Genomic DNA, 281,899 nt, shown 5'->3' on the forward strand with positions numbered 1-281,899 from the left:
TTTAGCCAGACAACGAGTGCTTGTATGCAGTAATTCCCCCACCCAGTTGAGAAAGTATTACATAACTGAGAAGAGGAACTAGTATTTTGCAACAAGGGTGGTTTTCCTAGTAAATTTAGGAGAGCTTTCTCAGTTTATGAGAGTCTTGTCAACTCATTGGTCAAATATAAAAACATAGTTGGTAGTCTTCATATGTGCAAGTGTGCATGCAAAATTACATGTGTGATTTGGAAGCATTTATCATAACTGGCAGACAGCAAAAGAACAGCTATTTCTTAGGTGTGTGGGGATGATCCGACATCTACTCCCTTATTGTCATTAATCCTAAAATATAGAAACCACTGTAAAACTCTGCTTTAAAGGTTAACACCAATAATCTCTTGCTTTTCCCTACATGTTGATCCTTTAAACCAATAGATCTCAACCTTTTAAACCTGAAGCACCCCCTGTTAGATACAAGGCACCCCTCAGAAAATGCCAGTTTCCATGTGTTTTCTGTCTATGGAAAATTAACAGTGTAATTCTTCTGTTGCAAAGAACTCAGAAAGACAACAATTGGTCAGAATGTTTTTAACACTATGGCTTCTTATTTGAAATCTCTGGGTTTATCATGTAAATCATGTTTGCACACCTAACAGTGCTAACATTAATGGCACCTTGGGGCACCCTTGCAAGGATCTCAAGGTACCCCAGGGGTGCTGCAACACACTGGTTGAAAATCACTGTTTTAAACATTTGGCAGCTGTATGAACTACAAAAGCAATACAAGCTTGAAAAGGTTTTTGTACTTAGCATATTGGTTCTAAAACCAATGCCAAGGACCTAAACAATCCCAAAGATTACAGGTCTCCCTCTGAAAGATTCTGGACCCTACCGACTTCCATTGAAGACAATGACATTAATTAGGATTGCTCAGCCCTTTTCAGAATCAAGCACTTTAATTGTAAAGCTAATTACAGTGGCATAGGTCAGATTTGAACTGAGGCCTGTAGAATAGACCCTGGACATTTGGAAATTACAAGTATAGCACAGCATTTAGATAATCTCAAAACTCTCAGATATAATATGCTTGGGGATTGATTTTCATGAAACACCTACCCTTCATCCAACTACAGACACAGTTCTGTGTCCTCCTGAGCTTTTCATGAGTAATAACTTGTGGCTATTTTGATGCTACACCTATAAAATCAATGAGAAACATGAAACGAATGGCAGTGTTTAAAATATGTTGGCTAATGATTTCTACCCTGCTAAAGGGGTTGGAGCTTTCTGTGCATAGAGAAGAAATATTTGGTAATCTGGGAGGGAAGAGAAGCTCAGTAACCATTTTCAGTTTAGGCTGCTGAGAAGGCCAAGCTCTAATTTCAGTCACTTTGATTTGCATTCCTAAATGCTTGTCCTAATTAAAGCAATTTGCTTTGGTGTTATGGGTTTAATTATTTCCCCTCCCCCCTCACTGTAATCTGTTGCAAAGCATTTTCAAGTAAATTTAACACTCATGGAACAAGTCAGAGGAACAGTTTGGAAGTGCAGGAGTTCTGCATGGCCAACTACTGAACACAGTGCTGCTTCATGTGGCTTAACAGCAGCCTGTAAAGAACTTCATGGAGGATAATCTACTGAATGCCACATAAATTTCATTTTAAAGGATGCATCGTTTTGCAGTGGTGTAACAAGTAGAGCGGGTGTCCAAGGCAAAACTTGCAAGACAGCAGCAGGGGGCAAACAGGTTCTGAGACTGGGGCTGAAGGGGAGGGGGGAAGAAATCTTACCTATGCTGGGAATTCCTCAAACGGGGGGGGCAATTTTTTTGGCTGGAGGGCCACTTTAGAAATTCTGATGAGCTGTTGCAGGTGGGGGTTTAGGGGGTGCTGACCAGGCCCAATGCAGCAGGGACGGGTACTGACCTGGCCCAGTGTGGTGCGGGGGAGGACTATTGTTCATATCCAGACCCTGCACCCACCACCAGGAGCACCAGACAGAGCGAGCAGGGGGGGTCTCCATGGAGATTGGCTGGGACCCCTTCAGACTGGGCGGACTTGGTCGGGTAGATAGGATGGGGCCATGGGTGGACAGGGAGCAGCATCTGGGAGCAGGATGGGTGGGCAGGTGAAAGAGCTAGGGCTGGGAATGTGGGATGGTGACAGCCACGCAAGGAGTGGATCACAGCTCTGCCCCTGCACCCAGGCCCCATCCCATCTGCCTGGCCAAGCATACCTGCCCACAGGAGTCCCGACCAGACTCCATGGAGACCCTGCTCACCCACTCCAACCAGCACCTCCAGCAGTGGGTGATGGACAGGTGGACCAGGATTCCCAGGCAGCCAGGCCAGGTCTGGCAGTGGCAGAGACACTAGCAGCAGCAGCAGCTGGAAGGAGCTGCCACTGGGGGGCTGCTGGGAAGTAGAGTCTGGCCAGGCCACCCATGTCCCGCCACCTGGGGGCAGCAAGACTGGCCACATGTGCCACAGCCCAGGCTGCTCCCAAGGGACCTACTGCAGGCTAGCTAGAATCCCTTGGTGGGCTTGGTCTGGCCTGTTCACCATATTTTGCCCACCCCTGTCCTAAACAGTCTCCAGCTAAGTCACTGCTGCTTCTGTCACATGCTCTGCCCACCCCGGCTCTTGCTCTTAAAACAGCAGTAGCTGGGACCAAGTTTGGAGTTCCTGGCATGAGTGCAGACCCACAGGGATGGGTGGGGGGCAATTCTGGCCCCTCCTAACTTGATACTTGGGGCACATACCCCTCTTGCCCACCCTTAGTTACATTACTGGGTTTTTTTGTAAGGCCCATTGAATATAGTGGTATTAGTACCACTACATATATAGGTATCCAAACACAGGATGCTGCGGAAGATTTTTGAAGTCAGAAGTTTCCATTTGAAAGATTTTTTTTTATTGTGAAAGTTTTAATAATATATTCATAGTTTCGTAGTTGGTAGGGTCAGAAGGGACCTGAGCAGATCATCAAGTCCAACCCCCTGCCATGGGCAGGAAAGAGTACTGGGGTCAAATGACCCTGGCGAGGTGTTCACCCAGCCTCCTCTTAAAGACCCCCAGGGTAGGATTCAAGGGGGTAGTTATCTCTGGTAGGCACAGTCCATAGTAAGAGTCAGACCATCCAAGGGAGAATCAAGTGGCATTCTGCCTCACAGAAGAGCACAGTTGTTTCTGGATTTTTTCAGATATGCTATGGGTAAGAGGTTTTATCCCAAATACCTTTCCATTGAAGAACTAGCATGATGTGTTATCCAGAATGTATATGGACAAGTTAGAGCCATGGCTTTGTCTACCTGTGCCCTGTACTTTCTGATGAGATTCTCCTGTGAGGAACATTTGGTAAGTAAGCAAGGCATTAACATTATGATTATGGGATCCCATTTATAAGAGAAGAAAAAAAGAGGGTTGGGAAGAGGCTTATTTCAAACTTGTCCCATAAAACCAGACCACTCACTCTGAAGAGTACATCAGACTTGTGATAGGCTGAGAAGAGGGAAGAGAAGATTTTGTTCACCATCCTATTCAGAAATCTTCCTCTTCCCACCATGACTGACAAATTATAGCAAAGCTTTTAAAGAAATTGAAAGAATCATGTTAGTTCTTGGACTGTAAGCCCCTCATTTGATAAGTTGTGCTAATTACTCTATATAATTAATAAGCTGTTTGGCAGGGGGGGGGTTTCTGAATTAAAGAGGGCTACAACCTTCTCATGCTAAGGTACAAAACACAACAACAGGAAATATTAACACAGAGAAGTCGGGAAAGATTTCTGGAGCCTTGAAAAAGAACAAATATGGCAGCATCTAGAAAATCAATAAATTAAATCAAAACTGCTGAATAATAGAAATCATGGAAAGAAAAGTTTTTCAGAAGGCTGAAATATACTGTATTTTGGCATTTTTATATTTCCTCTTTGCTAGTAATTTTAATGCTCAGCATGTGGTCTAGCTCCCACTGAAACTACAAGGATAACTTGCCATGACCTCAGTGCAGGATTACATCTTTATTTTATTTCACGAACATAATTTGCTGTTATTCTGAAGAAGAATTTTCTTTCATTCTGGTTTAACTATGTTCTCTCCTAATTCATGTGCTACAAGCAGAAGTTTGCAGGCTTAGAACTGGCCTTGTGGGAGAGAAGCTAAAAAATTCCCCACAAAAACAATGATTTACGTGTTCTGTTTAAACCTTTTTGCTTTGTTTTCAAACGCTGGAAATTTTGAAACAAGTTACAGAACTATGGGCTGCCTATGAAGATGTGTGACGCAGTAGATGGATACTACCCGATGTCTGACCCACATTGTGAACAGACAAATAACCCAGCAGATGTATCTAGAACTGCCAGAGCAGGCAGCCACTTGAACCTGACAGCAAGATCTAACTGGTGTTCAGGATTTCCAGGGGTGACTGCAGATGTGCTGACAAGGTAGGGAGCAGATGGTTTTAACTGGTGAACAATGAACAAGAAGAACCAGGGAGGCACTCAGGGAATCTGTAACATACTATATATGGCGGTTACAAACCTTTTCCCCTTTTGCAGTTGCTCAGTGAATGTAATGTCCCTCTATAGTGATAATATAAAAAAAATCACTTATGCAGGCCCCTTTTTATAGTTTTGCCTTTCCAGGTGGCCCATGAGAAGACGACACTTGAAAGTACTGCATGGCGTGTGGGTATATTGTATGCACAGCATTTTATTCATGTAAGTCACAGATACAGTCCAAATGAACACCACTTTCTAAAATATGCCTCTACTGATAGAAAGAAGTAGCTCAGAAGCAAAACCAAAAGCATTTATATGCATTTTAAAATGCTTAGCAATGAACCCATTAAATCAGTTGGTGACATGAAGCTCTTTCACCAATTCAGAGCTATCCTAGAAAGCAGAAACTGAAGATTTGGAAAGTATGGCGCCTATCTTTTTTTTACAATGCTGTGCCATGAATCTGGAAGCACAAGGCAGTCCATGTGTTTTGAGTTTGAGGTCTGAAAGCTGTTGACTAAAGGCAAAGTGGGACCTGAACACAGGAGCACAGGCTGCAGTGTACCAGAGACACCCAGAAAATGTAGTTTTTTACCCAAAGAATCCCTTAAAACAAAATGGGTATTAGCAAAGCTCAGCAATGAAAAGAACGTTTCATTTTTGCCCAAACATGCTTAATTCCCACTTAGTAGCAGTAATTCCTAGGCAATGCAATAAGGATAAGGATCACATTAGGCTGGATATATAAGGTCTCTGCTTCCAAGAGCTTACAAATATAATGTTCTTTTACAAATAGAAATGTATCACCTCAGAATAATCATACATACATTTCATTTGCCTACAAGTGTATAGTGCAGTGCCTGCAGTAGCAGAGAGCTGGACTTAATGACACAGGGTACATGTTAAAGGCAAGTACTAGGGAACATCTCTGTGAAGGACAGAATACCTGCTCTGCACACCCTACACTACAGAAGAGATGTAATATGACCACAGTATTACTGCACTTGGGTACACGCCAACATACTCCCCTATCTACAGTATGTTTATTGGTCCAAGCCCAGCACTGCAATACAAGAAAATGTAGAGTGGGTGTGCAGAGTGGGTGTGCAGTGCATCACTGCAGTATTCCCTATCATACGCCTTTGATTTTGTGGTCCCTTCCAGTCCCGTGTTCCTGAAAGCACCAGGGGAAACATTGGTTTTCAGAGAATCTGTCCTTTGGATCAGAAATCTGGACTTGGATTTGAAAGCCTGAAAATGCTAATATGAGAACTGTCTCTCCCATTCATCCTTTCCAAAATCCTTCCTTTTCCCCAAGGGTCAAGATAAACTGCATTTTAAGTAGCAAGCATTATGCTAGAATGCATTATTGTTTAATAGCATTAAGCTGTTATCAATGTAAACTGACTCCCAGATGCATCCACTGTCTATAACCCGGGGCAGTCACTATGAACAGAAGGAAGATAAAGACAGTTAATTGAGAAAAATCCTCCAAATAACAGATTGCTGCTAAAATAGCTCAGAATTTAGAGGGCAACACAAAGAGACTCTCACCCAATTTCCCTGCTTGGTTACACTAGTGTAAATCCAAAATGATGTCAGTGAAGTCAAGGGACTAACACTGAGGCAACTGAGATCAGAATTTGGCCCACCATCCCCATATCCAAGCAAAAGAGGAATAAACAAATTAATTTTTGAGCTTAGCTATTCCTGTGTCTCTTGGGGAAAGCAGAGTTAAAAGTTTTCCTTATTAAAAATGAAATGCACCCCTCGGGGATCAGCCTCTGAGTTGTTGATGCTCTGCTTATTGAGTGAGTCAGCCAGGGCCTCGGGTCCACACAGGAAAACACCTATTCTGGAACTGTTTAGAAGAAAAATGAAAGTACAGTCAGTGACTAAATGCATAAACAATCCACAGCAACATCATTAGGATGGGTGAGGATATGAAGCATTTGGTCTGCTGCTGACAGCTGCTAAGGGCACTAAGTAACTTCTTGTATTACAGTACTTAACAATTTAAATCTTCGCAGTACTCTTTGAACAGAAGCTCTGTTATCCTTGTAAAACCCCCGTGAAATACACTTGTAAGTTTTATTACCGCTTGTAAAATAATGGATCAAATACTGGTACTGCAGAAGCCAATGGCAACATTACCACTGACTTTCATGGAGTTGGAATTTAGCTTAGTGAAGCTGTGGCCCAAGGAGCTTAAAACCTATATTCTCAGAAGTAGCCTCAATTTCACTGCTTCAAATTTTGGGTCTGTGGATCCAGGGTATCCATATTAAGGTTTCATTTTCAAAGCTCTTAATCACCTGAGGCTCCTATTGACTTCAACTGGAGCTACAGGTGTTGGCATCTCTTTGTAAAGATGTCAGACATTGCTTGATGTTCAATACACACAATTCAAGCATTATTTGAAAATATAGATTTAAGTGACTTGACAAGGATCACAGAGTATTTGAATCTGGGAGCATCTGGCTCTGAAAACCACATGCAATCTGTGTCAGCATTCTGCCTTTCAAATATTAACATAAGGAGCAAGGCAGTTCTTTCACGGCAGTTAGTTTGAAGGATCCAGACACTATAGTCCCCAGACAATATAGATCTGAACACTTGTGTACCCTGCATGCTTCTGAGCAATGGTCTTGAACTCATTTTCCCAGTTTGGTCTGCCATACAAGGTCTTCTGTGTCAGGCCAGTAATCACATCTTTCTTTTCATCATGATGCACTGCAAAATGAGTAGCCTGTGAGAAGAGAGAAATGTAGCATTGTAAGGAGAAATTTAGACATTAGGATTAGACCTGGGGTCAGGCATAATACTCTCTGCTTTAGCACCATATTAAACAGTAGAATAATATGAAAATTAGATAAGTTTCTGCGAGATGCAGAATTTACAGTGATCAAGAAGCTAACACTTAGACTAATGGTCAAGATTTCAAAATCAAAAGCAAACAAAAAAAAAAACTCTACAGGTGATCTCAGGACTTGAAGATACTGATCCTGAAAGCCAGTAATTAGTTTACTGTTCTAATGAACGGCATTATCTGTCATTCTCCAGTATTAATAGGACAAATTCTCCCCTCGGTTGCAATGAATGGTACAACCACATTGACTTTAATGAGGTTGTTCCACTTTAAATTAAGCAAAACACTCCTCGTTCCATTGAGGTCTTTTCTGCTCTTCCAGTCTGTGTAACTTCCATCTCAGTCAAAGGGAGTGCAGAATGCCGAAGGGCATGATTCAAAGCTGGCAGAAGTCAGTGAAAAGACTTACACTTACTTCAGTAAATGTTGGAAGAGATATTAGCTCTACTGGAGGAGAAAAACGAGAAGGCCTTTTTTTCTAAACTGGGAGTTCCACGACCTTTCTTCTTCCCCTCTTTTCACATCTGATAACTTGCCTCCATTATGGGTCAAAATTACTCAAAATTTACTACAGCAAGCTTCTTTCCTGACTGAATCACAGATTTCTCAAGTGGGTAATAGAAGGTTTGATTCCTTGGTCTCCCAACAATGGCTTACATAATCCAATTTCACCAGAGAGGGAGAGGAGCTAAGAAACTCCTAGAAGAGAGATTCTACTTTTTGGCTGGGTCCTGCTGCAGTGTGTTGACTGCTACCAATAGACCAAGCTACCATTAATGCTGCATTAGGCAGCACTAGACCTCTACTAGCAAGCTGCAGGGACAGCTGAGGTAGATGCTCTGAAGAAAGACCAATTCCCAGCTGCACAGCCAAAATACCACAGACAGTATATTAGACTGAGCTTCTATAGGTTTTGAGACATGGGCTAGTTTATAGCTCCCTTGGCCCCCAATGGAATCCTTATCTCTATCCCATACAGAGAGACAGACAATGATTTAGCCCAATAATTGTGCTTCAAAAAACAGGCCAAAAAGCTTTGCTTATCTATGACAATTTAAAGCAGAAATGTTCAAGTTCCTCAAACAGGCCCCAACTGTTCCCTGAAGTGCAGGTCTTATAGGAAGGAGTGACAGCAGTGGAATCACTTGCTGGCATTTTATATTCAAAGTATATGGTTTACTTCTACCAGATCAAAATGGCTACAATCCTGTCCTCAGATTTACAGGTGGACCTGTAAGATCATGACCCTTCAGCATTTTGTTCTTGGCCCAGGCAAGAGAGAAGTTAGTTTGCCACTGGTTGTGGGTATCCAAAGGAGGACTTGGGTACATAAAGGAAAGCTAATATAGAACTTAGTGTTGAAGTCTGAAGGCGTGATTAAAAAATTCCCTGGTAAGCAGCCATGTAAACTCACTAGCCACTTCTGTTTGACCTGGAAGTTCCCTATGCACCTGGGATCCTGGTTACTGCTGCCCTGGTCTGACCAGCTAGGCCCCTACTTCCTAGCTAAAACCCCACTGGGATTCAGAAACCAAAGGAAGTATTGCCTAAATCCCCCAAAGGCCCCAATCCAGTAGGCATTCTCTGAGCACACCTACTTCTCACGGACATTATTAAGCATAGCACAAAACACAGAAGCCATAGCCACTTGCATTAGAAGACATTGGTGGTGGTGATAGTTGATAAAACACTTGCTGAGGAAGTGAAAAAAAATGTTTAATCTTCTTTTCTGCCTAAGGGCATTCAAATGTGTATCTTCCACCACCCAGGAGACTGCCCTAACCAACAGACTAGAGGTGAGGCTGTGTGGTGGTACCTACTACCGTCCTACAGAAAAGGTGGGGTCAGTTCTTTGAAAGATTTGTAGGAAATGTCTCTGGAGTCTCAATCCCAAGAAAACAGAAGCCCTACCTTGAAAGACACCTAACCTCCCAAAAGGAGCGTGAGCTCAGATACACCCCTGTGCATAGCTTTTTCTGTTGACAACATCTAAGTCAGTGGGAGCCAGCCTTTTTGGCAGGCATGCCCCATACCTTCCCTGAGAGCCATGCTGATTCTCCTTTCCATGCCTGATCCATCATCCAGCCTTTTGCTCCCTACCCTGTGCTCCCTAGCCAATCTGCTTGCCTGCTTCCTACCTTGCGTTCCCTGACTGATTTGTTGCTCTGCTTTTTATCCCCTGCTCTGTCTACCAGTGTTTCTCTGTTCCCTTCCTGACCTGCCACATGCCGCACACAAGCTACCCGTGCCATTTGTGGCATGTATGCTGCAGGTTGAGCACCCCTGTTCTGGGTGGCTCCTTGCTTAGCATGCCAGTTGGTTTGGATCCCATTCTGAGGTGCCTACCTCTCCTTGTGCACATCATAGGTAGCCAAGTACCAAACTCTGGGCTCTGAATTCTACTCCAGGGGCCACAGGCCTCAAAGTTAACCACTGTAGCAACTAGGTTTGAACATGTCTAAATCATACATAGGATCTGGCTCTAAACCCATTCTCAAAATGTAGTTCTTAATGTTTTCTTCTCAGGTTAAATTTCTCATGCATTAACTAGGACAGGGCAGCTTCAACTGGTGAGGAAGACAGGAGTAGACTCAGCGCCCTGCTGAAGCCTGAGAATACCTCTGTTCACCTCATGTGATTCCCCGCTTCTTTCAAAGACCCTGAGTTTTGCTGGCTTCCCTCCTGGGAATGAGCAGGCCTGGGTCTAGGTTCCTCAGTGGGTGCTCATTCCTTGCATCCACAAGAAGGGAATGTGTCAGGGCCATGTGAAATATTTTCAGGCTCCCAGAGCAATATGTGAGGGATGCATGGTGGCAGCTTGAGTTAAATTTATGATGGAGTTTAACTGAGGAGTGTAGCTGAGATGCCTAGAGGCTGATGTTCTAGCTGCTGGACTATATGGTTGTAAGTCAGGCACTTCTGCACCCAGGGGAAGGTTGGGCTGTAGAGCTATCACCGCTAGAATTTTGTCTACAGCACACACAAATATCTTGGTTACACATAATTTTGTACAAGTTTGTTCTCACAGTACCCCTATAAATAGACAGACGTGCAAGGCCTAGGAGAATGTAACAAAAAAGAGGCCCTGAATTAACCATTATGTATAACAACTAGCATTTTTCCCCACAGAGTGGCTACCTGAGATTCATCCCAGCCTGTAAGATAGATGTTGTAGCTGAGAAATTCGGCATTATCCCTCTCCTGCATTTGAGTCTCCAGTGACTGCAAGAGGTCAGCAAACCATTCAAAGGCATGAGTGTCTCTGCACAGCCAGTAAAAATAGATCTGAAAGAGACAGGATTAAGCTCTTAGGGTCTGTGTGCACATACACATTTCTATTTTCATCGTGCTTGCTGATCAAAATGGAGATTTGCAGAGGCTTAGCTTACCAGTCCTTTAGAAACCCCCCTGGCATGAATACTGCATGCCCTTGGAAGCTGGGGGGCACAGCGAGCTCCCGCAGGTGGCGGCAGTGAGCGGTGAGCTCCTGCAAGCAGCCTCAGTGCTTTCGGCAGCAGGGCAGTGCCAAGCACTAATCAGTGGTTGGCGACTACCCGCAGACTCCACTGGCAGCATTGGCAGCGGCCAGTAACGATCTGGGACCGCGTGCAGACACCGCCGGCAGTATCAGCAGCAAGGGCAGGGAGGGTGGCTAGTGGTTACCACCCGCAAGCGCCACCAGCACTGTCAGTAGTGCTTTTTGGAGGGGGTGCACCGCCAAGCTCAGGGGGTGAACATGCACCCACGTGCACCCCCTACGCATTGCCAGTGCCCCCTGGCTACCGAATCTGACAGGAGCATGATGTAGCATCAGAACTTTACAGGTATTTAAAGGCTGGAAGGGCTGTGAGGCAGAGTTAATGATTGCAAGACTAAGAGAACAACAGCTTCCTATCCTCCCAACCCTCAACATCTTATTTACTGGTTTATGCTGCCTCTCCACTCCTCCTACCTAAAAATAGCATTTTGATAGGGCATTAATAGTGACTAAAACTCAAGTACTGTCTCTGCCTTGGCAGCTGAAGAGGGCCCAGTAGGCAACAGAACTATTTCTGTTCTTCTGTCTGAGGTGGGCAAACAGACATATGGACAGTGGAGCTGTGCTTTCTGGGAGCATTCTCTACCTTAGCACACAGGGTAATTTCCAAGGTAAGAGTATGGTGACAGTATAGTTTAATGGATGTTGTAAAGTTCCACCAGAGGAGAACTGCAGCAGCTGCCAGTTTGCAAGAGTGTAATAGAGGTGGGGATGTGACTTTATGGTTGCTGTACAGCTGGGAGAAGGACTCCTCCAGTCTGCAATCCCAGTGAAAATCCCCACAGTATAGTTGCTCTTCCCAGGGCTGTGCACAGGCTATGGTATTTGGTTTCTAGGCTGCTTTCATAAATTGTCTTTTCATAACTGTGTTTAATAATTTTCTTTATAAATTGGATTTTACTTATTTAATACATTTTCCCCTTCCCTTATTTTACCTGTTTTATTAATAATCTGGGTTTTCTCCCTGCATGCAAGTCAATCTCTGGATCAAGCTACTTTGTACATAAGCGTTGCTGTGGCCATTTTGTTGAGGGATTTTTCCTCTCCAATAATTGTGAGGGCTCTGGAATAAAAGTTTCATATACTTTACAGGGGATATACCTTTTTGAGCCTGAGGTTGGTTGCATCGTGGCAATATTTGTACCAGACAGACTTGAGTACCGATGCAAATGGAGTGACCCCTATTCCAGCTCCAACTAGCATAACAGTTTCATAACTGAATACATCTTCACTAGCTGTGCCAAAGGGGCCATCCACAGCTATCCTAAAACAAAGAGCACAGTTGATACATTATAAAAACAATATACTCTAGCATATCTATTAACTTACATTTGCTAAAAAATTGAGCGTGATTCTCCCTAAGTCCAAACACTACTTGATAAAAGAAGGGATGGAGGAGACCTGAAAAATAGTTGTGGCTCTCTGAGTCTGGCACAAACATGAGTTATACCTGGGGTGGATGCAGAGGGGGTGCAGTGGCATAGTCAAAACCCTCTTTCACAGTGTAGCTCACCTGCAGCAGCTCCAGTTCCCTGTGGGCCCCAATACTTGGCTCCCCCAAGGAGGAAGAGGAGCAGCTGGAGCCCCATTCTGGCATAGACCATCCTTAGGGATTAAGTAGGGAGCAGGTGAAGGAGGAGGAGGGACCTGCCCACTGCCGCTATTGTCCCCGTCTTACCTGACCTTAACAAAACCAAGCCCCAGGACCATTCCTGCTCTGCTCCAACCGGGGCCTTCATGGAGTGGCTGCACAGGGCACTGGGCTCCGGCAGTGGCAGCAGGCAGATCTCTGCTCCCTCCCCCTCCCCTGCATTGCAAATGCCATCCTGGGAGCTCCAGCTGCAGGCTGTGACTATTTGGGGCTCAGGTCAGGGATGTGGCAGTAGGTGGCTCCTCCTTCCAGTGCCTGCTTTTGACCAGCTGGGGAAACCAGGGGAGCTGGACAGGGGGCAGGAGTGCCTGCAATTTGGGGGAGCTTCCCTGCCACTGCTGTCTCTGGCCAAGCCCAGTATGCTACTGCCACTCAAAGAAGTCCCCAGCTGGATTGGGGCACGAGTGGCTTTGGACTTTCCCATGCCCTGAGAAAGCCAGGAACAGTAGTGACCACGGGCAGATCCCCACTTCCAGTGCTCAGAGGCAAACCTTGGGCAACTCCTGCTGGACAGGGGGTTGGGGATGGGAGGAGAAGGGATGTGCTGCTGAGCACTGGATGGTGGGAGGGGGTGATGAGAGTTGTGGGAAGGAATATTACCTGCTTCTGGGACAAAGAAGGCCCTGGCAGCTGGTGTCTGCTAGGGAACAGGGACAGGTGTGTTGCAACCACCCCTGCTGCATTGGTAACATCTCTCCCACCCCACTTTTCAACTTGCTAGAACCACCCATACTTACTATAGACATAGAGCTACTGCAGTTTCTCCCGCTGCCCCCCAGTAAAGGAATGGCACAGTGGAGAGCTCTGCTGTACTCTACTCCCTGGCAAGTCTCTTCTGCTGTTGTTGTGAGGAGTAGGAAACTGGCCCAAGATCTCATTCCTTTGATTTATGACAGTAATGAGTTCTAATCAAATAGCAGAGCTCTTCATTGGTCTGATGTGGAGCTCAGAATCTGTCCCTTCAACTTAGAGTTCAGATTTACCTTGCCCAAGTATATTTCCCACCAAAGAGAAATCACTCCAAATCCAGGAAAATCACCAGTTAAGCCAAAATTCACTTCCACAGAAACACTTGTCCCCATTTACTAAAACACGCATTTTCTACGAGTTGATTTTTGTAAGCGGTGTAAAATAGAAGTCTGGAGGGTAGGCATCAGCCAGGATGGAAGGAGTGAAGAAATGCATGATGCATGCTTCCAAAATGGATAGCTATAATTTTAAGCCAAGCAGATTTGAAATAACAATATTAATAATATCACCATAGAGATTGTTCTTTGTACATACTTGGGCAATTTCCACGCTTCTTGGAATTCTTGTTTATCACATCCACAGACATTAAACAAACCCTCTGTCCAATCCCCTACAATACGGACATGAATGCTGAAGTAATCCTCTTCAGGAGCAGAAGTCAATGTAAAAGGGTGCCACTCCAGTCTTGATATTGCAGGACATTTGACAAAAATATATTGCCCAACTTCCATCTTGAAACCCTTCTTCATCATCTGGAGCTCAATTGTTTTGAAAGGATGAACAACTACCTAATGGCACAACGTACAAAAATGTCAACACTTGTGCGGTCAGACCTCTTTCACCATGATCACATCCATCAATACATGGCATCATATTTTGCCAAGGGAACAAATAAAACTGGTCAAAGTGCTGGACTGACAGTACTGGAAATAAGAGTGCTTTGTTCATTTCCACATAGTAGATAAAGCAATTGCTCACATCGCCTCACTATTTTTTTAACTTTGAACAAAAGTGAACAGCTCAAGGAGTAAGAGGAGTTCAAAGTCTCTCAGACCCTTTCAACCTTTACTTCATTACTGAGGTAACAATCAATTTTCAGGAGAGATTTAAAGAAGGGGGAATCAAGTCTGCTTGGCTAAATTTATAACTGACTCGCCTCATAAATATTTGTATTATAGTAGCTCTTAGAAAGACAGAGACCCTCTTTTTGTGCTCAGCATTGTGCAAACAAATAATAAGAGACATTTCCTGCCAGGAAGAGCTCACAGTCTAAGCAGATAAGGTTTGGAGAAAGGGGCCATGTCTACATGAGACACTACTGTACAGTTGTTACTGCACATTTATTTAGTACTTGTTTATTATAAATAGTATTATGAACAAGTACTAAATAAATGTGCAGTAACCCAAATCACTGCCCAGTAGTACTGGTGAATGCCTTTTACTACTGCGCAGTAGCGTCATGTCACAGTTTTTGCCATGCAGTGTTACTGCATAGTCAATGTCTCATGTAGATGTGCCCAGGAAGTATCATTATCCTCACTTTGCAACTGGGGAGGGAGGTGAGGCACAGGGAAATTAAAGGTAATATATTTGAAAGCATTAGAGTCATTTAGCAGTCTCAATTTGAAAAGCTGTGGCTCTCAAGTATCACTGAGAAATCCTAAATGTCTATATCACTTTGGAAAATAGACACTCCAGCTCTTGAGTTACTTCTGGACTTTTGGAAATGTTACCTTATGTAACTTAGCCAAGGTCACATAGGAAGTCTTTACTGGAACTAAGAATTATATCTATGTCTCCTGGATCCATGGCTTTTAACCATTTTTCTTTTCCTACATTATTTTAGTTTGGGAGTTATATAGAGTTTAAATTTGGAGACTTAGATGAAACTGAATCAGTATAGCTAAGAGGATTTTTTTTCTTAGTTAACATCCCCCAGAACACTTTGTGAGAGTCTCAGAAGAGGGCTTTTACTCTAACAGGCTCAGCCTGGCAGGGGGGGTGTCACTGCCTTTGCCTGAAACCAGTTACCATATTGCATTCTTGAATACTGACCACAGGTAATCAGCAGGGATCCTGGTTTTCTCTGATAAAAAAATCCCCATTTTTCAGATTTAAAATGTAACCCAAAATCCACATTGTTCCATGATTAAAATGAAACACCACTATAAACATACATCTATGTATTAGTGGCATTTCATTTTAATCACAGAAAAATGTGGATTTTAGGTTATTTTTTTAAATCTGAAAAATGGGGATTTTTTTTATCAGCGAAAACCAGGATCCCTGATAATCAGCAAGCTCATGTACATCTGCCCAAGATTAAATGCATAGCATGGCCACATACCTTTGTGATAACAACCTTCTGCTGTGATCGCCAAAATCGCACCAACCTCTCACACAGGTATAAAAACATAGGAGCCACTACCCACTTCCATGTCTGTTAACAAAACAAAAATGACAAACAAGTGAAACAAGGAACTATGATATATTTTAGGATAGATGCATTCAATTCATTTGGCCCTATGGACCAGACTAGGGTCGCAGAGCTGGTCTGTGGGAAAGATTGGGCCTATAGACCAAGAGTTCACATTTGCTTGCCCAGATTTTCCGAGGAGTTTAGATTCATTGAGTTTACTCTGTCTTGAAATATATGTCCAAAACATTATATTGCGTTATGAATCTAAAATTCAAATTTGCCGGTTCTAATATAAAAGTGGAGGGCCTATATATTTTAGTCCCTATATATAGCAGAAAACATGCAACTGGATCAGGAGTCAATCATCTCTTCTCATTAAACATTTATTTTCTCTTGCCTCCTAAACCTTCATACCATGTGTAAGTCAAGAAGTACATAATGCATACATTAATTAATAGTGTAACTACACTGATGGAAATTGAACTGCACTGAGGATGAATGTGGCACAACACATAAATGTTTCTTTCTTAAAACGGTGCTTGCATGACTTCTCTTGGAACCTGGGGGACAAAATAGTTTCAAAAACATTTTCAGGGTAATAGGACTTCCAGTGGTGAGTAACAAGCTCTAAAATCTACCAAGTTGGAAAAGAAGCCAAGGAACAGCTGAGGTCAGATTTTCCTTCTTCCTCTTAACCATTATGAAGCAAACTCTACTCTCATGTACATCTGTGCAACTGCATACATTATGTTCTAAAAATAAGCCTGTTTTATAAATAAAAAGTACTTCAAATAGTTTCACAAAATCACTTATGTCCCAACAATAATGATTGTCCTTCTTTCAGGGAATGCATTCTCAATAGACTATACTGAAAATGAAAAACCTGTGTCATTCTCTCCCTTAACAAACACAAGCAAGCTTGTGATTCCTATTGATAGGTTGATTAGAACCTGCAATTTAACCCTAACTAAGCTTGAAACTAAATGCATAACTATCAGTGTCACTGTTCCTAAACCTGTGTTTTACATTAGGTGTACAGTGGTTCCTTTATTAATAAGAAATTATTAGTTAGCATTCCTATAGTGATAGCTCCTAGAGACTCCAGCTGTAGATTTAAAAAAACTCCAGATGCCTAACAAAGACAATCCTTGCCCCTTGAGAGATTACAGTTTTTCCTTCCCTTGTTATGCTCATGCATACTTTTGAGTAAACTGCAAGCTCTTTAACACAATGTGGTAAATTGCTTTCAAATCTTTTTTTGGTATGTCAGTCTCGATCAATATTTTTCTCTTTTCCTTCTTTGCCCATCCTATTAAATATGCTTGTTTTATTTTAGAGATGTACTGAGGAGGTCCAGCCTATTTCATTTCTCTTTGAAGAGGTAATATTTGGAGATTCACAGGTACGATTAATATTTAAGCTACTTCAGATGGCAGTTAAAACAGACAGAAAAAGGTTGATTGGCACTGACATCTTGGGTGTACTCAGTAAAGACTGACTAGCCAGTGTCCTCATGTCAGATATCTTTCCCAGAAGTTCTAGTTTGCATAGATAACAATAAGGAATGATACATAACTGGAAATTCACTGATGCCAGGGCTTCAGAAATTAGATGGAAAGTAACATATTTAAGGAATACCCTCCTCAGTCAGAGTATGGACAAACAAACAAAGCACCAAGTTACAAGTGGAGGGCACATACCATGCATTAGCTGCTACCTTGAATGAAATAGGGCTAAATAGTGTGGTTTAGCTTCCACTTGCCGTAGGATGGGAGCAGACACACAAAACCATTACTATGAAGCAGCTAATGTAAGGTTGGTCCTTCCCCTTTTCACACAGTGTAATTCTTTTATCTGTCTGTACCTCCAGTGCGGTAGCATCTTCTGTCTTGGGTCCATCTCTGTTTACAATCCACCATGTCAAATTGGTTAAAAAAGTAAATTAGCACCAATGCTCATAGTTTCCTGAATACATAGATTCATATGAACTCTTCTGCAGCATTGGCTGTTTAACAGAAAAAGGATGCATTACAAAGATCCTTCATTACTGGATTTAAACTTAAAACCAAGATCATACCATTGGAGGATTTCCTGCAAACTGGGGTACAGGACATTTTTGGCTACCCCATTCATTGTAGTTTGCACAATCCTGTGGGGAATGGACTTCCAAACTCTCCTTTGTCTGCCGTCGTACAATACGGCTGAAAGTAAGACAGAACGTTAATGGAAAATTAAATTACCATATATGTATTATTTATGTTTATCATCTTCAGTTATTTTGTTCTGCAAAATTAATGCCCTTTCTGCTAAGGTTCTGTTTTGCTTAAGCTGTAGATTGATTGCTAAAACAGAGCAAAAAGGAGAAAAATCCTCTATGGATTTGCCAGGAGAAACACAAAAATGTCAAGTGAAGAGCTGAGAAATATGCCAGTTGCTATTTGCAATAATGTGGTCACAAAAGGGAACGTCAAGATTCCCAGTTTATCAAGGATCAAAACCAGAAATACTGCGAACAAATTTCCACCTATGACCTTCTCTTGGAAGCTGTCAGCCAGACCTTCAGCTGATCTACATTATCCTAATACACTGACTTCATGGTTACTCTCTCTCTCCTATCTTCTCTCTCCTTTTCCTATTTTAACCTCATTCCTGCTGTCTTCTCAGGACCTTTACGAGGAAAGAAAGGAAGAGTTTTTGCTGAATTATCTTTTTCTCAAGAATTTTAAGAACTAAGCTGTAGAAATAAAACCTTTATAGGTACAAATTTTCTAACTGAAAATAAAAAAGGGGAATCATAGAATCTTAATGAATGGATCTTGTAAAGACTTACATATGCGAGCAAAATCGCTCTTGTATGATTAATATATTATAGTATTGGCCCATAATCACTATTAAAAATAACTGCTGAGAGTCACTGATAAGAAAAGCATTATGGCTGCATACAGATGTGCAGGCATATGCAGTTTCTGGCACCACAAACTTCTGTGGTGCCACAAACTGCATACTCAGAATGTTAAAATGTTCCCTGTGCTACATATTTGCTGTGAGAAGGCAAAATTTGCTACATGGAGGTTTGGTCCTCCAGGGAGATGCTCTGGCTGCTGGCCAGAGTGTCTCTACTGCTTTAGTTGTCCTCTGGCTCCCCCAGCACGCCAGGAGGAGTAGGGAAAGAGCATTTTCCCCAAAGTGGGGAAGAAGCAGTTTCCCCAAAGTGAGGTAATTTGCCCCACACCAAACCACACATGCAGAGGCATGCGATGTGGCAAAAAGTAGGAGCAAAAATCTGTGCCACTACTATTTTTGCCCTGCAAATGCATGCCCTTGCATTTGGAGATATGCCCTAATAGTCTGTTTTGGGGGTTTAAACACCACCACCTTAACTGCCACGTGCTGTGTGCAGTGAATATTTACAAGTACTTACCCAACACCATGGATGACAAGCCCAATAAAGAAGATGACAAAGAGATGATGGGTATACCAAAACACTTCAAAATATGACCTTCGAATAGTTTTAGTGGATGATGTGATGATTAATATAAGGCATAGTGTAATGATGACGCCAGTGAGACCTGCCAAGTATGTGAAAGCAACATATAGGCCACCTACAGGATTCTGTAAAATAAATGAATGCATTGGTCTAAAGAGAGGAAAACATATCAAACTTGTGCTGGGCAGCACCCAGCTTTCTTATTTCAAAATCTAAGACACTCTATAAGAAATCTTGAGAATAGTTCATTCTAAGTCATGTGCTTTTGTAAAAGAATACCTTGTTCTGCAACACTACAATTTGACTGAATCTTACCCTGCATCAACTGCTACCCTAAATGAAATAGGGCTAAATACTGTGGTTTAGCTTCCACTTACTGTAGGATAAGAGCAGATATACAAAACAGTTACTGTGTAGGGCTACGTGAACCTTCGGTCCCTGATTCGATTCGGCAGAGATTTGGCCTGATTTGGCGACTGAATCTCTGAATTCGCATCAAAATCAGAGGACCCTTTAATCTCTCTGAATCAAATTGGAACCCTCCAAATTGATTCGGAGAGATTTGGAAAGATTCAGAGATTCGGACATAGACACAGCTTTAAATGTTTTTTCTACATACCTCTAGGTAGCAGGGGCTTGTCAGTGCTGCAGTGCTGGGGAAGATGCATCATCCCACAGAAGCACGGGGGGCTCCCCAGCGTGCTCAGCCACAGACCCAGAAGTGGACCAGAAGCACTTCCAGTCCACTTCTGGGTCTGCTGGAGAGTGTGCAGGTGCCTCCTTGGCTCGGTGACTGCTGTTTCCTGGGTCTGGGGTGGGGGGGGCACCCAGAGTCCCCCTGTGGCTGATCATCAAGCGGAGGAGGGTGCACAGGCCCTGCACTCACCCCGGCAAACCTGGAAGTGGACTGGAAGTCCACTTCTGAGTTTGCCGCCAAGCACGTGGAGGGTCCCCCTGTGCTCCTGTGGGATGCTCCATGTACCCCAGCATTGTAGCGATCACGAGCCGTGCCTGCTACCTCAAGGTATGTAGAAAATTTTTTTAAAGATGTGTCTATGTCTGAATCAGCATCGAACCTTCAGATCCGGATTGAGCTGAATTGAATCAGGGACAGTGATCTGAATCAACAAATCATAGTTTCATAGTTCATAGTTTGAATCACTGTCCCTGATTCAGGCCGAATCCGAAGCAAATAGGGCCCGCTTCACATGCCCCTGTTACTGTGGAGGGATAGAGACAATGTGTTCTAAATGTTTATGCATGGAAATCGGAATCAGACATTCTGAGTTCACTTTCTGTCTCTGTTATGGACTAAGTGCAGAGAGAGGTAGGTAGCTGTGTTGCCTGAAGTCAGACAGAAGACAGAGTAGCTATGCACCTTGTAGACTAACCAAACAAGATATATATATGGAGCATAAGTTTACATGAACTCAAACTCACTTCACCAGATGCTATGAAGGGACTGTAGGAAGCAGAGCTTCTAAATAGAAAGTAGTTGGAATGCAGAGGTTAGGGAATGGGGAGGAGAAAGGAGCTCTTCGAGAATATTTCTTAAACACACATTTCCATAATTATGCAGATGAAGTTTGTGGCCTGTAACCATATTTAGACACCTAAACCAATACTTTGCTTTTCAGTGGCACTGAGCAGCTGCAGTTAGTAAAATTAGTCTGAATTGATGGCTCCAAAAAATTTGCTAGGGAAAAATGCGAAGTATTATTAAACTTTGTATTAATATAATTAATTATTGCTAGATGTCAAGGAATACATTACATGATGTTTCCTTCTGCACTATAATCTACCAACCAAATGCAAATGACTTCATTTAAGACAAGTTAAAGGTCCAACCCAAATGGCCCTTTAGATTAGCATGAGTGAGGCATGCCAGTTTCTATGGCCAACAGCATTCCACATGCATATAGATGTCCTTTACTCCTCAGTCTGAATGGTCAGGCATGCATTTACAGTTGGGTTGACTGGGTAAGCCTTTGGCACAAATTGAAAGCAGGATGCAAATTCATGCCTCTGGAGCCATTAGAAGATTTTTCACCTCTGTTACGATGACACAGTTGTACAGATGAATATTCCTTATGGCACTATTTCACTTGCCTTATATCTTTCCCGAACAAAGTTTAGATAGGTTTGATCTGGCTTGTCTCCAAGTTGAGAAAGAGCATATGACAAATTTCCTTCCTCATTAAGACGTGCCTCCACCAACCATTCTACATTAAATAAGTGTGCGATGGTGTGAATTGCTGAGAATGACAGAGAAGATAACAAGTGTTAAATGAATAGGTACCCAGTCAACATTATTGGATTTTGAACACTAAAGCTTTGTCTACCACAGATTAGAATTTTCATTTTCTCTATCCATGTAAACAACCCTCATTATAAATCAAGAAAAAACTATTTCTACTTAGATATTATATGTAATGAAACTTGGGAACACCTACCAGTGTGAAGGGCAATCATCCATGCCACCATTTTATGAAAGGTGAGGTTCCTGTCCAACTGCCTCCTGATCCGTGTTGAGCAGCACTTTGGTTTAAAGAATGGAAAAGTATTTGCAAATTATTTCTAGCATCAAGGGTACAGTAACGTGTACACATGATAATAGTTTATATCTGATTATTATTAAGAAATTTAGAAAACAAGATAAGCACATTTCCACATGATAAAAGAAAGTATGGAAGTTCTTCCTGTCCCTGGGAGAAGTACTTTGCAGAAAATTGGGTGGATATCTAATATTTTCTGCTAATCAGATAGGGCTGATCATGCTCAACTTCCAGGAATAAAACAAAGAAGGCTAGAGGAGCAGTATGTGTGGGGAAGGGAAACAGAAAAAGGAAGATAAAGATTGCAGGGCAAATTCATTTCTACTATGACTTTCCAACTTTCTTGCCTTCAGCTGAGTTACACCATGGATGACTTAGACCCTTTGTGTTAGTTCATATCTTGATATGTCATAAACATCCACCTTATCAATCAATGTTAAAATATGAGCAGGATACAATTCTCTTCTTTGATTATCTTCCAGCTGTTACTTAACTTATAGGAGAGATCTTCCTCATATAGCAGTGCTACCCTGTTCACTGTACTGACTGACAGGAGAGATTGGTCTTCCCATTATTTTGCATTTTAAGATGTAACTTTAAACTGTAAATGTGTCCATGTATAGAAAAACATTACTCTGCCTAACTGTACCCCAACTATGCAAACAGTATTTAAGAACCCTCGAACTTGTTATTTTGAAGGGTCAAATTCTGCAGTAGTGATGACAGTACTGCATGGCCATATTTGAAGGAATATATGTTAATTTAATAAAAGGAAGCAAAATACCTGACATGGAGGATATACAAAGAAAATTCAACCATTCTTTCAATTAAACATTAAGGCTAGGGACAGACATTCAAAAAGCCAGCGCCTGAATTGATTCTATCTTTGCAAGTTAGTCTAACCTGCCTAGACTGAACCAATTTGTAAGTGGATAGACATTCCCTCTTGACTGAGGAAATTCAGGCATACGCGTGCAGTGGCTCAGGCCAGAAGCTGGGGGGGCACTAGAGCACACCCTTGGCTGCAGGGAAGCTGTGCTGGGGAGTGTGGCCAGCCCCGGCAGCAGCCTCAAGTGAACTGGCCAGGGAGGGGGTTTAATTCCCATTCCCTGTCCTAATGGCATGAACCCAAACTGAGATCTGCCTGCGCTTCCCCCTCGCTGCAGCAGGGGCAGTGGCAGGGGTGTGACCAGACACTGGACAGCATGGCCCCCTGAGGGAACCCTGAGGGGTTTACTCTGCTAGCCCCGACCACCACCTCCACCAATTGCTCCCTGCACAGAGCGAGTGGTGGAATAAGCCCCCTCCCTGTCCCCTCCGCCTGACGCCAGACAGAGGTGGGAAGTAACCCCCCTCCATGCCCCCATCACCTAAGGGGGCCATTCCAGCCAGCCTCTGGCCATGCCCCCACCCCTGCTGCTGGAGCAGCGAGGGGACAGGGATCATGATGGGGGCAGCAGCCCCTGTCTGGTTTCCCAGGAAGCACAAGCCTCTTCCCAGTGGTGGGAGGGCTGTGCTGCGGGTGGGGCATTAGGAAATGGGTGCATGGAGGAGGTTTATTTCCCCACTCCCTCTGGTCTCGGGCAGAGTGGATAGAGAAGGAGCTTATTCTGTTGCTCACTCTGCGCAGGGAGTGATTGGTGGAGGCGGCAGTTTCGGGCTGGCAGACACCAGCTGTGGTCCGTCAGAGGGGACAATAAACCCCCTTTGCCTCAGGGAGGGCCATGCCAGGTGATGTCTCATCCCTGCTGTTGGAGCAGCAGGTGAGGCACCAGATGGACCCCAACTCGGGTCTGTGTCTGTGATGGGAACTGGCCACCTTGGCCAGTTCACTTGAGGCTACTGTCAGGGCTGGCTATTCTCCCCTCTTCCACCACTGGAGCAGTGTGCAGAGAAATGCCTGGCAGGTCCGTGTTGGTGGGACAGGGAAGGGAGGGGAATAAACCTTTTCTCTGCCCCCTTCACCTTAGGGGTCTGGCATCTGGCCATGGCCCCGCCCCTGTTCTGGCTAGGGAACAGAGGGGCGGGGCCAGCCCTGCTCCGCTGGAGCAGAGAGCACAGCCCCCCCCCAGGGCTGCAGAGCATGCTGGGATGCTGAAGGACTCTGGTTTAACTTAAACTAGAAAGGGGTCTGGGACAGAAGTTCCATAAACCGGTCTGACCTCAATCAATTAAGTCTGATACTACACTGAACCAGGTTTATCTCAAACCAATTTTGGCCATTTTGAAACTGATTTATGTGCCCTGAACTTATGTGCTGCTACAGGTTTAAACCAATTTCTGCTCACTTAAACTGGTTTATGTGTAACTTCTGTCCCTAGCCTAACTGTTCTTTTGTGCTTGTTAGGAAAAAGTTTCCACCACAGTATTACTGAACTACCATCAGCTGCATAAGTTAGATCATTTTTACTTTGTTTGATAAAATGAAGTCACAATCTTTGCAGCAGCATTTCCACAGCTTACATATCCTGAATGTGTTTGATTAAAGAAAATGGCAAAAAGAATAAAATTGGTAACATTTCCAAATCACTCCAATAAAGAGCTATCCATATTTTGCATGAGGTAAAAAATACCTTCTCCTTAAGGTATTGCTTTGTTTACAAAAAGTGGCTGGAATTAAAGACCTACAGCTACCTTCACAAATGCCTATTTTAAAAGCCTGAGCTCCCTTCAGGGTCCCTTGCTTCTTCATTTATGGGTTGTCCAGCTATATTGGGAGTGAAATTTAATAAGTCCAAGTGATTCAGCAGAAATGAATCTACAACTCCCTGTGGGTTTGGCTGTTTGCTAACTTGGTGTGGTAACAGGTGACTGCTAGTATTCTACTTCAAATAGGAAGTTGTGCAGCAGAACTTGCCCTGTGTCAGCAGAAAAGAAAGACATCTTCTCTGGGACACAAGACAAAAAGCTTCAATTTTCTCAGCTGTGGGATTTCTCCCATCTTCTTAGCATATAGCATTAATATAACATTAGGAAATTGCCTGCAAAATGAGAAATCAGAGTCCTATAATTCAAGAAGTGAGAAGTTTAGTACTAGAAATAGAAGGTCCCACATAAAATCCTGCATAAAATCTAATCTCTCTCTCCTGGGAACCAGTTTTGAGATTTCCACTGATTTCCCTAACACTAGAAGTTGGTTTCTAGAGATGGGGGAAAGGGAGCAGAGGGAGCTCATTCTGGGGGTTGCCCAGCCAGTGCTGGAGGATGGGGTGGGTGAATTGTAGCCCCCTTGAGGTAGGGGCTCCAAAACATCTGCTTTCCCACCCCAGCACAGCTGGGAAGCCCCCCCGAGCACTCCCGGGGCAAGGGGAAGGACTTTCAGTGGCAAAGGTCAAGGGTTAGGGGAAGGACTTCTAGATGGCAGGACTTCAAGATGGCAACCAGGGGGCGGAGCACCTGTCAAGGGGAGGGGCTACCCTTGTAATGCTCAACAGCTCACCAAATGTCATTAAGTGATGAAATAATTGCCCACCCCTGAGATAACATCTGTTGGCTTGGGAGGATTAGTATAACTAATGGTGCTTTCTGCGAAGCACCATAAGTTAAACTGGGGAGCTGCATTTCTGTCTGTGCTCTTATTGCTCAGTTTTATATATGGGGTTGCATCTCAGTCTCCTTTTCTTTTGTACAATTGCAGTAACAAAGTGGGAATAGAACAAGCCTGAGAATCTAGCTCCATGAGCCCAATTTTTACCCTTTCATGGACTGGTTGTTATCCTTCTTCATGTTTTGTAATAGGTATTGAGCACAAGAACAGTTTTGGCAGAGTTGGAAATAGAACCTAGACATATGGAATTTCAGCTAATTAGCAACATTGCCTTTCATAATGGAGTTGCCAGATGAAAATACTTGCTTATGTTGCCATTATCTACTGGATCATACTTTCCTTTCAGAGCCATCCATAATCTTAGGCATCTTGAAATCCAGCATTCTGCTGCTGTCTGGCAAATACTGTATTTATCTGAAGCCAAGACTACTCAAAATGTGTTATAATTTTGCATATATAGAATCAAATTACTGGAGGGTCATCTTCAATTTGTCTTCCCCACTCCTCACTACAGTGGGGAAAGCAGTGGCAAGGGACAGGTGGTAGGGAGGCAAGTGGTGGGAGAGGTGGTGGTAGGAAGAGACAGGCAGGGGGAAGGTCAAGAAGCCTGACCCCTATCCCTTGTCCCACACTGCTCCCTGCTGCCTGTCCCACAAGCTACTTGCCCCCCTGCTGCCTGCCTGCCCGTAATTGCCCCCACATCTCCCTGCTACTTGCCGCTCCCTCATACCTGTATCCCCTGACAACCTCTGCCCTCCTCCTCAGTGCCTGCTCCCCTGCCTGACCTCCCCATTTTTTCTGCCCCTCCTGCCACTTCTGGTCTCCCACCATCTGCCCACCTCATCTCCTTCCCGCTCCCCTTCCCTCCAGCTCCAGTAGGCTCCAGCCCAATGCAGCCTAGGGCATGGATCATGTGCTTGCTCCAGCTCCAGTCCAGCCTAGTAACTGTGGTGGAGGATGCAGCTCTGGCCCAGGCCCCAGGGCCTGATTGGAGCTGCCACTGCTGCATCAGCTGCTGCAGGGCCAAGCTAGGCCCAGAGCAAGCACGTGCTCTATGCCTTAGGCTGCAACAGGGTTAGAGCCTGCTGGAACCAGGAAATAAGCAATGGGTGGGGTGAACAAGAGGCAAGGGGTAGAAATTGTGGGGGGGCATGGTGGAAATAGTGGGGATGGGGGCAGGCAGTAGCTATGGCTCTAGTCCCAAGCCAAAGCCAGACTCATAACTGGAGCTGGATCCACCACCTGCCTCCCCAATGGCTTGTACTCAAATCCAAGTTGGGGGGCTTTTTTCCATGTGAAATTGGGCAGGAAAAACCTTGTCTTGGTTTCAAGTAAATATGATAGTTTTATTGCCCACTGTCCTGATGTGCACTAGCTTCTAGTAGTTGTCCAATGTGAAGAATATCCAACTTCATGGATGACAGATACATTAATAGCTATTAAACAGAACTGTCAGGGATGTATTCACCAATGATGGTGGATGCCAGGGATGGTATGATGAGATAGATCACTCTAAACATACCCTGTTTTTATGCTGTCCCTCTAAGGCATCTACTACTGCCACTGTTGGAGACAGGCCTATTTGTTGTGCTAAGTTTCAGTGGGCTAGGCCCACCGAGAAAACTGTAGCTTCCCTCAGCCAGGGAGGCCACATAAAACACAAAAGCAGATTCTGAGGGACAACAAAAGTGAAAACAGAGATGAGAATGTAGGTCAAAGGTTAATAATGAGTGCTCCAAGGGGGGATACTGAGCAGAGTACACTGACCAGTGCCCACTGACCCCTTTTGGAGGCAAGAAAGTGGGCAAGATACATGGACAATTTGTCTGACTCAACATGGCACTTAGTAGGTACATCTACAAGTGCAGTTAGCATATAGCAATAAACTATGGTGCAGTTTGCTCCAGAGTTTATTTATCCCAGGCATAGCATTTACATGTGTGCCTGGGACCACAGCATATTGAGCTGGATCAGAGCAGCCCCAGCTGGCAGGAGATCCAGGGGCTCAGCCTGCCACCCCAGGGCTGCTCTACTCCAGTTCAATGTGCTGCGGAGGGGCTGACTGGGGCATGAGGGTACTACAGTGCAGGGCTAGCCAGCAGGCAGTCCACACTGTAGTACCCTTGTGCCCCATTCCCATCCCTGGTCGCCATCTACACATGCATTTTGGCGTGCATAACTACTCCGCTGGAGGATAGTACTTGTCCCAGACAGTACTATCCTCCAATGGAGCTAATTAATTTACTATGCCCTAATGTAGGCACACATGTAGACTGTGATGCTTTACAGTGGAGCTAATTAGTCAGGTCTGCAGTAAAGTGCACATGTAAATGTTCTTAACTACTATTACTATTACCACTACTAACATAACCAACAGTTGCTCCTTTAGCCTAAGTGAGTTGTAAAGGTCAAACATTCAAAAATAGCATTCAAAACCATGCCAGAATAAAGTATCGTTATGTAACCTTAACTTTGCTTCTATATGCATCATGCTAGTTGTTAATGACTTGATTTTATACTGCAGTTTTCATAGGAACCCAATTAAATTGTGGCATTATGGGGTATACAAATAAGACAGCATTAAACTGTACAAAGGGGGGGATGCATAACATTAGAGTAAAATAGTATCTGAGATAAGAAGGCCCAGTGTAATCTAACCTCACATGTTTTTAATGACTGATGATGTTCAGTTTGTGGGAAGAATGTAAGAGATTATACAATTCTTGCAATTCTCAGCTGTGGTTTTCTTCCCATATTTTCTCCATATATAAATATTATGTAATATTAAGAAATTATCTACAAAAGGAGAAGTGAAAATCTCAGTTAATGGTTTCTTAAACAGTGACAGTTATATGGAGTATACGGAACATATTATATGTTAAGCCTAGATTTTTTTCTGGAAGATTCATTCTTATGCATCCATTCTTATTCTTAGTTTCTAGCTTTGTACATCAAACTGGCAAGATTAAAAGCAATAGTTTGAGCCCTGCAAAGCATAACAAGACATTTATTTAGCTCTGTCAAGTCAGATGCAAGACTCTGCAAACAATGCCTCTGTTGCTCTAGTCCTGCATTTCTCGATAATTAAACTAACTGCTGTGACAAACTTGTTCTGCATTTCATAGGTGTTGGGTGACATGGATGTATATCATAGTTCAGGATGAGTACAATTTACCCTTCTGCCATTTGATTCAAGCATCAGGCAAATACAAGCAGGCCAGCCATCCCTCTGCATACAGCAGGTCCATCTGGGAGGTGATTAGGTGCTCCTTAAAAACAACTGACAGAACATCTGTAGGGAGGAGGCTGATTGCTACAATAGATGCTGAGGAGAGGTGTGGTGGGCTGTAGGAGGCTGGAGGGGCCAGAGACTCCAGCTAAGGCTGGTCAGGAGGACTGGGTCAGCTGAGGGAGATAATTAGTGGCCACAGGAAGTCAAAAGGCTCCAGGGAGAGGAAGCTAGAGACAGAGGGTTGTTTGTTTAGTAACTGCAATACTTGGGTAGGGATTTTCATAGTTTGGGACAAGACCCTGGGGCTGCAAGACTAGAGGCAGCAGCAGCACCATGCCAGGGAAATAGTCACAGACTGTCTGAGAAGGAGGACTGTGGTGCAGAGAGAGCAGCAGGAAGCCAGAGGTACCTTCTCAGGTATTGTCAGGACTGTGACTGAGCCCTGTATGGACTATGTTATGGTACTGAGTGTTGACTTGTGTCTGGGATGTTTCTGAGAGGTAAGTGTAGCCAAGAAAATAAAGGACTGTAAAGGCAAAGACTGTTTGTCTGAACTAAGCAAAAATCCCTGAACCTGCTACAAGAAATATGAAAAGAAATGAGCTGCTGAGAAGGCAGATGGATTGGCTGCTTAAATATTATGCTGAGGAGTAAAACTATGCCTGAACAAGGCTTGGGCCCAGCAGTGAATGCTTTGTGGGACAGGGAGCAGGCTAACAGCACTGCAGGCAGGAAGCTGATTATAGCCTTATGTTGAAAAAATCCTGCTTCTTGGAGGTTCAGAGAAACCCAATAAGTCTTAGTTGACTTCAACCACTGGGGTAGCACATAAAACAGGGAAGGTACCTCTAAGACAGGAAATGACAGATGGCTTTACAGATCAAGAGCAGCCCTTTGATCTGGAGCTGCTGTTCATGTGTGTGTTGAGGATGGGAAGAAGAATGCAATCACTTAGATGAAAATGACATAAATATGGGAATTGCACTTGCTTCTGTGTTTTTTCTGTCCATGAGTTATGGCAGGTAGTAGCACTAGTTTTCTAGTTCCTGTCTTTGAATGAGAATAAGATGATTGACTACAACTCAGTGGTGATTTGGGGAACTTAAGTTGGGTATTATCTGTGTAATGGCTAGGCAGGCTATTATCTCGCATGTTATTTTGAAAGCGTTTCTTTCTCTTACCGCACTTGATCCTCTGAGGAAAGAGAGCAAGTTTCGACATACTGGCAGCAGAATTAGCATACAGTTGAAATTCAGGCAAGCTGCAGGTGCTCTTGCCAGTGCTAAAGCATGCTGTAATGTAATATAGGACAATAAGTTAGGGTATCATAGAGGGGACTAATCTGTATGAGTCACAGACATGTTTCACTAGTCTTTCATTGGAGGAAATGAAAATAAGGATTTTACTAACATCATTTAGATTTCATAAGAGTGCCAATGGAAACGATAGAAAACGGAACCAAAATTTCCTCCAATAAGACCTTCCTATTTTTCAGTTCTTAATAATTGTACATAATTGCTTTATAACAAGCTACCTATTAAGTCTGCTAATGGCAAATATCACCAGGTGGTAAAGTTCCATGTCCAATGACTATAAGAGTGTATATATAGACATTTGGGGAGGTTAGATCAAGTTAAAAATGGCCACCCAATGCAAGGTGGGGGGTTGGGAGGAGGGGCAGCCAGGGTCTGCAGTGAGTTTTGCAGGGTCCAGGAGGGTATTGCAGGAGCAATTATAATTGGGGAGGGGGGGAAATGAGGGGCTATCTTCACCCCTCCTGGGGACCAGGGGAGGATACGTTTAACCTTCTGATCTCCCCATCCCACCCCGCAAGCAAACCATCTCTGCCTGCCCCAAACCCAACGTACTTCCTTGGCTTCCAGCACCAGTGACTACTGATTAAACTGGCACCAGGTGCAGCTTGTGAGATGGAGGTTGGCTGGTCCATGGAGGGGGAGATTATTTGTCTGGGGATGGGGCAAGGGGCCAGGAGGCTAAAAATGCCCCCCTGCTTCATCATTAGGGTCTCTGGTTTTCTGATGCAAGAAAATCCCAAATTTTCTGATGTAAAAAACAAACCCCAAATCCACACTTTTTTCCATGCTTTAAAATAAAATGACAGATATGCTCACACTTGTTCTTATGTTTCATTTTAATCACAGAAATGTGAATTCAGGGTTGTGTGTTGTTTGTTTAGTTGTTTTTTTTACATCAGAAATCTTGGGATTTTTTTTTTTTATCGGAGAACCAGGATCCCTGTTCATCATACTTGCTGTAATGAGAAAGTTGGAACCTTTGGAAACTCTAGTAAGTCATAGTGCCCTGCCCCAGACAACCCAATTATGGCTCAACCCATGGTCTTCCATATATTTTTAATATAATCATGAATAGCAAATGCCTTTCTAGGCAAATTGGTATGTAAATTATTTAATTCAGGACAATAAATAAATGAATAATGTCATGAAAGAACAACTGAAGCAATCATTCCAGGGCAATATTTTACTCACTTTCTGCTTAAATAAGTGGTTAACATCTGTGTTGTGCTCCTTTTAATTAAGAAGCACAATTCCTACTTGAAGATGTCTTAAGAATGGGATATATCTCCTGGTTTTCTGTATTGTAGAGCTATGTATTGTTATACATGATTTTGGAACTACTACCTTACATTTCAGGCATGATGCTATTAGGGTCAAATGAAACTGAGTTAAATATAGGAAGGCCATCTTAAGCATGTGTCCATTCAACATATGCCAAGCTAATACATGAATTGGACTTACCCCAAGAAGTACCCTTGTGTAGATGTATTCCTTTCCAACATCATACACAAGGTAATACCACCAAAAGAGGAAGATATTTAACCCCAGCCACACAACCTGAATGAGAAAAACACATTATGCAGTCAAACAATATGCTTCAATCAAACAATCTGGGTTTGGTAAAAGAATAATAGGGTGAAAGTCTATGACCTGTAGCATAGAGGAGGCTGGACCAGATGAGCTAATAGTCTCTTTTCTTAACTTATGAATCTTCATCCCTTCTGACTACTCTAACTTCATGGAGATTGACTTTTCTCTGTGGAGAGTAAGGGTTGATAGGCTTTGGGGGTGGGGGGAGGTTGTTTTGTTTTGTTTACCAAAGGGAATCTTTTTATCTGCTCTTTCATTCTATAATGTTTTCCTCACTCACAGCTTTCTACTATTTAAGGGTGCTAAATACTTCCTTAAGTGTAACTGCCCTATACAGCATTGGCCTGTACTGGAAGGAAGGCTAGATCTGCTAAAGGGTGTGGGATTAGTTTGCTCGGAGAGATGGAGAAAATAAGCCACAATCCTACAGCAGCTAATTGAGTCCTCTTTTGCCTAAATGCATAGGTATAGCTATGTGATTGTGCAAGATCCATGTGACACTGGGCCCATGCGCATCTACTTTTGCTGGTGCCTGTTATTAACGGCTAGAATATCATTTCAGTTGCGTATCTTTGGTCAGATCCACATTTGTGGGTTGTGCCAAAAACAAGGGTGTGGTGGAGGGTTCCTAGCCATCCTGCAACAGCCCTCCCATTGCAACCCAATCACACTGAGTCAGTACATTTCCCTTAGCTTGACGCTACTTGCTTTTGGACTTCAAGCCACACAGTGAAATGGCTCTAAACTGCGGACAGTTTGCACCATGCTGCTCCTGGCTAATGGTGCACAAACATGGTAGAGCAGGGAGATTGGGGTGGGGGGGTAAACTTTAAATATTATGCTTATAATCAAAGTTGACAAACTGTAGTACCAGCTTCCTTTATACCTAACCTTTGGCTTCAGGGGTAACTCCTGCAGTGTTCCTTGGCCCACCATTGTGGTTGTAAAGGAGTTTGCAGTTAGCCTAGGCCTTACATGCTCCATGAAAAAAGTTTTTAGAAAAATTCTTAATATTGCATTAGGAACTTGATGCGCAACTAATGTATTGTAGAGTAGCTGTGAATAAAGCAGAACATTTTTCCATTCAAACCCTCTAGCAAAAGAGTTCCCTTTACTACTTCTCTTCATCTTCCCTTACTACTTTCTATATTTCAAATAACTCTTTGAAAACAATTTTTCTTACTTTAGGGGAAATAATAATATACTTATTAAAATTCAGGTAATACTGAGTTCTTGTACAGAGAACATTTATAATCACCTCTTTCCTATTGGTGTATTTGTGTCGGCTTCAACAAAATTTGACAAGTCGTTAACTTAGTTATGCATCTTGTTAATACAAAACTAAATACCTAATGGCTTCCTAGAGCAAGCACATGCATTTTTGGGGGGGAGGGCGCGCAGGGGAATCCAAATACTAACCGTTTCTCCCTATATGCCAGACTCCATTCCTCTACCCACAAATTACTTTCCAACCACTTTTTTGTAACCTACCTGGAGCTAAAGGAACATACTGGCTAGTATAACACCACGTTACTTGAAGTTTGCATGAAGCTGCCATGAAAGTGAACAGTGCGTCTCTATACAGGATCCTGGAATCTGCAACGCTGACCCACATAATCTTGTCACTGAGCACTGTACATCGTGATCTAGTTCAGCTTTATTAGCATTTGCTTCTCAAAAGCCTTTTACTGTACCATCATTTGCTAGGTTGGCTTTTTAAAAAATGTATACAGTTTATATCAAAATTTAAATGTTGCTTGCTCTTTTGATTTCAGACATTTTATATCTATATTACATTCATATTTATAGCAAGTTAAATGAGACTTGGCACAAAAGATACAAGTTAAGTCCCTTGTTTGTTTGTTTGTTTGTTTCCTCCCCCCCCCCCCCCCCAACAGGACTAGGATTTCACCCAGAATCTCTTAGTAACAGCTCTCTTCAGGTGCTATATAACACCCTTTTTCACAGGATCATATACGAAATAACATCAAGTAATCAGCATGTGTGATCAGAAATAAATTGCAAGAAAGGATTGTACTTACAATAACAAAAATGGAGAGTCCTTCATTCTCTACCCAGTTGCCCATGGTTGCCTGAACAGAGAGTGTACTGGCTTACTGCTGAGGAAATATCTGTATCTTCTCACAGAAGGAAGTGAGAACAGAAGCCTGGCTGCAACTATTTCCTTTGTCATTCACTTAGAATAGAGTTAAATTGAAACCACTGTATGGTTCAGTGATTTGTTATATTTTCTACTGAAGTCTTGACACCTCAATTAAGTCTCCTCCCAATATAATACTGTTTTTTATTCTAAAGAGATCATGGGAGGGTTTTTCCACTGCAAGATATTGCTGCCTTTATAGACTTCAACACACCCATTCTAGAACAATGAGAAACATCTTCATTTGTTCATCACTACATCCTGGTGCTCATTCCTTACCTCCTAACTAATCATTCTTGGAACTTCTCATTGCCCTGTACCCCAGGACAGCCTTCAGAGGCTTACCTAACATTTCCTTCCTTGCAAGGCATGCATCAGCATCTCTGTTCTTCTCACCAGCTCACAGCTCGAATCCTCAGCCAATGCTGTAGACATTTTCCCCTCCTTGCCAGTTAGTCTGAAAAGATTTCCAGCCCTTGTCATAGCTGGCATGTTTCATACCGTCCCAGCTCCTCAAGCTACTTGAGTATGTAAGGGTCTCAATGTCCTTCTCACTCCAAATGTTTTTCTCACCAGAAGACACCCCAAGAGCTGCTGAACTCCTCCAGTACTACAGAGTCAATACTGAATGAACTTATGATCCACAACGTTTCCAGGAAGAACAGTGAAACACACATTTGGTTGCAGTTGTTTTTAAATGATCCCTTATCAGAAGTATATGGACTGAAGGGTCCTTATCTGGTACAAATTAGCATTAGAAAAAAAGGGGCTGGTGGTGAGGTCAAAGATGAAAAAAGGTTAAGAGGGTGTGGTTTCTAACCCAACAAATTTATACCCATGGAGATGAGGAAAAAAGAAACATTTAGACTATTTGATTTTTTTTTTTTTTTTTTTTTTTTCCTCCTTTCTGCTCTACCTGGAAGTGGTCTCTGAAGTATCAAAGATTCTAATAGAAAAAGAAACTGAACAACTGAAAAAATATTAGCCACTTCAATAAGCCAGTACCAAGATCTTCTCTTCAGAAGGTCTGACAACCTGTCTATCATGCCTTTAACCTGTAGTAGCTACACAAGTGACTGCTCAGCAGAACATGCTGTGACTCTACCTCCGTGAGGTATCTCTCTCACGCAGCACACCCCCTTAATTGCAAATTCATCTGGAAGCAGAAGAGGTAAATGAATTTCAGTTACTCTATACAAAAAGCAGACATCTTGGCCACTCCTGCACGTCATGATCCATGAGTGAAAGTCTAGCTCCATGCAGGACAGTGAGAGTTCAGGCACTGACTTCAGTGAGAACAGGGTTTTACCTTTATGGTAGGTCACAGGAGAGAACTGGTGTGTGAAGGTACCATAAAACTGCTCCTCTCACAGCCTTTGGCCTATTTCCTGGTCCTTTCCTACTCATTGCAGTTGCTGAACAAGTGAAAATTCCCCCCGTAAGGTGTTGTCTGTGTTTTGAATTCCTTGAACTTGCTTTTGTTAAAAATATAATAAAACAATTGTGCCCATAAGTATTTTTCTTGTAAGTGCCAGCTGTGTATTAATATTTATAATGTAGGAGTGTGTGAAATAAAAAATCATTTAAAAAAAAAAAAAAAAGCCCTCACTTGTATGTAGGCTCTGAAATTTCCTGTTTTTATAATTTTTTGCAAAATAGCTCATTAGAATAGGAGAGACTTAAGCACAAAATTTGCATATTCCTGCAGCAACAGCTTTCACTATATACAGATCTTCTTTTAGGGAAACATATATACAGAAATGTTCAGGGTCAAAGAGTTTGATTCTTCTTGCCATTAGTTCTCACATATCTAATATAAACTCATTCATCTTGTCTGCCAGCATAATTATCTATCAAGAGCTCAGTAAACCCACTGGATTCACACATTTAGCATCTGGATAAATTTAAGTCATAATCCTATATTTCTGAGAAGACTTGTGAGCAGTAAACATGCTGACCTGCTGGGTGACAGAACAAGGAAATTCCTATTTATCTCTTTTGCAAGGTTCAAACCACAAAAAACCACTTATTCCTCAGGTGTACTTTTCTGTCCACACATTTCCCCTTTAATTACCTTGTACCACTGTGAGGAAGGAAGTGACCTGTTACCAAAAACAGGTACAGTTTGGTCTCTTGAGGGACAAGACTATGGCCTGCGTACAGTCAGGACTTCTTTGCAAGCTTAGACACATAATTCAGGGACAGCTGCAATTCCATTACTAATTACCCTGGTTGTACACCAAATTAAGATACAGTCACATATCCCAATAATCCTCCATTCCCTCTTGGGTGAGGTAAGGTATTATTACCACCCAAGTCAGGCAAAAGAGGCAAGAGAGAAGCCTATATATAATCCAAGGTTTTAGTGATTACTCCCCAAAGCATAAGAATAAGTGCTTGTCTCTGCTTTTCTAGTTACCTGCAACAGCATAATATGGATTCTCACCTAGATCAAGTGAGGAAGAAGCTAGCTTACAGGCTGGCTTGGCTTTACAAAGGTCTTCCCAAAGCTTCTTCCTGTTTACACCCAATACTTATATGTGGGTTATTTAAAAAAAAATATTCTGATTGGTTTTGTTCAAATTTGTTTGTTTCACTGAAACTTTGGGAGCTGGACTGAACCCATTTTCCTGTGGACTTGGAAAATGCCAAGTAGCTGGGGTCTATGTCCTTGAGAAAAGACCTCCCTGCCAAAACTGGACTTTTATCTCTTTCCTTCACTATCTGGTAATGCGATTTGCCATGTTTTGCTTCTTTTACTTTGCTGAATAGATCAGTTATACTATATAACAGATTAACAAAACAATAATTGGGGGTCGGACTCGATGATCTATTGAGGTCCCTTCCGACCCTAAGATCTATGAATCTATGAATTGCTACCTTTAGCTCCTGTTATACCCCTATCCAAAATGCAGTTATTCATTCTTAGTCTAGTCTAATATTAAAGGCTTGATAAACAGCTTTTGCTTTCCCAGGTTATTTTTTGTGAGTGAAATGGAAGCTTATTGGTTGTTGATTATATACCAGCTGAAGTATATATCATTCATAACTCAGGCTTTTGCTAGGTCCATAGTCTGCACTAGCCAGTGTAGTGACTGTAGTTTGTACAGAGTCACTATACCGACTGTGACGAAGTACAGAGAGACAGTCAAAAAGCCTGAGGATGAATCAATTCAATCTTCACAGGTTAGTCTAAACTGGGTAGATCAAAGCAATAAGCAAGTGAACAGACATTCAGTTTTGGCTCCAGAAATGCAGCCATGTGTCTCCTGTGGCCCAGGCCAGAAGCCAGGGAGAGGCACTAGAGCACACCTCCCTGCTTAGCTGGAGCAGATAGCTTAGGCCAGGGGTGGGCAAAATGGCGATCTGGCTGGTAGCCGGATTCCCTTTCCCACTAGCCCCTGCCTGCATGGCTTGTGCAGCCCCTGCCTCCATGGCAACCCCAGCTGCACCTGTGCGGGAAAGCAGGAGCGACACGGAGGGGGTGCATGTGGGTGTATGTGCACCCCCTGCAAAAAGGCGCCGCCGACAGCTCAAGGCTGGGGCTGCCATGAAGACCAGTCTCAGCCATGCCAGCAGCGCACACGGCAGAGCAGCGCAGGGGGCTGCTCCGGAGCTGCTGGGAACTTGGGATGGGGCAGCTTGGTCCGGAGTCAGGGCAGAGCCACGATCTGTAGCCTGCATGCTCTGGGTGGGGGCCCGCAAGCAGGGGATCGTGGCTCTGCCCCTATTCCAGACCAGGGTGTCACCACTGCAGGGAGCCATGATCTCCTCTTGTGCGCCCCTGCCCGGACCGTGCAGGCTACAGATCGCAGCTCTACAGTTAAGTCTACTACATCCATCCAGGTTTATCTTAAACCAGTTTCAGCCATTTTGAAAGCAGTCTATATGAATTTGTGTTACAGATTTCAACTGGTTTCTGATCACTTTTATACCAGTTTGTCATTTCTGTCCCTAGCCCATGTCTACAGCCTACAGAGCACGCAAGAGCCTCAAGACTTCTTTCTTTGCATTTCAGAGATGTTACTTGTGACTGAATCGTCCTTGTATTCGTAGGCAGGATCTGCTAATGCTTGTTCTGGAACAGTACAGTTGTGTTCTCCTTGCTGTGCATTGCATCCAGGCCTGCATTTTTTCATAGTCTGAAACCATTTTGTCCTGATGGGATGAAACCTCAGCAGAACGCACTATGGCGGGCAATCTTCACCCTGAGAAAACATCTGGAGGGGAAAAAGCAGGCTAACTCTTCCTGCCCATAACTCCCTGCCCCTCCGTCCCTTCCCCCCCCCCCCAACTTTTGAATGGAAGGGCTGTCCCCAAAGCAGTATTGTTAAAATTTATTTCTGAATCTCAAAACAAGTTTAATTCTAATACAAATAACTTGCCGTGAAGATAGATAGAATATTAGCTTTAGCATACATTGCCTGTGAAAAATCTCAGCTGTGAGATTTTAATAAAGGAGGTGCACCAGCATTAGATTAGACTAAGAAAGGGCAAAGAGAGAGTCTCTGGGGCAAAGGGGCAGGAGGTAAGAAAAGATAGGTTGCTTGCTTATAGATTTCAGAAATTAAGAATTAAAAAAGGCAACATTGTCTGGTAAAATGGTAGATCTACGTGACAGATTAAGCAGGCAAAATTTGGTGAGCTACCTCTCCAGTTTGTTCACCACTACATCCTTCTAGCTAACCGTGACTTTCTGGAAGAAGTCAGGGCAGAGAACTGTGCAAGAATTTCTTTCTGGCAAGGGAGATTCAGAAGAGTATAGGAGGGAAATAAAGGGTAGTGGAGAGTTGCAACTAAAGGCAAAGGAACATAAGGAAACTCTGCAGCAAGTGTGCTGAGTGAGGAGACAACACCACCTGATGGGCAGTAGTAAGCACAGGAAAAGCATTTAGCAGCTGATCAAGTCTGTTCTTTGAAATGTAACTTGGTTAAAAACACTAGTCTGGAGGAGATTGATTCCTATCTACCCAGGAAATTTCTACTACTTACAGGCCTCCACGGCCTCTCCTTTCTCCATTAGAATGTTCTCCTATTCCCTTGCAAAACCCTCCTCCGCTGATCCCATCCTACCGCTCACCTTTTACTCAAGACAGTCAGCCCACTCTGCTAGGCTTCATCATTCGCTTTATTTTTTAAAAGAAATACCTTTATGTTCTCCTTGCCCCCTTCATGCCCCCTCCACCCCACCACACCTCCAAGGCTCCTTGTGTTTAGGAAGTACTTCCCAGAAACATTTACAAGGTTGCCACGTTGTCCTTCTTGAAATCCCTCCTCAAAGGTCTCCTTTGCGTGATGCCTAAGAATAACTTGGCAACAGTTGGGCTGTTGAAGGGCTATGCCTGCCACACATCGTGCACCTTATTTTTTCTGTATTAGGGTAACCAGCTCCTTTAAGTACAGATGTGTAGCTATGCTTTTCTACTTGTCAGAACCATCCTAAGAAAAGACTCACTGATGCACCCGAGTCCCTTCCGGGACACAGTTTGATTCTTTGACATAAAACTTAGAAAAGATATCAAAACAAAACAGCTCTTCTGCTCAGCATAACAGTCACTAGAGACTTTCTCTCCCACCCCACCTTTCTCACTTCTGAAAAGTCTCTCTTCAATTCTCCCTACTATTTTACTCTCTCTTTCTCTCAGTTGAACCACTGCTGCTTGTATTGCCACTCACTCCCTTCTCAGCTGGGTCTTATAATTGTGTAGCTTCAGGCCATCTGGACCTTATAGAGGTATACCACCTTACTACAGTGTCTTTGTGCTCTCTGGTGGTATCCATCTGTCATTTCCTGACTTACACTTAGATTTATATGCATCTTTTTGTTTTGTTTGTACAGTGCTGGCTGTAGTAGGATTAATATCAACAATAATAATGATAACAGTGATGATGATAGCAGCAACAACCACAATAATAATAATAATAATAATCCAGTGCAACAAAGGCTTCCTCTAAGATTTGAAATGGACTGGGAGTCACAAATTCTGGAGCAGATGGTCTAATGCTAATCCCTGAACTATTAAACACGACAGAATCTTGGGGAAATGTGCATTCATATGAAGGGGTGCAGGTTGGAGCCAAGTTGGTCTAAGGACACAGGCAGACAAGGGTCTTTGGCTAAATCTGATATCTTTTATTAGATCAACTCAAATAGTTGGAAAGATTCTTGTTAACAAGCTTTCAGGCACAAACACCCTTCATCAGGTTGAGGAAGCATCTGCAGATGGTCGGTGCTCTTCCTGGATGGAGTGGTAAAGCAGTCAAAAGCCAGTAGGTATACAAGAAAGCCAGTCAGTTAAAATGTAAATTGAGGTGGTCAGTAGGTGAGGGAGAGGTTGGGGAGGGGGAATTAATGTAGCTTTACTCAAAGGATGGGAGACAGGGCAGGGAAGGGAATGGGAATAGCTGGTAAAAAGTGGAGGGTTTACCTGGAAAGTTAATCATATGAAGTGCATTCATTCCTTTTTTGTTCTATTTGGGTGAATTCCAAGGCCCAATCTCTGCTTAAAAGCTGCCCTGGTACAACTATGGGGATTTGGAGTGTGATTATTCCTATGATTATACTTGTAGTAATATGGTATCCATGCAGCTATCCTGGAATAAGAGTGCCTTATGCCATTATAGGTATTCCTCTTCTTGTACAGGAATAGCTATTAGTATAAAATGCCTTTGTTCCCTGCATCTCTGCTAGGAAGGGTTGTAGCTCTTTAACGGTGCTGGGGTAATTTCACCTATAACAATAAATTAACTTTGTGGTGGTGCTTCTGTTTATTTCCCTTCTAGAAACTCATCTGTGTGGCTGTGACAAGGCAACTTCATAGACGGAGCTGATTTCTATAAAGAGACCTTGCCAGTCTCACAACAAGACGCCTTGTAGATATAACCTTTGGCTCATTCCATTTTGTACTATGGTAATTTAGCTCTGAATATTATCAGTAGGGGACTGCTATGGGATATTGTCATGTTTAATGGAGATGCCTAAATTAGATACTATATTGTAATGGACTATGGTGCCAGGAATCTGGCTAATTGGCTGATACTTTAAAAAACCAACCGAACAAACCCCAAATCAATGAAACCCATTCATGTAAGTAGGTGAAATTGGCCCCTGTGGTACAGCCCCACATATGCAACATTAACTCTTACTTAAGCTCTCCCTTGACCCAGAAGTTTCAAGTTGATATGCTTCCCTTTGCATCATTTCACGGGGAAAAATAAATGTCCTTCCTCTGGATTTGTCCCAATGAGAATGCACCTTGCAAAGTTCTTAATGGCTTCAAAAAGAATTCTGTGTAGTGCTTAAGTCTTAATGATATCCTCTGCACATGGGGGAATTTCAACCAAGTATTGGGAACATAATAAGATGTTCAGGGGAAACTCGGATTTCTTTCCATCTGAAGGGCTTCAGTGTCTCTCAAGTGATGCATAGACCCCATGCTTAATTTCTGGCTTTCATCCAAGAAATGCTATCCAGCTTTTAATATGGAACCTTTACTGAATCTCACAACATAGTTTACAGTATTCTGCCTAGAGCCTTTAAAATCCCCCCACCTTTTTCTGTGAAGCTCTTATCTAAAAATGTTATTAAAATAAGTGATTTCCATGCCACATGTGCCTGTTTTTGAAAGAGGTTAAATTACAGAATGGAAGAATAATTTCCTTTTATTTTATTTTATTTTATTTTTTACAAACTGTTCCCAGACCTCTTTAGACAACTGGAAGCAATATTTCAAAACTCTCCTCCTAAATCAGTGATTACTATAACCCTGTAAACACATGCAATTTTTACACATGCAAAATCTGCATATGTAATTTAGCTTATTAGATGTTTCTCAGAAGGAACAATACATCTAATACTGCAGCAGAGTTGTTTGTGGTTTAGATTTTTATCTCCTTTCAGTAAAATTTTCCTGACCTTTCCTTGCTGTGGGCCTTTTGGATTTGAAGACTCCCCTTGCTTTGGTGAAAAAGATGGTTGCTGTTTTGCAGTCATACTAAGGAAAAAAAGACAGTTGATTTATGCTTTGTTATGAGAGCAGCTCAAGCCCGTAGGTTCTCGATTGCTCTATTGAGTGACTACAGGAAGAATGATTTATAGATGTTAGCTAATGGATCCCTGCTCAGGCCTGTGGGGGTTTCCATTTCATTTTGTACCAAATGGCAAGTCGGACTGAGAAGTCAGCTTTAATTGGCAATTGAGTCATTTGATTCGTTAACTGTACAACACTTTCACCAACCTTCCCTTGATTTGTCTTGCAATAAATCATTGTGGCACAATGTCGACATTCTTAATGAGGTTCTTATTTCCTTGCAAGTCAAAAGTAATTTTTCACTTGTTGTGCTCCCTCCCCAGAATCTTTGGTCATCTCCCTTTGGAATGTGTTCATGTTTATCTGCTCCATTACACAGCCATGTACCTCTAAATCAAGATATGTCATTTGCAGCTCACTGGTCATTTCCATTTTTGTATCTTTTATCTGTGCATGTAGGACAGATATGCTGATCTTTCAGAGAATCATCTTGTTAGTTGATTAATGAGACATCAACAACATGATTGATCCCTTGTCATAGATTATCAAAAGACAGCCAAGATATTGTAAAAATTATTTTCCTTTTACATCCAATAGAATAATGATCATGTCAATAGTCCACACCAATTGCTTTTGCTTTGTAGCTATGTGTCTCTCTCTTTTTTTTTTTTTTAATTCCTGTCCTCTCTTTACCATTGGCATATGTAGAGATTTTACCTTATATGGCAGTTGTAGAATTAAGCTGCTGGATATACTGTGATGAAATAAATGCAAGTCCTAGTCTATTACTGTAATACTAGACAAGAGGAAAGACACTGTTGCAGTGTCCTGCAAAATGTTTATGAATTTGCAGTCACGGATTTCTAAAATCTTTCCTTTGTAGCTGTGTGGGGGAAATAACCCATAAACACAGTAGAGGTGATTGACTGATTGACTACACAGAGGAAGCAGTGAAGCATACTAGAAAAATTAACATACTAAAATGAAATTGCATTTTAACCTCTAATTGTTTTCCTTGATAATTACCTTAATTAAAGCTTGTATATCAGTAGTAGGTAAAAACATCTGAGAGAGAAGGGAGATTCTTCACTTGGTACTTCTCCTTTAGAACAATGCTTGACTTTTTAGCACAACATGGATTATCAATATGGGTTTGTTTTAATAAAGCAAGCTTACTTTCTCTGCTTGTGCTTGTTGTTTTCTCTTTTTCACTTTGTGGGGACAGTGAATGCAGATTGGTTTATTTACTGTTGCAAAAAAAAAAAAGGTAAAAAGATGAAAATGCTTCTTGCACTGGGCTAACAGATATATACCAAAGTGCCGGTAGTAATAGTAGCACTCTGTTCAGTACTGATTAGGCCCCAACTAAAGTACTAATCCAACTCTGGACTCTGCATTTTAAGAAGGCTATAGACAAACTGGAGAAGATACAAAGGATAACCACAAAGGGAATTAGGGGTTTGGGAAGCAAGCTACCTGAGGTGGAAGGAGCTGGGAGAAAAAAAGATGAAAGTGTAGCTTAAGAAGTATTATATTTTTCAAAGGTTGCCATAAAAAAAGATGGAAGAATTGTCCTCCTTAGATACTGTGGTTAGGACAAGAAGCAATGAGTTAATCTCTGCACTGAGAAGCTGAGCTTCTAACTCGGGCCTCAGCCCTAGTAGGGTTCACAAGCTACGTGTTACATTGCCAATTCTGTTTGAGGAATTCAGTTAAATTAGGCTCAATAGTTTTGTATTGAGAAGGTACCTCCCCTTTAATGTTATAAACTTCAGCAGTTTGATCCCTCATGCAGGATGTGGGAGACCTGGATTCAATTCCCTCCTTTGCCTGTGGCGGTTCAAACCCACATCTACCAGGCCTATGTCCTGACCAGCAAGCTACTGCCCTCTCAGTCCCTCATGTCAATGCTGTTCCATTTTGCATTACCTATTTAGAGTCAGTGGACCAGAAAAAGGCAGAGTGTAAGAAAACTAGACTAGACTCATTAAGCAGCCCTCCACCTGAAACAGCTGCCTGCCCCTGATCTAGGGTAACATTTGCAAGGCATAGGCATGGCTTGAGATGTGGACAGATGCCACAAATGGCCCAAAAGATGGCTAGTGCCCTGAAGCAAAAATAAGGCCATGAAGGCCATGACTGAGTGCTCAAGGACTGGGCTCACTCTGGGACCCTTGGGCAGCCTCCCTTTCACACTAAGAACAATTACATCAAGGCATGACAGGCAAGAAAGAAGGGAGGATGCCCCTAGGACCTGGAGTCGGGGCAGGAGTAGAGTGACAACTAGGGGGTGTCATGGCTGCCCTCAGAGGCCAAGTTCTGCTCCAAGAGGCATGCAAAATCACTGGTTGCATTTGACAACTTTGGCCATACTTTGCATCAATATTACTATATATTAGCTTTCAAACCACTGTCAAATGGTATCCAAAATTACCTTGACATTTGCAAGGGTTGATATGAGTTGCCAAGAGACCACAGCATCAAGACTAAGGAATGACACTTAGATGAACTCATGGTATAGAAAGCATGTCACAGCACAGTTTTGGACTGGCTTAGTTTTAATGTTTTGTTAGCCCATGCATCAATGTATAGTTTGAGCACTGCAGTATGCTTGTGTCTTTCAAGCGGTTAATACAAATTCAGTGTTCCAAATAAATCTATGATTCCAGCAGGCATTTATTTGACCCAAATTATAGTACAGCTACAGATGAAAAAAATCTATACCCCTTTGTAGTTTTAATCACCGTAATCTCTGAATGCTTGATGATGGTACCAGGAAAAATCCCTTTTCCAGTTGCTTTGTAATGCCTTCCTTCCCTTCTAAAGATTTGAATAGAGCCATCTTACCCATCTGTACATATCTTCAACCATATTCAAAGACTTCTGCAAAACTCCATAAATTTCACGTGTGCAGCCACAATGGTGAGTGACCCTTTGGATCCACAAAACAACCTCAGAAAAAAATAATCTGTGTTATTCCATTTCTAACTGCTTCTAAATTCTAAATTGGCCTCTGTCACGCATGAAACATACGGGGGGGGGGGGGGGGGACAAAGAAAGAAACGCATAAAAACAAAACCGAATTTATTAAGGGCAGAGACTTCAGAACAGCAGCAAATACAAGCATATGTCTATGTATTTGTTTATTACTGTGTTTGGCACCACTTGGAACAAAATACTGACAGCCTGTTTACAAGAACAGAACGCATACATAACTATGACACGAATATAATACAAGTGTCTGTTGATGAGAGGCTGAACTCCTCATTTCCTGCTTACCCTGCAGTTCACAAGGCTGCTGCCGTCCAATTGAATTCATCCACACCTTGATTACCTTTGACTTTGCTGTCTGATTGTCAACTATATCCTTCATCGTTCTGCTGAAAATAACATCAGTGGATGACTCAAGTTGTGTGCTGACAGGAGAGGTTAGCCAAATGTGGAACAAATATCTGAAAATAGAATTTTCAAACACTAATACAAAAAAGTAACATGTATTGTGTGTCACTTTTTCAGCTAAATTATGCTATATGGATTTAAATGCGCATTAAAATGAGGGTCTGCAGCCAATGTTTAAATCAGGCACTGCATGAAAGGAGCTGACACAAGTGTGTCAAAATACAGCCCTGCTTTTCAGTGAGCCAGACCACTTGTTCCCAGTTCTAAAGTCATACATCTTACTTTGGGCCTGAATGTTCTACTTGGAGAATATAAGGAGCAGTACTCTAGGGAAAAGATTTTTCAAGACTCACTGATGATTTTGGTTGGCTTGATTTTTCTGGAGCTGATTTTGAGAAGTCTGATTTTCACAGAGTGGATGCTCAGCACTTTATGAATTTCAGACTCTTCCAAAATGTTTCATGGCAGGCATGCAAAATTTTAGGCATGCCAGATTAACTCATTACCTGTAAGAATTCTGGGCAGTCTCAGCAAGTGTGAATCTGTGAAGATAGTTAGTATAAACACATACATTAATATGTTTAGTCATTGTTTTTATGTTACATCTCAGACACACATTACTCGTTTTCCCTTTTGTTCCGTCAGGGCTCCCTTTAGACTATAAATGCACAAAACTCTGAGTAATAACTGTTGCCATATTCCTTAGCTTGGCCATGCAACAATGTTCCTTTTTTTTTTGAACCTCAGTAGGCCACATTTGGTATTCTCCTAATTTGCTCCTACTGGTAATGCACTTTAATACTGGCTGGAATTAAGACCCTGCAAGTACATACTGCATTCCTATGCAAGAGCTGACATTTTCAGGAGATCTTGCTATCTAAAGAAAGGGCAAAATATTTCCATTTCTGCTGGCAGTAACACATTTTCATGGTGACAAGATGAACACTTAGCAAACAAAATGCTTTTCATTTTGGAAAGATGGCCAAGTATTTGAGGTGAACCTGCAAAATATTGTATTTTTACTAAGAAAGTATACTAAGATAGATGTCACGTGGCTCTAATACCTACTGTTTTTCCATCTCTTAACCTCTCGGGAATCCAGTCTCTTACTTGTGCCAAATTGAGATATGCACAAATTTCAATGGAAGTTCTTGGGTGCATACAAAGAGAAGGATTAGACTCAACTGCATTTTAGAACAAAACGTTAGGAAACTCTGTTCCTCTTTAAATCCTCGCATATTTTGAGTTCAGAACATGGTTTCATTTACTATGTAAGCAATTAGAATAACACAGTAAGTTAAAGAAAATACACTGGATGTGGATAAATATACTTTTTAGTCGCTTTCAAAGCAGAGGGGCAGCTGTAGCTCAGGAATATGCCTCAGCTGTTATGACTGAACTGTTATGTGTGTATTATCCTGTAGTCATACAAGTTAGCTAAATTATCCTAACTTTTATCCCAAATGAAGCAGGACTAAAGCTGAAAGGGTTTTGCTGCACTTGTATCACCACAGAATCACGTAGATTCCATAGTTGCATCATAACTGCTTATATCAATGTTATTTTATACCAATACACTTGTTACCGCTGCCTATGACTATTACTTATTGGTTTAGGTGTCCATGAGTTAGTAGCTACTCATAGGTTTATGGGGGAAAAAGCTGTTAGGTTTGGGGGGGAGGGGGGAATTAATATTTAAAAATATAATTAATCTTGCCAATCCCAAACACGTGGCAATCCTGTGTCAGGAGTTAAATATCATCAAAGTGTCTTAAAATAATGGCATTTAAAGTGTGTGTGTGTGTGTGTGTGTATGTGTATGTGTGTGTGTATATATATATATATATATATATATATATATATATATATATCAGATATTTTCCTTTACTTTCTAGATTCTGAGACTAAGGATTACATTTTTGAACTTTTCTTTACAAACAGGACAGTGAGAAACTGATTTTTTTTTTAAACCACAAAAACTGAGATTCCCATACAAACACTTAAGTCAGCCTCTGGAGGAAGGTGGTAAAGAAAATATAAGAGATCATTGTGATAAAACCTTAAGAGTTGTCAACACTGGGTGTTGTATATCACTATACAAGATGCTTTACTTGCCATCTATATGTGTGCGCATTTACTGTGCAGTAAATACTGAGCAGTTAGCAACTACCTCTAAATACAGGTAGTAAACTAACTGCGCAGTAGATACTGTGCAGTAACACTCTTGTAGATGCCTAGCCAGCAGAAAGCCACAGAGGACAGGGAGCTCTCTCCTTCATCCTGGTGCTGCTCAGCTTCCCAGATCCCCCCAGGAACTGGGAGCCAATTAGCGCCAGGACTGGGGAGCGCTCTGCCCCCTGCTCCAGCTCCCAGGGCAAGCAGGAGCATGTTTACGTAGTGCAGAGTTGGCTGCTCCAGGGAGTGGTATAGGGATTGGGAATCTAGCCCTTGCCTGTTCCCTGGAGCAGCTCTGTGCAGCATGGAGCTGGCTGCTCCAGGGAGTGGGCGGGGGCTGGGAGTCCAGTTCTCGCCTGCTCCCCACAGTAGCCAGTTCCATGCCAAGCAGGGCAGCTGCTGGCGAGCCCATGCCCACCCCTGCCTGGCAGGAGGCTTGCTGGCAGTTGCCCCACGCCCGAGACAGCTCCTAACAACCCCCTGCCGGGCACAGAAGCCCTGCCCAGCAGGGGGCTGGCTGACAGCTGTGTGTCTCAATGGGCACGGGGCCAGGAGAACTCTGTCCATTGCAGAGGCAGCTGTCTCCCAGCCCCGTGCACATCAAGTCCCTTCCCAATGTGTATGGTGCCAGGAGACAGCTGCTGCTGCAGCTGGCAGAGCTCTTGTGGCCCCATGCCCACTGAGACCAGCCCCATACTCCTTGCCAGTCCCCAGGCTAGAGCCAGGGGAAGTATGGAACTCCCCCCCGGCTGCTGCAGGGTGACGGAGCAGGGCAGGAGCAGCTCTGAACTGGGCTGCTCCCATTGGAAGCAAATCTGCTCCCAAGAAGGAGCATGTGTAGACAGGCTTCCAGAAAGGCTTATTGTGATGTATTTTACTGCGCAGTAATCCTACTGCAAATTAATAGCAAGTGTCAATGTGCCCACTGTGTAATAGTCTGCAATTTAACTTATCTTCCTCATTTGCCTACCATTTTCTTATACTAGTAACTCGCTTACTAAGCAACTCTACATATCATAGACTCCCTTTATCATTTTCTATTTTATACACTTTCAATATAAGATGACTGATTACCTTGTATATATTTTAAGTATAGCATCTAAATAACCCAGCACAGATTACAGTTGTATCCAACTAGATCCCATTAGATACTGGTAAAACATTTCTTTGGTGACTAATAAAATATGACATTATGTTAAATTTGGGTTTCTGAAAGTTCTGTCCCAAGCAATGGGACTGGGACACGCATAATTTTATGTATTAAAATTTTAATTATATTTTTTGTTTTGTTTTAAAAATACATGATAAGGCTTGTAAATTCTGGTCCTGGAAACTCTTTTATTTCCATGAATAATACTTAAAGAACATGAAGATCTTGACTCCATGTGAAAAAGGATTAAGTAAATTAATACAGATCAGTAAGATTAGCCCTTTTCACTGATCCCTTATGCCTTGTTGTTTCATAGAGAAAAATAAAGCTGTGAACAGGTGTGTGTGAGCGTGCATGTGCATGCACACTCAGACACACACACACACTCTTAATAGTTACTGCTGTCCATTCTCAGTGCAGCCAATGGGTGAATGGCTATCTTTATTCATGCTCTACATTAATACTAATTAAGCCACACGTTTACTCTTAATATTTTTGGATCAGCAATAGTCAGTACTGAAGCCAGAATTTCCTGTAGCTCCCTAGCCACTACAGGCCTTTAATACCTCACAACAGTCCCACACCTCTGCCAGATCTATGGTTTAGGGTGATGTGGGGGGGGGGGGGAGGGGGGAAGTGACTCAACTATTCTCAAAATCACTTACTGCAACACTCCAAAGGACCTTGCTTCTGTAATTTATTCGCAAGCTCCTCATCCCATTGGCAACAGCAGCATAGCTAGATGAAACATAGGCAGCAGTCATGTGGTCTGATATAGGTGTGTTGTTTTGAGGCAACCTTAGACAATGGCATTTATGAGGATGAAGTGTTTGAGTCATTATTCCAAATATAACTGGCTACTTTTGCATAGCTAAGGCAAAACCTATCAAAACTGCAGCTCAATGTATGCATAATGGTCACAACAATAATTATTTGATGTACTTAGTGGCCAACACATGAACTTCAATAGATCAGTATAAAAACAGTATATAATATGGAACAGTTTCCACAAAAAAGCATATAACACTGACTTAACTGTTTGTAGGTGAAATTAAACATTACTGACTGCACATGTGCACTGGGCCCTTGGATTTGGGATTTGTGGAAATACCACTGTCCCCAAATGGTAAAATCACAACTGCATCATCATCTATCTTCTATAAGACATGTGATTTATAGGATAAGAAAGGTTTTAGAAGTCATGGGGACCTATGCTGACACTGGTTTTGATATTGCCTCTACCTGATGAATCCAAACTGTTTTAATTAATTCCAATTTATACCTTCAATTTTTAAGAATCTTCTATGTATGATGCATTTTCTTACATAGAAATACTGAAGTATGCACAGGGATTTGTCCCAGCATTATAAATCTCCCTGCAGATGTGGACTAATAAACAGAGATGTGTCACTTCCCACATGCAAGTGATGTTCCCATGCCGAAGTCATGCCAAAAAACCGCTTTGTACTACCCAACCTTATAATACAATGAGGTACTGCATAATTATGTGTGTATATGTGTGTTTGTGTGTGTGTATATATGTGTGTGGGGGTAATATAGATATCACACACACACTGACCAAAACAACAACAAGCTGGAGTTAGCTTGCAATATAAAGATATTCATTTAGAGTGTGCAGTAATAAAAGGACCTTACACTCTGGCAGCATTGCATGTGCAACATTCTACACTTTTCTCTCTTTCCATCTTGTGACATTCCTGATACACTTATCCTTTCTTTCAGAGAGCTTCATGTTCTCATGAAAGGAGAATAGAACACTATCATTCAGTACTAAAAGGGGGTCTAGCTAATGGTTTTCTATTATTACTTGTTCCCAGTAGCACCCACAATGTGTTAGGCAAAAGACAAACACAAGGCACTGAACAAACATCAAATATGAATAAACTGTTAACACGTACTTCATGATTGCAGTAAATATATCACTTTTTTAATTACCCCTCTTTTTCCAATAATCCTAGTAAGTTCTATTTCTTGGAAATCCATCTGCCAAAATGTGGGTTTTTTTTAAATAGTGTGTTGTATGTGAAAAAATATGGTGTTTCTTAACACTTTTTGGGAACGGTTCCAAATCTGTGGAACCTTTGAGATCAATAGGGTAGGTTATTCCAAAATGCCAGTGTTTAGTAACCCAGATATAACATGAGTCAAATGAGAGAGACCAAGTCTTTTCTGCCTCCATATAACTCATGGATCTAGAAATCCAGTTCTGCCTGATATAGTAGAAAAAGATGGTCCTAGACTTATTGTAGGTTGCCTGAAGTTTGGCAATATACATTGTACTGAGGCCATACAAGACTTCATATGTTATAGCTGATATTTTAAACTTCAACCTTGCACCCAAAAAATCCAGAAAATTCAGAGACTACAACAATACAAATGCCTAATCTTCTCTACCTGTTCTCAGTAATAATCATGTTTCTGTATTCTGCATTAACTGTAAGTAACCTTACTTCTTAAGGAGCATCATTTAGAATACGTGGTAGCAGTCTGACTTCAGCGTCACAAAGAGAAAGATGGTCAGGATGTAAGAAAATAACAGTTGTCATTACTTCAAAAATAAAGTTCACAATACATTTTTACAATAAAAGTTCACAGTACATGTGCACAATGGATCACATCTTATTATCTAGTCAGAATGCAGTCAAAGACTACACTTAGATTCCGTACTAGCATGGTCTGCTGAAGTAATGCTCTATGAAAAACCAGTATTTCCCATGTCTTTCCATTCTCCTCATATTTCCTAAATAAAATAGACTAGCATGAAGTTCATTTTACTAGGATTTAAACATGTCTTCTATAATGATTTCAAAATAAGCCAATGATAATCTCTGTGTGAGACCACTCTGCAGTACAAGTCTACAAATAGTAGTTTGTTGTACACGTACATTTGGACGTCAAGTTTGTGATATGGGTACGCATATCAAAGTAACTCTGTAGTACTGTACCTACCAAAGAGACCAACAAAGCTCGACATCCAACACACACTGCGCTTTGTGTAACAGTGCAATAGTTTCTAGCAATGCCTGCTTACAACTAGCCACACTAGGCATTGGAAGAAACACTTTGATGAGGATTCCCATTCTGAGACTCGTTTGTCTTGTAACAGTTCTGTGCATCATCAGTACTATCTGGCGATTTCAACTCTGCCTTCTCTGTTGGTGTGCTGCACTTAGATGGCTTGCAAGGAAAGCAGAGTAACTTGAAACAGCGGAGCAAACCTTCTGAAATACTAGATGAAAACAGTTTTTTGCATGGGTGACAAAACTGGTAGAATACAAGCATGAACAGGATGGCCATGCAATAGCCAATTAACAACTGCAAGACTAATAAGGGGGCACAGATATATAGGTAGATGTCTGTTTTATAGAGATACCACATTAACAGGAGGAAAGAATTCTCAATGAATCTTAGCACATAGTATACCGCCAGTCTGTACCAATTCTGTGATTTGTTAATTAAGTCAGGATCATTTAGCTTCAGCTGTACTGCTGACCAGCAGAACATATTAATGCCAGCATACAAGAAGGTAAGAAGGCACAATACAATGGTGGTGCCGACCCTGGTCAAAGCTTTCTCTATATTTTCAGGAAAAGGGGATTTGCTTTTCCAAAAAAGAATCCAGGGGTAAAAGAAAAAGCCAAAAAAGTTCACGAGCACCACAGGGAGGGTCCAGATCTGAAGGACTGAACTGAAAAGGACCAGAACTACAACCCGAGTAGCAATCTCAAAACTTCTCCACAGAAATATGCAGAGGTAGGCTGCAGGTTTCACATTGATGTCATAGTCGTCATACTTAATCTTAATGGCCAAGATGTTGCACCGTAAAGCTCCATATACAATTGATAGCAGGGAAAGGGTCATGAAGATACCTGGCAAAAGAAAAGACAATCAGTACTTTCTGTTTTAGTAGGAGATTACAAAGCAGCAAATGATTCTCTTTCTACATGAGACTCCTTGGGTAGTGGTACCTAAAAGTAGCCATTTATACCATCCACTCTTAGGCCCGCCCTGTCACCAGTGAGGACATCGCCAGAATTCATTGCTCTCTGGCAACCCAAAACGCACAAAATGCCCTTCATGGAGCTGTTTTTACCAGCAAAAGTTGAAGTTTCTGAGTCTATTTTAAGATTCTGCAAAAAAGTAACAATTGGCCCCAGAACTGGGGGATGTAGTGAAGCAGAAAAGACAAAGGAACCGATGTCCTGTCCCCACCATATTCCTTAGAGGGAAAATGGAGTCTAAGTGTTGCATTTAAAACGTGCTAACTCATTCATATAGAGGGAGTCCTTAACCTTAAAAAACTTGCACACTAAGAATAAGGTGGCAGCTAAAACCTAATGTATTTTTACTCTATTTATGAAAGGATTTAAAAAATATTTTTATCCTATCTTAGTTTACAAAAGACCCAACTCACTGCACTGTGTGGCTATGCAATCACAGGCTATTGCTGGGTGTGGATACATGAACACTTGAAGCCCTTTCAAAGGGGAAACATTTTAAAAGGGCAGTAGCTGGTATATTCTAATTGTTATGTATGAACAAGCTGAGTATGATTAAAACCTAACAAAACCCCTCCAACCTTAGCTCTGAATGAAGGAGTGTTAAAGTTGGAGACCTTTTGCTATATTTGAATCATTCTCAGCTCATCTGCTTATAACAATTAGAGCATAGGCAACATGTGGGGAGGTCATGGGGGAAGGGGAGGGCATATGCACCCCCCGCTGATTTCTGTGCCGACAGTGAGGTGCAGGGCTGCAGCTGGGCCTGAGTCAGTGCCCGGCAGCAGTGTGGTAGCTGTGGTGGTGTAGAGTTGTGCCCCTCCACTGTCAACACTTATGTGTCATCTAGGAATTAGAAGGTATCAGCTGCTGCCCTATTGAAATGGTCCCTTTTTGAAAGGGCTACAAGCATTCCTGTGTCCACACCTTGTCATTGCATCTAGTGTGAAAAGGTTATTTTGGGATGATGCTTGGATCATGGTATTTCAGCAGTAATGCACTTCAATTGTAGAATCAGCTACCCATCAGTTACCATCAGCTAGCTATAATCTGATATTGTTGTTAAAAATCACAGTTCAAAACAATTTATGTGTGATATCACTTTTATCTAGTTGCAAATTGTAAAAAAGCCTGTGGCATTTGTTTTAAAAAAAAATCCCATGTATCTATTTTAACAAAATAATATGTTGCACTAATACTTCGCTCTTTCAAAGATATGGAAAGCTATTATTGTGCCCATTTATGCAAGGAAAAGAAAGATAAAAAGTTTTTTCCCAAGGTTGGTTGGTTGTGCATTATCTGATTTTGGCACTCACCTTACCGACATCACCAAACATCAGAGTACTTCACAGTCTTTGATGTATTTATTCTGACAGCACCCCACAAGACAGGGAATTGATATTATCTTAATTTTATAGATACTAAAAAACTAAGGCTCAGGTATTCCAAGATATTAAGATGCCTCTCTCCAATTAATATAATCCATGTCACTGGGAGTTAGGCACCTATGTTTGTCACCTTCAGTGAGATTGCTCACTCTCTTTGCAAAGTTTTGTGACATATGTAACAGCAAAGTGCTACCTCTCATAGTGAAAGGAAATGGAGGCTCGAGTTATGCATTGACATATACTATCTGAAGTCACTTTCATTGTCATATTATATCTGAAGGCACTGCTGTTTGAAATAGGAATAATAGCTTTTTGTTACTACAAAATACCATTTTCTAAAGTGCTCTGTTAGCTGAATATTGGGAATATAGAAGCTCTACATTAAGAAAATATGTACCAGTTGAGTAAAATAATTTAGGAAAACATTTTCAAACCTGGGTGCCTATAACAAAAACCCTTATAAGCAGGCACCGAAACATAAGTGTCTTGACTTTTAGAAATGCAGGGCATGTACAGCTCTGTTGACAGAAAAATCATACCAGTTTTATTTAAGTGATCAAAACTAGATTTTGGAGGCTAATTTTAGGCACACAGGTTGGCAATTTTTTATCTTAGTTTTTGCCTTTTTTCATTAAAAGGAGTGTTGCAGTTGCAAAATAGTAAACTAAAGTAAAAAATATTCAGTTATTTTTGTAGAGTTTGAAGAAATTAAGCTACTTGGTCACGCTACAGAACTTTATATTGTATCAGATAAATTAGATTGAGTTTTCTCTTTTTGGTAATGTCAATTATTTAAATGTAGTGCTTAGCAACCAGTTGTGTCTGCAGACTTCAATTAGTTTATGTTTCATTACTAATTCACATCTTTCTTATAACTATTTAATCACGATAATGAGTTTCTTCTATTAGACTCAATTCATATCTGAGCATGACTTTGAAAGAGAAGAAATATTCTAGGATCTTTAAGTAACCTATTAACAGGATTTTCCCTACATATTTTAAATGACTATTATCTCTTCAAACACCTTTGGAATGTCTGACAAGGAATTCTCCATGTATCCATACTTCTGTATCAACATTTGCCAGTTTATAAGATAAATTACTGTATTTACTCCAATACAAGACAGCATGGGGAAAAAAGCCTTATATTCATGTACAAGATATTTATCTTATATTCATGTACAAGGAAACCTCACTAAATAAATTGTCCTTCATTAAACTGCTGCCAAAATCAGCATGTGCCCAGTAATGGAAACCAACTATGGAGTTGATTAAATGCACCTAGCACTAAGCATGACTATAAAACCCACAGCCCATATTGGGCAAACGTACTTTTTTTTTGCAAAGTTTTCTGTATTCCAGGTCAAATTAGTCAAATCAGTTCCGAATCCTCTTGACTGAGCAACATTCAATCATTCAAATACCATTTGTAGTGCTATAAATAGCAAGTATCTTCCACCCAATATTTTTCAGCCTGGGGCTTCAGATACTCCCAAATCCATTGATGGGCATGGGCGTTTGTACATGACACATCATTTAATCCTTGTTAATTTCCTGCAGCTTAAAAATGTTAACCCAGGTTATTTTGGTGTCGCGTTTGTGTTTGAGTGAGACACACTTTTGAGCGACTTAAGTCCCGTGTACAATTCCCTGTAAATTCCAGCAGGGGGAGCCAAATACCAACCTGGCTTGGATCGCACTCCCCCTGCTCCCACCAAGCAGCTCCTGCATGACAGGACTACAGGTCCCAGCATCCCCTAGCTGTCTGGGCTTGGTACAGTTTCAATGGGGACCCCTGACCAACCCAGGGATCACTTCTGGGTGGGAGCGCGGGAGGGAAAAAACCCCTCAGCTTCTCCAGACACAGCTCGGCCTGAAAAGGTGCAACCTTTTAACAAAAAGGCAGGCAAGGTCCTTTAAGTAGAGATATAAAATAAATATAAAATAAAGGATATTTTCTTTGCGATTTCCCAGTTGGTCTAATAAAAGGTATCATTTCAGAACCAAGAGTTCTAGACTTTTTTTTTTTTAATAGATGTAATATCGTTTATTAGAAAAACTGAGTAGTTGGGAAAAGGCTGTTGGCAAACTTTTGGTTGCAGTCACCCTTCTTCAGGCATAGGGAGTCTGCTGTTCTGAGACTCCAAGGAGTGAAAGAAGCTAAAAGTGTGGCAGGATGTCAGTGAAAATGTAAATAGGTAGAATTAGAAAGAAGTTGAAGCAGAGAGGTAAAAGCAGAGAGAGGAGGGGAAGAGAGCAGGAGAAAAGAAAAAAAAAGCTGAAAGGAGACATTACAGTGTTATAATACAAGGTAGAAAAGAGGCTATCTGTGAAAAAGAAAATTGTTGGAGATCAGGAAAACAGGATTGAGAGAAGTTTTCCCAGCATATTATTCCTTAGCTATTCTTTGTTTTGAATTGTTTTGTTATGAGAGGGTGGGTGGATAATGTTAACCTAAAGCATACAGTTAAATGGAAATGATTAAAGGAGTTTTAAATATATAGGTGGGCAACTGAATAATGCTGTGTGTTAATAACCGAATAATGCTGCGTGTTCGGACTAGCAAATACCTGGCTTATGTCACAACCTGTTCATGATAAAAGGCTATAAGAAAACCCATACCAAACATGCTAACTGCGGGGAGTTCTCTCTGTTTATTTTCATTTTTATTTGTTCTCTGTTTATTTTAGTTTAGTTACATGCAGTGTTTGTGTGTGTGTGGGGGGGGGGTTCAGTGTAAGAAGGAGTTATTTGTGAATGAGATAAGGAGAACAAATATATTACATTAGTGTTTGGCACAAAAGCTATAATATGAGGTCTGCCCTATGTAATGTGCAGGATTCAGCCTGAATAACACTTTTTGGACACGGCTCCGGGAAAAGTTTCCAGGTAAAATTACTTTGACCCTAACACCCAATGATAGATAGATAGATAGATAGATAGATAGATAGATAGATAGATAGATAGATAGAAAAGTCAAAGCTTTCCTACTGGGGCAAAAATCCCTTGTATTTCCCAATGGTTTAAAAATGCAAGGAACAGCTTCTTCCCCACACTGACTGAATGGGTTAGTTTTGCTTTTAGTGAAAAGTTTTTACATTTCAAAGAGGGCAATTAGTACCTGATAGCACCTCCTCAGGCCACTGAGCTGAGTCTCTGGAGAGGCTGATGGGTTTTCTCCCTCCTCCTCCCTCCCACCCAGAGACAAGCATTTCTGCTCCTTAGCAAAAAAAGGTTTTATTGCACCTGAGTGACTGGTAAGAAGTGCACACACACACGTGTTAAGAAACTCTCCCCTTAGAAGAAACTCTGGCTTGATAGATAAAGGATGCTATGCACCTGGAATCCCCCAGACAAGACAGTGATCCCTGGGTCGGGCAAGGGTCCCCATGGAAACTGTACCAAGCCCAGACCACTGGGAACTGTAGACCTGTTACGCAGTGGAGGGCAGTGACATGTCGGTGCCCTGCTTTTCTTTGCCCATTCTGTTGCTCCTCAATGCCAAACCACAGCCTCCCAGCCCTGCTGCTGCCCCTCACTCCTGACCCGCAGGCTCCAGCCCCCGCAACCCTGCCAGATGGTGGCTCCATCTCATGCAGGTGGCCCCAGCACAGGCTGAAGGGAAGAGGAGAGGTTTGTGGCACCCACCCCTCTGCCCTGGGATGGGGCTGCTGCATCTCACCAATTCCAAGTGCCATCTGGTGGACCAAGGGGTGAAATACAAAAAAGCTACAGAGCTATCTGGTGGACAAAGAGGCTCATTACACGTGTACATGTTTACATCATGACACATCTATAGCTTGGAGTGAGGTAAGTGAACTCGGCACAAAATAAAACACATCCAAGCAGTGTGAGTTTAATGTGCTGAAAAGACTTTAAGAGCGGCAGGTAATCCCAGTCGTGCAAACACAAATGCAGTTGCATCAGCATAAACGGGAAATCTCGTGTCATTTACAAACACCCCTACATGCTGGCCCAAGCCCGGAGGCTTGGGGTTTGGATGTCTCTAAGTCTCATTTGCCCTTAACCAAAGGCCACAGGAGCAAGCTAGGGAGGAGCTCCCCATTTCCATAAAGCAGGTGTGTAGCTGAGATCTTCCCACTGGAAGCTGGCCAGTGGGAAGCTAATAACAAGACTCTCACAGGGCAACCTGTCCACAGAGCATTGGACACGGGTACACCCTCCGCTACACAATGCTATTTAAATCCATCTCGGTTTGAGTAACAGACCAGTGCAGCACCTACCCTTGATCTTAGCTCACGCCACAAGTGCGCACCTGAATAAGATATATGGTAGTGCCCATTGTGCACAGTCCCCCTCAATGCCGACTCAATTTCAACTCATGGTGATTATAACAGGGCACCAGTTACTTTAAGAGAAGGAAAGGCTGCTGAGAAAGCTCAAGCACAATCAGGGGAGTCACCTGACCAGCAAGGGGCCAGGCTTAGGATGTACATACGCCCAGGTCTGGAGCTGGGTAGGTAGTCTGGCCCTGAAGGCTGATGTGAGAGGAGCTCCTGTGCAGACTATAGAGACTCCTGATGGAGAACAAGAAAGCCTGCAGGTAATACAGCCTTAGGACTGGGGTTACACTAGCAGTTTAGGATGGGACTAAGGGGAGGTAGAGATCCCAGCAACTGGTAGTTAGCAGGGACTATAGGAGGTCCCAATAAGCCCAGGGCCAGGGCCAGGGTCAGAGGCTTGGTAGTAACAGGGCAGGGCAGAGGAAGAACAGGGAGGCTTGAAAGTAAGGCCAGTGCCCAGGAGCATGACAGAGGAAGGGCTAGAGAGCCCAGGGAGGGACCGAGATGGATGGGGCTAGGGAGCCCAGGGCCCAGAGTGGGACAGAGAGGACAGGGGTAGGAAACCCAGAGCCCAGACAGAGGCTGAGATGGGGCAAGAGAGCCCCAGGACCTAGGGAGGGGCTGAGAAAATCAGGTAGATTGGGCCAAGAGTCCACTAGACTGATTGGTATAACTGATTGACTGGTAACATCTGCAAGGCATGGGAGTGGGTAGAAGGGGAGATGAGGAGGCCACAAAATTGCCCTTAAGGCTTTGAGCGATTAAAACCTAGCCCATGACTAGCTGAGATCTGGCTCAGGGATTCTTGGAGCAGCCTCCCATTTCTAAATACATGTTAACATCAAGGTGTAGCAGGTGAGCAGAATGGGAGGATGCTTAAAAGTTAGTGTGAAACAGGGGCTAAGCAGCCACCAGGAGGCATGACTGCCACCCTTGGGGCCAGGCTTTGTTACATGAGCCACCACATTGACTATGTTTTGACTTCTTCCTCTTCACTCTCACAGCTGAGCTGCACCTTTATTTCCCATTTTCAATTATTCTGGTTTCTTCACCAGACTTAAAAGTCAGGCAATCATCATCAAATGGGGTCTCAAACAGTTGACCGAGAATCTCTCTCTCAGCCTGTTGCATATGATTAGTGTGGCCTGGCCCTCCATGAGCTGAAGCCGGACCAGGCTGCCCTGTGCCTCATCTGCACAAAAATTTTGGGAGGATCCCAGGTCTTGTAACAGGAATACCCAGTTCCAGTCATGAGTGGGGGGCTGACCAGCACATGGATCCTTTGTGGTGGGTATCTGAAGTACACACACATACTAAGCAGTACTTAACAGTGGGGTCATCATAGCTTGAAACACTGTTGACCTTGCTGGGACCCAGCCCAATGACTTATAATGGCTTTGGACTAAAATCATGCATAGTTTCTACTATATATATATATAAGTAGATACAAAAGGGTTCCTTAAATATATGTTTATGGTATATCTGTGCTAAAACTGGCAGCAGTTTCAGAAAAGGAAAAATGTATTGATTCTGGATGAAAGTATGTGCAGGTGTATCTTTCAAGGTCAATGTTTTCAAACTTGCCCCTCCCATCTGCTCAGGGACAACTGGATCTCACAGTAGAGAGCAGGGAAGGGACTGCAGAGGAAGAAGTTGGGGGGAGGCCACAGGGTAAGGGCTTTACCTGCCCCCCAGATTTATTTTCCCTGCTATAGCAGTGGGAAGGTGACAAATTCAAGGTACACTTCCAATAATTAGATTCTATGCCTGGAAAATTATAACATCTATAAATTTTACATATATAGAATCTAATTACTGGGGGGTCATTTTATAGTCACTTATAGGGTTGTTTTATATTTGAGTAAATATGGTGTGTGTCAATGTGGAAAAGTATTTCTGCTGTAAAATGGAGTATGTATTTGACGTGTGCTTTGTTAACATATTCCTTACAGTGTTCTACATGGCAGGAGGAATTTGGACCATTGTTTCTTACAGAATATTGGTCAAAAATAGAATAGCAAGAGAGCACAGTCATGAATAGCAATTGGATCCTGTCACTTTAGCACACAGACATCTTTAATCTAGTTCAGAATTGGCTCTGGAATTATGTTTTTAGAAGAGAATTAATCCACAATTATTTGTTAGCATTTTTAAATGAAAGTGATGCTCTGACTAAAACTTTTTCCTTGCTTAAAAACATTTTGCAGAAAAACTGCCTGTCTGCTGCTCTGCTGAGGTGGCAAATATTCAGCATGCTACTTGGTTCCTCTTAGTGACTCTAAAGAAAACTTAAATTAGTTCATACAAGTCCTGGAATCTGGAAGCTGTTCCTTTTCTCAAAAGGCATTTCCCTAGCTCAATTTTTTTTTGCAAACCCCCACAACAGTCAAAGTGCCAACTAAGAAAAAGAATTTGAAAGACTCTTTGTAGCTGCCATTCTGTAGGCGCATGTACATGTACATGTGGGGGGAAATGGGCACGCTAGAAGGGAGGACTAGACTACAATCAGACCTAGACAGGTTACAGGGGTGGGCGGATGAGAACAGGATGGGTTTCAACATTGACAAGTGCCAGGTGCTGCACCTGGGGAGGAAGAACCAGCAGCATGCCTACACGCTGGGGAACTCCCTTGTTGTCAGTGCAGTGGCAGAAAAGGATCTTGGAGTCATTATTGATGCCAAAATGAACATGGGATGACAGTGTGGGGATGCAGTCAGGAAGGCCAACCGTACCTTGTCATGCATCCACAGATGCATCTCAAGCAGGTCCAAGGAGATGATCCTCCCCCTCTATGCGGCACTGGTCAGGCCGCAGTTGGAGTACTGCGTCCAGTTCTGGGCACCGCACTTCAGGAGGGATGTGGACAGCATGGAGAGGGTCCAGAGGAGGGCCACTCAGATGATCAGGGGGCAGCAGGACAGGCCCTACGAGTAGAGGCTAAGGGACCTGAACCTGTTCAGCCTCCACAAAAGAAGGCTGAAGGGGGATCTAGTGGCCATTTACTAACTAGTCAGAGGGGACCAGCAGGCATTGGGGGAGTCCCTGTTCCCCTGAGCACTCCCAGGAGTGACTAGAAATAACAGTCACAAGCTGGCAGAGGGTAGATTCAGGCTAGACATCAGGAGACGCTACTTCACTGTCAGAGCAGCTAGGATCTGGAACCAACTTCCGAGAGAAGTGGTGCTGGCTCCTACCCTGGGGGTCTTTAAGAGAAGGTTAGACGAACACCTTGCTGGGGCTGTTTGACCCCAGCATTCTTTCCTGCCCATGGCAGGGGGTCAGGCTTGATGATCTGCTCAGGTCCCTTCTGACCCTACCAACTATGAAACTATGAAACTATGTAATTCGAACCCTGATCACAACCACCTCTCTTCAACAACCTCAGATAGGTAGAGTTGTTTTTCTTTTTCTTCCTTTTCCTCCATTTATATTTTCCCTTTCCCTGCCTTTGCTTTCCTGTTCCTTCCCTTAGTGTACCCTTAAAAAGTCTGCTGCACAGGAGTATGTGTACTTCAGTTTTAGAAACTGTGTTAGACGAAGCCTGATCCATTCACAGAAATCCAACACAGCCTATCAGTCATCAGACCTTTTCAAATATGTGCATATTTGACACATGGAAGAAAATGATGAGTAACATTTTCTGTAGGAGATTTCTCCCTAGCTCACAACATTATGAATATCAGTAAAAATAAATCAGTGGTTGAAGATTTTCCCTGTAGCTATCCCTAAATCCTTCCACAGTGGTGATATATAAAGGTGCCCCAATCCCCTTGGAAGGTTAGGGGAAGCAGGTTTTTATGAATGACTGATACGCATAATATTTGATGCTTAGCATCACAAGATAGGGATTTATTTGCTTATTTGTTTTTTAATATGGCTTATGTCTGTTCAAGACCTGGCCTCTCAGTTTGGTTATATGAGAGTGACTTGTGCCCTAGATTAGTGGTTCTCAAACTTTTTTGCACCAGGACCCATTTGTAAACAATGATGGTCAGTCCTGACCCAGTGCCCTTCGTTCCCAACCTACTTTCCCCTGTCCTCAGGCTCCAGCCTCCCAATGTGTGGGGCATAGAGTGGGGGACCAAGCATCCCCACGCAGGCTGGAACTCTGCCAGCCTGCAAGGGAAAAGGCACTGTTTCCCACATTTTTCTTCTTTAAGGGAGAATCCATTTTTAAAGTTTGTAGATCCATTTTTAAAGCTTGTTCACATATAAATTCTAAAGTTTGTTCACCCTTTCACATATTTTTGTGATCCACTTTTAGATAGCAACCCACATGTTGAGAAACGCTGCCCTAGATGATACATACACAAATGGTACACTAGTAACATGGACAGCTCACAGCACCTAGCAGCTGCATACACCATATTTAATCACTGGGTTTAAGGTTAGTTACCCAACCTATACATAGAAACTGAAAAATCAGATCAGGTGAGACACCCATGTATTCAAATTTTGGCCTAGAGCTATTATTTCGCTCTTAAAAATCACCTGTTAATACTAAAATATATTACACTGCTTTTAAATGTGTTGTTCTAAATGATGACCAAATTATTCTGTGGTTGACAGCCTGCTGGGATACCAGATGCTATAGTAGCATCTTGAAATATCTGGCATGGATGCCTATATATTGTGTAATGCTTCTTTGTCCTTGCCAATATCCCAGTTCATGTTCATTAGGCGTGATGTAGCAGGGATAAGAATGTAAACCATGTAATCAAATTGTGTAGCTTTTCAAGAGGGATTACAGTCTCTGTTACAACCTTTCCTAGAAGGAAGCCATTTCCTAATCCAGTGGTACTTAATCTTTTTAGGCTCAAGACACCCCTCCTTAGATATGAAGCGCCCCTTGTTAGATTTGTGGCACTCCTCAGAAAATGCCATCTCTTAGTTTTCACTCATTTTTGATAATGGAAAAAGAATAGAGCATTTCTTCTGTTGTAAAGAACTCAGAAAGACTATAACAGGACAGAATGTTTTTAACACTACAGATTCCTATTTGAAATCTCTGGGTTTATCTTCTGAATCATCCTTGCACACGTAACAGTGCTAACATTGCATGGTACCCCATGGCACCCTTGAAAGGATCTCAAGGCACCCAAGTGTGTTGCAACACCCTGGTTAAGAATCACTTTCCTAGTCTAAGGGCAGAAGCTTTAATAAATAGTCCTACCAATATGAACAGCAATAAAAGAAGACTATTTACTATCTCAATGACTCAGTATACACTTTGTAAATGAACCACTCAGTTCAACAAAAACAAATTCTCTCTTCTCAGTCCCGTAGGCTAGAAACTTGCTGGTTTAATTACTTCTATGATAAATGGTGCTGGAAAAAGAAAACTCTCATCTACAAAATAGGAAATGCAGATGGGGTAGAATATGGCTCTAGACCCTAATACACTGAAAAACACTCCATTATCATCACTTGCCTACACCTATCCTCTTTTAATATGCAGCATGGGTGCCTTTTAAATAATCTGGGACTCCCCAGTCACATGAAGCAGTGCTTCTCTTCCCTGAAAGACAAATCTCCCAGCCCAGCGGTTTGTAGGCATGTAAGCAGAAGCATTCCCAGCAAATGTTGGCCCTGTCCTAGATGGTGATCCTAAGGAAAGAGGCTGCACAAAATTCTGCAAACCAACATGATCCTATAGTTTGACTATCACTCAAATGTACTTTAAAAGACAAGAATCTACCAGGCTCCAGAACAGCATCTGGAATCTATATTGGTTGGTATAGAAACATTTGATACAGCCAGGGCACAGGTGTTACTGCACCGTCATATAGTACTTGCTTTAGGAAGTGGCACACGGTTATTTTTAGCAGCTACATCACTGTAGTGACACACTACAGCAAGGTAGCTCATCGCTACAGCAACATAGCATCAGCGTCATGTTTTTTGCCTGCTGATGATACGTCGCCATAACAATGAGCTACATCGCTGCAGCATGCGGCTATAGCAATGTAGCGTCACATGGAGACGTGCCCCTTATGGTTTTTGAATCTAGTTCTCTACCTTTAGCAGGAACATCAGGGCTAGGTTTTTGAAAAGCTTGCTTCCTTAACACATGTTCCCACATCCTGCGATTAAGTCTTTCTTCCCATCAAAAGCTGAGCTGGACTGGGCTAGGCTAGGCCCAGGTACAGCTGTTCCCTAGCCCAGAAGCAATCAAGCCAGCTTTATTTTTTAGCTTCCATTACTCACTTTCATCCTTTCTTTGCAAGTTCTAACAGCTCCCTCTGCTGGGCCTTTTGAAGCTAGATGATATGAGGAAATCTGAATATGTTTAATCCCAATTTTGCTTAGAAAATCTTTAAACTTTTTGCCTGTAAAACCTGTTCCACTGTTGCTGTCACACATTACCAACCCTCTCCATGTGAGAAAGGCCTGCCTGAGCCTTTTTACAGAGAGTGGCAGAGGTCTTACTAAGGTCATCATATGCCCTTCTAGCTACTTTGAATGTGTATTCCCTAGAATGACAACTATTTTTCCAGTGAATATTTGACACCTATACCATCCTTTTACTGCTTTTTTTCAAATCCTTGTACACATTTGGTCAACTGTGCTCATCTTGCAGTCAAAGATTGTGTGCAGCTCTCTCAGACTTGATCCTGCCACTGTGGATGAATAACAGCTCTTCTGTCAAAAACCTACATCCATTTTCCTGGCTCTAAATGGACATAACTCTCCCCATTTACAATGTTTTGGTCTGCCCTGCACTATAAGGATCTGCACAGGTTTTTAGACTTCTAAAAGCTCTGTATTGTCTCTTTGCCAACAACAAGGAGCTATTCTTCTTTAGAGGTTATGCAAAGACTGCAGCAGAGCTGACACATTTGAAAGAAACCTGTGGTGTTAATTTAATAAGAGGAAAAGATTTTTGGACTCTTTTTTTTGTATTAGGATAACCGTTCATGAATGTTTACAATACTTTTATGACAGTCTTCAGTCCCCCTCAGAGGACTGAGAGGACAGTCCTCAGATTAGCAGTCTCATTTGTTGTTGTCTAGCTTACAAAATTTTTGAAACACCTCTGCACCACACACATCACCAGCAAGTCCTCTATCCATGGACTAGGATAACTGTCTGAACATGGACACTCACCGTGGCTTGATAATGTCTGCAAATACAGGTGATGTCAGTTGGTTTAATCACAGAGTTAAACTCATAGCTTGTCTCTGCACAGGAAAGGGATGTGCCTTAAGAGGTAATTTGCTTGCATTTGGTCCTGGTCACTCACTGATCTCTCTCTACCAGCTCCAGGTCATCAGTGTCTACACCTTCAGTTTCCCTTAGCTATCATGCTAATCCTGTGAGGGTAGCTAGCAGTGACCTGACTCATCCAGTGCACTCTGGCTCCAAAGGCAAATCCTGCAAAGTAACTTCCAAAGTCAAACATTGATGGCAACTACCCTGAAGCAGGCTTCCAGTGGTGTTTCAGATAGATCATGACCATTGGACTCAACCACAAAGACTAGGCAAACACTTGGCAAATACTGGATGACAGAAACTAGGAATTATGCAATAAACTTAAAGGGAGAGACACATGTAGCAAAATGGAACAAAAAGGGATGATCCTGCCTCAGGCAGGGGATTGGACTAGATGACCTCTGGAGGTCCTTTCCAGCCCTACATAATTATCTATGAGTCTATGATTCTATTAAAAAAGGATTTTATACCAGGATGGAGCATGTGCGGAGATGAAGTTGTGGTATAAATTGAAAATATGTGAGTGGGAAATCACTGGCATATATGAAATGAACCTAAGATTATTATCAGTGAGAAGATAATATAGTGGATCCTGGGATGGAGCTGTATTGTTCTGAAAGCTAAGGCAAGTCAGAATTTTGGCACTCAATGTGCAATTTCTTTGTATGCTGAAAGTGAGATTCAGTATCAAATCCAGTGCACTCACAATAGCATATATTTGAACCTGTTACAGTAATTATATAGACTCCAAATAGGTTTTTGATAGCATTTAACAGAAAGGGATATGGCAAGTTCTGAGAATGCCTGGCAAACCTGAGAAACCGATTACGCTGGCAGGAAACATCTTCAGCATGTGGATGGGCAGAGTGAGAGTAGACAAAAAGCTGGTGGAATGACTGTCAGAGTAAGACAAGGATGCTATCACCAGATCTGTCTAATTTAGTACTGCAAGCAGTAATGGCTTCAGCACTGAGAGATGAAATGAGATGACTCAAGCTAAGCAGGAAAACAGCAAATTAGCTTAGATTCACAGACAGTATTGACCTCATAGAACTGACTGAGTAGCATCTATAGGAAATAACTGACAAGAGAGGCTGGGAAAGCAGAAAATACAGATTAACAATCAACAATAAGATGTCAAGAAGTGGTACCTTAGAAGACAAGCATCCAAACAGGGGAATTGTAAAGATGATATAAAACAAAGACTTAGACTTCCCACTATTGCATTCAGGAAAAAAAATATGAAAGATGAGGAAGGCTGAATCCTATTTTACTTTACACATCCAAACAGCAGTTACTCCACATGCAGTATGGATGCATAAGCATACACACAGATATCGTGTGCTCAGTAAGTCATGCTCCGACCAGGCAGGTACACAGCTCTGTATACACATACCTGGGCAACCATAAGTAACAAAACTGTAATCCATGATTAGCAGGTGTAAGACATGGGTGGAGGAGGGCCCTCCCATATTTTAGACCCAAACACTAATGGTTAGGGCACTTGCCTAGGAAGTAGAAAACATAGGTTCTAGGTCCCCCTCACTTTCCTTCCTCTTCTGCCCCTACCAAGGGAATAAAAGGCAAAACATGTGCCCCTGCTCCTCACATCCCTTTGACTTCCCAGCACAATACCCTAATCCCCCGAGCAGCCAAGACAGGGAGCTATGTGGGACCAGGAGGAACAGAGCAAGTTAGAGAGCATATGGCTCAATGAAATGGACTCTTTTAGTTCTAGGGGGTTCTAGCTTTGGAGCACTGCCTCCAATGAAGCAAAAATTTCCCCATCCATTTTATCCAATTAATATCAAATGCAAGTTTTATGGGCTCAGCTTCAAAAGGAGGGCTGGAGAACAGACTGGATAACACTTGGTGGTTAGGACACTGGACTGGAAAGCTGAAGGGATGCAGGTTCAAACCCCTTCCATGTGACAGGAACCTACAAACCGGGTATCTCTCTTCTTGGGCAAGTTCTGTAAGTATAAGTTATCGGGCTAAAACTTGGGGGGGGCCCTCCTCCTCCTGGTTTTTGCCAGGCTACTATTTTGGGACTCCAAGTAAGATATGTCTGTATGTTCACATAACTATGTGGCCAGAGGGAAGCCAACTGTGCATGCTCAATTGTTGTGTGGCAACTCATGCATCCAAGCCTCATGTCTGGTAGGATCACATACTGTTAAGTGCTAAGAATGGCAGAGATGTGGCTGTGTAAGTGCCATCAGGGTGTGCCCAGTGAAACAGGATTCTGCCCTTGTAGGCTGAGTGCTATGTTGCTTGATTCAGGGGGCATCTATTCTGTTTACATCCCCATGCCAGTTTTCTCCTGCTTGTAATCAATTCACCTTAGCCATTAGACATAATGAAGTAGCCAGAAGCAATGCTTTATCTTTCAAAAATCTATAGCTATGTGCCTAAATAAGCACCTTCTCTACCTGAGCTGACATAATATCCCTATATGCTTATTAGTTCTTTGGCACCAGCTACTTTACGTGCATTCACTGATGCTAATGGGCACTACATGGGGGGAATCCAATTCCTAGTACAGTCAGATCTAGGCCTTTTGAGGGGTCTTAAAAAGAAAATGTAGGTTTGGTTGTTTTAATATACTGGTATGCTGGAGGCATTGCCAAAGGCTCATTCAAAAGCCTGGAAAAAGCAATTTGTTCCATGATCATAGTAGTCTCTTGCAAGCATTTTGCTGCATGGCACTGCCACAAAAGGTCAATATGCCTTCATGACAGACAAAGGAAGGCTGCTGCCATTTAGTACAGCAGTACTTGAACAGATCTTTGTGGAAAGCTTGAATGCTGCTAGCTCAGACTGTGCCTGACCATGACTAGTGCTCTTAATTTAAAATGTATTCCTTCAATCTCAGAATGTGCAGAGCAGCACCTTATAACTAAGAGGAAGTCACCTCCAGTTTAGCTCTGTCATATTTTTAAGGAATACAAATATAGACCCAAGCAACAACTAAAAAACAGCGGTGCTGGACACACAAGCCACAATGCCATTTTTAAGCATCTAATGTCAACAGCATCAGCACGCTGCCAGATATGTGCAAAGAGGGAAAACCGATTGGCTTGCTAGGTCAGAAATGAGCTCTTCATTTCAGACAACAAATCACATGGTTGCACAATATAATTCAGCACACGTACCACATGTAATGAAAGAGATGCAAGCGTATCTCTACAATCTTTTGCTCCTCTAGCCATCATCCTATCCCTAGATGTTATACTTACTGAGTTGGGAAGTGGACATCTGATAGTATCACTTGGTCCTCTCTAGTAAGCCGAAAATGTCACATAGCATCTTAACAGATTATGGCTAGAGTACAGTATTTAAAAGCTTGCACAAGGCCCTCTTCTGTGCTTCCCTGCCAGTGAGACTAAAAAAAGCTCCATTTCTGCCTTGATTTCACCAACACAGTGCATTGGGAGTCTGAGTGGGATGCACCCACAGTTCCTTTTTCTGACCTGACAGTGAAGTCTGGAGAATATTACCTGAGGAAGCAAAAGCATGTTCTTCTGATGACCTAGTATAAGGAGGTTCTTCACTGGCTAGCAACCAGTAAGTTTTTACTCTTTGCTGGGCTGTGTATATATTTATGCTATTACATTCTTAAAGCATTCTTAAACATTCGAAAAGTATTTCTTCTTTGTTTCCATATGGGAAAATATGCTTGACCATGTACCCAGAGCAGTTTGCTGAACAGCGTGCCAAGCAATTAAGGGAATACATGAGGCAAATATTTTTTTTTCTCTTTAAAGATAAGGAAGTTACTTACTTAGCAGTAGCCATAGTTTTTCAAGATGTGTTGTCCACAAATGCACTCTCACATGTAGGTGAGTTCAGCTCCTAAACCATTTGACTGGAGTAATTTCTCACCCTAGCAGCACCTGTACAAATGCTGTCTTTCCCCCATTGCTCCCTCTACCTAGGGGATAAAAGGTGGAACAAGTGCCCCTGCTCCGTAATCTCCTCTCAACTTCAGAATCCCCAAAACAGGCCGACTGAGAGACAGGGGAAGAAGGACAGGGTTAAATGTGTGTAAATGTGGACAACATACCTCAATACATTTTCATTTACTGGTCAGTAACTTCCTTTTCTCCTCCATGCACTTATCTACAGCCACATACTCACATATGGGTGATTCCAAAGCAGTCCTCATAATATCTTGAGGTGGGACTCAGAGGTCTCCTTAGGCAAAGATTCACTGAGGAACTGTTTTACCCAATCATATAATGCTTACCAAGAACATGAGCTAAACTTCACCTTGCTGATCTGTAAATATCTGACACAGTGGTCCTGTGGAAGGGGGCAGCAGACGCAGCCTCAGCCTCCATGGCATGAGCCTGAATTACACCTTTGCCATTTTATAATAGGTGTTGATAAAACTGGAAACCCAGTTGGAGAATCTAACCTTTGAAAGGAGATTAAGGACCTTTTGGATTTTCAGCAATGGCCATTAACGCATGGGGACCTTCCTAAGAGTTTGGTAATGTGTAGATAATAAGCTAAAGCTTTCTTCACATCTATCATGTGAGAGGTGGCCACACAATTTGAATTTTGTGGCTTTGGAGAAAAGACCGGTAATGGATTTTCTGGTCAATGTGAAACTCGGTTGTTTTGAAGTTCCATGTTGGCTAGGCTTGATGGAGCTACAATTTTGCAGAGTAGTCCCTCTTGCCAAGGAGGTGCAAGCATCTAAGCTCCTTCCTCCTTGGCATTGACCTGGTGTGTCCTGATGACAGGGCTGAGAATACGTAGAGATACTCTGCACCCTTTAGTTGAACTCTGTATTTCTTGTCAACATATTTGTTTACTGGAAAAGCTGATGTGACAGACTTCCAGATAATGTGGTTTGGCTGTAGAAAAGCTTCATCAATCAGAAATGTTATTTTTGAAGGACCAGATTGGTGTAAAATGTCTCTTGGTGAATACACTAGTGTTTCAGTAATTCCTTTTGGGAAAGGTTGAGATCCTGTGCCATTTGCCTGGGAGGTCCAGGAAACCTCTAGGTCTTTCTGCCATGGAAGTGAAAAGACTCAAGGTGCTAGGGCAGGTAGACAGCTCTCTTGTTTTCTCTAACTGGGAGAAAAGGCTTGGGATAAAAGGGCACCCCATGAAATGGGAAGTGGAAGGAGCTGACATATCCTTAGAGGACAAGGGCAATGTGAATTTTAATGACTGTAATTCTGGGTCTGATTTGTGGGTAGATGTGGGCCCCAAAGCTACATGGGCCAAGGGGATATGAGGAACAAATCTGGAATGCACTTAGTGGAGACTAGCACCATGGTGGGAGGTATACCTTTAGCAACTAGACCAGCAGGACCAGGGTAAGATTACCTCTGGTGCTAGAGCAAGTTGTACAGGGTGTTGTACTGAGGCCAGTTCAGACAGACGTAGTGGCAAGGTAGGTGTGGGTGCCACTGAGGACAGGAAGTAACTTGGATATCTGGTACTGAACAATGTGGCAATGTGGAGATGAGCCCAACTATAGTAGAAGATCTATGCTATGCATGTGTTAATGACACGCTTGGTGGTACAGTGCTGGCCACTGCTAAGGACAATGATGCCAGTATAAAAGAGGATCTCTTCCCCCTTTTGACACTGGAGCCTTCTTGGGGTGCCAGGGGACTTAGATCAATGGTACGCATGGGCCAAGTGTTCTGATACACTCCACCCTACCAGAGGATCATCATGGGTAACTGACCTCCAGCTCTCACTTCCACCAATAAATAGATGATAACATAACTCATACATACTTCTAGCTGCTGTGATCTCCTGCTGCAGTACACTTATATACAGCTGAAGTGTCAGCTGAGGTGCGGAGCCAAGGAAAGCCTGGATCACAGATGCCCTGCTGAATGCAGATCTGTGTGTAAAAAGTTTGCCCTCTGCCTGGCCCACTTCCTTCTCAACTTCTTCTGAATGACCATCTTTAGGCATCTGCCTCTTCTTGGTGATGCTGACATAAGGCTCTTCAACTCTGCCCGCATGAAAGTAAATGTAAAAGACTTCCACACACCTAGAGGTAAATTGACAAAAAGAATATAAGGAAAAAAAGCAGGGATCTCCCAACGATCTTATTAAGTCATTCCTACTATTCTAAAGCCTTTACTGCTCTAACCCATTCTTAATGATTGTTAACACAGTATTGTGGACTGGTTTCTGACAACCAATACATCGCCCAACTTTTGTATGTTAAGAGCACTGCAAATTTGACTCAGGATGAGCAGTACTTGATCATTAAACAAAGACCTGTGAGAAGATATTAATAAGTGTGAGGTATGTGTGTATGAGGCCATACTTACGGTTACTCAATAAACCAATAGCTTTCCATGGTCCCAGAATGGAAGAAACATTCTGTGGGTCTCCCTTGAATTCATGCTCCCTTCCATCCTACTAAACTTTAAGGTAGCTTCTTGCCCTTCACTCATTATTTTGACTATAAAGAATCCTAGCTTTACATTTAAATCCAGGTTCTTGATCATCAGTGTTATACACATAACATGTGTAACCTGCTAAAATGGGACAAGGCAAAGATGCTGATCTCATGGCATCTTTGCTCTGAAGTGAACTGTCTCATTTTATTGGTGAAAACCTCAGGGAAAAGACAAACCCTTATTAGATATGTGCTCACCAAATCACGCTGGCTTCCTGAGGAGTCTTGATGCTATCATAATCAAAGTAGTAAGCAATAACAGGAATAATAATAATAATAATAATAATAATAATAAAGAATCAAAAGCAAGCCAGTGACTGTATAAACAAATACAACTATGTAGACCTAACCTATTTCTTTTCTGTGCATTTGCACAGACTGTTGTTCTGCCCAGAATACAACTACTTATATTAAAATGAAAAAAAAAACAGATGCCTGTGCGAGTCTCATGGGCTCTCACAAAAACTGGACAATGACTCTGGGAGAGTCAAAGTGAAGACTTGTTTTATATTTAGGTCTCTCTCAGGATTATGTGTTACAAGCCACGGAGATACATTTATTCTAACCCACGCCCCTTCTTTGGTGATGGTGGGTTTTTTAATTTTGTTACATTTTTAGCATCTCTGAACTGCTTGCTATTCAGCACCCAGTAAAGGTTTCTGGAAGAGAGCTCACAAACCAAACTATAAAATGACACTGGTAAAAAAATTAAACCAAAGAATATCAATTATTTAATTATCCTGAATAGTTTTTTTCCTAATTGGATCAGTATTCCAGTTCCACTAAATATAACAGAGGACTATTGCTACTGTGGTTCCCTAAACTCTAGCCATCCCATTTCCATTAAAGCTATGGGGCTTTGTGGGCATTGTGTAACTGAGGCTCTGTCCTCAGGTAAGGATGCATGCTTCCTCTAATCTTTTCAGTCCCTTCACCTTTAGCACATAAAAGCATCCAGACAGAAAAAGAAAAGAGAGAAAAAATTAAGAGTAGAGCAGCTCATGAGGCTATTGGAGGATCTCAAACTGGCAAATTGATTTTATGCTGAAAGAACAATCCCAATACATTAAAATCAATCCATGTTTACAGCAATCCCATGCATTTTACACTTTAGCCTAAAATTAGTATGGAAACTCAGGCTTCTGTATTGATATGTGAAGTATTTCAGCCAATGTGTAAAAACAGATGTATCTTAGGGATCCAGTTAACAATTACTAAGTGGGCACGTCTACACACGGTGATACGTGGCCATAGCAATGCACTACAGCAACACAGTGTCCACGGGCAAGAACCATGACACCACAGCTATATTGCCGTAAAAATGTGCTCTCTCTGCTCTCTCATTATAGTATGTTACTATAGTGACATACCAGCTAAAAATAATCGTGTGTCATGTGCATGGCGCAGTACTGGACAACCAAGAGGAAGTACTAAATGACGGTGCAGTAACAAATGCGCTGTATGAACATGTGTAGTACTGGGCATAATGCTGCTATGGAACAGTTGTCCCATTAGCTGGATGTTAATAGTCATGTGATTCTTGTCTGGAAGACAGTCATCCTTATATTGAGGGACTGATGTTGATGACAACAGATTTCCACACAATTGAATGCTTGCTTTCTATCTTTTCCCTTAAAAACAAAAAAGAGAAACCAATGAAATTAATCCTTATTTTTCTATAGAACTTCAGGGGTATCACCAACTTGATCACCAATGTTTTATACAAATGTTCATTTATATTTCATAGAATCATAGAAAATTAAGGTTGGAAGGGACCTCAGGAGGTCATCAGACTGACTGTAATAAAGAATCCATTATAAACCCTATCAGAGGTTAAGGAACACCCAGGATGGGATTTTCAAAGGCACAAAATATAGGCTTAACTCAACCTGCACTGAGGTTTATAGTACTCCATCTGACTTCAGTGGGAGCACAACTAATCCTAGGCTGAATAATTTTGAAAACACCACCCCAGATACTGAATACACTATCATACAGTGGCTGTCCAACAGGGGTACATTTACCCCTAGGGCTACTTAAAAAGGTCCTATGGGGTATGCAGACTGAATGTGGCTGATAAAGCCGCGTGCCTGTGCACAGCTGCAGCACAGCACGCAAGTGGCCAGGAGTGCAGCTGGGTCTGGCTGGTAAGTACGTTGTGAAGGAAGGGGCTGGGGCAGGGGGCAGATTGAGGCCCCAGGTGAGGGGAGGGAGTGGGGCTGGGGCTACCCAGTGCTGAGCTGACCACGCAGGGAGCGGCATAGCCCTTGACACATACTGCCCTTCCAAGTTGCACTGCTACTCCCCTCTGGAGAAGTCCATGAAACCCCACAGGCTTGCCACTAGAATGCAGGGCCATCCCTGGGGGGTGCGAATCAGGGCGACCACCTCAGGCCCCACGCTTTGGAGGCCCCACAGAGTGGGGTGGAGCAGCAGTGGTGCGGAGCCAAGCGGAGCAGCGGCTCTGCGTCCAGCCACTTGCTACTTACTCCCTCCCCGCTGCCACCGCTGCCACCACTGGGATCGGCAGCAGCAGCTTCTTTGGGCCCGGGGCCTGTGGGATCAGAGTGGGGCGGGGCCCCACGTGGGCTGATTTGCCCCGGGCCCTGCACCCTGCTGGGGTCAGCTCTGCTGGAATGACTGGCAATTCCCTGGATAAGCCATGACTAACTCACAGATGTACACAGCATTGTTTTGAGGGGAAAGGTGTTAGGACATTTTATGTTGCATACTCCACAGGTACTTACAGTGGGACAATGTAGCAGTGGGAGGCACAAATTAGCCCCACAACCTCCCCAAGTGCCACTCTGATCCTCTTCCTCTGGTCAGTTTGCTGCTCGCTTCCTGCCTTATCTGTTGCTCTGCTTCCCGCCCTGTGCTGCTCCCTACCCAATCTCCTGCTCTACTTTCTGTCTCTGTGCTACCTGTCCCCTCCGTGACCTGCCATGTGCCACACGCAGAGGTTGCCCATACCTTTGTGGCACACATGCCACAGGTTGACCACCCTGGGTGGATTCTGGGACAAAAGGCTTTCTCTCAAGGGAAAAGCTACATCTGTTTGAGCCTGTGGTGTTGGAAATTTGGATCAAAAGTATGTGTTCCTCATTTAGATTAGAATACTAGCCAACTGCCCACCAATAATGACAGGGGGGAGGGGTGGGGACAGGAGCACTGCCTCCACACCCTGCCGCTGTGCGTTCAACCCTGTGCCAGCTCCCCCCTTAGCGCTATGTCCAGCCTGGCAGCCAGAGGCGGATGAATGTGTACTGGGGCCCTGGGCAAAACAAAAAATTGGAGGCCCCCTCACCCCACAGGAGCTGGGCTATGGTGGAGGGGCAGGCCCCTCTCCTCCTGGTGCTGGCAGGGGAGGCTGAGGGGACCCTGCCAGGCTGGGGGTGGAGGGGCACATGCCCGCCTCTTCTCCATGCCCTCCTGTCCCGCTATGGCCAAACATACACACACACAGGCACATACACACATGTGCACACAGATGGGTGCATGCTACTTTTACTCACTCTCTGCACATGGACAGACAGAGACAAACACACTCTTCCTCCTGCCATGAACACAGACACACGCATGCAAACACACACATGCATGCACAAATAGACACATACATGCACACACAGGCACACACACATGCAGATGGGCGCACACTCTACTCACTCACTCTGCACATGGACACACAGACAGACATGTCTGTGTTCCAGTGAAGTTGCAGAATGTGTCCTACCTTCTTGTTATCAGGTTTTCCCTTCTATAAGAATTTCAAGCCTTTGTTCAAAACTTCAGTATTTTTCTATCCTAGCATGAGGTCAGGCCTATGCATCATTGTCCGAGATGTTGTTCCTCAATTACTTTGTTTACAACATTTCTTTATTATCACAGCTGTAGGTAATGTTCATCAGAAAGGGGAGCCTTTTAGCCCTGGGAAGTTGCGCAGGAAACCCTGCTCCCTCTGCCTATGTGACTAGTATCACATACCTGGGTGAGGGGCTTCCACCCTGGTGGGCTAGAGACTGCCAGTCTGCCCGGCAACTAGTGACGTATTTCAAATTGGTTGGATGACAGCCAATAGGTGCTGGCCTCCATTGGACCAGGTAAATGAGGTCACAAGGGCTATATAAGTTAAAGACTGCCCAGGAGGAGGGGGCAGCAGCCATGAGGGAGACTCAGAGACAGAGAAGAGCTGTACCGTCTGAAACTTGCTCTCTCTCTCAAAACTCATGATCAAGGAACGCTGGTCAGACCGCAGTTGGAGTACTGCGTGCAATTCTGGGTGCCACACTTCAAGAAGGATGCGGATAACCTGGAGAGGGTCCAGAGAAGGGCCACTCGTATGGTTAAGGGCCTGCAGACCAAGCCCTACGAGGAGAGACTAGAGAAACTGGACCTTTTCAGCCTCCGCAAGAGAAGGTTGAGAGGCGACCTTGTGCCTGCCTATAAGTTCATCACGGGGGCACAGAAGGGAATTGGTGAGGTTTTATTCACCAAGGCGCCCCCGGGGGTTACAAGAAACAATGGCCACAAGCTAGCAGAGAGCAGATTTAGATTGGACATTAGGAAGAACTTCTTCACAGTTTGAGTGGCCAAGGTCTGGAACGGGCTCCCAAGGGAGGTGGTGCTCTCCCCTACCCTGGGGGTCTTCAAGAGGAGGTTAGATAGGCATCTAGCTGGGGTCATCTAGACCCAGCACTCTTTCCTGCCTATGCAGGGGGTCGGACTCGATGATCTATTGAGGTCCCTTCCGACCCTAACATCTATGAATCTATAAATGCAGTCTCCCTGCCGTGAATAGAGACATGCGCATGCACACATCAGACATAGATGCACACACAGAACCATACAGATGCCCTGACGTGTACACGCAGACATACAGATGCACACACAGAGGTACAGATGCACACCTGCACACAGATGAGCACACATGCAGAGATGCACACATGCACTCAGGTGCCTACAGACATGTGCACACACACACACACACACCCACCCCATGCACATCCCTTCCCCTCCCAGGACCTCCCCCCCACCCCCCCATCTCTTCATCATGCTGAGGCAGCCCTCTTCCCCTCTCCACCCCAGCTGCCCATGGCTCTGTCTCACTCTCCTGACCCCTTTTGCACCACCTGGGAAGGAGCTGCTGCCCAGCTGTGTCCCTGCAGCCATGCATGTGCACAGGCTGGGCCGGCTTAGGCCAGGAGACCCGCACCCCCTCTCCTGCGTGTGGACGCATTGGGAAGGGCAGCTCCGGGGGGTGGGGGGTAAGGTGAATGTTGGGGGCTGTGGCCCTCAGTGATGCTGCTGCGCAGCACAGTGCAGCTCCTGCCCCCACCCTCCCCCAACACCCTTTAGAAGGCACTTGGTTCCAATTCTAACAGTCATTCTTTTGTAGCAGCAGTTCAGCACATCTGACGGTGATAGTCAATTTATTTGGGGTATTATTCTGTCTCAGCTTTGCTGAGGTCATTGTTAAGTCTTCAGAAAAGGTGAAAAAAATGTGCAACAGATAAGTGCTACCTCTGTCTGAGTTTGGAATAGCTAGCAGAGGAGGAGTGAAGAAAGTAAAGGTATTTAATAATGTAGGCTCTTACTGAAGTGCCCCGCACTACCACCAGCTCCCAGGAACAGGGGCAAGGGGAGCTTGCACCCAGTGGCTGCTGACACCCATTGCTCAGCACTGCTGCTGCTCTGCATCCAGCCAGGTGCAACATCCCCCCTCTCCCCCCACTGCCCCACCTCTGCCGCTCCTCCCTCCCTGCCTCCTTCCCCTCTCTGCCGGCTGTTGTTAGGGCTGGGCAGTGGCAGCAGAGGACAGGGCACAGGAGCAGTGAAGGGGTGCTACTACCAGAAACCCCGCCCTTTCCCTTCCTGCTCCCCTCCCCCCCTCCCTCCCTCCTTCCCTGCTGCCTCCCCCTCCCTGTCAGCTGGTGGTGGTGGTTGGGGTGGGGGACGGTGCAGCAACTCCCTCGCACCCTCTGTCCATAAGGCTCCGGGCCCTCGCAGCAAATTACCACGTGCCCTCTTGGCAGCACATGCACAGTTGGCCCTGAGCATTATGGACAGACAGACAGACTAAAGTTTTTATTATATTAGAATACTTACAACCCGGAAAGCAAAAAGGGCCGAACGAGTCGACACAACAGGCATTCCCTTTGACTTTTAATGAATACCTACTCTGTTCTGAATGAACACCCAAGCACAGAGCAGTACTCTAGCAAATTTTTCTCTTGTCCTACATGAGACAGTGTTTTGGAGAATCGATTCTTAGAGTCCAAGTAATATGTTTCAAAGGTATGGTTTCATGAATCCTAAAGAAGTGGTACTGATTGCCAGCAGTATTTATTTGTATTGCAGTAGCACCTGTGAGCACAGAATCATAGAAAATTAGGGTTGGAAGGGACCTCAGGAGGTCATCTAGTCCAACCCCCTGCTCAAAGCAGGACCAGCCCCAACAAAATCATTCCAGCCAGGGTTCTGTTGAGCCAGGCCTTAAAATCCTCCAAGGATGAAGATTCCACCACCTCTGTAGGTAACTGTTCCAGTGCCTTTACCCTTCTAGTGAGAAAGTTTTTCCTAATATCCAACTTAAATTTCCCTTGCTGCAACTTGAGACCATTGCTCCTTGTTCTGTCATCTGCCACCACTGAGAACAGTTTAGCTCCATCCTCTTGGGAATCACCCTTCAGGTATTTAAAGGCAGCGAACATATCCCATCTCAGTCTTCTCTTCTCCAGACTAAATAAGCAGTTTCCTCAACCTCTTCTCAAAAGTCATGTGCCCTAGTCCCCTAACCATTTTCATTGCTCTCCAGTCAACTCTCTCCAACTTGTCCACATCCTTTCCATAGTGGGAGGCCCAAAACTGGACTCAGTACTCCAGATGTGGCCTCACCAATGCAGAATACAGGGGAATAATTATTTCTCTCAATCTGATGGCAATAGTTCTACTAATGCAGCCCAGTATGCTGTTAGCCTTCTTGGCAACAAGGGGGCACTGTTGACTCATATCCATCTTACTGTCCTCTGTAACCCCCAGGGCCTTTTCTGCAGAGCTGCTGCTTAGCCAGTTGATCCCAAGCCTGTAGAGGTACATGGGATTTTTCTGTCATAAGTACAGGATTTGCATTTGTCCTTACTGAATCTCATGAGATTTATTTTGTTCTGATCCTCCAATTCGTTTAAGTCACTGTGAATCCTAGCCTTACCCTCCAGCATATCTCCTACATTGCCAGCTTGGTGTCATCCATGAACTTGCTAAGGGTGCACTCCATCCTGTCTTCCAGATCATCAATGAAGCTATTGAACAAAACCAACCCCAAGACCAACCCCTGGGGCACTCCACTTAATACCGCCTGCCAACTAAACCTTGAGTCCTTGATCACTACCCGTTGAGCCTAACAATCCAGCCAGCTTTCTATCCACATTACAGTTCATTCATCCAACCCATACTTCCTCAGCTTGCTTGCAAGAATGCTGTAGGAGACGGTATCAAAAGCCTTGCTAAAGTCAAGGTATATCATGCTTACTGTTTCTATCTTACCATAGAAAGCAGTCAGGTTGGTGAGGCATGACTTGCCATTGGTGAATCCATGCTGGCTGTTCCTGGTCACTTTCTTCTCCTCCGAGTGCTTAGAAATGGATTCCTGGAGGAATCCACTGATTTTTTCCAGGGACTGAGGTAAGTCTGACTGGTCTGCAGTTCCCTGGATCCTCCTTCTTCCCTTTCTTGAAGATGGGCATTATAGTTGCCATTTTCTAATCGTCCAGGATCTCCCCTGATCACCATGAGTTTTCAAAGCTGGTAGCTAGTGGCTCTGCCATTGCATCAGCCAACTCTCTCAGCACCCTCGGATGCATTGCATCTGGCCCCATATATTTGTACACATCCAGCTTTTCTAAATAGTCCCTAACCTGTTCTTTCACCACTGAGGGCTGCTCATCTTCTCCTGAAACTGTGCTGCCTGGTGCAATAGTCTGGGAGCTGATCTTCCTTCTGAAAACCAAGGTAAAAAAGGCATTGAGTACTTCAGCCTTTTTCTCATCATCTGTTACTAAGTTGCTTTCCCCGTTCAGTCAGGGACCCACACTTGCCCTGACCTTCCTCTTGTTGCTAAAACACTTGCAGCAATCCTTCACATTACCCTTCGTCTTTCTTGCTAGCTGCAACTCCAATTGCATTTTGGCCTTCCTGATTTTATCCCTGCATGCCTGAGCAATATTCTTGTACTCCTCCCTAATCATCTATCCAAGCTTCCATGCATTGTGAACTTGGACCCTATTGTTTTGTGCTGTAGAGACACAGAGCATGTAGAAAAAAGATAGTCCCTGCAACACAGAACAGCTGATAATGGAATGAGAATGAATGTGATCACAGTGTAACTTGATCTTTAAACCCATTTATATGCCCTGTTTCATTGTTGTTATATCAGTCTTTGATGATCAGCCTCAGTTTAGATGTTAAAACCTATCTCCACTTAAAAAAACAAAAACAAGGGTATAATATTGTGTTAAAACATTCAGAGATAACTGCATTTATGAGGAGCAGCACCAACCCGAAATGCTGCTTTAATCCCACAAAGTGCCCAGAAATCTGCAATGATTCAGTTCCAGCCAACTATGTCTTCTTTTTCAGACTTGCCCACATCTCAAATATTGGAGTTAAACCACTGGATGGGTATAAAGAATATTGCTCTACAAATCACTTTGACTGTTTACAGAGGAACGGTTCTTCTTAGGAAGGAGAGACGCGGAAATATAACTGATGAAAAAGCAAGTACACTGCTCTTTTATGATGCAATAAACATTCTCTCTAGGAAAAAGGAAGGCTCCTAGTAATACAATGCCCCTGTTGTAATTAGTTTACAACAGAGCACCAATGAAGCAAAGGTCTTGCTATCATAAATGACGTACCAAAAAACACATTTATAAAGTGGATTTACTGGATTATATACAGCAACCAAACTGGGCTGGATTATTGTGGCCAGGCAAGGCACTTTATTTTTCCAGAGACTATTTTCCACTGTCACCTTGTGTCCCCCCATCTCAGTTTATTTTTTTCTTTTTTAAGAAGAATAGTTGTAAATCCCTGGATTTGAAGATTATGATAAAAAGCTACAAAAAAGGAGATGTTGAGATGCCTTCCTAAATCTGCAGATAGTATGAAACAATAACTCTTAAAGAAGTACTCAGTGCTCTATGTCATGTCTCAAACCTAATTATGATGACTCAAGCATTAATGTTAATTATTTTAAAGCCAACCAGCTCAGATAGAGAAAGATGATTGTATTAAAGAGATTTAGAATAATCAAGTCCCCTGGAAGGGACCTCAAGGATTATATAATCCAACCCCCTGCATGTTCCTGCATAAATGCAGCATACACTGTTCCTCTACCAATACAGTATGAGTGTTGTTTCATTTTGGAGTCATAAATTAATGGAAATCGGGAGAAGGCCAACATTTATCTTACCCTGTCTGACCAACAAACTACAGGACAGGAACTGAGTAAGTAAGGTGTGTGGTATCTACAAATAAGGAATCAAACAGAACCAAAGGAGAGAGCCAAACTCAAGAAGAGAGGACATGACTCTAACTAGGGAGAAAAAGGGGGGTGAGACTCTAATCTGGTTTCATGACTTTAAAAAGTTTCCTGATACTCCCTCTGCCTGATCTACCCATGCCAGTGGGTGTGAGGGAGGTAGAAGAGGAGAGGCTGGGTATCAGGGTTGCAGCTACCCCGAAAGCACACGATGCTGCTCCTGTACCCCTCCTTTCCTAATCTTGGACCCACCGCTGGCATCATGTGTTAGTTTCAAGTGGCTGGAGCTTAGTATAAGGCTAGAGTTTAGAACTTTTCCAGTTCAACCCTTGACAATATCAGATATTTATATTATACAATGTGTAAATTCCTAAAAGTAGAGATGGGAGAAAATAACTCTTTTAAAACAAAGGGAACCACTAACATTGGTAAGGTGCTCTCCCTTGAAAAGAGAGTCCCTGGGTGATGTTTAATGTTTTTGCTTCCCTAATTCACAGTGGGTGCATCTACATGAGACACTTTACTGCACAGCAAACTAAATTGCTCTACAGTAAAGCATCACCATCTACATTTGTGTGGCAACTAGGGCACAGGAAACTAATTTACTATGCTCCTGGATAGTTCCACCAGATATAAATGTATCCAGCAGCACAGTAAATTACTGTGCTTAGATGCACGTGTAGACAGTGACATAAGGATTAGTCTACTCCAGCTCAAATTGAGCCAGAGTATATTCAGTTGCATTACCTGCATGTGTAGACATGTCCAGTGAGTAGAAAACCTATTTTGTATCTCTTAGGAGAGGAAAGCATAGGTAATATTTAGGAAGATGGTGCTGCTCTACATTTGCACAACTACATTGAAGATCAAAATTAGCAAATGGTTTGAAATGGGTCTTTTTTCTGCTCATCTGGATAAGAGCAGGATTTGAGCAATGCTGCAACAAGGGAGACAGGGCCGGAAAACAATGAACTTATTACAGTTATTTTCCTCATTTTAATTTCTCTCCCAGTCCACACTTTCTGTACTCACTCCATTGATCAGTTATATTTCTTTGAACATAACATTTTTTCATGATCTCATTTCGTATTTTATGCTGTACAGCTTCCTGGTTACTTATGTTAGGCAGGGAGGTTTGCCTTGATTAATAATTATGCTTGAAAAATTGGCTGTACAGAGAGACTGGTGGCTCTCATTTATTTGAAAATGAATAATGAGAAGATCTAGTTTCAGTTAACTTTTGACAAATTCCAATGAGTAGCAGTGACAAACTCATCTACTGTTGTCTCCATGAACTGATTTGGTTTCCATATGCTCGTACATAAGTTCATGGAGACTACCCACATACTGCTGTAGACAAACATCTTAAAATCCTCACTACATAATCTATGATTCACATATCACAAATATATTTCTTTAATCCTATTATTAAAAACACTTGAAGAGAGGGTGAAATCTTGGCCCCACTGAAGTTAATGGCAAATCAGAGCATAGATTTCATCCATAAAATTTTAGAAACTCCAATTTACAAATGACTGTTTAAACTCTTTGCACATCTCTCAGATTACAGAGCAGCAGAATATTCCTGGGTTTGTCTCCAAAAAATTGATTTGGAATGAAAATCAACAGTCATTAAATCATAGAAAAATAAGCTGGAAGGCATCTTGAGACATAATATAATTCATTTTCTTGCTCAAGGCAGGAACATCCCAATCTAAACCATCCCAGTCAAGTATCTGTCCAACCTGCTCTTTACAGCTTCAAGTGAAGGACATTTCATATATAACCTCTCAATGTAATCTGTTCCAATAATTAACCATTCTTTCTAATATCCAACCTAATTTCCCTGGTTGTAATTTAAACCTATTACCTCTTGTTTTCCCCCTGACTACACATAAAAAAATTATCACCATCGTAAGTGGTGGAAGGAGGGGGCTAATGGGGTTTAGCCCCCAGAAACGCGGGACAGTGGTAGGGCTGCAGGGCAGCCCGGCCGAGGGCTTCTGGAGCAGCAGGGGTGGGAAGGGAGTGGGGCTGGGGATGAAGGAAGGGCAGGCGCTGCATAGCTGGTGGGGCGTGGGACTGAGCCGTGAGCAGCTCATCTGGTGGGGCATGGCTCCTGCTGCTACCCACATCCTGGGAGGCACAGGGGGTACGTGCCCCCAGATCTGCACAGGGCAGGGCAGGCTGCCGCTGCAGGCTGGGGCTGCACTGGGATGTCCCTGGCAGGGGGTGGGGAAGCCAGGCTAGGAAGAGCCCAGCACAGCCTCTGCCCCAGCCTGTAGCAGCACCCTGCCCTGCCCCATGCAGATCCATAAGCACGTGCCCTCCATGTGCTCCCGGGGTGCATGCAGCAGCGGGAGCCATCACCCCCTCCCCATGCCCCCCGGAGAAGAATGATGACTCGGGGTGGGATGGATGCGGGGGTCCCAGGTGCTCTGTCCGCTCTGGCCTGCGGTGCAGCCGAGGCTGGCACTGCTCCACACCCCTGGCTCCAGGCCCCCTGTGTGTTGTGGAGACAGGGCTAGTACAGGGAGGCAGCAGGGCCAGTGCAGGTCTGCAGGGTGGATTCACTGGTGCAAGGGGCTCCAGCACCAGGCAATGACCCTGGGTGCAGGGGGAGGGACGAGCACGGCAGGCCTGGGCCCAGCTCTGCTCCACTCCCTCCCTATCCCTGCCCGGTCCCAGGCCCACTCCCTCCCCTACTTCCCTTGGACCTTTCCCCTCCCCCCACCCTTCCCCCACGTGTTCAGCCCCCTCCCCCCCAAAAACTTTTTTCTCCCTCTTCTTATGATCTTTATTCATAAGTAACCCTTTTCGCACTTGAAGGCTTATCAAATCCCACCTCAGTTTTTACTTCCCTCAGCTAAATAACCCCAGTTCTTCCAACCACTTCTAATATGTCACATTTTCTAGACCTCAGTTTTGTTTCTCTTCTCCAGGCTCTTTCCAATTTGCCCATGTCTTTCTTAAAGTGCAGCACTCAGTATTGCAGGTGAGGTCTCACCAATGCTGAATAGAATGGAAGAATCATTCAGCATGACTGGCAAATGACACCTCTATTAATATACCACAGTATGCTATTACATTTTTTTGCAACAATACTACAGTGCTGACTCACATCAGTTGACAGTCTGCTGTAACCCTAGATCCTTTTCTGCTGTCCTGCAGCCTAGGTAGTTGTTCCCCAATTTGTATTTGTGCATTTGCATTTTTTCTCTTATACATGCAGGATTTAGGATTCTTCCTCATAAAATTTCATCCATTAGTTTCATATTTATTCAAAGTCATAAGGGACTTGCATTTCACTGGTAGTTTTGGGTTTTTTACTTGTGGAAATAGTTCTATTGGACTTGGGGTTTAGAAAAAACAGTTTTCTTAACTAAAGTTTGGGGTCAAATTTTGACAGTACTTCTTCAAAAGTTAAAAAAATCCCAACAACTTGCCAATCAGATTTATAGAAGACTTTTAAAGTTTTCTGTAAAATATAAATTGCACTGCCACCCTTAAAATTGTCTGTCCCTTAGACTGACAAATAGATAACTCTCCAGCTCTTTTAAACCCCTGTAGCTGCTCCTCAAATGCCCCATTATAGAAATATTATCTATATTTTTTCTTTTTTATTGATTTCTGAAAAGTGATGTTTGAAGAGATAAAAGCCTACAAAGAATTACATCAATAAAAGATTGTTTTTTTGTTGTGGGCTCATGTCAATTGATTTAAATATTTTTCTTAGTAATAGTTTTCAAAAGATATTTTCAATGCAGGCTGCAGATCATGGCTCTGGACCATGCTGTCACCACTGCAAGATCCCAGCTGGGCTCTGGAGCAGCTTTGTGCCCTGCCAGCAGGGGAAGTGCTATAGGGTCTTGGGGGGGCTATGGCCCCCGCAAATTCCTCATAGCCTCCTGTAGCCACCCCTCCCAGTGGTGCTGCCACCGCCACCGCTGCCCGCCCTGCACAGGAAGCAGAAGCTGAGCACCCAGCTCCTGCCCGCAGCACAGCAGCCCCCCACCAGGAAGAAGCTGACACTGCTGCTGCCTGCAAGAGCTGCTGGGGCCGGTCTCCATGGAAACCCTGGCCCTGAGCTATCACAGCACGGCTGCTGCTAGAGTCACCATGGAAACCGGCTCCAGCCACTCTGGCAGGGGCCGCTGGAAAATGAAGTCCATTGCCAGCTGGATCTGGCCCACAGGCCAGACTGCCCACCCCTGTCATACACAGTCTCAGGGAACCCCAGAAAAATAGGCCCTGTCAGTACAAACAGAAAATGACAATTAGATTCAATTCAAGCAAACAGCCTCAGCAAATATTCTATAATGAGAGAGAAAACTGCCAGGTTGCCACCTGGCTTTTGTTTTCAGTTGCTCTGTAGGGACTTCACATCTTATTTTCTTCAGTGATAAGTGTTAAGATGTATGGCTTCTGAATATCAGAAAATACCACGCCCTCTCCATGTTTTTTACCTTCAGCACAGTAAAATAAGTTCTTGAGGGTTTGAAAAAAATAAAGATTAAAGAGGTTCCTACCATAAGATGTTTATTTTGATTGCTGTTAAGTGCACAAGGACAAAGCAGCCTCAGCTAGTTTCAGAACAACATAATAACCAAATGTAGCAAGCAAATGTTTGGGCTGTTCTTGATCTCAAGTACATGGAAGGGGAATTACAGTGAATGTGTGTGCATTTGTTACACAGAAACATGCACAACATGCAGACCTAGTTTTCAGGCCAGTGATTCTCAACTAGGGTGCCATGAGATCCTTTTAACAGTGCAATATTAGAACTGTTAGGTGTGCAAACACCTACACACAATTCACAAGATAAAAGTTAGATATTTCAAGCAGAAATCCATAGTGTGAAAAACATTCTGCCCTGTTGTGGTCTTTCTGATTTCTTTGCAACAGTCTACTACTTTTCTGTAGTAAAAAATGAGTGAAAGCTAAGAGCTGTGATTTTCTGAGGTGTGCTTTGAGTCTATAAAGGATGCCTCAAGTGTAAAAATGTTGAGACCCACTATCATAGCCATAAGCATAACTACAGAGAGAACCATTAGCACTTACATAAGCAATGCAAAATTACTGTGTGTTGGCACGTATATGTATGACAGTGTATATACATATTCCACGGTGTAACACTACTCTGTGTCTGTGTATATATGACAGCATATATAAAGAGTCATAGAGAAGTAAGGGTGAAAGGGACCTGCAGAGGTCCCCCTGCCTGAGGCAGGATCACCCTTGTCCAAACCATCCCACACAAACCATAATCTAAACTCTAGGTAAGACATAAGCCTCACCTCAGTCCCTGGAAAAATCATGGAGCAGGTCACTAACAAATTCATTTCCAAGCACTTGGAGAAAAAGAAGGTGATTAGGGAAAGTCAGCATGGGATTCACCAAAGGCAAGTCATGCCTCACCAACCTGAATGCCTTCTATGATGAGATGATGATGACTGGATCTGTGGATGTGGGGAGAGCAGTCGACATGATATACCTTCACTTTAGCAAGGTTTTGATAGTTTCCCACAACATTCTTCCAAGCAAACTAAGGAAGTACAAGTTGGAAGAAAGAACTGTAAGGTGGATAAAAAACTGACGGGAGAGTCAAACTCAAAGGGTAGTAATCAATGGCTTGATCATAGGCGATGTGTAGGGGGTGCATGTGGGTGCACATGCACCACCCCCTGAGCGTAGTGGTGCACCCCCCACAAAAAGACAGTGTTGGCGATACCTGTTCACCACCCACCCCCACCACCGACACTGCTGGTGGCGTCTGTGGGCGGTCAGCGATTGATGCTGGCCACTGCTGCCACTGCCAGCTGTGTCTACAGGTGTTTGTTGACCCTTGGTCATTGTGTCTCCCCGCATCCCCCCCCTCCCAGTGCTGACAGCACTGGTGGCATCTGCAGGAGCTCCCCACTTACAACTGCCGCCAGCACTGCCATGCCCCACCAGCCACCAGGGGCACGTGTTGCTCATGGGCTTGGTGCATAGTTGGCAGCCAGTATCAAGTGGAGTGCCCCAGGAGTCAGTTCCGAGGCCAATTTTCTTCAATATTTTAATTGATGACCTGGAAAATGGGATGGATTAAGCCCTCAGCAAGTTTGCAGATGACACCAAGCTGGGAAGAGTAGTAGATATGCTGGAGGGTAGGGCTAGGATTCAGGGAGACTAGACAACTTGGAAGATTGGGCCAAAAGAAATCTCATGCGGTTCAACAAGGACAAGTGCAAAGTCCTGCACTTAGGATGGAACAAAACCATGCACCAGTACAGGCTGGGGACTAACTGGCTAAGCAGCAGCTCTACAGAAAAGGACCTGGGGTTACAGTAGACAATAAGCTGAATATGAGCCAGCAGTGGGCCATTGTTTCAAAGAAGGCTAATGTAATTCTGTCTGCATTAGTAGGTGCGTTGCCAGCAGATCAAGGGAAATGATTCTTCCCCGCTATTCAGCACTGGTGAGGCCACATCTGGAGTACTGTGTTCAGTTTTGGGCCCCCCATTATAGAAAGGATGTGGACTAATTGTCAAGAGTCCAGTGGAGGGCCAGGAAAATAAATATGGGGCTGAGGTGCATGGTTTCTGAGGAAAGGCTGAGGGAACTGGGTTTATTTAGTCTGGAGAAGAGAAGACTGAGAGGAGATTTAATAGCAGCCTTCAACTACCTGAAGGGAGGTTACAAAGATGATGGGGTTAAACTGTTCTCAGAGGTGGCAGATGACAGAACAAGGAGCAACGGTCTCAAGTTTCAGCAAGCGAAACTTTAGGTTAGATATTAGGAAGAATTTTCTCACCAGTAAAACACTGGAACAGGTTACCCAGAGAGGTTGTGAAATCTCCATCCTTGGAGGTTTTTAAGATCTGGCTAGACAAAGCCTTGGCTGGGATGATCTAGTTGGGCTGGTCCTGCTTTGAGCAGGGGGTTGGACTAGGTGACCTCCTGAGGTCCCTTCCAACCCTAATTTTCTACGATTCTACCATCAACCCAGCACAACACAGACCTAACACCCTAACCTGCCTCAGGTAAAGCAGGGAAACCACAGCAGCCAAAGTCCTGCTTCTATAAAAGGTTGCTAGTATACGTTCAAGAGGTCACAGGTGTAACATCACCACAAGATCATCACCAAGAGGTCACCACAGTGTAACATCACTGAGTGGATGTATATATACATATGCATATGTATGTTTCATGGGGCAACACTACTGTATGTTTGTGTGTGTGTAACAGGTTATGTATATATTCCACATGTAAGATTATTTTGTGTATGTGTAGGTGTGTGTGTGTATGACAGCATATATATGTTCCATGGTGCAACATTACTATATGTATGATGCAATCTATCTAGCTATCTATAGAGATAGGTACAGATCTTTCTCTCTTTTATATATATATATATATATATATATATATATATATATAAATGTATGTATGTATACATATAGCACACATATGTGTGTATGTGTATATATGTATATATGGATATGTATGTATATAACATTTATGTGTGTGGCTATATATCTATAGATCCCTCTCTAGATAGGTAGATCGATATGACCGTGTATATATGTTTGATGGTGTAACATGACTGCATGTGTTTGTATATATGTATGTGTGTGTATTATATATGTTCCCTGGGATAATAACATACATGTCTGTGTACCATGGTGCTCATATGTTGCCAGGTGCAACACTACTTTGCGTATGCATGTTCCATGGTGGAACACTACTCCGCCTGTGTGTGTACATGACTTCATATATCTATTCCCTGGTGTCACCTTACTGTGTGCGGGTGTGCATACACCCCAGCCTGTGCACATTCCCGGAGGTCGGGCTGTCGCGCGGGTGCTCACCTGACAGCCCGGCACACTCCTCCGCCCCCGCCCCGCAGGGCCCCGCCGCGCGCCCAGGTGGCTCCCAGCCCGACCCGGCCCGGGCCGGCCCCAGGCTGCGGGGCTGGCGGGGCGGCGCACGCACCTGACAAGGGGCCCGAGCTGCAGGAGGTGCAGCAGCAGCACAAGCGGGCGGTCGCGGCTGAGGTCGCGATGCACGAAGACCAGGCTGAACTGCACGAGCGCGCAGGGCAGCAGGGCGAAGAGCAGCGTGAGCGCCAGCCACATGCGGTCCCCGGCCGCGCGGTACGTGCTGCCCAGCGCCAGCGCCGCCGCCGTCTCGGCCACGAACAGGAACAGCGAGACCAGCACCGAGCCCGGGAATTTCATCTCCGCCTGCCCGGCCCGGCCGGCCCGGCCCTCCGCCGCCGGGGATGCTGCGGGCTGCGGCGGGGCGCGGCGGGCGGGGCGGGGGAGCCGCCGCCCGCGGACACAGCTAGGGGGCGCCCCGGCGCCGCTCCCCGCCCCCCGGCCTGCGGCGGGAGCAGGGAGCCGGGAGCCGGTGCCGCAGCAGGCGGTGGGGGCGGGGATGGACAGCGGGATGCCGGTGGCATGTCCGTGCCAGCGCGGTGCGGCACCGGGCGACGCGCAGACGCTGCCAGATGTGCGCCTAGCGCCGCGCGCGGCAGGGTTACACCAGGGGTGTGTGTGTGTGTGTGTGTGTGTGTGTGTGTGTGTGTGTGTAAACACACACAATACATATATATACATACATACACACATATATGCATGTATGTACACACACACATATATATATACACACATACATCCCTTTCACCCTTACTTCTCTGTGACTATATATGCTGTCATATACACACACATACACACAGTAGTGTTACACCATGTAATATATATATACATACACACATATACACACACACATACATATACACATACACACATATATACATATATATGCACACACACCTATTTTTACACACATATGTACATATGTATATATACATAAACACCCTTGTATGCTGGTATCCATACACACACACACACGCACACAGAGTGATGTTACACAGTGAAATATATATACCCTGTCATATAACAAGACTGTGTGAGCATGTGATACCTTGGAATGCATGCACACTGTCATATATGTGCATGCGTACACACACAGAGTAATGTTACATGGTGGAAGATGTATACACTCTTATATGAACACACACACCACACACAGAGTCGTGTTACACTGTGAAACATATAAATGCTGTCATATACAGACACTCGCACAGAGTAATGTTACATGGTGGAATATGTATACACTGGCATATATATGCATGTTGGCACAGCAGTGTTACACCCTGGAACATATATACATTGTCATATATGCACATGCACACACACATGGTAATGTTATACCGTGGAATGTATATATGGTCATATATGAACACACAGTAATGTTACCTGCTGGAAGATGTATACACTATCATATATGTACACACACACATACAGTAATGTTATACTGTGGAATATATATACAGTGTCATGTATGCATGCACACATACATACACAGAGTAATATTATATATATATGCCATGGGGTGGACACACACACACACACACACACACACACACACACGCTGTCATATGTACATATGGGCAGGGAAAGTAGAAGGGGAGGTCACAGCATTGCTGGCAGCTGGGACAAAGCTATCTGCCCCCTTTGCAGCCCCCCTGGGTAGGTTCCCCACTGACACTTTCTGGGGCCTGGGGCTCCTGCTCATCACAGGAGAGCTCTTTGGAGTTCCCTAGCAATCCCCAATTGTTCATCCCTCACTGTCCAGTCCCTATTTGAATCTGGCTGAACTGTCAGCATCCACTATATCTGGTGACAAGGAGTTCCACACTTTAATTACACACCATGTAAAAAAAGAACTTCCTTTTGTCAGTTTTAATCATACTACTTACAAGTTTCATTTTGTGACCCCAAGTTTTTAATTTGGATACTACACAGGTACTTAATGTGAGGCAGCAGGCTTGTCCACAATCAAGCCACCGGACCTAACCAGGTAAGCACTAAGGAGAACATACACCATCAAGGCAAAGAGACACCAGGAGCACCCACTGGGGGACTAGAATGTCTTTACACAAATGCCAGGAGTATGGGGAACAAGTAGGAGGAGCTCACACTCCTATTTGCTAGCATGCAGTATGACTTGGTCGGCCCAACAGAAACATGGTGGGATTCCACGCATGACTGGGTGGTAGGCATTGAGGGGTACAAGTTGTTTAGACATGACAGAGTGGGGAGAAAAGGCGGGGGTGTAGCTCTCTATGTTAAGGAGCAGTACACATCTTCTGTCATCAAGGCAGGAGTGGAAGAGAGGAATACCGAGGCATTGTGGGTCAGGATCCAGGGGGGACCAGGGGAAAGGGACTTGGTTGTGGGGGTCTGCTACAGACCTCCTCACCAGGATGATGAGCTAGAGGAGGTGTTCTCCAAGCAGCTCTCAGATGCCATACAGGCAAGGGAGGCAGTGGTCATGGGGGACCTAAATTACCCAGACATCTGCTGGGAGGAACAGGCGGCCAAAACAAGCCGCTCATGGAGGTTCTTACACTGTGTGCAGGATCTCCACCTAACCCAGATGGTGTCCAGTCCCACCAGGGGTAGCGCCTTGCTAGACTTGGTCTTAGCAACGGGATGATCTCGTGGGGAACCTGCGAGTACACAGTAACCTGGGTGATAGTGACCATCACTTGGTAGAGTTCAATGTCCAGCGAAGGGTGAGAAAAATATCCAGGGATACTAAAGTTTTAGACTTCAGAAGGGCCAACTTTAGTAAACTTAGGAACCTAGTTAGTGAGGTGGCCGAACACAAGAGCATTGAGCTAATGGGGGTCCAAGAGGGTTGGAAGTTTCTCAAGGGAGTGATCTTTGGGGCACAAAAGGAGCCTATCCCCTTACGCAGGAAAGGGGCTAAGGGGCTAAAAAAGCCCCCTTGGCTGAACAGGGAGCTTCAGGAAAGACTGGGGGCAAAGAAAGATTTATAAGCAGTGGAAGCAGGGGGCAGCTACCAAGGAGGCATACACCACCCTGGCGCGCTATTGTAGGGAGTCAGGCAGGCCAAAGCAGGACTGGAGCTTAGGCTGGCTACAATTAAGGACAATAGAAAGTTCTTCTACAGATACATAGCGAGCAAAAAGAAAGCGCAGAGTAGCATAGGGCCCCTGCAGGACAAATCAGGTCAGTTGGTGGTTGACGCAGAGGAAAAGGCAGAGTTCTTCAATGAGTTCTTCACTTCAGTATTCCTTAATACTGACCAAGACAATTCCCCCACCTTGAGCTTAGACAGATGTCCAAAAGGCACCAGACCGCCAAAGGTTAGTGCTGACTTAGTTAAGGAGCACTCGGAAGGGCTGGATGGGTACAAGTCAGCCGGCCTGGATGACCTCCATCCTCGGGTGCTGAAGGATTTGGTCAGTGTCATTGCTGAGCCGCTGGCACAGCTGTTTGAGCTCTCATGGTGCTCCGGCCAGGTCTCTGAGGACTGGAAAAGGGCCAATGTGGTGCCCATTTTTAAGAAGGGGCGAAGGGAAGAGATGGGTAACTTTAGGCCAGTCAGCCTTACCTCTACCCCTGGGAAAATACTAGAAAAAATCATCAAAGAGTGCATTTGTGAAGGCCCAGCAGGGGAAACGATGCTGGAAGGAAACTAGCACGGGTTTGTCACAGGTAGATCCTGCCTGACAAACCTTATGCCCTTTTGTGACCAGGTCACACACTGTCTTGACACAGGAGCTGAGGCCTATGTCATCTACCTGGATTTTAGGAAGGCCTTTGACACAGTTTTGCATCCTTTTCTCATACAGAAGCTAACAGGCTGTGGAGTGGACACCTATACAGTCAGGTGGGTGGCCAACTGGCTTAGGGACTGCACCCAGAGAGTCGTGGTGGACAGGTTATTCTCGGCCTGGAAGGAGGTGGGCAGTGGGGTCCCGCAGGGTTCGGTCCTTCGGTGTTCTTTGATATCTTCATCAGCGATTTGGACATGGGTATGGAGAGCACCATCTCCAAGTTCACAGATGATACCAAGTTATGGGGCAAAGTTAACACACTGGAGGGCAGGGAGCAGATACAGGCTGATCTGGACAGGTTGGATCAATGGGCGGAATGAAAAAGCATGCAATTCAACAAAGATAAATGGAAGGTACTCCACCTAGGGAGAAGGAATCCCCAGCACACCTATAGGTTGGGGGAAGACCTCCTCAGCAGCTCAGAGGCTGAGAGAGATCTTGGAGTCATAGTTGACTCCAAGAAGAACATGAGCCGGCAGTGTAACGAGGCCATCAACAAAGCCAATTGCACCTTGTTGTGTATTAGCAGATGCATGACCAACAGATTGAGGGAGGTGATGCTCCCCCTCTATGCAGCACTAGTTAGGCCACAGTTGGAGTACTGTGTCCAGTTTTGGGCACCGCACTTCAAGAGGGACACGAAGAATCTGGAGAGGGTCCAGAGGAGGGCCACGTGCATGATTAGTGACCTCCGTGAAAGACCCTACAGGAGGGGTTGAGGGATCTGGAGCTCTTCAGCCTTTACAAAGATGGCTGAGGGGTGACCTTGTAGCCACCTACAAGTTTATCAGGGGAGGACAACAGGGAATTTGGGATGCGCTATTTACCAGAGTGCCCCAGGGAGTAACTAGGAATAATGGGTACAAACTAGTGGAGAGTAGATTTAGGTTAAACATTGGGAAAAAAATTTTTACAGTGAGGGTGGCTAGAGTCTGCAATGGGCTTCCAAGAGAGGTGGTGCTGTCACCTATGTTGAAGGTCTTCAAGAGGAGGCTTGACAGTCACCTGGCTGGGGACGTCTGACCTTGGTCCTCTTTCCTGCCAGGGGCAGGGGGTCAGACACGATGATCCATTGGGTCCCTTCCCACACTATAATCTATGAATCTGTAAGGTCTTGGGGTTGTGGCGAGATACAACACTCAAACCTGAATCTGGTTGTCTGTTTTTAGCCTAAGCTACTGGTGGAAATTTTCCATAGGTTCAGAGAGTGGTGGGGGCAAGCGAGTTATGGCAAGTTAGGCCACTCGTTCTCAGTGGTCCTTGGCCTTCCCACGGCACAGTGTTCAATGCTGTTCCAGGAGTCAGTCTGCCAGGATCACCTGGACAAAATAAATGCAAGGTAGCCTGTTCACTCACGCTGGCCTGGGCCAAATGGCCAGGAAACATCAAGAACCTTAAGTTGTAAAACCAGTGCAAAAAGGGGGCTCTTATTTGGAATTAATTAATTTTTGGGTCCCAACTTCATCTGATTGGGGATAACTGGAGTTTTGGGGGTTCGTCCCTATCTTTAAATCAAGTCTAGGATGCCCAGAAACTGAGACACCCAAGAAAGGGGTAGCCACCATTGAAAGGTTTTGTCAAGGCTTCTCAAAATTAGCTATTCTTACAATGCATGTGAGCCTGACCTCTGCATTCAGCTACTTTCCACCACTTGTGCACAAGTTCCTGAATCATTTATGGACTATCTTTGGTGCTTTTAAAATAACAGCAGAAACCACTGCAGGAACCTGAATAATGTTAATGGTTTGTTGTGGAATCTGCTGGCCAGTTGCAAAGTGACTAACGTACTCTATTCTAGAAACACATTAAGATGGAATGAGTGGAGATTTTTAACTTTTTACCCTACTATTGTCTACAATGGAGAGAACCAAAGTCAGGCCCATGCTCCATTACCTGTACAGCAACACCAGCCAACACCTGGTAGAAATAGTGAAAATGGTAGGACTAGGTTTTTTAGCACCCTGCTTAACTTCCTAGTGGTGGTTTGTAGCTCTGGGTTTTCAGAGCAGCACCAGTACAGCTTCCCAAGTTTGGAGCCAACATTTCCTCAAATCATCACTTTAAAACTGCAGACTGTGTCTTCTTACGTGTTTGAACAGCACCTAGCACAAGAGAAGCATCATTCTGACTGAAGCATTACTGAAATATAAATTGAAAGATACTCATTGATAATTACATTCAAAGCAAAGCTGGGCACACTGCTTTAGAAAAATATCTCAACCTCATTTATTTCTTCAGTTCAAGACCCAATCGCTATATAAAGTTCACATTAGATACATTTCTCACCACCACACTGCATGCACCCCAATAGACCTTCCATTTCCTGTCTGTTTTTACAGTTAGTAATATTCAGCCACTTTATTTTGACAGACTTTCACAACCAAGTGGTCTGGTATTCTTTCAAAATAGTGCACAGCCATTAATTTGTGTCCTCCATGGTGGCAGATACAATCATTATCTAAGTTCATGCTGAGGGGGAAAATGTTGGACTGTGACTTTTTCTGGACCTTGTGCCAATCTGATGAAGTTTAATAATCTTAGCTAGTAATAAAAGTACTTTAAACTCCCAGTCAAAATTAAATTCTTCCTTTAAAGGTTAAGAACAATAATTCTTAGCAATCTGCTTTGAGGGGGCACAACTGCAATTTGTGGTGGCACATACCTTCTAACAGATGAAATGTGACTATTATAAAGACAAACTGGGTCACTTTAAAAAATATTAGCTACCCCCACCGCTCTTAACAGAGTAGGAATTAGAAATGTTTTTAGAATTTAATGGGCAAACCACATCCAACCATTCCTAGACTTCCTTAGTGTATCCCACCTAGCTCTCAGACCTCTAGCTATCACCGTGCAATCACTTGAAACTGTCACTGTAAGCTGAGGCCGTGGGTTGCAGTCCCCTGCGTAACAACTGTGATTCGTCTCAACAGACTGACTCACGTTCAGACTGCAATTCTGTTCCCTCTGGAACAATGGCAGGTCAGTGACCAAAACAGACTCCTTAAACAAGATATTTACCCAGGACAGAAACATTTCAGACATATCTTAGAATCAATAACAGAAACCATGTGCATGCCTGTTTTACCATGTGCCTTCTCATAGCTTCTTCCTTCCACTGTCTTTCTTTGTTAGCCTGTCTCCTTGTTTGAGCTCACTGACAGGCCCCCACAGCTCATCCTAGAAGTAAGTTTTAAAAAAACCAAACTGTCTACAGCTCTTTCTGATTTGAAGTCTCCCAGCCTGCCTAACAACTAATTTTCTTCAGCCAGAACCCAGAAGGATATCATAATGTGTGCTTGGGTATTACCTAACAAGCCACTGCATCACTTCCCCATCACCTGGACAAGGGAGATGAGATTGATGTCATATATCTTGACTTCAAAAAAGCCTTCGATCTGGTGTCCCATGATCGTCTCTTGGAGAAACTGGCCAATTGTCGCCTTGGGTCCCCCACGATCCACTGGCTGGAAAATTGGCTCCGGGGTCGGACCCAGAGGGTAGTAATTGATGGAAGTCACTCATCGTGGTGTCCTGTGACCAGTGGGGTCCCCCAGGGCTCTGTCCTTGGACCCATACTGTTCAACATCTTCATTAATGATGTGGACACTGGAGTCAGAAGCGGACTGGCCAAGTTCGCCGATGACACCAAACTTTGGGGCAAAGCATCCTCACCAGAAGACAGGCGGATGATCCAGGCTGACCTGGACAGGCTCAGCAAGTGGGCGGATGAGAATCTGATGGTGTTCAACGCCGATAAATGCAAGGTTCTCCACCTTGGGAAAAAAAACCTGCAGCATCCTTATAGGCTCGGCAGTGCTATGTTGGTTAGCACTATGGAAGAAAGAGACTTGGGGGTCATCATTGACCACAAGATGAACATGAGCCTGCAATGCGATGCTGCGGCTAGTAAAGCGACCAAAACGCTGGCTTGCATCCATAGATGCTTCTCAAGCAAATCCCGGGACGTCATTCTCCCCCTGTACTCGGCCTTAGTGAGGCCGCAGCTGGAGTACTGCGTCCAGTTTTGGGCTCCACAATTCAAAAAGGATGTGGAGAAGCTTGAGAGAGTCCAGAGAAGAGCCACGCGCATGATCAGAGGTCAGGGAAGCAGACCCTACGATGACAGGCTGAGAGCCCTGGGGCTCTTTAGCCTGGAAAAGCGCAGGCTCAGGGGTGATCTGATGGCCACCTACAAGTTTATCAGGGGTGACCACCAGTATCTAGGGGAACATTTGTTCACCAGAGCGCCCCAAGGGATGACGAGGACGAATGGTCACAAACTACTACAAGACCGTTTCAGGCTGGACATAAGGAAGAATTTCTTTACTGTCCAAGCCCCCAAGGTCTGGAACAGCCTGCCACCGGAGGTTGTTCAAGCGCCTTCATTGAACACCTTCAAGATGAAACTGGATGCTTATCTTGCTGGGATCCTATGACCCCAGCTGACGTCCTGCCCTTTGGGCAGGGGGCTGGACTCGATGATCTTCCGAGGTCCCTTCCAGCCCTAATGTTTATGAAATCTATGAAATCTCCCTGTACAGACTCCCCAGTGTTCAGGCACTGTGTGGCTAATAAACATTCCAGTATGTAATCATTTCCCTTCACTGTCCAAGTTATACGTAGCATTCATGAAATTATTGAACAGAAGTATTCCTAACATTATGCCATCTCAGCTTCATGTCTGGAAAAAAAGTATTACAAACAAAAAGAAGAGTGTTTTGTTCAGGAGACTTCTTGATCTGGTAAATTTGCAACTCCTACTGTAGGTGGTCACAAAGGAGGGTACTACAGAAAATGGAGGGATCAAGTGTTTTTACTACTGTGCTAGCTAATCTTCTCCAGTTAGGAACTGAAAGTGATTTAAAGAAGAGGGAGAACATGGGTGCAGCGAGAGGTTAGGCAGACTGAAAATAAGTGTCTGAATTGGAAATTTACCAATAGATCAAAGTAACATCTCTGTTGTTATGAAAATCATCATAGGACATCTAATAAGGATCTCTAGTCCAGACATTTATCAAATAAAAGACCTCATCTCCAGCAGCACAGTGCCACCTCCTAAAAAACACTGGTAGTGCTTCAGAAGATTAAGAGGCACATATGGTGAAACAGAACCATATAACCATAGAAAATTAGGTTTGGAAGGGACCTCAGGGGTGCATCCACACATGCAAGCACGTGCGCTTGCAGCAGCTCAAATAGAAGCGGTGCAAATTTGAGCCAGGACTTTTTGCTTCAGCACACGTGCTCGGACATGCACTTTATTGTGGAGCAAATTGTGCCAATTGGGGCAAAATAACCCTGCCTGACTCCTCCTGGAGCTGCAGCCAGGGAGATCTAGAGCACCTGTGCTGTCCCCAGCAGTATAAAAAGCTGCCCCAGCAAGTAGGTCAGGGCTACTCACTCTCAGGAGCTTCTGGGGCCCAGCCAATTGGTACTTGGGGACATTACCCCTTGTGCCAGCTGGACTGCTGGAGTAGCTATGAGAGCTCCCTGCACCCTTTACCCAATGCAGCAGTCTGGCAGTGGGGGCTGCTGTCTGGCTGTGACCTGCTGTGCACCTGCCAGACCCAGATGGGGACTGCAGAGCCAGTAGAGGCATCTGCCTCTCTGGGCCAGCTGCCAGTGGGCTGTGACTGCAGGGTTGGCCTCTGTGCAGCACTACTGCCATGTGTGCCCCTGCCTGGCCATCTGGGTAGCTATTGCCCAGATGATGTTCCAGATGTGATGGCCTGCTTTGAACTATCAAAGCATGTCCTTCTGGCCCCATTTGGCCAGGAGGTCAGCCACAGCTAGATGGGTCCAAGGGGCCAGCTCTGAGCAGGCAGGGTCCTGCCACTGGCCTCCCTAGTAGGAATTCTGGTCTTCCCTATTGGAAAACTCAAAAATCCCTGATAAAAAAATCCCAAAGCCACTCTGTAAAATACCCCAAAATCCATGTTCCTCCACAATAAAAACAAAAGACCACTATAAAGAGACAGAGACAGTGATCAGGTGGGCAATGTTTAATTGATATTTCTACAGTGTTAAAGCAATGTGGAAGCCTACCAGTGTTTCTATCATAATAATAAAGTGAACTCTAAATACGTTTCATGAATTCATGAATATTTGCTGCCCTCCCACAAGGGCTACGGCCCCCCCAACAAGGGCTACGGCCCCCACACAGGGCCCAAATTGCCCCCTCAGGGGCTACCACTCCCCCCTCCAAGGCCCATATGCCCCACCCCAGCCCCCCCAATTGCTGCCCCACCTGGCGCCATCCCCCGCCAACGGCTGCAGCCCCCCCCATGGCTGCCCCACCACGCTGCAAACTTGCAGTGCAGGGAACATTTTTTCATTCCCACACATGCCCCTTGCCCCATCTCAAAGAGGTTTGAGACAGGGAAAGAGGCACATGCGCGCTCATGTGGACGCGCCCCAGGAGGTTATCTTGTCTAACTCCCTGCTGAAACCAGGACCAGCCGCAACTATATCAACTCAGCCAAGGCTTTGTTTAGCCGGGTCTTAAAAACCTCCAAAAGAGGTTCCTCAAAAGAAATGAAGTCATCAATACAAATATGTATAACATTGGAGGTTAGGCTTTTATTTAAGGCCAAAAAATAATCACAGCTTTTATCTTAACAAGGTGGGTTTACACACAGTTTGTTCTGTCACTGCTAAGCCAGTAGTATTAACACTGCTTTAAAATGCCATAAAATCTAGCTTCTATTATAATCTATAATACAAAACCAGTACAGTAAGCACAACCTGAAAGATCACAGTGTTTAAAACATTACAACAGTAGGGTTTTATTTTTTTAAGCAATAAGGTGCATTTCTACAAGAATAAAATCAATCTTGGTTCTAAAGATACTTTACCATACTACAGCTGTGCATGGGCATCACTGAGAAATGAAGCTAGGATGCAGCACTTCCTTATTACTCAAGAGGAGAATACTGGAATACAGCAAATGATCAGTTACTAACATGCACTAGATATGAAAAATATCTATGTTAGCAATGCGATTTACCTTTCCTTTTACATTTATAAGTACTTGCATCCGTACGTATTTTAGACATATTTAGTCATAGTGAGTGTAAATTGCTATCAAACAGGTATCCACTCATGCAAACACTAATATATATGTACTTAACTGTTCTCTTGTAAATAGCCAGACTGGCTTCAAATAGATTTGCTGTCAACGTTCAGTTCACATGAGTAAAGGTAAGCATACGCCTGAGAGTTTCAGGCTTGGGGGCCCAGGAGGATGGGCCTACTTTGTCAGATTTTGTACCACTGAAATCAATGGAAGTTGTAGCATGAATTTCAATGGCTGCCGGAACAGGCTCTACATGAGTACACAAGGTCAAATGCAATGGAAAAAAATCAGGCTCGTTATTAGGGCAAAAACCTCCCTAATCAGACATGTTTAATTGGTAATGAAGACTGAAACACTCTTTAATTTCAGTTTAAATAGTACTTTTCCTTAATATCAAATGTGGACATTTAAGATTATCTTGCACCCTCTCACATACAGTATACAACTGACCTCAGAACTTCTATAATTGATTTTTGGGTTTTTTTGGTATGCCATTATGTAACTTTGCTTAGGAATGTCACTATATAATAAAATATCTTTTATTCAACAATCAACACATTGCTATGCAAAATAAGTTTTAATGAAAAGAAGTTTTCTGCCATATCTATATTGTTGTAGTTGAACCTAAATGCCATACTCCTCTCTTTCAATGAAAAAAGGTGTTCTTTATATATCAAAAAGAAACTAGTCTTTCATCTTTTAAGATAATGCTGTTCACTACTTACATATTTATTTTTCAAAACATGACTTGAGGTGTTAAATGCATAGAGCAGTGGTTTTCAACCTGTGGCCTGCAGACCCATGGGGGTCTGCAAAATATGACTATGATCAATCAAAAGTATGCAAATACCCACACTTAAGTTCAAAGGGTTCCAGCGCCTCCATTCAAAATTTACAAAGCGGTCTGCACCTCCATTCAAAATTTTTTAGGGGTCCACAGATGAAAAAACACTGGCACAGAGTATATAAGTAGCAATGACAATATATTTCTTGGATTGCTCTCACATTGAATTTCTTCACATTACATTTCAATTAGTTAATTAAACTATATGAATGGATGGTGGTAGGTACTACTAACAGTACCAATATGAGCAGAATTGTTTTCAGTGACTATGCACCAATCTACTGCTTCTGATGAGTTTTGCTATTATAGACATTGATGTGTTTTTCAAGGCAGCAAAAACCAGTTAAGTACAGTGTATGCTGTACAAATATTTGTGCAATGAAGCAAATTCTGTGCTGTTCTCTTGGAAAATGCCTATTCACATCATTAAAATGCTGTATTGTTTAGTGGGCCCTGAGTTTTTCTGGCTTATGGCTTTGCAGTATGTCATTCCCTTAGTTATATGATTTTTTTCGTTATTTTCTTATTTGTTTTAAATTTAGCCTTAATGCTGCTTGCTACTCAATCCAAGCCATTTAAAAACAGCCTTAAGTTTTGTTGGTTTTTTTTCTTTCACAGAGATAGATGTAAGCTGGTTGTGCTAGCCAAAGATTATTCATCTATATGGTTCTTTTAAAGCAAGGTTCATCTTTAGACCTGTATAAGATTTATATCCCACATATTCTGATCTCCCTACATGCTCTCATATATGTCAAAGGACATGAAAGATATATAGGTAGAGAGGAATATTACAATTAAGAACCACCCTGCAGGCCAGAGACCCATTTTATTTTGGGTCAAATTGAGCGTCTAAGATGTACACTTAAAAATACAGGCACGTGCTTAAACAGGCAACTACATGCTTACACATACATTTGTGTTTGGAAGGCCTGTAACTCCATGTGCATAAGAGTAATTGCTTGACCAAACACCAGACTGCCTACAGAATGACCCACTTACTTCACACTTGCTAATTGCCTACAATGGTCACACTTATAGGTTTATAATGTGACCTTTGAAACATATCAATGTTCTCATGGTATTCACTTCACTTTTATATATTCAGTATCAGAATACCCAAGTGCCATTATTTAGTTACAAAGGTAGCTGAAAAATCTTCAAGGGTGACCACTATATCTGCATTCATTTGTGCACATTTTAAAAACAATTTAAGTGTCTGTTTTGGAAAATTTAGCTATTTTATCCATCCTCTCATGATTGTCTTAATAGAAATGAGATACCACAGAAATGGAAATATTCCATTTAAATTAATTTTTTGTTATAGTCACTGACCTGAAAAATCAGTGACAATATACAGTACAGTGATTATACCTACCATTAGGGAAGAGGCAGAGCCAGTGAGCAGAGGGCAGAGGGAAATGTGAAAATACTGTAATGCAAATATGTAGACAGTCTCTTTTTATATTTAGTCCTACAGTTGTTTTCAAGAGCAAAGGAACTGGATTCCTAATCCAGCCTTCTGAAGCAATTCATAGCATGGGGGCAAGGTGGAAAAGGAAAAAAAAAACCTGTATACAGAACTGAGGTACAAAGCAATGGCAGAAAATAAATATATTCCAGGCGTTGCGATGCTGGAAATGGTAGGAAAACACAAGAGGTATTTGTTAGAACTTGCACTTCTGGTGCTGGAAATTATAAATGAAACTCAGCTCTATGAATACTAAAATTACTAAACTTCAATATTGCATATCTAGTATCCTATTTCCAACTAGAATAAATTATTCAACAACAAGAATTTGCAGATGACTTGACAACAATCATAAATAGTATATAGCCCCTTTGGCTGATATCTAGTCTACTGGTTTACTCAATAAGAACAAGACACATATGCACAAATACATATCACAAATAAGCAATGACACACATAATGTACGGCAAAGTATGTCCCCTTTGCTTAAGAAAGCATAACCAGAAACACTGTTATGGTGTTGTACCAGTTAAATTCCCTAAATAGCCTTTATTTAAGCAATAAAACACATTAAGGGGTTTCACTTTAATATGTAAATGAGAGTCTGCCATTTGCTGTTCTGCATTTGGAAAAAGGCTGAGTAAGGGTCTCCTAGCATACAGTATTGTCATGGCACTAGCAGAATTTATACAGAGGTATGATTTTTCAAATCAAATAAACTTTGATTTGAATCGAATCAAATCAAATAAGATTATGGCACTGGAGTGGGAAGGGGTAACTTCCTGACTGAGACAGACAGTTTGATTAGTTTCCGAGAGCAGTAAGGAGAGAACACAAAAGAGCTTATCACGTTATTGTATGTCACAAAGAGAAGCACTGGTATCTGTACTCAAGTTCCTGCTAATATCTTAAAGCTACAAATATAGAAAATAGAGTAAAAAGGAGACGAGATTACGTGGAGGAAAGAAAAGACAATCCAAATATGCATTACAACTGACATTTTCAAAAGTGCCAGAGGGTAATGTCTACACCGCATTCAGGAGGTGTGATTACAGTGTACGTCAGTGTACCCAAACTAGCTTTAACCTAGCTGGATCAGTAGTATAAATAGTGAAGCCATCATTGAACAGGATCCAGTTGCTAAACAAGTACCTGCAAGCATAAGCAGGCTTGTGCTGCCCATGCTGAAGCCTGAGCCGCTAAGGCCTTACTGCAGTCAGTACCCAAAACAGTTGGATTAAAGTTTGAGCAGGTAGGTCTACATGTGCTGTGACAAATACCCTCCTACCACACTGCAGATCTATCGTGAGCCAGTTAAGTGCCTAACTCCATTAGACAGACAAGGTTCCTTGGGTGAATTTGATATCTTTTATTAGACCAACCCAAATGGTTGGAGAATAGTTATTAAGCAAGCTTTCGGGTTCAAAAACCCTTCGTCAGGCCCATTAGATAATTTTCTTTTTACATTCCACACCAACTGTTCATTGTTGTCAACTCATAAATTAGCATTTGCTTCTGTAGAAACTTGGAAAATGTACACAGACTTTGTTTGCAATTCTGAAGATCGGAATTTGAGCTACATTTGAGCCATTAACCTACAATTGCACCACAGTCATCTTAATATACAACAAAGTGTAGCAGCATATTTTTTGATGGCACACAAAAGCTTCACTGCTAAGAAAGTATGTGAAAGGCTTTTTAAGATGAAAGAAATGAATAATTCAATTTCAGCACAAGATGTTCTGCAAGGGACTGAAATATCTAATTTTGTTATATCAATGAACTATAGGTCTCACTCTGCTCATGCTGAAATCAATGGCACAACTTTTATTGGCTTAAAGAAGAGATCCGACTCCAGTATTCTGAAAGTGAAAAGTGATTATGCCTGCTTTCTTTTGGTGGGTGGATATTAATTAAGGAGCCCAGCATACAATCTTTATTCAAACAAGAACTCCTCAATCACAGGATTGGTCCCAGAATACACTATCCCTATGGCCAAAATTGCTAGCATGACCAAGGGTTGCAAGAAAAGGCAGGAAATTTGCTTGCTGGTGCTTCTGGAATACATAGCATATAAGAAGAGAATTCTTACTAAAAATGTAAATCAGAAGGAATGAACCCCATACAAAATTAAAAGTATCAAAGAAGACAGGAAGAATATTTAATTGTTACACATCCTGTCATTTATATGGAATGAGATTAAAAGATTAATAAAACTATATCCACTGAAAGTTAAACAAAACAGAAAAGTGAGACCAAATCCATTACCGTCACTGCATATTTTTTACTTTTTTCATATACAGCAAAAGCTGTGCTATCCAGCACTTTATTAAATCAGCATGCTCTATTAACCATCATGCTGATCAACATGGCAAAGGCAAAACTGGAAGTCCCATCCTGCCTGGCACTTCCAGTTTCACTGAGTCCCACTTTGCCAACTTTGGACCATGGCACAAGGCAAAGCAGCCTGTGCGGATCCGGCCCCCCTCCCTGTCCCCCGGCACACTAATGCCAGGGAGCACAAGTCCTGGTGCACCGGACGTGGTGGAAGGGGCGGCAGCCCAAACAGGCAAAGACGCCTCTCAGGTAACTGGCATATTTGATTAACTGGCACTCCCCATTCCCACAGATGCTGGATAACACAGTTTTTACTGTATTTAAAACACTGCATCACTGTGATCCTTATTTGTAAACTTAGTTTGTATGCTAAGAGTATCAACATTCTTTTTTTTTAGTTTCCATCTCTATTATTGTATTTATTCACCCTATGTTCTAGATTGACTTGAATTTTTGGCACAGATTTGAATCTACACTGAAAAGTCCATAGATAAAACTAATCAGATGCTAGTATGTTTTGTAGCACCAAAGATAATTAAACAAAGGAGAACAAGAAAAGATTAAAGAGAAAAGATTAAAATGTGATAATTAATGTGCTGATAAGTTCTTGCTCTGGACTGAATTGGGTGCCTTGGTACTGTGTATTTATCAAAACACAGACTGTTTTGTTCTGTTTGCATTGTAAATAATGTTGTTGTTGTTAATATTTGCAGAATTAAAACAGCCCTGAGTCCAGATAACAGCAAAAATCTACCTTTCTTTTTTTTTTGAAGAAAAACATCTTTCCAAGATTGTTTTGCAGCATAAAATAAAATGCAGTTAGAGCAGCTCTCTAAAAACTTGACACAGATAACTAGTAACTTTGAGCTATAACTAAATGATTATTTCAGACAATGTAAATTTGGAGTTAAATGATACCAAGTAACAGGGACAAAGGTGTGCACCAAAAATTTCACCTTCCTGAAACATAAGTAAGAACAGTACTAATTCCAAAAAAAAAAAAAAAATCTATTCCCTATTCAAAACTCAGGATGCAACCTAAATAATAATCAGATTATCTTGATGGCCAACTGCCCACAGATCTGAGATAAATGATCTTGGGCACATTTTGGATGATGACATGACAAATCCTATTAATCTTTCTTACAGAGTACTCAGTCTGACCTGAGGAGTCAATACAATGGGTATATGCACCTGTGAGATGTGCAATTTCTCCGCCCACAAGAATGAAGCAAGTAATAGTAATCCCTTTAAGTGAGGCCTTTCATCTCAAATAACTATAACATCTGAATAACACCTTTCATCCAGTGTACTTGAATTGGTACAGAAATGATTTGTTTTATTTACCAATTAAATGCTTTAGTGAAAGCCAGCTACTTCAGGGGAGAAATAATTAAGCACTACACAGCAACGTTAAATACGAAGCAGTTGATTCTGCAACCTAACTTATACAAGTCATTAAATCAATGGCACTAGGCATATGAATGGGTTGACTCTACTAGTATATGTAAGGTTTACAAGAGCCGGCTCCATTCTGTGGCCTTATACAATATCCCTTTAAGTCAGTGGAAATCTTTAAGGGAATGGGCTGTAAGAAATAAAAGCTGTATCTTCTCCAGTTGACAAAGCATGAGGAAAGTTAGTAGGCAGAGCGCTGGGCCTGGGTGGTACACATATGTTACTTTGCTGACTCTGAGTTATGGGTTATGATCTAAAATCTACCAGTCTTTCTACTGCCACTTTAAATTTGACTGTATTACTGTAGTCCAAATTTAGTAAAGGTAAATAATAGCGAAATATATTTTACATACAAGTATTTGCTGCTATAGAATTTTTAAAAATCTGTATGCCTGCATTTTCTTTAGTTTTCAAATAGTGTATGCTTATAATTTAAAATAGAAGATGCAATTTCTTCTTATGCATATTAGTGTTAGTATAGCTTTGTTGTATTGACCTTAAATCTCAAAAGCTACAAACCACTTGGGCACATACAGTGCATTTGTGGTATCCTTGTAACATTGGAAATAACTTTGTTAAGCCAAAAAAGAAAGAGTTTTACTTTAAGCATTGTATCACCCTTCTCCTAAGTTACTGCTTGGTATTTTATAAATGCCAGAATTCAACTAGTTTGCAGTATATCATTTTCATCAGGAAGTCATTTTATCACTATTTCTTTCAGTTTCCATATATGCATGCTCTTATTCAAATAATGATGCTATAAGAAATACATATTTAAATTTTTTTAATATATCTGGCAAAAAGTACTATTTATCTCCGAGCATGTTATAATGTGAGGAAACTGCCTGATTCCTATACCTTGCTACAAAATGTACTGATTTGTCTTCTACGTGGCTTCTATTTATCTTCTTTGTAAAAGAGAAGATTCCCATCCAAAGCAGTACTGCTACTGCACGGTGGCCATGCAGTGTTCCTCACCTTAGTTCTGAAAGGAAGGGTTAGATTCAGCTCTCATTTACACATGTGAAACCCCCCAAGGGCAATGGGAATACTGGACAAGGATGTGCATATGAAAGCAAAAAGATTTCAAAATATAATACCGCTACTAAATGTAGTTCTAGTACTAGTGAAGCTGGTTCTATTAAGAAAATACAGATTTTGCCTTTACACATTTCAGTGACCTTTCCTCACCTAGCAGCATGTAGTTTTGTAATGACTTCTTTTTATGGGACTCTCTTTAAACCTTTTGGATTAAAATCATTTTATTTATTTTCCATATCTCAACAAGTCAGATTTCCATCTTGTTTTTCCTAACTCACCACCACATTAAAGACTGGAAATGTCTCCTTCACTTTCATTTGAATAATTAGCAGGTTTTACTTCTTAGTACTGGTGGTGTCTCTCCTTTCAGTTTGGAAAAACTGTTTCATTCCCCCCATTTGTCAACACACTGTTAATTTTTTTTTTTTTACCCCAGACTTCCCTCCCCAAACCCCAGTATATTTAGGTTTTCACCTGACGCTGGCAACATTAAGGCTCACATTAGTGGCACCACTGAATGTGGCTTGTTTGCAAATAGCCTTTCAAGACAGATAAGTGAAACTACAGGTGCCCTCTGCTTGGCTGTTCCAATGTGGCACTGGAAAGCTGTCTTCTCTAGACAAATATACTGAAGAGAGGGAACTCGGCTTGATTGGGCTGCAGCAAGTCAATCAGGAAACACACAGTCCCTGAGTAGCCTTCGTACAGACTGTATATGCTTTCTAATGCCCGGGAGCCAGCCTTAAATTCTTCTGTAAATAAGAACTCTGCAAACCTAAGAAACAGAAAAGGAAAAAAAAGGAAGTCTTTGTTAATCAATTGATCTTACGGTATTCCCTCTGCATCTGCACATTTGTCATTAGAAAACACAGTTCAATATGTAGAACACTGACAGATTTCTCTGCCCATTTGTTAGAGCAGTGGCTTTCAATCTGTGGTCTCTGGAGGGGTCTGTGAAAGATGACGGCGATCAATCAAAAGTATGTGAATACCCACACTTACAATTCAAAGGGACCTCCATTCAAAATTTCCAAAGGGGTCCATATCCCCATTCAAAATTTTTTAGAGGTCTGTTAATGAAGAAAGGTTGGAAATCACTGTGTCACAGGGTTCTGCCCTTGGGGAGGCACCAAAGGTAAGGGTGGCTGCAGCAGCTGGGCCAGCAGCAGCGGTGGCTCTGTTACTGAGCCCTCCCCTAAATCAGCACTTGGGGCTCATGTCCCAGTCACCCATGCAGTTACACTACTGTGAGAACATGTTCAACACTCTTCAGAGATCCATATGTTTCTGATGTCTGTGTGACATTAATAATTCTAGAAATAAGATTCTTTTTTAAAAAACAACATTTTGGTTTTGGTCTTTGTTTCACAACATCCAGCCTGATTCATTAAAACAAGGTTTTTCAGATTGATGTAACAAATCCTGTAGCAGAGATATGGTTAAGTAGATGAAAAGCTCTCAAAATACTGCCGAATGAACAGGATGAAAATATATCACTAGGAATATTGAGTCATTTCCTCTTTCACAGAGGGAAGTGGAAAGAAACACATTCAGTATTTTCCTTTACAACAGCTGGGATGAATCAGAAAAAAATATCTAAATCAAAGAATAATTGCAGCCTGACAGAATCCCATGTAGGATTCTTCCTTTTGCTTCCACTGGGTATATTTACACGTGTGATTAGCATGGAGCAATAAACTCCGGTGCGTGTTGCACTGGAGTTTATTGCCCCCAGGCGCAGCATTTGAATGTGTACCTGGCACTGCAGTACATTGAGCTGGATAGGGCATGAGGCTGCTTCAGTGTGGGGCTAGCCATTAGGCAGCCTGTCAGCCTCTACATGTGCATTGCTGCGCCCTAAAGAACTGCTGTAGGATAGTACTTGTATTTACAAGTACCAACCTGCAGCAGAGTTAATTAGTTTGCAGTCTAACAGGGCTGCACATGTAGACATTGAGGCTAGGGACACACATTACACATAAACCAGTTTAAGTGATCAGAAACTGGTTTAAACATGTAACAGAACATAAGTTCAAGGCACATAAACCAGTTTCAAAATGGGTTTGAGATAAATCTGGTTGAATGTAGTATCAGACTTAACTGGCTGAGCTCAAACCAGTTTATGCAACTTCTGTCCAAGACCCCTTCCTGGTTTAAGTTAAACCAGAGTCCTCCAGCATGCCAGCATGCTCTCTGGGATGCATCCTCTGCTCCAGTGGAGGAAGGCTGGCCTTGCCCCCTCTGCTCCCTAACAAAAGCATGGACAGGGAGGGGTGGGAGCCTGGCTAGATGCTGGCCCCAGAAGGGAGCAGAAAAAATGTTAATTTCCTCCGCTCCCTCCCTCCCCTGTCCCACCAGCATTGGCAGTAGCCTGAACTGGCAAGGGAGAGGGTTTAATTCCCCACTCCCTGTCCCACGGACCCAAGTCGGGGTCTGCTGTGTGCTCCCCCCTCACTGCTGCAGCAGCAGGAGCACAGCCAGACACTAGCTGCCATGGCCACCTCACACGAGGGGGAAGGAAGGGGGGTTATTTCCTCCCACCACCTCTGCCCCTGGGGACCACAGCAGGGTCTGCCCGTCCTGACTACTGCCACCACTCACTCCCTGCATGGGGCAAGTGGCAGGATAAGCCTTCTCCTGTCCTCTCCACCAGATGCTGGAGGGAGGGGGGAATTACCTCCCTCCCTGCCCCCTTGCCTAAGGGGCCCTGTTGGCTGGGCTCTAGTCATGCCCCTGCTCTGCTGCTGGAGCCGTGAATGGGCAGAGCCCGGACGGGGCAGCAGCCTCTCCCATGGTGACTGGAGAGCATGAGCCTCTTCCTGGTGTGTGTGTGTGGGGGGGAGCCACGAGCAGGGGTCAGAGCTGCCACAGACTGCACAGGGTGCATGGTGGTACCAGGGCTCAGAAGGGGCCATAGCCTCACAAGTCCACCTCATGCCACCACCTGTCACCCTGCACAGTCTGTGGCAGCTTTCCCCACCACACAGCACAGCACCCCTCCCCCCCTGCCAGCAAGAGGCACGTGCTCTTGGACACCATGACAGGGGCTGCTTCCCTGTCATGGTCACTCCCCACTCTCCACTCCAGTGGCAGTATGGGGGCAAGTCAGAGCCTAGTCGGCAGGGCCCCTTAGGTGGAGGGGCAGGGAGGGGAGTTTTTGCCCCACTCTGCCCCTGGGGGACTGCAGCAGGGTTGGCCCACCCCAACCGCTGCCACTTGCTCCGTGCGTGGGGCAAGCAGTGGGATAAACCCCCTCCTGCCCTCTCCACCAGATGCTAGAAGGAGCTGACCTCCCTGCCCCCTGCCTAAGGTGCCATTCAGGCTAGGCTGTGGCCCCTCCCCCGCCCTGCTGTTGGAGTGGTGATGGGGGGGGGTGACCATGATGGGGAGAGCACCCCCTGTCATGGTGCCCCAGAGGGCAAGCCTCTTCCTGGCAGGGGGTCCATGTTGCAGGGTGGGGAAAACTGCCGCAGACTGTGAGTGGAGTGGTGGTGGCGATGCTGGGTAGGGCTAGTCCCCCCTGCCAGGAAGACTCCTAGTCCCCCTGCCAGGAAGCTTCCTAGCCTCCTGGCCAACACTCGCCCCCTGCAGAAGCTCTGACCCTCTGCTCCTGGCCCCTCTGCTGGAAAGAGGCTCATGCTCTCCAAACACCATGGCAGAGGCTGCTGCCCCCATCATGGTTGCTGCCCCCTTGCCGCTCCAGTGACAGGGCAGGGGTGTGACCAGAGTCAAGTCAGCATGGCCCCTTAGGTGGTGGGGGCAGGGAGGGCGTTTCCCTCCGTCATCTGGTGGAGGGGGAAGGAGGGGACGTATCCTACTGCTTGCCCCATGCATGGAGCAAGCGGTGGCAGTTGGGGTAGGCAGACCCCACTGAGGTCCCCCAGGAGCGGAGGGGGAGGAGAAGAGACTAATCCACCTCACTGCCCCCTCTGACTCAGAGGGCCCTGCTGGCCAGCATGTGGCTGCACCCCTGCCACTACTGCAGTGAGGGGGGCGTGCTGGCAGACTCCAGCTTGGGTCCATGGGACAGGGAGAGGGGAATTAAACCCCGTCCCTGGCCAGTTCACTTCAGGCTACTGCTGGGTTTGGCCACACCGCCCAGCACAGCTTTCCCGCAGCCGAAGGCATGCTCTAGAGCCCCCACCCCGCCCCAGCTCTTGGCCTGAGTGGCTGCCAGCATATGCCTGCATTTCCTCAGTCCAGAGGGAATATCTGTACAGTTGCAAACTGGTTCAATCTAGGCAGGTTAGACTAACCTGCAAAGATTGAATCAATTCAGGCTTCAGCTTTTTGAATGTCTGCCCCTAGCCTGAGACTTTACTGTGGAGCTAATTAGGCAGCTCTCCAGTAAACATCTTGTGTACGTGTGCCCAGTGTAAACTAGAAGTGACTCCACTAAAGTAAGTGAACCTATATGAATGTAAAATTGATGGAAGTATGTTAGGCCTATGTGTGCCATATATATGCCAAAGATCCAGGCTTGGTTTCACTTCTACTACATGCCAAATACTCTAAAAACCTTTAAAAAAAAGTCAATGTAATGAAACCAGCAGCTTGCTAAGCTATAGCTGCAGCTAGAATTGCTTTTGATATTCATGGTTTTAAGCTATATGAAGGGATTTGGGCCAGTGACTATGAAGGGTTTTGTACGTCCTGTTTGAGTTTCCCCAAGATGCTTATCATAATATATCTGAATAATGTATTGAGCGAGGTGTTGCTGTGAAATAAGAACACTAACCTTTGTGCTCTATAGATGTATTTAGAGTTTCCAGTAAGCCTGTATAGGAGTAAGAACACATAAGCACTACCAGCCACTCCGTGGCAAATTCCAGGTCCCTTCTTCAATAGGCCCTTCTGCCATGTTAGTTCCCCACAGCGGATACAAGTGTCCAGATACTGGGGCTTCTTGGAAACCAGGTAAGCTTTGGCAAACAGATAAGCAATGCCTAGAAAACAGTAGAGAGGTTAGGTTTTCATAAGTACAGTCTAGCTGGTAAAACACCATATTTTCAATACATAAGAACTGGGGTGTCAGCACTGTCTGATATGGCACAGCAATCCGCAGTGGAGCCTATTCCTCTGCCACACCTGTGCTTACTCTTGCCACAGAAGGGATGGGAATCAGTAGCGAGGGGAAGCACAGGCAGCTGGCATCTGCAGGAGGTGGATGCTTGAAGCCTGTGGCAGGAGTCAGATTCCAAAAGCAGCCCGCAGCAGCAAAAGGTGGCTGACCCCTGTATAAGAATATTCATATATATTTACGTATTCACGCATGTACGCATATTGGAGGGGGAGGGTAGTTACCTGATAAACTGAGAGAGATATGATGCATTTATTATAAGCCTTTGACAGTCACCTGCTATCTGATCACTTGTCCCTATCATTCCAGGGCTTATTCTAACATTCACAAACCTCAAATAGCTTAAAGTGACAGCTGCGCTTTTGCTTTTCAAAAGGCCCACCACAATAAATTCTCTTTATTTCACCAATTTTGAATTCCCATGAACTCTTCCCCCCAACCAAAACACACCAAATTACACTGATCAAAGTCACAGGTCTTGTACCAGTGACAGGTTCAAGACCCAGCCGCTCATGTTTCTACAAATAGAAACTAGAGAACTATTCTACAAATAGAAACTATCCACTTCTCTAGTGAGACATGCTACAAGTTATTGTAGCCAAAAAAAATCCTGAAATGCTGGTCAAATTAGTGAGAAACCCTCTTTCTACTCTCCAAAACGTTTTGGATAATTTTTATCAGTGATTTGATTTGATTAGCTTAAATTTCAATCTCAGCATGGTACAGCTGTGTTGTGGGTAACTAAAGAAACCTAACTTAGAAAAATCAAACAAAATATAGTCATAAGTATTAAAAAAAAAACCCACGCAAGTTAATTTTTTTTCAGAATAGCTTATCTGTGTCACGGGGCTTACCCATAATATATAAGTGTTGTGGTATAAATGATTTACTGAGGTAGCTGTATTCAACATGTGACTACTGAATGACACAATATAAAGGGCTCCCTGGGAAGAAGCAATTTCCTTATAAACATTAAGATCTTAATACTTTGCATTTTATTAGGTTCAAAGAAAGTGCTGTATCTCACTGGAAAGTACATGCTTTCCAACAGCAGTGTAAAACATCCATTTCTAGCTCTGATGCACTGCACTGCAAGATAGCAGGCTATAAATCTGCCACTTAACGTGGGATTAACTATTGCCCACTGTACATGTCAAACTATATACTGCTCTAGAAAAATCATTCACCTTTGAGGAATAAGCAAGAAATGTTCATCCAGTAGGCTGTTTTGTTTTAAAAAATTGGGACTGTTTGAAATGCCACTGAGGTTTGCAATACCGGAAGTACTAACAAGGCGATGGATAAAAGGACAGTTCTGGTCAGTGGCTAACCTGCCAGAAAAGGCAATTTTCTTTCTTTCGAAGAAAAAAGTTAAGTGAACAAAATAGATTGGTACTGCAACACTGTCAGTTTTGCTGTAGTTTTGTAATTTTATGCTAAGAAACTAAGAAGAGTTCAATACAAGTTATGGGTTTGACAAAAGAGCAACTTATGTAATATCACAAGCAAAGCCTACTAGAACATGGGTTGGAACCCAATGTAGGATACATCGGCTTTGCTTCACTAATCTTAAATTGAAGATTCTCTTTTCCCACCATGGCAATTAAATGTAATAGAGAACCAGCAAAAGCATCTTTCTGGTACACATTGCTTCCCTGTTTAAAATAAAAGTCATACTGCCAGATCTGTGAAACAACAACAGACAAAAACAGGCTTTGTTTAAGTGGAAGATACAAAGGGCTCTTTTGCAAGCCCACTCGAAAATTCTAGGTTTATCTGTTTGGGTCCTTTTCCATAAACCTTCCCAATCCAATCAGCCAGAACTTGTTTTGCGCCTCATCTATAGCAGAGATTGGCAATCTGTGGCCCATAAGCTGGATCTGGCCTGCAGAACCACTAGATCCAGTCTGCATACAAGGGCTTCAGCAGCATTTGGCAATGGTGGGGTTTAGCTGTGGGCACCTTCCATGTGCCACCACAGAGACAAGCAGTATCTGGGATCTAACACCCGTCCACTCACCCCTGCCCAGGAGTTAGTCATTTCAGCCTGCAGCTGGAAAAGATTGCTTACCCTGTACCAATTTTGGAAGCCATGCAACTCAAGACAGTAAGGTGGCTTTGCAGACATTAAAAAAAAATGTGCTTTACCAGAAGAAGCAGTGCATTAGTTTGACCTGGTTCAGGGACCTGAACATTCCCCCAGCTTCCGGTTTGCTCCCGCAATTCCCAGTTTGATTCCCCAGCTCTGTGATAATTTCCCCAGCTCTTTCCAGGGGTCACAGGCCCCCGGATCTGTGCACTGGGTTTCAGCAGGTTGCCACTGCAGTTTCAGAGGCAGCCTGCTGAAACACCATGTGCAGATCAGGGGCCTGCACCCCCCGGGGAAGAGCTGGGGAAATGATCAGAGAGCTCGGGGATTGAACAAGGAGCTAGATGTCAATATCAGATAAGTCCTTCCCCCTCTTTCCCCTCCTTCTCCTTAGTTTCTGTTTAGCTGCAGGAAGCCCAGCTTCAAAACTCAAAATGCTTTGAAACTTTCAAAACGTTCTGAGTGCCCTTGTTTCATTTCAAAGCCTTTTGTTTCGTTTACATTTTGCTGTTTCGAGCTTGAAGCACGTTGAAACAGCTTCAAAACAAAACACCCGTCGAAATTTCGCACAGCCCTAGTAATATACTGTTTCACTGAATTGCCATGCTATTTGTAGAACCGCAAAGAACTCTTGGGAGCTTTCCTCCTTGCCTGATCTGCTTTTCCTATAAACAAAAATTCTTAATCAGGCAAAAACCCCATGAATAATTTGCTGATTCACATAAAATATAAAATCAGTACAATCTGACCCCAGCTCATTTTTCTCAATGAAATCATACAGAGATAACAGAGAGAGAGATGTGGTAACATCTGGATATTTCACAACATCATTCTGAACTGAACCTGGAGCTCCATGACACCAGTGGACAAGTTCATTCTCCCGCTCAATTGTCTCTCCCAGTTCAGGAGGCCAGTTGCAGTTCTGTTCTTGCTCCATAAGGAAGTCAACACTCTGCCATATAAGCTCCTGATCTGGAGGCTGGAGGTACTCATAATAGGACAGCAGCATCTGAAGGATAGATGAAAGTCCATGAGCTGCACCTGTAAAGAACAACAATGATAAAATAAGAGAGCTCTATTTGTTCGGATATCCATCCCAGTGCATCTTTTTATCAAAACTCATTTCCCAGGATTTGTTCTGTCTTGTCTAGGCAGGTTATAATGCTGTTTTTAGGAAGGTTATTACAAATGGAAGACATTAAGATTTTTTTACCATTTATCTTTTGTATTCCTAAATATAAGGATAACTCTGTATGAGTTCACCTAAATCCACTGAGAAGTGATCGCAACATTTGAGAACAGTGAACATTAAACACACTTTCTTTTACAGATCTAGCCTGTGTAAGCAACAGATTGCTCTACTGTTTCATGAATATATTATTCCACCAATATACATTATTCCATACATGAATTCCACCACTAGAAAAGAGAAAGTCTCAGCCTAATGGGGAGAACTTCAGAAAGCTTACTCCCCTCATAGGTTTTTCTCAGAAAGGAAATATTAGAGTTTGTATGAGCATGTGGGGTACATAACTAGAAATGCTCTAATCACTGCATTTCATTTAACATAGCACACATACCACAAGTCTATACATGTCCATGGGTGATGAGTTCCTCCTGAGTGTGCAGGGGCACCCACACAAGCCGCCGGTGGCATCAGTGGCAGGGCCAGAGCTGGTGAGCATCCAAAGATGCTGCTGGCAGCATCAGCGGTGGGGCCAGAGCTGGTAAACTCCTGCAGACGCCGCTATTAGCATCAGTGGTGGGGCCAGAGCTGGCAAGCTCCTGCGGATGCCACTGGCAGCATCGGCAGCGGGGACGGCCCTGTCAGGGGGGGCATGTGCCCTGCCCCATGCTCCCTCTGTGTGTCGCCTACGGAGACGTCTATACGAAAGTCAGACCTATCTGTATGATCATTTGCAAGTAAAGGAAAACAAACACTACATATTGTCTGCATCTACACATCAGTATTTATCGTCTTATTTCTGAAATAATAACCTTGGTATCTATGCAATCCTTTGTTATAAATTGGTTAGTGTGTTCTACTCACCAAGGTATTCTGTTCCATAATAAGAGTACATGAGTGGGAACGGTTTCCTCCTCTTCACTGCATACTGCTTCCCTGATTCTAATATAGCTTGGCAAATAGATCTGATCTGCACTGGGGTTAATACCTAAACAGAAACACCAAAAACAGACAAGTTGCTATAAATTTTCCTTTTAAATATTATAAAAGGCTCTTTCTGTTTTCATTGACACCCAAATTAGAGCATTGCCTTAATTTATTTCTTTTGTACATGCTATAATATACACCATTAATATTAACAATTATTTATATTTTGTGGTAGGTTTACACAATGTTTCTCATGCCAGGGAATAAATCCTACCCCAAAGTCCAGGTAAAAATTCATAGACTGGAATGGGATTGGAGTTACTGAGTTATTGACTCACTGAAAGAGACACTTCCCCTCTTCCAATGTTATCACAGTTTAAGGGAGATGTGTTCTATGTGCAGAAAATGAAATGCAAAACAGCAGTTCAAGGATAGGATGGTATGAGAATACTAAGCAGCAAAGAAACATAGAGACTTGTAGAAGAAATTAATTTTAAGAAGAAGAGAGGGGGTTTACTAGCTGAATATTGACAGGCTTTGCTAGGTGCAGGGAACAACGTGAAAGAACCTTTTTCAGCAACATGAAAGGAGAAGAGTATTAAATTTGAGGGAGGAGTCTTAAATTTTCTTGTTGGTTTCATCCTTATGCTGAAGATAAACTCTTGGTATATTAGATACTTGGTTTATGAAACAGCTTAAGACATTTACATGTCTGGTGGACCCCTTGTGGGGAACGACTACTGAAAGTGAAGTGAAAGGTAACCTCATGAAGACAGTTAGGGCCCTGTTATACATTCATTTTAGGCAACTCCTGGAGCTCCTAACCCCTGGATTTTCCACACATTCACATCTGAAATTAGTTTTAAACACATTTTAGGTGTCTTAAAGTGATGCCACTGCAGGGCAGTTTTATCTCTGATCCATGTTACCCAGCTCACTTTCCATTAAGCTGTGACCACTCCTCACAGATGAGCCACTCAAGTTGAAGTCCTCCAGCATCCCAGGATGCAGAACCTCCCCCTCCCCCACTCTCCTCTCCTGTGCGGGCAAAGGTTTCACCCCCTGAACTCTACTGCCCAGGGGGAGGTTCTGGCACCAAGCCAATCCCCCTCCCCTCCTGAGGGTGTGCAACCTCATGCAAACAGCCTGCAGAGCACATGTCAGCTAGACAGTCTGTAGGGCACAGATGGGTTCATGAGTAGGGTCTAGGGGGGTTGGGGAGGAACAAAAAAGGGGGCTGGATTGGATCCCCATGATCCGGGGCTTCCTTCACAAGGCAGGGACAGTGGGTTTCCCCAAAGCCGCTTTTCTCTCTGCTCCTACTTCCCAGATACCCAGAAAGCACAACTTGCACCCCTCACACTTCAATCCCAAATCCCTATCTATTAAAACATGAGATCTTGTTTAATTTACTCTTTCTTTGTTTCTTTTTACTTTTTTTTTAACTTTTTTATTTTATCCTTCAGTAGCTGACTTCCTTCATTTCCTCTCCTTTTCCCCACCTCCATTTCCTTTTCACCTCCCTTTACATAACCCACCCCAATCCCATCAACTCTGCCTCCCAGCTTCATGTTCCCATTCCCCATAATCCATCTCTCACACCCCCCCACCTAGAACAAGGACAGAAGTCTGTCCTTGCTCACCAGCCCTGCAGTGGCAACTCAAATCTGTGCAGGTGGGGGACAGCTGGAAAAGGTTTTTAGCCTTAAAGTGCAAAAGCTCCAAACTTGAGCTAGCATTAACACCAGTCAACATTTAAGCAGCTCAAAGTGCAATGTGTAACAAGGTTCTTAGGGACTAGCCATACTTGCAGTGCTTCATCAACATGAATGGGCTAAAAGGGTTAAATAAATAACTCATAATCAACAACTCACTATAAATAAATTGACTGAACAATGGCCTACCATACAGCATTAAAAGGAAAATATGTTTACCAATTATTCTATTTTATATTAGATTAACATTAGCAGTCTCCTCTTTATCAGTGGCATATGTAAGTAGCTGACCGACACAAAGGAAGCTGAGAGGTTTGTTTACAGGCATTTTTAATTGCTTGGATCATTACAATAATTAGTATTCTAACTTTGCCTTGTTTTGTAACCGTGCATAAGAAAAGCATTTTATGCACAATTCCTTTCCCCTCATGTAGGATGAGAATTTGAAGAGAAGAATGGCAAGAAGGGACAGAAAAACAAACACAGGACATAACCAACCCTGACAGAAGTAGTAACAGGCAGAAAAATTAATAATAACTTCCAAATATTTTCTTTTCAATTTCCTGAAAAAATAGTGTTTACATTATGCTACGTTTCCCTAGGACTCCAAATGACCTCCTCACTTTTAAAGAAAGCCTTCTGAATCAAGTGTGCAGGCAATGTTCTACAAAAGCCATGCAAAAGAAATGAAGATAGTTTATGTTATTTCTCTTGATAGAAGAAAGAAAGAAAAAGCTGGAATCTTTAGTTTTCAATGTTGAACCTTGCTTGAGACCAAATAAAGTATTAATCAAACAAAGGTATCAAACTGGTTTGGCCTCCCTGGCCAGATCCAGATTAGAGCTCTCCTCGCAGGTCACATCTGAACCCACTCTGGTGACTGGGCAAGCAGCGGCAGGAGACAGCTGCAGGATTTAAGGCACTCCTTGCGTGTGCTCTGCTGCTAACACATCCCCAGTGGGGCTCTGTAGCTCATTCCTGCCCTGCCCCCAAATTCCCAGCCCCTCCAGGAGTCCTGTGGGCCAGATGACAGCTCTGCAGGCCTTGATTTTTCATTAATCATTGGACCTAATCACTTAAGTGTTACTGAATTGGCAGCAACGGCTTACATCCTAAGCCAGTCAGCTGTACTATTAGTGAAGTACAGAACACCACACTCTTTTCTGATTTGTTATTCTACTGCTTTGTAGCTGTGTTTATGTCTGATCCTCTAAATCTGCACTTTGTAAAGAAGTTAGTGAATTTACCTAGTATAAACAAATCTGGTCAGGCTAATTATGCATTGCATAGGTCCTCCTACCCACAGTCTTGCAAAGGGTATTTAAAGAATACAGTATTTTGGAAATGAGATCAGTCAGCCTCCTTACTGTAGTTTCCATTTAATGCATACTAAACCAAACCATGTTCTGTTTTTCTTCTTTCTCCCCACTCTCCCAAGCTCTAGTTGGTACCTGCTGTCTCTTGGGTTGCACTTGCAGCAGACAGCAATGCCTTCAGGGCAAAATAACACCCCCAGACTGAACCACTTCCCCCTCGTGGTGGGATGTGAAGCAGAGAGGGAGCACAGTGGGTTGGGTAGTAGGAACAAAGGACACCTGGAGGTAGTATCTGCCAGGCAGGCAATCGACACTTTGTGCTGTTCGCAGGAATCAACGCACAGAGGCATGGTGGAATATTTGCTCAGCATCCCTCTGGCAACGGAGTGTAAGCAGGGCATGCTTCCAATAGGGAACATGAACCTGAGCCTGCTCCAGTTTTGTCTCAACGTTGCTACAGCACAAAATTCCACAAATTTGGAACGGCACAGGTTGAACATGTCCCAAGACCCCGAGACAGAGAATTCCTCTACTGTTGCCTAATTATTAGCACCACTTGGGAAACCTGGTTTGTCTGTTTACACAAAATGTAACAAATGCAACAGGAGAAACTCACACTACAATATACCATACCCTAGGGCATATCCTAATCCTATATCTTAAAGTCATTTATCTGGGAGATGTAGGACTTGGAGCCCTGCTTCAAGTGAAGCTTTCCCATACCTAAGTGCTCCAACCATTGGACTAATAGATATAAGAGAGATGGGACCATAGCCTTCTCCTATTTGTCCTGTGTCTTTGGTCAGGTCTGGTAAGCATGTTCTGAAAACTTACTGGATTGGTCTCACAGGAAAAACAGAGGAATGGCTACACTGAGAATGCCATTGGGTCTTAAGTACCCAGCAAATCAGTGCCATCAGGACCAGAATATTTGTGTACACGCTGATGGTTAGAAATGTAGGTGCCAATGCATCTTTGCTGGTGGAAATGTCATTGCTTTGGGAATTGAAGTATCTCCATGGTTACGGCAGCAGCTGAGCAGCAGTTCTTCTAACTGTATATATTTTGGACTGAGGCACTAGTCCCCAGGGATAATAGGTATCTGAAACCCATATGGAATGACTCTATTATCTTCCTATTGGATAGCATGCCTGCGTATGCAGCACCATACTGCAAACTGATGTCCAAGGGGCCTTATTCTACTACTTTGCACTTCCCATGAGTCATGAAGAGAGAAGGCAAAGCTGATGTAACATGGCATCACTTAGCATATGATGAAGTGGGCTGTCACCTACGAAAGCGTACACCTTTCTGAACGAGTTAGTCTCTAAGGTGCCACCTGTCTTGCCTTCTGCCTCAATGGTTTAAGAGAGCGTAGAATTCTGATGTAGTAGCCTTTTACACTTACGTTACAAAGGCAGAAAAGACTACAAAAGGTATACAGTCCTGACAAATCAGATACTATTACGGACATAGATAGTGCATCTATGCGTGAAATTAATGTGAGTGAATAAACTCTATTGCATATCACACCAGAGTTTATTGCTCCAGGCACTGTATCTTCACATGTGCCCGGGGCCACAACATGTTGAGTCAGGTTGGAGCAGCACCAGCTGGTAGGGGGTTCTGGGGGTCAGCCTTCCAGCCGGGGCTGCTCCTACCCAGTTCAACATGCTGCAGAACGGCTGGCTGGGGCATGAGGGTGCTCCAGTACAGTTGCCCCGCACTGAAGCACGCTCATACCCTAGCCAACCCCATCAGCATCTACACGTGAGTTGCTGTGCACTAAAGAAAGCCACTGCAGGATAGTGTTTGTATTTACAAGTACTAACCTGTGGCAGAGTGAATTAATTTCCTGCAGCCTAATAGGGCCACCCCTGTAGATGTTGAGATTTTACTGGGGAGCTAATTAGGCAGCTCTGCAATAATGCTAATTAGGCAGCTCATGCAATCTCATGTAGGTGTGCCCACTGGGTCTCTTTCAGCATCAATTGGATATTTTTCTCACATGCACTGAAAAAAATCAGTGTTGCCAGTTATTTTCCCCTTATAATATTCCCATGCACTGTTTAAAACTGAAGCTTATTTTAGCTTTTGAGTTCTTAATTTCTTGAGCTCTCTTCATACTTTCCTCTGTCCTTGAGGGTAAATGCCACTTGTCTAAGTTTAGACGACAACACAAGTTTCACCTTGCTTACTGCCCCTTCTGGATCCTTAATGAAGATGATAAACAAGACCAGAACCAGCATCAATCTCTACAGTACTCCAAATGAAAATTGGTATCAGTTATCTTCAAATGGTGCCAGTATCACTTGGAAAATTATACAACAGAAAAGGACTTCATATTGGCATTATGCCACTTTTATTTTGACTGATGATCTGCAATTTGTACCATGCAGATAAGCAACTGAGTAGAACTATTAGCATAAGCTATGGGGAAAAAAAAGCTGACAGTGAAAAGGAAGAAGATCAAAATGAAGGTTATATAGCCCTCTGAGTCATGTGAATTTTATTCTACCCTGTGACTCTAAACAGTGGTAGTAATTTTGACTTGATATCATCTGTGCCAGATCTAACATCTCATGCATAAGTAGTTTTAACACAAAGATAATTCCAAAGGATGAAAGAGCAACAACAGTTTCCTGTGGCATGGAGGGGAAGTGGCCACTGCATGGAAGTATACCCATGAATCCAAAACCAATTCAAGCCACACCTTCAAATAAAGACACTCCAGACATTGTTTATATCTTGATATTGCAATATTTTAAGGACAGAATTAGGACCAGGAAATTAAACTGCAGAAGGAAAGGGAAAGACACCATTCCCTTTAAAATACAAATTAGTTATCACAGAAAAGTCCAACAAACAAGGATTGTTTCTCCTTGTTAAAAGTTTATTATTTGATCTTTGCATACAAAAAAGGTGAAAGCCTCATCATTCTTCCCTTTGCGAAACTCATTCTCAGTTGCTACCTTATATAAGCCAAGTACGCTTTGAGACAAGAAAACTGGTGTGTCAGAAGATGTGATTCACATTACTCAAACTTCACAAGGAAAGACAGAAAAAGAATACCAATCACAGGATAAGTCACAGCATCACCCTCATCAAAAATAAATAACAATATGTAGTACCTACATGGTACTTACTGCCATCTGAGGGTCTCAGAGTGCTTTGTTAACTAAATTAACTAATGTAAGCAATTATCTTCCCTACCTAGAGATTACTAGCGCACTAATTGCTGCTCTGATAGCACTCAATTATTCGGTCCATTTCCAGTGGATTTGTAGTTTAATAGAATCATTCCACTCATCATTACTGGGGGAGTGCGCAAGGTAGGGAGAAAGACATGCTGACTCTTACGTTTTCTGGGTCTGTTCTTTTGAATCAAGCTACAAATATTTATTTAAGATCATATAGGAGATGAAGCTTCTATATAGTCTAACGTCTTTGTATTAATGTTCTAATTTTTCCCCGAAGTCTAGGCTCTATAGGAAATTCACTTAATACCAGACAGCACAAAAGACCACTTAGGCCACTCTTCCTGGATACCTGTTTTGGGGACTTAACCCTGATAATTGAAGTAGAGCTAGCAAAAAAAAAAGTTTAATCAAAGCTTCACTGTGATTTAAAATTACTGGTTTTTCAGATAGCAAATTTTCATTTCATTCCACATTTTCCATTTTTTGGTTAAAACTAAATGAAGTAAAAACATTTCACACACACTTCAAAAAAATTTACGCAGTATCAAGAAACCTGAATATTTCTGTTCCTTTCAGATTTTCACAAATTTAGCATTTCCTGAACAATTGTAGTGCTGAGCTCCCTAGCTCCCAATCCAGCTCAGTGTCTGAACAACAATTTTAACTTTAAACATTTCAGAGAGAAAGATTTTTGGGTTGCGAGAGATCCAGTACATAAGTGCCCTAAACACTGTTATGGGGTTTGTGGGTTTCTTAGTGAAAATTTTAATAAATACTTTGTCCCATTTCACATCAGATCGGAGTCAAATATCAAAACTTGACCACTTCTCACAAAGGTCTGTTTTCCAGCCAGTGTTATGCATCATTCATGCCCTGGGAAATTTCCTAGGTTGTAAGGATCAGTTTCACTTTGTAGTAGATGGGGTACACATACAGGCAAAGAATGGGCTACACACAAAGCAATGGGGTACACACCAAGTCAAACTACAGCAAGAGTACATAGCTATTCAGCAGAGCACACTGTTGATTGTGAAGTAGCACTGACCAAAGCTGGTCAATTCCTATTTACCGGTTAGGTGCACAGTCAATTTCAAAATGTGTGGTCAGCACGGTATATAGATAATGCAAAGCAAAGGAAAACCTTGGCTGGAGATAAGAAAGACAGCCACTAGAGGAAACTAAGGCGAGAGCTCTGTGAAGTAAAAAAGAAGAAAATGAAAGATGCATGAGCCAACAGGCCAAGCATGAGAAGGGTAGAGATAGTTTGGTTAAAACAAATGCATATAGAGAAAGCAAAGTTATTTAGTGGTAACTGAAGTTTTTTGAGATGTATTTTCCATATACACATTCTCATCTGTGGGGCTCACACCCTGTACTTCAGCTGGAGACTTTTTGCCTTAGCATTTGTAGAGTGTTCTAGCTTTAACAACACTTAACATTCCACTGATTTAATATGGTCTAAGAAATAACGTGCAACTTCACCCTAAGTTAAGGTAGTCTAAATATGATACAAGTTTTGCCTGTTCAGATAGCCTTAACTTGACTTTCAATTTGACCCAGTTGCAAGCCTTTAAGTCTACCATTCAATAACTAATTAAAAAATAAGACAGCACTTTTGGAGCAACTGTACATAAAAAATACACCACACTAAGCTAATTATTGGTATCACTTTATCTGGTGTTTGTCTTCTAGCTCTGCAACTGTTACATAAATGTTATTCGCAGAGATCTTTGCTGGCATCATCAACAAAGCTGATGTATACACAATGACACCCTGACATGAGAAAGTTCTACCTGAAAGTTACTATTGATTCAGCTCTGTAAGACCAGGAAAAAAATACATCAATATTTATTTCAAGAGTCTGAGGAAAGTCTGTTTTGTTGTTTCACCTTTAAGACCTTTTTCAGATACTTTCATATTTGAATATCTTCAAACTGGCTTGAACTTAATATTGAATTTGTCACAGCAGGTCCCATTAACACTACAATTCTGACTATGCCACAGAGTTATCCTCGTACATTGAATCAACAAAATATAATAACCCCCATTTTAAAGTGGGAAACAAGCATGAGTTAGCTTTAGAAAGGTACTAAGCTCTGAGGTAACCTGTACACCGAGGCATAAATGACTTGCACAAAGTCACGTAAAAGCCTGTGCCAAAGTCAATCATTGCACCTAAATCTCCTGAGGCCAGGCCAGTCCAGTCTTGTTTTCACTGTAAGAGAATCTTTGCTGCCATAAAAACACAGCTCTCATGGCTGGTACCAGCTCTGACAATGCTGAACTATGCTGCAAAAAACATTAATAATGATGCAGAAATATTTCTGTTGTCTCATGCTGACAGGTGAGTCTTATTACTTTTCCCAGAATGTACAAGCCGCCACTCTCAGAAAGAAGGGCCCGGAGACAAAAATAGAAGGGCTTGGCAGGGAAAAATGTTTAAGTCAAAAAAGTGTTACATTGATGGTGATGCTGGTAATTTTTCAGTTAACAATAAAGGAAAACAATAAGTTGCAATTGTAGCAGGTTGTATGCAACCATTTCAGTTAGAGATGTGTGTGTGGTGGAGGGCAGGATAGGATGATGTTTCATTGCTTACATTGTTATGATTTATATTGTCAGGACACCCTAATATGGTTCTGTAAAATACATTGTCCCAACTATGTTACAAAGTCATAGTGTTGCAAAACAGATGCTCCTAAAGGTGTCAGATAAACCTGGAGTATAAAACTAGTGTGACAAATGAAAGACTAATTATCTGACCCACTTGAAATGAAACTTCTTCAGTTGTAAGAGTCTGTAAATGTAATTTTACATACCAGAACACAGCTCCTGTGGTACGGTTCCTTCCTTTATCCATTTGTCTCCTGCTAACTGGCTACTTAGGACTCAATCCAAATTCACTTTCATGTGCCTAGATGGCACTCACATAGCCTTGTAATAGAAATATTTGGCACCTGAACGTAGTTTGGTTTTTCTGTGACCAAAGTTTCAGTACCAGTAAGACATGTCTGGCCAAGTCTCTTTTGCCCAGGCACCTATACCACTCCAATACAGCCTCCTGAACATACACAGTAGAGAAGCCAGGGCCAACCATAGGCCCACTGAATCCAAAATTGTACCAAAAACAGTTAGGAGGCTACTTAAGTGATACTTAGGAGCACAAAGGTAGAATATGGATCTGGGGCACAGAGGTCACAGTTTTGTCTAGTAGTATTAGATAAACGAAGTGAAGAATACAGCCACTGCAGAACATTTAACACCAATTATTTGATATCATATGTTGTACTGATTAAGTAGTGGAAATCCACTCGAATAGTTATAGTCTGCTTTTTCTAACCCAAATGCAAAGTATTCCTCAGAAAGCCTTCTGTTTCCTCTCAATCAAAATCTAAATTACTTGATTTACATTTGTGGCCTTAGTGTACCAGGGAGTGAACTGAATTGTATGGTAGTTTCAGTTAACTCCCTGGCATGTAAAGCCACTGTGCCAGCAAGGGAAGTAATATTTTTGATGAAGAAATAAATCATTAATACCAAATGGCTAGATTCCTTGAACAGCTAATAGGTGAATTTAAAAGTCACTGTTAAAATTATTCTTTTATTTTTTGTTGGCTGGCCAACTCTGTCTGACATCCAGTAATCTTCACAATGTACATGCTGTTCTTCAGCAAGGGCTATTAATATAATGGATTCAGGGATGCTAATCTTCTGCAATAATAGATTTATAATTCTCCTGTTGGACACCAAAATATTTTGTATTAACAAAACCCAAATGACTCAGTAGCAGCTTGGATAGCTATTACAATACTATAAACAAATACTATCACAAAGTAAAATAGCTATTTTAATTATTTTGCCTTTGCTACTCAAAGACAAAAATAACCAGTTTGGTAATTACAACTTGAAAACAGTTATTATATATCTTCAGTGTAAGATTGTCTAGGCTAAGAACCTTTTCACCACATCCCATCGCACTGAACTGCATATCACATTATACAACATCGCACAATACTACATCCCAATCGCATCGATATTCCAAGTGCCATGTGACAGATGCAGACAAAGGCAATTTGACAAATTGGTATCTTAAAGATTATGACCCAGTTGAATATACTGAATTTTGATAGAAAAGAAAAGTTATATTCAAATTGAAATGGCAACTGTTTTAAGGTACTTATGCATCCTCTTTGCTACAGTAACCCCACAACAAAAAGGCAGGTTTATTGTAACATGGGCCTTCCCAGCATCCTTGCTCACTGGACTGAGTAGCCATGGTGCTGACAGTCATGGTGCTGACAGCTGGCCGGACGCAAAACCGGCAGCATGGGGAAGCAGCATGCGGTGGCAGCACAGCGTGGTGAATGGCGGCAGTGGGGAGCAGGCAGCTTGCGTGCAGCCGCTGCCATTCACCGCTCTGTGCCACCGCCGCGTGCCGCTTCCCTGAGCCGCTGTGCATACCCTCTGGGGCCATCCCAAGTACCCCCGGGGGAACGTATACCACAGCTGACAACCTCTGCTCTAGCTGATGCCATCACTGCCTTACTGACAGGCTCCCACGGGAACAGGGGGAGCAAAGGAGCAGCCTCGTGAGTGAAGAACACAACTTTGTAGTGCTCCAGCCAGGGGGCTGTGCACATGTGTATGCACCCATAGTGCTTTATTTTTGTAATGCTACAAATGAGCATGTGTCCATAGCCTATGAGGTGACTGTTAGCAAATGATGCCTTCTAATGGAGATCACTGGGCTCCCTCCAACACTGAATTTTTCATTTTAAAACCCACTGAATGTATGTGTTCTGACCTCTTGTAACACTCAAGGTATAATATATGACTCCCTCCTCCCTGCTTGCCAGTTGGTCAACAGCACCCCCCAATCTGGAAAGGGCTACACACTAGAACAGGTACCCTCAAGAACGGTTACATTCCTTAAAAAAGGTTGAAAACCCCTAAACTAGAGGCAGCACTCTCTACCACTGCTATGGGTGCAAAAGTTGCTTCTGCTGCTGCCACAAGAACACCAACTGCGGCAGGGTCCCAGCAAGGCAAACTGTCAGGGAACCAGTCACCCTCCCTCCCTCCCTCCGCCTCTTTTCTATTTTTGTCTCTAGCCTCTTTGCCGTTTCATTTTCTTTGTCCCTACTATCCCCCAATGCTTCTGTCATCCTCTCTTCTTCTTCACATTGTGGCAGAAGGCTTGGTGCTCCTGCTACTTTAAGGAGCAGGCAGGCTAGTGCTGAGGCAGCCTGCAGGTATAGCCAGGGCTGGAGTCATTTGACCATGGAGGAAGTCTGTGCTTAGGTAGGATATAAGCCCAGACCTGAGTAGAGCCAGCAGTAACATCTTGGAATCTGCTGAGGAAATAGTTACTGAGCAGGATAGCTGCAGCTCTGAAAGACCAGCAAGGGGAGTGCAGTGTGATGCAGTTTGGAGGTTTGGGGAGGAAGTAAGGGGAGAAGGAGGTTCCTAGGAACCCAGGGAGGGGTCTAGAGCCTGGACTGGGGGGCTAAAAGTGTGGGACCAGCAAGGGTCCATGAGCCTACTGAGGGACAGAGAATGTGGCACCAGAGAGGGTCTAGGAGCCCAAAGGAAGAACTAAAGTAGAAAGTAACATCCATGAGTGATGACACCTGTGAGGCATGGGGCAAGGTGGAGGGGTGGAATGGAGCTACACAATTAACCCATTAGTCAGGGAGCACAGGCACCTGGCACTTATTTGAGAGAGCAATTTGGGAAGCCCTGGGCCAGCCTCCCTCATATAAAAATATAAGACATCAAGGCATGGCAAGTGACTGAAAGGGTGATTGCTCCCAGAGAGTGAGGGCCGAAGTGACCCCAGGGGCTTCATGGCCACCTCTGGAAGGACACCTTGTCATACACTTCCCCTTTCTTATCCTCCTTTCTCCTTTTCACAGTCTCCACTGTATTCTGTCGCCTCTTTCACACACACATACACATTCTCTGCAAGACATATTTGCATTGTTTGCCACCTTAACCTTGGGTCCAACTCTGCCCCTTGCAAGATGAAATAAGACTTTATGTAATGTGAAGAATCAGTTCAAACTATTAGATGAATACAAACGTGTCCCATGGAAGCATATACTTGAGTATCAAATACTGCTGTACTAGAGTGGCCAAGAATTCTTCGGCACGCAAGGAAATCTGAGACAGTTACTCTGAAAAATTCCAACATGAAACAGATCCAAAGTTACTGAGGTTCAGAACAGTAGCTTATACAGCTCAGGGTAACTACATAGTTCCTTTGATTCAAATAATTTGCTAGCTTTGGATTCATACATCCAGGGATGATTTACCAATCATACACATGTGCATCAGTTTTCAGAGCGTGGGCTCAGATCCATCTCCACATAGACTAAACGCCTATGCCCTGACTCTACATGCCTGCAGTAGTTCTAAGCACTAATAAGATGTTTTTAACGTCATCATTTTGAAAGCAGTACACACACATATGGCCTCTTTTAAAAGGACTTCTTAGCCTTACCCAGCCTTCGTTCCATGACCATGTTTTGCCTTTTATCATGTAGAATGAAGAAATATGTTTGCTTCCAACCTTTACATATGGCAGAACTGTGCTCCCCCATACTTTTAATCATGGGAAGGCATCAGGCAAGCCTATGTGAGCACTGCTGTTTGTCTCTCAATCCACAGGCTGCAAATATTGGAGACAATACACTCAGCTACACAGGAGAGGGGAAGAAATACTTTAAATTCAACAAATGTGCTTTTAGATGTTTAATGAGTAGAACCACCTTTCCAAAGGGACACCCAGTAGTTCTTGATGATGATGATAACTATGATGTTTGTTGTCTATGTACTGACATTTTCTGGATTCAAAGGAATAGTAACTATGGCATGGCTCTCCAAGATGTAGCAACGAAAGAAAATGAAGGGGAAAAAAAATCACAGGAACTTTAGCAGATGCAAGACACTCCCTTAGAAAAAATATGGTAATTGTTTAAATTTGATAAATATGATACTAGAATTGGGATTATTATTTGAATATCATAGTAGTGCAGGGAGAACGGAATGTCCAGCTTGAGGAGCATATGTATAATGACTGGAAGCACAGAGCTGGGGAAAAACTAATGAGCCTGGTTTAAAACTTCTTGGATTTGCTTGTCTGAATACCTTTATTCTTCCATATACACAAGCCCTCCAGAAGAACAACCTGGTCTGCACAGGGTGGTTGGTGTAGGTGGCAGAGAGATTGTATCTTCATACCCAGATGCTGGTAAAGTTCTTTAAGTATATACAAAACACATACCTCCTCTAGAGGAGATATGGGAAGGGCTCATGACCGAATGATGATGACATTCAAGTTAAGATTGATGAAACAACTGAAAATGAACTACAGGATTAAGTATGATCGTAACAAGCTTCAAGATCCACAGTTCTGAAAAGAATTAAGACAGAAAAGAATTCCAGGCCAGACTGAGAGAAAGAAATTGCTCTTCTCATCCTTTTAGAGAATGTTTAAAACATAGTTGATAGCTTTACTTAAAACCTAGATGAAGATGCTTCAAAAGTCTGGGGAAGATGAAGAAAAAGAAAATCAAACAGCTATACATTACTAAAGGCATACTGTTTCTTTGCATTCAGTGCAGAGAGCTAAAGCCGAAACATCAAGCAGGAACGCAGAAGGTAGAGAACTACAAACTTGTAAGTAGAGAAGTGAAATCAAAGCTTACACAGGCAAAGGAAAATGGGACACTAAACCACTATGCCTAGGGACAGACAGTCAAAAAGCCTGAGGCTGAATTGATTCAGTCTTTTCAGGCTTGTCTAAACTGCAGGGATTGAACCAGTAAGCAAATAAGCAGACAATCACTTTTCATTGGCAAAATGCAGTCACATGTACTGGCTCCAGCCAGAAGCCAAACTATGCTAGAGTAGGGGCGGGAGATTATTTCGGGCAGAGGGCTGCTTACTGAGTTTTGGCTAGCCATCGAGGGCCGCAGGACAGGCAGCCGGGGCAGATAAGTATTAATTTTCTAAATTTTTTAGGGGCCCCGTGGGCCAGATAGAATGGCCTGACGAGCTGCTTCTGGCCTGCGGCCCGCATTTTGCCCACCCCTGTGCTAGAACATGCCTCTGCTAACAGGAAGGGGAGAGAGAAAGTCCTGCTGGAGCAGAGGGGGCGTGGCCAGGCCCCAGACCCTGCTATGCCTGGGGGGAAGAGGGGAAAGGTAGTGACATTCATAGTTTCATAGATGCTAGGGTCAGAAGGGACCTCAGCAGATCATCAAGTCTGACCCCCTGCCATGGCAGGAAAAAGTACTGGGGTCAAATGACCCCAGCAAGGTGTTCATCTAACCTCCTCTTAAAGACCCCCAGGGTAGGAGCCAGCACCACTTCTCTTGGAAGTTGGTTCCAGATCCTAGCCGCCCTGACTGTGAAGTAGCGCCTCCTGATGTCTAGTCTGAATCTACCCTTTGCTATGTTGTGACTGTTATTTCTAGTCACTCCTGGTAGTGCTCGGGGGGAACAGGGACTCCCCCAATGCCTGCTGGTCCCTCCTGACTAATTTGTAAATGGCCACTAGATCTCCCCTCAGCCTTCTCTTGTGGAGGCTGAACAGGTTCAGGTCCCGTAGCCTCTCCTTGTAGGGCCTACCCTGCTGCCCCCTGATCATGTGGGTGGCCCTCCTCTGGACCCTCTCCATGCTGTCCACATCCCTCCTGAAGTGCGGTGCCCAGAACTGGACGCAGTACTCCAACTGCGGCCTGACCAGTGCTGCATAGAGGGGGAGAATCACTTCCTTGGACCTGCTCGAGATGCATCTGTGGATGCATGACAAGGTGTGGTTGGCCTTCCTGACTGCGTCCCCACACTGTCGGCCCATGTTCATTTTGGCATCAATAATGATTCCAAGATCCTTTTCTGCCTCTGCACTGACAAGAAGGGAGTTCCCAGCCTGTAGGTATGCTGCTGGTTCTTCCTCCCCAGGTGCAGCACCTTGCACTTGTCATTGTTGAAACCCATCCTGTTCTCATCTGCCCACCCCTATAATCTGTCTAGGTCCAATTGCAGCCTATTCCTCCCTTCTAGCATGCCCACATCCCCCTTCTTAGTGTCATCAGAAAATTTGAACAGGGTGCTTTTTACCCCCTTGTCCAAGTAACTGATGAAGATGTTGAACAGCGCGGGTAAAGGACCGAGCCCTGGGGGGACCCCACTGCCCACATCCCTCCAGGTCGAAATCACCATCACCCTCTGGGTGCAGCCCTCCAGCCAGTTAGTGACCCATTTGACTGTGTAGGTGTTGACGCCACAGTCCCCTAGTTTTTTAATGAGAATGGGGGGAGAGACAGTGTCAAAGGCCTTCCTGAAGTCCAGAAAGACTACGTCCACTGCTATGCCTGCATCTAAGGATTTTGTAACCTGGTCATAGAAGGCCACCAGGTTGGTCTGACAGGCCCTGCTTCTAATGATCCCATGTTGGTTGACCCTAAGCATAACCTCTCCTGCTGGCCCCTCGTGGACATGCGCCAGGATAATTCTCTCAAAAAGCTTACCCAGGATTGAGGTAAGACTAACAGGCCTATAGTTTCCTGGATCCTTCTTCCTCCCTTTTTTGAAAATGGTAACCACTTTGGCCCTTTTCCAGTCCTCTGGCACCACACCAGAGCACCACGAGTGCTCGTAAAGCTGTGCCAGGGGTCCCACAATGACCTCTGCTAATTCCCTCAGCACTCTGGGGTGGTGATCGTCAGGACCAGCTGATTTAAATACGTCCAGTCCCTCCAGAAGTTCCCTGACTAGATCCTCACTGACCCTAGGCCTGAATTAATAAAGGCTTGAACAAGAATAGTTCTCTCTCTGAAAAACTATAAACTGAATTGAAGCATGGGCTGTGTATTCGATTACTCTTCCTGCTACCCCTGAGGTCTCTGGGATTTGCAGTCACAACTACAGCAGCAGGACTCTGCTGGGTTGCTCATTACTTCCTCTTCCTGCTTCCAGATGCCTCTGGGATTTGTACACAGTCGCAGCTGGCACTAAGTTTTAGCAGGGCTGCTCTGTACTGGGGGAAGGTGAGTTTAGCCCCACTCCCTGTCCAGACACCAGCCAAGATTTTCAGTGGGGGGAGGGGGGTGGCAGGCAGCGAGCCAGCCAGTGAGCCAGCCCTCACTGTCACAACCAAATTAAGTAGTGCCCATGTCACAAACAAGTAAAACCATTCAAAACAGTTTTTTTCTGCACTAGGTTAACTAAGGGTTAACAATAATGATAGTAACCACTTTTTTTTTTGCTGCGCATGTCAAAAAAAGAAATTTATAACTGCGACACTAACATGAAATAGAACTTAGCCTTCTGTGCTGTACATAAATCATTATAATTGGTCAAAGAAAACAGGGAGTAACCCTGTGAGATAGAACCCTAGCGAAGACCGCTAGATAATTGGCAATTCTAATTAAATTTATGACGTGGTGAAAAGCAATTGGCTATTACACAAATAAAACCTGTCTTCACTTCTGTGAAGAACAGGAGACCTCCACACACACACCTTAAAAACCTCTGAACGTATGCGTGAGAGTAACTGACAAATTGATCACTTGTCAGTTTCCCCCGTCTCGACCCAATCAGACGTAAATCAACGACCCGCCGGCCCGACCTTCTGCCCGACCTCCAAACTCTTATGCAGACTGACCTACGACCTCTAAGCTGTAACTAACCAAGTATCTTTGACCTCCATCTTTCACCACCTTGACGGCATGAGTAAATAATCTTGCTTTGCAACCGATACGCGTCCGCCTAATTAGTTCCACTCCAAGCATCACAAGTGGCCTGATGGCCTTCTAAGGCCCTGGACCCTTATCTGCCTGAGTGGGAGTCAGGGAGAGCTGCTGGCTGGCTGCCCTGGGTCCCGACACTCACAACTCCAGCTAGGGAGCAGAGGGGCAAGGCCAGTCCTGCTCTATGGCTTTATGGAGCAGACAGCCAGCCCAGCCCAGCCCAGGACTGGAAAATTCTGGGGAACTGTGATTTAACTTGAACCAGGAAGCAGTCTGAGACAGAAGTTTCATAAACCAATTTGACCCAAATCAGTTAAGTCTGATACTACATTCAACCAGGTTTACCTTAAACCAGTTTCACGCATTCTGAAGTTGGTTTACATACACAGAACTTATGCTCTATTACAGGTTTAAACCAGTTTTTGATCACTTAAACTAGTTTGTGTGTAACTTCTGCCCCTAGCCTATGAGAGAATCCAAGAAAATATATTTAAGAACAACACTAACAAAGCCTCTGAAGTCATGGAATACCTAACCAGTAATCAACAAGTTAGAATAATAATTACTAAGAACAAAAGGATGAACAACATCTCACTGAAACTAAAGCAGTCAAAAAACAGATGGAAAAAAATACGTTGCAGAGATATATCATTACAAACTTAATGCTGATTCACATGTACTCATCAAAATTATCAAGGTAAAATGTGACGACAATCCACCAGTTCTCAGGTTTGACATTGAAGCAACTGTTAAAGGTCTAAAAATAGGAAAAGCTCCAACCCAAGACAGTGTATCTGCTGAATTTTGAAAGCAGGGAGGAAAAATCATGACTGACATTCTTAAGATTTGTAATGTGTGGCAGCCTAGAAACTGACCCGAGTATCTGACAAAATCAACAGTGATACCTATAAGAAAAAAGGAAACTTGCAAGAACGCAATAATTACACAACTATAAACAAAATAAACCGTGTAAACAAGGTTCTGCTAGATATCTTACTGAACTGAAAGAAACCACAGATGTCACATACGCTAACAGAAGTACAGGCAGACTTCAGGAAAGGCCATACATAGCACAACTGAGATTTGTGATTAGAGAATATTGGATGGAAGATACTGAAGACCAGATGGAGCAGGATCACAACTTTATGGATCTCAGAAAAGCTTCTGATTGTATTTGGAATGAACAAATTGCTCCATGAGCAATTATGGCAAAGCATAATATTAAATCCAAGGATTATTAATACCATGAAATTCTCTAAAGCAGTGGTTTTAAATCTGAGGGGTGCTCAAGGCACCTCTCAGCAAATGCCAGCAAATGCCAAAATAGTTTTCACTATTTTGATTACAAAAAAATAGCATAGCAATTCTGCCATTGCCAAGAACTCAGAAGGATCACAGTACATCGGAACTTTTTTAACACCATGAAATCTCTGGGTTTATTTTATGTACTGAGAGGCAATCCACTGTGCTCATCTGAAATCAGTCAGGAGGCAGGGTGGATATGCACCTTTATAGACGAAATGAGATACATATACAGAGCACAAGCATTTATGAACCCAAGTTCACTTTATCAGATGCTGTGAAAGGCATCCTTTCACAGAATCTGATTAAGCGCACTTGGGTTAACAAAAAACTTGTGCTCTCTCTCTCTATGTATATATATTCATTAGTTAAGTTTATAAAGGTGCTTATTTACCCTGCCTTTTATCTTGTGAATCGTGTTTGTGACCCTAGCAATGCCAACATTGCAAGGCACCCCACAGCACTCTTGAAAGAATCTCAAGGCACCCAGGATGCCACTGCACCCTGGTTGAGGATCATGGCTCTAGAATAGCAGTGCTTGACCTTTTTGGCTGGTGGGCCAGATGGGCAATGCCCAGGCTGTTCGCGGGCCGGATCCGACTAGCGATCCCAACCTGGCACAGAGCAGTCACAGCAGGGTCCCATCTGGCCTTGTGAAGGGGGCCAGGGGCATCCCAGCTCCAACCTGGCCAGGGGGGAGGCAGTATGGCCCAGCCCCACATAAGAAAGAGGGCATGGCCCAGCCCTAAGGCCCCATGGGGGAAAGGGGGTGTGCCTAGCCCTAACCTAGTCTAACAGGGGGAAGGGATCTTGACCTGGTCCTGCAGGGTGAGGGGGCTTGAGCTGATCCCAATCCGGTCCCACAGGAGAAAGGGGCATGGCTCAGCCTCATCCAGCTACAGGAGTGGATGGAGGGAATGTGACCTGGCCCCAACCTGCTGCACAGGGTTTGGGAATTTGGCAGTGGGGGAAGGTGGCCATATTTATTGCCACCACTCACCTGCCACCAAATTTCCCAATCAGCAGGAAGCCCTGCAGGCCAGATACTTATAGCTCCATTGGCTGCATTTGGCACCCCTGCTCTAGAATAACATAATCAATTCTGTCTTCACGGGGAAAACCTTAAGTGAAGAATTTAAGGCTGGTGTTGATGAAAAGCAGGGTTGCCTCCTCACTTCTTTTTTAGCCTCTTTCTCGAGCAAATTGTGTCATGTACACTTGACAATATTTAAGTTTCAAACAGAAGTAAAGTAACTGTCAGAGAGGTCATTGATGACCTGCTACGATAGCACTCTGAGACAGCAGAGGTTATATGAAACTGAACTGAACTTGGAAACCCAGCAGCAGCTTCAACTAGAAGGCAGTGAAATAAGAATAAGACTTTTTTTCAATATCATATAGAAATTTACAGATACCTGACTTCACTTCTCTATGCCATTCTCCTTTTCCTACGACAAGCATGGCTGATTTCTACCATCCTTCAGCTATCAGTTGCCAAAATCCTTGTAATAACTGGAAACAAAATTTTATTTGTGCCATACAAACATTCATGTCAATCACATCTTCAATTTGATATCTATGAATGACAAATCTTTTCAGTGGCGCTTAAGCAGTAAACCTATACATTATCATCATCTTCACAACAAAATGCTATATTTTATGTTTTAAACAGGTAATTCAGTTTTCACAAGCGGTAAGCTGAAGGTGGTCTAAAATGAGAAACAGGTTCCCATCCCAGGACTGAGATCTTAATGTTGGAAAAGTGAGACTGTTTTGACGCATTATGAAGAACCCCTTCCTACATGCACACACAAACACACCACACCTTAGAGTTTAGATGCAAGGGACTCCTGTAGACTCACTTCTATGTAAAAATTGCCCATTAAAGTCACAATTTAACCTCATTAGTAAAATATATTTCATTTTGAAATTTAGTGAGTGTATTCCAACACTATAATTGAGGAGTACCTGTTTCAGGGGGAAGGAGGAGTCATTCACCACCGTGGAAAGTCTACTCTAAATCCAGCTTCAGTTGTTAGTGATCAAAAACATAATAGACTGTGTGCCATGAACTGATGATCTCAATATAGTTTCCAAGCAACCTTAGCATGGAGTCAGGACACAATGGGTATGGTGAATGAATCAGCCCTTTATCTCCAGGGTGGTCCATCCATATCACAGCTGAGTGATGAGAGAAGAACAATGAGGAGAAGCCTGTACTACAGTTGTGTACATTGCATCTCTTCTGTGGACACATGGGGAATATATGCATCCTACACCTTTCAAACCTCTGCATTCACTATAAACATATTTTAATTTAATGTAAGACGACATAGACATGTTGATACCAGGAAGGTTTTAAGAACTAAATTGAAAGAGAAGTTGAAAACAATGAACCAAGGGTAGAGGAAGAAGGGTGCAAAAGATATCTAAAAAAAGCCAGATCAGCAAGAGATACCAAGGAAACAAGAGAAGAACAGAAGTAGAAACAGATTTTTAATTTTTTCACATCTTGTATCATGCAGCATGATTCATCCTTGGATTAAGCCAGCCTCTGCCCCAAAAGGCAGACAATTCATGGGCTGGAGGGAAGCTAACACCACCAAAAACAAGTGGTTTAGATCAGGAAAGCATTGTTGTCCTGCTGCTCCAGAGGATGTGCTATTTTAATGGATTCTTTGAGCAGTAACTCCTTCTGGGGCTCCTATAGTATCCCAAGTACTGTGTATACTGTTGTGGAAACCTTAGCCAATGCAGGAATATATACTCAGCTTGTTCTCCCTTGTACTATATAGCTATGGATCATTCCTGTCTATTCTCCCAATGTCAGTGAAGGTTAGGGAAATTTTAAAATTGTCCAGGTTAAGTGAAAATGTTAACCTATTAAAAAGGTTGCAAAATCTCAGGCAGTTGGTAACACATAAGGACTTCTCTACCTTCTTCCACCACCATCTTCTGACAGTGAAAATGACACTGCTAAAAGAAGTGTCACTATGGAAAGAATAAATCAAATCACCTAATAGTAAGGTTCATAAATAAGGAAATAGAATGAAAACATCACTGCAATGAAAGAGAAAAAAAGGAAATGGTTATAGAAACAATGGGATACAAATAACACTGTAATGGATTTTAGCTCTGTTTGCATAGACAGTAAGAGCAGTGGAAATGGAGCGTTACTAGGGAGACAGATCTCCTGCAGAATGTATAGAAGCAGTGGCTTTGGAAACATTTAAATAATGTATAGGAAAAAAAACCAAGGCAAAAAGCTTCTTATGTAAAGTGAAAACACCAAAGGCAGAGGGCTCTGTAGTATCTACATTTTATAAAAATGCAGTGAGCACTAATGACACAGTGCCTCTGTCAGGAAAATATTTTATTTTCTATAAGAGAAGCTTTAGTGACAATTTAACTAAGGCTAATGAAATTCTAATACAGTCTATATCTTATTCTATACATTGTTATTAATAATGAACAATAACATTATTCAGTAAGTGCCAGGTCCTGCAAAGTCTTACTAGCTAAAGGAATTCTCACTTGTGCAAGAAGTTACCCTAAAGTTACAGTGGTGATCTGAGTAATGAAAAACTAAAAGAAAGGGAATATATCCTCAATATGAACTGAGGGTTACTCAACAGAATTTATCTTTCAGGACAAACCTTCTTCAGGACAACTGGAAATTGAAGGTACCATCTGTTAAATGGAAGTATCATTTATGCAGAATCAGGGCTCAACATCTGACTGACTGTTTTGCCAGGGAAATAAAGGAGGAAAGCAAAGTTTTTTAAAAAGCATCTATTCAAGGACAATCAAATTTGTGGAATGTAGGTTATCATTTAATTTAGGATAAAGAAATACAGGACCAACTGCAAAGGCCATGTTTCCATGGAAGGCATACATTTCTCTTTGGATTGGAAACATCTGCTTGGCAGCCTCAAAAAAAATGAAATCGGGAAATAAGGAAACGAGTTGCAGTGAGTGTATACATAACCAAGTCACCAGAGGTAGCTTTTTTGGGTGGTTAGTACCAGGACACATTGTTAATAGTTCTAACTGCCCCTGACTCATGATGTGTGATTTCAGGCAAGGAGTGCCTCACTGGCAGGATCTAACCCAGAGATGTGCTAACTAAAATAATCCCCCATCAGGATGGGAGTTCTGATCAATGAGCACTTACTACATCAGCTTACTACACTCCTTGCTAAGGTTATCTTGCTTATTTTAATGGGTGGTCTTTGTAATTTTACTTCCCCTACCCCTCTAACAACATGTATGAGGAATTAGGATGAGGTAGTGGGAGAAGGAAGATAATATGCTAGGAAGGACAATTTAGTAGTAGTAAACCCAGGCAGAGAATCACGTGATTTGGATCCTAGTCCCTCCTCTGTCGCACGCTTACTCTGTGACCTTGGGCAAACAAACCATTCTTTAACCCTGCTGTTAAATGGATATAACATGTACGTGATTTTCTGGACGATGCGGGAATTTAACTCCTTAGAGCCATTCTGGCTTGAGCTTTCAGGAAGTACTGGGGAGAGGGAAATAGAGGAATCTTTGTCCTCCTCACATTGCCCCACACAAAGCCAAGTACAACGGCCGTTTCCAAACTCCATAGGGACTTCTCTCTGCCTATATTCAAAGTTGTAACAAAGGAAACAATTATGTGCAGTAGGGTTCATGACTTCATGCCCTACAAATGGTGAGAGAATAGAATACCACCCCCCCACACCATGCACCCTGAAACTCCAAAAGAGCTTGAGTCTCTCAGATGCAATGTCCCTGGATGATGCTACTCTGTGCTGCATCCTGCATTGTACTGCACATACAAAGCAACACCTGCCCTCTAATAAGGTTTGTCATCCTCAAATGAAAAGTGCTCTCAGTCTGCAAAGTAGTATTGTTGTTGTTATAAGACTTCAGTTAATAAGCTCTACACGTTATTTTAACATGTACACTATACTTCTTTGTGTGTTTGTTACTGTAAGCGTTCAAGCAATTCAGTTAACATTTTTGTTACCTTTTCTGCTGGCTTTATTTTCCTGGTGTCCCCTAAATTCTCCATTAAATGAATTTCCTTGGACAGGGGCTACAATGACAGGTATTGGATGGGGCAGAACTGCTTGTGTTTACAGCATTTATTTACTTGTAGTATTTGCTTCCTTTCCCAGGAGGAAAAAGCCAGAAGCTAAACACTTGCAAATCAGTGATTAACAGAGCAAACCAAGATCTGACCTGACAAGTGGACAGAAAAGAGAACTTAATAAATGTCTGTTTAGCTACAGCACCAACTACTCAGGACAAACTTTGCTGCAACAGAGATGATTATTATTTATTCAGAGAGCCTTCAGCATCGGTCTGGATACAATCCTCAAAGGGCAAAAACCCAAGTCTATTGAAATCAATGGCAAATAAAGCCAGAATTTCATCCCAGTTTTTCAGACCAGCTTAGATGCAATTTAAGGATAAGTGGCCAGAGTTTCAAAACAACTTTGCACTTCAGAGGTACTGAGCACCTGAAAGCATCTGAACACTTTTGAAAATGTGACCCACAAATACAGAGTGTGGCCCCAAACGCACACATACACATCAGTGCTAATTATTGCAACTATTATTTTCTGTATTAGGCAATGCACTGAATTTTATTCCCCACTTTGTATTATAAAGAACTTCCTTGAGAAGTCTGAAGTAAAGCATAAACTTAATCCAATACCCTCAGGCAGGGGATTGGACTAGATGCCCTCCAGAGGTTGCTTCCAGCCCTACTTCCTTATGATTTTGAAGGGCCTTCTTACATGGTAATTTTGGGCAGCTCCTGGAGCTCTTACCCCACACATTAACACCTTAAAGTGGTTTTATGCACTTGATGGGCAGCTCAAAGTGATGCCACTCCAGGGCAGGATTCTCTCTGATCTGCACTACCTGTTCAATTAAGCTGTGGCCACTCCCCACAGACGTGTTGCTCAAGTTGAAGTCCTCCAGTATCGCAGGACTTCTCACACCCCTGCCTGTAAAGCAGAGACAGAAACCTGTCCTGGCTCAGCAGCCCTGTGAGCAACTCACAGCTACAGCTCCTCATCCTGCCCCTGCCCACCAGGCTTCTAGCCACAAGGTTTCTAGATTACGGATGCGACTGCTCCAAACTCCAAGCTAGCACTAGCACCGATCAGCATGTGTGCAGCTCACAGCATAAGGTCTTACAAGGCCCCAAGGTGGGTTGGTGGTGGCAGAAGCAGGGGAGCTTCAGACACAGGAGGGGAGAGGAGACCAAGCTCAGGGGTGTCTACATCATGCCCCAGTAAGGGGGACAACAGCCAGAGCTCAAAAACGGAGAGGGGGAGGGGCCCAGCTGCCTTTACCTCCATGCCCAGCTTCTGCTTCAGCACCAGGGCAGCACAGAGGTAGCCGGCGCGGCCCACGAAGAGCTCATCGGAGCCGCACTCGAGGAAGGTGATGGGGGCGCAGACGGCGCACAGCTCGCAGAACCGGCCCAGCGGGCGGGCGAACTCGGGCAGCCCCAGCGCGCGGTAGATGAGCGCGGCCACCGCGTAGATGCCCGCGCCGCCGAGCAGGAAGGCAGCCCGCGTGTCGGCATCAGGCTCGCCCCACTCCTCCTCGTAGCGCACGCAGGCGTCGACGAGGCGCCGGGCCGCCCGCAGGTAGGCCTCGCGTGACGGGGCCAGGAGCGGGCACTGCGCCGCGTGGTACAGCATATAGGCTACCCCGGCCACGCCGCCGTACAGCCCACCCTGGCAGCAGCTCAGCCCGGCCCCGGGGCCCAGGGCGGGCACCTCCTGCAGGATGCGCTCGATGGTGGAGGTGATGAGGGGCAGCGCCGCCTCCTTGCCCTGCGCCGCCAGCAGGTTGCCCTGGTAGTCATCAAAGCGGTTGGCAAAGCAGCGCCTGCTCTCCATGCCGCCGGGGCAGCAGGGCTCAGCTCCCCGTGCTGCGGCTGACAATGTTGCTGCTACAAATGATGCTGTTGCTGGCTGGGGAGCCCCGGGAAGAGCTGCCTGCGCACTGGGCAGGAGAGGGAGGAGCAGAGGCGGCTGGTGCTGCTGCTGCTGCTGAATCATACAGAGGTGGGAGCCGGCGGCTCAGCGCACCCCGCGCGGGCAGGCTCCTCGCGGGCCGGCTGCCCCGGGGTGCGGGGCGGGCGCGGGACCAGCCTGGCCGCCGGCGCCGCCTCCTTGGCTCCTCCCGCGCGCACACGGAGGCTGGAAGGGGCCTCCCACCGCGCCGGCATCATCCCTGTGCAAAACCCCTCGCAGAAACCCTTCCCAATTTCAGGCCGCTGCCCTCCTCCCTTGCTAGAGCCCCCTGGCAGGTTTGTGTCTCCTCCAGTGGACACCTCCCCCCCGGGGGTGGTAGCCCTTGAGGGGGAGGGAGGCTAAATATGAATTAAACCAGCCCCCAGGTATTGCCGGTGGGTCCCCAGCAAAAGGAACAGGAGAGCGGATGTGACGGTGGCGGCAAGCGGCTATTAGCCCCCCTGCCTCTCTCCTGTGCCAGGCAGGGGATTTTGGGGGCTTCGTTTCAACAGAGCCGGTTGCTATGTTTGTTTTAGAAATCCTTTCTTTTCAGGTGGGTTTCAAGAGCCGTGTCCCGGACAGGCAGAACAGTGCAGGTGTGCCGTCTATATGGCAGGGCCAGCCCTTTCCCCTTCCCATATAATGTTGGGCTACGTGAGTGGACCGACCTCCTGAGATGCACTCCTCCTGAACTGTTATCTTTTTCTGGATGTGGGGCTTGTGGCAGCAAAGATGGTCTGTGGTGTTTTCTTTGCAGTGAGAGCCGAGTGGAGATCTCTGCTTCACGGAGAAGCAGACACTGTGAAGGTCTCTGCTGCGCAGTGTCTGTTTCCCAGTGAGATCCCAGGAAAGACCCAGAAGCAGGGTTTTTGGTTGTAGCTGTGGTGGTCTAAGGACATAGGCAGGCAAAGTTTTTGGGTAAATGTGATATCTTTTATTAGACCAACTGAGTAGGTGGGGAAAAGTTCTTGGCAAGCTTTTGGGCACAATCACCCTTCTTCAGGCATAGGGAGTCTCTACTGGTCTGAGAGTCCAAGAAATGAAAGAAGCTAAAAGTGTGGCTGGATATCAGAAGCAGGCACAGTAGCTAGGATGGCTGCGCTGGGAAAGGGGGAGGGAGGTAAAGTGGGCCCAGCTAGAGCTGTGCCTCCCCTCAGCCTTTCCTGGTGCCAGTGAGACCTCCTTGCCAATCTGAGGCATTACACCCAGGTGGTACCTCTTCATTTCCCTAGTGTGGCCTAGGGAGTAAACTAGAGATCAGCCTGCCAAAAAAAATGCGAGGCTATAGAATCTGTAAAAGCAGAGCCCATTGAATACTCAGGGAACTTCCCTCTGCTTCACATGGACATTTTTTGCCTTGTTCTGATTGACTGCTTACTCCAACTTTCTCCCTCCTGCTCCCTTGCCATCTCTTCACCTCAGCTTTACTTTGTACTCTCCCCTGCTTCTCCCCTCTCCATTTTACAGGTAGCCTCTCCTAAGTAAGTCTACCCAAAAGAATAATTGTGGAACTAACATGACATTTGCTGCCATCACATGGTTTTGCTTTGTGTATTGTTTTCCCTTCCTTTCATCCTGGATGGGTCTCATCTGTTTACATTGCACACCCCGAGGCAAGCATCCTTTACTACCCTGTACTTGTATAGTGACTAGCTTGATAGAGCTCCCTTCTTAAATTGTGGGCACTGTAATAATACACATGATTTATAGACATTGGTGGTCATGAAATACTATGTCCACCGTGGTGCTGTGAGGGTTTTGTTTCCAACATTCGTAATATGTCTATTGTATGTTGTCATAGACTGTGTTCTGTGGGCCTCTAGGTGGGATTCAGAGCGTGGTGCCTAAGTTACTGCAGATAAGAGTAGCGGTAATCAATTAACTATTAAAAGACATACCAGGTACTGTGGATTATCCCTGACTGCTCCCCACATCATGTGCAGTATTCCCATACCTTCCCAGGAAGACTCAGCTCAAATAAAGGTATTATGGAAGACCAGAGGGCAAACAAGTAGTGGAAAGGGACTATACTTGCTTATTTTCCCTTCTTCCCTAGGTTCTCCAAATGCAGTTTCCACACATCATTATTCTGCTCCCAACATAGTTTGTATAATGAATGGGAAAGCATAGTTCTTGGCTGAAAGACAACAAGGGCTTTGGATCAGGCCCTACATTATCAAATACTTTGGTCACTGTTCTCTTGCCACTGAATTTCATTGACTTCAACCATTTATTTGTGGTTTTTTACTGCCATAAATGATGGCAGAATCAGTCCCAAAAGATTTCTGCAGGTGTTTGTTGTTTGTTAGGTGTTTTTTGTTTTGTTTTGTTTTGGGGTTGTTGTTTTTTTACTATTTTAAAAGTTTAATGCTGTTTATTTGTTTTCAAGCATTTATCAAAATGACATTGTTTTAAATCCCAGGATTATTTTCATGGTCTTAATTTATTTCCAAGGTTCTAGGAAATTTAAATAATGTAGAATCCAAGTAATAGTTGATACAAATCAGAGCTCATTTTATAATGGGTCATCACTTTTTTACACCCATTATTTTATGATATATTGTACTATAATGATAGATGTTGTCAGTGACCCACCAGAAGAAACTAATTAAGAACACTGGTCTATGTATCATGTCTGAAAACAGCAAGTACTTCCAGCTTTATCAGACTTTTGTTTATACTCACTGCTAAGGATACAAATAAATAATATAGTGTCAATCTTGCCACTTCTCAAGCATTCAGAAAGCATGAAACTAGCTTAAAATCATGAGAGATTTTAAGCAAAAATGTCTGTTTTTATTTGCTCTTTCAGCTTCTTAAGCCTTGAAGTTTCTCTCATTTCACATTCTCAAGCTTTTCTCTGCACTGTGAGAGTTGGAAACACTTGTAAACAATGGAAGAGATTTTCATGCAATCTTTTTCTCTTTTCAGCTGCAGCAACTTTAAGACAAATATCAAATTCCTCAAGAAAATAGAAACACTGAAGTTTACAAGTACATTATAATAGTGTCACAGTAATTATTTGGAGTTGCTCAGTAATTATGTGCAGAAGAGGAGCTTTTTCAATGTAATGCTTTTGAAGGATCTTCTGACAGTGTTAGGAATACTTACCTACAGGATGGTTAACAGATGAGCAATACTGATGAAAATCTTTTGAAGGAGGAAGACTTAATGACAATCATTTCTGCTATTTGTCCTTTCTGCAAAGATATTACAATGAAAAGGAAAACTGGAGGCAAAACATGCTTTGGAACTGTATAATTTAAGAGCTAAGTCAAAGCTATTTAGATTTTATTTGTAAAGCTTTAACACATTTAAATAGGATATTTTCTTTATTCAATCTATATCTCAATCTGGGGGCATCCAGACGAGCTCATATGTGCGGTTTGTGGCACCACAAATCTATCTGTGGTGCTGCAAACAGCACACACTGCACATGCACGCATTCGCCGCACTGCTAATTTGCACTGTGGCAGGTTTTTTCACACTGGTGTCAAAAAACCTGTGCCAGAAAAAAGTAAGGCAGTGAAAACATAGTGGCAGAATGTGCCACCCAAAACCAGAGTCTGGCTGGCTAGGCTCTACACACCCCGATCACCACCTCTGCAGCCCCAGGAGGCCCCCTACTCCACCTGGGGCAGTTTGTCATGAGCCAGAGTGCATGTGCAGGGATGTTCCCCAAGGACAAGTAGCAACGGCTGCCACTGCTTTTTGTCCCCAGGTAAACAGATGTTCCCACTTGTGGGGACGTGCCCTTTGTGTCTAATATATATTTAGGATGTATGTCAAGTGTATGTTATTGGTTCATTTTCACATTCCTGTTCTCAGTCTCTATTTGGGAATGTTCTGATTTAGTGGTGGTGTGAGAATTTTGAAAAGCACCGAGCTACGCCTCCTACACTTCTCCTTTCCTACTAGCTTTTTCCTTGAACATCCCTATAGACTTTTCCAAATATCAGCACACATACCTGCTAATATTGCCTACTGTCCAATCCAGGTTCACAGGCAATGCAAAAATCTCCTGAAATGTGTGCGCAAAGTTAGGTTTACATATACAGGCTGAACTTTGGTAGTAGGTGTGCATTTGGTAATATGAATTGCTTTCTGTACACCATGTTTGGTGCAAGGGAAAGATTAGGCAAAAGCTGTTCTATGACTGGACTGCATCAGGCATTGCAGAAAAGATACAGGTAGTATAGCAAATGCTCCACACACAGGTTCTTAAAGAAAAAGCTGTCATTCAAAACTGTGGAAATGACAAGGAAACGCTGGTAACCAGGAAACAGAAATGCCTGGGCAGGAGTCAGCTCCAAGAAAAGCTACAGCATCATGACTTCAACTATTTTCTAAATTCTGCTTGGTAAGTAGACACATCCCCACTCCTGAGTCCATGTGCTTCTTGGTTTTTCATGATGGGTGAATTTTCTACTCTCTCTCTCATTGGAATATTACTTACTATATGGAATTATGTCACAAGCTAAGCTTTACACAGGAACCCTTAATTTTTTTATGGAAAGCGGTTGACAATGATGTAAAGGCCTGATGTCTAGTCATAGTGCCTGTCATTGTTTCATGTTGGAATCTCTGTTCTGAGGTTTATGCATTCTTTATGTCGTTTGATAACTGAATGGCTCTATTGCTTACCTTTCTATACATAATTTTATTTACAAAAGGCACAATGCATTCTTATAGTGTAATACATTGTGCTATAAGAAATCATACATTATCAAGTAATAAAAAACAAAAAGGAGTTGCACAGTTTCTGGGATGATTCAGAAAGATTATTACTCATGTACATTCCAGTGTAGGGTCTGCATGATTCTCTCTCTGGTCCCAGAAGAGGTCTTGTGCTTCTGTGTAGTGCACTCTGACACTAAGTTAAAATTATTTACAACGGTTAAAATTATTTTGGTGAGGATGTAAAGTGAATAACTAAAGTGCTCACATAGTGTTAAACAATGTGGAACATGTGAGTAATGTAATCTAATATTTACTTACAGATAGTTTAAATTTGAAAATGATACCTAGTTATAAAAAAAGTGTTAGCATGCTTAAAAATAAAGTAGATTTCAACCTCTGAAAATTATTAGCTGGACAAAAATGTAATGCTTGTGAAAAATACCTATGTGAATTTTTTGCAGATGAAAGTCTGAACACTGATTCAGCTGCTCACCCACCAGATTCTGGGATGCAGGATGTTAAAGTACTTAGTTTGTGAGCTTTCTCTCTGAACCAGGCTTTTCCTAGGAATCTACTGTATTTAGTCAAATATATAAGATGAGGCTTCCCCCCAACAATTAGCATGGGAAAAAACCCTTGCCTTACATTTGCATACATGAAAACCTCATTAAATGCATTGTCTATCATTAAACTGCTGCCAAAAACAGGAAGTGCTCAGTAATGGAAACCAACTATGAACTTGATTAAATGCAGCCAACACTGAGCATGACTATAAAACACATGGTCCATATTGGGCACACATACTAATAGGAACTTGCCACAAAGCTAGGTTAGTGTAACCCCTCTGAAGAAAATATATGGCAGTGCCCATTATGTGCAGTTTCCTGCAGTGCCAACTCTTTTCCAAGTCCTGATGAGCCACAACATTGACTACATTTTGCCTTCCTCTTCATTCCCACAACTGAACTGTGCCTTTCTTTCCCATTTCCAATCATTTCTATTTCTTAACCAGCCTTAAATGTCTGGCAAGCATCACCAAACAGGGTCCCAAACAGATCACCCACAATCCCTCTGTCACCCACTTTCTCAGCCTGTTCCATAGAAATAGTGTAGCCCCTCCTGCCAGGAGGTAGAACTGAACCAGGTTGCCCTGCACCTCATCTGCATTTACATTTTTGGAGGATCTTGGGACTCATGACAATAACACCCAGTTTCTGACCTGAGTGTATGTGTGTGCGTCTGGGGTGGGGGGTGTAATTCACACGTGGATCTTTTGGGAGGGTGGGTAGCTGGGGTCCAAACACATACTGAACAGTACTGAGTTGTGGAGTCACCATGGATTAAAATGCTGTTAACTCTGCTGGGGGCCAGCCCAATGAGCTATATGGTAAACCATGAGCCTTTTGGCTTTGACTTGATATTATGCATAGTTTATACTATATATAAGTAGGTACACAAGTGTTGCTTAAAAGTGTGTTTATGATGTATTTGTGTTAAAACTTGCAGGAGTTTCAAAAAAGGTAAAATGTACCAATTCTGGGTGAACTAAGTTTATGTACTACAGGCATGTTTATTTCAAGGTCACTGTTTTCAAATTTGCACCTCACTTCCATGTGCTGAGGGGAAAGGAGCTGCAGGGGGAAGGAGTTGGAGGGGGAACAGGGAAAGGGAACCACCTGACCCTCACCAGATTTTTTTTCTCCTGCTGTAGTTATTGGGGGTGTCATATTCAGGGTCATCCCAAAGACTTCTTTGTCATAGACAATGGCTTCCTTTTTCCCAGTGGATTACTTTCACACTTCGTATATTAAAGAACCTTAAAGAACCACACTTACTGGAATGAATCAGCAATAATTAGCTTTGCTTGTGGCTCCAACAGCTACTAACAGGATGGAGCAACAAAAAAATCCTACTGTTCTGCTCTGCTCCATACTGCTAATGTAAATACAAATTGTTAAAAAGTATTGCTAAAAATCAAAGCATTTCCTTTTTAGAAGCCTTTCATTCTCCCTAATTATTCTAATAGTAACCATACTTGCTGTCAATTCTAAACTTGCTTAAGTGCACCTATTTTTAAATGAGATTTGATGTCAGCTTGGGAATTGGGATTTTAATTGTGACCTTTCTTTAATGTTACATTTTGGAGACTTTTAAAACTACAGCATCTAAAATCAATACCTGGGAGTAGTTAATGTTTTCACTTTTGAGGTTGTACCTGCCTTTTCCCCTGTGTACCTTTTACCTTTGTATTTGTGACAGCTTAGCAGTCACTAGTGTATAAAATGTCAGTCTTTGATTAACAACTCACATTTATAGAGGGTAGCCTCAGGCATTTTAGTAGGGAGCCTATAGTGCCACATGAAAAAATGAGCAGTAGAATATTAATAGACCTGATTTTATCACTCCCCACCGAGATAATCTTGGACTGCTCTTCTTTTGATCACCCTTACATCAAATTGGATTTATAGATCCCATGTACTTCCTCTTTCATAGATTCATAGATTGTAAAGCCGGAAGGGACCTCAGAAGATCATTGGGTTCGGTCCCCTGCACCAAGCAAGAAAGATAACTAGGGGTCAGGGGACCCCAGCTAGGTGACTGTCTCTTAATTTCCAGGTCTAATCATAGTATAACTTGGCAGTGGCTCCCTACTGGTTATTTTTCAGGACCAGTCATTGTTCTGTCCCTGTTGGTTTCAGTGATGCTTGGCATCGCAAAGACATCATCTGAAATGGATGATGTAGATCTGCATCCCCACCCTGAAACAATAATCCGTATGCCCTGATTCAAATCACAGATTTTCAGGCTCAACAGCAGGGATTTTCAGAATGCAGGTTCTATTGACCAAGTTGGTAGAGATCAGGAATGACAGGGACATCAGAGAGCAGCCTCCTTAACTCAGAGCTTACCTATGGCTGTTCAAAACACTGCAATAACCACTTCTAAAACCTCCCAGTGGACGTCTTTCTTATTTCACATTACTTCCTGGGTTGTCTGTTTCAGCTGATAAAGCAAGCTGCACAAAAAGAGTTAGGCAGCCAAATTCTACCTAAGCCCCATTTTAGGCTCTGAAGTCCAACTGTGTGATTCACAGATCCTCTCACCTTGCAGGTGCCTGAAAAGACACAAATGTCTAAATTTTCACCAATTTGGTTTCCTGTGCACCTAGAGTTATGCGGCTGTCCTTGCCCAAAACTGCTGCCATTGTTGCAGGACTGTGCAGCTTAGTACTATGCCCTCCCTAAAATCATTTGAGATTCACCAGCTGGGTTATCCTTGATACTAAGTCCCCTGAGTGGCCCAACCCTGTAGGCATACTCAGAGAGTGCCTGTCATACACAGAATTTTGCTCAGTACAAAACCCAGCAGCTGTAACCACTTCCATTAAAAAACATGGCTAGACAAGAAGTTTGAGATATTGGCCACCTTTTATGTAATAGCCTGTCACAACCCAAAGTTGTGAGTTTTTGTTTGTATGTGCTTCGGCAACGCTAAATTATGTTCCCGCCAAAATTACAGCTTCCTTGCACGGCGGAGTTCTCTGCTGCGGGAGAGAACTCCGGTGCAACGGGGAATTTCCTGCCAAATTTGCAGCTTCTTTGCATGGTGCATTTCTTTTGCATCTCAGAGATGTACGGTGCAAAGGAGTTCCCGCCATTTGTATTCAGATTCGCGCCACATTATTGGCCAATTCTGAATAAAGGCACACGTGGCGGCTAGCTATTGGCTTGCTAGCCGTACAAAAGGCTTGGGTGGTTTCCGCCCAAGCCGGAGAGAGAGGAAAACTGGAGAGAGAGAAAACTCGCCAGGAGGAGGAGACTTCACGCTGTGTGAAGATCTCTAAGCGATGTGGACCCTTACGGACCCAACGCTCCTCTCTTAAGCAGGCAACAGAGGTCTAAATAGCCTTTGGCCTCTCCCCGTCACCGAGCGCAATCCTAGACGTATCCCTATCCTATAAACCCAAGCCGGATCCTCGGAGCCTTAACAACTCCATGGTAGAAGGAACCGAACCAAGCCCACGGAGCTTTAATAACTCCGGGGAAGATTAGTGCCGTACGAACCCACGGAGATTCAGCCACTCCGGAGGGAACCGAACCCACGGAGTCTTAACAACTCCGGGGGAAACTGAATCCACGGAGCCTCGACAACTCCAGGGAAAAGAGCTGACTTGTAATCCTCCAATGGGGATTCAAGCGGAGCTGTGCCTGGAAAGCTGTCCAGCCTACACCACTACCATCTTTTGGTGTAAGTAAACAATCTTTTAACCAACCACTACGCATCCGTAATCAATTCTAGCTCGCCGCGGTCTTCTCCGGCCCTGCATGCCCAGGCTGCTGGCCACAGCCCGCGTGTGCAAAGACGGGCCCCGGCTCGCCCCTGGTCGGCCTGCACATAGCCTAGTGGTTAAAATGCTCACCCAGAAAGTAGGAGGCCTGAGTTCTCTGCCTGAAGGAGTTCAAACTCACATCTTCAAACTCAACTTCCAGGTCATTGATTAAAACATTGAACAAAACTGGGCACAGCACAGATCCCTGTAGGACCCGACTTTTGACTTCCCTTCACCCTGAATAGTGACCGATTAGCCCTATCCTTTGCTTCCTATCTTTTAATTGGCTCTCAATCCATGAAAAAAACCTTCCCTTCTAATCCTGTAGCAACTCGGGTTTTTTAAAAAGCCTTTGGTGAGTAGGGTGACCACACATTCCAGTTTGGCGGGGACAGTCTCAAATTCCATAGGCCAGTCCCGGCAGATTGGTTAAAAGTCCCTAGCTAGAGTCAGGTGGGGAGACAGAGCAGCATGGTGCATCAGGCAGATGGGCAAGCAGGTACTGCTGCTGCTCTATGGGAGCAAGGTGGGTGGACATATGGTCACCCCATCTAAGATGCCATATCCAAGGTCCCTATATTCCTTGCTCCTGTACAGCAGCAGCAGTGCCTGTCCACTGGCCTGCCTGGTGGGCCATGCCACTCTCTCTCCCCACCAGACGCTAACATGGAACTTTTAACCATCTGGCCAGGACTGGCTTATGGAATCTGGGATTGTCCCAGCCAAACTGGAATGTATGGTCACCATATTGGTAAGGGACCCTGTTGAAAACTTTTTGAAAACCCAAATATATTAAGTCAACTAGATTCCCCTTGTCCCCATACTTATAATACCCTTAAAAGTCTCCTCAATTTAGATGAGTGTCTTTATTGGGTATAGATTCATTTCTGACTCAGTGAATCTTGCATTCCTTTCTGTACAATGACCAGTTCAACAGGAGTGGAGAATGTCCCCAACTAGCCTAGCCTATATGTCTTGGGTTTAAGGCAACATGGGAGAGTAAATTTGAACACCCTCAGGCTGAGAATGGCTTACAACTCAGGTCTCCCACTTCCTGGATGAGTACTCTAACTTCTATGCGCCAGATGGAGACCACTACCATGTTCTTTCTCTCTTCCTTTTCTTATAAGAGGGCACTGTTGGGGCCGAGGGGCTGTGGCCAGCAGCCCGGGCACGTGGGCCGGGGAAAAGGTCGGCACGCCAAACTAGAATTAGGCACTAACGCGAAGAGGTTGATTAAAGATTGTTTTACCTACACCGTAGGTGGTCGCGGTGCAGGCAGGAAAAACTTTCTTGAGTTGCAGTTACAAAAAGACACACGTGGAGTTTGCTAGGCTCCACAAAACAAACACGAACAGAGCTCTGGATACACACTCACAGAGTTTGCTAGGCTCCGTGGAACGACCAAAATGAGAGTCCGAAAGGTGACTCTCGACAAGTGCGCAGGGTAGGGTACGTCGAGGGATCGTGCGGCGACGGGGAGAGACTCTTGATGGGTGATCAAACCACCATTCGGTCCGAGATTTACGTAGAAATCCACAAGGTAATCGTGGACTCCTTGCCGGAATTCTCTCGGACTTCTCCCGGAATTCTCAGAATCGGGGTTCTCAGGATCCTCCTGAGATTCTCGGAGATCTCCGACTTGGGCGGAAACTGCTCAAGCCTCTTATACAGCTAGCAAGCCAATCGCTAGCCGCCACGTGGGAATAATTTAGAAACAGCCAATAGTGGGGTACAAATTTGCATGCGAGCGGCGGGAACTCCTTTGCGCCGGGGTTTTCTCTCTGCAGCTGAGAATTGCACCATGCAAAGAAAGCTCCATATGGCGGGAAATAATTCTGCAGTGCCGAAGCACACACAAAATCATTGGGTCATGACAGGCACCAAGCAGCAGTACTTACAGGAATGGTTTAAGCACCTAAATCCAGGAGCAGGATTCAGTCTGTGAAGAATGAGGTAGGTGCATAACTCAGCACTGTAGGGAGGGTTCTAATTTCAGGAAAGAGTGGTGGGATTTCAGACATGACCCTTTCTTCAGTGGGTGGATCTACATGAGACATTTTACTCAAGATTAGCACAAATTACTGCACAGTAAGCATCACCGTGTACCCATGCAGATGCTTACTGTGAAGTAATTTTCTGTAATCATAAGTACCTTTGCTATCTGTAAATACTTGTGAATTTACTCACGATTAATTACTGTGCAGTACAGCATGTGTAAACAGCCACCTGGGAGCAAGTGCTCCCAGTCAGCTGGGCTGCAGGAGGCAGGAGATTGCTCCCTGCCTCCAGGAGCTGCTGGAGCTCAGATGGGGACAACGTTACCCTGCCCCACCTAGCTGAGGGTTCATTGCTAGCTGGCCCAGGCAGATCGGGGCAGGAGGCTGGGACCTGCCCCTCCCCTGTCACTTTTTCCAAGCCCCCTACCCCTGATCAGCGAGCTGGGGCCAGGAACTCTCTGCTGCCAGGGCAGGGGGACATTGTCCCTGACTGGGCTCCAGTGGCATAGCCCGCCCCAGGAGCAGGCAGCTTCCAGGAGCAGGGCGCAATCTCCCAGCCCCGGTCCTGTGCTCCCTGCCATCCCCTGACCTAGCCCCAGGGGGAACCCAGAACTCTCCCTGGTTGCTACAGGAGGCTGGTGCAAGGTCAGAGTCGGTGGGAGCAGACTGCTGCCAGGAGCAGCAAATCTTCTCCCACATCCCCACATATACAAATGCTGTGAGCAGGCATCTATATGTGTAGACACGTCCAGCATTTCCTATTGGCATTTCCTATTGACTTAGGCACCTCTATTGTGAATCCTATTCTAAGGGTTCTAACAGTGCCCATGCACTGTATAGAAACTTAGCTCAGGGTCATGGCCTTTAAAATTTAGGTATGCCACCAAAATCCTTTCATGGATCTACCACTTTAATCTAGAGGAGCTCTAAGCGGATCACAAGAGGTTGGATCTGGCAGCAGCTCATGCAGATATTCTAATTAATTCTAAGAAAAATACCCACAGATGTTCAAAACTGGGATTTATGGTCAAACACTATTAAATTGGTGTGAATGCCTGTAAATCCTGATTGGTTTAAGGGGATTCTAGAAAACTAATTTCCAGGTAGGTTAATCTTCTTTCTGGCCCATTGCTTCCCCTATGAAAGTGTTTTTGTTTCTCAGTCTAGTACAGGGAATAAGTTTTTTGGTTAACATAGTCCTCACAACCTTAATTTCTGTTTTCTTCAAATTCACCATCTACTTAATTTTAGGCACCTTTATAGCCAATGCAGATGTTTTGGGATCAGCAACTAGAGAAGCTTGCTGTAGGTGCTTAAATAAATTACATGGGGCACTGGGTAGATTGGTGAGAAAAAGGGAATGGGAAACAATAGGAGGAAAGACATCAAAACCTATTTAGGCAGACAAGGTTATTTGGGTAAATGTGATATCTTTTATTAGACCAACTGAATAGTTGGAAAAACTGTTCTTTACAAGCTTTAGGGCACAAGCACTGTTCTTCAGGCATAGGAAGAGTTTCCTGGTATTTGTCTGCTCTCTAGGGTCTAATAGAAGCTTAAAGTCATACAAAATGCAAGTCTGTGAAAATACATGGCAGGGAAGATCAGAGAGGATAGAAGTTAATGGGTGTGAGACAGGTAGATGGTGTGAGGGAGAGGGAACAAAAGAAAATCAACCTGTGACAAAATGTAGCTTGTAGCTGGTAAAATGTAGAGAGGCTACCTGGGGTTATCAGATGGCAGGCAACTCATAATGTGTACTTATAATCTAGTGTCTATATTTAGTCTATGATTTAGTATCCAGTAGATTTATGAAGTGAAGTTCGTCAAAACTCATTCATGCATAGAGCAGCAAGTACTACGTCTAACACTCTACTTATCTGATGACCTTTACCATGTAGTACTTTTGAAACAATGTGAAGTAATCCATGTACCATGGAAATGAAACCCCCTTGGGTATAAAATGTGCCATACATACAATGGCTTAAAGCAGGTATTTGAAAATTACTATGTACTAGCAAATTGCCCATCATGAATGACGGGATGGGGCGGGCGGGGACGGAGTGCTGCCACACAGTGCCCTGAGGTGCCGCCACTCTGCCCCTGGCACTGTGTGCCCTCCCTACCCCTGTGTCCCCCTCCCCACATCTGGCCCCATGTGCCATCCCCCTCCCCCCCCACTCCCTGTACCCAGCCCTGTGTGCCCCTCCACCCCCTGCATTTGGCCCCGTATGCCCCCTCCACCCCCTGTGTCTGGCCCCATGCACCCGCCCCCCACGCCCCCTGCCACTCCACCCTGCAGCACCGCTGGCTCTCAGGAATGAGAGGGAGGGGAGCTTGCACACAGCAGTGGCCGCCAACACCTGGCGGCAGGCAACATCCCCCCCCATCCCTGCCTCCCCTCCCCCTCTCCTCCTTCCATCCTCACCATCTCCCCCCTCTCTGCCAGTTGTTGTTGGGGCTGGGCGGCAGTGGCAGCAGAGTGGGGTGGGTACAGCAGCGAAGGGACACTGCCACTGGAGCCCCAACACTTCCCCTTCCCTCCCTCCCTCCCTGCTGCCTCCTCCTCCCTGCCAGCTGTTGTTTGCAGGGGGGGTGGCATGGTGGCTCCCTCGCTCCCTTGCCCGCTCTGTCCATAACGCTCCAGGCCCTTTCAGCCAATCAGTGCGCCCCCTCTCTGTGGCACATGCACAGATGGCCGGGAGCATTATGGACAGGCAGGCAGACAGACAGACAAAGGCTTTTATTATATTAGAATTATTGACATTGCAGGGAATTTAGATGATGCAATTGCCAAAAGTACTTTTTACCTAAATATCACTAAGTATATTTTGAAAGAAAGCATCATGGGTTCTTAAAAGCTACAACTAATCATTCACTTGTGGTTTTGGCTTAGCTAAAATATGGCTCCCTCCAATAGCACAGTGCCCTGCAATAACACACCAGGAAATTGGATCTGACCGGTTTTGGAGGAAAGGTTCTCACATACTGAAGAACTATTTTAGTACATGGGCTTTTCTTGGAGAACTACCAGGCTGCATGAGTGACCAGGCAAAAAAACCCAACTTTGCTTGACATATTTGACAGTGTTATAGCACCAGGTAAAATGGTGTAAATGTACAGCGTGCACTTCAAAATACACGCGCGCACACACACACACACACACACAGATGGAAACAGGTTATGCCCAGAATCACACCATCTTCCAGGTGTTTGCTTTTATTAGTAACAAAATCTTGATGCAAGACTATAGTTACCAAAAAAAAAAAAAAAAAAGTTCAGCTTGAGCTTGTTCCTGAATAAATAAATACATCCCAGAGCTATTTGCAGTAGGACTTTGTCTTTTGGTATAGGTTTTTCTTCCTTAAATAGCCACGCACAATTTCACATCTCTGTGTTTGTGCCCTGGTGTGGATGTTTCCATGACTCAGCACAATATGATGACTCCTCTCCCCAAGATCCTAAATTCTGATAATTTATCTTTTATGACTGCGGACTGCTAGGGAAAATATAAAAATTACTTGACTTAACATGTATCACAAATATTTCTCAAAGAATGAAGTATATAGCCCTAAAATGGGTGGCCTTTAAAAATTAAGTGTATAATAAGATAGCTCTAGTGGGGTCTTATACTTTTTCTGAGAACCATCTTGGAAATTTCAGTAACTGCCATATTTTCAAGCACAATTCTAAGTATTTTCTTATTACACTATATTTAAACAGACTGGAACAATATCTATTTTTATTTAGTTTCTATAGTTATATTGAACGTGGTTCTCTGAAGATAAAGTAATACTTCACCTACTAAGAATCTCAGTCTTCCTCATTTATATACACCCTGAACTTAGACACATCATAGAGCAAATTCTCTTAGGTCAGCAACAATAGGTCTCTGGGCAGGTACCAAGAGCATTTCAAAATCAATTTTTGTTCACAGTCAGTTGCTTGTCTTCCATTTAGCACATTGTTTGTCTTCATTGCTGCAAGTCAGTTGGATGTGATGTACAGAAGCTGTTAAAGAATGCATAAGAATTCATCCATAACTTGGGCAGACAAGGTTCTTTCGGTAAATCTGATATCTTTTATTAGACCAGGGGTCAGCAACCCCAGGGATGCATGCCGAGCATGGCACGCGAGGCCATTTTGCTTGGCACACCGTGGCAGCCCCGGCTCCAGGAAGCTGCTGCCAGTGACAGAGCCTGGGCTGCTCCCAACAGGGCTTGCAGCATCCCAGCTTCCTGCTGGGAGGCTCCAAATAGCTGTGCTGAGCTCCGGTACCAGCTCCACACCGACAGTGCAGGTGTTCCTAGAAGCGGGCAGTTGGGGCAGGGCCTGAGGCAGCGCAGCCCTGCTCCCAGTAAGGAGGTGATAAGCCCAGCACAGCTGTTTGGAGCCTCCCTGCTGCAGCCGGCCCCGGCTCTGGGGAGCTGCTGCCAGCCGGGAGCCCGTGTTGCTGCCAGCAGGGAGCTGGGATGCTGCAAGCCCTGCTGGGAGCAGCCCGGGCTCCAGCTGCTACCCAGAGTCGGGGTAGCTGCTGGCAGCCAGAGAGCCCAGGCGGGGGGCCAGGGGCAGTAGGGCTGGGGGGCAGGGGCTTTGGCTGGGGGGCAAGGGGCACAAGCAGGGCATCCTGCCATGTACCCCTTGCCCTCATTTTGTTTTTCTGCCACGCCGGCACTCCGGCACCTTCCGAAGTAGGCATTGTGGTGTTTTTTCAGCACTCTGGCCAAAAAACGTTGCCTACCTCTGTATTAGACCAACTCAAATAGCTGGAAAAAGTCTTCTTAGCAAGCTTTCAGGCACAAATACCCTTTGGCAGGCTGAAGAAGCATCCGCAGATGGTCTGGGCTCTTCCTGGATGGATTGGTAAAGCAGCCAGAGGCCAGTACCTATGCAAGAAAGCCAGCCAGTTAAAATATAAATTGACAGTAGGTGGGAGACAGTAGGTGGGAGACAGTAGGTTAGGTGGTGAGTAGGTGAAGTGGGGGAAAGGGAAATGAATGTAGCTGTAGTCAAAGAATAGGGAGATAGGAGGGTGGAGGGAAAGGGAATGAGAATAGTTGGTAAAAAGTGGAGGATTTACCTGGGGATACAGATGTTAGGCAGGTTATAATGGGTCATAAATCCAATGTCTATATTTAGTCCATGATTTTTTGTATCCAGTAGGCTGATGAAGTGAAGTTTGTAGTTCATCTGTGAACGGTATTTTGTAAATTCCCTTTGAGAATTAGAACTGAGATTGGAGAGAGAGTGGTTTTCTTGTGAGAAGTGTGTACCCACAGGTAATTGGGTATTTTTGTCTTTGATAGATTTTTGGTGTGTGTGTTCATTCTGGTGTGCAGTTGCTGTTTGGTTTCTCCTACACATTTTCCATCAGGGCATTTAGTGCACTGGATGAGATATATTACATTTCTGGAGAGTAGGTGTAAGATCCAGGAATGGCGATGGTTCTGTTGTGGGGTGTAGTTATTGTGGGAGTGGTGATGTGTTGGCAGGTTTTACATTTCTTGTCCATAATTTGGGGGCACCTATACACATACTGGATGCCTGCTCTCACATGTGCTAATTAGCACACATCGGACCAGACTTGATTAATCAAGTCTTCCAGAGTATGTTAACTAACATGCTCCAACAGCCTCCATGTCACATGTATTCAACATCCTGCATTTCAAAATGGTGGTGGGGGCACTTGAACTAAAGCTCATTGAATGAGCTTTAGTTCAAGTGCCCCCACCACCATTTTGAAGTGCGGGATGGTGAATACATGTGACACTGCAGGTGCTTTAATTAGAGTGGCTCCACTCTAATTAAAGCACTTCCCCTCCACCCCAGAGCATGTGTATAGATGCCCATAGTGTTTCATGCAATTTCACTTGTTCAGCCAAAAAGAAAGAAAAAAAGGTTTGTAACATAAATATCAGCTGGCTTGTATTTTGGCTTCTGATAGAAATAAAAGCTATTAGTAACTTTAAAATTTAAGAGACTATCAGCTCTGCCTTATTGAACTTTTAGCAAATACATGTATTTTTACTGCCACGGCATGAAATTGCACCTCCAGATGCTTAAGCTAAGATCCAGCAAGTACTTGCGCATAGCAGTAAGTTTACAGAACTGAATAACCCCTCAGTGGTTCTTCCACATACATAAATAAACATGTATATGAGAAAAATATGCTCTCTGGCAAGAGCAAAGACATAGATTATGTAACAGTCTTATTATGCATTTTCATTTTCCTACAACTCTTCATAGATTTCATAGACATTAGGGCTGGAAGGGACCTCGGAAGATCATCAAGTCCAGCCCCCTGCCCAAAGGGCAGGAAGTCAGCTGGGGTCATAGGATCCCAGCAAGATAAGCATCCAGTTTGCTCTTGAAGGTGTTCAATGTAGGCGCTTGAACCACCTCCGGTGGCAGGCTGTTCCAGACCTTGGGGGCTCGGACAGTAAAGAAATTCTTCCTTATGTCCAGCCTGAAATGGTCTTGTAGTAGTTTATGACTGTTCGACCTAGTCGTCATCCCTAGGGGCACTCTGGTGAACAAACGTTCCCCCAGATGCTGGTGGTCACCCGTCATAAACTTGTAGGTGGCCATCAGATCACCCCTGAGCCTGCGCTTTTCCAGGCTAAAGAGCCCCAGGGCTCTCAGCCTGTCATCGTAGGGTCTGCTTCCCTGACCTCTGATCATGCGCATGGCTTTTCTCTGGACTCTCTCAAGCTTCTCCACATCCTTTTTGAATTGTGGAGCCCAAAACTGGACGCAGTACTCCAGCTGCGGCCTCACCAAGGCCAAGTACAAGGGGAGAATGACGTACCGGGATTTGCTTGAGAAACATCTATAGATGCAAGCCAGCGTTTTGGTCGCTTTACTAGCCGCAGCATCGCATTGCAGGCTCATGTTCATCTTGTGGTCAGTGATGACCCCCAAGTCATCTGTAAAGCAGTGATTTTCAGTCAGGGTGCCATAGTACCTTGGGGTGCCTTGAGATTCTTTCAAGGGTGCCACGGAGTACCATCCAATGTTAGCACTGCTAGGTGTGCAAACATGTTTCACAAGATAAATCCAGATATTTCAAATGTTAATCCATAGTGTTAAAACCATTCTGACCTGCTGTGGCTCTTTGCAAGAAAAAAATGCTCTAATATTTTTCTGTAGGCAAAAAATGAGTGAAAACTAAGAGTTGGCATTTGCTGAGGGGTGCCCTGAGTCTCAAGAAAGGTGCCTTGAGTATAAAGAAGTTGAGAAGTATTGCCTTAAAGGAAGTCAGAGGATATACAATAATTCACAGTGTTATGAATTGTGTAGGAAGATGCTCTAGTTCTTTATTGCTAAGGCAGAAAGTTCATGTATTGGGACATAAATTTGGATATGACATTAAAAAAAATAGGCTGTCAAACACATCAGTAGGAACATTCATGTGCTTATAACAAAGCACATATTCAAGTGCGTTGTGGGATCAGGGCTGTATTGGTTGCTACTTATATTGTATTCAGTCTGATGATCACAGAACCCTTTGTATTTTACATTCTAGGACAGCCACAGAAAATGATAATAGTCAAATAAAAAGAATTAAGGCTGAAATTGTCAAAGAAAACTAAAAACCTAGTCCTCATTAATTTTAATAACTGGGTGACTTTGAAAAACTCAGAATTAAGGTATGGTGAACTTGAAATTAGCTAAGCCAGGGGTCCTCAGTCCCCATCCCATGGGCCAGATCCATCCCCTGGCACTGTAATCTGGCCTGCAGGGCTCCCCTTGGGTACCATAAGGAGTCCTGTAGGCTATGGCCCCGTGCTCTATACTGGGTGTTAAGGATGGTGAAGCCCAAATTCCAGCACGTGAAGACAGGCAGGGGCAGAGCAGTGCCCCTCGAGCCCAATTCCTGCCAGGTAAGAGTGGTGTGGAGCCCCATGCCACCTCTCTGTACCAGGATCAGGTTACAGGGTCCCATACCACCCCCACGTGGCCAGGATCAGGCTCCAGCTGGATGGAGGTGACACAGAAATCCAGGGCCTGAGGCCCAATCCTGGTGCATGGGGAAGACACCAGGCTCAGTGCAGCCCACACCATTCATCTGGCCTATAGGACCAAAAATGCGAGCACCACGAAACTAGGCCAAACCTGTTCTTGTTAAAATAAATGGTAATATTCTAGTTGACTGCTCCCCATCACATCAGATCTGCATAGTAATCTCAGGAAACTGGATGGCAGTAACACTAACCCTCACCTGCCTGGCCCTGGTGGAATTTAGAGTAGTGGGGTGCCTGTTCTACTAATTCATACCACTGTGGACATTATGCTAGTGTAGGATCTGGTGTAGTAAAGTTTCATGCCTCCCACTCATCCTTTGCTCCATACACATCCCATATCTCCTTCTGTACCATACTGTCCCTCCTATAGGGATATTATTGAGGGGAGGGGCTGGCTCAGCAGATAGCAGAGACTGCCAGATGTTACCAAATTTGCCCATTACTTTGGGGTGTGCTCATTTATTAGGGATAGTTTCTAGGGTCTTGGTGATTCTGTCAATGTGCTGCTCGTGTTACTATATGGAGCTGTATCTCTCCCTTCTGCAAGCCCTCACCCCCAGTGGAGCTATCTTGCAGGACTCAATCTCAATGGGACTGGGTTCCTCCAGTCACCAAATCAGTCATACACACAAACACACACAAGTTAACGTGACATGCCTGACCTGGCCAGGCTGATCAGCATGGACAGGCTGACACCCTCATATGCCAAGAATCAGTTCATAAGAGCAACAATAAAATGCAGTCAGACACAAGCACACAGGTAAACAGAATCCCTCTGAATCCGGCTGGGTGTCCAGCTGACACCCACATGGGCCAGCATTCAGTTCATAAGGGCACGTCTGAGTCAAACTGGGTCAATCAGCCTGTACAAGCCGATCCCCTTATGTGTTTCAAACTCAGCATGTCCCAATCTTTGGCCTCTTGATGAGCAGACCCCACAATAATTTGGGCTTCACAGGGATCTTTAGCATAGGTAAAAGAAGCGTTGCTGCAGAGCACGGGAGGAAAAAGAAGCAGAGAAGGAAAAATATACCCAATTGCTACCAGTTTGACCATAAAAGTTATTTATTGCTAAGCATATGAAATATATAATGGTACTAGTAGTAATAGACATACAAAAGAAAAACAAACACAAACAATGACAATACTACCCTGGTTTCACTAAGTATTTGGGGAAACTTAGCTCAAGCTTAACTAATACAGTTCAGGTTCAGAAGTTTATGCCTAGACAGAAGAGAGAGAACGCTGGGGTCTCACCTAGTCCATGGTACTCAGGCTGCAAAGCTGACAGGCACAGTCCGTAGCACAATCCTTGAAGAGAGAGACGATCTGTTCTTCCAGCGTCCAAAGAATGACAGGGGATGGTGTCAGCACAGGAGTTTTCTTCTTCTTTCCTTTTCTCCCTCTTTCCTCCTGCTGCTTCTTTTTCTTTCTTTCTCTTCTTTAAGCACACACACTTACAGATTTTTATACCCTCAGTTCAGCTGCTTCGAAGCACCCTCAGTAGTGTAAATCATTGTCTTTTCTATTGACAAGGGGTTATCTGGTTTGGACCATCTCAGGAAACTGATTGATAATCAGGAAACGCTTAAGATTAGGGAGTAACCCAAATACTTGGGAGCCAGCTTGAGATTCCTATGGATGGCAGATATCCTGATGGGATATCTCATGGTTTCTTCAGGAACAATAGATAGCTTGCAGCATCAGGATTTGGGATTTTTACTTGTTGTGCACAAGCCTCAGCTTAGCATGACTTTTCCAGATCTTACTATAGTCTTTTAACAGACTTAAAGCAATTATTGGGGTGCTCATAACCTTTTGTGGAGAGGACTCCCACCAGTCGTCTCGGGAAAGATACGACAACACCTGGGATTAGGGCTCCAGCAGGCTGGATGCTGTGATGAACCCTTAACCATTGTTCAAATATTGCCCATACCGCCTCGGACTCGGTCTCTTGCCTCAGCATTCCCTAACCCAGCAACCGAGTTTTAGTCAATCAAGTTTAAATAGGCCTCCCAGAGTGGGACCGGGGAATGTACGGCCCGAGATGCCTATTAAACTTAGAGCTGTGTGTGTGTGTCTGGGGGGGAAAAGTCCTTAGCAAATCCAGATTAGAACTGGTCTGATAAATGCTGAGCTGGGTGTGTGTGAACATGGGTTGATTAACATTGGAAGCACAGATTCCCGATCATGAAGTGCTCCCCTGCTTCTCTGGTCCCAGAATTCACTGCAGTCTCTGCTTCAGGCTTTCTGTTTTCCATCTCCCATGTAAATGAATGGTCATCTGGTTCCATCTCAGATGCAAATGAGACCAAGGGCAGTTGTTCACTCTTATTACCCTTATCTGGAGAGTTTTAGGTGCGTCTCTCACTGCATCTTAATCAGTTTCGTTTATGTAGAGGAGGGGAGGGAGGGGGGTGAGTCCTTTGTGAGTCAGACAGACTGCATCCTGTGCCAGGGTTGCCCAAGAATACAGAGCTGAGGCGTAACACAGAATTCCCCTATGTAATATGAATTCTCTACTAACTATCTGTGGCTGTTTTAAAGACTGTTTTAAAGGCTGTTTTCTTTTGCTTATACTTCATAAAAGTGGTTAGTGGACTGGAGAAAGAAGATGCTTTCTTTTAGGTTGGCAGATCTCCTCCGGTGGGCTTTTAACTAGGCTCATCAGGGGGAGGGGAAGATGAGGGCGGGGGAAGCTGTGGACCACCAAACCATGTGGCACCCACAAGGACAGCCCAGCCTGAAGAAGGAGAACATTGGGAATCTGCAAGCCATGGGGCGGCCAGCACTACAGCACAGGTAAGCAACGAGAAGGTAAGAAATAAGGGGCCCCTTGGGATTCGGAGTAGGGGGGAAGCAAAAGCACCAGTCGCAGGGCTCAAGTGCCTATATACTAATGCTAGGAGCATGGGGAAAAAGCAGGATGAACTAGCACTCCTGCTCGCACAAAATACCTATGACTTAGTAGGGCTAATGGAAACCTGGTGGGATTTGTCCCACGACTGGGCGGTACATATTGAGGGTTATAGATTGTACAGAAAGGACAGGGTGGGGAAAAAAGGGGGAGGGGTTGCGCTCTGTCAATGAGCAATATACATCAACCCTCATCAAGATGGAATCGAAGGATGAAGAAGTAGAAGGATTGTGGGTTAGGCTACATGGGGGGCAAGGAGAAAGGGATTTGGTGGTAGGGGTCTGCTACAGACCCCCACACCAAGGGGAAGAAATAGATTCGGGGCTCCTGAGGCAACTCTCGGAGACCATAAAAGCTAAAGAGGTGGTAGTCATGGGGGACCTAAACTACCCAGACATCTGCTGGGAGACACAGACAGCAAAGTCCCACCGTTCACGCAGGTTTCTAACCTGTGTACAGGACCTCCACCTGACACAGGAGGTACACGGTCCCACTAGGGGGAATACCATACTGGATCTGGTATTGGCAACGGGGGATGACATGGTAGGGGACCTACAGATTGGTACCATCTGGGGGACAGTGATCACCTAATAATAGAATTCACCATAAGACGTCGAGTGCCTAAGGTAACTAGTAGGGTGAAAGTGCTAGACTTTAGGAAAGCTGATTTCAATGAACTCAGGCGATTAGTCAAGGACACACTACAGAGTAGGAGTTCTGAAGTGATGGGAGCCCAAGAAGGGTGGCTGTGCCTTAAGGAAATGATCTGTCGGGCACAAGGCAAGACGATCCCGATGCAAGGAAAAGGAGGGAAGGGGGCCAGGAGGCTTCCTTGGCTGACCAGAGAAATCCAGGGCAGCCTAAGGGCCAAAAGAGGAGCACATAAAAAGTGGAAACAGGGTGAGATCACCAAAGACGAATATACCTCCTCTGCTTGTGCTTGTAGGGAGGCAGTTAGACGGGCCAAAGCTACCATGGAGCTGAGGATGGCATCCCAAGTAAAGGACAACAAGAAATTGTTTTTTAGATATATAGGGAGTAAAAGGAAGGCCCAGGGAAGTATAGGACCCCTGCTAAATGGGCAGAAACAATTGGTGACAGACAGGGGGGACAAGGCTGAACTCCTCAATGAGTTCTTTGCCTCAGTGTTCCTAAGTGAGGGGCACGACAAGTCTCTCACTGGGGTTGTAGAGAGGAAGCAGCAAGGCGCCAGACTCCCATGTGTAGATCCTGAGATGGTGCAGAGTCACTTGGAAGAACTGGATGCCTTTAAGTTGGCAGGCCCGGATAAGCTCCATCCGAGGGTGCTGAAGGCACTGGCCAACATCATTGCAGAGCCACTGGCGGGAATATTTGAACGCTTGTGGCGCACGGGCAAAGTCCCGGAGGACTGGAAAAGGGCTAATGTGGTCCCCATTTTCAAGAAGGGGAGGAAGGAGGACCCGGGCAACTATAGGCCAGTCAGTCTCACCTCCATCCTTGGTAAAGTCTTTGAAAAAATTATCAAGGCTCACATTTGCGAGAGCCCAGCAGAACAAATTATGCTGAGGGGAAAACAGCACGGGTTCGTGGCAGGCAGATTGTGCCTGACCAATCTAGTCTCTTTCTATGACCAGGTTACGAAACGCTTGGACACAGGAGGAGGGGTGGATGTCGTATACTTAGACTTCAGGAAGGCCTTCAATAAGGTATCCCACCCCATACTGGTGAACAAGTTAAGAGGCTGTGACTTGGACGACTACACAGTCTGGTGGGTGGCGAATTGGCTGGAGGGTCGCACCCAGAGAGTCGTGGTGGATGGGTCGGTTTCGACCTGGAAGGGTGTGGGCAGTGGGGTCCCGCAGGGCTCAGTCCTTGGACCGATACTGTTTAATGTCTTCATCAGCGACTTGGACGAGGGAGTGAAATGTACTCTGTCCAAGTTTGCGGATGACACAAAACTGTGGGGAGAAGTGGACATGCCGGAGGGCAGGGAACAGCTGCAAGCAGACCTGGACAGGTTGGACAAGCGGGCAGAAAACAACAGAATGCAGTTCAACAAGGAGAAATGCAAAGTGCTGCACCTAGGAAGGAAAAATGTCCAGCACACCTACAGCCTAGGGAATGACCTGCTGGGTGGAATGGAAGTGGAAAGGGATCTTGGAGTCCTAGTGGACTCCAAGATGAACATGAGTTGGCAGTGTGATAAAGCCATCAGAAAAGCCAATGGCACTTTATCGTGCATCAGCAGATGCACGACGAATAGATCCAAGGAGGTGATACTTCCCCTCTATCAGGCACTGGTCAGGCTGCAGTTGGAGTAGTGCGTGCAATTCTGGGCACCGCACTTCAAGAGGGATGCGGATAACCTGGAGAGAGTCCAGAGAAGGGCCGCTCGTATGGTTAAGGGCCTGCAGACCAAGCCCTAGGAGGAGAGACTAGAGAACCTGGACCTTTTCAGCCTCCGCAAGAGAAGGTTGAGAGGCGACCTTGTGGCTGCCTATAAGTTCATCACGGGGGCACAGAACGGAATTGGTGAGTATTTATTCACCAAGGCGCCCCCGGGGGTTACAAGAAATAATGGCCACAAGCTAGCAGAAAGCAGATTTAGACTGGACATTAGGAAGAACTTCTTCACAGTTCGAGTGGCCAAGGTCTGGAACGGGCTCCCAAGGGAGGTGGTGCTCTCCCCTACCCTGGGGGTCTTCAAGAGGAGGTTAGATAAGCATCTAGCTGGGGTCATCTAGACCCAGCACTCTTTCCTGCCTATGCAGGGGGTCGGACTCGATGATCTATTGAGGTCCCTTCCGACCCTAACTTCTATGAATCTATGCACAATGCTGAGCATCTACTCATGTGAGCTGTGTTGTTTGTTGTGATTAACAAGAGTTAACTTTTTAATTAATATAGGGCTATAACAGGGGGCCTACTTGGGCTGATCTCCGTGGCCCGCCCACCTGTTCTTGAGCCAACCACCTGCCTTCTCACCTGCCATGCCTTGATGTTAATTGATTAATTAATAGATGTCCATTAAGTGGGAGGCTACCCATTTTGCTGCCCTGATGCCAGGGGGTGGTCTCTGCAGCTCCTTTCCTCCCCTACCCAGCAGCCCAAGCCTCACAGATGGCATCTAGGTGTTCTCATTATCACCAGCCCCCACACTGGGCCCCAGAATCCTCCTAACAGGGCCCCTCCACAATCCTTCCACTCAGGTGGCCTGCCCCACCTTCATTCAGGCTACCTAGCTCCCTGAAGCTATTTTCCCCTCTCGGGTGTGGTCCCCCCAGGACCTCTGGCTACCAGCCCTGGCCCACCTCCAGGCCAGTCGGGGGCCCCTGGCTCTTGGGCTTCCTTCGCGGTGGTGCCTCTGACCCTTTTGACCATCCTGATCCTGGCCCCAGCATGGGCCAGTCAAGGGTACTCTCTCGATCAAGTTGAGTCTCTAGCCCCTCACTCTCTCCAGGGCTCTGCCCTCTGGGCCCTTCACACAAACTGGGTTACCCACCCCGTGGTGGGGCTAGGGGTTAAGGCACCCCAACCCACCTTTCACCAGGGTGGTAACTGGCCTGGCATTTCCTGGGGCTCCTGTGCCACTGAGAGCCCCACCAGGCTACCCACTCCCGGCAGGATGCAGTTTTAGGTCATGGCCAGGGGCAGGAACCTCCTTACCATCCCCTACAGCTCCTCCCTTACCTCCAGATGATATCAGCAGCCTTCTGGCCAGGCGATGTTGTTACCTGGCCTCCAGTGGCCGAACTACCCTGTTTATATAGACAGCCCCTGACTCAAAATACCTGCCCTCATCAGGCACCTGGTGGCTGCCAACTCCAGGCCCTTAAAGTGCCAGGCACACACAGTGCCCTGCCACAAGGGCATATCTACATGTGATGCCTCGTTGCTGTAGCAACATGCTACGGTGATGTAGCATCTGCAGGCATGTACACATGACCAGCAGCAGTTACTTTGCTGTAGGGATGCACTCCCCCAATATACCATGCTGCTACAGCAAAGTAGCTGTTAAAAATAACTGCATGTGGCGCTGTATGGGCTGTTACTGTGCCTTGCTTTAGTACTTCCAAAAGGAAGTGCTAAATCATGGCGCAGTAACATCGGATTGGTCGCATTGTTTCCTGACCTGTATTGAAGAGGTCTACATGACTCAAAGTGCACAGGCCAACCAGCGGCAATGCCCTCCTAGACTTGGTCTTGGTCAAGGGAGACGATCTGGTGAGCGACTTGAATATACAGGGTAGCCTGGGTGACAGTAGCTATGAAACCATCACATTCACTGTCCATCAACCCTGCAAGGCAGGCAAATCAGCTAGCAGGGTTGAAGTTTTGGACTTCAAAAACAAATTTTAACAGGCTCAGGGCAATAGTAGGGGAAGCACTGTGGGACCAGGGGCCGAAGGTAAAAGAAGTACATGAAGAGTGGTCGTTCCTCAAGATCATGATCCTCGAAGCCCAAAAAAGGTCCATTTCCATGTGGAAGAAAGGTAGCAGAAGGGTTGGTAAGCCCTCTTTGCTTAATCGGGATATGGTCCTCTTGAAAAAGAAGAAAGAGGCACACAAACAAATAATAATATATTTCTGGTCATTGGCTGGATCCAATGATCTTGTGAGGTCCCTTCCAGCCCCTTACAATCTATGAATCTATGAAACATCACTATAGCGACATGTGTAGACACACCCACAACGTAACTGTTATAATGGATAATGTTGTCATAAAAAAGTGAAATGTTGATGAGCCATGCCATGAAATTGTAATGAAGAGTGAACTTTTGTGTTCAGAGACAGGTGATCCTGAAACATTTTGTTTAAAAAAATATAGTTCTGGTCATATTTTTTTGTGAACTGCAATAGATTAATTAGTTTTTGAAATGGAGTACAGCTAAATTCACAACAGTATGGAGGGGTGCCTTGAATCTAAAAACATTGAGAACCACTTCTCTAGTGAGTGGCAGTGTTTCACCATGAAATTATTTCTATATTTGTTACTAGGATTTTTACACTTTATTGAATAAAATAATTGTAACATATAAATATAGTGACTTTTAAAATCCATTCATTTGCCTATCACTTCTTTCCTTCCTTCCACCCTAATGTTGTTTGAAGGTCACTCTTTTATGTGGGAACTCTGTTTTGATTGCTTGTGCAAAGAATAATTGCGTAAAGCATCTTAACATGCTTTTTTTTAAAAACCCATCACAGTAGATTTAAAATAACTTGCTGAATTCATTCTGTCCTCTCATCTTCAGATTATGATCACAAAATTATTTTAATCAAATATTAGTGGACATCTCTTACAGATGCTTCTCCTTTGAAAAAGACATAGGATTCAATCCTTACAGGCATGTTTGCATTAGGGACTCTCCTACGTGCAGCTACGTAGGTTGGCTAGACTTCTGAGGTTGGCTTGTCTTTTAGAATGATCAACACTTGAGTGGATTCTTCCGGTGCGGCATACAAGTAACTTTCACAAATGTCAATGCTTATTTTCTGCTGTGGGAAAATTAGGTGTGTATATGCTAGGCAGAGGGTATACTGTCCTTTTTTAAACTTTCTTTCCCTGACAGTTTTCATAGATGTTAGGGTCGGAAGGGACCTCAATAGATCATCAAGTCCGACCCCCTGCATAAGCAGGAAAGAGTGCTGGGTCTAGATGACCTCAGCTAGATACTCGTCTAACCTCCTCTTGAAGACCCCCAGGGTAGGGGAGAGCACCACCTCCCTTGGGAGCCCGTTCCAGACCTTGGCCACTCAAACTGTGAAGAAGTTCTTCCTAATGTCCAGTCTAAATCTGCTCTCTGCTAGCTTGTGGCCATTGTTTCTTGTAACCCCCGGGGGCGCCTTGGTGAATAAATACTCACCAATTCCATTCTGTGCCCCCGTGATGAACTTATAGGCAGCCACAAGGTCGCCTCTCAACCTTCTCTTGCGGAGGCTGAAAAGGTCCAGTTTCTCTAGTCTCTTCTCATAGGGCTTGGTCTGCAGGCCCTTGACCATACGAGTTGCCCTTCTCTGGACCCTCTCCAGGTTATCCGCATCCTTCTTGAAGTGTGGCGCCCAGAATTGCACGCAGTACTCCAACTGCGGTCTGACCAACGCCCGATAGAGGGGAAGTATCACCTCCCTGGACCTATTTGTCATGCATCTGCTGATGCACGATAAAGTGCCATTGGCTTTTCTGATGGCTTCGTCACACTGCTGGCTCATGTTCATCTTGGAGTCCACTAGGACTCCAAGATCCCTTTCCACCTCTGTGCCACCCAGCAGGTCATTCCCTAGGCTGTAGGTGTGCTGGACATTTTTCCTCCCTAGGTGCAGCACTTTGCATTTCTCCTTGTTGAACTGCATTCTGTTGTTTTCTGCCCACTTGTGCAACCTATCCAGGTCTGCCTGCATCTGTTCCCTGCCCTCCGGCATGTCCACTTCTCCCCATAGCTTTGTGTCATCTGCAAACTTGGACAGAGTACATTTGACTCCCTCGTCCAAGTCGCTGATGAAGACATTAAAGAGTATCGGTCCAAGGACCGAACCCTGCGGGACCCCACTGCCCACACCCTTCCAGGTCGAGACCGACCCATCTACCACGACTCTTTGGGTGCGACCCTCTAGCCAATTCGCCACCCACCGGACTGTGCAGTCATCCACATCACAGCCTCTTAACTTGTTCACCAGTATGGGGTGGGATACCGTATCGAAGGCCTTCCTGAAGTCTAAGTATACGACATCCACCCCTCCTCCTGTGTCCAGGCGTTTCGTAACCTGGTCATAGAAAGAGACTAGGTTGGTCAGGCACGATCTGCCCGCCACAAACCCATGCTGGTTTCCCCTCAGCATAATTTGCCCTGCCGGGCTCTCACAAATGTGAGCCTTGATAATTTTTTCAAAGACTTTACCAAGGATGGAGGTGAGACTGACTGGCCTATAGTTGCCCGGGTCCTCCTTCCTCCCCTTTTTGAAAATGGGGAGCACGTTAGCCCTTTTCCAGTCCTCCGGGACTTGGCCCGTGCGCCACGAGCATTCGAATATTCCCGCCAGTGTCTCTGCAATGATGTCGGCCAGTGCCTTCAGCACCCTGGGATGGAGCCCATCCGGGCCTGCCGACTTAAAGGCATCCAGTTCTTCCAAGTGACTCTGCACCACCTCAGGATCTACGTATGTAAGTCTGGCGCCTTGCTGCTGGCTCTCTACAACCCCAGTGAGAGACTTGTCGTGCCCCTTACTTAGGAACACTGAGGCAAAGAACTCGTTGAGGAGTTCAGCCTTGTCCCCCCTATCTGTCACCAATTGTTTCTGCCCATTTAGCAGCGGTCCTATTCCTCCCTGGGCCTTCCTTTTACTCCCAATATATCTAAAAAACAATTTCTTGTTGTCTTTTACTTGGGTTGCCACCCTCAGCTCCATGGTAGCTTTGGCCCACCTAACTGCCTCCCTACAAGCACGAGCAGAGGAGGTATATTCATCTTTAGTGATCTCACCCTGTTTCCACTTTTTATGTGCTCCCCTTTTGGCCCTTAGGCTGCCCTGGATTTCTCTGGTCAGCCAGGGAAGCCTCCTGGCCCCTTTCCCTCTTTTGCCTCGCTTGGGGATTGTCTTGCTTTGTGCCCGAAGGATCGTTTCCTTTAGGCACAGCCACCCTTCTTGGGCTCCCATCCCATCAAAACTCCTACTCTGCAGTGCTTCCTTGACTAATCGCCTGAGTGCATTGAGATCAGCTTTCCTAAAGTCTAGCACTTTCACCCTACTAGTTACCTTACCCACTCGCCGTCTTATGTTGAATTCTATTATAAGGTGATCACTGTCTCCCAAATGGCTACCAATCTGGAGGTCCCCTATCATGTCATCTCCCGTTGCCAATACCAGATCCAGTATGGCATTCCCCCTAGTGGGACCATGCACCTCCTGTGTCAGGTGGAGGTCCTGTACACAAGTTAGAAACCTGCGTGAGCGATGGGACCTTGCTGTCTGCGTCTCCCAGCAGATGTCCGGGTAGTTTAGGTCCCCCATGACTACCGCCTCTTTAGCTTTTATGGTCTCCGAGAGTTGCCTCAGGAGCCCCGCATCTATTTCTTCCCCTTGGTGTGGGGGTCTGTAGCAGACCCCTACCACCAAATCCCTTTCTCCTTTCCCCCCATGTAGCCTAACCCACAATCCTTCTACTTCCTCAACCTCGGATTCTGTCTTGATGAGGGTTGATGTATATTGCTCACTGACATAAAGTGCAACCCCCCCCCCCCTTTCTTCCCCGACCTGTCCTTTCTATACAATCTATAGCCCTCAATATGTACCGCCCAGTCATGGGATGAATCCCACCAGGTCTCTGTTAGCCCCACTAAGTCATAGGTGTTTAGTGCAAGCAGGAGCGCTAGTTCATCATGCTTGTTCCCCATGCTCCTAGCATTAGTATATAGGCACTTGAGCCCTGCGACTGGTGCCTTTGCTGCCCCCCCGCTCCGAGTCCCAAGGGGCCCATTGTTCCTTACCTTCTTGTTTCTTACCTGTTCTGTAGTGCTGGCCTCCCCATGGCTTTCAGGTTCCCAATGTTCTCCTTCTTCAGGCTGGGCTGTCCTTGTGGGTGCCACATGGTTTGCCACCTTGTGGGTGGTCCACAGCTTCCCCTGCCCTCGTACTCCCCTCCCCCCGACGAGCCTAGTTTAAAGCTTGCCGGAGGAGATCCGCCAACCTAGTTGTGGGAGTGCAGGGGCCATACTGGGGTTCTTAACTGCATTCCTGTATTGCCATTTCTTTTCTTTGCTGTGCTTGCCCTATAAAGTACTTCCACCTGAGAGATGAACCAAGGTTTATCATGGGTATAATAGCTAGCTTGGTTTGACCATTCCTACTTCAGGTGTTCAGGACAAGATCCAAACAATAGTCCCATTTTCACAAAGGCCCTTTTATGGCAGTGAATAACAACCTGACAGTAAACAAGAATCAGGTGGCTTGCTTGCACATTGAGATATTTTAGGATGAGGGAGTCTCTCTAAAAGAGATGCTTGTGTGCTTGTTTTTGGTTGGCCGTGGAATCTCTTCTGAACCCCTTCCGTTGAAAGATTTCAGCAGGACTGCAGAAGCATCCATATCTCCATCAGGGGACAAAGAGAAGAGAAGATGTCAGGGGCCCTAGCTGGCAGCCCACCTCTATTATCGAGTGGGTGCCTAGTGGACCACACCAGCCTGGGGCTTCGACTGGCAGCACTAACCAAGCTAATGAGTCTGGGCCTCCTGAATAACTGCTGGGAAAGCAGCTTCCCCATTTAGCTCCAATTGTGGCAACAGACTCCACGCCAGCCAACAGTTCCGATTAAGGTCTGCTTTGGTAAGCCTCTCTGGCTTTGTTGGTTCCCGACTCTGCTTGCCTTTGTTCTTAGACTCCAACTTGTGGATTTTCCTTTGGATCTGGTAACTTGGTGTCTGATTCCTGCACCTGTGTTTTGAACACTGCTTCTGGATTTCCCTCTGGATTTGGTAACTAGGCCCCAAACTCTGACTCAGCCAATATTTTATACTTTGCCCCTGGGCTCCTGCCTTTCATCAGCAACCTAACCACTAGGCAAGACTGCCTATAACCCAATCTTTCATACAAGATCTCTGAAGGGTGGCTTTTAGGCTTGGGCACTGGTAGTCAACCTCATTACATTCAAGGCACTCCTCATTAGGCTGTGGCCTGACAAGTGCTAACATTGTGTGGCACTCTGGCATCCTTAAAAAGATCTCATGGATCCTCCAGGATGCTGTGACACCCTGGCTGAGAGTCCCTGAGTTTAGGGATTCTATCTCTACCTAAAGACACACATACCTCACTCTTCCAAAGTGTGGCCTAACTGAGATTACTTAAGAATTCATAAATGCATTGGAACAAACATCATGTTACTGAAAATAAGACCAGTATATCATCAAAATGAATGCAGTCATATTTTTAAGCTTCGACTTTGCAGTTAAACAAATTGATATGCCTAATCATAGCAAATAGCATTTCTTTTAAGAAGCATATTATAATTACAAATGGAAAGACTAGTTTAAAAACAGCTATGCAGAGCCATTTAAAAGAATCATATACAAAGTTTTTGAAATGGAAGCCATGAAGCAGAACGATTTACTAATTGTGTTAAATTAGTGAAAAACTGCATTTCAAACATTTAATTTTTCCCTGTGAAATACAAGGGAGACATCTGGTGACACAGCACAGTAACGCTACCTATCAGCACAATTAGTACATCATACAGAGAAGAGATATAGCTAGGTTAAGCACAGGACTCGCACTCATATCAAATGTATGTATAAAGGTTCACATACAATCTCAATTCCACTAACATTTGATTTATGCCTTCATTTTACTATGCCCTGTTACATATTTACTTCACAAGCCTCCCAGACTTGTACTGGTGGCAGTATGCTATAATAGAGCATTACTATGAATATATGCTATTCTACTTTGCTTAGCAGATGATACAAGAGAGGTCCTATTAGTTATGCTAGGGAAGGGTAACTGTGATGGGGGGGGGGGGATCAGCAATAAATGTAAAACAACAATACTTTTGACATTTTGTGCCCAAAATGCATTTTTTGAAGTTTTATATTCCCTATGCTGTTTCTTCATTGGAAATATTTTAATGAAAATAACACCAGTTTTCATAGTGAAGGACAAGCTTTCCTACTGTCTCAAGTGCTCTAAAAGGGTTGTGTTTACTGAGATTACATTGAAATTTGTCAGGCCTGATAAGAGTTCAAGGATTAGACAATCATTTCTAAACATAACAAGTTGCTGTGGAATAAAACTGACTCAGAGCCCTACTCCTAATGCAAAATGTGCATCGCTTATTCTGATTGTTTGATAGGAGATGCAGTGTGCTGTTTGGAAGATCCTGACTGTAAGAAGCTTGGGACCATTCTATAAGGCAGCTGGAACTGGAAGCAACACAGAAATGACAAACCAAATCTACTCAGCAAAGGTTGAATCATATTTCACATCCTGAGCCCCACTCCAGCTGATACACAGAATGCTTTGCTCTGCTTGCAAGAAAGCTAACATTCCAGACACTGGGAAGTGACCAAACTGGCTAATTCTATGATGAAGAAGAGAGAGAATCATAGAAACCCCATGAAGGCAAGGGGAGATGGGGCCTTTGCGTATTCTGTGCTTTTGGAAAGTATGGCTCTACTGGCTAAAACACAGAACTGGAAATGAGGAGTTCTAATCTGAGTCCTCCTCACCTTCACTTTCCTGGGCCATGGTTTCCATAATCATTTCTACCCCTGAATAATTATTCTTCAGGGTTACTTGCCAGTACCCAAAGTCTCCCTGCTCTCATGCCTTCTTACTGTGGCTATCACTTCACTTACTGCCAAATTTGTTACTGGCCAAAATCAGTGGTTATAGAAATCGGGGGTGATGGGCAAGGGGCAACAGTAGTGATGGCTGAAGTTGTGGGGCATGAGAGCAAGAGAGAAGCCCTTGGGACCGAGCAGGGAGGGTTGGGGTAGCAGCAGGTGGTTTGGAGAAGTGGTGGTCAGATGACCTTGCCTTCAGACCTAGCTGCCTCATTTCACTCCACCACTCCTTAAAGGCTGCCAAGCCCTGATCTGAATCATATAGTGGCCTCCTGAGAAAAGGTGAAATATTAACCCAGAGAGGAAGCATTGATGTTTAAAGGCCTGGAGCTCTTATTCTGGCAGAACTGATCTGGAAAAGGAACTGACATTTTTCATTCCTGTGTGTATTTGAAAAAGTATTTCTTTTCCCTCTGCTGCTTATAATGTAGGCAGACAATTTTGCTTGCATATTTAATATATAAACACAAAGGTATTGTTGAATAAATATGCCATTTTAATTTACTATAATATTTGAATACTTGGATGATTCCTGTTATGATTTGTTTTGTGTGTTTTAAGAATTTTTTATTTGTTAGTTCCTGGCCAAATTTTTATTAGCAGCATGTAAGATATACTACTGAAAGCACCCTATTTTTATGGAACAACAATTAGATACTGAGCTATTCAACAGAACATCATCACAAACTGTGCAGCATGCGTCATAAACAAAGCTGTTCTGAAAGCTGATGTTCACTTTACAGTGCTCTAATAATTAAGTCTGTGGTAAAAACCTGGTTGAGATTTGATTTATAGACAAGTCCAGTGTCTTAGCCAGAGTTGTCTTGCTATCTTAAAATTTTCAGGGGAGAGAAGAGTGCAAATTTCCCATAGCTACTCCTGTCATCCACACCTGAGCCTGACCTCAAGTCTGCATCCTGCTCTATTTGGCCAGGATTCTAGCTCTTTCCCTGCCTCACTTTCCCACACCTGATACCTCCCAATGACCCATTAGAGCTGCTTTGTGTGGTCTCCAAAGGCTCCCATAATTAAAAAAAAAACCTCTCAGACACTCTAACCTTTTTGCCTAAACTATAGAAATTTTCATACACACTTGAGAAACAAATTTTGAAATAGAATGTTCTGACATGATGCACTATGTGACCCCAGAGGAAAAGCAGTAAAAGCTTTGGGAAATAAATCTATGGCTTGTACTTCGCTATAGTTTTTCCCATTTCTTAATGTGCTGAATTACTAGTGTAGAGCTCAAGGTGCCTCAACACAGGATAATTTCCTGCCCAGGAGAAATTTCAATCACCCCAGACACCTGTGAAATATGAAATATCATAACCAGAAGGAAACATAATTTAATATCCTACTTGACACCAGACAACACTGAGGTAAATAGACTGTTCTAACTTTTATCTGAGCCTAATTTGCACAAAATGAACTTTTCCAACCAGGAGATCTTACTATACCTTTAGCTCTCCTGTGAAATATGAATTTTCATTTCCACCTAGGAGCAATTTTACAATCTTTGCATTCTCTTATGCCTGAGGAAGGGTGATTATGCCCAAAATCTTGCAAATAAAGAATTTTTTTTTTGCAAATATCTTGCTGGTCTAATAAAAGATATCACCTCTGCCATGAGTTCTGAATTACTAGTGCTACACTAATAAAGCCCATCTGGGTTCTCTGAACAGTCTCCTGCTCATTTATTGTACCATTTGACAAAGGAGTGAAATCAGCAGGGTGTCAGGTGGTGGTTAGTTGGCCAGTAATCAATTGGCTCCTCCTCTTAAGCTACTGGTCGAACTAATTTTCTAGAGTAAGAAGCTGTGGGCATAGCAAATATTAGTTCCCATGTCTCTGACTTTCTCTATTACATATCATACACATATAAAAAGCCTGAAAAATGATTAGCAGAACTGTGTACATTATTTTTTATAAAGCTTCTGCTAATCCTATTGAACAGAGCCTACTGAGTACTACTGTGTAAATATGTCCTCAGCTGCTGAATTCAATGAAAGAAAAGGCTTTGGAGCTCAGTCCATAATTAAAAGATTTATGTACTCCCAATCATTGTTTGTTTTACCTAGTCAAGCGCAAAAACAGCAATTGCCATTCTGTGGCCTCTCAGATAGTGAATGTTAATTTTAATGGCAACTATTTACTGTATGTTCAAATATGACTGATAGAATCACACTTGGGCAACACAAGTTGCTTAACTGAAAAAAGGCTTTGAGTAGTGCCGATTCCTTTTCTAGACTACAATACTGTCTAGTACATGAAAGAGGCATTCAAAATAGCAGGTGAGAAATGAGAACTGCATTTCTATCTGTTTGTGTACCTTAATTCAGTATGATAATTCCCACAGATGCATCTGAATGGCTTCATTCATTTGGCTGTAAACAGATGTCTCATTTGAGGTGGCCTTAAGTGTCCCAGCTTTTGACATGGATCAAAACAGAAGCAGCATGGTCATTTACACACATTGTACTTCCAAGCTGCATTTCTACCCCTCTGCCAGTAAGTGGACAGCGAGATCACACGGCTTGGCCAAACTATTCCAGGAATGACCTTCAATAACTTTCCAGATACCCACAGTCATATCCAGGGATCCTGGTTTTCTCTAAGAAAAAGAATCCCCAATTTTTGGGTTGAAAAAAGTAACCCAAAATCCACATTTTTCCATGATTAAAATGAAATGCCACTAATACATACACCTGTGTGTATGTGTGTGTTTATAATGATGTTTCATTTTGATCATGGAAAAATGTGGATTTTGGGTTACTTTTTTAACTTGAAAATTTTGGATTTTTTCTTATTAGAGAAAACCAGGATCCCCGGTCATATCCTAGGAAGAAGAGGTAGCATGTATGAATCTGCCTACTTGAGAGGGACTTGAAATGGTACAGTGGACTTGTATGTCTATAGGGTTCTGGGACAAATAGCTTTCTCCTAGGAGAAATGTGATGTCTGTTTAAGGATTTAGATTCTAATAAAATGGTTTGCAAATATTCAGTGACAGAGTGCAGAAATGCTAATGTAGAAATGTCCACATTTCTTTAATCAGTGATCTTGAAGGGCTGTATCTTCCCTTGTCAATAGGAAGGGAAGTATATGTAGAAAAGGCAGTTTGCCCAAGTAGGAAGAAAACAAAGTTAAAACACTCAGGCCAAATCCAGATGTGCCAGGGAATGCACTCGCAGTGGTACAAATAATTGCAGCACAAATGTGTACTGCTACTTTGTGCTGCGGTGCATGCGCCTGCACATGCTCTTTGGTGAGGGACAAATTGTCCCGCTTTGGGCAAACTGCCTTTTCCCCGCTCCTCCCAGCTCCTGGCATGCTGGAGTGGCCAGGGCACAAATTTAATACTAGAGACACTCTGGCTATCATGGAATCTGTGTCTCTGGACAACTGAGCCTCTGTTTATTCTGCTCTTTTTTTTCTCAGTGTTTTTTGGGGGTTTTTTTGCTGCCAGGAAATCTCGTAATGAATCATAGAACTCATAGAAAAGTAGGGTGGAAAGGGGCTTTCTGGTATTATTGAGTCCAACCCCCTGCCAGAGGCAGGATCATCAGTATCTAAACCATCCTATACAGATCCATTTTCTAACTTATCGGCAAAACTACAGTCAACCCTGACACAACCACAAGACATAACACCTTAACCTGCCAAAGGTAAAGCGGGGAGACAACAGCAGTCAACACCTTGCTGTTGCAAAGGTTCTTAAAATACGCTGTCGGGATCCCAGGAATAAGGCCATACCTCTGCTATGGAGGAAGGCAAAACCCCCACAGTCTGTAACAACCTGACCATGGGGTAAAAGTTCTTCCTGGCCCCAAACATGGTGATTTGTCTAGCAGAGGGGCAAGACACTAGCCAGGAACCTCTAGGTTTTAGTTCCAGCAGGAGCACTGGCACACCCCAGTCTTGGCTGCAGCCAACCCTCAATGTTCCTGTGGAAGGCAAAAAACCAAAAACACACTGACACATATTGAAGCAGGTGTATTGCATACTGCCTTTTACTGTAGGATTCTGGTCCTTACCTGGAATTTCTAGGTGTTACTACAACAAAAATAAAAATACTTGCTTCTGATATAGAAAGCTACATGACCCAGTTTTGTAGGATGTTGACCTGGAAATCAAAAGAACTGTTTCTTCTTGGCTCAGCCCATGACTTACATCTCACTTCAGGCAAGTCTGTCTGAAAGAAGAGGGAAATTAAGGATTATGTTCCTCCATAAAGAGAAGAGCTACTCAAAAGCATATTTAAAAATATGGATACAGACTACACCGGGACAAGAAATGTAAAACCTGCCAAAACACCACTCCCACAATAACTACATCCTACAACAGAACCATCACCATTCCTGGATCTTACACCTGCACCTCCAGAAATGTAATATATCTCATCCAGTGCACCAAATGCCCTGATGGAAAATATATAGGAGAAACCAAACAACAACTACATACCAGAATGAACACGCACACCAAAAATCTATCACGACAAGAATACCCAATTACCTGTGGGTACACACTTCTCACAAGACAGCCACTTTCTCTCCAGTCTTTCAGTTCTAATCCTCAAAGGGAATTTACAAAACACTTTTCACAGATGACCCTGTAAACTTCACTTCATCAATGTACTGGATACAAAAAATCATGGACTAAATATAGACATTGGATTTATGGCACATTATAATCTGCCTGCCATTCAATAACCCCAGGTAACCTCTCTCATCGCCTCTGATCCTCACTGCCATGTATTTGCATTTTCACAGACCTGCACTTCGCATATTGGCTTCTATTCCACCCAGGAGAACACAAAACACCAGCAGACTCTCCCTATGCCTGACAAAGGGTGTGTGCGCCAGAAAGCTTGCAAAGAACAATTTTTTGAACTATTTAGTCAGCGTAATAAAAGATGTCACATTTTCCCAAAGAACATCGTCTGCCTATTAAAAAATCTGACTTTTTTAATAAAGTCATTTTTGTTTTCAGCCAGTAAGTTGCAAACAGCTTCGAGATCTGTAAATGAAAAGTGTCATACAGAAGTGAAGTAGTAGTGGTATTAACTATTAGCAGTATTATATATCAGACAACATAAGACATGGACCTATTCAAATATGGAACTTTTTTCAAACAGGAAAAAGATACATTTATCTTCCACTTAATTTTCATATTTTTCCTCTTTGAGTAAACCCAACCCCATTAGTGAATAGTATAATAAAAGTATAGTATTTGAAGGATTATGCCTGTGTGTAAATATAAATACTGGAAAAAGAAAGATGCATAGATGGCACTATAAATTATACTTATCTAAACAGAAAAATATTGACCTTCTCAATTTCTGGTATTCTGACTAACAATAAACAACAAATAACAGTTTGGTACTTTAGCAGAAGATAAAAACAAGGAACAAGGCCAAATAACAATTGCTATATTTTCTATTGTTATTTAAACCACTGCAGTGTAATTCCTTTAGACATTGCTTTCATCACATTTGCAGAAAACAACTCAGGAGTTTTTCTCATAGGCATAAATCAACTGTCATTGGTTTCTTATTCTGGACAAAGGAGATGAGTTAATATTTCTTCCAGATGGAGAATTCTGTATCATCTGGGGAAAACTGTCAAGAATGATCAAATCAAACAGTAGCATGAGATACAAAACGTATAGTAGAACATTGTAAATATAAAAGAAATATCTCAACTATATTTCTCTTCTCTCTAGTTAAAAGAGGTTGGAAGACTATGACTACTGTACTTGTGTTGTACAAGTCATTGGGGTTTTTTGGTGTTGTAGTTGAACCAAACAAAAAAAAGAGAAGAAAATGTACTTTCAGAACAACTCAAAACTGATTATTTTTATATTTGGTGAATTGGAACTGCTTTCATAGATTTCATAGACATTAGGGCTGGAAGGGACCTTGGAAGATCATCGAGTCCAGCCCCCCGCCCAAAGGGCAGGACGTCAGCTGGGGTCATAGGATCCCAGCAAGATAAGCATCCAGTTTCATCTTGAAGGTGTTCAATGAAGGCGCTTGAACAACCTCTGGCGGCAGGCTGTTCCAGACCTTGGGGGCTCGGACAGTAAAGAAATTCTTCCTTATGTCCAGCCTGAAACGATCTTGTAGTAGTTTGTGACCATTCGTCCTCGTCATCCCTTGGGGCGCTCTGGTGAACAAATGTTCCCCTAGATACTGGTGATCACCCCTGATAAACTTGTAGGTGGCCATCAGATCACCCCTGAGCCTGCGCTTTTCCAGGCTAAAGAGCCCCAGGGCTCTCAGCCTGTCATCGTAGGGTCTGCTTCCCTGACCCCTGATCATGCGCGTGGCTCTTCTCTGGACTCTCTCAAGCTTCTCCACATCCTTTTTGAATTGTGGAGCCCAAAACTGGACGCAGTACTCCAGCTGCGGCCTCACTAAGGCCGAGTACAAGGGGAGAATGACGTCCCGGGATTTGCTTGAGAAGCATCTATGGATGCAAGCCAGCGTTTTGGTCGCTTTACTAGCTGCAGCATCGCATTGCAGGCTCATGTTCATCTTGTGGTCAATGATGACCCCCAAGTCTCTTTCTTCCATAGTGCTAACCAACATAGCACTGCCGAGCCTATAAGGATGCTGCGGGTTTTTCTTCCCAAGGTGGAGAACCTTGCATTTATCGGCGTTGAACACCATCAGATTCTCATCCGCCCACTTGCTGAGCCTGTCCAGGTCAGCCTGGATCACCCGCCTGTCTTCTGGCGTGGATGCTTTGCCCCAAAGTTTGGTGTCATCGGCGAACTTGGCCAGTCCGCTTCTGACTCCAGTGTCCACATCGTTAATGAAGATGTTGAACAGTATGGGTCCAAGGACAGAGCCCTGGGGGACCCCACTGGTCACAGGACACCACGATGAGTGACTTCCATCAATTACTACCCTCTGGGTCCGACCCCGGAGCCAATTTTCCAGCCAGTGGATCGTGGGGGACCCAAGGCGACAATTGGCCAGTTTCTCCAAGAGACGATCATGGGACACCAGATCGAAGGCTTTTTTGAAGTCAAGATATATGACATCAATCTCATCTCCCTTGTCCAGGTGATAGGTCACCTGGTCGTAGAAGGAAATGAGATTGGTCAAGCAAGACCTACCCGCAACAAACCCGTGCTGGCTATCCCTTAAGATGTTGGCATCGGCCAGTCCATTAAGGATGGCCTCCTTAATAAACTTTTCTAAGATCTTCCCCGGGATAGAAGTCAGGCTGATGGGCCTATAGTTAGCCGGATCCACTTTCCTCCCTTTCTTGAAGATAGGCACCACGTTGGCCTTCTTCCAGTCTTCGGGCACTACACCAGAGCGCCAAGAGTTTTCAAAGATCCGCGCTAGAGGCTGGGCTATGATGCTCGCCAGCTCCTTAAGTACCCTGGGGTGAAGATTGTCAGGGCCGGCTGACTTGAAGGTATCCAGCTTCTCAAGATGTTCCTTCACAAAGTCAGCATTAATGGAGGGCAGGGGATCACCCTCACCTGGACTTCCCGGCCCTGTAGCAGGCACAGGCGTCCCATGGGGCTGATGAAAGACCGACGCAAAGTACCTATTTAATAGGTTGGCTTTTTCCTGGGCGTCAGTTGTCAGTTGCCCCATCTGGTTCAGCAGGGGTCCAACGTTGCCCCTGCTTTTCCTCCGGCTCCCCACATATCTGAAAAAGGACTTTTTATTGTCCTTGATGCTCAAAGCTAGCTGGAGTTCAGTTGCAGCCTTGGCTTTCCTGGTCTGCTCCCTACAGGACCAGACCAGTGCAGAATAATCCTCCTTGGAGGTGACTCCCATCCTCCATCCTTTGTAGGCCTTTCTTTTTAGCTTCAGGAGGTCTGCTAGGTCCCTGGAGAGCCAGGGGGGCTGCTGTCCCCTCTTGCTGCCTTTCCTCCGAGATGGAATAGACTTAGTTTGTGCATTGAGGATCGCTCCCTTGAGGAGCAACCACTCTTCTTGAACTCCCCTCTCCCTGCGGTCACAGTCCCTTAGGGCCTCACTGACAAGCCTCCTGAGCTTGTCAAAGTCGGCTTTCCTGAAGTCAAGGACTTGCGTGTTGCTGACCGACTTGCCAGCTTTTCGGCGGATGGTGAAGGTGATCAGCTCGTGGTCGCTGTCACCCAGCTTCCCATCGATCACTAGGTCGCCGACTAGGTCCTCCCCAGTAGCCAGCACCAGGTCGAGCAGCGCTTTGCCTCTCGTTGGCCCATAGACTTCTTGAGTCAGGTAGAGGTCATCCACGCACGAGAGGAAGCTCTGCGACCGCTCAGATTTTGCTGAGCGATCCTCCCACGAGATGTCTGGGTAATTGAAGTCACCCATGACAACCATGGTCCTGGAGCAAGCTGCCTCAGCCAGTTCCTGGGCAAACTCCTGGTCTAGCTCAGGACTTTGGGTGGGAGGTCTGTAATAGACTCCCACCATTGTGTCCCCTGTGCCGTGTTCCCCACGGATTTTAACCCAGAGGGTCTCCAGCCGTCCACCCTGGTCGCCAATATCGGCTTGCAGGGACGCGTAGCTTTCCTTAACGTAGAGAGCTACACCCCCGCCCCTTTTCTCTACACGATCCCTCCTGTACAGGGTATAGCCATCTATCACCGTGGTCCAGTCATGGGTGGAGTCCCACCAGGTCTCCGTAATCCCTATGACAGCGTAATTGTTTGCACTGAGCAGGAGGATGAGCTCCTCCTGCTTATTCCCCAAGCTCCTGGCATTTGTGTACAGGCAGGCAAGCACCCCCTGGGGGGCTCCTTCCTTGCCCACAGATTTTACCTTTGATTTGATTTCAGACATTTTTAATAAAAGCAGAAGACTTGGTTGACGATGGGTGCATCCACATGTAATATTAAGGCAGTTCACGCCGGAGTTTATTTGCTCCCGGTCACTGCATTTACATGTGTGCCCAGGACTGCAGCATGTTGAGCTGGGGCTGCATAGCCCTGGCTGGCAAGGATTTCAGGGGGCAGCCTACCAGCCCAGAGCTGTTCCCCCTTGGCTCAACGTGCTGTAGAGGGGCTGGCTGGGGCACAAGGGTGCTACAGTGCAGGACTAGCCAACAGGCAGCCCCATACTATAGCAACCTTGTATCCTAGCCAGCCCCAGTCACTGCCTACAGGTGCATTGCAGCAGAGCAAATAACCACCCTTGTGCCAGGCAGTACTATCCTATGGTAGAGTTAATTAGTGTACTTTGGCCTAATAGAGGTGCACATGTAGACAGTGATGCTTTTCTGTGGAGCTAATTAGTCAGCTGTATAATAAAGCAACTCACGTAGATGCATTCAGCGGGGCTTAGGCACTACTCACTAAACAGAGGAGGCAATGTTTCCCTACCCCAGACACTTTAAACCAGTGGTTAGAGCATTCATTTGGGATCTGGGTTGAAATCTTTCCTCTGCCCAATTCAAAACAAAGATTTGAACTAAAGTCTCATACCTCTTAGAAGAGTACTGGACTACAGGCCTTTGTGGAATGGGTGCTCTCTCAATATCTCTTGTTGAAGCCATTCTATTTTGTGTAGGTATTTAAATATTCATTTACCCAGAAAGGAAGACTGGGAATGTCCCTATAGCTTGGTGGTTAGAGCATTCATCTGAGAGATGCGATTAATCTGGTTGAATCACTGTTCTAGTTAACATGCAAATATTTTATACAAAATAGGACAGCTTGAACCAGGACATGTCCTAACAATATTTACTCTGCATTGGAGGATGTAAACAGAGAAGGCACTTCCTCCTGTTTTTCCTCCCACTGTAGTAAGCTGTCCCCCAATATTACAAATATTACAGTGACTTAATTTTTTGATCAGTTGGAACTGTTCACCATGTGAGTACTTACTGGTTTATCCAAGCTGGGTTTTTCAGAAAACCAATTACTCTTTCAAAAAAGAGCAAACAAACAAAAAGATAAAATACAAAATAATTTGTGGTTTGTTGTTCTTCAGTTTGTAGCTTACTCTTTGTATCTGAGAACATTTTGTGTGTAGTCATTTTCACTGTTGGGTGTTGTTATCCCAAGCCTTTTTTTTTGGGGGGGGGGGGGGGGGGAGGGGGTAGTGGTAGTCTTTCACTCATTCATTCATTCAGAAAAGGAAAAGATTGCCATAAATCAGTTCAGTGGCTGTATCTGTAGACTTTCTGAGCGAGTTAGGGCAGGCCACCTATCATCAGACTACAAACAGATACAAGTGTGCAGTATCACAGCTGCTAACTTTTAGGCTACTTACCCTCATAGCAGAATCCTCAGTCCTTAGTTAGATGCCTTGGTGCCCCATACAATTCATGGGACAAGTTAGGTAGCTCAGAATAAGACTCAAAAACCAGTACACCAACACTAAGTAGTCACCTAGGCTAAAGAGGGAACCAGCACCTATCCTGTCCTATCCCAACCACCTGTTCTAACCAATAGGGTAGGATAGGGCTGTGTCTCCAGACTTACTCAGTACTAGATTCATAGCCCAGGACCTTCTCTCACTGGTAAGTACCTACATCCTTTCTTTCAAATGTGAGGATGGATCACTTCCTATTTTGAAAACATGGCTGGGAAAGGTAGGTCACCATCCCTGCCCCATCTTTATCCAGTAATTCAGTGCTTAGAGCACTCATTCAGGATGTGGAAATGCTATACATTTAGTGTGGGGTGGGAACTTAAAGAATTGATGCAATGTCTGAAACTACTTTTTTAAAAGTACAATTCAGTGTCCCTTTAATATTTCCTAGAATTCCACTGTTGCTTATTAATCCACTTTTAATTTAATATACATAGGCCTATTTGTTTAAAGTGACTGATTGAGCTGCTTCAGATTCTGATTAACACTCTTAACACAAATTAAAAAGCACTCTGCTATCTGAAAACCAAACCCATTAAATTTTTTCACCTTGATGCCCAAAACCTGAAGTACTCCAAATCACTACTTCTTTTGAAAATGTAGGTCTTAGTAACTACTACTTCTAACTAGATTCCAATACAAAAAATAAAGAAAATAGCTCTCGAGTTTTAGAACAGTATTATGAGCAAACCATATGACATAGATGTAACACATAACAGGAGAGGCAATTGCAGCATTCTGTGATAGATGGCATCATTTGCAGAATATTTCAAAGAAATGATTCAGATAGACTTTTTATTCATTGTATATCTTCTTCAGTTGTCATAAGCACTTCACTCATATGCTATATACTAAAAAAACTGTAATTTACATTCCTTTTTGAACATTGTTTAATGAGTATAGTTAAAGCTGAAGAACAGAAGCCAGAAAAGGAGTTAGAACAGTGGCCTCCAACCTTTTTAAAGTGAAGATCACTTTTTGAAGTAAAGGGCAACCCAGGATCTACTGCCCCCTGCCAGCAGGTCAGTCTGGGGGGGCACAGATGGAGGCCCCCGTGGTGAGGGAGGGAGTGGGGCAGAGGTGAGTGGGTGGGCTGGGGAAGGGTCAGAGCCCAGGCAGTTCACCCAGGCATGCAGGGGGCTCCCACGATTGCACACACACTGGTGGAGGTCCAGGGGGCACATGCTGACCCATTCTGTGCGCAGGGCGAGGCGGCTGCTACTGCATGCTGTGCTTTGCATCTCAGGGTGGGAGACGGCGGCAGCGCTAGGGTGGAGGTCAGGGGGGTTATGGCAAATTTTGGGGTGGCTGGAGCCCCCCCCCCCATAACCCTCTTTCCAGCACCACGACTGCCCGCCCTGAGTACAGCACAGCCCAACCCCTCCACTAGGAAGAGCTCAGTGCAGCCCCAGCCCAGGCTGCAGCTGCAGCCTGCCTCCCCCGCTGAGCAGATCTGGGGACATACACCCCCCCCCCCATGCCCTCCTGGGGTGTGCGCAGCTGTAAGAGCCGCGACCCCCTCCCCATGCCAGGCACACCTCAGACAAGCTGCTTGTGGCTCCCTCACACCCCAGCCTCACTCTCATTCCCACTCCCTCCCTACCCAGGTTGCAGCCGCCAGAAGCCCATGGCCAGGATGCCTTGTGGTCCTACCACTGCTTTGCCTTACCACTGCTCCTATGTCCCGCCGCTCCCGGATAGCGTACCGGCTGCTCCCCACGTGCATCCCGCCACTCCCAATTGTGAAGCCCCTGACAGTCAATTTTAGTCGGGGGGGGGGGGGAACTAGATTTGGGGCTCCTGAGGCAGCTCTCAGAGACCATAAAAACTAGGGAGGCGGTAGTCATGGGGGACCTAAACTACCCAGACATCTGCTGGGAGACACAGACAGCAAAGTCCCACCCGTCACGCAGGTTCCTATCCTGTGTACAGGACCTCCATCTGATGCAAGAGGTACATGGTCCCACTAGGGGGAATGCCTTACTGAACCTGGTATTGGCAACGGGGGATGACATGGTAGGAGACCTACAGATCGGTGGTCACCTGGGGGACAGTGATCACCAAATAATAGAATTCATCATAAGACGTCGAGTGGGTAAGGTAACTAGTAGGGTGAAAGTGCTAGACTTTAGGAAAGCTGATTTCAATGAACTCAGGTGTTTAGTCAAGGACGCACTGCAGAGTAAGAGTTTTGAAGAGATGGGAGCCCAGGAAGGGTGGCTGTGCCTTAAGGAAATGATCCTTAGGGCACAGAGGGAGACAATCCCAATGCGAGGAAAAAGGGAGAAAGGGGCCAAGAGGCTTCCTTGGCTGACCAGAGAAATCCAGAGCAGCCTACGGGCAAAAAGGGGGGCATATAAAAAGTGGAAATGGGGAGAGATTACTAAAGAGGAGTATACCTCCTCTGCTTGCGCTTGTAGGGAGGCAGTTAGAAAGGCCAAAACTACCATGGAGCTGAGGATGGCATCCCAAGTTAAGGATAACAAAAAATTGTTTTTTAGACATATAGGGAGTAAAAGGAAGGCCCAGGGAGGAATAGGACCCCTACTAAATGGGCAGAAACAATTGGTGATGGACAGGGGGAACAAGGCTGAACTCCTCAATGAGTTCTTTGCCTCAGTGTTCCTAAGCGAGGGGCAAGACAAGGCTCTCACTGGGATTGTAGAGAGGCAGCAGCAGAATGCCAGACTACCAAGCATAGACCCTGAGATGGTGCAGAGGCACTTGGAGGAACTGGATGTGTTTAAGTCGGCAGGCCTGGATGAGCTCCATCCGAGGGTACTGAAGGCACTGGCTGACGTCATTGCACAGCCACTGACGGGAATATTTGAACACTCGTTGTGCACAGGCCAGGTCCCAGAGGACTGGAAAAGGGCCAGTGTGGTCCCTATTTTCAAGAAGGGGAAGAAGGAGGACCCAGGCAACTATAGGCCAGTCAGTCTCACCTCCATCCTTGGCAAAGTCTTTGAAAAAATTATCAAGGCTCACATTTGCGAGAGCCCGGCAGGAAAAATTATGCTGAGGGGAAAACAGCACGGGTTTGTAGCAGGTAGATCATGCCTGACTAATCTAGTCTCTTTTTATGACCAGGTTACAAAACACCTGGACACAGGAGTAGGGGTTGACGTCGTTTACTTAGACTTCAGGAAGGCCTTCGATACGGTATCCCACCCCATACTGGTGAACAAGTTAAGAGGCTGTGACTTGGATGACTACACAGTCTGGTGGGTGGCGAACTGGCTGGAGGGTCGTACCCAGAGAGTCGTAGTGGATGGGTCGGTATCAACCTGGAAGGGTGTGGTCAGTGGGGTCCCGCAGGGCTTGGTCCTTGGACCAATACTCTTCAATGTCTCCATCAGCGACTTGGACGAGGGAGTGAAGTGTACTCTGTCCAAGTTTGCGGATGACACAAAACTGTGGGGAGAAGTGGACACACCGGAGGGCAGGGAACAACTACAAGCAGACCTGGACAGGTTGGACATATGGGCAGAAAACAGCAGAATGCAATTCAACAAGGAGAAATGCAAAGTGCTGCACCTAGGGAGGAAAAATGTCCAGCATACCTACAGCCTAGGGAATGAGCTGCTTGGTGGCATGGAAGCAGAAAGGGATCTTGGAGTCCTAGTGGACTCCAAGATGAACATGAGTCGTCAGTGTGATGAAGTCATCAGAAAAGCTAATGGCACTTTATCGTGCATCAGCAGATGCATGACGAACAGAACCAAGGAGGTGATAATTCCCCTCTATCGGGCGCTGGTCAGACCACAGTTGGAATACTGCGTGTAGTTTTGGATGCCGCACTTCAAGAGGTATGTGGATAACCTGGAGAGGGTCTGGAGAAGGGCCACTCGTATGGTTAAGGGCTTGCAGGCCAAGCCCTGCAAGGAGAGACTAGGGCACCTGGACCTCTTCAGCCTCCACAAGAGAAGGCTGAGAAGCGACCTTGTGGCTGCCTATACGTTCATCATGGGGGCACAGAAGGGAATTGGTGAGGCTTTACTCACCAAGGTGCCCCTATGGGTTACAAGAAATAATGGCCATAAGCTAGCAGAGAGCAGATTTAGATTGGACATTAGGAAGAACTTCTTCACAGTTCGAGTGGCCAAGGTCTGGAACAGGCTCCCAAGGGAGGTGGTGCTCTCCCCTACCCTGGGGGTCTTCAAAAGGAGGTTAGATAGGCATCTAGCTGGGGTCATCTAAACCCAGCACTCTTTCCTGCCTATGCAGGGGGTTGGACTCGATGATCTACTGAGGTGCCTTCCAACCCTAGCATCTATGAATCTATAAATCTATGACTGAGTTAGAGTAGATTTGGCCTTTTTTTGTTATTTTGGTACTGCGGCATGTTGTCTAGCATAATCTACTGAAGAATTATCTCTCAAATTAACTTTTACTTTATCACTATGTGCAGGTTAGCTATTCACTTATTTGCTATTCCTAGCTAGCCAAATGATCTTCTTTTATGGGCAGGTAGGAGTAAGAAGATTACAAGAAAGAAATGCTTAGTTCCTGACTTAGACTTGGGACTGATTATTTGAGTGAAAATCAATTAGGTGCGCAGTTTTGTAAACTCTTGCCTCCACCAGATCTGAATTGAGAAATGTACATTTTTAAAAGGTGATATTTGGTATTGTTAAAAGATTTTATCTTATTCAATTCTGCTTATCAAGGGCAGTATTTTGTCTTTAGTGTCCCAGCCCATATCTACATAAAATGAATGACAGGAGACCTTTTCAATTGGGAATCCTGCCTAACTTTCTCCAGACTTTCACCACTAGGGGGCAATATGGCAATATATATGACATTCCCTTCTTTGAAAAAAATATTAAAATAACCCCAGCCTTGAAATAAAATTTTCATTGTGATAATGTGTATGCATAGTATTTATAGAATGAGTATCTGTGTTTTTAGTGTTTCTATTTCACTTAAAGCATTAACATATCATCTGCATGCATTACATTCCTTTCATCTGCCAATAGCTAACATGACCCTCTGCTAGTAGCTAGAACAACTAAAAAGAGACCAAAACTTTTTTTTTTTAATCTCAACCATTCACGTTAAACAACTAAATCAAAGGTCTAACATTGTAACCCATCCTCAGGTTCGTCCCTTCAGCAGTAGCTGTAATGGCATTACTCCCAGTTGGTAAGCATTCACAGGGTCAAGCCTTAAAATCTATGGTGCATGTCTTTGTCTCACTGGGTGCATCTACACATACATTTGCTCCAGCCTAGATTTACTGTGCAGTAAGAGTTTTGGGGTAGGTATCTACACATGCTGGGTAGGCATCTACACATGTGGGAATCAGGGAGCAGATTTGCTCTCAGTTTCCTGCAGCCCTGCAATGCACCCTGGTGGTCACCAGGGGGAGCTCCAGGCTTCCCCTAGGTACTAGCCCAGAGGCTGGCCCCAGGGGGCTGCCTGCTGCTGGTATGGGGACAATGTCCCCCTGCCCCAGCAGCAGAGAGTTCCTGGCCCTGGCTCCCCCATCAGGGGCACAGGGCTTGGAAAGAACTAGCTGCCCCACCAGCAACTTGCTGCTAGCTGCCCTACCGGCAGATCAAGGCAGGGGAATGGGACCTGCCCCACCCCTGCAGCTCTTTCTAATGTCTGTGACTTGATCACCTGATTGAGGCATGGAGCTGGGACCTGTCCCTGACCACAACAGATCCCGGCTAGCCCTCGGCTGCATGTGCAACCCAAATCTGGCATGGACTGCCCAAAACAGGACAATCCACAGCCACCTTCAGGCTGCATGTGCTTCCCCACAGAAGCCTAGGGCTGGCTGAGAACTGCCCTGGTCAGTGGCAGGTCTTTGGCCAGCTCCAGGCTGGGTGGGGAACTGTCCCCATTCAGGATGCTTTCAACCCCTGCTCCACAATTGCAGCTGTGATAGCAGTGTGGGGGCTGGGGAACTTGTGCTCCTGGAGCTCATAGAGCTGGGTGGGGAACAAGCTCCCGAGCCCCCACCAGTAGGGAGCTCCCAGTGCCAGCTCCATGATGATGGAGCCACTGCTGGGAGATGCTTATCTCCCAGCCTGAGCCCCATGGTTACAGGGTTTGGGACAGGAGACCCTTATCTCCCAGCAGTGGCCCTGTGGTGGTAGAGCCACTGATGAGAGATAAGGGTTACCCAGTATAAACCCTGTGGTCACGGGCTCGGGCTGGAAGATAAGCATCTGCCAGCCCAAGCCCCAGGACTGTGGGGCTGAGCCTGGGAGATAAAGGTCTCCCAGCCCCTGGCTCTCCAATTGTTATGGTGGAGCAGGGGCTGGGAGAAAAGGATCTCCTAAGCCCCATTCCGTGATCCTGATCTAGGAGCAGGGGGCTTGAAAGATTGCTCCTGTGGCAGAGCCCATCCTGGCAGCAGGCCACTCTTAGGGGCAGGAAACTATCTCCCACCTCCTGGTGGACAGCTGACTGACTGGGAGCCAATTTGGTTCCCAGCCAGGTGTCTAAATGAGCACTGTGGTGCTGTTACTAATGCCAAATAAATTTGCTACTTGCATTTGCAGGTAGAATATTTACTCGGGATTAGGGAAATTTACTTTGAACTAAGCATGTGCATGTGTAGACCCATATGCTTACTTTACAGTAAACTATGCTAATTCACGGTTAAGCATCTCATGTAGATGCACCCACTAACTCTTAATTGATTAGATATGCCCAGACATATTATCGCCTTAAATCTTTATGATAATCTGTTTAGCTGTCATATTTTTGCACCACCCAGTAATCTGGTTGCAGTCACAGTTGATTACAGGATGGGGCTTTGAAAACAATCTTCTATAGGCTAATTGCTGTTCTGAAAGAAGTCAGAGGGAGTTTTATCTTTGTGTCTGATAGCATGCGAGTCCAGCTGATTTTGAATAATTTTGAGAATCCTGCCATGAAATTCTCTGCCATGTTTTTCATATTCATATTAATTTCATAATCCTTCTATTCTATTTAGCTTTTATGAGATACTGTGTTGCTTTTGTTATTTTTCCCTCTTGAGTGTTTTAGTTATATGTGAGCAAGATGCATTTGCTATGCGTTATGCAGTAGTGACTTGCCATTTGCATGCTCTGTTAGTGGTTTCTAATGTCATCAGTAGTTAGAAGGAGAACACAGAATTATAAATTCAGGCTTTGGTGGGTAAGTGAATTTAGCCTCAAATATTTTGTTAGGTGGTTTAGGAATGATTAAATGTGCTCTTATAAATAATAACCTGCTATTTTAAAACAAACAACATAAGACATATCTTCTTGGATAGTATCAAATGGAGACAAAGTTATACAGTGTTGCTCTCACTTGGAAGGTAACATTGTTTTGAAACTGAAAGATTATACAGTGCATATTTTTGTAATAGTTTCAATAGCTGGCTTTGGGGGTAATATGCTTCTACTAAGGGGCCAGAAAAGCATGTAGTATTGCACAATAATTAAGATATTTAACCCTCTGTATAGAATTCATTATACTGTGTGTCAAGCAATAATTATTTTATGTGCTTTAGTGAAGTTTCCATCCAGGAAGAGCACACACCAACTGCTGAAACTTCCTTAGCCTGACAAAGGGTTTTTGAACCCGAAAGCTTGCTTAATAACTATTCTCCAACTATTTGGGTTGGTCTAATAAAAGATATCAAATTCACCCAAGGAACCTTGTCTGCCTCAGTGAAGTTCAGTATATGAGGGGGAGGTGACAAAAACCAAACAGTGTTATTTTATATCACAAAGGGTTGGAGGCAATGGCAGACATAATTTAGAATAGGCCAGTCAAGAAAGCACTCTTAAGCTGTGCACTTTAGCCAGTGAAACAGAAACAAACATCTCTGCAGAGATGAAATCCAGTTTAACAGGTAATGAATGTGCAACCTACGTATACATAGACATACTATTAATTTATTTTTATTTATCAGCTTCCTCCTCGTATATCCCAATGGCCTTTATACAGATACTAGCGAATTGCCTATCAAGAATGATGGGGGATGGGGACGGAGCACCGCCACTCAGCACCCCATGCCACTGCTGCCTCCCAGGAGCAGGGGGGAGGGAAGGTTGCATATGGCAGCTGCTGCCACCACCCACTGCCTCGTGCTGCCGCCGCTCAGCATCCAGCCATGCACCACCCTCCCACCGCTCCACATCCAGCCCTGCGCCACCCTACACTGCTGCCGCTCTGCATCCAGCCCCACGCCTCCCCCCACCACTGCTCTGCATCCGGCCCCACACCACCCCTCCTCCCCCTGCTCTGTGTCTGGCCCTGCACCACCCCACTCTCCCACTGCTCCATGTCTGCCTGGCCCACTCTGCTGGAGCCCCACCCCGCCAGGAGCCACACCCACCAAGAGCATTATGGACAGACACACAGACAAAAACACAGACAGATGGACTAAGCCCTTTACATATATAGAGCATAAAGGAAAAAAAGAAAAGTTTAGTTCTTGCTCTACTGACAGTGAGTGGCTGTATGGCTGTAATAAAGTTGTAAGATTTAATTCACTGCTATTTTTATTAAGATAATCCATCACACTGGATACTACTACCTTGCTGTAAGAATTGCTACCTCTGCTGTTCCATTGCATTCTGGCGTTCTCTTTGGCTCAGTGGATATATAGAACATTTATGGAGAAGTCAGTTTTTAATTTCTTTTTTTTTTAATTTTAGAGATGGGATTGTTAAGCTACCTGGAATCAGATACAAAGGAACTTCTTACCCTCTTATTCTCTGGATGAAACAAAATTGTTAATGTGAAGATGATTAGCATTTAGAGTTTTCAAAAACCAAATTCACCTTTACCTGAGTACGAACATCAGAAAATCTCTCTCAGGTAAAACATTCAGTAGAATGCAGAATCTAGTGAGGGGAAGTTCTACAAAAAGATCTGAACAAAGGTAAGAAAATGTTATGCCCTGAAGCAGGAGAAACTGTGCTGCTATTATTGACACAGCACCACAGATGTACATGATGCTTTAAAGGTAAAGAAAGAAACAGTATTGCTGCTGAAAGGCACTTATGGTCACAAACAGACTAAAACACAAGTAAAAATAGCAACATATCACAGACCATCAGGATGTAGGTGGAAAAAGCCAATAAACAGTGCCAAGAGAAGAATTTTGCTGAACACTACAATGAAATTAATGCCCAAAGGCAAATAAAATCCTATTTAGATTTGTTTCCTGTCATTATGCTAGTGTCCTTGCCCAGTCTACTTTTATGTTTCATTGTACTTTTGCAACTGCAAACTGCTGTCTTGAAGATTTTCTTCACATCAGGAGGATTTGCTTAATGGAGAAGGACATCATCATTTGGGAAAGACATTTTTTCAGCTCTTGGAGGTTATTGCCAACCAGTGACATAAAAAATGGGAACTATAAAAAGCCCTATGACTTTTTAATGTGAAATTTTATTTGTATTATATATTAGACATTAAATCATAGTAGCCTTTTAAGCAAAAAATAAACTTGAGGGAAGACTTGAAGAAAGTGATTTTATCTTTAAGTTATATGTAAACAGAACCACATAACATCAACATTTTATTTTATTAAGGTTTTTAAAGCCCCATAAATGGGAAAACATAAATCTGATGGGGTCTTTAGTACACAACCAAATTCATAAATCTTTTCTAAATCTGTGCCCTGTGAGGGGTGTATCCATAATGTGGTTTTTTTTTTCTAGACAGTCTGCTTTAGTTAATTAAACAAAGGAAATAATTGAGTCTGAATAGTTTTGTCACATCAGCCACTATGAATAGCTCAAAAGTCACAACCTACTCACACATGGCCCCATTAACCTTGGCAAAATACAATATAAATTCAGCCAAGCATACATGTGACAAAGATTGGCCAAACAATATCATTATCTGGTATAAAAAAAGATTGCAAAATTAGTCCTGGTAAAGAGCTATGTAGTCTAGAGCACAGGATGTAATTGTTGTTTGACTGTATATACTGAACATTGTCTAGTTTGGCCACAATGGTATTTACATCTTGGTTAAGCATAGTTGCAATATAGCTGTTAAACAAGGTTGTTTGCCCCCTGCAGAAGGAAAGCTAATAGTAAGACCAGCTGGACCTTCCAAGATACTAGAGATTTGATATGGGGACACGATTGACAACCTTGCAGTGTCAAGTGTTTGCTCTTGGACTGCGTCTCTAAGCCAGTCTCTTTCCAGGAGGTTGGAAAAAGGTATGCTGTCTTGAATATTTTGAATTCTGCTTGCTTGAGCTAGAGAACTATAATGGAAATTAATTTCTGAACCATAGATCAAGGAACCCGGGGCAAAAACTTATTGGAGATTTCCTAATAGATTTCTTCAAATCTAATCTTCACTAAAGAGCTGACAAAAAGGTAAAAAAACAAAGGCTGTGTTAGATCGCTTATTTTGATTTTTGTGGACTTTTTACTCTGCTCCCTGTGCCTCCTTTTGCCTGAAGGCACTTCCAGGAATAAATAGGGAGAAAGATGACAAGGACAGAGGATCTAGAGGTTAAGTTCTGTTCTTTGGCTTTTTTCAGTATCTAAGGGAAATAAAGCTCTCTTTGTGTCTGAGCATAAAGAGAATCAGAGTCACTTGTGCCCTTTACTTCCTTTAAAGTGAGTTTGAACTAGAGGCAACAGATGTTCTGGAACTATTTGGAGTAGGTACCTGTTGCAGTTGGTTGTAAAGTGACAGAGACTGAAGTCTGTCATGCTATGGGTTCCACATGCCAGGCCTAAGTACCAGCTACAAGATCCCTATCTTTTTACATATACTTGGAAAGACACTTTCCAGTCCCTGAAAGTTCTTCCCATGGCAGAAGTGACTGAAGATATTGGGTATATTGTAACCAAATCAGGCCTTGAAATCAATCAGGGCAGGAAGACTAGCTTCTACACTATTTGTATTAGCACTGTGCATTTTGGGAGGTCAGCAGTTCAGGTCAGTAGCAAGCTAAGTGACTGATTCAAAATGACCATCCGTAGCAGACAGGATAATCCGATATCTCCTAGCACCTCCAAGCTTTGCTTAGAGAGACTGATGGATGAAATCATGATGGCCAAAGAGTTTGGGATAAATGTGCCTGGCAAGCAGAACAACCATCAACATTATTGTCTCTCCCCAGACAAAAATTCAGGCTAGACAAAAAGTCAGGCTGCTTAAATCAAGGTGTTTTCAATCCTGCCCTATGTGATGGAGAAAATGACCTTCAAGAAGGCTGACATAAGCAACTGTTGGTCTTTGACATGAAATGGTGAGACCACATTAGAAAGGAAATTATCAGAAAACTGGGCAGTGAAAAAAGTAGTCAGTCATTACACAGCACTACAGAGGAAGCCCCAGCTATTGCACAAATCTGCCAGACCAAAGATGACAGCCTGCTAAGTACTATAGATGCAGACAGAAGTGTAGCTCCTGGGTCTAGCTCATGGTGCTTCACAGAAAGAGTCATAAATTAGATCGATCTTCCTGATCCAACAGGCATTAGCTGTTGAGTCAGGAGGGTGCGGGATTGAGCTCCAATTTGAAGCTGATCCAGGGAGAGAGTCTGCGTCTCCACAACATCTTGCCCTAACTCCACTCCACAACCCTCAGCTCCAGTTCTGTCTCAGGATGGGAGGGAGGTCTGTTTTGGGATTACTCCAGCTGCACTGGGAGGGGAGGGGATGGGTGGATTTGAGCCCCGCCCCCCCACCTTGGGGGAGGGCTGCAATCCTCCCACCCCACCTTCCAGTGTTGGCTGGGAAAACCCCAGAATGAGATCCCTCCATTCCCTTCCCCCCACAACCATTATGAAAACAGTGTCAGAAGGAGGCCTGGGCTGCATCAGCCAATCTCTGTTCCTGGTGCATGCAGACAGAAGTTAATGAAGTTGCTCCACTTTGGAGCACCTTCAGTTGAACCCCCAGGTAATAAGGGTTCAGATTGTTCTAGGATTGGGTCCTTTAAAGTGCTCTACAGCCATGCACTTGTGTTTGGTCATGGCTGTAGAGTGCTTTCAGGGGCAACATCAGGCTAAAACTGTCACCTCTGTCTGCACCTTATGTTCTTCACCCTAGAGGGCAGCAGACCAAGTGGTAGACCATGTAGAAAATAGCTGGAAAACATAATGGAAAAGTGACAAGAATCTGAAGATTGCCAAAATGTAAGACAGGGCGCAGTGGAGAGTTAGAATACACGCAGGACTGGCCTTTACAGTCACTATGAGAAAGAAGAGGGAAAGAATGAATGTGTATGAAAGAAGAGGGTATGTGTGTTCTTGCAGTAAAGGGTCTGCTTTTAATTAACTGAATTTCACTGACTTTCTTTATCTACCAAAGCACTTAGAAGGTGCCAGTCACTCAGTACAGAAAGTTCAAAGAAGATACCACGATAAAGCAAAAAAAGAATTTTGAACTCTTACAGCCTTGAGTTTTGTCTTTGGGAAACTGTTAAAGTGATTTATTAAAAAGACTGATCTTGCCTTTTGACTTGAATACAAGTTGAGGCGTAGTCAGATCTCCTCTGGTTGGGTACTCTGTAGCCTAAAGCATTAAACAAAGGTTTACCTGTCTGCAACTTATGGTAGCTTCACTCTGAGTCTTTATAATTACATCCTCCTGGAGGAGGCCTATCTAGCTAACTAGCTATTTATGCTAGGGAAGTATCTGGGCTTCTGGCATAGCTCCCAGCACGAGGACACTCAACACAGAGGTCATCCTCCTCTTGTAGGACTTTACTTTTAAATGGCTTGTCTGCTAACTTGATTCTCAAAGCTGTGACTCACCTGGCCAGATATGGAAAACGGCTCTAATCAACCTGAAAGCTTCAAGTATCCTCTAGAAAGTTAAAATACCCACTTCAAGATCAGAAGAATTATGAAGTGAAACTTACATTTGCAGGCCTATCCTCCTCTTCTGCATGTTCAGATTTCTGCCTGGAGTTTATAGGCATAAACTTCAATGGCACATTAATAAGTCGTAAGAAAAAGGCATGAGATAGGTATAAATTCTAGGACTGTGCGAAGCGGCCAGTATCTGATTTGGATTCTGCTGATTCAGGGGACAGTGATTTGATTTGATGATTTGGATCACTGTCCCGAATCTATTTGGCTGGATCAGATTCAAAAGATTTGGCACTGATTTGGTGTAATTCAGGGATTTGGCCATAGATTATAATGGGGAATCACTAAAATACCTATAACCTTGTCACTTTTTTGCAGAATTGGATGAAAACAACAGGGATGGTAGCCCCTTCTGAAGATTCCCAAGTTACAAGGAGATAGGTGCAGGGGTTTCTGTGAAAGTGCACCTCAAAGCATTGAAAGCAAAACTCGTCTCACGTGTGTTTGTAAACTGGGTTTCTGGTTGTAGCGGTGTTGGTCTAAGGAATAGGCAGGCAAAGTTCTTTGAGTAGATGTGATATCTTTTATTAGACTAACCAAATACTTGGCGAAATATATCTTAGCAATTTTTGCGGTTTAAAAACCTTTTGTCATGCTGAGGAAACACCTGCAGTTAGTGTGTGCTCTTCCTGGATGGAAGGAATAGTAAAGAAGCCAGAGGGTGGTATGCATGCAAGAAAGTCAGTCAGTGAAAATGTAAATTGAGGCATCAGGGGGTGAGAGAGAAACTGGGGTGGTGGGGAGGGAAGGGGATGTAGCAGGTAAAAGTGGAGAGGTACCTGGGAAGTCAGATGTCAGGCAGGTTATAGTGTGTCATAAATCCAAGATAGAAACTTCACTTCATAAATCTACTGGATATAAAAAATCATGGACTTAATATAGACATTGGATTTATGACATACTATAACCTGCCTTGCACCTGACTCCACAGACACTTTGCCTTGCCCCCCTGCTCCATCCCTGCCATCAGTGTCGCTCTGCCACCTCCAAGGAGCAGGGCCGTGGTGGGGGGGAGGTGCAAGGACAGTGGCACTGGAGGTGGCGGTGGCATGGGGTGCTGGCAGAGGGGGATGGAGGGGATGGCAGGGCTAGCTTCCTCCCCTGCTACTGGGAGGTGGCAACAGAGCAGGATGGTGGGTGGCTACGCCCTGCCCCCCCCCATCATTTTTGACAGGCAATTCGCTAGTATATATATAAGTAGGTGCCAAAGCTCTGTTCGGAAGTGTGGTGACAGAGCTAAAGCTTGCAGCAGTTTCAGAAAAATGTAACATGCATTAATTATGGATGAGCAAAGTGCATGGCTACTATATGAAAATTGCTATAGCCATGTTTATTGTTTTCAAGGACATTGTTTTCAAATTTGCTCCTCACACGTGCTCAGGAATATCAGGGTCAGGCAATAAGAAGAGGGGGAATAGACTGCCAGGGAAAAAGTTGGGGGTAGGCAGAGAGCAAAGGGGCTACTTGATCCATCAGATTTTCTCTGCTGTAGTAGTGGGAGGGGGACAAATTCAAGGCAAACATCCAATAATTAGATTCTATACTTGAAAATTATAACAAATTTATATTTTTTCCATATATAAAATCTAAATAGATGGTGGTTGTCTTATACTCAGGGTCATCTTTCATTTGAGTAAATATGGTATTAAAAGGAAATTAAAATCTCGGTTCCAATTTCTTTATATTTTTTCTCCTATTGTTACAAGAAATTTATAGTTTTACTTAGAAGGGTTGGATAATAAATTTCCATGTTTATATGTTCTTTACTTTGAGAACTGAGAATAGCACTTTGCATGTGGGCAGCTAGTTTCCCCTGTTAATAAGGTTTTGTTGTACCACAAAAAATAGGAACAGAGTATGAGGATAATACCTGATACTGATTTTTCTCTTTTATAAACTGACTAGATTTCAAGATGTTGTTTCTCTCAAAATCACACACTGTCCTATAACCTAGAAGTATAGACTGATATTCTTAATAACCAATTATACATGCTGATACATGTATTTTGTTATTTGTGTCATCGGGACTCAACACTGCTATGAGATTTGTGATAGACTCCATATGGATCTTTTGAAATGGCTCACTGCAGAATTGGGTCCTTAGCCTCTACTAATTGCAAGTAATTCCATTCTTTACAGTTGGTCCCATTAGAATAATTTAATTAGTTTAATATTACTGGAATTTGCTAATCATGACATAAAATTGGTTTAAACCTCTCTAATTTCCTTAATTCCTTCCCCCTCCCTGGTGCTAGCTGAATATGGTTTCTATCAGCCATTGCATCTTGTCCGGTATGTTTATCTATTACACTGAAAAGTTTAGTAATTTCTAGGAACAGAAGCTGAGACAACAGATCAGCAGAGTTAAGCTCAATGGGAGCCTGACCTCAGGTCCCATAACTAATAGATTAGACAATGGAGGTTTATTTCTTTTCAGAAAGAATGACAAAATTATGCATTAACAGACAAATTGACCTTCCTATGGGGTCACTCTTCATCAGATTTCCAACTGCTTTTGCATCTGAACTACTACAGTCATTATTAGGTGTTTTTATTCAAATCTCTTAACAAGAAGATTGCTTCTTTATTTTCTTTTGAATATTCTTTATTTTGAAAGCATGAATTTCTGACCCCGAGTTGTAATCTGGCAGTACAGATTACTGGTAAATTGATTTGTTTCCTATTCTTTAGATTTTAAAATTAACAAGCATTGTATAAAAAATAAGTATACGTTCCTTGGCTTAAGCAGAAAGAGAAAGAGAACACATTGCTTCTGTCCTTATCTTTTAAAATCCTACTGTCATCAGGTAGGGCATCTCAAATAGGGCCAAGGAGGTGATCCTCCCCGTCTATGCGACACTGGTCAGGCGACTGCTGGAGTACTGTATCCAGTTCTGGGCACCCCACTTCAAGAGGGATGTGGACAACATTGAGAGGGTCCAGAGAAGGGCCACCCGCATGATTCGGGGACAGCAGGGCAGACCCTACAAAGAGAGTCTACGGGACCTGAACCTGTTCAGCCTTCACAAGAGAAGGCTGAGGGGGGACCTTGTGACTGTCTATAAACTCACTAGGGGGGACCAGAAGGGTTTGGGGGAGACCTTGTTTCCCCTAGCACCCTGCTGGGATAACAAGGAATAACGGCCACAAGTTGTTGGAGACATCCGTAGGAAGTACTTCACAGTTAGGGCAGCTAGGATCTGGAACCAACTTCCAAGGGAAGTGGTGCTGGCTCCTACCCTGGGGGTCTTTAAGAAGCGGCTCAATGCCTACCTGGTTGGGGTCATTTGAGCCCAGTCTTCCTCCTGCCCAGGCAGGGGGTCGGACTTGAAGATCTACAAGGTTCCTTCCGACCCTACTTCTATGATTCTATGATCAATTGCTGCCAGTTTGGCAGGTGCTGGGTGACCTTGGAAGGCAGCACAAGCCAGGTGAAATCCTGGTCCCATTGAAGGTAATAGCAAAACTCCTGTTGACTTCAAGAGGCATGGCTACAGTTCCTGTGAGGAAGTTTCTTAGACTATCCAATCTGTCACTAACACCATAGAGTTCATCAACACGATAGGGTTCAAAGTGAATCAACACTATAGGGTTCAGAGTGAGCCATGTTCAGTCTTCATTGGCATGAATGGGAGAATGGGTAGACCTATCATATCCAACCATGGAACCCTAACTGAGGAAATATCAGGTTTCATCGAATTCGTCCTAAAACCTCTTGTCAAAGAGACAAAAGATTTTCTACAAAAACTTAAAAACATAGACCATGCTCCCCAAAAAACTTAAAACCATAGATCACCAAGGACATTACCAGTTTATATACCAACATCCCACACCAGGATGGCATCCAAGCCTGTCTTATGTATTTACAAAAGCAAGATTACAATTCACAGTACAGGCCTAAAGAAATTACTGAATTTATACACTTCATCCTCACCTACAACTTCACTTTCAATAACCAACACTTCCTCCAGACCCTGGGCACACCTACGGGCTCCAAAATGGCTGCACAATATGCCAACCTTTTTATGGGACACCTAGAAGAAGAATTCCTCAAGAACTGTACCATAAAACCCATGCTATACTTAAGATAGATAGATGACATCATCATTTGGACTGAAAACCTGCAATCTCTGTTTGATTTCCATCAGAAATTTAATAATCATTATTCCTCTATCAGACTATTTCTTAAATACTCCAGCACCAACATTTCCCTTTTTGACACTATGATCACTATCCAGAATGGTAAAATACAAACCACCGTATACAAGAAACCCACAGACCACCGTACACATCTGCACACAACCAGCAATCACCCTAAACACATCAAGTAAGCTGCAATATACAGACAAGCCCTCCAATACCACCGAATTTGCACCTGCGATCGTCACCTCACAAAACTACAAAAGGCTTTCATGCAACAAGGACACTCCTCCAGAGAGATAGATCACACTTTTGAAAGAGCCACCCAGATACCATATAAAGAACTGATGCAGAAAATCCCCATGAATCAAACACCATTAGTTAGGAAATACCATCCCTCTCTGGAACCTATATGGAAAATCCTCAAACAAATGCAACTTATACTAGAAGAAGATCCAATTCTTAAAGAGATCTTCCCAGAACCACCCATCCTAGCCTTTAAACAAGCACCAAACCTCACCAACCTCATCACCAGAAGCAAACTTCCTATGGCCCAAAACACACAGACTAGATCCAAACCGTGCCAGGACAAGAAATATAAAACCTGTCAACATATCTCCACCACTCCCACAATTACTACACCCCACAACAGAACCATCGCCATTCCTGGATCTTACACCTGCTCTCCAGAACTGTCACATATCTCAATCAATGCACTAAATGCCCTGATGGAAACTATGTAGGAGAAATCAAACAACAACTGTGTACCAGAATGAATGCACACTGAAAATGAATTTATTGCATGTAATAATCATGTTTTGAATATTTCATTATATTTCTTAATAGACACATAAAATATCTCTTTTAATATGCTTGGATAAAATCATTCAGCTCTTTTCTTTGTGAGGTTACCCAACTGTCATCTGAAAGGATATTTTATATTATGAACAAGTAAAAGAGAACTCTAATTCTAAATTTACCCCAGAAGAAGCTGGAATGAAAAAAAAAGGGATTTCTGTGAACAGATCTCTCTCAAGATCATTTACCATATTTTCGCGCATATATCCCGTAGGGTATATGTGATTTTACAAAGAAAATGGATGGGTGCAGGCTATAAAGGGGTGCAGGCTACTGGCGGACTTTTTTTCTGTGGGGGCCGGGGCGGGCTGCGCTACCTCCCCGCTGGGCCCGGGCAGGCCGGGCTGTGCCACCGGGGCAGCGCCGCCGGGGTCGGCTGTGCTGCCGGTTCTGCTGCCGCTGCCATGGGGGCTGGGGCGGGTTGTGCCGCCTCCCCGCTGGGCCTGGGCAGGCCGGGCTGTGCTGCCGCCGCGGGGGCCAGGGTCAGTTGCACCACCACTGCTGCGGGGGCCGGGGCAGGCTGCACTGCCTCCCCACTGGGCCCGGGCAGCCTGGGCTGCACTGCCGCTGCTGCGGGGGCCGGGGTGGGCTGCACCGCTGCTGCTGTGGGGGCCGGAGCGGGCTGCTTCGCCACCCCGCTGGGCCCAGGCAGGCTGGGCTGTGCCACCGCTGCCGCAGGGGCCGGGACTGGGGCCAGGGCGGGCCGTGCTGCACCGCCGCCACCGGAGGGCCGGGCTGCGCCACCTCCCTGTGTATACACCACCGCAGGGACTACATGGGGTGCGACGTATACACGGACTTATTTACTATAAAAATAATTTTCCACGGGTTATACGTGGGTGCGACTTATACCCGTGGGCAGGGAGTATATGCGCGAAAATACAGTAGTTCAAGAAGTAAGCATTGTACCAAAAGGAAAACACCTAAAATAAAAGACTGAATAAATTTGGACCGTCCTTTATCAGCATTCTACCCACTGCAATTCCTGCTCTGATTGTAAAGCATTGGCATGTCAGAGTTCAACACATTTAATCACCCGGGGCCAAAGGCAGGTACCAGAGGAAGAATTCACTTCTCAAAAGCATTTTCAGAGTGTGTACTGATCAGAGTTGATATTTACATACATGATATTTACAATTTAAACATACATAGAAACATAAATGTAATCTCTCATTTAATTTCATAGGTTCAAAGTGTGTAATTAATTAGGTCAACATCTTTCAATGTTACAACCAGGCTTTGAAACGGAAGTGATGAGAGAGATAAGAGTAGCAGTAGCTCTCTTCCTCTGCACAGAATATTGGAAATCCCTTAGCTTTTGTTTAAGAAATTGTGCACTGTGATCGTTCATAATACTGAAATGAATGAACCATAGCATAAGTATTAACTAATTTAAACATAAATCAACTTGAAAAATCATATTTGTCTGAAAACTTTCAGTTACTATAGCAACAAACAACTAAGATTATTAAACTGGAAAACTAGCATAAAACATTTCCTATATTTTCCAGTTGGTTTATTCTACATTTGACAGTACCTGCATATGAGTGCATGCAGCTATATCTGGTATACTCATGTCCACTATTTCTCCTCTCATACTCTCCCTTACTAAAAAGGCCTTTACCTACACTACCAAAAAATCAAAAAGGCAATTGAAAGAACACATTTTAAAAATAATCATGAAATACGATTTATATTCAGAATGTGCATACTTAAAAAAAATAAATTAAAAATCAAGTTAATTATGTCCTCTATTTAGATATAACCATTAGGATAGCAACCGGTTAAGTTGCACCACACATCTCCTGCACGTATGATGTTGTCAAGCCAAGTGATGTGAAGATAATGCTTTATTATATGCAGGAGATTTCTATCAATAACTGATTGCAGTATTTAGGTAAATGGCTTATTACAGCTTTCTACAGATGTGGTTTGTGGCTCTGTTCTGCAATGTTTTCTGTCACTCCAGAAAGTGTCCCCAAAGCAAGGCCCAGACTGCCTCTGGAGCATACCTGAAGTGTAGTATCTCTATATTTCCAGGAAAACTGATTGTAAGGCACAGTTTCACTGGCCTGAGTGCCAGATTTCATGGCACAAAGAATTACCTATACAAATAATTTTCAGAGGATGGTTGCCATCAGAGCCATAGCATTGATGATTCCATCACAAATATGAATTGAGACTCCCCAAAACTAATGAATTTTGAGGGCTGCTAGCTGCCAGGAGCCCCATAACAACAACCCTTCTAACTTCCAACTTGCCAGATCCTCTTTGTCAGCAAAAGACATTATTAAATAGCATTTTTTCTTTAGATTTGATATTTAAAACGAACACCCACACAAAAGCTCCTGAGCATCCTTCTAACATGACTTACAACACCTACCTAGCAGTATCATATTAAAATAAATTCATTCCATTGCCAGCAGCCTTAAGTAATTGAATGGAAGTAACAATTTACTCCAGGCAACAAACATGAAAAAAAAGCATTGTTCCAAAAGAGCTAATCACTCTCAAATCATACCCAGGAACATATCCTCATCCTTTCCTCAGAGCCCTGTCAAAGCAGCTGCTTCTGCAGCATGCCTTGGTTGGAAAAACAAGGACATTTGGGGGCTGAAAGGAAGAGCAAATTCCCTCACAGACAGATAATGCCGTGCCGCTCCTTCCCTTTTATTGCAAGGAAAAGTCTAGTTGAAATACCACAACTGTAGCAGTAGCACTACGCCAGGGGTTGGGAGTGAACCCTTCAGATAAGCCGGTCTCAAGCCATTTCATATTTTATTGGTCATAACTAAACTCTACATGGAGATCAATGAGCAACTATTAACAGATCTTAGAGCACTAGAATTAATTGCTCTGGATGATATGCCCAGTGCAGTAAGCAAGCCGCTGTATTCTGCATTGGCTGCGCTCTCTGAACGACTTTAGATTGCAGCCCCAGAAACAGCATGCTGCAGCAGTCTAATCTTGGGACAAAGACTGAGATAACAATGGCAAGATCCATGTCTAAAGGAGAGACTGCAATCGCTGGGCAATCTGTCAAAAGTAAGAAGCTGAATGGTTTAGTGCTGTGATAATACAAAAGTAGTTGTGGTCTAGAATCATCAGTCTGAACACCAATGGCACATGCCCTTCCTCAGTCAGAGGAATTGATAACATAGGCAACCAGCAGGCTTTCATGTCTAGGGATGAAAAGTTCTGAGCAATTTCACCAGGCTGGCGTGGTCTGGTCTGAGGGCTGCATGGGGAGAAGTGGCTGTTCCACTCCTCTCAGACTCGGGAGGAGGGGAATTGCAGGATAAGACTCCCCACACCTTCTCCAGACTGGGGATGCCTCGTCTGGAGAATGGGCAGGAAGCTGCCTCCTCCATTCTGCTCCCTGTCTCCTTCAGCAGAGCAGAAGGAGAAGCAGTGAGAAGCTCCTAACGTGCTCTCCCAGACTAGATTGCCTGGTCTGGGGAAATAGCAAGGAAGATTGCTCTGCTTCTGCACTCCCTTTCTGGATCAGGCCAGGAGGGGAGTTCAGCAGTGGACAGGCATTCATTTTTGTGAGAGAAACTCTCTTATGGGGGAGATCTTCTAGGTCAGTGGTTCTCAACCTTTTGCACCTTATCCCCCACCAACCATTTTGTCAAAAACCCGTGGTCCCGCTATGATAAAAACAAAACCCCACTCTTGCACTGTTTGAGATATCTGTCGATTCTTCTATTTGAAGTGCAAACAACTTTGATTTTTTTCAATTGGGCAATGAGTTGAAGTCCCACCTATACAACCTTCATGTCCCACCTGTGGGACGTGGCCCGTGGTTGAAATACACTGTTCTAGGTGTGTGGTTCTCAACCTTTTTTGTACCAGGACCCATTTGTAAACATTGATGGCCAGTCCCAACCCCCTGCTCCCAAGCCCCAATGTGTGGGGCAGGGGGTTGTTGTGTGGGGCAGGGGGGGAGGGTGTTTGGGGTGGGGGCAAGCACCCCTTGCAGGCTGGAACTCACAGAGTGCACCTCTGCTAGTTGTCCCCTGTGAACCAAACGTCCACGGTTGTGTGGATGCTGCCTACGTGGCTATAGTCTCTGCTGTCTTCTCCCAACCTACTTGCTATATTGTTCGTACTGATTTTTAGCCAGAGGATGGCTCCAAGCAGCAGGCTGTTGGCTATTTTGGAATGGATTTCTTTTGTCATTATTGGGGCAGGGGGGAAACAAACTTCTACAAGTCTTTGCTTCATCCCCCTGTAGAGTAGCATTTTTTTAAAAATCTAAAAATGTTTTAAGGAATGGAAAAATTCTTGGTTCATCTCTACTACAGACAAGTTTAGGCAAATTATGGCACGGCTCACTGAAACCAGGATTTTGAACTCTATGGGCTAAAAAGCGATGAAACTGTAGTGTAAGTGTAGGAGAGGGAAAGAGCTTTTGAAACTCAGAACAGAACTTCCAGAAAGATTTATTTTTTTGTTTTTAGGCTGCTTCCATATTGTTGAAAGGGAGAGAAAGGAAGAGGTTGAATAAATTAAACAATGTCTAAAACAATGTCTAAGTCCATAAAGTATTCAAACTACAGTGATGACAGCTTTTATGTGCTTTTCTATACAATCATTCTTAAGATTTTTAGGGAGGAATGGAACAAAAATGACCATTTTTCAGTATTTCTTTTTATGTTGAAAAAAATGCATTTGCGAAGTTAGGAGGACAGCAATGATGGAGCAAGTAACTGGACTTTTTGTTATAACTATAGGTTGTTTGTTAAATAGATTAGAAATATTTTCATTTTGCTTAGGAATAATTAATTGGCAACTGTCAATCTTCTGGATCGTGGTGTACATGTGAGTTCTATAAAATACCGTAAGTATGAATCCACTTGTACGGAGTCCTGTGACCATCATAACAAAACCTTCAATACACATGCATAGGCAAGAGTATGGAGAAGTGGAGGCTGCCTGAGACCTACCATATCCCCTTGAGAGCATTGATACAGAATGCAAAGGCCAAACTAAGTCCAGATATTCAGTGCCTCGATGGTTGTAGCTTCTACCAGAGAGCAACAGATAAGACCTGCTGCTGACTGCCTAATGCCTCAGTAAGGGCACATTTCTGTCAGGGTGATATCCCTTAGCCTTTCTCCAACCAAGGAGTATCCACAAGGCAGTAGGAGCTAGGGTTTTGAGGCACCATGGTACATGTGTACCACGTGTACCATGGCACAGCCTATTGCAAATCTGGGGCCAAAGTTAGGTTTTTCAAGTTTGAGCTGTTATTTATTAAGCTCCATCACCCTTCATAAAGAATAGTCTTTAAAAGTCATTTCATTATGCAGCTTGTTGATTCAACAAACAGCAATCACAGTTAGTCAATAAGCAGCACATTTTTACACAAGTACCAGCTGCTCTTAAAGTTCACATTTACCTAAAATCTTCCACACTAGTCACATGGTTTCCAGGGAGAAATAAGATTAGGCCTCTGTCGAATTCACCCCTAACTGAATATGTAGATGCCCAACTTTTATTATACCTGGCTCCAACCTAGAAAAGTTATAATGAACTGTATAATTGTTACCCCATTTACACTTTGTCTTTAGTTTGGAACAATACAAATTCTGAACTTACCTCAATGTTGGCATTTACACAGCGTCTTCATATTCAAAGGAAAATATATGTCAGCAAAGCAGTGTGTGAAGAGGAGATGTATTTGGGGATACACATTTACCGGAAGAGACTACAAACTTAAGAACAGGATATATTTTTGTTTAATCTTTCCGTGTGGCTAGTTAAAACACAGTTTAGTACAGAAGGGTGACCAATAAAAAAATTAAAGGATAATTTTGAGGCAGGGAGGGGTGAATTGCTTTGTTTGTGTTTAACAGTCTGAGGAAAGACTCCTAACCACTATATAAACTTCAGAGAACATTCCAAGGGAAAAACTGGCAGATCACGTGGTCCCAAATATGACCTAAATTAGAGACTCTCCAAATATTGTGCAAAGTCTGATGCTGACAGAGTGGAAGGAATTAATGAAAAGGCACCAAAAGTTTAAAGGTAGGGAGAAGGAAAAAGCAGAATAAAATGGCTTTTACGGCTGCCAGCTGACAGAATCTTTTAAGTAAGAGCCACGTCTTTCAGCTGTTGGACAACAGTGACAATTTTTATGGAGGATTCTGGCAGGAAGCATGGTCTAGTGTGGTTTCATCTTGGCAAGTATGTGTATGTGTGGTGGGATGCTTTTGCATTACAAGTCAAAGGCCACACATAATATACAGACAAGGTTCCTTGGGTGAATTTGATATCTTTTATTAGACCAACCCGAATAGTTGGAGAATAGTTATTAAGCAAGATTTCGGGTTCAAAAACCCTTTGTCAGGCTAAGGAGGTTTCAGCAGTTGGTGTGTGCTCTTCCTGGATGGACTGTACTCCATAATATGTAACAAGGGACTGAATCAATCTGATACAAATGCATGCATGAGGATGTAGGGCACCCTTTGATATACCCATCATGCCACCAAACTAGGGACTGTAACAGTACAGAGGGAAGTAGGGGTGACAAGCCAGAGCAACCAGGGGATTCAGGGAGCAAATGGGCAATGCTGTCCCACGTCTTGCCACATAGAAGTCACTCAGGGGAAAAAAACCCAATAACCTAAACCTATATTACTGTATTTACCCAAATCAAAGGTGATCCTAAATTTAAGACAACGCCCCAAAATTAGATTCTATACACAGAAGTTATAAGTTTCTTATCATTCATTAAAATTCATCCCAACTACCACTACAGCAGGAAAAGCAGTGGCAAGGGGGGCAGGCAGTGGCAGTCAGTTGTGGGGGGGGAGGTGCAGCAGGGAAACAGGTAGGTGGTACAGAGACATTGGGGTGGCAGGCGGTATGGGGAAAGGCAACTTTTCTCCTGCTGCCTGTTCCCCCATTACCACTTACCTCCCATTACCCTGCCTTGTGGCCTGGCCCCCCTAGTTTCAGTCCCCCCCACCTCCCCCACCCTCTAAATTCACCTCCTCACCACCACTTACCATTGCTTCATCACTGGCAGGATCCGTCCCCAATACAGCCTGGGTAATGGAGCATGGACCCATCCTGGATCCATAGCAGTGGTGTTGGCTTTGCAGGGTGGGAGACAGAGGAAAGGGAGGGAGATGGGGTGGGGAGGAGAGGCCCCAGGCTGTGGGGAGGGAGAGGCAGGGAATACAGAGGTGGTAGGGGGGCAGACAACAGATGCAACTCCAGCCCCAACAGCAGCAGCATGCCCCACCCCCCCACCACCCAGCACACCCCATACTCTATTGCAAGATGAGGGGCTTTTTCCCCATATAAGTAAACACAGTATCTAGTAAGGAACACCAGACTGGAAAGGGCAATTGTTAACTGAAGGAATCCCCCAAGTCATTACTTCAAACCCTCAAATATAAGGTACAATACCCCAAATACCAAGCAACCTATAATAGGGGTGGTCAATTCATGGCATGCGTGCCACAAGTGGTACACATAGGCACTGTGTGTGGTATGTGAGGGCTGGGAACAGGGCTGTCAATGAAGAGAAAAGGGGTCTACACTGCCCTGGCGGGGAGGCTAGCAGGTGCCAGGATGGCTGAGCCCATCCCACCCACTGCACCTTGCTCACCTGGTCCGTCACTCTGCTGCAAACTTGGCTCAGCCAGAGGAGCTAACTCCTGTTGCACTGTTGGCCAGATGGGATGGTGAGGGGAGACAACAAACTTACACTGCTGGGCCAGAGTGGGAAAAGCCCTGTATTGTCTGATTGTGAGGATTGACCTAGAAATTACTATGCAAAGCCTAAGCAAAAGTGAATGTTATGTGACGAATGCCCATCTGCAATGATAAGGAGCAGACAGTCTTAGATAGAGAAGGCTTGAAAACAAAAACAGAATCAGAGTACTGGGACAAAGAGCTCATTATAATACTAAAAATCACACCCCTAGGTGGGGAAGAAATATGCTAATGAAACATATATGTATGTTAATGAGATACATAGCTAAAACACAGGTATAGAGACATGCTTAGTAAAGAACTCCTTGCGTCACTCCTTTATAGCCAATTAGCAAACAAGGATGCTTATGAAGGTTCAAACCCCTGTGTATAAAGGGCTTAGTATTGAATATCTGGTGTGCTTGTTCTGTGAAATTATTCCGCTTGCACCTTTTATTGCTAGCAATAAATCTTTTTTATACTTTCACCCCTGGTATCTTTATTGGCCTTTGCATACCGGGCACGAACCCAGACTTGAGCTAGGACCTAACAGTTTTTGGCACCCCAGATGGGACTGCCGTAGATAAGCTTTGCCCGGACTAGCTGACGACCAGCTGATTTGCTCTTCCTTATCAAATGTCAGGCGCACCCCGGGATTTCTTTTCCCGGTGAGACTTTTGCTTCAGGAGGAGCTGGATCTCTGAGGCGGAAGTAGCCTAACGGTGCAATGCCACAGAGTGAAAGTATCAGTAACAGGCACCTGGGTGAGAGGGTAGAAAGGGCATAAGGCCTACCGTCAGTACGTCTGCCTGGGATTATTTCTGTGAGTATTCTGTCTGGCCCGAGTCCAAGACCAGTGATTTTTCCCCTGTGAGGACGAGGACTAAGAACAGATCCCTGGATCCCAGGTAAGTCGGATGGTCAGAACCGGGAAGGCAGCCCTGAGATGGGTACTATTAACAGTAAGGTTAGGAAATGTACCCCCCTCTCTTGTGTATTGGGACATTGGGCAGAGTTTGGTGGGGATCCTATGACTAAGAAGAAAGCTAAATTCTTCTGTGAAACTGCGTGGCCACTCTATCAGCTAGATGATCAAGAATATTGGCCTCAGGAGGGAAGTGTTAATTATAATACCATCTTGCAATTGATTTTGTTCTGCCGGCAGAATGGTAAATGGGAGGAATTGATGTATGCGCAAGCGTTTATGTCTCTTTGTAGAGATAAGAGGATTTTGCAGGAATGTGGATTGGGGGAGGGGGTTGGCATCTGTGAGATGGCTGTAGCTCGACCAACTGCAAATCCTGTCCTGGACTGTCCGGAGCCGGAGGCTCCCCCACCTCTGCTGCCTTTACCTTATTCTCTTCCTCTTCCCCCTCCTTCTCCTGATTCATCTGATTCCTCGTTGGCATCTGCTCTTCCTGCTTCTTCCCCCCATGAGGCAGAAGTTGGGAATACTCCCCGACCCAGGGATCTGGAACAGCGCCAACCATGGCCATCAGGTGCTTGGCAATCTCCAGACTCCCCGACTTCTCCTGATATAAGCCTGGGAGGTGGGTGGAGAGTACAGTTAGGAGCAGACTCCGGGGTTAAGGAAAAACATCACAGGGAATCTGATCCTGGCCGTGGGAAGGGAAATGGGGTATTTCCCCTAAGAGAACAAGTGGTACCCGGGCCTCTCGAAGATGACAGTGAGCCAACCTACTGTTGAACCTTTGTGCACATTCCTTTCAATACATCAGATTTGTATAATTGGAAGAACAATAACCCCAGCTTGAGAGAGAATCCTGAAAAGGTACAAAACCAGTTTAAAACGATTTTCAAAACCCATAACCCAATCTGGGCAGATGTTCAGTCTCTTTTAGATATCCTGTTGACACCAGAGGAAAGGAGAATGGTAGTGAACAAAGCTCGTTTGTACGTGGAAAAGGAAATTACTGCAGGGAACCTGCAAGGAAATAGAGACGATCATGTCCCCATCCAGGAGCCAGATTGGAAACCAGACCAAGATATGACCTCCATCCGTGCCTATCGAGAATATATCCTCTGAGGATTGAGAGATGCTGTGAAAAAACCTCAAAATCTCAGTAAGGTGTATGAGGTTCGACAGGAGACTAATGAGACCCCGAGTGCTTTTTTGGAAAGAATTTACACTACTTTCAGGCAATACACTCGTGAGGATCTGGAGGATGCATCGAATGCTCGCATGGTAAATATGATCTTTATGGGTCAGAGTGCACCAGACATTAGAAAGAAATTGCAGAAGGCAGACGGAGCAACAGGTATGCCTATTTCCCAACTAGTAGACATTGCTTACCAAGTATTTACTAACCGAGAAAGTGTTCAGGAAAAGAAACAGGACAAGAAAGAGGAGAGAAAGATGAAAATGCAGGCAGCCCTAGTGGCAGCTGCAATCATGGGAAAACCTAGAGATGAGGGATCCTGGAGACAGCCGCAGAGACGGGGTCCATTAGAGAAAGATCAATGTGCCTTTTGCAAACAAAAAGGACATTGGAAGCGGGAATGCCCTTATCGAAAAGTTGGGGAAGGTGAAAAGAAAAAAGAGGAGAGCAGTGGATTGTTCGCTTTTGGAAGGGATTCAGATTGAAGGGGACCGGAGGCCTGGGAGGGAAAGATAATCCAGATCCCAGTGTCCCCTGACGAGCCTCTGGTTAAAATGCAACTAGGGGACAGAGATGAATTGGTAGATTTTCTCGTCGATACAGGTGCTGCCCATTCTGTCTTAACTCAAAAACTGAAACCTTTAAGTAAAAAGACTGTGCCGGTGGTAGGGGTTACAGGGAAGGCAGTAACATGACCCTTCCTACAGCCAATGACCTGTAATCTTGGGCAGGCCGAAGTTACCCATCAATTCTTGTACATGCCAGACTGCCCCGTTCCCCTTTTAGGGAGAGACCTCCTTTGTAAACTGCAAGCTACGTTGTCGTTCCAGGATGGGCAAATGTTTTTAACAGTGCCTCCTGAAAAGGGGTGGCATTTGCAGGCTTGCCTTCTCGGCCTTCTCCGAGAGGAAAGTACACCGGATATTCCTCAAACCCTGCTCGATGCTGTTGTTCCAAGGGTATGGGCAGGTCACCGACCTGGGAAGGCTAAAAATGCTGACCCTGTGAAGATTCAACTTTTGCCAGGGGCCCAGCCTCCATGTGTGAAACAATATCCAATGCGGATGGAAGCCAGGAAAGGACTGAAGCCGTTAGTTGAACGGTTCCTGGAGTATGGCCTTCTCCATGAATGTACATCAGCTTTTAACACACCCATCTTGCCTGTGAAGAAGCCTAAGAGGAATGAATATCGTTTCGTCCAAGACTTGAGAGCTATAAATAAAGTGGTTGTGAGTATATACCCAGTAGTGCCTAATCCATACACTTTGCTATCTGCTTTGAACCCAGATCATAACTGGTTTACGGTTATTGATTTAAAAGATGCTTTCTTCTGTATACCGGTAGAGAGGGGATCTCAGAAAATATTTGCATTTGAATGGGAAGACCCAGATACTAGCATTAAGACTCAGTTTTGCTGGACTGTTTTACCCCAAGGACTTAAAAAACAGCCCAACCCTATTCGGCAATGCACTAAGCAAGGATTTACGCAGGCTAAAACTGCCATTGTCCTGTGCTCTTTTGCAATATGTGGATGACTTGCTTTTAACAGCCACCACTGAAGCAAGCTGCCTGGAAGGAACAATTTGCCTCCTTAATTTTCTGGGTCAACAAGGATACCGGGTATCTAGAAATAAAATGCAGCCCATATCCCAGAAAGTAACATACTTGGGATTTGAATTACAGCCTGGTCAGAGAGCCCTGTTGCCTGAAAGAAAAGAAGCTATATGCCGGCTGGCACCCCCAATAACAAAGAAACAACTACGAGGATTTTTAGGTACAGTAGGTTTTTGCAGGATTTGGATTCCAAATTTTGGGGTTATTGCAAAACCTCTGTATGAAGCAGCACATGGAGATGAAAAGGTGCTCGAATGGACTGAAGAGTGTGAGCAAGCATTCTGCCAGTTAAAGCAGGCTCTCATTGAAGCACCCGCCTTAGGACTACCGGACATGAGTAAGCCTTTTTCCCTTTTTGTGCATGACCGAGGTGGGGTAGCCGTGGGAGTCTTAACACAGAAATTGGGTAGCTGGCAACGACCAGTGGCATATTTTTCAAAAAAATTAGACTTTGTGTCATGTGGATGGCCTGCTTGTCTCCGGGCTGTTGCTGCTACCTGTCTGCTAATACAAGAAGCTGAAAAGTTAACCCTGGGCCATGAAATGACTGTATATGTGCCTCACGCAGTACTTACAGTCCTGGAACAGAAAGGAGGGAACTGGTTAACTCCGGGACGAATGGCTCGATATCAGGCCATCCTCCTAGATAAGCCTGAAATAAAATTAGCCATTTCTCGCACTGTAAATCCAGCAACACTGTTGCCATCTATGGGTGACACACCAGATCTTGTGCATGATTGTTTGCAAACATTGGAAACTGTTTATTCTTCAAGACCAAATTTGAGAGACAGACCTCTTGAAAAAGCTGACCTGGAGTTCTACACTGATGGCAGCTCGAGAATAGAGAATGGAATTCGAAAATCCGGATACGCTATCGTGACTACACAGAATGTGATAGAAGCAGGACCTTTAAACCCATCTGTTTCAGCTCAAAAGGCTGAACTCATTGCTGTGACTCGGGCTTTGCAATTGGCGGACAACAAAACTGTCAATATTTATACTGACTCTAAATATGTTTTCCTTGTTTTACATGCTCACGGAGCGCTATGGAGAGAGCGGGGTCTACTTGATTCAAAAGGAACAGGCATTAAGCATAGCAAGCAGATAAAAGCCCTCCTCAAGGCAGTCTGGGAACCAAAAGAGGTAGCGGTAATGCATTGCAAAGCACATCAAAAAGAAAATAATCCCTCCACAAAAGGTAATCGATTTGCTGACGCTACAGTAAAGAAAGCAGCTAAAAAACCTCAGACAGACTTGCTGCCCGAAGTAAGTAATCTGTTACCTCTCCTCCCAGACTTATACCAGCCTGTGACACCACAGTACGGGGAAAGAGACAAACAATTGATAAGAGAGTTTCAAGCAAAGGAGGGGGAGCACGGGTGGCGAGTAGCAAAGGATGGCCGCACTATCATCCCAGCTGCCTGGGTTCATGTGGTAGTGAAGAGAGCTCATCATGGCACCCACCACGGACCCAGGGCCCTGGTAAGGTGGATCAGTCACTATGTAACTGGAGTGGGATTAAGAGAGGCTGCCAAGAAGGTATCAGAGACATGTGAGGTCTGCCAGAGAAATAACCCAAAAGGAGGGAGAAAAGAAACTTCAGTACATCAGAGAATAGGCAATGGGCCAGGAGAAGAATGGCAGGTGGATTTTACTGAGTTACCCCGGCAACAGGGGATGAGATATCTCCTTGTCTATGTGGACACTTTCTCTAATTGGGTTGAGTGCTTCCCATGTCGGACTGCCCAAGCCCGAGAGGTGGTCAAGGCACTCCTACGAGAAATCATACCTCGCTTCGGACTTCCAAAAGGAATAGGGTCAGACAATGGCCCACATTTCATTGCACAAATTACTCAGAAGGTTTCTGAGTTCCTGGGAATCAGCTGGCATTTACACACCCCTTGGAGACCCCAGTCCAGTGGAAAGGTGGAACGTATAAATCAGACCTTTAAAAGACACCTTGCAAAGATTTGCCAAGAAGCTGGACTCAAATGGCCAGAGGCCCTACCCTTGGCCCTGTTACGAGTAAGGGTCGCACCACATTCTAAATTGGGATTAAGCCCATTTGAGATAATGGTAAGCCTTACCCTCTGAGTCTGCCCATGGGTACTGAACAACAGTTAAATGTTTTAGGGGAGGGAATGATTAAAAAATATGTATGGTCTTTGGTTTCTGTTTTGTCTTCCATCCATCAGCAGGTACAGGACGTGCTGCAGACACAGGACCAGTCTCCTGCCCCGGAAAATCGATTATTACCTGGGAGTTACGCTCTTGTGAAAGATTGGAACGAGGAACCACTTCGAGCCAGACGGAAGGGCCCATATAGAGTACTTTTAACGACCCCGACGGCAGCAAAGCTCGAAGGAATCAAGACTTGGATACATTCCAGTCGCCTAAAGCTGGTGGCTGAACCAGAACAAGAAGAAACTCCTGCAAACTCCGGGACTGGAGGCAGAGAACAGTGGAAGGTGGAGCCAATAAGAGACTTAAAATTCCTTTTCAAAAGAAAGGAACTTTGAATAATTTGTCAATCTTTGATCAAGTTTTACAAGCTTTATTATGAAATTGTTCAAGGTTTTAGTGTGGGGCACCCTGATCTGTCTACTCCTACTTATAGGAGGGGAAAATCTTTTACAACAAGAATTTGACCCTCAGGAAAATGTCTGGATTTATCTGGCCCGGGAAATATTAAATAGAACGGAATTCTGCTTAGCGGGAGGGATCAATGCTCATCTGGTTTTCACCTCATGCTTAATTGCAGTACCTACCCCTTTGAAAATTTTACAAAATTATACTATGCTGAAAGATGTAGAGAAGGAAAATACATATCAGGATATATATAAGTGGGGGACTATTGTAAAAGAGAAAAGCAGAGACATGTTTTCTGTACGGGTTCAGGCAACAGCTAATGCTTCTGAATGTTTCCTAATAGTTAAGTGTACCAATAATTGCTTTGAATTGAACCAAAGTAGAAAAATCTTCTGTAATAAGACCAGTCAAATATCCTATGTATACACACATACCATCCTTCCTCGAGGATGGTTTCTGGCCTGCGGGAGAATGATATATTCATACCTTCCAGCGAATGCTACTGGGGGACCATGCACCATTGCCCGGGTAACTGCAGCTCTTCCAAGGAAATCTGACCTAATGCACATTGAACAAACCCCTCTTGGTGGGAGGTTTAAACGAGCATATACTACTCTCACTGCTGATTGTGACGAGAATGATTCCCCTGGACTATTATCTAAGGCAGAATACATAGCATTAGCTGCATCTATGGTGGGGGTTCCGGGTCTTGCTGTAAGTAATAGCAGAAATCTTAATGCAGTGGCCTGTGTTTTAGCAAAAGGACTAAATGCTACATCTCGAGCGCTCTCAGCCTTGAATGCTGAACAAAAACAACTAAGGGACGCTGTCTTAGAGAATAGAGTCGCTATTGATTATCTCTTGTTGCGACACAATCTGGGGTGTGAAACCTTAAAAGGAATGTGCTGCTTCAACCTCACTGATAATTCTGTGCTAATTGAAGACAAAATTGATGCCTTACAACGATTGACACAGACGTTGAAAGAATCATCTGGTTTAGACTTTTCCTGGTTAACTTCCTGGCTTCCCAATTTTGGATGGTTGAAACAGTTATTTTGTATGGTTGTTCTGTTTTGTTTTATAGGGATTATGGTTTGTTTCTGTATCCAATGTATACCTGTTTGTATCGCATCTATCTTCAGGCCTAAGGTAAATCAAATGATTTTGCAAACAAAGAAAGCTGAGAATACTAGATTTGTGTTAAGTCAAATTGAATGGAGCAATCATAATTAATAATAATTAAAAATGCTCCAGAGGAGGGAATGTGAGGTTTGACCTAGAAACTACTATGCAAAGCCTAAGCAAAAGTGAATGTTATGTGACGAATGCCCATCTGCAGTGATAAGGAGCAAACAGTCTTAGATAGAGGAGGCTTGAAAACAAAAACAGAATCAGAGTACTGGGACAAAGAGCTCATTATAGTACTAAAAATAACACCCCTAGGTGGGGAAGAAATATGCTAATGAAACATATATGTATGTTAATGAGATACATAGCTAAAACACAGGTATAGAGACATGCTTAGTAAAGAACTCCTTGCGTCACTCCTTTATAGCCAATTAGCAAACAAGGATGCTTATGAAGGTTCAAACCCCTGTATATAAAGGGCTTAGTATTGAATATCTGGTGTGCTTGTTCTGTGAAATTATTCCGCTTGCACCTTTTATTGCTAGCAATAAATCTTTTTTATACTTTCACCCCTGGTATCTTTATTGGCCTTTGCATACCGGGCACAAACCCAGACTTGAGCTGGGGCCTAACATGATCAGAGTGAGGGGACAGGAAACAGCACTTTTCCTCCTGGCCAGAAGCAGGGGACAACCCTGTGCCATCCAGGCAGAGGGAAGGATAAAGAAGGGAACAGCCCCTCACCTTCTGGCCAGAGCAGGGATGGAAGAAAGCACAGCACTGTCCAGTAGGCCTGTGCAAAGCAGCTAGTATTTGCTTTGGATTCGGCTGATTCAGGGGACAGTGATTCAATTTGGTGATGCGAATCACTGTCCTGAATCGATTTGACCAAATCTGATTCAGAGATTCTGCTGCTGCTGAATCTCTGAGTCACACAGGCCCATCCCCCACCCACTCTCCCAACCCACCAATGGCTGCCCCGCCTGCCCCAGCTCCCAGCTCTTTGAGAAAAAAAGCCCCGACTCACTGAGCACTGCTGGGGGGGGGTGACTCCCCACTGCCCCATGCTGCCACGAGCCCCCTGACCCCCTGCTGTCCCAGCCTTCCCATGGCTTCCCTGCCCACCCCAACTCCTGGCCCTGTAAGAAAAAAAAAACAAACAAAAAGTCCCTGGGGTCACCGGTTCCTGCCTGGCAAGGTGCAATCTCCGCTGCCCCCCACCAAGTGGGGGGCTCTGCATGAGCCCATGGAAGCCCCAAGGCTGCTGCAGGAACTGGTGAGTGCAGGGGTTTTTTTTGGTTTTATTTGCTTAAAGGCCTAGAGCTGGGGTGGGCAGAGCAGCCATGGGGGGGGGAGGCTGGGGGAGTGGTGAGGGTTGGGGGGCTCGTGGCAGAGCCCCCCACATGGTGTGGGGCAGTGGGGATCAACCCCCCACCCCACAGGCAGTGTGTGAGCCTGGGCTTTTTTTAAAGCACCTGTAGCTGTGGTGGGTGGGGCAGCCATGGGGGGCTGGGGGAGCTGGCAGGAGTCCCCCCATGGTCCCCTCCCCTGCCCCCTACTTACCAGTTTGGAGTCTGGCTCCAGGTCCCTGTGGCAGTGAGTGGGGACTCCCTGAATTGCTGAAGCTCTCTGAATCTTTTCCAAATAGATTTAGCGAGCTTCAAATCGATTTGGACCTTTTTATTGGTCCCGATTTGGTTTGGATATGGAGATTCGGCCACTGAATCGGGCAGAATCTCCTCTGAATTGAATCAGCACCCAAAGCTTTGCACAGCCCTACTGTCCAGCTGGACAGATGGGAGAAAGAACAACCTTGTGCTGCCTAGCTGGAGGGATGGGGGGAGGTTCAAGCCCACACTGTCCAACCAGAGGAGTGGGGCTGGAGGGAAGTGGGACAGCCCTATGGTGCCTGGCTACAGAAGCCAGGTACAGGACACAAAACAGTAATAGTCTGTCTCCTGGTAAGACTGGCCACCCACCTTTTCTTTCCCTGCTTCCTGTTTACAGAAGTGTATGGCTGCAGAGCACTTCAGAAGTGCCCAATCACATGACAACCTGAATCCTCATTACATGAGGGTTCAGATGAAGGCGCTCTGAAGCGAAGTGCCTTCATTAAGGTCTGTCAATGTATGTTGGGACTGCCCCTGCTACTGTCTTCAGAACGGGAGGGGGGAAGGGAGGGGATGGAGTTCGGTTTGGGGCTTGCCTAGTCTGTGCTGGACTCAGGGGGTACTCCAATCCACCCACCCCATCCTCCAGTGCAGGCTGGGCAAACCCCAGACTGAGCTCCCTCTTCTCTCTTCCCCCTCCCATACTGAACACAGCATGGGAGCGGGGAGCAGGGCTAGGAGAGAGTGGCTACAGACACACAGCCACTCCAAACTAGAGCTGAATCCCCAGCCCCCTGGACCCAACAGCAAATGTCTGTTGGGTCAGGGGGAATGCTGTAACTCATGATTCTTCCTGCAAAGCACCATGAGTTACAATGGGGAGCTGCACGTATCTCACCACCCAAAGTGGCACTTGGGGAGAGAAAGGGCTTAACTAGTGGTACACTTGCCAAAAGGTTGGCCACCACTGCCCTGTAACATGGTATAGGTAAAGCAGGGAATACCAAGGCACTGCCAATGCCCTGTTACTGCAATGAAAGGGAAGTACCTGGTTACTAATTACCTAAAGATCATTAAATCTTTAGAAAGCATGGGAAAAGGCGCCTGCTACAATGGGAGGAGATTTCCCTCAGTGGTCCGTGCCAGACTCTCTAGCAGGAAAACCCCTTTCCTACTCCAAATGTAGTGATCAGTATGACCCTGAATGGAAGACTCACCAGCCCCTGGATTTTCTAAGTATCAGCAGGAGCATTGGTGCTCCCAAGGCAACTCCCCTCCACCCACAGCTTTATCTGTGGGCAGCATCATCAGAGAAAGATGCCCCTCCCTTGCCCCTCACATTCATGAGAGGAATTCAGTGAGCTCCCACCTTCCTTTACACCTGAAGGCGGCATAGACACAAAGCTTTTATATTAGGAATATAAAATGGACCAGGTTAGGTACAAAGGCATTTTGCCCCCGAATCCAACCTGTAGACCAGGTGCTTCTGCTGCTAGGGGATTTGCCCATGCCAGGGCCATGTGGCAATGCTCTGGGCCTATACTGCAGCCAGGAGGTGAAAAGAAGTGATGGCTGGACTGGGTTTGAACAGTGGTCCACCTCAGACCTAAGCTGGGTTGTTCCAGCCCCGGGTACTGAGAAGATGCAGACTGCTGATGTAAGGCATCATTACTTCAGAGATTTCATCTTAGTGAGCTCTCTGCTATTGGTTCTCCTTTCCTGTCCCAGTAATCCCCTCTGTCCCATGGAAGATGATGACCCAGCCAAAAGCAGTATAGCAAGAGTACAGGAGTTGTTTCCACCTGGATTTAAGTAGGAAAAATTGTTTTTATACCCAACCCAGATAAACTTTCAAAATGGTTAATGCTTGAGCCAAATAAAGGTTAATTTTCCTTTACATTTTTTTTTAAAGAAACAGGAAAAAGGAGAGCAGATTAGGTCACAAACCATTCTATTACACTATGTACTGAGAGGCAGCAGGAAGGGTCACAGATATTCCAATATTAGAGCTAGAATTTTTTTCAGATAATTAAAAAGGTCCTTAAACAAAGGCCACGTACCATTACTCATGGAATGGAGACTCAAAATTCATGTGTTAGCCATTACTTACCATACTTCCCATTTGGCAGCAAGTGACCTCCAAATCAAAACAGGTCTCAAAGATCAGGGCAGCTGATTTTAGCATAGGAAGGAAGTGCAGTTCAGATTGCTGGCAAAGCTCAAGGCTCACTCACCCTCTGGCAAATCAATCAAATGAGCACATAGCAGTGATGGGTAAGGAATAAAACAGTACAGATGCCGTCTCACTGCTTTCAGATAAGTCAGATTTTGCTTCTTTTAAAAAAATCAGAAAGCAACATTTGGAAATATTTATGAGGTTCATATTATACAAGGAGTAATAAAAATAATCTATCACTTTGATTTAGAACTGCAGAGAAAAATGTTTGAGACATATAAACCAGTAAATAATGTGTACTAGAATAAGTAGCTCAGAACGAATATTTGATTTTTACAGGTATCAAAATCCATGCTATAGGTTACACTGTACACTACATTTATTAATACAGCCATCCAAAATGTAGCTGTTTAGATGTTACACTGACAAGTACATTCACCAAAGCTAACACTTGCATACATTTTCACACAACAATGTCTATTTATAAAGTTTGTTACTTAATAGAGAATAAAAATCTTTAATGGCATTGCTTTGAATTGTGTCAAAGAAAGTGTTAAAATAATCACCTAGCCAACATTCCTGCCGCCATTTATATATGGGCTGCTGTTTCATGATCTTCATTTTCTCTACTTTTGTTATTAAATAAATTAATCCACACTGGGTGTTGATTTAGTTCTAAAATGCGAGTCAACCATGCTTTACTGAGATTTTCTCTGGGATTCAGGTAATATTTTTTAATTTAAATTAGTGTGAAATATCCTTTTTGAATGGCAGCAAACTAAACAATTACTATCTAATCAAAAAATATTTTTCTTTATTTTGCAGTCAGATTTCTTTGCTTTCCCGGGAATACAGTTGGGGCATCATAGCATAGATGTAAGATATTTCATTGTTGTCGATTTTTGTCTGGTACCAATGCAGAATTCTGTATCAACTCTGTGGATAAAGTAGGTAATTTCTCCTAATAATGAACCAAGATTCAGCCAAATACTATAGCTGAAGCCCCCCCCCCCTCCCTTTTTTTTAAATTAAATACTTCAACCTTTTTTCAATGTTCTGTCCTCTTGGCCAGCGAGAGAAAAATAATTCATTCTGTCTCGAAACGTGGATATCCATCTTAGCTTATTTATAACAAATACTTTATTTGGACATGGTAAGTTACTTAATTCTGTCACAAATCTGACTTTTTAGAGAAGACACAAACTGTTCCATTTTGAGATGGAACACCCTAAAATCAGAGATATTTAATGAAAACAATTTTCATTATGAAAAATTACAATATAATGGAAATTAACCTCTGTAATAAAAACCACAACTCATAATATAATTTTACTCCAGTTAGAAAGAACTGATACAGGCATCAAATGAATTTTAAAAGGAGCTTTATTTAGCATACCCCCAAAACAAATATTCACTGAAAATTTCTTCTAGAAAGATAAGCAAAATGTTTAAATATCATAATTTAATGTAAACCAAATCTCTTAAAAATATTTAATACTGTAATCAAATAGAGGTTATTTACATGCAGAGGAGACCAAATTATCTCCACAGATGTCCATATTAAACACTAGCTAAGCCATTAATTTAATTTCCACAATTTCTTAAACAATAACACCCATATGCAAGTTAGTCATCAGAAAATAAATCATTTTAGTTGGATACAAAATGCAACTCGCTGTTACATTCAAAGCAGGGAAAGCAATACCCTGCCTATTCTGGTAGTCATTCCAGACTGCATTGCATGTTGAGACTTGAAAAACATACTGTGAGGTAAGGCCGTAAATCCTTTTTATTGCAGAAGAATCATTACAGCTGAAGAAAAAGTAGTTATTGTAGTTTTCAAAAAGTAAGCTTTATAAAAAAAACTCTAGACATATTAATACCATTCAGTCAAATCAGAAAGGCCAAGCATAAAAAGTTGCAACTTCTTACATTTAACAGAATGCCTTTAAAAGGTAAGAAATATGTTGTAAGTTGGAATCATTCTGACATAGAAAAGATACTTGTGCCTTAGTAGAAGAAAGAGCACTTAACATTGTTTCTATATGCAATGATTTTGTTTAACTGTGCAAAAGTATTCTCTGAGAACTTTGGCTAATGAATTTAAAACTGTGTTTGTATGGTGTCTTTGATCCACAACATCACCCAGAAAACTATAGTCATGGAGCATTTTCAATGTTTGGTCTTTTTATTTGAAAATATTGGAAAAGTATTACTGCTCTATTGCAAATAAAATATCTGTATGTTGTAACAACCAATTTTAGTTCAAGAAATGGATAAAGAAGACAGTAAAAGCTGGTAGTGGCATACCCAGCAGTTACTGGCCTCTCTCTAGACTAGACTGTTACAGAGCTTATTTGACAGCTGTTTAGTAATCTACATGAAATGGGTGATCTCTGTGGAGTTCCTATGTGAAATAAAGTCACCCTCACAACTGGCAGCCCCATTTGTAGGCTCAAAAGAAGCCAATATTTGTTGTTGGAATGGAAAATGAACAATTCTCCCCACTTACAGGTGCTCCCCGCATGTCAGAGATGAGGCATAATAGAGTGGCAATGTGTATTAATGGTTGTGCTATCTAGAAATAACTTAAATCTCAACAGCCACCAACCTAGGACTTTTCATAAGAACTTAATTCACTTCAAAGAAAGAACTTCACATGGCCCAGAAACAAAATGTCTAGTTTTTTCAGCCTGTCCTCATAAAGCATTCTTGCTAGACCCCTAACAACTTTTGTGGCTCTATGCTAGACTCTTTCCAATCTGTATACTTTTTTCTTGAAGGCGGGGAAGGGGCGGGGGGGAAAGGAGGGTGGAAGGAGCACAGTACCCCAGGTGAGGTCTCACCCAGTGCCATAACTAGGGTGGTGTGACCAGGGCAACTTCCCTGGGTGCCACCTGAGTAGGAGTGGGAAGGGTGGGTGAAAGACTGCCACTGGCAGCAACTGGAAGTCCCTGCTGCCCCCTGTGCCCTGGGTTTTCATCTGTGTTATTACAGTGCTGGGCCCCACTGGTGTTAAATAGAGTGGATATGCACTATATATTGCATTTACCTACAAAAGATCCAGTATTACAAATAAACAATGGTCTATTTGACAGTAGATGATAGTCTGTAGCTCACCTATCAATTCTAATGCACTCTGAAATCAGCTTTGCCAATAGAAGCTCTCCTCGTTAGAAAGGACTGATGACATACACCACCAAAATGTTTGATGAAAGAGGTTAGAGAGAATTAAAAAGGACCTCTATCTCCATTTATCTGTAAATTGTCTTATTTTATATAAATTTCAGGCAGTTAACTCACATCTATATCTATCTATCTATATATACACATCTGAGTTAACTGCCTGAAATAATTTTCAATCACACATATTTCTAAGAGAAAAAAGACAAGCCAAAACCAAAACTGTGATCCAAGTCCATATCTATAATAACAAATGCATGCTATTAAAGACATAGTGAGCTAGAACGTTACTGACAAAAAAAGGCTCTGCAGAACAAGATGTATTTTAGATTTCCATTGTCATAAGGAAGCCAATACAGCACAGCAACAAATTACACACTTAAATTTTAAAATTGGGCTGAATAATATTAAATTAGAGCTTAAAATGCCCTAAAGCTCCTGCAATGGGTTTCTTTGCGAGGGAAGAAGCCAAAATGGATTTTTATTAGTTAAACTGAAACGGGGCACTCAAACACACTACACCAAGGGTTCATCCTTTTTAACCAATTCAGGTTCCAGGCTGGTTTGTTTAATACGGATATTCAAACAATTTAAATCAGTATTTAGCTTCATATGAATCTGCACCTCTATAATCCCTGAATAAGTCAAGTCCTGACATATTCACAGTCAGAAAAAAGTTTGCTTTCAAGATTCCTGTCTTGGATAGATGTGCTAAACTTGTATTCTGATTGCTTTTGAGAATATACAACAACGTATAAAGAATTAACTTTAGGGGTAAAAAATCTTGTTGTAGTGGTAACCAATACATCCTTTTGGTGAAATGGATATTGAAATCCAGCAAATCCATAGCGAAATATCATAACCACCAGTGCACAAAATACAGACAGCTGCAAATCATTTAAGAAAGCAAGAGGACACCATTTCCCCCCCTCTTTTTAAGAAAACTGGTAAGCTTTCCCTCTTTTTTCCTTTTTAACAAAGATTTCCATCTTGGAGTACTTGTACACGAGTTAGCTGCAGTGAGGTAAAATGGGATATTCGGTTACCTCATCAGGCACTTGTGGCAACTGCCTGCTTTACACTGTGGTAGATGTAAAAACTAAACTGTGATAGCTCAGCTCTCAACAAAAGAGCTGATGTGGGCTGAACTTCCACGGTTCAGCTTTCACATATTGCAGGATAGGAGTATGTATACAGGTACTTATAATGCAGCAACTGATGGCTAGTAAGGCCCTCCTGCCTCCATTTATTTCCTAGCAACCAGCCCCCTGCCCTTACAGCAATTAATTTTACAAACTATAGACGAAATCCTGGCCCCATTAAAGTTAGTGGCAGTTTTGGAATGGGATTCCAGGATGCCAGGATTTTAGCTGGTATCTTTAGCACTTATTGATGATTAATTCCCGTCTATATTTTCAAGTGCTAAAGTTAGTACCTGCATAATTTTTCTAGACTGCACTGTGACAATCAGGACAACAAGGAAGGATAAGGAAAAGCAGGCTCTTTTCTAATTGCAACTATCACTTAACTTTTTGCTTCTCTGCAAGTAGTTGACACCATGTTCCAAAATTCATCAGTTAATGCAATCCCTCTAATAATAGGGCTGTGGAAGTATCAGTCAAGCTAGGATACCCTGTTGTTTTTGGTTGGCCACACAATGGCATATTATTCTCAGTAGTCTAAGGCTGAAATGTACAATGAAATTTGTAACAAAAACTCTAAATGAAAGGGAAAAAATACTCGGGCAAGAAACTTGAGATGCCATAAAATTTGCCCCTATAGCAAGAAATATTTTTTCTACAATTTCTGTTTATAGATTCTTTATTTCTGACAATTTTCAGCACCAGAAGGGAGGAGACACTAAGTCTGTATGCAACACTGACATCATTCAGACTAAATGGCTTTCCTGAAAATGGGGTATGGGCAGTATGAACCACATTTGTACCTGCTCCATGCTGTCAGTACAGATGCCCAAACTTCAAAACTGGCATGGAAAAAATGAATCGAAGAAACCCAACAGAGAAGAGGTACACCTTATGAGTCCATTAAATTATATATATGGATAAGCTGCAATAAAGTGCTACAAAGTTCTCTTAGTAGTTAAAAAGCTGGTAGTATTCCTCCTGTTTTACTTAACACAGGTAACAACATGAGTCATTGCAATCGCATTGGATGAGCTGGAGTTTATAATGTCTTCGTACTGTGGGGGTGGATCTAAGTGATGCTCAGTTTCACTTCTTCTTATGCTGGTTTCCCCAGTGGCTTCCTCATATGAAGGGGGAGGGTCACCATTTGACAGTCTTGTCGATATTGAGTCTGACCATCCATCTGCATAGCTCAGAAATCCTGGTGACAGACCACTGCCTTCATACATTTCTTCCTGTGGGGAATGAACAGTGCTGAGATGCTGGGGGAGAGGACTTCTACCAGCAGCCACAGCACTATCACCAATGGCTTCATGTGCTTCCCTATGCAAGTATGCAGACTGTCTACGAATTTTCTTTTTAAACAGGCATCTCCACACAACAAAAGCGACAATGAGGATAACAAAAAGGCCAATGATTAATGGAAATGCAAGGTAAAATGAATACCAGTTATGTCCAGTGTTACTTTCTCCCTGAACTCCATTTGTGTAGTCTTTCCAGAATTCCCTCTAGAAGAGCAAGATAAAATGAATCAGAAACTGCTTTAAAAGAATTTAAAGTAATGAAGTAATAATTTAAAGTAATTATTTTCATAGGTATATATTAAAAGAAAAAAAAATGTTCTTGAATCTTTTATCTTTCAATAAATGATGACTGAGGTCTTGAGCAAGAGATCTCCTGACTGTCTTAAGAAGTAGTTACTGAATCATATAATTTAAATGGAAAAAAAAAAGAGAATAACCCACCGTTGCCTGAAAAAAAATCTGTATCAGCACTTAATTGCAAAACTGGAGTATAAGCAAGAAGAATAATCTGAATGGGTATATGGTACCAACATTTTTCAGCACTGCTTAAGGTCAATGATTTATTTTTGGAATTTGTGAATTATCCATGCTGTGCTGCCATCCTCAATTCAGACTTATGCACTCTAGTTCATAAAGCAATAGCTGTCAGCTCATTTGTAGTCATTTGAGAATCACTAATGTATTACTTATATATAAACATTAAATATGTATTTATATAACAATAAAGCAGTGTTTACAATAAAACCATATAATGTATACATACAATATATACATAATAATACCAAAGTTTCTGAAGTGTATCTCAGCTAGAGATAAATTAAATCAGAGCAAGGAATGGAAATATGGTTGAGGGAAAATTAAAAGTTGAAAAGGCATTAAATACTTTCAAGTGTTATGTTAATATTAATATTTTTATTCAACAAGAAAAAATGTTACAGTCACGGTTTCAGTATGCTAGATGAAATACAAACAAAACAGATAAATGTGGGTGTCCTGCTTTTAGAAACATTTTTGCTGAGTTTTATGATGGTATAATAATGCAGGGAGAAACAGACTGCTAGAAACTGGACTCAAGTACTCTTTCCAGCACGGAAAGAGAACTGTCCATATTTTTTCCAGCAGTAAACAGCAACATACATCACAGGCATATAATTAGGAAAATGCTTACAAAATACTTAGGGGGAAAATAATTGATTTTATAATGACCTATTGTCTATGTTATTGTATCTGTTGCTTCAGCACAAAGCATGCCAGTAACAATAGGTGCTCATGAGTCTTTAAAATGTATACTAAATACAAAATGTAGGTCATTCTGTAAACTTTATCCCCCTGTTTCAAGAAATGAATGATAACACTTGTAGGTATATTCACTCAGACTATAAAAGAGAAAACATAAAATCTCCAAAACTAGCTGAGGAAAACTGAAGCATGTTTTATATGGAAGGAAAAGGCCTCTGCCAGGGCTGGAAACTCTCAGGATGGAAGGGAGGGAGCCAGAGTGGTCCTTGCATTAATGGTCACTGCACTGGGAGCCACAGCAATTAACACTGGCACTGCTTCGCCTCCTCCCGCCACTGCCAAATTTCTAGACAGAGGGAATCCCCCTCCCCAACCATATGCCAGATCAGGATAGCATGGAGGGCTGATTTGCAGCAGGACCTGGCATGTTGGGTCCAACCCAGAACATAGTACCAGAACAAGCACATGATCCCACATTTGGCATGTAGCCCCAGAGCCAGTACATGGCCACAGAGGACCTGGCATGTCAGATGCCACCACAGCCCCAGCACTGGCATGATGGATCAGACCCTGCCGCATGGCCCCAGACCCAGCATGCGGGGTTGGATTTGGTGCGAGGCCCCAGATCTAGTGCACTAGGATGGTCTGTGGGCATCATTTAACACACAAGGCAGGTAGCAGGCTTGGATACAGGTTGATTTCCTAACTGCTGCTACTCTGTTATCAGAAAAGGCAATTTTTTTTTTCTTTAGATGGTCTTTCCAAAATAAGGTGTATGCTATATGCAGAAGCAAGCTGTATGTGAAAAAAATACAGTATGCTAGTAACTAACAATACAACAGTGGTTTTTATGCTCAAAATATATTCCACCTTCATAAGGAGTGATCAGGTACAGAACACAAGCTAGAATTCCCTCTAATGAAAGTATCTGAAAACCACTTTAAGATTAAGTTACAAAAAAAAAAAATTCTTGGACAACATACTCAAAGTAAGTTTATAAATAGATGTGCTTGTTCAATTTCTAAAAAGAGAAAAGAGCTGACTAAAGTTAGTTCATATTTGTAAGAGACAGGCTGTCTACTTTTCCCATATTCAGTGTAATGCAGAGGTTGTAATTATGTTTGTTCATTAAAAAAAAATCCTATTAATGATAAAATAATTAAATAAATAAGTAGGACACACAAAATGTATCACTACTGAAACTGCCAGTGATTCTACAGAACATCATAAAGGTTCTATCTAGGAATGTGCATACCTGGCAGAAGATACCATAAAGCAAACACGGGGGAAAATTGCCTGAGGGGAGGTACAGGTTAGCCACATGGGATCGTATCTGGAATTATGCTGCTAAAGAAACAGATAAGATAAGAACTGCAAACCAGTACTTGAAAAAGTAAAGAAAACAGACAGTGGAGTCCAATTATTCCCCTGTAGCTTCCTTAAAAGAAAACAGAAGTTCAAAAAAATGTATAAACTCCTTTCTCATGTTGTGTTCGTCACATCAGAAGATTTCTACTATTTTAAGTTACTATTATGAAAAAATGTCTGAAAATGGTAGTGCAGCACTCTGTGTTTATTTCATCTCGGTGAGTTCAATGCCCAGCACGCTCAGTTTAAGATATTTTTCCTCTCCCTATCTATACTACCAAAAACAAACAACAAGCAAGCAAAATCAACCTGGGCTGTGAAGGTGAGGCCAGGTTCTTGTTTGAAGAACATACATCACCAGTAACAGGAGTTCGACTAGTCAGATAGGGAGATCTGAGCAACCCCGTTATCCTCAATGTTTCAGGGGTAACTAGTTAGAACAGTAGTCCACAGCTTATGGTCTGCCAGCCAAATCCAAACCTCAGATGAATTCTCTCACTAGGAAGGTAGTAAAACACTGGAACAGGTTTCCCAGAGAAGTTGTGGAATCTCCATTCTTGGAGGTTTTAAGACCTGGCTAGACAAAAACCTTGGGTGAGAGGATACATAGTTAGGGATGATCCTGCTTTGAGCAGGGGGTTGGACTAGATGACCTCCTGAAGTCCTTTCCAACCCTAATTTTCTATGATTGTATATGGGGCTTCAGCAATAGTTGCTCTTCCTGTGCTGTTGCTGAGAGAAGCAGTGGCTGCAGAAAGGTCCTAATGCCTGCCTACTAGGTCATCCTGGCTCAGCAACTTGAAAAGGTTGCTGACAGGTAGATTATAACTTCATCTGGAAAGCTGGAAAAAAGGGCAATAATTCATTAGAAACATCACTATTAACATCATTAATATTTTGTATAGGAGCCCATCTTTCTTGTTGTGCTTGTCCAACGGCATTCAGAAATAAAATGACTCCAGCTACAAGTGTGGGTAAAAGTGCTGTCAGACTGGCCAGCACAGACTATATCGTGAGCATAAAGTAAAGCTATGTATTAATTGTCAGCAGCAGATTCAAGAGAAAGTAAATTTAGATTCTCATGTTCAATCAATGCCACACATAATGAAGCTAAACAGCAAATACACACCAGAACCACTCCCTCTGACCTCACTATCCTCATGCTCAAGATAAATCTACCATATATCTTTAAAATAAGAACTTAAGAACAAAAATTCAAAAGCTGGCTGAACACTAAGAACCAAGGACTTAATACTGATATTGTTTTTCTGGAACATTACAACCTACCTGACTCCAGAATTCTTCCTACACATGAAAGGGAAGGCTGTGTGAAGCTTCAGGTGCTGATTCAATTTGGAGGAAATTTGGCCCGATTCAGCAGCCAAACCTCTGAATCTGAATCGAATCGGGAGATCAGTAAAAAGGTTCAAATCGATTTGAAGTTCTCCAGAGAAGCTCTCGAATTGTTTCGGAGAACTTCGGAGATTCGGGCAGTCCCCACTCGCCACCGCAGAGAGCTGGACCTGAACTCCGTGCTGGTAAGTAGGAGGGGGGAGGTGGGGGCTGAAGGAGGGGAGAGGGGACCATGGGGGGACACCTGCCTGCTTTCCCAGCCCCCTGAGCGCTCCCTGACCCCCGCCTTCTCTCACAGTCCCACCCATGACTGCCCCACCCACCCCAGCTCCCAGCTCTTAAAACAAACAAACAAAAAAGCCCCCACTCACTGGCTGCTGCAGTGGCCTCAGGGCTTCTGGGGGCTTGTGGCAGAGCCCCTCACACAGCGTGGGGCAGTGGGGATCGCACCCCCCCCCCGGCCTGGCAGCAGCCAGTGAGTGGGGGCGTTTTTTTTTTTTAAAGAGCTGGGAGGCTGGGGTTGGGCGGGGCAGCCATTAACGGGGCTAGAAGAATGGGCATGGGGATGGGGCCTGTCCGATTCAGAGATTTGGCGGTGGATGAATCTCTGGTTCAGATTCGGTTGAATCAATTTGGGACAGCGATTCAAATAACCAAATCGAATCTCTGGCCCCCAAATTGGCCGAATCTGAATCCTAAGCAAATACTAGCCACTTTGCACAGGCCTAATGAAAGGTGATAATGACCCTACTCTCTTTTGATTGGCATTGATCTCTCAGTAGTTAGCTTCTTTTCTTTTACTGCTTGTCTGCTACCCTTGGGAACTTCTCTCCCTGCTTTTCCAACTGTTTTTTACTTTGCTGTGCTGCTTTGGACTCCTCAGACCTGAAGAAGTATGTCTTGTATTCAAAAACTTGGCTCTTTCCCAACTATGCAGTTGGTCCAATAAAAGATTTCACCCTAAGACATTGCTGCTTTGTGAACATTCAATATATTCACATATCTCATATTTCTGTCTTATATTTTGCTATCTCAGCATTTCCAAAGGAGTAGAGTTTGACTATAAAAACAGAGAAAGAGGAGATGTCTTTGAGTAAGAAGGTGCTGTTTTATGCAATCCATTTGCAGAGTTAAGAGTAGCACTTTATTGGAACAGAAATTGCAGCTCTCTTGTTCCGTATACTGCTGTGTTAAACACTGTAGTACAATGGTTATCAGTTATAAAATGTGTATGTACTCTCCCGAATAAGGATACCGAGTTGCAGGTTACAATATAATCTACTGCACATTTTAATATTTTCCTGTGCTTGGAACTCAGTTGTGCCTGCTAAAAGGGCTGTCTCTAGCTCTTGTAAAAACCTGGGAAATCAGTATGCTTCCTCCTCATTCTGCCCCATGGAGAACTAGTAACAAAGCCAGCCTCTTCTCTAGTGAGTAGTAGCTGATTTGCAGGCATAGGCATACAATGATAACTCTGGAGTCTACATATGAACTGAGGACTGCATAAAAAAAACCCACCAAAAAAATGTATGGCAACCTAGGAGTTTAAGTTTCTTTGTCATCAGCTTTACTTCATGGACACTTGAGTAAACTTTTCCCAAGCTTTAACATAGTTTAGGACCCTTCAGAATTCAAGCACTTGAGTTCTTTCTGAAGCTATTAAAAATGCTGCATTCATGAACAAGATGAAAACATTCAAGATTCTCCCCTCCCCAGTAAATCTTATTAACGTAGCAGAAACAGGGTTGTAGCTTTTATTTTCTGTAAACCAAATCACTGTGAGAATCAGCTTATTAGCTCTGTAGATTCCCAGAAATTAAAAGAACCATGCTATGAACCTATTTAATGTCTTCACCACAGCTTGACTAAGATGTGTAAAAGTCTAGAAGCAGCTACAGATACGGAAAATGGAGATTTAGAGGACTGAACTGACTTGATCCAAATCAGAAGAGCCCATCAACCAACTGGAAGAGAGTGCATAAAGACCAGAATCAGGAAGCATCCATGATATTTTAGAAGTACAAGGATTCTTAGGAATTGCTAGAAAAGCAAAAGAAATAAACCAGAAAGCATTAGTAAGACTGAAACAGTTATAGATAAGTAATCTAAAGCAGTGGTAAGGATTGAACGTACAAGTCCACCTTCACTATTTATTAGTTTCTTGATCCAAATGACAGATACTTCTCATAGTCGTTAAAAAAAGGAATTGGCATGGTTTAGGAAAACTAACTGTAATAACGATATGTCCTAAAGCACTGTAGAATTTATGGCTATGAAATAGCAGAATTACTTTAATACTCCTAAAAAGGCAGAAAAAATTAGATAGGTTATAGGATCAGTTAACTGCAATGAAAAAGGACCTATTCAGACCATCTAGTCTATACACAGGCTTATTTTGTGTATTTCCCACTGCTTTAGCAAGTTTTATTTTAAATGTCTCGAGGGATAGATACCACATCCACTTAAACTGTTATAAACAGCTGATAGGTTTAATTTAAAATGTATTTAATGGTGTGAGAATGCAGTGTTTCAGTATCAATACAGCTTAATTCAGAGTAGCACTGGTATACATTGAATTGATGATGACAATAAATCAATCGTCTTCTTTCCATATCAGTGTTAAACGCAGTAATTTTGCAGTGCTGAGAAGGTCCAACTGTGGGACCTATCATATTTTGGCAGCATACTAGTCTCAAAACATTGCTGGTCAATACCATTTTATTTTCTTTTTAAGAGGCAATACAAGTTGCCAGTCAGAAAATTGTTTGTATTCAACCAGTGAAACATGAACAAAATGAGTGGGAAGTGAATGAGATGCATGAGACTGCTCACATTTTTACTGTTTGCCTCAATTTCAGATTAATATAGAAATTCAACACCCTGTATGATCCCTTCATATCTTTCATCTGTTGGATATTTCGTATAATAGTTTGATTCAAAGCTGATGTTAAAAAGTCACATCTGATACTGAATACCATTTTGGGCTGAGTGTTTATGACTCTCTCATTCTATAAATCCAAGTCATGCTCATGATTTCTTTTTCTGTTTGCTGATCTGTGTTTACCATTCTTTAAAACAACTGTAAATGTTCCATATTTACCAAAAATAATTACTTCCATTATTTTTAAAAATCCTCATAAAAAGTAAGGTAAAACACTTGAAGTTGACAGAACTAAGATGAACAGCAGCACTGAAAGCACATAAAAATATTTTTCATGTTATCCTATCAGTTTATCCGAAACGTTCTTGTGCTTGACAATTTAGTCAAGCCTAGCACAGCTCTGATATTTCTACAGCTTTGTAAAATTTATAGCAAAATGAAAAAAAAGTCTGATTAGGGTTAATTCACTTTGGGTTTTGCTGATATTCTTTGCTCCTAATTACTAGGAAACATTTACAAAATATTGGGTTATAAACACTCCCTTTTGTCCATTTATACTAGATGGAAAGGCTGAACAGAATCACTGCATAAAAAGGACAGACCCTTAAGGATGTATCAGTAACTCCCAGGCTAGATCAACTTTTAAAATAAAATTATAAGATAGCACATACTTACCTTTTAAGTGTATCAGTAGTAAAATGAAGCACCAAAGAGAGTGCATTGTAAAAAACTGAACTTTAAACAGACTTTAACAGAAAGACCAGTACTCCAGCCAACACTATAACCCGCATATTCAAATAAGACAATATTGCTTTTGGCTATGTATTCTATTGACTTCAAATGAAAAATTAAGTCTGTGCCATGTTCTGTTTCATAATACCGCAATGAAGCTTCAAAATTTGTTCTTAAATATTAGCTCTGGTACCGTCTAATGCTTCTAAGCCTAAAGGACAGTATGGACAAATGTAGGATGAGACATAACCAAGAAGATGAAGCCACAGCAACTACAAAGAGCTTTCAGTCAAACTTTATAAAAACAAATCATGATAACTTGGGGAATCTGTCTAAGACTCATTAATTCTAACTGATATTATGAATTATCATGCAATTGTCACTATGAAAATTGGTGTATTTTGAAAGTTTCTGTCAATGTACTTCCACACCAGAAGACAAAAACCTCTCACATATCCCTCTCAGACCAGGGAAATTTGTCTGTAATTTAAACTTATCAGGTGGCTACTGGGTTGCCAACAGCTTGGAACAAGAAGCTAGAGGGGCATTGTCATGGATGGCAGTCTTGTCAGCTGATGGGGCCCCCAGCCACGATGGATTTCTACTTGTAAGTTGGTGCAGGGTAGCCTGGGATCATGATCCAGGGTCTCCCCTTTACCAGCAATAAGGTGCGATAGGATTTGATGCTGGATCTCACAATCACACCTCCTCCCACGCATGTGTAGCACGGCAGGAGGCATAATAATGTGGATTGCACATCAGATTCTATCACACCTTTACTTGAATATCTAGAGGGGCCTGTAATTCTTAAATTTATGTCTTGTTTAAAAGATAGGAAAAATACTGAGTTGGTGACTCTCAGTACATTCCCCAAGCCATTCATTGGGAGAATATAGATGCTATTTAACCATTCAAACCAAGGTTTATTTGTTTGGAAAAGGAGAGGCTGCCAGAATGCAGTTCTTAGGGTACCTGGTAGGTGTAAAAGATGTAATTCATATGCAACAATTTAGGTAAGGTGCTCAGATTTATCAGTCCAGTTTCAGAGCACAACATCCCCGCAGTGTAGGTTAAGGTAGAGAGAAAAAACCAACTGAAAAAGTAATTACAGATTTTTTCTATCCGAGTGGACCCCAGTTCAGAGTCAACACCTCAAATCTCTGTTCCATACAATGAAACAGACTCTACCTTAGATTTATACTTTAGAGCTGCAAGAGCCCCTCTTCTGCCCATCTATATGTAGACTATAAAATAATTATATCAGTATTAAAAAAGTATGGTCAAAACTAGACACCATCATCAACGAATTAATTCCCTGAAGGTTTCTGGGGGCCATTCCATTTCTCAGTAAGTTGTGTATGATCTTATTTGAGATTCAGAGATGAGATAAATTAACTTAATTTTTATAGTCTATGTTGATACTCTTGCTTTACCGAAAGTTAGCACAATCATCTTTAGACTTGTATTTTTTCAAGACTTCTATTAAATCATCATTAGCTTTAGAGCAGTCCTCATCAAACCATGGTTTGTGCCACCAGCACTGCCTATTCCCAACAAAAATGCTACCTTTTATGAAGACAAGGTTCCTTGGGTAAATTTGATATCTTTTATTAGATCAACCCAAATAGTTGGAGAATAGTTATTAAGCAAGCTTTCGGGTTCAAAAACCCTTCGTCAGGCCTTTTATGAAGGCATTTTCCAACTGTTGAACAACCGCTTTGCATTAATTGCTTCTTGGGATTCTTGTACTTTGAGAATGAGATAAGTTGCCCAAGAAAGTGTCTTTGAATCAAGTAACATATTTCTCTCATAACTCATTATTCCACTGAATTCTCTTTTTGTTGACTACTACTTTGGGGACTGGTTGCATAATTCTTGAGGAAGGCTCCTTATAAGATTCTAATAGATTTTTTTAGAGAAAGGGCAAAGTGGTCACTTCCCCCACACAGTAAAATTTAAAACGATTAGTCTTTAAACCACACATGTGGTTCTATTACTGTATTTACTTGAATCCAAGATGAGGTTATTTCCCCCATCTTGGATTCAAGTATGAGCCAGGGGAAGGGGGGCAGCAGTGGCAGCTGCTGTGGCCCTAACCCAGGGTCAGGGCTGCAACATCTGCCTGCCCCCTCCTGTCACTTACCCTCTGATTCTAGCCCTGCTCCAGTCCAGGGCACAGAGCACATAATTACTTTGGCTTCTGGGCTGGAAGGTAAGCAGTGGTGAGAGAATGTGGGGCAGAACACAGAGATATTAGCAAGAGGGGGTTGGGGAAGAGGTAGTTGAGGGGGCAGATACAGGGGTAGAGGTAGGAGGGCAAGGGCAGCTGCTGTAGCCTGGCTGTGTTCCCCAGGCTGGGCCAGGGCCAGCGGGTCAGTGGCTATGGTGGCGCAGCTAATGTAGCAAGGCAGCAGAGGAGCCATGTGGAGGGGGCATGTGCCACGAGGACAGGCTGTTAATTCATTTAGAAGAAGAGTATTTATTTATTTTTTTATTTCCTTTAATCATAGTAAGTATTGAAGACATGCAAGATACTCAACAGGTTTGACAGTCTGGGGCAGTCTGACTGCCTTCATTTGTCCACTGTAGGGCTGGCTGTTTTATATATCCAGGTCATACCTCCTGGGAGGACAAAGCTAGACAATGAGTTAAAACTCTCACTCAAATTGGACAAAGCCTGCAGTCAGCTTCTCTGTTCGGTGCATTGTGGGAGTGATGCACACCAAAATATAGTCTCCTGTGTGGATCTATGCTCCTCACTTGTTGTCTGCGACACATGTTTCTGTAGTTGCCATCCCCATTATAGCAACATTCACCACCACCTGGTGCTGTTGGCGAGTACCAAAATTGGCTTGTAAAAGTGGTAGAAATGGGGCTGGGGGTCAGTACAATCGAGGCCTTGGAACGTATCCCTATTTGTTGTATTGTAAAGTGGGTTCCCTTTATGCAAATTCGAGTTATGCACTGTTTTCCAGGAATGCATGTACAGCATAAAGCGAGGGAAACCTGTACAGATTTGGGCCTCAATCCTGTGCTGAGTTTTGTGCTGGCTCCAGTACACAAGCCCACAGAAGTTAATAGATACTTGTGCACAACACACTGTCACACTCGATTCTTATTCTCTCAGAGAGTCAAAGGTCTGCCCGAGACTAATGTCCCATTAGGTTAGCGTGGATAAGGCACATCAGTTTCTGTAGTTAATTGTGTACAAGGGTGATGTGACTGGCATTACATTCAGCCACCTTTGAGTCCCCAGCCAAAATGACCAGGTACCATTTACAGTCAGGTAAACTGTGAGCACCCTTCAGCACCAGTCCAGAGCGGGACTCAAACTCATACCCCTGGGGACAAAGGAAGATGCCCCAACTGTTCTGCCACTCTACCCAAGCAAGGTTCTAGATAAGTGTTGCTTAAGCAGCTGCACTGTTGGCGAATGGCTGCTAGCTTCAGGAAAGTGCTCACTAGTTTTAGCAGAATACATTTTGTAAAAAAGAATAAGCTATGAAATCTAGTACAGTAACAAGAAGCAAAAAGTCATTAATCTTGCTTACCAGCTTCTCTCAAACAATATAATGGTAAAAACAAATAACTTACTGTCTTTTCATCATTTTCAAAAGCTTCTCTTGCTTCCTCATAGCTACAGGCTTCTTCTTTGCATTCACGTTCTATGTTCCCTTGCCTTATCTCTTCAAAAAATACATTGGCTCTTGGGTATCTTTTTAAAACAGAGTTAGCTTTGTCCTCTGTTAGGAACACTGAAAGAGAGAGAGAGAGAGAGAGTTGAAGCCATTTCTAAATATTATTGTACAGTCCCAAAACCTCAAGATAAAGCTACCAAAGAAGTTACAATGTCTTCCGCAAAGCTATTTTTAAAGAGTTTTTTTAGCGTAAAAGCATAAGAAAACCCTCCAAATGTTTCTGGCCACAACAAACAATTTTGTGTAGACTTCTGAGTACTGCAGGCATGATGGCACACGTAGTTCAAGTCCAAAAATCAGTTCCACTTCAGTGCAGCACCAATATTCAGGAAAGCAGTCAAGTTCATGGAAATTGAGCACTTCCAAGTCAAGGGGCTTAAGCACATACAGAAGCATGTTGTGAACAGAGTTTAATTTAAGCACATTTCCTTTAATCAGAACTAAAGAGAACAAAAAAGAAGGGGGTATGTTTATGAATTCTCCAAAAGCATGCCAATGCATACCATCCTAAAATGAGCAGAATTTTATACTTTAGTATCCTGTTTATAAACAAAAGTTATAGTCAAGAAAGAGATTTTAATTTAAGAAATCTGCTGCCTAAAGTCTATCTGTTTTCTGAAGCAAGGCTGGAGCTGGCTAGCTACTCAATCTTTTGGGAAGCATATAGCAAATGCTATATGCTTTTGGGAAGCATAATGCTAGGCATGCTCCAAAAAAAGGGGGAAAAACAGCATTAGAAAAAGAATCTAAAATGGAACTGTACGATTACCAGGAAGACTGTATGCCTCAGGTAGGATATTGCCAGCAAACTGACCAAGATCATTTTATGGTTCAAATAAAACTTTAATGAGCGGCCAAATGTTTTACACTAAAAACCTTTACAGTTTAAGTAATTTCTCCCAGGTGTATTTTATCTGTCAAGAGTAAAAGTGCATGTGGATAACCTCTAATTCTGATTTTCTAGTTTATCTTTCCTTTTCATCCTTTCACTAAATGATGGATCTTCTACCTATGACCACAATGCTATTTCTGCCAGGTATGCACATTCATCTTTTCCCCCCAATTTATGGTGCCCTCTAGGCTGAGCTGGTTTTGTGCCTGTTGTGTACGTGCCAGCCTGCAACAAGGTCTGGGATAGTCCAAATCTGCTAGCAAGTGATATTGTTTGGAACAGGGGTCAGCAATTTACAGTCTGTAGAGATGAGGCTTTGGTGTTTGGCATGGGGAGGGAGCTTAGCTTGCGCTGCACATAGTTGGGAAGCCAGCAAGTGGGGAGAAGCAGTGGAGGTGGCTAGGTCTAAGCACCAGCCTGTCTCAGACATGACCTGGGCCATTCTGGGCAAGGTTCCTGACTGCTGGTCTAGAGAGACCAGGCCCATATTTATTCTGAATTAATATTTTTAACTTGAGTGTGATCTGTTTGAATGTTATAGTCTGATATTCAGTTTTAAGATTAGAGACTTTCTACCAACCTGCTTTAAAAATAATTATAATTTTCCTTTGCATTTTTTCATCAAGATGTCCAATACTGTACCAGCACTAGATTCAAATTACTTTCACATGTATTTTAAGCTAGATTTTAGTTTGTTTAACATAAGAAATGTGCTTCTTCCCTTATAATTCTTTCAGGTGAGGGGCAAAAGACGTGCAAGTATTTTTTTCTAATTGCATCAGTATTTGAATATTCGACCCTGAGATACAAAAGAGCCAGGGATATAACTGTGTTCCTGAAACAGATATCCAATTTCATGTGACAGATCAAGTATTTGCATGTGGAAATAGGAACAGATATGTTTTTCAGCATGTTCCAATGGTCAACAAATGTTAGGGGTCTAAAGGTTTGCTTATGTAGAAAGTCAGTGTGCAGTAAGCTAGGATGCAAGATACTCCACATGAACTCTTCATGTGGACATTCTTAGTGCAAGATTTTATTCCATTTTCAAAGTGGAATAAGCTACCTTACACAAAAAACTCCACCCTGGAGTTATCACTGCATAGTTAGTACACTGTACATTCATTCATTCATTGCAGTTTCCTGTGCAGACCAGAATTTTCCCGTACCTGAGAACGCTCTGATGACAGCAACTTCCTGTTTAAGCCAGGGCTTTAAAACTGAGGACTTTGAACTGCAACTGCTGCAGTACCATAGTGTACAACGGCAGATCTATGGGGGCTGTCCTGCCCATGTTTAAATTAGCTCTCTGAATTTGATGACAAGCAGGGGTTGGAAAATAGCAGTGGCATTCACCCTTGGGACCCTGGAGTCATGCCAAAGCAAGGAGCTGCAGTAAGATGCTGATGAGCTGCATGTGCATCACAGCTTAAGGGGGATGGAACTGTACCTTCCATGCCCTCTATGAGTGTTCCCTTGGCATAGAAAAAGACAGGAGATGTCATCTGTCTAGGATCCACGCAATTTAGGACTAAACAATAATTCAAGATACAGTTCTTTATATGAAGAGACTATTCTATAAGGTGGTCCAAACTGCAGCTTTGACAAAGGTGAGGTAGGATTCATTTCTAAGGGTATCATGCTAACTTGGAATGGAATTAATTCATCCTAAAATCCTTCTCAAGGCACCTTGGTTTTAGAAATAAACTTTAATTTCTTTATAACTGAAATGTCTCTCCCAGAACAAAGCAGAACTTTATAAAAACATTTAAATTCTTGGGATAGGGAAAACATAACAACTGGTACTATGTTAAAAATAAGTCTGCATATACCAAATAATCCAGAGTTAAATTGAATTAAAGCTCTACTGTCAAATTGTTATGTAACTAAATCCTCAAATCTCCTATGTTATGCTCAAACTTCAATGCTCTATATAATTTCAAAGGTATGTTAGGACAGAGACTTATCCTCTAGTAAAAACAGTACTACAGGCAGTCCTTGATTTACAACGTTTTGAGTTACAACGGTTCACACTTACATTTATAAACTGACACCTTTTTAACTTTCTGATGTCAGTTTTGACTTTACAACACGATCCAATGCCATGCCAGCGAACAAGTTCACTGCGTCACCTATCTCCCTGGAGAACATCTGTCCAAACTTCCTTGGATGCTTTTTTTAAAAAAGCAGACCAGACTCCAGAAAAACCTGCAGTCAAGACTCCTGAGAAGACTCCAGCCAAGAACCCTTCAAAAACTCCAACAGTCACCTCAAGAAAGTCTTTCCAAAATCAATATGACTGTCATATACAATATAATACATTAATGTAGCTATATTACTAATCTATAATTGATTGAGTACAAAATTCTGGGTTATTTTTGGTGAAAATAGGGTATCGGGCCTTGGTTCAGGAACCAATCCCCTATTTATAACATAGTTTCCTCTGGGAAAATCAGTTCCAACTGATGTTTTGACTTAAGATGTGGTTTTCAGGAACCAAATGTGTTGTAAGTCCGAGGACTGCCTGTACAGATAATTAGAAGTAGTCCAGGTGGGCAACATCTTAAATGTTAATATACCCTTTACTACATGAAACATTTGATTTGATCCATTGACATAATTTCCTTTATGATTAGGATAAACACAAACGGTACCTTCCATTAACATGTAATACCTAGCAACTGCGCATTTTCAAGAAGTAAATCCCTTGAGTCAGTTTCTTTTTACGATCCATGTTTCTGCTGCTGATATTCCTTGTAATATGTACTTTGCAACTGAACCATTGTCCAAGTGAAGCATGTGACTAAGTTTCACCTTTTATCGGACATGAAAACAATAGTGAGAACCAGAGAGAAAGGAAGTAGCAGGCCAACCCTTCTGTCATTCTTTAGGGATTTGCCAAACACAAATAAATGCTGCTTCCTGAATTCCAAAAGGATTAAAAGCTTTATTCATGAAAGTAAATGCTCTGGTTTGCAAGGGAAAGTAACATACTCCAGTTCTTTAAAGTTCACCAGACACAGTCATTGGAAAAATAAAGTACAAATTTGAGCTAAAATACAAGCCCGATAGACAGTAATTCAATCATGGTTTCATCTTTCAATAAGCACTGCTTTTGAATGGTTTACCCACCTCAACCCTATTGTTAGAGGCAAATTTCAAGTGAATTATAAATTAGTCTCATATTGTGAGATATCAGGCATCTCCATTTCTGGATCTGCAAACAGATATCTTTAAAAAAAATTGAAAATTTCAGTCCTTAACTTCTGCAAAGACTGGATGGTCTGCAAAGTGGGACAATGAAAAGATGTTCAAGTGGAGTACCCAGAAACCTAATGCACTAAGCTCTACTAACTGCTTTTGAAGATCTGGTTCTTTAACACCAAATCAGAGTAAACAGGCTCCACCACACACTCAACAGAATTAAGACTATAGGAAGAAGGAAAGGAACTAAACAGCTGCTTATACTCAAAGTTCCATTTTGTATTAAATTTGTTCTTCCTTCAGAAGAACATCATGAAAAATTATGACATTAACTGGAGCTCCTGAAGGCTGCTTGCAGGCACTAAAAAAGTGGTGCTTTACTTTAAACTCGATGCACTCTCGCACCAAGCCCAGCACGTGCCCAGAAAAGGCAGCACATTAGTTGGACCCGACTTGCCCAAAAACTGCATAGATTGGGTGCTTCACTGGAGCTGTTCTGGTGTTTCTATCTAATAGCTGATTGAATCAGCTTTAGGTAAAAGCACAAAAAAGCCCTGTTGAAGAACCCAGTTTATACAGATGCTGCAGAGTCAATTCAAAGTAATGCGCTGCCTCTTCTGGTAAAACACAGGGTTTTTTTTAATACTGCAAGCAGCCGAAAAGAATAAGAAAGAACCAGATGGTCATAGCCAACCAGTTTTCCATTTGTTTTGTGGCCTGTCATTCAATAAGAACATGTTTGGAAGTGAGAAATTATTGTCATAAATTATAAAGAAATATGAATATCCTCTGGAAGTCATTATTCTGTAAGCTTATATTGCCACATGATAGGGGAGCTGGCCTGAAACTGTGATGCACATTTTTTTTTTTTTTTGTTAAACAGAATTTTTCAAATCTACTAGATCTCTACTGGAAGAACAAGGAATAGTTAAATAATTCTTGGGCAATGAAGGAAATGGGTGTCCCATACCATCCACCTTTCTTCACCCAGACAGTACATTTCCTGGCTGACACTCCAAGATATGGGAGTTGGATCCTCTCTGCCAGCCAATGTGTCCAACACCTTTGAAAAGGGCCACTGCCAGCTAACAAGAATTTTTTCCATTCACAGCTGCTCGCTGTAAAGGAGCTCTAGACTCCAATAACTCTGGGGAACTGTTTGGAGAAGAAGACAGAAACAGTGCTAATGTCTCCTTAAGTCAGCAGGTTGCTCAGGAAGGTTATTGTTATCCCTAGGAAGGGAGAAGACAGAGAAAGGAGGACTCTTGACTGGTTGGGTGCCAACAGATATAACACTGAAACTATTCTAAAAATGTTCTAATTGGATACCAGTTCATTCCACAAGTACACTGTCAAAGGTCTAAGTAGAATGGTCAGGTATCCAGGCTGTAGCCATATTGGTCTAGAGGAAAAACCAATCAGGACTCATAGTAGAGGTGGTATCTTTTATCAGACCAACAAGATTTTTGCAAAAAAAAAAAAAAAAAAAAAAAAAGAAATCCTTTAATTGCAAGCTTTTGGGCACAAACACCCTTCATCAGGCATTGGAGAAAAGATTTTAAAAGTTCTCCTGGATACAACATGGATGCCCAACACATGGAAGATATCATATTTTAGCCATTTTTTTTTTTAGTGAAATCTTCATATTTTCCCAAGCAGGAAGCAACTGTGACCACCTGAAACCTGAGACACTGCTCTGGCCTTTGTTTCAAGGTAATTTGCATCATCACAAAACCTCATAAGAGGTGAGAGACTCCATACCAGTTATGAACTGATTGCCCAGAGGAGTTTTCCATCTATTGACTCCTTTGTGAAATCCTATGAAATATGAACTTTCATTTCTACCCAGGAGAACTTTTACAATCTTTACTCCAATGCCCAATGAAGGGTGTTTGTGCACAAAAGTTTGCAAAAATATTGTTGGTCTAATAGAAGATAGCATCTCTACTATGAGTCCTGATTGCTTAAGTAGAATGGTCACCTCTGAGACACTGCAAGGCCACTGAACTGATGTTAGGGTGTGGCAGTGAGTACTCAACCCAACTGTAATTTTCCATTCCCCTTCTAATTAACACCAAGTTCAATAAAGATCCTTTCCTGCACGTTACAAAAATCTGTGTGGTGGTACCCTAACTTGGAGTGCCTGTGGGGGGCAGCAAGGAGGGGTATGTAGAGCAGCGATGCTGCCTGGACCTCTCCTTCTGGGTTCTCGGAGGGCTGGATGCCCCCAAGCTGCCAGAGCTTTTACAGGTTTTAAAGAGAACGTTCGTCCAAGCCACTCAATTTGCTTCAATTCCTGGCAAATAACCATTGTTCAAAGCACTCCAGGCTGATTTGGGTGGACGAGTGGATTGCTTAGACTCCCGGTTCTGTGGGCTTGAGGGCTGGTCAACTTCTGGTGGCAGTGGAGTCTTTGGGCAGCCCCAGACACACAGAGGCAAGGGTTAAGGCAGCCCTTCCACCCCAAATAAGCCTGTGATACCCAGAACCTTGGTCAAGTACTACCAATGGGAGTCAGGTGCAGGCAAAGGAAGTTGAGGCAGTTGAGTTCTGGCTGCATACCACAACAGTCAGGGGAAGGGTAAGATGAGGAGTAGTGGAGTGGGGATGCCTAGAGGACTAAACCACACACTAGTCACATCCACACAACACTGAACTGGTTCACAGACTATCAGTTCAAAATAATACTTGATTATACAGGTTTACTTCTAAAAGGTTTAAAGAGGTTTAAACCATTCTAAGCTAGTTTGTATGTTCGGACACTTGCAGTTTATACTGCATTTAAACCAGTCTAAGTTTTATATCTGTCCATACCTTTCATGTAGCAAGGTAACGGGAAATAAAATACTAAGCAGGAAGGCTGAATATGAAGCCAATTTGAAGGGGCTAGTTTTTGTTCCCTTTCTTCGTCATCTCCATGCAGTTTTACTGGCTTTTAACCATTTAAAAATTCCCTATAAAGAATACAGATTGCAGAAAAGTAGCCCACACTAGAGGAGTGTGCTTTTTTGTCTCTCTCTAATGTCTAGTCCATGTGAGAGTGTAATGACCTATTACTTGTACAAGTTAACTGACGTATGGTTTTAGATCAGGTGGCAGATGCTTACATAGTTATAGCTTCTACGTAAAATTGCCACAGATGGGACTGATGGCTGAAGGCAGTAAATTCTATTTGTTGATCTGAGAAACAGATGAATTTGGGTGGATTATTTAAGTACATGGGCCTGAGAATCAGTCACACAACTCTAAGGTCATGGCCAGGTATTCAGTTGCAGCACCTAAGGATTTTCAAGAAACTCTTCGCAATCTAGTGAAGAATGTATTGCATTCAAAAACTTGTCTAATTTTATTCCAACCATGCAATTGGTCCAATAAAAGATACCATTCCCCAAAATCTTGCATGGTGCTAGAAAAATAATGTTGCAGAGGTCATATGGGTGTTTCAACCCCCTGGCTGAACACAGATGCCTCAGAAGCAAGCTCTCCAGCCAGGGGATGATAGAGAACTACTCCTTGGATCCTGCTGCCCAGAGAAGCTCCATCATTGATAGCCTGTCCTGCCCAGCACTAACAGGCAGCCAGGGAAAGGAACAGACTGTCAGTGAGTAGCTGGCAACTGCTAAAGACAGGCCCTTACCCTGCAGGGGTGGCTAGGGTAAGAAAAACTGCTGTTCTTACCCTCGCCACCCTCAGGTCTTCCCAGAACTGAAAGGGGGGGGGAATGCCTGCTGCACCTTGAACAGTGCCAGGGGAACCCAAGACTGTTAAAGAGGTAGTGGGAATTAGTGGATCCCCCTGAATGCCTGTATGCTCATTATTTATGCCAGGAAAAAGGTATTTTTTCTAGACACAAATGTAATGCCTGTCCATGACCTAAGACCCCTACTAATATGCAAAGTATGTTAAACCATTTATTATTAACTTTTAAATAAATGTTTATTTTTCATTTGCCAGAGATTTTAAAAAGGATTTTAGTTTAGAAATGGCAGCAAGAAGAGCTATATTAGAAAAGTTTTGGAATAGGACAGTAGTTAGAAATGCAGGTGGCTGAAGGGCTTGCAATCAAGGCCGAAGCATCCTGGACACACTGCAAGTCCTGATTTATACAACCGTCTCTAATTTACCACTGAAGTAGTACATTAAGGTCAAAGATCTAAGATTTGGTATTTTCATTAAATATTCATTTACTGACTATTAGACTAGTTTCTAAGCAACAGTTTCATATTCCAAAATGAGCAAGTATTGCAAGACTGACCTTTCACTTAACACACAACATACAATACTACTTTTGTTTCTAGTTTAATAACAAAGAAGTGAGTTTAGAATAAGCCAATAGTCATGAATGGTGAATGCATGTCTCTTTAAATACTGAAAAACCTTTTTTTAAATCTGAAAAGAACATTTAGCTTAATTTAATTTAAAAAAAACTCTCCTTTCTCCCACTATAGTACAAGAATCTGTATTTTAATGATGCTTAAAAGCTAATTAAGAAACACAAACCAGACGCTTTATTGGCCTTGAAGATTTTTTCACATGATATATATAAAATGACATGACTAGTCCATACGGTACATTGTCACTGACACTAGAAGCTGGAACAGAATGAAGCAAAATAATCTGATCAAATACAGCAATTTTTTAAAAATCATTAAGAATCTCAGACTCTTAATGATTGCAGAGACTCTTAATGAGTACAGAGACTATTGGATTATGTACATCTAATTCTTCTTTAGGAATCAATTCAAATGTAGCAGTCCCACATGAAAAGGCATTATTCTTGTCAAAGCAATGTTGATTAAAGTTTACCATTCTCCAGGAAATATTTAATCAATTAAGAATCAGTCAGTGCCCACTGACTTCTCTTAATAGATAATGGAACTGTATTCTAGCACCATTTGGCCATATTAGCTTTCCATGACCACTATCACTAAACAGAGATGATACTCTAATGGTATACAAGTCCGTAAATAATATTTGTGTGTGTGATGCTTCATATATTTTAAATGAAAATGAAATTGAGTTCACTTTGGCTTTTATTAGCGTTCAAGATAACAGCATATATTTGAGTTAGAAAACCTAGAACTCCTTTGATGGGAGGGCATCACCCAGAAAGTGTAAGATTTCCAGGATACAAAAAGGAAAATATGAATAGTAGTTGTGCAGGTGGTTTTTTGTGCGTTTGTTCTAATATCAGTCACTGGATTATAGGGAGGAAGTTAACAGATTTTCACAAGTTATAGCTCTCTTTTCTGGACCGAAACAATTACCACAAGCTGTTTTCTTGGTGGGTTTTTTTTTTTTTTTATATACAAATATGGCACTAATATTCCTTCTATAGAAGTCCTGGGAGAGATGCATTATGATGATGCTTATTGCCTGTTTAAGTATCAACTAGCAATTGTAGTCATGCAAACCACAATCTGTCACAACCATGTAAATATTAGCCACCCGCATGTCTTCCTCTACCAGTTAAGACAATTCCCAAAACAGATAAAGGGGAAAAACACAAGGAATTCTAGCACTGGGGTCTCAGCAAGCATAACTAAAGAGAAAGGACTAAATAAAGTAAAATAGAGAATACTGTAAGTGAAGTGGACACTGTAAAACTCTGTGATCAGTTTTTGTGCAGACAAAGGGAAAAAAAATCAAAATTGCTTTGGTGCTACACAAACTATCCACAGGTACAAACAGAACTAAATAAACTAAATAAAAATAAATCCATTTTGCTTTTGGTTTGAAAAATATTATTATCATAGATTTATTTTGCCAACTTCTACTGAAGTTTGTGTGGATGTACTTGAATTTTATAATTACCAACAAAACCTGGTGCTTTCCTATACATTCACATTTTCTCAAATCCTTACTTCATTCTCAAATGCACTTCCTTGCAGCACTCAGTGTGTTATGTAATAATAAACATTAAGGGCTTTAATGTAAGAGCACACTATAAATGGAGCATTTAAAATCATTCTTTGTGTATTACCATTGATATTGTTAAAGGGAACAATAACATCAGTTGTATTTGTTTGCTGACTGCCAAGGAAATGAGTGATACAAAAAAAAAAAAAAAAAAAAATCAGCGCCATGATATCTATTCATATTATGAATCAAAATGGGATGGAAAACAAAACACTATAAAAAGCAAGCAAATGTGCTATCCATAAATTATTAAAACATTAAAAGTATGTTTTGCTTTATGTCTTATTTATCTGAAAGTTTCCACACAGCAAGATGTATAAAGTCACTGTGTATTAGAGAGTCCCATAAGTTCAAATTATGTCAATTGAAGCAGAGTGATTACTTTCACCTGCTCTCCAAATTGTATGTCTGTGCATCAAAGACCTGTCAACAGGAGCAGTGCATGCTAGGAACCAGTATGTGGAAATGTTGATCCTGGTGAGAATCAGAAACAAGCAGACATCTACAGCAGAATTCTGTGAAGTCTGCCACATGCTGAAAATAAATGTTAAGTAGTACACATTTCTGAAAGTTTAATTAGATAAATTTACATTGCTGAACAGTAGTTGGGCTCTGGCTTGTATGGAAGTCCTTAAAATTATGAATATAGTGTATACATCCAAGTCATCGCTTAAACTGACACCAACAAAATTAGTCAGGCAGACAAAATTGTAGGTCTGTGTAAAGCTATATGTACAAACATCATACAGTTCATTTCTTTAATGTCAGTTTCTTACAGTATTTGCAAAAATATCCACACCAGTTTAGGGTTACTAACTAACTATCCATACTATAGGTAATAACTGAGGCATAAGTGTTCTTTTTAAATATCCCATTAAAAGGCGCACTGCTCTTCAGTAGACATATGGGAGATGCAGATGGTAGAAGTGAGTTAGCCAAGGTTTAAAAAGGGAATTGATATGCATAAAGTAGATGGCTAGAGTATGCACTGAATAACTTTGCTGCTTATTTCTTTACTTTGTTTGCATAGTATTTTGCTGTGTCCCGGAAACCTGCACTCACTTTCAATGACAAGCAAATTTCACCCACCCAACCTTTAAACATTTGTGCGCACATGTTTTATACGATGAAATGATAGGTGGGCATTGGACCTGTATGTAAGACAGAAAGCACAGAATGATCAGAAATAGGGACAGGAGGATGGGAGGTTTTGTGCTGGGCAGGTGGGAGGAAAGGACAAAGAAGGGGCTGGAGTGGAGAGGCAGAAACTCCACTTTGCCTAACCCCAAGGCTATCATCAAAATACAGACCTTATCCCCTACATTCCACTATCCCTGGTCACTTGCAGCAGACAATAAACCTGATGAAATAACCCAGAATGTATTTAGATATAAAAGTTCGAAAATGGCTCGTGCTCCAAGATGTTATGATAATGCATATTTATGTAAAGTTTGGAGTTTGTTGGGAATTTTGTCTGTTTACCCTGGCAAATTCAAAGGAGTTCATGGAAAGACAGGGCAAAATTTCAAGAAGGTAACTTAAGCAGTTTCTCTCCATTCATTTCTTTTTCTCCTGAAAACCCCCCAAAATTTAGAGAAAATGGAATTACCTGTTGAAGAGTTATTGTGCCAAGGTGAGAAACAATTCAATTAAAGTATCCAATAAAGGAAATTTAGTCCATCTTTAAATCAAGTCATAGACCAATGTTAACCAACACATAGCCCTCCATAAATGAGTTTATAATGTGCCTGCTATTCTAGTATTCACTTGATAATGATGCCAGAAGTGTATTATGGCTATTACTTCCAAGTGGGAACATGATGAACGATTGTTCAGACAGAAAACACCACTTTTCAAGTAGCAGAAAAAGGACCTGATAGCAAAAGGGGGCGGGGGGGGGGGCGGGGGGCGGAGTTGTATTTGTTTAACAGACACTGAAACAAAGTAGAATAGTTATAGCAAGCTCACATGCTCAGCACCATGTCAACATACACTTACCACTCCCCATGGTGATCAATGCCCAGGCAAGGAGCTAGAAATTGCTGAGTCTGTAACAAAAGAGTGAAAGCTGTTGTCAATTTTGTGAAGAACTATTAACAGAGAGATTCTTCCTGGCCTTCAGTGTGACTGCGTTTCTTTACTGGAGTCATAAACATCCACAAGCAACAGAACAAGCAATAGATCAAATATAGCTTCTTCTCTGAAATTCAATACCACCAAATAAAGCCTTATTTTAAACAGCAAAGGGGGGAAAAACCCACCTCCCCATCTGTATACAGTTCTTATTAAATGGTGGCCACCTTTGGAAAATTTGAAAAACAAAACATAGAAGTGTTGTTACTATGCAAAGGCACCGTCATAAAAAAAGATGATGGAATTCTGCTTATGAATTCCATCTACTCTGTGTACCTGTTCTCTGTGCAGCCTAACTTGACATTTATTCTGCTTTTCATCGAAGCTTTTTATGCTATATCCAAGACAAAGTTCATTCAGCAGAGTGTGCTGAACTGACTTATTAGTTCCAGTCCATGGATCAGGTTTTAAAAGTTAGGGGCAAACAAGGGTCTTTCAGCCATGACAACAGAATGTTTACACAAAGTCTGAGGGCAGATTGATACCCGGCACAGAGTGCTGAAACATGCAGTATAGTATATATTCACATCCCGAGGTGCCAGATACTGTTCTTGGGCCTTTTAAAACTGGGGCCTGTAGTTTGTCAGTGAAATGGCCAACAAGAACTTGCACATACTTTGTTTTTCCTCTAGAAAAGAAAACAAACAGGAAAGTCCCAAGATAAGGGAAGAACCTGGCTAGAGGTTCTTGCACCTGCATGGCAGAAAGCTAGAGAGGAAGCCACCTGCAGAGAACAGGAGTCAGTAAACCCACACACAACACAAGGGCAAAAAAGATTGATTCTGAAAGGCAGTGAGACTTGTGGGGTTTCTTTTGGGCTTTTTGAGTCAGAGTTCCACAATAAGAAATCCAATGGCAGAAAAGAGGTAACTGGCTCCCCTGAATGTCAGATCACCATTCAACAGTTTTAAGGCCCTTTTATAATAACTAAACCTTTAAGTAATAAAGTCTACTGTCATATTCAATATTTTTGCAGGGAAAAGCATGGAAAGGCCTTTTATTTATTTGCTTTATGTACTGCCCTTCGCAAAAAATGCCCAGAGTGGCTTACAATGAAAATGAGATACTAATAACTGATAAAATATTAAAATAGTGAATGATAAAGGAATTCCCCAAAGAATTCCAGAAAACCCCTGAAACCCCACTTACTAAAAGCCTGCCCAAATAACGTCTTGCAATGCTTCCAAGTTTAGGCTCTGGTAGACACGACGTTCCAAAACTAAGGAACAATTGAAAGCAACCTCCTATACATTTTCACTAAAAGAACTTGGTGCAGTTTTAGGCCTGCTGCCATCTATCCATTTTTATTATGTTCTATAATAAGGTAAATGTGCATTTTTAACAGATGCAGTAATGCCAACTCTTACGAAAAAAAAAAATCACAAGACTCCTGATTTCCACGTCTGATTAACTCTGACTCGTCATCTCCTGATAGAGAGATCAAATCTCATGATTTTTTATTCTGACACATGTAGAGAGCACCAAGCTGGTAAGAGGGTAAAGGGGGAGGGCAGGGAGGGGCAGATCACAGTGACAAATGGGGCAGCGGCAAGTCATGCAAGAGAGCCATGGGCGGGGGGTGTGTGTGTGTGTCTTACTCCCAAGCCACAGCCCCCCCAGCCCTGCTCTTGCCCCTCACTCAAGAGACCTATGGGCAGGGGTGTGTGTGTGTGTGTCCCTTACTCCCAAGCCACAGCCCCCCCCCCCCCCCCCCCTCCCCAGCCCTGCTCTTGCCCCTCACTCCTGACCCATAACACCCTGCATCCTGCCAGGGTGTGCGGGGCCAGCCCCCTCCCCAGACTCCAAATCCCCCCCACACACCTACAGCCCCACACACTTCAAGAACAGTACCTCATGCTTTACATTTCAAAGCCCTTGATTTTTAAGAGTTTGTCTTGTGGTTTTTGACATGGTGGGGTTGGCAATACTGCAGATGTAACTGGTCAATATTGTTTGAGTTTTTTTGTAAGTGTCCTTTAAACACTTACGATTTGGTGTTAATATTAAACTGATATTAGTGGGTACTGTTAGTCTTGAAACTCCTTTCAAACCCATTACGTTTTCTGTTATAAATAACCTTGTCTTATGTGAGACAGAGTACTTGATTTTTGTCCCTTTAAAAGGAAAACCCTGCATTCCGTATAAGCCTACCACAGAATAGTCTGTGCTTTAATGACTGAGTTAAGAATCTGGAGCCACCCACCCCACACAGAAATAAGTGCTCAAGCTGCAGTAGAGTCTGTCAATTCCAGACTGGGCCCATCAGCCATCTTCAGACCCACAGCTAAAACAATCATGGAACACAGTCATCTTCAACTGTGAGGGACTGCCAAAGACGACAGACCACAGAACCTAGATGCAAACTTTAACTGAATCAAGAATTTGACATGCCTGTTGTCTTTCATAGTTTCATAGTGCTTAGGGTTGGAAGAGACCTAAATAGAACAGGTCCGGCGCCCTGCCCCAGGCAGGAACGGGTGCCTCAGTCATATCACCCCAGCCAAATATCTGTCCAGCCTCCTCTTGAAGACCCCCAAGGTAGGAGAGAGCACCACCTCACTTTGAGCCCATGCCAGAGCCTGTCAATTTACTTTGTACCCTGTTTCATAGATTGTAGTCAGAAGGTACCACAAAGGATCGTGTCTGACCCCCTGCCCCTGGCAGGAAAGAGGACTTAGGTCAGATGACCCCAGCCAGGTGACTATCGAGCCTCCTCTTGAAGTTAGGTGATAGCACCACCTCTCTTAGAAGCCCATTCCAGATTCTGGCCACCCTCACAGTAAAAAATTTCTTCCTAATGTCTAACCTGAATCTACTCTCCACTAGTTTGTACCCATTATTCCTAGTTACTCCTAGGGGTACTCTGGTAAATAGTGCTTCTCCAATTTCCTGTTGTCCCCTCTTGATAAACTTATAGGCGGCTACAAGGTCTCCCGTCAGCCATCTCTTGTAAAGGCTGAAGAGATGCAGATCCCTCAACCTCCCCTCGTAGTGTCTTTCACAGAGGTCACTAATCATGCAAGTGGCCCTCCTCTGAACCCTCTCCAGATTCTCCGTGTCCCTCTTGAAGTGCAGTGCCCAAAACTGGACACAGTACTCCAACTGCGGCCTGACTAGTGCTGCATAGAGGGGGAGCATCACCTCCCTCGATCTGTTGGTCATGCATCTGCTAATGCATGACAAGGTCCGATTGGCCTTGTTGATGGCCTCATTACACTGCCGGCTCATGTTCATCTTGGAGTCAACGATGACTCCAACATCCCTCTCAGCTGCTGAGCTGCTGAGGAGGTCTTCCCCCAACCTGTAGGTGTGCTGGGGATTCCTCCTCCATAGGTGGAGTAGCTTCCATTTATCTTTGTTGAACTGCATCCTATTTCATTCTGCCCACTGATGCAACCTGTCCAGATCGGCCTGTATCTGCTCCCTGCCCCCTGGTGTGTTAACTTTATCCCATAACTTGGTATCATCTGTGAACTTGGAGAGGGTGCTCTCCATACCCTCATCCAAATCACTGATAAAGATATTAAATAACACCGGTTGAACGACCGAACCCTGCGGGACCCCACTGCCCACCTGCTTCCAGGCTGAGAATGACCCATTCACCACCACTCTCTGGGTGCGGTCCCTAAGCCAGTTGGCCACCCACCTGACTGTGTAAGCGTCCACTCCACAGCCTGCTAGCTTCCCTATGAGAATAAGATGCGAAACTGTGTTGAAGGCCTTCTTAAAATCCAGGTAGATGACATAGGCCTCAGCTCCTGTGTCAAGGCAGTGTGTGACCTGATCGTAAAAGGCTATAAGGTTTATCAGGCAGAATCTACCTGTGACAAACCTGTGCTGGTTGTTGCCCTTACGCCTTTTTGAAAAATAATAAAAGAATATGGTATTAGCATTTATTTCACATAAATGAAAAAAGATCTGTTATTCACAGATTCATAGATGCTAGGGTCAGAAGGGACCTCAACAGATCATAGAGTCTGACCCCCTGCCTAGGCAGGAAAGAGTGCTGGGGTCAGATGACCCCAGCCAGATGCTTATCCAGCCTTCTCTTAAAGACTCCCAAGGTAGGGGAGAGTACCACCTCCCTTAGAAGCCCATTCCAAATTCTGGCCACCCTTACTGTGAAGAAGTTTTTCCTGATGTTTAGCCTAAATCTGGTCTCCCTCAGTTTGGAATCACTGTTCCTTTCTACCCCAAGAGGTGCCCTGGTGAACAGAGCATCTCCGATCCCTTGCTACATCCCCCTAATGAATTTGTAGGCAGCCACAAGATCACCTCTCAGCCTTCTCTTGCAGAGGCTAAAGAGGTCCAGGTCCCTCAGTCTCTCCTCATAGGGCTTGGCTTGCAAACCCTTAACCATATGAGTAGCCCTCCTCCAGACCCTCTCGAGGTTATCCACATCCTTCTTAAAGTACAGCGCCCAAAACTGGATGCAGTACTCCAACCGTGATCTGACCAATGCCGCATAGAGGGGAAATATCACCTCCTTGGATCTATTTGTCATGCATCAGCAGACAAATAGCTAAGTGTGGTTAGCTTTGCTGATGATTTCATCACACTGACAACTCATGTTCATCATCTTCATCTATGACTCCGAGATCCCTTTCTGCTTCTGTGCAGCTGAGAGGGTCATTTCCCAGCCAGTAGGTGTGCTGGATACTGTTACACCCTAGGCACAGCACTCTGCATTTGTCCTTGCTGAACTGCATCCTATTGTGTTCTGCTTACTTTTCCAACCTGCTCAGGTTTGCCTGCAATCACTCCCTACCCTCTGGAGTGTGCACTTCACCCCACAATTTAGTATCATCCGCAAACTTGGACAGAGTACACTTCATGCCCACATCCAAGTCACTGATGAAGATATTGAAGAGTACAGGTCCAAGGACCAAGCTCTGCGGGACCCCACTGCCCACCTCCTTCCAGATCGATACCGATTCATCCACTACCACTCTCTGGGTGCGACCCCCAAGCCAATTTGCCACCCATCAGACTGTGTAATCATCTAAGTCACCGCCTCTTAATTTATTTATAAGAATGGGATGAGATACCGTATCAAAGGCCTTGCTAAAATCCAAGAAAATGACATGCACTTCCACTCCTGCAGCTAAGCGTTTTGTAGCCTGGTAATAAAATAAAAGCAGGTAAAAGTCAGGCATGATCTACCTGCTACAAATCCATGCTGGTTGCCCTGCTGCATTATTTTTCCCAACGGACTCACACAAATATGATCCTTTATAATCTTTTCCAAAGACTTTTCCAAGGATGGAGCTGAGACTGACTGGTCTATAATTACTCAGATCCTCTTTCCTCCCCTTCTTGAAAATAGGGACAACACTGGCCCTTTTCCAGTCTTCCGGGACCTGACCCAAGCACCACGAGCACTCAAACAGCTGTACCAGTGGTTCTGCTATGACACGGGCCAATTCCTTCAGCGCTCTCATCTGAAGCTCATGCAGTCCATCCCAGTGACTCTGCACCAAGCACCAAGTCAGCATTGACAGTTGTCCCTAAGAACCCGTTAGGAGACTGTCACGGGCGGGGCTCTACAGGAGGGCCGTGATGGCCTCAAAGCCCCCTCCCCTCAGCCCAAGGGCACCCTTGGATTCTCGCCTGCCACGTCTTTATGTTCCAGTGTATTAGGGAGGCTGCCTCACGTCTTCTTGGACACGGTTACTTCTGGCCCCGTGAACTCCTGGACTCTTCATGGGTCTCACTCTATGATGGGTGCTTCAGGGGCACCCTAGCCTTAAGGGCTATGCGTGGCTCCAACCACCCCTTATACCACGCCCCAAGCCTCGCAGCTGGAATGGACGTTGTTCCGTCTCTCTCTGTCTCCTTCCGCGCCCCCTCTCGGGGGCCCTCTCTGCAATGCCGCCCCCTCTCGGGGCTCGCCAGTAAGCTGTCCCCTTCTCCGGGGCTTGCCAGTAAGCTGTCTTCTTCTCTGGGGCACCACGCCCGCACTGGGCTTCTCAACTGCCCCTTCTCTGGGGCTGAGGTCTATGCACCCCAAATGCTGTGCCCTCACTGGTGATGGGGTCCTCACACTCCACTGTGAGTCCCCTATGAGGCCTCCTCCCTAATAGCCTCACCCAAACCACTGGTGTAACAACAACACAACAGAAACTCGAGCCTCTTGGCTATAATGTAAACATAAGCCACCTGGCTATAACAACACTTGGCCTACTGGGATTCTTCATCCCACAGCCTTATCATGTGCTGCTCTTTCAGCAGGCTTCTCCTCTCTTTTGCAGCAGAGAGCTCCTTCTTCTTGGGCTGCTGGCAGGGAACTGCCTCTGGCCTCAGCTCCTTGGGTTTATAAAGGGAGCCAAGCCCTGCCCCTTCTGGTCAGCTGACCTATTGGTTGCCCTGGCAACCCACAGCTGGGCTCCTTATACCCTGGTAGGGCTCTTTCTCTAGCAGTTTTCCGCTCTTTAGGAGCAGGGCACCTCGGTGCCCTGTGACAGAGACTTATCTTGAGCCCTGTTCAGGAGGCAAAAAACTCATTGAATAGCTCAGCCTTGTCCCCCCTGTCTGTCACTAATTGCTCCTTCTTGTTCAGTAGGGGTCCTATGCTGCCCTGTTCCTTCCTTTTACTCTCTACATACCTAAAAAAAGACTTTTTGTTGTCTTTAATTTGTCTTGCCAGCCTCAGCTCTGTAGTTGCTTTGGCCTTTCTAACTGCCTCCCTGCTCCTTGATAGCTTCCTCCCTGCTTCCACTGCCTACATGCCTCTTTTTTGCCCTTAGGCTCTCCTATTTTAGCATGTCATACTCCTAAAGCCTCACATCTGTGTGTGTAGCAGATTAAGCTATTCTGAGTGGATGTTTATCAATTCTTTAACAAAATATTCCAATAAATATCTATTATTTATTTAAGGCCTAAAATACTTTAGATTTCTTATAATTTTATCCTATAATTTATTGTTAGATACTTTAATAGACATAAGAACCTGGGAAGATATATCTGAATCAGACACAATAGATGGTACAAGAAGACAAACCATGTTATACTATTTCAGTTTAGTCTCTTTCTAGAATCTATATCAGTTCCTTCAAACAACACTATCTACCCCAAAAAGCTGTACTGCTCTTAATACTGCAGATGTAGTCATATTACACAGTTTATTTAATCTTCAGGAATAGTAACAAACTGTAAGACACTTCGGAGAGGTGTACAATTTTTTTTTTTGTTTGCATTACTTTTGGGACAGTGATGTGCCTAGTATAGAAGCCTGAAACTACTTAGATGAGATATCTGAAAATGAAGTTAAATGGTTGCAATCCAACGGTTTACTTAAAGGACTAGTAGTTCTTGCCTTTTACATGTTTCCAAAATTGTGTTTTGAAGAGTCCTTTTCTTTTTTGCTACTTGGCAGGAAAGAAAAATCTCTTTACACAACCTTGACACATCTTTGTACATCTATCTCTACGTATGAATGCATCAATCCAGGAATTGTTCAGTTGGAGTCCTGTTTTTGCTTATGACACCTTGCACATTCTTGTTTATAACCTCAAAATTTTAGCATGTTTTTAGTATTCATGGCTAGGTGTGGTGGGGTCCAACTGTGGGGGGACAAAAATTAAATCTATTAACTGATGCTTTCTTACTCTAGTCTGCAGGTGAAAAGTCTAATTTTCATGGTCCCCAAAACACTTGTTTCACCTCCAAATTAATTTTTCATTCCCCACAACTTTATATTTGCAGCTGGCAGGCCCATGGCTCTTTCCCTTTACTCCAACATACAATATACCAGATTTACTCAAATATAAGTTGAGTTTTTCCCTCCTCCAATCAATGTGGGGAAAAAAGCCCCACATCTTACATTCAAATACAAGGAACTTTCATTAAATGCACTGTCTATCATCAAACTGCTGCCAAAAAGCAGCATATGCTCAGCAATGGAAGCAAACTACGAAGCTGATAGCACCCAACACTGAGCATGACTATAAAACACATGCCCCATATTGGGCAAACAGACTGATGGGAACTTTTTTTTTGGTGGTTCTTTTCAAGGAAACTGGCAGGTGTTCCTTCCACAAGGAAATGGCACCGGGCCTGAAAGTACGAAAGGGCTGTAATACCTTTATGGTACTCTCCCCAGATGCAACAATCTGCCCACACTGACAAAGAAAGCTATTAGATCCAAGTCTTTAACACATTCTCACAATGGGTCCTAACGCAGTTCGACCGAATCTCTATAAAGTTACTGTGGATAAAACAAGGGGCCTTGAATCTAGCCATAGGATTTGCATCTCACTAACAAAGAAAACAGATTACAGACTATGTGATTAGAGAATTTACAATGCTTTGAAAGACATTTTTCCCTAAGAAGTCAGTTTTATCCCCAACTAGCAGATTATGACATAGAAAGAGACAAATAAACTTTCCGCCTTGTGTTCTGAATAAAGCTCAAATTAGCGTGGCTTTTTGTATAGTATGTTGTTTATAACTCAAGAAACCAATATTTTAATTTTATTTAATAAAGTTGAAAATCTTTAGCACTTCATACATCTGTTCCCTTCACATGTGCCATATCATGAGTATCCTTAGGTTTCCCATCCTACCATTTTCTACTCTCCCAATTTTAAAACCCATTGGGTGATAGTCAGTCACGGAAAGTTATCCACAATGGCTGTGACACTCCTAACTCACAGGACTATCTGCTGTGAACTACATCAGCCAGATGTCTCTCTCTGAAAGCAATTACCCTTATTTGGGATGATTTAGGCTGTCTTTAATACTTCACTCTTACGATGAATAATTTTGGCATGGGTTTCAAGAAAAAATTTTAAATCTCATAGTCATGCTCAAGCAGCCACAGCTGGGCAGCTGCCTGCTGTGCGCCTAGAAAGAAACATCTACTCTTACGTCACTCTTGCTCTTCATATGCAAAACCATTCTGGCAGAAGCAGTGTAAGAAACAGTCTAACCAGGTGTCCTTTTCATTATGGTGTTTGTGTGTTAGTACAGCATAAACTTAGGGTATAAACAGATGTCACCAAATAAAGCCGATCAGTTGCGGGAAGACATGTCCTGCCATAACTGGTCCACTTCATGCAGTACATGAGTAAAATGCACATCCTCCATTGTTCCTGATCAGGCAAGGACCTAGTAGGACAATGTGCAATGTGTTCCTGGCTTAGAGAGAAGAGCCCTGGAGATTCCCCAGAGGATGTCTCTGTAATGCAGGAAAAGCCAGGCCTCCTCAGAGATACCAGAAATTGCCCAGGATGCATTTCTGAAAGAAAACAAGGCAAGCAAGGTGAAGGCCAGAGCTTGAGGGACTCCATCCTGTGTATAATTCCTTGGGAGACGCAGGATCGAGGCCTTCAAATCCCAAGAGGGCCTGCCCAGGGCAGCTGGAGCATGGAGGTAGTCCTGGGCTACCCATGCTTTTGCGTCAAAAGCAAACAGACATCTGCCACAATAAAGCAGCAGAAACTATATCACCTTTGCTGCACCCATAAATTTTGGGCATGTGTGCTGCAACAAGGGATATGGACATCTGTTTGCTTAAAAAAAAAAAATTATGGCACAAAGCTGACGCTGTTTCCACCCTTAGAGGAAAAAGCAGCATGTGCATGTGCACACACACACAAATGTGAAGTGATAATATTTTGTTTCTGCTTTTCTCCAAATTTAGAAAGCTACCTTAATGGTAGGGATTGATTTGAGCATATTTTAAACTATCAGTCCAAAAAACAAGGATTTAAGGAATGGGTAGCCCTCCCCCACCCCCCAAACTAAAAACTCTCCCTTTTTTTGTAATATGAAAGGGTACATGCACCTCCTGTCCTTGATATACACTATTAGAGATTTCTATTCTTTGAGTTACTGATAGGTAAGTAGTTTTCTTTCACATAATAATTATAGCAGATTATAAAACCCAAGGTGTAGTAGCATCTACTACTCCATTTATCCAAGCTCCTTTCCTCCCCCTTTCACTTTCTTACATACATCCACCCACCCACCCACTTGCCCTCCCACAAGTATCCCTAGTTCTCATGTCCAGGTCCAGAAGTATTCAGAGGCAGTAAAACATACAGTATTATGGAGTTTTACTTATACCCCCCCACAAAAGCAACACTGATACTTTCAGGAAATCCTCTATGGAGAGGCGTCCCGAACAATTTGTACTTTGGGGTAAAGCTGTACAATCCCTTAGCTTTGATTCTAGAAAAAGTAACTAGTAGTTGAGGTAGGCAGAAGAGACTTCTAAACAGTTAAGCAGAGTGTGAAATTCACACTTCAATAGCTAGCTAAAATATCTGTCTACAGGCTTTTCACCAAGGGATTTTAACTATTTACCTGCCTGCTGGTACAAAAGAAAGGAAATTATACTCTAACTAAAAATATAATGAATCAATGGGGCACGTAATAATGTAATAAGGGTGTGCTAGGAAGAAAAAACAGGCTACTGTGAAATCATGCTATTTACTAGGCACAATTTTGCATTCACTTTACTAAACGGAGAGTAGTGACAGCCCTACTTGGAGATAAATGTTTACTGTAAAAGTGTCAAATATATTAGGCACTCCCAGCTACACATTTTCTTTTTCTATATAACTACTGAAATAGCTTTTTCTTGCTGCTAAAAAGGCATAACCTATGTCCATAATAAATATGCATGTATACATATATACAAGAAAATGTGAATCTTGAGTCACAAACTGGTTTTAGTATTAGCAAAATACCTTGCTGGATAAAGTATTGTTAGTCAGGCTTTGTTGAACTAGGCACACTGTTTAGGACACGTGCATGGTTGTTAGTTGGTTTTGCCTCATTCTGGATACCCCTGCCAGGAATAGCTGGCCAGGGCGCTGGGCTCTATGAGGAATAGCAGTGGTGGTGGGTGGGCCCCGCTTCTTATGCCTACCCCCTGCCTAGCTCCTCCTGCCAGCACTTGGGCAGGGAGGAGGCTACAATGTTACACAGTGGAAAGGGGTGCAAGTATACCACAGTCCCAGGATGTGCCCCTGCTACCAATTAAGCATCACTTAAAAATTCAGGGAACCACAGGCCATATGTAATTCTATAACTATCATTCCTACTCCCATTCTTTCTCTAATGTAATGTTTTTGAATAGAGACAAAAGATAGGTCTAAAAGATCTAGTCTAAGACTGCAAGAAAAATAGAATTAGAGTAGGTAAAAAAATGAGGCTTGACATTTGAATGGATGAACTCAAGAAATATCACAAAGGGGGCACAGATCCAACTAATCCTGCAGCCACAGCATCATACATCTATACTTAAAATTCCAATCTTGCCCCCACCCCTCCAATAAAGCTTTAGTTAAAGCACCTCCACCACCATTTTTCAGCATGGGGTTGCTGATATATGAGATGCTCTGGGTGCTTTAATGAGAGCGGCTGTCAGAGCTGCTCTTATTAAAGCACCTCCTCCTCCCCTCCATTCCCGGAGCACATATATTAACCCCCTATAGAGACCTGAAAGAATTGGTACAAGCATTTTCAGCTACTTTGGATTTCACTGCCCACAAGGGTGCTGTGTTGGTGATACTGGCACAAACCTGACCCCTGGAGCCCTGAGCTTCTCCCCACTGCACTGCTATGCCCCCATGGGACAGACTGAGGTTGTCCCAAGACAGCTAGCTATCCCAGAACTTCAGCTCCTTTGAAGATACAGTGAAGAAATCTCTGTTGGCCCCATGCCCCCGCTTCTGGATTATGAAAGACCATATCACAGTTCCCCTCTCCTTGGAGTGCAGTATCATGTGTCCAGAAATCACTTCCTCCACAGGCAGCCAGTAAGGATACAAGCAACAAAAAGGATTTATTATAAACACAGAACAAGCATAAGAAACCAGTAACCATATGTATTCAAGTATAAGAGTAAACAAACCTGAGAAAATACCAGAACATCAGCATACCTTAAATCCAATAATGCAAACCAGAGCCAGCTTCAAGGGTCTAAACGTAGTCTCTGGCTCTTCCACTATCTCCTTCTCAGCTTGCCTTACCCAGCCTGCTTGGCTGGGGGCTCAGCCCCTCCCTTGTATAGGCAACCTCTGCTTAGTGCTCTTAATTGGTTCTAAAAAAATTGAGCGTTAAGCAGAACCATGCTAAGTGAAATCCATTTCCCCATAGAAATGGATGTAAATAGAGAATAATTGGTTCCTGCCCGCCTCCCCTCCCCCGTCCCCGCCTGCCCACCTGCCAGTGCTCCAGCCCCATATGCCAGCCCGGGCCTGTGCTCATGCTGTCCCGCTCTGGGCCCCTGCCGGTCCTGGCCCGGGCGCTGGCACTGGTCCTGCACTCATGCCTGCCACCCCAATCACCGCTTCTTACTGCTGCCGCCTTTCCCCACCCCCCTCCACCTGCCCACTGACCACTCCGGCCCTACTTGCCAGCCCGGGCACTGGTGCTCCTGCTGTCCCACCCCTGGCACTGGTGCCAGCCCCTGGCACTGGTGCAGGCCCCACCTTTCTGCCGCCCCACTCTGGGCACGGACCCCTGCCAGCCCTGGTCCCGGGAACCAGCTCGGGACCTGTGCTCCTTGCCTCTGTTGCCACTGATTCTTCCCAACCCCACCCACTCCGGCACCATGTGCCAGCCTGGGCACCAGTGCTCCTGCCGCATTGTAACACTCTGAGTGCAGGCTTCCTCGGATCCTGGGCCCTGCCACGGGTCCTACACACTGGCGCAGATCCCATGCTCCTGCCCCCCACCCTGGGTGCGGGCATTGGCTTGGGCTCCATGCTTCTCGCCTCTGTTGCTGCCCCTTCTCCCCACTCTGGCACCACGTGCCAGCCTAAGCCCGCGCTCCTGCTGCTCCGCCCTGGGCCCTCATGCCCGACCCGCCACTTACCCCCCCACTCACTGCCACTACTGCCATTGCTTCTCCCTGCCCACCTGTCGAAACTCCCCGATCCTACTGAGCTCTATAGTGAAACTGGCTGAGCACTCAGTGGAATCGGGTATCAATTTTAAATGAGTGCTATAGCGAAACAGTGCCAACCAAAACTGAGTTAAGCAGGGACTGCCTGTACCTGGAAAGACTGAAGACTCAGCTATGCCCTCCAGGCATGCGTAAGTACCTTTGCCAGTCTGGCTATTAATACACGTCACGTCTTCATTTACTGGCAGTGTGAGCCCCCTTAGAACTTCCTGACCCCTTTGAGGGGTACATATTTGCCAGACTACATTCTGTCATCCTTTTTAGACATGCAAATTTGTTGATCTGGTACGCTCTCTTTCCTGTCTGACAGTTTGACCACCAAGTGGTTCCCAAACTCTGACAGAATGTGCACCACCAATTTAAAATGATACAACCTTAAGTACCACCAGCAAATTTTTGTCATATAAAGTAATTATAATAAATCTGTTAACGCGTAACACTGACAGGATGTCTAGGTACCACAGATTGGGAACCACTGTAAATTGGTCTTACTCTTCTTTTAAAATGTAAATGTATCATTCACTGGCCAGACGCAGGCTGCCTGCCTCTTAGCACATGCTCCTTGAAGACCAAAACACAAACCAAGTCAAATGCTAATTCTCAGCCAGTGACTCTTCTAAGCGTGAATGGTCATAGCTGTTCAAGGTAATCCCTGCTTTATTACCAGGACCTTAGCTGAAATATAAAGATACATCCAATTTATATTTATATCAAATACTGTAACACAGACAGGACAATTGAACACAGCTTTGCACTAGTTACAATAGAAGACCAAACACCATAAGACTAAACCTAATTTCGGAGACAATCCATACCTATCACACACTGAACCCCAAAGTAACTTTGTCTTGTGGTATCTCTGAAAAGATCTTTCTCTGTCAGTTCTTTGTTACTCTTGATATTTACATCATCCTGTGTGTCAAATTCTGAAGTCCTATGGCTCTGTCCATCTCAACCCACAATGTGCCCATCTGCAATCTCAGGCACCTTGAAAAATAAGGAAGAAAACTAAACAGGAACAAAAGCCTGGAGGGAACTCCTGGGCCACTAAATCCTAACTTTTGCATTTGCAAACAACCATTTAAGCAAGGAATCATCAAAATTGCTACTTCAAACACATAAAAGAGCCCAAATAATGGAGTACCATCACTCACTAAAGTTGAAGTATCAACTTTACAGTCTAAACCATCTGTGTGTGCATGCATGTGCAACATCTAGGTAGCCAAAACAGCTTCAAATCTAAGAGCAACTTTAAACTTTCTGAGACCAGCATCATAGCTCCAACACAATACTAATCATTTAATTAATATACCTCAAAATTGGTAGCATCCAAACTATATAGATTGTGGCTAGACTTACTTCAGGTCATTTACCATAATATGGAATTTATTCAATATTCAAATTTTGGAAAAGTATGTATAGCCACGCATATAATCAGATATTATTTTGAAATAAAAAGTATCAGGATAGGAGATGGGAGAAAAGTCCAGTTTCTTGAAGTCTAGTTAAGAGACTCTGCAAGTTCAATTCCAGAGGGACTGAAGGTAGAGATCAAGAGCAGAGTGAAGCAGTATAGAAGCAAACACATGAGTAGCCACCAATCTCACCTACTTAACACCATTTATTAGTTAACCTTAATCCAAGCAAGTAAGAAATTCAAGCTTGTTGTCAAATCTTCCAGGCCCAGAGGCATTGAGAAGTGATAATAGAGAAGTAGTTTGAAAGTCTCAAAAATAACTTCTGGGTCAGGAACGCACAAGGCAAAAATCTCTTCTTTCTCCTATTTACACTTCTTAGAGCAAGACATGCTCTCTTTTTCATCTTTTACTCAGATGGAAACCTGTGGGAATTTGCAATGCCAAGATGGAGCTTATGGTGATGGAGGACAAGTCCTTGGCACCAACTCTAGACAATAATGCTGGTCTTTCACAGCACTTTAGATTTAACTGTCACTTTAAGTATAATGTTAGCCCTGATTTCAAGCCTGTGATATAAGACAGCAGCAAGTCTTAAGTGGGAAAGTGCATGTCAAGTCTTACATAAAACTACACTGGTGCAGAGGCTCACTTCAATACCCCAACAGGACTGTGGGTACTATCAAGCACTGAGAAGCTGGGAGTCTCAAGTTTCTTTCCCTTTTGGAGTAGGAAATGAAGACACAGCAAACAGTACAACAGGAGGCTATCAAGTAGGCTTCTTCAAGATAGAAGTCACCCAATGTGGGTTTCCATCTCAGTAGGCAAGTGTGACAGAGCACGGTTTTATCGCGCTATTTTTCTGTTAATTCTGTTCATGTTATAATATTATGTGACTCTATGCATTTCATTAGCCTGTGCACAGAAAATGAAGGCTTAAATGCCAGGTCTGGCGCATACAGGACAAGACAGGATGGACTTTTAGCATCAATAGTCTTGAATAGCTTTGACGTATCAACAAAGGTGAAATGCCAGACATGGGCAGGGGATAACACATGGCAATGGAAGAGCAGGCTGGAGGAACATGTCAGCTCCTGGCCAGAAGAGTCTGGAGAATGGGGCAAGTGGAAGAGTTATAGGGAGGTGGAGGGATAGGAAAGGGAATAGCTCATTACCTTTGGGGGTGCTCAGGGCTGTATGGGCTGGACTGAGGCAATGGAACTGTCTAACCCTTTGGAGAGGGCAGAGAACCTGTGGCTACATGGCCTCTGCCCCACTAAATGCCTTTACTAAAGATACTGGGAGAGACTGTATGCTGTGCTGCTTGCAACTTTGGGTTGCACTGGGTCCCCACAACAGGCGGTAAAGTCTCTCTCTCAGGAGAAGAACTGGATGCTTACTCCTCGAATCAGGAGCATGGAAAACCAGGGAGGGTGAAGTACTGAAAAGCCCAAATCCTCAGTTATAAAGAGCCTGGGCTCTCTTCTCCTCCAGTCTAGAAAGCATGCCTGGGTTGGCTTCAGGGGGGTACTTTCTGAGACCAGATAAGGTTGTGGTAGTCCCAAGCAAGCAACCCTGTGGGACAACTCTGTGACAAAAAGCAACTACGGAGCTCAGGGCCTGAGGGCTTCCAACGCAAGGGAAAGTACTACTATATACTACTCTCAGTAAATTAGTTAGAATTAAAACTACGCTAAGTCTCTTATGGAAGATACAAAAGGAAACTACATGTATTTTCAGTGATGAATTTCAACAGTAACGGTATATGTTCCCTCTCTTTGTATATGGACTGACTGTGCACCTAGGCAGAGCGCAGTGAAGTAAATGCTGTTCCATATGATTGCATTAACAGTTTGTTCATATACGAAGAATGATAAGGTAAGGGCCCAAGACAGCCTTTTTTGAAATTAATAAAAGCAGGAAGTAAAGAATAGCTACAATTTTGGAAATATCCTTTCCCTTTTACATTGAGTCCTTATGTTCTTTCCTTCCCCATTTCCACCTAAAAGAATTCTCCATTGCCCACACCCCTTCCAGTTCAAGACAAGCTTTCAGCATAGAAACTTTCTACCTCCAAATATGCCAATTTGTACCTAATATTAGCCATTAAATCCTTTGGATTTAAGGATAACTATCCAATTTCCTTTACAGTGAGCTGGGAAACCAAGAACTTGCAATTCCATATCTTTGAAAGAGAAAGATTATCCAAGACAAACTGATTTTTATTATGTGCACATAGCTTGTAACAACATGATAGGTAGAAAAGCTAATTTTTAGTGTGTTACTATAATAACCCTCCATTATTGTTAACACATTAATGGAGTTTCGCTTTTTAATTCTGAAAGTATCTAGATCTCAGAATTTGTACTTCTGTGCTGGAAACAGCTTCACAGTTGCCAATTTGGCTTTTCATGAATGTTATAAATATGCAGAGTGTGTTTAGAGTAATTATGTGACAAAGATAGGCTAGCTGCTTCCCAAAGTTTATTTAAGAACAAGGAAAAATATAATTCTTTTTCTGTATAAGAAACATATTTACCGTTTGCTTGGTAAACCAAGAATGACTTCCAGCTCATTTAATTTACAGAAATTACCCAAGAAAGAATAAGAAAATAATTTATCTCGATTTAAGTACCACACTAAACGGGAGGAAATTTGAAAACAAATCTTTCTCTCTTACATGTTCTGTACTGTCAGCAAGTTTAGACATATGTTTCTATCTTGCCTATTTTCTCCCTGAAGGAAAGCACGTAGGAAAACATTAAAAAAAAAAAGTTACATATGGAATTTTCTAGCCCATTTAAATCAGCAACTGCAAATATTTAGGCAGTAAATACCAATATTTAGGCAGTAAATACCAATTATGCAACAGCTATGAGAGTTTCTTCCGATTTGTTCATGTAACAAAAATGTAAAACCTACAGTAAATGAGGCATATATTTTGATCAAATTATTTTTCACTTTTAAAGAGAAAAACATGTTGCCTGGAAGCTGACTCAAAAATAAAAGCACACACAAAGATGTGTGGAAATCTTATTAAATGCTCATACAATAGTAAAAAAATAGAACTATTTGAATTCTAAAGTGAAACCCAGAAAAGTGATCAATTATCTGAACAGATAAAACCTTCTGAAACAGTTTTCCTGCACCACCTTCCTGGATCTGAATGACCTGGCAGTTTCCATACAAATATTTTAATAAAAAAAACACAGGCGCGCACACACTGGAGATTTGTCCTGTGTAAACTTCCATTTGTTCCAGCTACAATTAACATACCCACATAAAAACCCTGCAAATTATTTACGTGTGCAAACAGTAGTTCGGAATATATGATGCTGCAGCAAAGCTTTTTACTATTCAAATTATTGTAATGCCAATATGTATGCAAATTTAGCTAAAAAATTCAACTAATCCTTCACATTTTTCTAGAATAACTGTTTTATTTATTTATTTTTTAAGCCTGCCAAAATGCCCTGCATCTAGCAGCTATGCCTTGAGCTCTGGGATAAAAAAACCCCTTTGTTTAGATTATAAACTCTTAGGGAGCAGGGACTATACCTAGCACAATGGAGCCAGGGGCCCCATGGAACTACTGCAGTACAAATAAAAAGCTGCAATATTTTCTAAGAGAAAGACAGAGTGCGAATGACAAATTTGTAATGGTTCACTGAAGCAGATGTAATTAAACTGATGCAATACAACTCATTTCTAATTAAAAACTGTTAAGTTATCCAGGAGAGAGAAGTTCATTCATAGGAGGAGAAACAGGTTTATTATGGGCTACTAATATGATTGATGAAGGTTAAAATGCTCATTTCTATTAGCGTATCACATAGATAGTCTCTTAACATAGTATTTCATATCCTATCCAGAGTCTAGCAGCAGTCTGGTTTCTGAATGGAGATCTCAAGACTGACCCCTTTTTTCTGACATTCGTAGTTCTATGATAGTGTGTTCTGGCAACTATGGCAAGCTCTTCAGTTATTAGCAATGGAGAAGAACCAACATTACAACTTAATCATTGCCTGCGTCCAAAAGGAGCACTTCAGGCAGCCCCAGATGTGCGCCCCTATAATCCTCCCTTGACCTCCAATAAAAGTTGCCTAAAGGCTACCTTTATTATACAGCAGCTCATTTCAAGAAGATATGCAATTTGTGATGATGTCCACTTTTAAACAGCCATAGAGGAGTCATAAAGTAGTATGGCTGGAAGGGACCTCCAGAGAGCATCTAGTCCAACCCCCTGCCGGAAGCACCATCATCCCTATCCAAACCATCCTACGCAAACCATAAACTAAACTCTATGTAAATAGGGACATAATACATTTGTAATTCTGTGGAGTTCTCAAAATTCAGGCAATGCCTACAAAATCCAGGTGGGGGGGGGGGACTTATGGAAAAGAAAATGCTGGCTCCTCCCACCCAGTGGGGCAGGAAAGGGGGAGCTGCCCACTCACAAGGGCTGTGGGTAAGATGTTTACTGACTCCACCCCTTGCTGCTGACCGGCTGTGAGGACTACCCATCATGTGTCCCTGCCCTTCTCCACCAATCATCAGTGGGGGTGGGGCTACACAACACATAGCCCATGCAGCCAATCAGTGTCAAGGGGCAGGAACACATGACAGGCAGCCCCTGCAAGCAATCAGTAGTGAGGGGTGGAGTCACTGGGGTCCCTCACCCAATCAGAGGCATGAAGCAGGGCAGACCTGCCGTGCTCCGCATGCAAAATGGCTTCCTAGGCTTATGTTCTTCTAGTGAAATCAGGGAGCAGACCCACAAAATTAGGTAGGTCCCTATACATAAAGCTACCAGGGAACCATGGCAGCCAATGTCCTGCTTCTATAAAAAGCTGTCATAGGCTTAAGAAGTCCCAGGTAGAGGGCCACGCCCCCTGCTACAGTGAAAGGCAAACAACCCTGTCAGTCCATACCAACCTGACCACGGGGTACAATTTCTTCCTGACCCCAAATATGACAACCGATCTGACCCTGAGCAGAGGGGCAAGACGCTCTAACCAGGAACCTCTACTTTGCTGCCAGCAACAGCATTGGCACACCCCAGCTGAAGTCCCCTGCCGTGCCTGTAGCCAACCCCCAATGCCTCTGGGAAGGCTTAAGAACACCCTGACACATATAACAAAAGAGGGCTCCTGTGGACAACAAAGCTTTGATAGAGAGCTCCCACTAAGATGCACCTTGTGGTGGTGTGCATTCTGCCTGTCCATCAACACTTGCATCCAGTCTCATTCCAATGACAGGTTTTCAATCATACTCATGGTTCCTTAGTTTGGGGGGGGGGGCGGAGGGGTTGGTTTTTTGTTTGTTGTTTTGTTTGTTTTTTTTTACAGACAACTCTACCTTTTTATAATGGACTTTATGAACAAGGATTTTTAGCCTCTTAATATACACATCATATATACACATACACAAATATATATATATGGACTGCCTGTAAATTTATGGATTGCTGGCACCCCTGGACAGGGTGACATAAGATGTCTTCTTTCTGACTATATTTGTCTAAGTTTTCATTAAGTAGTTCTAAGCCTTTGTTGGAGGAGGGGGATAAAAAGGGGCTCCGTGCTCCAAGACAGGTTCCTCTGGCATCCTTTGCTGAAGTTCCTATCTGCAGAGGTAATGAAGTACCAATACCTCTTAAAACTTAAGTCTCTAAATTTGAGTAAGATCTCCCTAACAGGCTGGCCCCTGTTAGAAATTCTGAGGATTTCAAGATGTAGAGATTTTAACCTGCTTATTTCTGTTTGGATCATAAAAGTATCTCTATCTATCGTGCTGTTCTTTATTTGCTATGGTCTTTATTTATTTTTATAATTTGAGATTTTTAATAAAGTTTCCTTTAAAACGCTCAGAGCATTTTACTCCATGGGAGAACTCGTTTAACTGGGAACAGGGGCTGTCAAAAGTATCTGTTGTACCCCTAAATTTCCTCCAGCCATCAACATACATCAACTAAATCAGATGACAATATTTTTATTGCTATTAAAATGTTTATAATATAAAAATATAATATAAAATATTTTATTATTATAAAAATGGAGGGAAGATGTCTTGATGTTAGGATATAGTTTATGGAGATTTTCCACATATTTACATTTTTCCAGAGTTGGATTTGCCATAAAAAGGCAGCTTCCTGTTACAGAAGAACAGTTTCTGTTTACAGTACCTTTTCTTTTCTCTGAAATGACTGTTATCATTTAGAGCAATGAATATTCTTTTTAGAAAATATTCAAAACAAACAATGTAAATGAGAAACAAATGAGTCATAGATAACAACCTAAGTTGCTAGTGTCACAGAACTTTTTAAAAGCATACAAATAATCCTGGTATGCCATTTAAGATTAGTTTTAGAAGATCTATAGCAGCAAAACATTTTATGTACATTTGATAAATCTAACACTGCAAAGACAAATTAATATACAACGTTTCTTGACATTTAAAAATCTCTCTCATGAGTACGAAGAAAAATTTGGAGATAAAACCAAAATTAGTCATCACTTAAAAATTCATAACTGAAAGAACTTCCTGTAATGTCTTTGTTTAGCCTAACAGTAATTTCTCCAAAAGGAAGCCTTCCAAGAGGGAAATTAAAGTAGACCGTTAACATTTTTCCTTTCTGTTGGACAGAAGTGTCATAAGCCAGGCTAAAATGGGATATTGTCTTTTTTCTTTTTTGTGTCTTATTTTAATATTCTACCCAATTCTGTAAGTTATTTTGCTTCCTTTTGTTAGCCATCCTGAGCCTTTGTTGGGGACAGTGGCATATAAATCTAAAAATTAAACAGATTATGACATTTCCAAACTAAGCCATGCTTCTAAGGTTGTTGCTCAGAACTTTGTCAAGCAGTGGCTAAGTGAAATTAGGAGGAGTAGTTCATTTCTGTTCTGATACTCAGCAATGTGGTACAGTGGTAAAAATGGCAAGAAATATGCCAGTAGCAGGTGGTGCTGCAGAAAACTAGTGAAAGCAGAAGACGGGGTAAGAGTTAGCCAGTGTGATCGAAAAATGGAGAGCTAAAACAACAGCTTTCCCTATAACTTTCCTATGACCTCCTGCAGCAGTCAGAGGCATCAAGCATCCAGGGAAAAAGAGCTTTCCGTTTCCTCCTCCTACCCATTGCAAGAGAAGGAAAAATCTATAAAGTCTGATACAACAGTTGGAAAACCAAAGCAGGGTCAACAAATAGCACCTAGCATGTTTCTCAAGGCCAGATAATTTGAATAAAAAACCCCCAAACCTTCAGGTATTGAATGACCACAATACAGAGGTATGGCCAAGATGACAAATGCTGCAAAAGAGGCAGTTAATTCCGTCTAAGTATGGATTTAGAGCTATAGAGTAATTAAGTGTAAACTGAAACCTAAAATTAGGGTATGAAACTTACTGTTGCAATATAAACAGCAAGAGCTTGGCAATCCATAATGACAATAAAAGAAAAAGAACCAGGCACTTAGAAAAACACAGAGACTGCGGGGTTAGTGTTTCACACTAAAAAAACAAAAAACAAAGAAACCCTAAACACACCAAAAGTTCTGAAATAGATACAATATCTTAATGCTTCAAGGGATAAAGCCAAACTCTAATGGACAGAGGTTAAGAAACTTTCCTCATGGCAGGCTATTCCAAAACTGCTTTCTGCATAATTTCACCAACCACAGAAAGATGCATTTGAAAGCTAGCAGAAAAAAAAAAATTGTTACAATTTTTAGTTGGTCTAACAAAAGGTATCATCTCTGAACCAAGAGCTCTAGAGTTTTGCATTTCTTTTTGATACTGACTGGCACTACAGGATACTAGATCAGAAGGACCACTAGATATACATGACAAAAATCTTATTAAACGTATTTTCAATCATTAAAATACCAAAAATCAATTTTTACTTTATCCAGCAATGATTACGGTTTAATTTGCTGATTCAGATCCTTTAAAACAAACAAACGGCTGACAAAAGTTAAATAGCACTTCACATGAAGTTGTGTAGCATAAGAGCAATTGCAGCTTCCAAGATTTAACGTCAGATGAACAAGTTCTCTTCTTCCCACCCCATCTGCAAACACATACTTCAGAAAGTCTCATTTGTATACCAAACCTATATTCTGCTCATAGAAAAATACCATATTACATTACTTCTACTCCCCTGCTTTCTAGGAGTCTTGAGGCGCTCATGAGAACTGTATTGTGATACACTGCATAAACAAAACAAAAAGACTGCCCAACACAATTTTATGTTTAAACCCTATTTATAGCTTTAACTCACTCCAGAATACATAACAAAAATGCTCTACCCTGTAAATGTAGCTATCCCCAAGGCAAAAAGGCTGCAAAGCAACATGGTATATCACCCTAAAACAGGAAGGGAATATTTCTGTAATACAAACATTCATTTGGATTTTAAACAGTTGGCAAGCAACTTCTGGTTTGAAAACAAATTAACATTGTTTTTTAAAAAGAATAATATGCTTTTATTAGTAACCCAATATTGCTGAATGCTCTGGTACAACAGAAGATTCAGGACCATCAACAATTGTCCAAAGGGGAAAAATAAAACATACTTCAGACCATTGCAAACATATCCTAAGGGTTCTTTGTTTTTGTTTTTTTAAACAAGGGAAAGGCTAGGGTACTGCTAGGTTAGATTTTAAAAGGTCAAATAGTTGCCAACATTTGAACCTGAACAAAAATAGCTGGCAGGGACAAGAGAGAAATTAGACATTAGGTCATTTACTCTATCCTCGTGCCAACTCTGCATTGTTCTCTACAGCACATTTTCAAATACTTGGGGAAACTGGGGAGATAGTTGGGGAGAAGGTGCAGTATGTGAAGAAGACAGAGATGGCTGTAGGAGGATGAAGTAAATAAAGAGACAGCACAGACAGAGTTAGGGTAGATCAACATCCCAAAAGCTCTGTTAGACGGGATTACACGAAGAAGCTGGTGTCTGAAAACATGCAACGCAGCAGATAATAGGTGTAGACTAGAAAAATCTCAAAAAGGTATACAGTCTGACAAGAAACATTTCAATGGAGAAAGCACTAACTGGACTGATGGTTTGATCCTTTGCAGTCACTAAGTCAGGTCCTTCATTTTACACCTGACATTATTAAAAGCACCATTTATAACAGATGCCCAAAACTGCTTCCTTCAAACTCCTTTCTTGTGGAAGAGAAACTTGTAGTGAAGGAAACCCATTAATCCCAGCTGGAATGACAACACCTTAAACAATTTCTCTCCCTCCTTGAAACAGACATTTTTAAAATGTGCAGTTAGATGATGTTTAAAGGAGGAAATGTTAACTAAATGTTATACATGCAGAAAAAAAGTGAAAAGAACATTAAAGTTTCAAGAACAAGCACTCAAAAGATAGGAAATTTCCTGCACATCTAACTCAACCAGTGTCTGCTGAAGTACTATGACTATCTTAATTGTACAGTTCCATCCCATTTTTCCACAGGAAACCAACCTCATTAAGGACACGGGATAGACGTGACCTAGGGACACATCAGGGTGGTTTGTGACAAAGGAAGTGTTCAGCCACAGCCTCATTTTTTTGCGGAAGAGAGATGGGGTTGCAAGGGCATACAAATGAATTTTATAGCAAGGGGAGTTGAAATATGCACCGGATAACTGAATTTGAGTCCTGCCTCCAACATAGAGCTCCCGTGTGCGCTGAGCTAGACACTAAACCCAAACTTTAAGGCTGGTTGTTAATCGTCTGGCCCTTTTCTTATTGTGTGCCTCACTTCAGACCTTGGGCCCTCATTTGCAAAGTGATGAACATTACTGCATGAGGCAGTGTCCTGTTGAAGCACACCATGCTGTTCTATGCACACAACCTCTGAACCTGGAAGTAACATATCCACCTTTGCTCGGTGCTGACTCTCAGATCCCTGCTACGTGTTATGTCTATTATACAATTAACTGGTTAGTTTGCAATAGATGAAAACAGGCCACACCTGCAAAATAAGGCATCACAAGCATAAATTAATTATCACAGTATTAACTGGTGAATTTAGACCAGTCACACATACAAAGTAATTACCACATGATAAAAATGACTTACCCAGCTATAGAGAGCCAACAAGCTATAAAGATAGTGCTTGAAGAAGTGTAACAACTCTATAGCTTGTTTCTATCCACCTTTAATCTGAAGGTGTAGCAGGGCCCTCAGTTCAGTGAATCAGACACACATCGTATCAAGGTGTTGCTAGTTCACATTCCTACTCTGTCCTCCAGGCAGGTTATTTGCCCAGCACGCCTTCATTTGTTCCTATCCCACTAGTCCTGACACCTCTGCAATTGAATCAATTTCTCCTTCATGCCCAATAGACTAAAAACACACAACCAGTAGGGCAAACAACACTCTGGCATGCATCAACTGATGCATCTCATGTAAAACCAAGGAAGTGATTCTTCCACTGTACTCAGCACTAGTGAGACCACAGGTGGATACTGCATCCAGTTCTGGGCACTGCACTTCAGTAAGGATGTGAAAAAACTTGAGAGGGTCCAGAGAAGAACCACCCATATGATCAGGGACTTTCAAGGCAGACCATACAAGGAGAGACTGAGCGACTTGGGCCTCTTCAGCCTAAAGAAGAGAAGGCTGAGAGGAGACTTGGTAGCAGCTTACTGCTACATCAGGGGAGTACATCAAGAGTCCAGTGAACAACTGTTCACTAGGGCACCCTTGGGGAAAACCAGGAGCAGTGGATACAAACTCCTGGAAGGCCACTTCAGGCTCAATTCTAGGAAAAACTCCTTTACATTCAGGGTGTCCAGACTGTGGAATAAACTCCCTTCAGAGGTGGTGAAATCACCTACCCTAGAAATCTTCAAGAGAAGACTGGATGGTCACCTTGCTGGTGTCACCTGACCCCAGTTGTCTTTCCTGCCTAGCACAGGGGGGCTGAACCCAACGATCTTGTGAGGCCCCTTCCAATCTATATGAATCTATAAAAAAAACAGTTTAACATGGCGCTAACTGGGTACCACTGGCCTCAAACAGATGCAGGATTACGCACAAGGCATAAGCCTTTCTTACACATTAATTTTAGGCAGCTCAGGGAGCTCTCAACCCCTCGACTGTCCAAACATTAAGATGTGTAAACTAGTTTTAAGCACCCTTTTGGCATCTTAAGTTACACCACTCCAGGACAGATTTGTCTCTGACCCACTTTACCCATCTTGTGTTCCACAAACAAGTGGCCACTCCCCAGAGATAAGTCACCTGAGTTTCAGTCCTCCAGCATCTCAGAATGGAGCATCTCCCCCCTCCTGTTCTGTAAGGAAAACTCACAGCTGTAGATTCTAGTCCAGCAGCCCTCTAATAGCAAGTCACAGCTGTGCAGGTCAGGGACAGCCAGAGGTTTTTAGCCTGAATGTGTGTGGTGACTAGTCTAAACTAACATTAACACCAACTGACATTTGAGAAGCTTTAAGTGCAATGTGTAACAAGCCCCTTAAATACCCATTTGCACCCAGCAGGCGGGACTATTCCAAGAGAAAGTGTTAATTCAGGTATTTCACATGATACAATGTGGGGACAAAAGGTTTGTCCGTCTGTAAGTACACTGTTACATCTTCAAATTAAAGCTGGGTAGAAAACCAGCTATAGAGGTGTGACACCTTTTCGAAAACTAACTTTATAGCAGGTTGGCTTTTTCTATAGCTGGATAGTCAGTTTTATGGGGTGATAACTACTTTGCCCGTGAGGCCACTGTAAATTCAATGCATGATCTACCAGTGACTTGTACAATAACTCCTTTGCACATGTGGCCACTCTGAATTCACTGTGTGATTCACCAGTGCATTGTGCGATAATTCCTTTGCATGCACAGCTGCCCTGAATTCAGTGTGCGATTCACCAGTGAATGGTGTGGTAACTATTTTGCATAGGTGGCTGCTGTGAATTCACTGCACAAATCACCAGTGAATTGTGCGATAACTCCTTTGCACACATGGCCGCTCTGAATTCATTGCACGCTGCAGCAGCCACGTGTGATAGCTACTTTAAACACATGGTGCAATACACTAGTCAACGGCGCAATACATGTAACATGTAGCAGGGCTGGGTGGGGGTGAAACACTTCAATATGAACTGAGCCACATTCCAGTCACTCTGGCTGTCTCAAAAAAAAGAAAAAAAAAAAAAAAGAAAAAAAAATACCCAGGAGACTCTGAGCCTCAGTTCAAACACCTGGCCCTGCACCAGGGGAGAGTCTGTCTAGACCTGTGCAGCCGCGGGTGAAGAATCCTGCATTAGTGTTGCCCCTGAAGTGTTAAAAGTCCTGTACAGGCAGGGGAAGTGAGGAGGACAGTGAAGCCTGCCCAGTGGAGGAAACATTAACTAACTGGGTTTTTGGTTGTCACCGTGTTGGTCTAGGGACATAGCACATTGCTTAAAGAACCTTTCCTGCCTATCTTTTCTTAGACCAACCGAGTCTTCGGGAAAAAAAGTTCTTAGCAAGCTTTCGGGCGTAGTTACACTTCTTCTTTCACACCTTGGAGTCTCAGAGCAGCAGAGACTCCCTATGTAGGGCTGCCAACTCTGTCTGAATCTATTCCGGGAGGTTTCTGGAATGCCAAAAGGCCCGCAACACAACGCGAACGCGCCCACATGCTTACTTACATCAGTTATGGATTACAGCGCGTAGACTTTACATCAGGAAGGCAAATGCCCATTACTGTTACATTTTAAAAACCCGATGGACTACTGTATCAATCAGATTCAACAATTAATAGTTACTTGAATGAATTCCCTATTGTTTATCTCTCCCCTGACTCTCAGCAGTCTCCGGGGGATTTAACTCTATATCCTGGAGACTGCAGGGCAATCAAGGAGGGCTGGCAACCCTATGCCTATGTCTGAAGGAGGGTGACTGCATCCAAAAGCTTGCCAAGAACTTTTTTCCAACTGCTCCGCTGGTTTAATAAAAGATACCACGTCTACCCAAAGAAGCGTGCCTGCCTATTAACAAGATGCCTGTTTCACGGAGAAATTGTTTAGGGTGTTGTGCTGCCACTTGGGTTCCTGGGTTTCGTCCTGGGCTAGACCCCAGGCGGCTCCTATCCGCCCGGGGCCGGGACAGACGCTCCCGGGACTGCTCCTACCAGCAGCCGAAGCAGCCGCCGCTGGGGCCATCCCGGGGGCGGACAGGGGCAGCCCAGCATGCAACTCCCGCCTTGTAAGCGCGCCCGACTCACCTGGTCTCGCGCGGCCGCCGCTGTTGCAGCCGCTGCCCCGGCCGATCTCGTCCTGGCCCCGGAGCCCGCGGGGCGCAGTGCGCATGCGCCGCCGCCACCTCCCTCTGCCCGGCCGCGCCCTGTGCAGCCCGCCCTTGCGGGTCCAGCGGGAGCAGCAGGGTGGGCAGGGAGCGCGCGCGGGGGCGGGGGGAGGAGTAGGCAGCAGAGGTGTAGATCGGGCAGGGAGCCCCCCCTTCGCACAAATCTGAGGAGCAGGATCCAGCCTGGGCACAGGGCCGGGAGCACGGGGCAGGAAGCAGAAATCAGAGTGTCAGAGCAGAGCGGGGGCCGCGGGGCAGAAAGCAGATCGGGCAGGAAGCGGAGATCAGAATGGCAGATGAGGTCAGGAGCCTGGGGGGCAGAAAGCTGAGCGGCAGATCGGGCAGTGAGCATGGGGCAGGAAGCGGAGATCAGAGTGGCAGAGGAGGTAGGGAGACTGGGCAGAAAACAGCAGTAGATCGGGCAGAGAGCACGGGGGGGGGGAGGAGCAAAAAGCAGAACAGTAGATCAGGCAAGAAGCACTGGACAGAAAGCTGAGGGTCAGACGCAGCAAGGAGCATGGGGCACCAAGCAGAGCCCCAGATTCGGCAGGAAGCAGAAATCAGAGTGGCAGATCAGGTAGGGAGCCTGGGGGCACAGAAAGAGCAGCAGATTGGGCTGGGAGGGAAGAGCAGAAAGCGGAGCAGCAGATCCAGCATAGAGCATGGGGCAGGGAGCAGATGAGACTGGGAGCATGGAGCAGAAAGCAGAGCAGCTGATCGGGCCAGGAGCAGAGCGGCAGATCAGGCAAGGAGCACAAGGCAGGAAGCAGAACAGTAGATCAGGTAGAAAGCACAGAGAAGGGAGCAGAGATGCAGACCAGGCAAGGAGCAGATGGCAGGAAGCTGAAAAAAGCAGCAAATCAGGCAGGGAGCATGGGTTAGAAAGCAGAGAGGCAGATCGGGTAGAGAGCCCCTGCAGGAAGCAGAAAGCAGAACAGGGGGTGAGCACTGGGGATGGTTCTTCTTCTCCTGTCTTGTCGATGACAGGCATTTAGCAAAATTTGCAGATTTGTTAGAATCTGACAGGGCCACAACATGAATACTTCTGCTATGGCCACTGAGAGAGGGTGTGGGGATGATTTATGGCATGCCTGCCAAAAAGCGACCCTGCTGTAGTAAGCAATGATGCATTAGGTGTCAGGGACAAACTGCTATAGCTCTTGGTTTTGTTTCCATTTTTTTGTATCTTTTGAGGCTTTTTTGTTTCCTAAAAATGTACAGGATATAGCATTTCATATTTCTGCTCTGCTGGATATGCTTCTTGGGATTCAACTTGAAAACCACATCCTCTCTTAAAATTCCACATGGGAACTCAACACCTTTTTGTGTTAAGAAAAAGATTTGCCATCTAAACTTGGATGCAACTATAATTTTTAGTTCTTAAACACACATTTTTAAGCATTATTAGCATCTGTATGTCTGATGCTATAATTTTAAGTGTTTGCATGGAAAGCGAACAGAAGGACTGTTCAGAAAATTGGTAGTGGATACAAGCCCCTTACCTCCTGATAGCTTGATCAAATACATTGATGTCTGTTGTTCAGTGGTTTATATGAAATGATTGGGGGTTTAGGTCCATTTTGCAGTAGATACATTTAGCAAAAAATAAGACCTCAGCCAGAAGAAAGATTGAAGCCTGAATAGTTCAAAGGTGCATTGTATCAAAAGATTAGATTGCTGTTGCACAGCAGCAGTGTAGGTTCAGCCGGACTGCTATTTCAGTTTCTCTGGTTGTCTATCAATAGAGTATAGGAGCTCTCAGCCTTTTTTAGACCCAAGGCACTGCTCATCAAACCCAAGGCACTGCTCAGAAAGTGCCAGCTCTTAGGTTTCAGTCATTTCTTCACTACAGAAAAATAATAGAGCATTCTTTTGTTGCAAAGAATTCAGAGCACAACAGGTCAGATTGCTTTTGACACTATGAATTTCTAGTTGAAAGCTCTGGGTTTGTATTGCAAATAAGCCTGGGTTGATTTTGTGCACACCCAGCAATGCTAATATTGCATGATACTTCACGGTGGTAACCTAACTTGGGGAGGGTGGGTGACCAGGATGCCAGCCTCAGATGCTGGTTTAGAGCAGGCACTGGAATGCCAGCCCCCACTGAGGCAGCATCAGACTGTGCCACTGCAGCCCCTGTGTGAGGACTTACTGTGCTCCTCCCCTGGTCCCACGTTGTACTTCCCAGAGCACCAGAATTGGTTATGTTTCTGCCCCAGGGTACCCTTACAAGAATCTTGTAGGGTGCTGTGGTATCTTGGTTGAGAATCACTTATCTAGTGCTTCTTACCTTTATTATTTTAATTAAACAAATGGCTCTCAATCAGCAGAAAAGAAGAATATGCTAATGAAGCACCTACATTTACAGCACAGACAGAATACATTCCAAACTAGCTATTATACAGACAAATCTCCCTTTCTTGATTGAAACTAGATTTAGAATTATAAACCAGATATTTTAAAATACGTGTCACCACCAATAAATGTGACTACCACCATGCTTTCATATATTTATTAAGAGAAGATAAGAAAAATTGGCCTAATGTATTAAAAATATTTTGATAGACTTAACTTATAAGCAAGAGATACAGACAGCATTTGTTAAGAATTCCTTGAACCAGTGGAGAAACAATAAACTAAGACTTAATACTAGTGACAACAAGCCAAACTACTAAAGTCCTTATAACAAGCATAACACACTGTTTTCTTTTTTTAATCAGAAACATAATAAAATTTAGGGAGAGAAATGAGAAGAGTGCATTTGGAAAGTGGTTTATGTTCACGATTTCACTATTTTAGACTTAGTATATGCAATATACCTTTCCTAGTTAACAGCCTCACACAGCTTTTAAATTTTCAACCTCATGCTGCAGCTCCTCTTAACAAATGGGTCTCATTTCACAGAGAACAGTAATTTTCAGCAAGTTAATGAACTACTAATCAAAATTTATTTCCTGAAAAATTCATTAAAAAAATTATATATTAAAATAATATTTAAATAAGCACCTGCAATTTTTATCAAGTCACTTAAGCCTCTCAAAGTCATGTT

The 281,899-nt window shown here is 43.5% G+C and overlaps 4 protein-coding genes across 7 annotated transcripts; all 4 read right to left on the reverse strand.

The window, feature by feature from the left end:
* Window positions 1-4,672: 4,672 nt before the first annotated feature.
* On the reverse strand, window positions 4,673-33,864 carry LOC102572671 (cytochrome b-245 heavy chain). Its single transcript, XM_006277087.4, has 13 exons — window positions 33,478-33,864; window positions 31,307-31,402; window positions 29,711-29,821; window positions 21,649-21,733; window positions 21,305-21,450; window positions 19,130-19,320; window positions 17,786-17,909; window positions 15,637-15,729; window positions 13,824-14,077; window positions 11,990-12,152; window positions 10,489-10,635; window positions 7,106-7,230; window positions 4,673-6,342 (listed from the first exon to the last, which is right to left on the reverse strand). Exons 1-13 carry the CDS (start codon window positions 33,520-33,522, stop codon window positions 6,216-6,218), a joined length of 1,707 nt encoding a protein of 568 aa, XP_006277149.3. The 5' UTR covers window positions 33,523-33,864; the 3' UTR covers window positions 4,673-6,215.
* Window positions 33,865-44,695: 10,831 nt separating this feature from the next.
* Window positions 44,696-89,507, reverse strand: XK (X-linked Kx blood group antigen, Kell and VPS13A binding protein). 2 transcript variants are annotated; one of them, XM_019486272.2, is made up of 5 exons: window positions 89,234-89,507; window positions 71,039-71,301; window positions 49,016-52,240; window positions 45,532-45,567; window positions 44,696-45,078 (listed from the first exon to the last, which is right to left on the reverse strand). In XM_019486272.2, the coding sequence occupies exons 1-3, from the start codon at window positions 89,476-89,478 to the stop codon at window positions 51,414-51,416; spliced, it is 1,335 nt and encodes a 444-aa protein (XP_019341817.1). In that variant the 5' UTR covers window positions 89,479-89,507; the 3' UTR covers window positions 44,696-45,078; window positions 45,532-45,567; window positions 49,016-51,413. The 2 variants fall into 2 exon arrangements, with proteins under 2 accessions (XP_019341817.1, XP_019341816.1); XM_019486271.2 differs by having other exon boundaries at window positions 44,696-45,567.
* Window positions 89,508-99,514: 10,007 nt separating this feature from the next.
* LANCL3 (LanC like family member 3) lies at window positions 99,515-141,895 on the reverse strand. The gene is made up of 5 exons (XM_006273653.4): window positions 141,106-141,895; window positions 116,400-116,523; window positions 115,193-115,390; window positions 111,919-112,126; window positions 99,515-107,955 (listed from the first exon to the last, which is right to left on the reverse strand). The coding sequence occupies exons 1-5, from the start codon at window positions 141,820-141,822 to the stop codon at window positions 107,796-107,798; spliced, it is 1,407 nt and encodes a 468-aa protein (XP_006273715.3). The 5' UTR covers window positions 141,823-141,895; the 3' UTR covers window positions 99,515-107,795.
* An 81,633-nt stretch (window positions 141,896-223,528) lies between these two features.
* On the reverse strand, window positions 223,529-279,681 carry PRRG1 (proline rich and Gla domain 1). Of its 3 annotated transcripts, none has more exons than XM_019486274.2 (4): window positions 278,771-278,841; window positions 251,080-251,129; window positions 238,963-239,123; window positions 223,529-227,999 (listed from the first exon to the last, which is right to left on the reverse strand). In XM_019486274.2, the coding sequence occupies exons 2-4, from the start codon at window positions 251,087-251,089 to the stop codon at window positions 227,475-227,477; spliced, it is 696 nt and encodes a 231-aa protein (XP_019341819.1). In that variant the 5' UTR covers window positions 251,090-251,129; window positions 278,771-278,841; the 3' UTR covers window positions 223,529-227,474. The 3 variants fall into 3 exon arrangements, with proteins under 3 accessions (XP_019341819.1, XP_059576797.1, XP_059576796.1); XM_059720814.1 differs by lacking the exon at window positions 278,771-278,841 and adding an exon at window positions 276,795-276,854; XM_059720813.1 differs by lacking the exon at window positions 251,080-251,129 and having other exon boundaries at window positions 278,771-279,681.
* Window positions 279,682-281,899: the final 2,218 nt, after the last annotated feature.

This window comes from Alligator mississippiensis, chromosome 1 (assembly GCF_030867095.1).
Source record: "Alligator mississippiensis isolate rAllMis1 chromosome 1, rAllMis1, whole genome shotgun sequence".
NCBI classification, from domain to species: domain Eukaryota; kingdom Metazoa; phylum Chordata; order Crocodylia; family Alligatoridae; genus Alligator; species Alligator mississippiensis.

What these genes read in the sequence shown, in the direction of transcription:
- LOC102572671 (XM_006277087.4), bottom strand. Translation starts at nt 33,522, where the DNA reads ATGGGCAACTGGGTAGAGAATGAAGGACTCTCCATTTTTGTTATT. An exon ending in ACACAAGGGTACTTCTTGGG is followed by an intron (nt 29,822 to 31,306) that starts GTAAGTCCAATT and finishes ATTACATTACAG; the next exon opens with CATGCTTTAGCACTGGCAAG. An exon ending in ATTGCTCAGAAGCATGCAGG is followed by an intron (nt 6,343 to 7,105) that starts GTACACAAGTGT and finishes TCTTCTAAACAG; the next exon opens with TTCCAGAATAGGTGTTTTCC.
- XK (XM_019486272.2), bottom strand. Translation starts at nt 89,478, where the DNA reads ATGAAATTCCCGGGCTCGGTGCTGGTCTCGCTGTTCCTGTTCGTGGCC. An exon ending in CAGCTCGGGCCCCTTGTCAG is followed by an intron (nt 71,302 to 89,233) that starts GTGCGTGCGCCG and finishes ATTTACCTCTAG; the next exon opens with GTGTGTGGAAGTCTTTTACA. An exon ending in GGAGATCACAGCAGCTAGAA is followed by an intron (nt 52,241 to 71,038) that starts GTATGTATGAGT and finishes TTCTTTTGCCAG; the next exon opens with GTATCTTCATGACCCTTTCC.
- LANCL3 (XM_006273653.4), bottom strand. Translation starts at nt 141,822, where the DNA reads ATGATTCAGCAGCAGCAGCAGCACCAGCCGCCTCTGCTCCTCCCTCTC. An exon ending in TTATGGAACAGAATACCTTG is followed by an intron (nt 115,391 to 116,399) that starts GTGAGTAGAACA and finishes TGTTCTTTACAG; the next exon opens with GTGCAGCTCATGGACTTTCA. An exon ending in TACATCTATAGAGCACAAAG is followed by an intron (nt 107,956 to 111,918) that starts GTTAGTGTTCTT and finishes TCTGTTTCTTAG; the next exon opens with GTTTGCAGAGTTCTTATTTA.
- PRRG1 (XM_059720813.1), bottom strand. Translation starts at nt 278,855, where the DNA reads ATGCGCACTGCGCCCCGCGGGCTCCGGGGCCAGGACGAGATCGGCCGG. An exon ending in CGGCGGCCGCGCGAGACCAG is followed by an intron (nt 239,124 to 278,770) that starts GTGAGTCGGGCG and finishes TCTCTCTTTCAG; the next exon opens with TGTTCCTAACAGAGGACAAA. An exon ending in TTGAAAATGATGAAAAGACA is followed by an intron (nt 228,000 to 238,962) that starts GTAAGTTATTTG and finishes TTGCTCTTCTAG; the next exon opens with AGGGAATTCTGGAAAGACTA.